The sequence below is a fragment of the Tyto alba genome, unplaced genomic scaffold (assembly GCF_018691265.1).
Source record: "Tyto alba isolate M040663 unplaced genomic scaffold, T.alba_DEE_v4.0 Super-Scaffold_23, whole genome shotgun sequence".
NCBI lineage: Eukaryota > Metazoa > Chordata > Aves > Strigiformes > Tytonidae > Tyto > Tyto alba.
This window is the reverse complement of record NW_024881297.1, coordinates 23,105,974-23,394,331: the sequence shown is the minus strand read 5'-3', so window position 1 is coordinate 23,394,331 and position 288,358 is coordinate 23,105,974. Positions and strand designations below refer to the sequence as shown.

At 42.4% G+C, this 288,358-nt stretch overlaps 1 protein-coding gene across 10 annotated transcripts; it reads left to right on the top strand.

The window, feature by feature from the left end:
• The first annotated feature begins 81,087 nt into the window (after nt 1-81,087).
• EPHA5 (EPH receptor A5) lies at nt 81,088-278,124 on the top strand. Of its 10 annotated transcripts, none has more exons than XM_032997726.2 (18): nt 81,088-81,372; nt 96,744-96,808; nt 123,818-124,481; nt 189,850-190,005; nt 195,791-196,126; nt 227,205-227,329; nt 230,151-230,310; nt 234,367-234,469; nt 243,920-243,985; nt 250,823-250,890; nt 252,315-252,440; nt 253,470-253,655; nt 258,056-258,117; nt 258,654-258,863; nt 260,667-260,816; nt 265,487-265,680; nt 268,617-268,772; nt 277,054-278,124. In XM_032997726.2, exons 1-18 carry the CDS (start codon nt 81,246-81,248, stop codon nt 277,157-277,159), a joined length of 3,060 nt encoding a protein of 1,019 aa, XP_032853617.2. In that variant the 5' UTR covers nt 81,088-81,245; the 3' UTR covers nt 277,160-278,124. The 10 variants fall into 10 exon arrangements, with proteins under 10 accessions (XP_032853617.2, XP_032853616.2, XP_032853619.2 ...); XM_032997725.2 differs by having other exon boundaries at nt 234,364-234,469; XM_032997728.2 differs by lacking the exon at nt 277,054-278,124 and adding an exon at nt 272,477-273,487.
• Nucleotides 278,125-288,358: the final 10,234 nt, after the last annotated feature.

The following is a 288,358-nucleotide window of genomic DNA, read 5'->3' as shown; positions in this document are numbered from 1 at the left end:
TGGCATTTGTTTTTATTACAACCTATCCCAAACTTCTCTCTTGAATCAGCTTTCCCCCTGTGGAGGGAATATTCAAACAATCTGCAAAAACATGACAACTACAGAAAAGATTGTTCAGAGTTATCTTGACTACATTCAACACCAAATGTTCACTTTGAGTGTTTTATTTTCACCTCTGTTACATTACACATTAATGTCTGATATTGAAAAAATATGATGAGCAAACTATGCCATGCTGCCAATTTTTATTTTGCATTCCAATTTTTGAACACAGTTTTTGAAGTTTTATCTTCTTACCCCAACTGAAGACAAATTCCTTAACTGGGGAAATGCAAATTCTATTGTAACTTTTTTTTTTAAATAAGGAAAAAAACAGGAACATGCATTTCTTAAGCATTCACACACAAATGTGAACTGTAAGACTGATTTTCCTGCTCAGTTAAAGGCTCCAAGCAACACTGAATGCTGATTATACGCTGAGGTCAGAAGGAGCAAATTAGTTTAACTTCTATACTAATAGCAATCAAGCTTCTTTAGGAGAGGTGCAGTGAAGTTTTGAAAATTCTTCGCTTAAAGATGGGAAGTCAGACTCACGGAAAACTCAGACTCTGAGCCTGGTCCTTATATACTGGGTATACCTCAGAATGTACAGCAGCCTTATTTATTTTTTTAAGCATTTCAAAAAGCTGGGGTCTAATTCCTGTACAGCTCCCTTCTGTAATTTTGAAAATGTCAAGCAGATTGTAAGGTTCTGAAGCAGAAAGTGTATGTGGTAGGTAATATTATAGAACAAAGTCTTTTATATGAGACTGTTCACAGCCACGTGATAAATCTCACAACAGGGATAGCAAATGGGAAAACAGACTTGCATTCAGTTAGCTCAACAATTTTTCTTACTGAGGATGCTAATAGTGCTTATGCATGTTTGCGTTTCCCAGCATTTTAAAAAACAAAATTCAAGGTTCCCAAGGTAGCAAGCTAGCTCACCAGCAAAGAGATTGGCATAAGTCACTTGGAAAGGCCTTTCACTATAACAGAAGCTTTCAAGGATCAAGGAAGAAACATTGGGGCATTTGTTATAAGCTAGTTAAAGTGGGCTCAGCAATAGCTTTCAAAAACTGCTGCTCAGTAATCATAAAAGAAATATAGTCTTTCCTGCACTTCTCAAAACCAGTCAACTGTCTTCACATTCAGCACAGAGAGACCCTATCCAAGCACTGTTACTTTAACTTTGGAGACCCCAGTCTAACCAACAGCATCACAGACCTCCCCCCTCAGCAAAAGCAAGATGCCAGTGAGGTGTGATGTGCCATAACTCAAAACAAACCAGTGCTGCCTTCATTAAGGGATCATAGATTGCTAGCGAATAACTAATTTTTTGTTATCTACTGCTTTATTTCACACATTTCTTAGAAGAAAAGGGACATGCTCCTGGTGAATGAGGAGACCAGGAAGGTAGCTGCAGCTTCTCAGCAGCAAAAGCCTGCAGCTCAGCACCTGACAGCAGCTGCCACAACAGGCTTAAGAACACAATTAGAGATGCACTCTAACAGTGCAGCAACAAAGGTTGGTTGTAAAAGTATCCTTTTCAAGCTTGGATATACTGGGAGATTGGTGAGTTCTTGTTCCTTTGTGTACTAAGCTAATGCTAAGTGGGGAACCACACAGAACAGTATTTCACAGAGCGGATCTGCAGACCAGGGTCAGAGCTATGCCACTTTGCCTGAGCTCAGCACAGGGCTGGTGAAGTCCAACAGAAATCACACAGTGCTGGGTGTCAAGTACAAATAGTTTTTAAAATGCCTTTCTTATCAGTTCTCATAGAAAATGTTCCAGCTTCCTTTAGATCTGTCAGGGAAAAGACAAAGAACCTGAAAGTTGGTTGTGGCTTTAAGAAAGTGTTTTAAAAGAAGCAAGAATCGCCTTCCATAGTGCAGTCAGTATTTCAGCTACAGGCATCAGATCAAATTCCTAGGGTATGCTTGGCTTTCACCAAAGGGCACATATAAACAATAATGTATGGGAGGTCTAACTGCACACATCTAGGAAATTGTAACATTCCCTCAAATGGTGCTCCTAAAATATGCATAGATATATACATAAAACATGTGAACAGCCAGTAGAATTCAGAAATCCTTTTGATGGAACAAAACACAACATTTTTTTCCAAAGAGAGACACTGTTCAGTGAGGAGTTAGGATTTATCTGTCTAGAGTTTATTTTACTTCAGAAATATCGTTTACTTCCCTGAAGGCTGTCTTGCTCTCTTTTCCAATATAGATTGAAGAAGACCTCTTTCCCACCACACTTCACCCTGCTTTCCTTCTTTCTGAACCTCTGCTGTCATCTCCGTACAACAAATTGGATTACAGTTTTCCTCCTCCTCTCAGGGATATGGTGCTTTTTGATTTGTGCAAGCACAGCATGGGTTTGTTCCCCTCTAGTAGCTGACACATGCAAACCCGTTTACAAAACAGGTACTACCACTCCACAGTGCTTTTACTGAGAAAGAAAAAGTTGTGTCTCGATGCAGCAGGGAAACAAGCTTAGGCTGTGATGTGGTCCACTAAGTAGCTTGTGAGTTCTGCTTACACACTCTCCAATAGACCAACCAAGGTAAGAGCACTACTGCGTTTAGACTGGAGGCCTCTCTAATTATGATCAAATCATCTCTTCAGTGAGAACGAGTTCTCATAAGGTATCAGAATTGAGCTAAGTGACTCACTCTAGTACCTTAGGGGAGGAACTCTGTGATGGAATTAGCATCTCATTTAAAACAAGTGAGAACTATTTCAGATAAGTTTTATGAGCACAAGGTCCCCATCCTGCTTCTTTACTCACCAGAAGAGAGGTTATTTCCATTTCTCTTTTCTCCCCCAAACCAAACTGCATGAGATATGTCTTGTAAGCAGCTCTTTACTTACTGTGCTTAAGCAATTCTCCTAGTTGGAGCATGAATTTTTAGGTCCATGAGCCATAAGGCAGATGAGGAGGGAAAATACATCTGCATTTTCCGAAAAAAAGAGTAGTATGTAGATAGAAGACTTAAAGGGAAGTACTGTTAGCAGTACTATCGGTTTGCCATATAGCATCAAGGTTAGCAGTCTGCTCTCCAGCTCCACGGGAGAGCATGAATTACTGGTGTTCTACTGTAAAACAGCCTCCTGGTGAAATGGCTTCACAGATGAATTATGTGGGAATCTGTACAGTAGAAAGGTTTGAAGCCCCAGAAGTAACCTCCATACCACTGGCAGAGGCATTTAAAGCAATCATGAAAGAAGGTCAGCAGCCTCCAAGTTCACACATCCTTCTGTTTTCTGTGCTGAAGTCATGGTTTTGATTTTTAAGGTTCTGCTTTACACAGATTCTTTTCTGCACTACACCCATGCCAATTGCCCGTTTCTGTACCCCAAGCAATTAGCACCACCACTGCCAGTGGAGCATTGTTGCCCTTAGTATGGTAGAACCAATTAACTTCAGCTATAGAATAGGTTTGCACAAACATACTATTGTACATCCTTTGTCACCTGCCCTACAGTGGATTTCAGTTGCTTTTAAAGACATCCCAGCCTTTTTTTCTGAGCTATCAAGCACCACATTGAAGCATTTTTATTCAACTCTGTTAGTTCTTGCACACTCAGAAAGCTCAGTTTCACACCTTCCCATTCATTGATACAGCTTGAAGTGACGTTACCACAAGGGTTTGCAAACAAGAGCAGCAGCTTTACGCTGAAGAGGTTTATTCTAATCAAGCAGCAGTGTCTTTTATAAATTAAAAAATCCACACACATTCTAATTTAAACCATTAGCATGGCCTGTGGTTAGATGACATTACGTTGCTAATGGATCCACTGTGGAATATGACACCAGTTGTGCTGTCCACTGGGATTTACAGGCATATAATATACATGTTTATTTCAACTCTAAAAGGCTGTACTAATGGATTCAGCACTTTTGTGTTAAGTAATCGACATTCCCCCCTTTGGCAGTGAATGCATGTGTAATGCAATCCATGTTTTCCTGGGGTAATTGGTCTGTCTTTCCTCAATCAGAGGTATGATGAAATTCCAGACAAGATGTGTGTTAGAAACAAGTTAGGTTCGCCTGTAGGCTGTTTCTACTTTTACTTAGTTTTTTATCTTTTAAAAGTCTTCTAGGTATTTGAATATAGAGTCTAGGTATAGGTCTAGAGTGATTGTGCATTTTACTGCTCATCTCCTCCCTTCCTACTGTTCCACTTCAGGCTCATGTTCATCAGGACTAAAATGAAAACTAACATGCTAAGATTTTTGTGAAGATCTTGCTTCTTCTGTAGCCCAGCACTGATCTGGGAGAGGCAGTTCCAGTGGTACTGCTGTCATTTGTGTCTTGGTTTGAGGCCAGAGGGCAACTGATCAGTGGGTCTCTGCTCAACCGTGAACCTCCATGGGTGGCAGGGTGGGCAGCCCTTCCCTCTCACCATGGGATACAGGGGTCTCTGCTCCAGTGCACCTTCTCTCCCCCTTCCTCCTCCTTCCTTCCACTGACCTGGGTGTTCACATAGGTGTCCTCCTCACAAATCCCCCCAACCCCCTCCCAGATTTCCCCTCTTAAATATTTTATCACAGAGGCGCAGCCACCATCACCAATTGGCTTGGCCAGAGGTGGGTCTGACTTGGAGCCGGGGGAGCTTCAAGCAGCCTCTCACAGGAACCATTGCTGTAGTCCCCTCCCTTGATACCAAAAACCCCCTCCACACAAACCCAGCACAATCTGAAATGGGCTGAACTGTCAACAGGACAGATGTGATTGAAAGCGAAAGGTACTCTCAGTGAGTAATTATGCTGTGTGGTCTTCCATCTAATGTAAAGATTGCTTATCTGTAAAGCACAAAAGTGTTTCCTTTGGTTATCAGTATTCCAGCACCCAAATTTAAATCTGCATTAATAGAGGATGCTTGCCACCAAATCAACTCCTAGCATTTCAGAAAATGCTAGCACAGAAGGGACAAGTAAGAGCAGGTAGCCTTCCAGATACCGCATTCGGTATTAGGTGGCCTAGTGAACAGAACACACTGTGGTAGTAATCATTAGAGTTTGAACACGCAACAACTGATGAGCTGAGAAATGATCAACACATTCATGAGAGAAGATCTTATACTTCCTTACTGGTTATATTTGTTGTATTACAAGTATGCAATGCTGTGGTTGCTGGAGTGGCTACCAGGTGGTTTTGACCCCATTGTGTAGGATCTTGACACATTCCCATCTGCCATGCTACCTGAATGAAAGAAGACCAAAGGGTGTATCCAAATCTGAAACGGATCGAGAGGCATGAGCTTATCCCCAGCAGTCAGCTATAATAAATGAGGCCTTAACCAAACCTCTAACAGGTAGCAGCCAGTGAAAGAGGCAGATTCTGGAGAAGAAAAACTCCCTCTTGCTGTTCAATTTGTCCTTTGTAATCTTTCCAGGTGGATCATGGTTCTGTTTGGGTCTTAGTTCAGTAGCACTGAACCAAGAAAGCACTTTTCTATACTGTTGCATTACCCTTCATATATACCCAAAATTTAAGCTCTTCTGGGATCTACCCATGCAGTAAGGAACTGTGCTTGCAGTGAAATCCAGACACACTAAAGTTTGTCTGGATAAGAAAATTCTTCATAAAGAAATTCAATTGCCTGCATTGAAAACAAGCTAGAAGGTCTAATGCTTTGTAAAAGGTCTCAAGTTATCAGAAGACTGAGTCGAGTGCTCACCTTCCTCTTTTCTTCCCTTTACTGCATGAGTTCAGGTTGACCACACTGCTTTGGTAGGGAACTTGATGGTCAGGGTGTGCTGTTTCGGACACATACTAAAATTCAGAGGGAGAGCAAGTGAAATTCTCACCTTCAATTGGATAGTAGTTTTATCATGGCTCTCCCCTGGACCTGACTTCCACTGTTTCTGAACCAAAGCACAAACAGAGCTAAATTCAGAAGGAAAATATTTAGCTTCAGCTGAACACTACTGGATGCTATACTAAATTAAAAACAATTCTTATTCTGCCTAAGGATCATAGCAAAGCATAATCCTGCAAGTATATGGAACAGTATATATTTCACTAGGATCTGGAAATAAAAAAGGAAAAAATAAATCAGGTCTCTCCAATTTATATGCATGCCACATGCAGAGAGTTAAAGCAAAGAAAATAAAAATCTAGAGGAGCACTTCCCCAGGGTGCACTGATATTCCATTTAAAAAACAAACAAACAAGCAAACACCACACAAGGAAAAAGCTCTTTCAAATGCCTCCTTGTGCAGTAGGAACTTTCTTAAGTGTTCCACATCCCAGTAAACTGCACATTGCTGAGTGTTTGGGATTTGCATATTCCTAGTCTGACACTGCAGCATGTATGCCTACCAGGCAGCTAGTGTCTGAAAGTCACCAAGTGACTATTAAATTTCACAAAGGAGGTACAACTGGAACGCTATACTACTATTAATTAGATTTCAACCAAGGTAACGATTACCAGGGATTTGTCAGATTTGTAAAATTGTAACTAGTATAATTTCAGTGTTATCTAGGGACCAGAGATAAACGTCTCATATTAGATTCAAGGTAACTAAATGTCATTTATAAAAAGGTAAATCCTCAGTACAAAATGAAATAATTTCAATCAAAACCACACAATCTGATCAAATACATGGGGAGGCTGCTCCTTCTAGCTTGCATTTAATGAGAGATTTCTAATTTGCATAGCTTTTTAGTAGGGGATGATGTGTCCAATTTAAAGTTCTCACATTTTATTTTTCTCTCTCAAGTACAAAGACACTGCCACCTGCTTTGAAACCGCCCAGCTGGCCAATCTGTGTGGACAGCATCGTTATTAAACTGTTTTCTGCCTCTTGCTGGCACTGGACCTGACCCACTACAGCATACGCTACTTGCTCAAAAGTGCTCAGCAACCAGAGCTCCCACTCTAGACAGACAAGTGTAAAAAGGCATCACTTCACAGACTGAAGCTACGGCCATTCATTAGCTAGTCCAATAGCTGTAAACAATATTCCAAGTCCTCTTTGGATCAGGTACACGCTGACAAGGTGACATTATAAAAGCGCAACACCTACAATCCACAATTTTACAACAAAAAATATCTTATATCCAGAGTCCTCCAGCAATTTACAAAAACAACAAAAGCAGAATATAAATGATTCTAAACTTCCACCTGAATTAAGATGCATCTATGAAGCAGATCTGCTTACTTGCTGTACATGTGCTTTCCAAGATTTCAAGTGATTGAAAACTGTGATGCAAGACAAAAAATTGCACCATTAACAATTAAATATCTTGATAGCACAAGTATTGTAATACCATAGCTAATAGAAGCCTAAGATTTTAATACTTTCTATTCAGCTATTAGCATTAAAAAATCCCATGACTTACCATTAGGTATCTCCACAATAATTCCCACACCATTAGTTATTCACAGTATTGCCTACTATCTATAAATGCACCTGTTATAGTATGCGTGGGTTTAGAAGCAATATGTATTCAATTTCTTAACACATCTCCTTCAGTAGATACTAGAATCATGCAGAAAGAAAGCTAGTTTGGGGGGTTTTCCCCGCTCTTTTTTATATTATTATTGTTTTACTTTTTAAAGCAAAAGAAATAAGTAGCACTAGATAGCTTTAATCAAAGCCATTCAGGAAACAAGGTGGAAGATTATAACACTGAAAAGCACGTGTTAGCAGTTGGAATGGCATATGGAAAAGAATGCAGACTACATTCATAACCAGGACAGAGGAGAAAAAAAAAAATCTTTTCATAGATACTTTTGTTTCATATTCATGCCCCAATAAATTGCTTTAATTGGCTAAAAGAATGAGGAGGCAACCAAGAATTAATATGTTGTTCCGAGTATGCACAATTTAAGAATCTCACTAATGCTTCAAAAACTGCATTCTGGTAGAAATCCACACTTACCCAAACACCTTTTTTCCTATGCGCGTTGTTCAGACAGTCACTGCTGACATGAATGAGGATCTGTGTATGAAAGATAAAGTTACTTTGAAACAGTTGTCTGCTAAGATGCCCACGATAATTCTTTCCCCTTGCATCCTTCTCCCCTCCTATGAATAACCATACTTAAAAAACGCCAAGACTAAAATCCCATTTTCTCCTTAAGATAAATGTATGTATACTGCTGCAGGAACAGATGAGGGATGTTTGAGAACACAAACATCAAGGCATCAGTTCATTATCCCACAAAGCCCTACCAACAGGAACCACCTTGGGCCACCTCAAAACTTCAGAACCCAAGTATTATGTGTACACCTAAAGTGGGATACATTCATTTGCAGTTTTTCTTAAAAAAGTTGTCAGGAGGAGAGTCAACACTCTCTACAAACACATAAAAAGGAAGATTAAGATCTTGGAGATGCAAGGACATTAGATGCCCCTATCTTTAGCTGTCCAGCTGCTTTCAAAATTTCAAAATTCAAAAGTGCTAAATATTTGACAAATGTCAATTCCTTTAGGGGTTTTAAGTTAAACTCTGGCCCTTACCCTTCCACACTGCTAGTTATGAACATCCACTTAAGGGAATAGTGACCTTGCTATTTGATCACAATGAATTTGAATATTACTTTAGAGAAGAGTATCTGCTTCTCGACTTGACAGAACTCAGTATTAGTTTTGTTAGCCTGTTCAGATTTGAGTTCTCAATTTGCCCTTCTATTTCATGGGCAAACAACACTTAGAGTGGGACCAACATTTCTGAGTTAGAACTAGACCATTTGGACCTTGGAGGGAATGGACAGCAAGAGAGAAAGCTGACCCCTTTTTTCAGGTCCCACTACATACTCATCCTAGGAATTTCCTGTGCTCCTTTTAATTATAGACTTTACTATCAAGCCACGTGTGTTTTCGAGCACTTGTTGATGAGTTCAGATTAGATGGGGACATAGCTATTTCCCTTTGGTAATGTAGTGAATAGAGAAGTAACAAGCTAGCCCAAGAAGCAATTTTCACCCAAACTTCCTTCTAATTACCATTCTCATTTAAAAACAATAAAAGGTGATTTCCCCTGACAAATGAAACAGTTTGTTGATACCCCTTTGAAGATCAATTTAAATTAAATTCACTGTATAATTCTAAATAACCCATCTACACACACGCACATAATTTACTCACCCATCAGGAGAGGCAAGGAACTTGCACTCTATCTTCTTCTTACAGCAGTTCAAAGCAGTGCTTTTATTCCCCAGGATGAGTAGCAGCCAGCAGTTCTCCCTTCCTCTCAATACTTACACTCCTCCTACTACTACCTTTTCCTTTCCAGACACCTGAAATGCAGTCTTAGCTCCAGTTAAAAGAGACCCACATGACTTTGGCATTTTACACCCCAAGCTCTCCACAGGTTCCTACATACTCCTCTGGAAGGCTGGTCGTGAACAAGAGACAAGGTGAACAAGAGATAAGGTGATCAAAACACTCTGAGAGCAGAACAGACTCAGCTTTTGCAAAAGGTACTATCACTGGCAGGATCATTAACAGGATGAACTGTAAATGTTTATCTAGGTGTCTTCTCTGCTGGACAGCCTCCTAGTTTTACCTTCTATTAGCCCTATCAGTTGTACCAATGCTACAAGAAGCTCTCAGAGTGCATCAAGGTTCCCTGTCACAACCTCATTTAACATTTGGATTAACACTCAGTAGAAAACTTCTGGAAAGGAGGAAACCAAATCTGCAAAAGCAGTGAACTTTCTTTTATTATAATCAGAACCAAGAGAAAGCTGCAAACTGCCTAAGAGAACAGCAGTTGTAATTCCAAACAAAATGCACAAATGCAGAGAACAGCTGAACTCATTCAGCATATCAAGGTCTAAATAATCAATGCAGGCAAATAACCTGGCCATCGTTACCAACATGATGAGTCATGGTTCAAAATGTTTCACAACACAGCTGAAGCAGCCCAGAGGCACTACCAGAGCCAAGCACTGCAGCTCAGCTGAAGGCAGCAGTTCTGGAGTCAATACCTGCCCACCACAGGCAAACTTTGAAAACACTTTGTTGCCTCCCAGTAAAGGCTGCAAGAGTATGGGCTTGGATACGTTTGTGAGCATCATGTGCCTAGCCACGTCTGTGATTATCAACAAACACATCCTTAATTCTCACAGAAATCAAAGAGAAAATATTTAAGTCCTAACTTATTTGGCTGTTTTGAAAGTTGCAGCAGTTACAGCATCTTGAGTAACAGTGGGTCACAAGCAATAAAAGGTTCTTGTTATAAAAAACATCAAATGCCACATCCACCCTTCTGTTTTGTTGCATTAAAGTTAACAGGTGATCATCAGTCTCACACACTTGCTTTGTGCATGTAAATTGAGTGCATAAATAAGTCGTATCCTGGATACTGGGCAATGGTAGGGATAGAAGTCTCTGGTGCTGCAGACCATTACCTACCTTGAGCAACTCATCTGTGGCTGTGGTATTCTGAAGAACAGTCTCCTTGTACATACATACTTCCACAAAGAATCCTGAAAATTCAGTCACTTAGCAACCACATCTGCCCCTGCAGTTTTCTATGGCAGTAACACAGTCCAGAGGTTTCTTTGTAATACCTGTCCTAGTTCAGCAAACCAAGTACTCTTTATCTCCCCATTTCCCTTTAACCAAAGTATCAACAGGTATTAACAAGTTACAGGCCATTGTTCTTTGAAAATTAAAATACAAATGCATCATTTGGACAAGCAAGTAAACACTACATTCACAGTAAGATGTAAATCCACTAACACTATCAGAAACATAGAAGAAAATTTCTGAACCCACATGGGTTGGATCATCATCTACAAAACACACTGTAAGTACAATAGTCCTCTAAACAAAGAAGCTGAGTCTTCCTTGAAATTTGTTACAAGGAGCAAGTAATATTGTAGCTGAAATTATGACCTAAATAAACATGTTATATTTCAAGAATAAAAAAGTTACTGTCCCTAGAGTCTCGATATTATGTCTGGAAATAATTCCAATATTTTACAATATAATTAAATTCATTGCTTGCTTAGGTTTTAAATGCTGGGCTGGGAAAAAAAGTGTGAACATGGGTAATGAAATGTGTGTAGTTATTATTGAACTTGGAGGATTTCTGGTCCTAGCTAAATTTGCAGAGCCTACAGTCAAATAAATGGGAACGAAAACAGACATGCTGAATGTTAAAAATGATAGGTTCAATGTCCTTGAAAACATCAGAAGAACCACATACTTTGCTCTGAACATTGTACCACATTAATCAGTATTACCCTGGCATAGAAGAACCTATCATATTCCCTCATATTACAAAACCTTTAGTGTCTTCAATGGCAACAGAAGTTCAGGAACTAGTACTGCTACTAGTACTTGAATCACCAGGGACAAAAAATTATCTTTAGTGGAAACAACTGGCATTGTGTTTCCCACATGCACATCCCAGAGAAAAAGCCCACCAGAACCAAAAAACAAGAATACACAGGTCCATACTTATATTTTCATAGAAGACTCATCTTTAGTTTGCAAGATATGTTGGTGACTTGTGGTTACCAAACCTTAGCAGGTAGGAGGATATAAATGAGACAGCCCTATAACAGGGCCTCGGTGATAAAACCAAGAATTTTCAATCATAAATTTCAAAAAAGGATTTATTTTAAATACGATTTCAAGTTGAAAAACCAATGAACTGTCATAGGATAGTTTTAATCTGTTCCATTTTTACATCCTCCCACAGAAAGCATTATTTTCACCCTTCAGAGAGATTCCCTCAGCAGAAATTGTAGAGCTGCCTCCCTTCAAGGCAAAGCAAAACACTCAGATCTTTGAATTTCTCTGCACTACCTGGAAGAAATCTGTTGGAGAAGGTAGACACACAAAGAACTGTGTTGGGAAGTGGGTAGGAACTGAATATACCTTCTTATACATGGTGTCTCAGTTTCTCATCAACCAGAGAGTTTTGAGGAATTCCAAAACACAGGCGTTTTAGAACAGCTCAGCTCCCAGCCAGCTGAAGTCTCCAGTATAGATGATCAACAACATACCTGCTAAGTGCCCTAGCTGGGATCCAAGTCAGCCCGAGACCACCTAACACAGCCAGGGAAAGCAAGGCAAACTCTTCCAGGCTCCTGGAGGCTGAATAACCCTGTGGAGGTATGCAAAGAAAAGACAATCAGGGGTCCTTCAGTCCCCTTAGGCAGCTACTTGAGTATGGTGGTTTGAGTCCAGAGGGCAACTGAGCACCGCACAGCCATTCACTCACCCCTTCCTCCGGTCAGGAATGGGAAGAAGAAAAAGAAGCAAAATGGCTCAGGAATCCAGATAAGGACAGGGAGGTGTGGCTCACCCATTATGGTCACAGGCAAAAGACAGACTCGTTAGGGGAAGAAAACAAAACATCACTGTAATTCAACACTAACAAAGACAACACTTAACAAACAATGTGGGACAGTGAAAAGCACCACCACATCCAAAACCACCTCCTCCCACCCCTCCCTTCTTCCCAGGCTCAGCTCTGCTCCCCATCTCTCTCCCCCCTCCCCAGCAGTGCAGGGGCAGGGATGGGGGGTCACAGCCAGCTCCCTGCTCCTTCCTGCTCGGGAGGTGGGAGAACGCTGCACATTCCTCCCCTGCTCCACGTGGATCCCCTGTCATGGGAGACAGTCCTCCGTGAACCTTCTCCAGCGTGAGTCCTCCCCATGGGATGCGGCCGTTCCCGAGCTGCTCCCGTGTGGGTCCCCCCCGCGTGTTGCAGTTCTCCCCGTGCCGAACCACAACAGCGGGGCCGCTTCTCCCCTCAGAGCCCCGGCTGCCTTTAAGCGCAGTCACCTCTCCTGCTGTGGGCTCCTCCACAGGCTTCAGGTCGGCCTCTGCTCCACCGTGGATCTCCGTGGGTGGTAGGTGGGGTGGCCCTGCCGTCTCACCACGGGATACAGGGGTCTCTGCTCCGGTGCACCTCTCCCACTTCCTTCTTCGTTCCACTGACCTCGGTGTTCATCCTTCTCCCAACTCCTCCTCACATGTCCCCAACCCCTCTCAGATTCCCCCTCTTAAATACATTATCACAGAGGTGCAGCCACTGTCGCTGATTGGCTCAGATTTGGCCAGAGGTGGGCCTGACTTGGAGCCAGGGGATCTTTCGAGAAACTTCTCACAGGGAGCCACCACTGTATCCTCCTCCCCCACCACCAAAAAAATGTGCCACAGAAACCCAGCACATTGAGGAGCACTCCGTACAAGCCTGGGCTCTTGCTTTAGAGCTCATCTTTGCATTTGTATACTACTGTTTCCAAAGGTAGCCCTGGCTAACCTGTACAACTTGGTTGGCAGAGCATGAGATTTTTGATCCCAAAATTAGATTAGAAATAACTCACTATGTCCCAACAGACAAATAAATTTGGATGCAATTATTTCTTCACAGGGCAAAAACTGTTTCAGCTGAAATGCTGGTTTAGACTAGAAAGCCAAAGAAATAAGTGCTTGACTTCATGCAAGTTAAAAGGAGACACAGGTTGATCACCTGTTTACATTCTCATACCCTGACATCAACAGTCAACATCTACGAAGTCTCAGGATGCCACCCAGAGGGATGTGGACAAACTCAAGTGAGCCCATGTGAACCATGAGGTTCAGCAAGGCCAAGTGCAAGGTCCTGCACCTGGGTCAGGGCAACCCCCAGTATCAATACAGGCTGGGGATGAGGGAATTGAGAGCAGCCCTGCAGAGAAGGACTTGGGGGTACTGATGGATGAAAAGCTGGGAATGAGCCAGCAGTGTGCACTCGCAGCCCAGAAAGACAACCGTATTCTCAGCTGCATCAAGAGAAGTCTGGCCAGCAGGTTGAGGGAGGTGATTCTCCCCCTCTACTCTGCTCTCATGAGACCCCACCTGCAGTAATGTGTCCAGCTCTGGAGTCCTCAGCACAGGAAGGACATGGACCTGTTGGTGCAGGTCCAGAGGAGGCCACAAAAATGATCAGGGGCCCAGAGCACCTCTCCGATGAAGAAAGGCTGAAAGAGTTGGGGTTGTTCATCCCAGAGAAGAGAAGGTTCTGGAGATACCTTATTGTGGCCCTTACATATTTAAAGGGGGGTCACAGGAAAGATGGGGACAAACTTATTAGTAGGGCCTGTTGCTATAAGACAAGGGGTAATAGTTTTAAACTAAAAAGGGGTAGATTCAGATTAGATATAAGAAAGAAATTTTTTATGATGAGGGTGGTAAAACACTGGCACAGGTTACCCAGAAACATGGTAGGTTCCCCATCTCTGCAAACATTCAAGGTCACGTTGGATGGGGCTCTGAGTAACCTGATCTAGTTGAAGAGGTCCCTGCTTATTGCAGGGGGGTTGGACTAGATGACCTTTAAAGGTCCCTTCCAACCCAAATTATTTTATGAGTCTATGGTACTGTATACCACACAGTGCAATGGCTGCTGCTTAAGACAGACCTTTGCTCTGACTGGATCTGAATGTGGCTGTTCCTCTATTGATGGTCTCTTCACCACTGTCCAAATTCTCAACCAAACCATTAATGTGTCCTAAGATTTGTTAGCAGTTAAGTTCACAGAAAAATCTTGAGAACTTGCCAGAATCCTGTTCAGAAACTTGGAAGGTGTCAATAATTCTAGGAGGTTTTGAAGTGACGTTTGCTTCTGAGTAAAACCAGTAGGACATGGAGCTTTGAGCCCAGAAATAAAAAGAAATAAGAGTAAATTTATACTTCTCTCTTTCTCTCCTCACTTGGAAGTGTCTCAAAGGACATTAATTACACTATCCAAAGATTCACAGTCTTGAAGAGTTTGCTGGCAGGGTGTGTTTTCCCAGCACCTCACTGCTATAGATTAAAGCCAAGCATGAAGAGAAGTACAAACACAGGATACTGAATCTCTGATGCTTTAAAGTTGGTAATGTATGAGGTAACCTTCTTATCCTGCCCAACACACATACTGCTGAAAATGCTTAGAAATGTTACCATGCAGCTGTCACTGTTTCACACACACACAGAAATTCAGCATTTGCCATGACATAACACACAGTTGCCATGGATATTTCCCTGTTCTTAGCATACTGGGAAGAAAAAAAAGAGAAGGAAAAAGAGCAAAAATCTCCATTATCCGATGCACAGTAACCTTGAACAACTGCTGACTCTGCAGTGACAGCTACCATGCTAGCTAACTCCAAAATGAACTTTATTTTGGCCAAATTATTGCTGATGAATAATCTATGCACTGTTTAAGACTAGGATTGCTTTGCTACATGCCACATAAGGATTGTCACAGGGCAATTAATACTCACAGGATCGCGTGAACCACTAGTAAGCAAGGAGAGTGAAATCTGGTTTGAGACCAAGATCCTTCCTGAATGCAATAATTCAGAATCAGTCTTCAGTTTAGGATAAATTAACTAACAGAAGAGATACAAAGGAGGGCTATTGGCATAAAGGAAAGGGTGGGGTTTGGGGCTTAAGTTGAGCATTGTTCCCAAAAAGAACCAAACATGTTGTGACTTCTTTAGCTTATCCTCAGGGGAGCATCCTGAGGAGAAAAAAGATATCAAATCCAAACAAATGATGGCCCAAAACCAAGCATGTATTAGACCAGCTGTGAATTGGCAAATATTGGAGATGACAAGAAGTTCCAAAGAGACAAAAGGCGAGTTCTGGAGCTTTCCAGTGTGACCAGCAGATAAAAGAAGGAGCTAACATTTCTTATGTCACAACCTGGCAAATACGCATCTGGGATTGTATGAAATTACTTTCTATTATTGTAGGAGTTACCCTCTGTGTGCGTGGTCAAGCAAAGATGACTCAAGGCACTGCTGTCCCCTTGTAAACTGAGCCAGAAAACTTTTTGAGTTCACTGTTCAGAGATTCTATTGCTTAGAAAACAACCAACCAACCTACCCAAACCAACAAAAAAACAAACCACAACAAAACCCTAACAACTTGAACAAACCTAATTTACATTAAATTCACTTAGTATAGGGGAGTTCCTAGTCAACTCAAACTGCATTTTCAAATGAAAAAGGAATTAATCAAAAAGAAAATGTACTCAGAGTGTGTTTTCTGCAGGGGCAGGGAGGAGACGTGGGCTGGTGGAAGGTAGCAGGGGATAAAATAAGCCAAGTTTAACTCATTTGGCTGGAGGTAGTTGTGATAGCCTGGCATTTCCCAATTTCTCACCTGTCTTTCTTACCAGAAGGATTCAACCTGGATCTGTAGAGCACATTTTGTGCCACAACCACCCAAGAGCTCTACCTAGAGGACAGCCAAATTCTCCAGAGAATCTTTAAACAAGTGACAGTCAGGACATATCAACATGTAACCCTGTTTCTTGCAGCAATTTCCCTGGGTGCTGCTCCTCTGCATTAACCATGTGGTGTACTGCTCTTCCCTGTTATGCTGAGATGCTTTAATCCAGCGGAGGATTCTCCAAGGGATAGATATCTCCTGTGGCCTACCAGAGTGTCAAAGCAAGGATCAAAATCTTTTTTTATTAAAGCGGAAACTTGAGATCAGAGGATGATATTAAAACAAAACCTAAATTTAGTCAAAAACAATTATGGAAGAAGAGCTCAGTGGCACTTTTATTCCACACCATTAAGCAAAAATAGACAAAAATGGCATTGAGTCATTAGAATGGCTGTCATTTTGGAAACCCAAACTGTGAACCAGTTGTACTGGTGAATGGGGGAGGAAGGGGAGTGGGGGAAAAAGGTGATTGTCTTTTAAAATACCTTTCTCACGCTATCTGTTCTGTAAAAGGTACAGTCTGATTGCAGCAGCAGTCCATTTGTTTGGCCATAGCAATTTTCCAAGACTGCTTTCCACTCTTGGTCAAATCAGATGATCTCTGAAATGAAATACCAGTTTTTTGGACAAAGATTCCCATAGGTGACGAAATGTGCCTTTGTAATATCAAAGCTGCTAGTAGCTTCAGAACTGAAACCCCCTAGCAGCAAGTTTTGGACTTATTCTAAAATACATACAGTGTATCCATCCGCACAGTATCCTGCCGTAAATATTGCCAGCCTATCAGGTGAGATAAGACAATATTGAGTGAACTGTGGCACAAATATGGGCACCTGCCATATCTCACAGAACTCAACAATGGAAGAGGAAATCATTGTTTGCCTTCCAATGTCATGCTCTAGCACTACACCATCCTGCCTCTCCTTGACAGTTTTCAAACAGTGATATATTAAAAACTAAAAGAGGACTTTTGAGGACATCTATGCATATCTCTCACATCTAGAAGCTGTAGATAAGCATAACTTTAAATATAAACCCAGAAAGTTGCCTTGACAGTGCTCGTAATAACAGAAAGCAGAATTAACCAAGCCAAAACCCTGACACAGTGGCATGATAGGACCAGGACCCCATATGTAGCAGGACACCCTGTCTTCCTCAGTTTTCTCTCTAGGTTTGTCAGGGTCTCCAGGGTGTACTGACTGCTGCTTATGCACATCCTGCATATTCCACAAGCATAATTATTCCCACTAGATCCATCCTGTTTTTCAAAGCAAGACTTAGTAGCAAATTTCTGTAAGGAAGTTGTGTGTTACTGTTCCTTCTTCACTCTTGCAAGACATACTACTATGGTATCTGTACTAGTTGATCACTATGAAATGTTGTCATAAATTATTTAAAGAACAATTGTCCAAATAAATGAGCGAGGTACTGCTTATTTGTGAATGCACATTTTCTTGCTAATTTGTAATAAGTAGTCTCCCAACAGAAGGCTTCAAGGCCATTACTGTGAATTAGTGTAGTGCTACAATATGTTATATTGGTTTGGCCTACTATATCCCTGGCAAATACAAGAAAATCAGATGTTTTTTTTTATAGTGTTTCATACTTCCAAGCAAATCCTGGGCAGATATCCAGACACATAAGAAACACCAGAGTATTTCAAGACACACAAACTATATTTAAAAGAACTGTTTTGGACAGCAGCCCCTGCCATTATAAGGGAAAAAGAATCAATTCACTGAAGCTTTGAACAACTAGTTAAAGTAGGGGCTTCAGCAGACTAATTAGGGAAGTGCATTAAAGGTTCTAAAGGTCAGAGTCTCTTGGAGTTAATGAAAGATTTCCCTAGTACAAAATATGTAATATTGTATTGCATTACTCAAACACCATCATGTAATCCACAATATTAGACAAGCCTATACCCACATCCTTCAGGTGATGCCATCTAGAAGTTGTCAGCTGCTACGGAATTACCAAAAGCTCTAACACACCAATAAAGATAAAATGCCTAAGGGCATTACATTCATGAAGACAGCAGTGTTGGTAGGCCCCAACTGTTCCCCCATTTTTTGTTTATTAAGCATAACAACTTGTAAGAATAAACAGCAAAATAAATCCAGTTTTCGCATATCTCAGGAGAATATATCATCATTAAACAATAACATACCTCTAGGCATAAGAAGATGTGACAGAACACTGTCATTATTTATTCCTGAATTTTTCCTATTTCACATGTTGTAACATGCACCTAATTATCAACTAAAACAAATAGCATACCTATATTTCTGGAACAAATTTCTTGAGCAGAGGGGCCACTGCATTCCAGATGTTGTTCCCCTACAAGCCCTAAAATATGAAAAAATATAAATAGTCCATGTAGCACAGCTAAGAAGTCAGGTTTCACCCATTTTAGGTGACAGTCTAAAAGGTAGTCCTGACCTTACTTGCACTCCACCAAATACTTGCTCATTCACAAGAAGCGGAAGAGTTTCAACAAAAGCCAGTAAGAACATCCTAGAATATCCTATAGACAGCTGAAAAGTTGCAAGACCTAGGAAATAGTTGCTTTAAAAATCTCTCAGACAGATGAGAGATTTGAATGTGTCTCACATGCTGGATAAACAGAAAGGAAAAAAGGTGCAAACCACTGAGCTAGTAAGTAAAGACTGAGAGACAGAGTTAACCCCAGCATCATACAGGGACCTTAACTACCTACTAGTCAAAAGTTAGGTAATTTAGCACTTAGTATCATAACACACAAACCTTCTGTCTATATTCAAGTTGATATGTCTAAAAAACTTATTGTTTTTAATGAAAAATAAATATCCAGTTCTTCGGGTAAATCTTTAAAGAAGCTCCTGGATAATTAAGTCCCATTTATCTTGGACAGATAAAGCCATGTTTAGTATATAAATTTAATACTAAATTATTTGGGTTTTCCAAGGATAACTAAAGTAGCCTTTTTAATCAGATTCTACGTGCTTTTGAAAAAGGGTATGTTCTTTAGCAGCTAAACCAAGTTTGAATGAGCACCACCTATATCTGGCAGTAAATACATAAGAGAACAAGCAATACTGTCTTTGATCTGTGCTCACCTAACAAAAAAGGACTGTTTTGACAGGTAATTCCTAATCAAGAGGATAATCTGGACAGTGCATTGCAGCTAATGTTGGTGAACAACATTTTATTAAATTCATATACTGGTGAATTGTCAGCAGTTATTTTAGCCTGTGTGTAGTGCAGCTTTCAGCATTATTGATCATGAAATTTTAATATAATGCTTGGAAACATTCACTGGCATTTCAAGAACACCACAGGATTGATTTAGAATTTAGCTGCCCCTCAGAGACAAGTTTTTATTGTCTAGTATCCTCCTACTCTCCCTTTTCAGCTCAGCTGGTTACTGCATAAAAAGTTGCTTGAAATTTAAGTTTACTTAGAATCCATAGGCCATGCTGGCCTTTATGCTATTGCCCATTACCGAAACTCTTAATTTCTCACCAGCTTTCTAATACTCTATGGATTCAGTTCTTTCACCTCACTCGATGTTGTCATGCTGGTCTTTCTTTTCCCCAGATCCATGCAACAGTGAAAACTCAAATGTAATCAAGTTTTCTCACAAGCAAATGCACCCAAACCTGAAATTATGATAACTTGTCACCCCACTACCCTCATAATTAATAGTTCATTTCCATTTGTTTTCAACAGATACCATTTTTGGATAGAACTTGCCTTCAAATGCAATTTGGACTGTAATCCACTGTGTGAATTAGATGCGGAACTTGAAGACTATTAAAATAAAATCACAAACAAACCAACAAACCCAAACAAACCAGCAATAAAACCCAAAAAAAAAAACATCAAAAACCAAACAAACATATTAAAAAAGCAAAAAACCCACCCACTGTTTTCCCTCAACCCTACCCCCCCCAGTCCATTCTCCACCTCTTGGATATTGCCTGACTTCACTGACATTTTTTTCCCAAGACTGAAATTCTGCCTTGGACATTGATTTCCCCCCATCCTCAGCAACTTGATGTATTGTGATTCCTTGTAAGTTTGTCTCCCTTCAGCTACACTACATCGAACCACAATATGGACAGAGCCAGTTTGCACAGCCCTGCAGGAGACACCAGGCTGCACTGAGTATCACTTGGTGCCATGTCAACAGACATCTTGAAATTAAAGAAACAAACAAATACAATCCTGATCCTACTTACAAAATAACACCTGACTCTGGATCAGGCTCTGGTGGCCACTTTCATCCCAACAAATTTCAGGCACTTAACATATACATTTTAGGAAACCTGAAGAGAGCAAGAAAGCTTGGCACATTTTCAGGTCAGCCCATCTCTGTCAGAGCCACAGTCCTCCTAGGAGCACCAAAGCTTCTAAATGCCTAAGTATGGCCATTATTTAATAATGATATAAACCCTTTTTTACATGGCTTAACTTAAAAAAAAAAAAAAAAAAAGCAAACAAAACCCCAAAAAAACCCAACCAACAAAAAACCCCCAACAAATTAAAAGCATAGCCAGTTGTACTGCTGGCATGTTTAAAAGTCCAAAGTTAGATCCTGAGGAAATTTAAGCAAGAAGAAACAGCTCCCCGTTGTTCCATACATCCCAAAATCTGTTAATAAACCACACGAGGAAAAAAAAGCAACACTCATTTTGCAATGGAAGTTGCCAAAGCTTGGGGATGGGAAGAATTCAAACACCACGTGCCAAGGGCTCTACTTTGATGCTTGAGGAGGGAATGTTCCTAAGAGGGAGCTCATGCCCACTAGCCCCCCGGAAACTTGTTCTATGTGGCTGGCATAGCCAGGAAGAGTTTGCTGTACGCCTGGATAAACTAGAAGCAGGTAAGCATCTGGTAACTGTCAAGGAAAGCAGTCTCTGCCCTTCAGGGTAGATTTTTGTACCCTGCTATGTCCCTCAGCTGTGGAAAAGCCCTGCGTGATGCCTGGGCCCGGCACACGCCCTCACAAGGGCCTGTCCCCCCGCCAGCCTTGCCCTGGAGGACTGGAAGGAAAAGCCAAGAGGCAAGTACAGGATATTTTCCCAGTAGAGTAAAGCTGTACAGAGACAGTCATGATTTTAAGAACACCAAATCTCCTCATTTGTCGCCCCTCAAACTCCTTCAGAAACAATATATTATCCAGCAATGATTTCTCAGCTGTGATAATTATCAGCAATGACAGGCTATTAAGGGCTTAAAACTGACTAGGAGAAGCAATACAAATAAGATCTAAGCACAAGATAGACTACATTCAGAATTAATGATTATTCTCCTGGCCCTATCATTATTTTGATTTCCTGCTGTCCGTGATATTGTAGATACACGAGTACCATGTCAACAGCTGGAGCCTCAGCAAAAATGTAGGCTCGGTGGAGCTGTTCAGGGGTGGAGCAGGTGATATGAAAACAACCGAATTTCTGGCCTTGCAAAGCAGAGCAGGGGCTGCTCTCAGCAATCTCTTTTGCTATAGGAATTTCCAGGACTGAAAGCACCAGCAGTGCTGACTAGCACTAGTGAGATCACCTTTCATCTGGTCGCTCCAGCTAAGGAAACACATCCCTGGAGTATTGATAGCTCCAGTCTGGGATCCTGTGAGAAAATTCATGTATACATATATATCCCTCTCTCAACATTTATGATAGAGGGTAGGCTTGGATTCCACGAGCTCATCTTTCACTCAAAAAGCTGGAAAGCACACTAGCAAATAAACTTGATGAGAAACAATTGCTTTTGCTTCCAGTCAACAAGCCACAGACTGTAATTACTTTGTACATGAGTTTGATATTTACCCTATACTGACAGGACAAAGGGTTGGGCTAAAATGTAGAATATACAACAAATTCCCTTCTCCCCTACATCATTCAAGACAAATAGCAGAACTGTCCTGCACACAAAAAAAAAAAAAAAAAAAGAAAAAAAAGCAATCAGAGCTCCGTGTACTTCAGTGGAGCCAAGTCAATAGCAGCTGAGTTATGGGTTCGGTGCTGAGCTATACTGGCTATAAGCCAGTAAAGCCACTAGACCATTCGCAGAAGCAGTGGGACTTCTGGTCCCAAAGCCCACTTCTTCCTGAATGCAGTGCAAGTGTGCTCTCCTGGAGAGACAGACAAGTGGCAATACCATCCGTCTAGGAGTAGTTTTCACCCTGCCCCAAATGTTATGTTGCTCCCCAAAAGAGCATAAAATTAGTGAGGTACAATGCAGAGCCTTATAAAACTAGAAGACATAAACCTACTGGGCAGCTGGAAAGGTTGCTAGATACATAGTGAGGCTTCCACAGAAGCTCCCAGCACTACCTCTGCAGACCTAGCAGGCTGAAATATCAGCCATGATGACTAGATCTGACACAGGGCCTGACCTTTAAATGTGTGTTTGGAGCAAGACCTCATCTCAGAGCTGAAAGGAACACTTTGCCATCTTCCCTGCATCAGAACTCATCCAGAAGAATTAATTCAGTTGTCTTTCCACTTCCACAAACCCACATGGTCATTAAGAAAGTGGAATTGAAGTGCCATTCCCAAAGATTCTCAGGTGACTAAGCTAGCATGGCTAATGACTTTTTAATATCTTTTATGCCTTCAGGAAAAGTGGTATAAGTAATGTAGTATTTTGTTTTCCAGTCCTATAAACCCATTTGGTTTTGTCTCATTTCAGAGTCCCTCTGGAGTAGCCCTCCAATTGGGCTTATTTTGTATTTGTTGAAATTTATATCCATCTATTGTCCTAGTAACAGGGTTGAAAGCCAGGAAGCATAATATCTATTTCTGAGAAGTCATTTCTTTCTGGCTAACCTGGTCTCTCTGACCCAGAAGAAACTGTATCATCATTGAATTAATTTTCCTCAAAAAAAAAAAAGAAGCCTAAAATGAAATAAGCCACAGGGAACTGTGTGGAATGGGAATAACAGCAGACTGATATGTTCATTTTATGTAACTACTTTTGCTCTTTTATGGGCCAAATAAATTATTCTATTCTTCCAGTTTTTGTGTCTTGTTAAACATTAGAGGTGTTATTATAGTTGCAGCTAGAAGAATCTTATTCCAGTACTATTTAAATTTGGTTTTGGTTTTGTTTTATTTGGGGTTTTTTGTTGTTGTTATTTAAAAAATAAATGTATTTGTGCTTAGATAGAGTTACTATTAAGTATAAACCAAAACCAGCCAAATATAAACTGCAAAAGAATTATAGTCAAATGAATTGCAGGAGGTAAATATGTTTCATAGAAAGTAATACAAGTGCTATTATTCAGGCCAGAGACTACATTAGAGGAATTAGAGACAGATTATTGTTCATTAGGATTTTATACTGAGACTCTTATGAACATTTAAGCAGGCCTGTTCACAGCATTAAAACATCCTCTTTAGACCAGTTCAGAAAGTAAATACTAGGACACAATTATCTCACATGCCTTATTTTCAAACTTATGTTGCAGATGTCTTGAAACTTACTACTGAAAGAATCAAGCTCAAAATTGGTATCTGATCATTTTACCACCTAGTTAGAATGCTGAATTTGCCACAGCTGGACATAATAAATCTTTCCTTACCCCTGTCGCAGATCAGACCAATCTTTATCAGACCTAGTAGTAAAGGAATCCACACTCTCCCAGGGACAGGATGGTGTGAGACAGCACAAGGCTGCACACACACATAGAAGACCCTTGAATTTCTAATTTTTTTTGGAGTGACACTATACACAAAAGCAGGCCAACTAGAGAAGCTGTCTACAGGGGAATTCTCCTTTCATGAAGTTGAAAAGATGAGTTATATTCCTTTTCTTAGTTTTTTTCATCCCTCCAGGGCATGCATACTGAATCTACTTATGGAAGCGATAAGTGAATTTACCTCAACACTTAACAAGCCATTCTTGTGGGGCAGTTGCAATACAACAGAGCATTTCACCCCTTCCATAGTGCCCCACAGGTAACTTCAGAGGAAAGCACTATTGTGCATCACATCATCCCAGATGATACAGCCCATGTGGCCATTATCAGGGTTTACAAGCACTCTTCTAATAGATGATTGAAACCTTCACTAGCAGAAGAGAAAACTACCTCGGGAATAACAACTTGCAGAGGCAAACCTCTGCATATTGACACAAATCAGCACCAGTGAATCCCTCTCTGGCACAGCCGCAGGAATAATCCATTAGGGTGTTGGCATCCTCCACTCCAGGAGTTTCCCACATAATTACCTTTAGCTAGAAAAATATGTTCAGCTCATCCTCTGTTCACCTCAAACTTTGTACTGCAATGTACCAAATCACCTCTCCCCTATCTTTCCAAATATATGACACTTTTTTTTTTTCTTTTCTGTGGCAGGGTGACTTTCCCTGGATTAGACACCAGCTGCTGATCTCCTCTCCTCTGAGAACAAGAGACTAGCCTGGCTCTGGGGTGTTCACACTAGGCATTTCCATGTTGTACATGGGTCCAGACAAAGCCAAGATTGTGCCAGCTGAAGGAAAATAGCTCCTGTCTCAGATACGTTTCTCAAGCAGCTTGTTCCTTCCTCTGCGCGAACAAGTGCTGACAGCCTGTCTTTCTGTCTCATCTTCAGCATCCCGGGCAGGGGTGTTGGACTGCAAGCAGCAACTGTCTGCTGATAGCTCAGGCTTTTAGCAATGATGTGGAAAGGGTGGTATCACTGGTACCCCAGAGAGAGGTAGTTCACATTATTCTTTCAAAAAATTATCTACCAGGCTGTGGACAAAAAAAAAATCTCAGAATCCAGCTGACTTCTACTTAGGCTCTCTATAAGCAGAGACAAAATAGATGACCCCTGTTTTGAAGCTCACCCTCCCAACGTAAATGCTTATAGCTCTCCTACCACCTGATTTCTCAATGGTCATTCCCACAGAGAGGAAATTACGGCCTTCCCCCCTTCCTACTGTGCTAACTGATCCTCTCAAGCTGAAAATGGTCTGCTAAATGCCCTTCAAGAACCAGCCAAAGTGGAGTAATCTGATTCCTCCTTCTGCTTGTTCTGTCTGCACTTCTGCTGACCTATTGGGGGCTTAATGATGTGACTGCAGGAGATTCATATATATCCTATAGGAAAGTCCCTTCATCCCCTCCTGGTCTGTTAAGATCCTATAAGAAAAGTAGCATATTATAGTTTGCAAGTTGAACTCTTCTCTACTAGCTTTTGGAAGGACCAGGTCTGGCTTGCTCCATCCCTGGAACAGCTCAGTTTGTATAATACTGCTTGCCAGCCATCCTACCAAAATAGCTTTTTATTCCACTGCAGACTTTCTGTACAGCCAAAGCAGCATTTCCACGAATTCCTGATCAGTAGATTTTTTTTTTTTTTTTTTTTTTTTATGGTGACAAGTCAGAAAGCTTTATACCAGAGGATTTATAAAGCAGGTTAGCCTTAATTGGTCCTGTATCTTTCTCTGGCCTTAACACACATGCTAAATGGGTGTAAAAGCTGTTGTATCAGCAGTTCTTTATTATACTCCCTTTGTAAACCATCACACAAGAGACAAATTAAGGCAATGTCAGATTTACATTCTGGAAACTTGTACTTCCCATTGTAAAGTCGGAAGGCAACAGCACCCTTGATCATTGTAGAAAATAACGTCAGTTGTGAGTACAATATTAAATTGTTTTGCATTTAAAATGTTTTACTTCAAGTGCGCTGAAGATAGTTATCAGTTCCATTTGCTGCAATTAATTTTCTGAGCAAGTACCCACAGTGTGGTTGTGCCACAGCTCTCCCCCATTTGACTCCAGACCTTGTTTTTATGATGTGGTTGGCTCCTAAGTATACTAACCTTTAAATATGTTATAGAAAGAGAGATCGATACAAATTAGATCATTCTGTGTTAAGATACCCACCCCCAAAACAATCCCTTATATTCCAATCTTGTGATTCAGTGTAATTATGTAATGTTTGTTCACTGATGAATACACTGATAGGTTGACATTAAAGCCAAATTTGAGCTATTCTAGTCTGTAGCATAATGATTACGTGCCCAGTAATAAAATTAACATGGCCTCTTGGAGTTGTACCCTCAAACTCTGAGAGCACCCCTCAGAGCATCTCTGCCATACAGAAGAAATGCCTCAAGTAGAGTAAGGGAGGCTGTAGCATTCCCCACAAAAATTGTGTTTTGCTGCTGTATGCCTTTTCCCCATTTTTCTTTAAAAATACTTCCATCTGCCTCCTGCAGAGCTTGCTACAGCATCCCTGTGTGTAAATAGCATGCTCCTCTATAATTAGCTTCCTCCTCTGTGACTTAATCAGTGATATTGTAAACCAGACACTGTGATAATTTGATCAGCTCAGTGGCAGTGAATTGTACCATGACTAAAAAGTCCAGAATGGTTGTAACTATAGAAGCATCTGCTTGAAGGGAAGGGTGATCTAGTCATTAGGTTCAGAGCGCATGACTACATTTAAATCCTATAGCTAATCCCAGTTCCTATTCCTCACAGACAGTCCTTTCTATCCCTCTGTGATATCTAGTGATTCTTAGCCACTCCATGCACTGCTTATGCAGAAGGGGTGGGATTGTTATATCCACTCCAAAAGAGATCATTGTCCCATGATTAAATGCTTTCCAATTAGGTAAACTTGGGTTTCAGATCTCTTAATGCAGAAGAAGGCAAAATCCTCTATTTCTCCTAGATGTACATTGGAAAGTATGAAGAGAAGCAAGTTTTTCTCTTGCCCTAGAAAAATTTAAAATTACAGTAGCACACTGGATTTTGTGTAGCATGTGAACTGCAAGCTGCACCCTGTGCACAGCATTTGGGTCAAGGTAGGCAGAGGGATGCCTTTGCTGTGCATAAGTGCTACAGCCTTCAAAGAACTCTCCTCTCAACTGTTTTTTGCTGGTGCAAAGCTGGGAATCCAGTAGAGGAGTGGGAATGCAGAAAGAAACACTGTGTTACTTACGTTTTAGGGGAGATTCATGTTCCAGGACTCTGAGAAGCTATGTGGTTGTTTGGCCTCACCCGCTCCTTACTGATCCCATCACTACTAGTTGTAGACAGAATGTCGCAATCTTCATGTAATCTTGAATCTTCTGGAGCACATATGAATAAATGGATTTGTTTGGTCCTCCTTTTCCACCTACCTGAAGACCTTTCCAAAACCTCCAGCGGATTTCTATGCTGCATTAGGTAGCTGTATGTTTTCTGGCTTTGAGCTCTTCATAGTAAGACATCACTGAACCTAAAAGTTTCCTTCTTCAGTGTCAGTTTTCTCTAGACCGCTTGGGTAACCCTTAGCTATGTCAGTATGTGCAAATGGCAATCTGAGATCTGCTAATGATTTCTCAAGTTGGATTGTGCACTTAAATATCTGAGAGTTGCTTACATAATTTGTCTTTTCCCCCAAGTCTGGTTTCAGATCAGGCATGTCATTAGGATCAATTTGCTCTTGCATTAACGTGGTGCTATTGTTTCTGCCTGGGTTAACTCTGGATTTCAGGTGTGTGCCTGCATGGAGGTAGCATGAGCAAGTTTGCTTGCCTCATGCTGTTAAGTGTCTTACAGCATTTAGTGCCAAAGCTCTCAATCAATGCTCTCACTCAATAGCAGAGTTTACTCTTTCCTGTGTGTCACCAGGGTGTGAATTTCAGAGCATATGATATGAGGGAAGAAGAAAAAGCTGTGTCTTTCTTTCCAAGGAATTTTGCCAAGTCTATTTAACGGTGAATTACCAAGATACTTTCAGGAAGAGCAAAGGATGAGCTGGACAAGAGGAAATGACCATGCACTATGTAGACAATGCATGGATAGATAAGAAGCCAGCCATAGGGAAAGGTGGATTTGTGTGACATGTCTAGGAAGTCAGTGGAGACATCCCCTGGTTGCAGTCAGGGAAGAAATATGCATAGGCAGCTGATGCCAAGTGACACAGTGCTGTACCAGTACAAGGGTGAAACAACCATGGGCGTATTCACAGATTGTCTGGTATGAGAAGATGATGGATAAATTGAATACTTCCTCTTCAGAGGTCAAATTCCACCTCCATGGATCCATACAATACAGCTCTAGCTTCTTGCCCCATTAACAAGTTAAACTGAAAGCATGTCATGTCCCCAAAGAGGGCCATTTTGTTCGAGGATTTGTCCTTTCCTTCTAGCAGCAAAATAAACAGGGTAGGTTGGATTCAGACTGTTGGGGTTGCTGTTGACTCACTATGATCGCATAAACAGGCTGCTCCCAGTGCACTGGGATTGGCAGAGACGTTCACAGCCTGCTTTAAAGGCTAGGAGGAACCGAGTGGTGATAAATACTCTGTTTTCTTATGAATGGGTATGGATGTATGTGAGCAAAAACACACATAGGCCTTCTTGTTTACCTACGAAATGCTGCTACAAGGATGCAGGGCTGGATTCTGTTTCTCCCTGAAAAGGCTCTTCCCAGAGACCCTGTTCTGGGGTCCCCATGCACAGTCCAAACCTGGCTCCCAGAGATACTGTCAGGCAGACAGGAGCAGCAGAGAGTGGTGGAGCCTCAGTCTCAGCAAGCAGAACTGCAGCATGACATGCAGTCCCCTGTGGCTTGGAAAACAGACTAGATAAATCAGAAGCTTTTCAAAACCCACAGCATCTCCAGGAACAGGCACCTTGCCCATTGTGACAGTATATTTCTTTACTTGAGATTCTTGTCCTGAAAAATCTCTCCTAATTTCTGTGCTTGTTTTATACAAAGGCAAGATGGTAGATTCTGTCTTGCTTTCAGTGCTTTGCTCCTTTGCCATGATGGGAGCGTGTTGCTGCAGAGCTCTGACAAAGCACTAAAAGAAATTAGAAGCAGAGGTGCCACTGAGAAATGGTGAGCCTGGCACTCCTAAATCCTTTGGCAACCACTGGGAAAATTGCCCAGCATTAATACAGACCCTAAAAGCTCATAGGTCTTTGCACAGGTTGAGTTTTCCTTTTCCCTTTTCCTCAGTGAGGTGGGCTGGGTTGTCATTTTGGCTGGTATTTTATACAATAGGGATGCAGCAGCATGACTTCCCAGTGTAGCTGTGCTGCTTTCAGTGACAAAGTTGTCTTTTCCTGGCCTCTTACTTGGGCAAACAAATTAGAGCTTAGGCAGCATATTTATGTATTTGGGATTTCTGGAGAGGGTAAGGCTTATTCTTGCAGTAAGTCAATCACAACAGCAGCACCCCACCAGTGAGCTTGCATATGGGCTAAGTACTGTTCCAAGCAAGTACTTTTACTTAAGGGATGTTGTGTGGGAGCACTTAGGAGCTGTCACCAGTAGAAGGATCCAATTTTGTGTCCTTAAAGGATTCTTGAAATGCGTTCTACATATGTTATGCCTTAAACTATTTGCTATAAAGCTGTTGCATAGCTCTGCCTCTTGCAATTCAAGAGCAGTGTTTGCTAGGACACGTCTGACACTACCGCTAAAATACTACATGCAGCCATTTTTGTATTTCTGAAAAGATACTAGAAAGCTGGAGAGGAAGCAGAATTCTGTAGTTTGAGGAGGGAAAAAGCCTTGCATCAAGAGGTTTAATTAGCACACTCTGCTTAAATTACCAAAACAAAGATAAAAAGATGACTTAAGAATGGAATAGCTTAATGTGGATAAAGTTCTGGGTATTGAAGATACATTTAACTAATGGAAAAAGATGTAAAAAAGCAGCAGCTGAGAGCAGAAGGGATATAGATTCAAATGGAAGTGGGTACAGCTTTTTACAATGAAGCAACTTAATATTGCAATAAAATATTGGGACAGGGGTGGAGTCACATCATTAGATAAGCTCAGATCAAACCTGCATTTCTTTCTGAGGAAATGTTTCTGTTACCCAGGGAATACTGTTCCCAGTACAGGAAGACTACATATTGTTTTAAGGTCTTGTGATACACTAGGGTGCAGACCAAAGGATCTATTAACATGTTCTGAAGTCAAAATGTCTGCACTGAAGATCCTTGCTAGGCTCAACAAAATCCCCAGATCCCATGATCTAAATCTTCCTACAGTATATCTCTTTATTAAGTTCTTAAGTTCTCTGTCCTTGAGTTGACTGACAGGTCGTCTCCATCACATAGCCAACTTGAATGCCACTTAGAGGGGGGGTCCTCACTAGAGGGGAAGATCCCAACCTGACTAAATGAAAATAACATGACTCTGGCAGCAGGCCTAGTACAGTCACATTTCTGCCAGGTAGAAGGCTGGGTTTCAGCTGAAATGATTGCTTCATTTCTCTTGGGACAATACCTTATATCGTTATTTTGCTAAAGGCATCAAGTACCACAAATGAAACCCTTCTTTAATTTAGAGTTGCACGTTTTGGAGTCTGACTGCCTCGAGTTCCTTCAACAAACACTAGCCTGAATGATGGGAGTCCAATGACCAGGCAAGCCCCACAGCAAGCCCTTACCCTGAAACTGGGCTCCTTGTCTGGTGGGTCACTCTTCATAATCATTCTGTAGTGCCACAACTTCTACTGCATGGCAGGGGGTCTGTTGACTTTAAGTGCATAAAGGTAGTTAATTTTGTCCTGTAGCTACTGCTCTTCTCTACCTAAATTCCAATGTGTCATGGCTCCAGTTTGAGATAAACATAAACAAATTCATGTGCTGTTCAGCAGCTATTGCACCACATTATGAACTCATAATATTCATTTAAGCAACACATTCACATGCAATGTGGGATGCAAATGCTTTATGTATCACACCACATTTTTATCACATACAGTCTAATCCAGTATCAGCAAAACAAACCTTTTGCAATGTTTTCCCCTATATCTAGTGTTTGGATATTGAATTTGGACAAATGGGAAGAGTTCCCTAAAAATGATCTCTAAATGATTGCAGTAGAAAGCATAATTAGGTTCATCTTTTGGAGTAGCATGGAATCATCTGCATGTACTTAAGAGTTCAGCAAGGCTTAAATACTTTGCTGAATAAAGATTGATGGATAAGTCAGATCTGAAATGAATCGGTCTTCTGGATTGCTACACCCTTGGCACTTCAACACTCTGGTCCCAATCTGTATGCATTACTGGCTGTATTCAAGTGCTAGATCTTTTTTCCACTGCCTGTATGGAACAGTGCAAGGGAAGGTAAGTCCTGCTGGTTGATTTTAGGTAATAGGAGCTATTGAGTAGAGTTTCACCATAAACTGAAATACTTGAAGGGAGTTTGGCACCACAGCATTCAAAAAAATTCTCCTAGAGGTTGATTTGCAGCATCCTGTTAGGCATCCAAGACCCTTAAAAATAGTGAAGGGTACAGGACAAACACAGTGCAATTGATGGTATATGCAGATGTGACTGAAGTTTGTATTACATATGTCAGGCAAGAGCTTAACAACCATTCCACTACTAAGGCATTTTAAAGATATTATCACTCTTCAGTGCTGCCTGCTACAGCAAATGTAGCAAATGTGCTCTATTTTATTTTTTCCCAAAGGCTTGCAACAAATAAACAAAGATAAACCTTATCCTATGATCATAGGAAAATTCAGTTTGGAATGGATCTCAAGAGACCATTTACTACTCTTATGATTCCCTTGTAACTAAGATTTCACTGTAGTGACAAACAAAGATATGTGGTCTATTTGTCTGAGGAAACTTGGGTCAAATCTTGGTTTTACTATGATCTAGTAGAACAGCATTGAGTCGGGTGCCAGGAGACCGCTTCTTCAAGATTCAATATTGCTGTTGCGCAGTGTTGTGCAACCCTATCTTCTTTTTATCCCTTTTGTTGCTTAACTGCAGAGGAAGGTCTTGGAGGAAGAGGCTCTTTGTTCCAGGATATGTGTGTGTTGTGTGTAGTATGATGTGGCTCTGATTTCAGCCAGAGTTTGTAGATGTAACCATAGTAAAACCTACCATGACAGTGAAGTGATAGCAGCATGACAGTCTGCAGCACATACTGGAATCAAAACCCAATTCTCTAAAGTTTAGTCTCCGCTTAATCAACATTGTCATCTCCTGTGGAATTTGCCTATTTCCATCGATAAAATAAGAAGTTTCCCACAATAGTTCACTCATTACTTAGTCTTTCTTTTTATAAGACTCATAGCAGGTGTCTGAGGTGACTGTATTATTTAAAGATCCTGGTTATTATTTTCTATAATTTTTTATTTCTTTTTGGCTCCATTTCAAAGTTGAAAGGCATCAATTTAAGTCTCTGTAATGAACCACTCCAAATTTCTTTGAAGCACCATCTCACAATGGGACTCATCTTACTGAGTTTTTTTAACTGCAGCAGGTTAATGATTTACTGAGTTACTTAGCAAAAACCCCATTGGCTTGACATGACAGTGAGCTCTCCAGCTAATGTTCCTACTACCTTTTCTACTTCCCAGTGTGTCATCAGAACATTTAAAGATGTAAGCCAGATCCAGAGTCTGTGAATTGGTGTCTTCTGACACCTTGGGCCAGATATTCACCTGCTTTATATCATGATAGGGCCATTCAGACATGCAGAAGATAGCTCCACCCAGAGAACAGCTTTTAGTGGAGTCAGATTTTGCAAAAAGAGCTTTTTTTATTATGCTAATGGCCAGCATGTGTCATCCTAGGGACAGTGTGGGTTACTTAGCCCAGAGAAAAAAAATGGATGTTAGATTAAATGATAATTATTGTGCCTTCTGGCTTCAGTTAATTTAAAAAATTTCCTCGTACATATGATTTCACTTTGAGATTTAAAATCTATGGTTTAGTGTGCGGACACAAGCCAAGTTTCTCAAATGGAAAGAAGGAACTTTAGTCTAATATATTGTGATATAATTTAGTAACTTAAATTGCTACATATTTTTTCACTTATTCTATTAGATGTAGTAGTACCCAGGAGAGGTGGAGGGGAAAAGACAGCTAAAAACAATAATTGTGCTATTACTTCTAAAGAAACGGCATTTTTCCAATGCACTTCGATGTTCAATTTGAAAACAGTTGTTTCAGTTGCCAGTGAGAAAAACTATGAGACCAAGTTGTCATGGTCTGTTAATATACCATATATTTCTGCTAACCATCTGGCTGCTTTCAGTGCTTTTGCCACTCAGGGAGAATGTAATTTACAATCAATTTCAACAAATACCATATGCATTAGGTTGGGAAAAGAAATGATATTCCAACATTACACTTTGTAGAAGAGTTTCAAGTTCACCAGACCCTTCATGTTGTTGGGTTTGGTTTATTTTTTTTTCAGTAGTGTCTGCAGCGCAGCAACTTGGAGACTGAGGGTCCGGTCGGTAGTCCTGCACACACTTGCTCAGTTGCTTAGGGTGAGATATGAAGAGCCCAAGGAGCCCCTTCTCGAGTCAGGACTTGTGAGACCAGCTCACAAGCACCAGCTTCAGAGCACAAGCCACAGACTGGGGCTGGGAGCCTATTTCCCACTCAGAGCATAGACAAGGGTAAGGACATGAAAGGTTTATATCCATCAACACCAGGGCTTCTAGTCTTAGATGTGGGAGCTGGTTTGAACTTAATGAAGATTTAGTGTAAAAACACAGGACCCCTTAATACTTAACTCCTCAAGGTTCCTTCCACAAGTATTCAGATACCCAGGCATGAAAGGAGATTCTTTATAGCTACTCAGAATTTTAAAGGACAGGCATTGAGGGTTTGGTAGGCATTGTTTTAGTGGTTTTATTTTTCAGTTAGCAAAGTAGAGATTGTTTTTGTAGAAAAACAACTCTGAAAAAATCATTAGAATTTCATTAATCTTTTCATGTGTTTGAAAGTTCAGATAGTAAATATTTTAATAGTGCTTCTAATTAGTTAACAGTCATCTAGTCTTATAAGTAGAACGTATGGAAAATTTCTACTGAAGTTGAATGTTAGCAGATGGGACTTTACAAACAGTCAGCAATTATCTAATCCTCCTTCTATTTGACTAAGTGCAGTTTTACCACTTGTTTCAGGAAGAACAGGTTTGGGCCAATTTTAAAATTCCTTTGGTATTAAGTACATAACTAACAGATTTTGACAAAATCTCATTTTCAAGACAGCATGATAAGCATTGATTTTTTTAAATACCAGTTACACTCACTCCATCCTAACATTTTATAACAGACACATTAAACAGGACTGAATTCCTATTCAAGCCACTAAAAGATCTTATAATATGATCTTTTGAACCTCAGGTCTGTTAGGCAACAACAATATGAATGACACTGAAGGAATACACAAGATGAGCTCAGAAGTACTTAAAAATATCTGATTGCCCATTCTTTAGGTTGCAAACACAGATTCCTCCGTGGAAGTACACTAACTTTACAAATGTAACAGCAAATATTATCAGTCTGACTTCAGTTCTATTAGCAACTCCATTCCTTCCACATTTGGAGCCTTATACTTTGCAAAATGTGTCTTAACTGAAAAGATATTTTTCTGTCAAGACATACAAATTTCCATGATCAAAAGATCTTGTGCACAAAAACTCACATAAACTAATATTCCTCAGCATTCAAAAGAAGATATATACTAATTTGTACAAACTAGGGAATTTATTCTCCTGAACTGCTCATGAGCAGTGTACTTGGCAAGTTACAAACAGCACATTATCTGTAGATTTAATTTTTGATGGAAGGCTGTAATCCACACTCCCCTTACAGTGCTGTTATTTCAGTGGAAAGTGCTCCAAGTACAGTTAGGCATTTTGTCTCCAAATAGCACTATAGCAGGGGTATGATTGTTATTGCACTTACAGTGCCATCAGAATATTAACTATTATCTGCATCTCGTGTGTTACAAACCAGAAATATTAACTCGTTACAAGAATGAAGGAGTCTGAAAGTGCTATGCATTTGTTCTACCTGTCTGTGGTATGCTGTGCCCTGGACAGGGCTAGCTGGACTCACTGCAATCCTTTTCAGTGAAAGATGTAAGGTGCTAGAAATTACATTTATAGAATAGCCTTTGTAGAGACCTGTCCTGGAGTAGCTAGCCTGAGCCTGATATAACTGCTCTGGTGAATGATGTTATAAACAGTTGGGTTTCAAGTTTTCAGAGACTAAGCAAAACCTGGGCACCAGGATCTTTCCCAAGACCCTTCTAGAGGGCTGTTTTTTCTAGTGCTTCCTTGGAAGGTAAAGGCCCTTTTCCCATGACTCATGGCTGCTGCCACAAGCTCAATGGGTTTAAAGAAGTTCTATTCCCAGAAGTGAGCTTCGTGACTGCTTCAGCTTGCTCCTCAGCTTCCTGGGGACACATAGCCAGCACCTCATAAAACTGACTTTCAAGCTTCCAACAACTTCTCAGTGCTTTGGTTAGAAAGATAAATGTATGGTTATAGTTAAAACAAGCCTACCTCTGAGCCTGTCTCCCTCCATATTCACAGATCTCAGGCATTATTTGGGTCAGACCTTTTGAGAGTCCACCCCATACACCACCTGCTCCTCATGGAGATATCTGAGTATTTCTCCCCTCTGTAAGCCACTTTTAATCTCCCTAATTTGGGTACATGATGATGTGGGTTTATTTTGCTAGCCTCTGGGAATGCAGATACTATCTAACCTTTTTTATCCTGTTGACCTCCGTTGTCAAATGCAAACTAGCAATCTCATCATGGGTTTCCTACTCACCTCTCCACACTAAGCCCCAAAGACCTCTTGTTAAGGAATGTTTTTTGGCCTTGACATGAATTTCTTCCTTATTCTGCCACGTGGATCTATCCATCCTCCTAAACATGTACTATTAACTGACAGGCAGCTGTTACAAGAACATCCCTTGCCTACATATATATAAATCTGTGGTCTGTAGATAGGACTCAAGGATGGACAGCATTGCCTGGAAGTCTTGGCAGCTGCCATCAGCTTCCTTTGTACAATTCCTTAGCATAGTACCTTATTTCTTGGCATTTCCATTAGCATAGTATCTTATTGCACAAAAAAAAAGACGACATTTTTGGTTGCTTATCCATACCGCCTAGTGGCTAAAATGATTGATTTTTTTCTCTTCTACCTAATTCAGTGTTCACTAAAATAGAAATAAGGATTAATTTAGTGCAAGCACCATACTACTTAAGATCTTCTGGTAAATAGACATCACACTGAAATATGGGGAGCATGGAAATTACAACTAACTTACAACCCATATGACCCATACCATTTATCAGCAATGCAGCTTCCAGAGAGTATTCTTGGCTTTCAGACACCTCAGAAGCAGATTTTGCAGAACAGATGAACACCAAGCAAGCAGAGGAAATACTACTGCACTGCCACAGGTTAGCTGGTACAGAGCAGCACTGTTGATTAGCACTGTCGCTTTAAGTGCTGCACAGTGCTGGATCTGCACTGGAGCTTTTAACAGGTTGCTACCAGCATTATATCTGAGCACCCTAGTAAATGTAAGCTCAGAACTCTTTTCAAATGTATCATAATGCCCATAACTTATCTACAACCCTGCATTGTGGGTCATTACCACCTGTAGCATTCAGCTTTTCTTTATGTCCCTGAAAAAGACAGAAACATCTTTTAGTTAATAGTGAAGTGCTTAAAAGGCATATCCATGCTTTTTTAGCCTGTTCAGTCTAGAGCAATTTCGTGTAAAGTTTTGGTGGTCTGAATCATGAACTACAATACCAATGATTGCAATGGCAATTTCTAAACTAGAACTATAGGTATTTTCCATTCCAAATAAATTAAAAATACCGAGGCCAGTATGGAGCAGCTACCACATTGTGTGGCTTCTGAAATAGATTATCTTCTATCTTTGGATGCTGAAGTCTGAACTGAGTGTTACTTCCAAAGTTCTGGCTGTATTATATTGTTTTTAAACATAAAAAATTTATTATCAAATAAGTGTTCATACAAAACCTCAACAACAAAACTCCAGAGATCTGATAAATACAAATCTAAGAAAATATGCCGAAGAGGGAACATTGTTTGTTGTGAGAATTTCAGCTCTATAGAAACGTGATATCTTTAAAACAGCTACATAGAGGATAACTCTAAACCAGATCCTCTGAGATTTATTGTTCACATTCATGGACTATGGACTCATGTTAAAATGAAAAATGCTAGATGCAGAACCAATAAAACACTTTCCCTATTACTAATCTGCAGAGCTCTACCATAAGATGCCAGTGGAAGATACTGTAGAAATCATTCAAAATATCAGCATTTGTTTCGATATACAGAACATTATCAGTGTTAAGGAAAAAGATTAAGTAAATTAAGTTACTTTAGGAGTTAAATCAACAGTTCAGACATGGAAGGAAACTTCCTTTATAGACAACTTACTTGCAGGATGCTTACATGTTCCCCTGAAGCATCCAGTGCTGACTACCACTGCAGATAACAAAGACTTAGCTGGGATGTGGATTTGCTCCAGTTCAGAGTTGACACTCCTGAGGTCACATGCAGCTATTGTATTCAACAAAATTGTCAAACTTCATTAGATACTTTGTTTGTAACAGAAAATCCAAGCATCTGTCTTGAGTTATTTAGAATAAAGTGCCTGAGGTTTGTCTTTTAACAACTCACCGTTGTGTACATCTGTTTGCCCTTGATTTACTACTGCACATACAGAGCACTCAAGATCACAGATCTTACTTCTTATTGCCCTCCTCCACAAAAGCAGAAAGTCATAACTAACCTGGTCACATACTGAAAACATGTTGAGACAGCTCTAAAATCCTTCTTTTTATAAGAGAAGTTGCCTGAAAAATCAGATGCCAGACCAGGTGGCAACCCCATAACTGCTGGGATCTGGGTATAGGAAAAGTACATGGCACAACCCAGCCTGTGCACTTAGAGTTGTGATAATGCTTTGCATTTTGGTTTACAGCTCTCCTGAAAGTGTAAATGTGTATGCTTGTTCCTCCACAGTTTAAAAGCATACTGGAAGTGCATCAAATTTTGCAGAAGAATCTCTACCCCAACTCAAGGGCCAAAGCGCCTGGCAAAGCATGGACCGTACAGTTTCCATAGGTACAGGTCAAGTGAAGGATTTCCCCAAGTACCCGCTTTTCATTTAGCTGATACTCAAGGTGACACTAAGAATCCACACAAGTTTTGAGTGAGAAGCAGACACCAGTGTTGAGCAATTGCTGAAAATACAGTACACTTAAAATCCAGACAACCTTGATTCAGGCTATGTTTCCAGCTGCAAAACCCCTGGCACAGAGACCCAGCTAGAGCTGGGCCTTAAGCAACTTGGCAGGGGATACTGGACACATTAAAGAGGGCAGACACATAAGGTATGCAAGCAGGTGGCCTTGGCCTTAACCCAGTGAGAAAGACTCCCACAAAGCTGAAAGAGATGGGGCGACCCATGCAATGAGACATCAGGGGCAAACCCTGCCTCCTCTTGGGGTACCATACAGGCATTTTTAGCCCTAATGAGACTCCCCATAGGGTCACCGTGACAATCTTAAAACAGCAAAATCCAATCCTTGTTTGCAGGGCAGCACCAGTGCTCCTGATCTGATCTGCTGCTCACCCTCTAATCCTGCACCCCCTCCTCAAGCAATGAAAGGAATTAAGAGCCACGCTTGAAAATGAGCCAGTTACAAGAAGCCAAAACATTTTGTGCAACTGATTTGTATTCGTGAATCAGAAGAAGTACCTCCTCCCACCCTACTTCAACCTCTCTAAAATAGAAATTTACCAGGTGCAGTCTCTTTCATCTGCCAAATAGGGGCTCAAAATACCAAGCTAAATTACAGACAAGATTCCTTCTGAAGGAGGAACTGCTGCAGTTGTAGTCCTTTGTGCTATACTTTATTTACTTTCAGACCTATTAGCACCCCTCATCTTTCACTCCCATTCCTTCTTTTCACTCCATTCCAATGCTTCTGCTATGCTAAATGTCTGAGAATAAAAAGCAAATCAGGAAGTCAAAATCAGAAGACAGATTCAGACCCTTGTGAGCAAAATGGGCAGTTTAAGCAACAGCCCTTTGTTTTCATGCACTGCAGGATTTTCCCCCTGATCCTAGGTAAAAGATTGGATGGTGAAAAGCCAGCTCACCCAATTTTGCTTGTCCATCTGGAAAGGACCTGGGTGGGGGCTGGCCTCTGGAGGATGCCTTTCACAGGAGGTGTTCACCCCACAACACTGCCTGCTATCTGAGAGATGTTCTTGTCCCTGATGTCTTACACCAGATGCTCACGATGAATATGCCAAACTTTTCCCCTCAGTCTTACTGTGTCACTCCTTTGCTATCCCTTCCTAGTTTGTCAGAAAAGCAGCCTTCAGCTTCTGTAGCCTCTAGAAAAAAAAAACTTCACAGATCCCCAGTTCAGCATCTTGAGGAGTTTTCAGTGAGCAAAGACAAAACACCTACGATGAAATCCTCTCAAAAAATAAAAATTCCTCTCTCTAGTTTAAACAGTGGAAATATGTCACTTACCTGTGTTTGCTAATGAGTAAACAAAACCAGAGAAAAAGGAGAAATAAAAAGGATCTTCTGTAGGATTTAATGACCAAATGTCTAGCTTGCTACTGTCATCTTCCCCATTCTTTACAAGATCATCCTGGTTCAATCAAGCTAACCAGTTTGCAAATCTAATTTGAATTCTTAAAAGCAACTCTAATTTATCTTGTTCCTTTCTAAGGTCAAATCTATTCTGTATTCTTTTTTCAAAGTTTTTCAGCATGGTAAGTACTGTAGCTGCATAATAAAAGGAAACACAATTCTTACTTTATGGAAAATTTCCTTGAAAAAGAAAATAACTGCACTGTTGTAGCTATTATGAATTTCAACTTTTATAATGCACATTGGTAAGCTCATTGGTTTTCACAAGAGCCTTGTACTCCTTGCAACTGCCAGACATTGTTTTTTATATATATATACGCACTTATATGTATATATGTAATGCTCAAAGAAGAGAAATCAATTCAAAAGATGCCAAAGCCCATCAGACTTGGGAACAATATCTTCTTAATACCAGTGCTTTGCTAAAACTTATCTTTAAGTAGAACAGTAGTTGATGGACTTTGAAGTACCATAGGACAGCTCAGGCATCCTGGCTGCTGTCTTAGTTTCAAGTATGGCAGCTACACTGACATACGGCAAACTGGAAAGCCCAGAAAATACACCAGAAGTAGTGGAAGATGAGTTTAATACATTTGGATGTATATAGGAAGCACAAATTTCCAAATACAGATCTAGTTGAATATATATAGGAAGGACAAATTTCAAATTACAGATCTAGTTCTCTTCTCTAAGGATGATCTAAGCTCATAAGGGATGCAGAATTCCCTGTAGACATAGAAATTATTTGCTGTGGAGCGGCATCACATCTCAAATTTTGGCTGCAATTTTCAGAAAAGTCTGAGTGAGTCAGTTCTAAATACCACTGAAATTAAATACATACAGATAATTTCATTTCCTTGAATAAGCAAGAGCTACTAGTAATTCAGGTCACTAAGTCAGTGCTGCTAAAACCTTGATATTATATTGCTTCACAGTAGAATAAACACTTGGGTTCATTGAGGACTTATTTCTATTCTTTTCACTGGTCCATTTTTAAAGTTCTTGACATAATATGGGGCTCTCAGGACCACAAATCTGGCCTTACAAGGACTCAAAAGGAGGAAAAAGAAAGATGTTTCTTCAGAGTAGTTCACTGTAGCAGCACTACAGGATGTTGCAGAAATAAAGGCAGTGGTTTGCTCTAATGGGACATGACAGTAGTTGCTTCCCAATGGCAGAGGGAGTCTACTGCTATTTTTAAGCATATGGGACATTATTAGACTCATCTTCAGGCCAGGACTCTACATTGACAACCCAAGGTCTTAGACTACAGCTGTTTTGAAATGGCGTTAGATTTGACCTCAATGACTGAATCTAAGCAGCACAAGACGTATCTTTGTCAGGCAAGGTGTTAATCTTCAAATAGCTTTTATCTTGCAGTATTTAAAGCTGTTTGTAATATTAGACCGAATCCTGAGGGAGGCAGGCTAACAGGGAAAACACAGTCAAGATGCTTAAAAATATACAACTCGCTGCACAGCAGTGCAGCTCATAGCTTAAACCTGGTCTCAGCTGCATTCAATATAGCTCCAGCACTGCCAGAGCTGGTGCATGACAAATGCTCATTTCAGAATGTGCATAAACATGCATTTGTAGGCATGATCTTTGAAACCTGACTTAAGAAATAAGATGTGACTATCTAGTGCTCATAGGCACATATTCATACACCTGTACACTGAGTTTCAGTCAAATATCTGACCAAGTCCCAGTTTGATGGACTAACTACTGATTTGGAAATTTCAGTTTCTAGAAGCTTTGGAAAATCTGGAGCTGATTTATTCTCTGAGGTGTTGGGTGACTACAGGGCAGGCAAGCAGAAAGGTCTTTGTGTCTAAGGCACAAGACTTTTGCTTTTAGTGGTGCCCCATGGCAAACTCAGTCCAGAGGTTAATGGATGAAGCACAGCTAATGAAGCCTTACACCAGTTTTTAATACTAGCACTCAGGCTTTTAAATTCAGCAAGCCTTTGTGCTTATGCTTTTTCCCACCTTTTTTAAAAGTTGGGAGCATTTCAAAATTCTTCAGCAGTGAAATGTGGTACTCAAGGAAAAGAAATCCAACTGCAGCTCTCACTCTAACAGCGTGTAAGGGACATACTGAAAGCCCTCCAGGCACAGTACCCACACTAAATCCCAAAACTCAACTGTCAAAATTCAGGCTAGCTCACACAGACAGGTTTCCCTGTTGGCAAACAAAATGCCAAGGCAGGGGGACTGGTTTCCTAGCCAACAGTGTTCACTAAGCCAATGTTTACCTGGAGTCTTTTCTGACTCTTCAGAACAGATCTGTACTCAGATCCAAATGCAGTTGAGCTCTATTCTACAAAATTCTCCCCAAATTATTCATTATACCCAAGGCAACATACTCTAGCAAGATGGAAACAGTCCAGGCTGCCCAAAACTTACATACCCACACACCCCCCACAAGAGAAACTGCCAAAGAAGCCTTGAGTTAGGAAATCATTTCTGTTATTGCTCACACTGCTCTTGACTCAGGGGAGTACGTATATGGGTATTCACATGCTTTCCTGAACAGGGATGGTTTCTCTCAACCAGGTGTCTTGTCCTGCTTCTTCCTTCAGCAGTGACTGTTTTTTGTCTTTCTCTAGTTTTGACTAATAGATGACCCAAACAGGCAGCTTTGCCACATTGGATGGAAACAGGCTCTCCCACAACAGTGCTCCAAACTCACTGCAAAGAAGGCATACAATAGAAATGGCTGAAATGTGGAGTAAAGACTTAAGATCATTTTGGAGATTATGCTGTTGAACAAGAGATTCTCACCCCCTCCTCCCAGTCATAGAATAGTTTGTGTTGGAATGGACCTTAAAGTTCACCTAGTTGCAACACTCCTTCCCCCCCCCTCCCTGATATTGAGACTGATGATTTATCTAACTAAATTATGAATCACCGATATCTTTTTGTTGTACCAGTGTGTAATTATTCTTCAGTCAGAGTAGTTCCTTGCATCTGTTCATGGACATTTGGACATATTTTGACACTTCTAAAGGCAAATAGACACCAAGAAATGACATAAGCCTGTCCAATAACATGCTGCTTTTCACAATAGTCACGACAAGGGAATTATAGGCTGTTATTCTGTTTTTGTTGGCTGGAATGTCTTTTAACTACTTACTGTTTATTTAAAAAACAGTAATCCTCCATTTTAAAGATTCACAGAGTAAATAAGATGACTTGTTTTTCTGAAAAGAAAATTGCCTTGCAGACGTAGATGGTCATGCAACCAGTCTGGGGTGACAGCTGGTATTTAAATGGAAAATTAATTCTTCTCAGTCTGTCAAAGCAGGGACCTCATCTTCCAAAGGAAGTGTGAGATTGCTTAAGACCCTGCATATCATGAAGTCACTGTCAGGAAGAGGAAATGAGTGAGGTGAAACTAGAAATCATCTTTTCCCATGAAATCTGCAGCTTGCTTGCAAGCCATGCTCTCACAAGCCTCAAGGGGGGCTCTGTAGGGTAGCAGAGGAATAATACTCATGTAACAATGGTGACAGCCCAACAAATCCTAGGGAGACAGTGTCTAACTGTACAATAAAGGCTCACACTGAGCTCCTGCTCACACTGACCCTAAAGTGTACTTTTATAGTCTCCTTTTAAGCCCTGAGACATATCTGCAAAGATGAGAGAATGGGGCTGTTCAGAGACACGATTTTTCCTCACTGTGTGATGCCACCAGTAACTTATTTCACTCCAAAGCACAGCTTATCCTCTGCTATGTCCTCCAACCTGCTATCAGGAGGGCTGCTCAGTGAGTGCTCCCTAGTCGGTTCCTCGGAAAAGCAAAACCATTGTGTGTACTGTGCATCCCATGTTTAGCTTCACTGTCTTTCTCTGCCTGCTCCAATCCAGCAAGGACTACCTCATACCCAGACACTGCACAGCATAGCAAAAGCACCCAGGAATAAATCCTCAGTAGCATTTTGGAAGGTCCTTCATGCTATATGTACCAAAAAAGATACTCTATATTGAGTTTTTTTAATGCTTGGCCCATGTGTATTTGTGATACTATGCTCAGCGTTGATGAGTGTTTTGATAGCTGAGGTAAAACAGAGAAAAATAGTAATGTAGACATTACTGATACAGTTTGTTTTCTTTCAGAAAGAAATCCAAGCAGAATTATTCTAGAATATTATTTCAGACAGCCTTTAGATGCAGTACATCAATTTTGTTCCATGTATTTCCAGGCAGAGACTCTCATGCATTTCAAGAGCTGCACAAAGATATATATGATCACCTTCAAATCATAAGCCTTTATAATTCTATTGTACAGATAAACCTCCACTGCTGTAGTACCTGATGTTGCCTCCATCCTCCCACAGTCCCACAACATAGGAAAGCACTACTAACTAAATTAGGGATTAACATGAAGTCCAGAAAAAAATGGGGCAAACCCTCAAGACTAGTCTGCAGCCAACTTGACAGAAGTCACACAAGAAGCACCTGGCAGAGCTGGGAACAAAGCATTAGGCACACATACCGAGATATGTGTACTAACACTAGCTCATTCCAGCCTCCTCCTTCAGTAAAACACTCAGTTTAGTCTTCAGACTATATGCTTTGCCATAGTGGGATTTTCACCAGGAAGACTATGAGCATACATACACACATGTGGGAGGCATGCAGGTGAACACACCCGACTTTAAAAATACAGTAGACAGCACATAGCTCTCAGCTGTCAAAGGCCTGCCATAGACCATGCCGCATGCTCCTGCCAAACTGATGATCTGGATGCAGATCATGGGCTCTGACTGCAGATGTTAGGAGTGCACCATTCCTAACAGATGCATAATCTGATTAAATATGAAATGCAATGATAGTGTCAAAACCCATTAATCACTCTTTCAAGACACATTAATGTAGGCTTTACTGACAGCTGTGATGATTATACTGTCTCCGCAGGTACTGTTACTCAAAGTTACCCATCGGGTAGCAAAGAAGGAAAAATACTCAGTATGTAGAATATACTTAAGTGCACTATACAGGTATTTCTATCATGAAAAGTGTTTGTATTACTTATATTCCTTCAGCTTTCTCTAGGTTATTATCTGATCTCTAAGTAACTCTCCACATCAGTGCCTTGTACAAAGACAGCGATAACTTGTCAAATACATAGATTCAGAAACAAACTGCAAGCACGGAAGGTCCATATATTAAAATAGAGTTCCATAGAGGATATTCTACAATCTCCCTGTGTAACAAGGGGAAACCTACAGGCATCTGAAGCACAAGGAAGATTGGACCAAGCACCTTGCACCTACAGAGTGCATTGCACAGAAAGGACTCCCCATGATTAGGGCCTAAATATCAAAGGCAGAGAGTTTCAGAAATAAAACATATCAATACCCCATGCTGAGGCAACCAAGCCTTGATCTTCAAAGCTCTTCAGGTATCTGTTGACCTCCATGAGAAATACTGGTCTCAATAATTAACCAGTACAAAACACAAATTTAGTTCTTACAACTTCAGAGCACTTGCTGTGTCTTCCTGTGCTTCAGTCTGCCAATACTCCTCCAGAAGAAAGAACTTTCCATAGTCTTTATAGGTCCTATCTTGTTTCCCCTCCACACACTACTGCTTTTCAGAACCACCCCTTTGCCTCTGTGCATGTATCTACAATTCTTGCACAGAAATACTAGAATAGAAACTTAGATGCATCAAGGTTTAGTAAACACCATCTGCTTGTATCCCTTCCCTGCCACACCACCATCTTGAGATTGACCCTGCTGCCTCTGCTAGTGAGGCGGGACACTCAGAGTTTCTGGTCTTCGGGCTTGGGACCCATAAAAGAGGAGTGTAGAAAGTAGAGGATTTCATAGGGCTGTTACATCAACTGAGATGGCCTCTTAACAGAGACACCCAAATATCTGGCTTCTTGGCCTAGGAATTAAGTCTGCACGCACTCTTATTTTATCTCAGTGAGTCCAAAAGAGACAAGCTGTGAATCTGTCTTTCATGAATGCAAGCTTCCTTTATTCTGGCCTCCTATGCCCCTAATGCATCTACCACTATAAACCATCCATTGCCAAAGTTATCCGCACATTTATGCACAACTGGAATTTATTTCTACATCTGATATTAATCTTTTCTCAGCTTCTTTTTTTTTTTTATTCTAGCCTTGTTACATGGCTTCCTAGACGTTTGAATTAGTTATTTTGGCTTCAGCGTAAGAGAAATAAGAGCTCCCAGGCCCATTAGACGTTAGGAATACCAACAGGTGATAGCCTTTGGTAGTAGTTGAGGGAACAGATACAACTGGTTAGCACGGTAAGGACATATCCATTTACTGCTCAAGTGTTTGGCCATGACAAGCTACCCAAGGAAGAGCAATGATTTGTTTACAGATGTGACCAGCTGTGATATTGGGGAAAGGGTAAAGGTCAGTGTATGTTCACAAGGCAAAAAAAGTTTTGGGAAATTTAACAGTAACAAAGTCTAGTGGCTACGTGTAAGCTACCATACCAGCCTTCCCCAAGAAGATGATGCCAAATGAAAAAGCACAGAAGGATAATACCAGGATGTATCAGGTCACTGCAAGGGCTGATGTCCCATGACAGACAGCAGCCAGACATGGATATCTGCAAATGCAAGGGGTTAAAACTGGGGAGCAAAATTGTTACTTCTTGGACGATGAGAATGTTCTTTCCATTTGTCCTGTGCCAGAGGCAATGGCTCTGTTTAATAGCATGCAATGCTTTTTTTTTTCCTATTAATTTGTCCAGACACACTTTGAACCCATATAAGCTTTCAGCATGTGCAGTATTCTGTGGCAAGTACATCAACAGCTTAACTACCCACTGCATGACAAATTACCTCCTTTAACTCATCCTGCACATCTACTAGCCACCTACCAGGTTACCACAATGCCTGGTAGCTCTTACGCTAGAAGAGGCAACATCCTACCCCTATTTCCATTCACTATGTCATTTGTGACTATGGATGTGTCATATCCCCAGTCATTTTTCCATTTTTATTTAGTCATTGCTCAGTTACAGAAAATACTCCATCTTTTTTTCACTCTTATTTCCGCTGTACTTTTCTCCTTCCTCCAGCCGCAGCCATGTTGTTGATCTAGGCCTCCATTCTGCAATTTAGAGAATCAAACAGAGGATAAATTAGAATCCTGAAAGCTTCAGAGGGGATCAAGATTGGCACAGCAGTCCATCGTGCATTGTCGATCAAAGGAATACGGTTTACATTGACACTCTACAAAGCAGGGACTTTTACTATGTATTTGCACAGTACTTGTCTCAGTGGGGCCTTGCCTTGTCTAAGACTCATGGGTATTATTCAAACAAATAATTAATAAATAGCTCAAATAGGTAAAACAGTGCTAGACAGGCATTTAAGGAGAATAAATAATTGTAGTTGCAGGCTTTCAAGTATGCTAAAGTAAGCATTAAGATGGTGATCATTGAAGGAAAGGAAACGAGACTATTTTGTAAAGTGACATGGAAATGGCTTTTGGCATTGAGAGATGTCTCAGGTCAGCAAAACCAGAGTAGTACCTGCCTATAAATACATATATGCACATAACGGGCATGCATGTATATCAGCACATAGCAGCATATGAAGACAGTATTATTTTGTACCATTTAGGTTGGAGAAAATTGTTATAAGAAAATCATCTTTCTTCACTGCCTCTTAATACAAGACCATGAAGGCTTGAGGGAGGCAGCACTATATAGTAGTGTCAGAAGTAGGACAGAGAGTCTTTTCTTAGGTAGACACTGATTCATTGACAAGATAATGGGGACCAACAACATCCCCATTAGCCCTATGGATTTATGAGAGGATCATTAAAGTGAAAACTAACAAACCTTGCTGTATAAAGGCCTAGCAATATTCACTTTATACAGAACTCACTGTTATTTAAGCTTCTGTTTGCCCGTGTGATCAGAAACAGCATTCTGGACTGTAGTTCAAAATCACTAGAGAAACTGTTACCTGACACACTACAGCCTGAGGAATTCCTAACACCACCTCCTTGGTAAACACCTTTAATGGTGTTCCACAAAAGCAGACCGAAATCCATGTAACAGAGCAACTAGAAGCATAAAGTCACTGAATATGAAAAAAATTGGAACAGAAACATAACATGTTAGAAAATTTGAGATTTTTTTTTTCCTTAGAAAGGATCAATTTGTCCAATGGGGAATATTAGCGGAAATCTTCCCTTCCAGTCTACAATCTGATCCATGGCCATGCTTTATGGGAACTGTTCTTGTAGAGTTCTTTTTTTAAATTACTCCGTCCCCACCTTACATCCTTGTCAGACACCTCTCCCATTAGGTTTGCTGCTATATCCCCTATATGCTCTGTTACTAGTAATACAGATGGAGCAGTTTCTACACATAATATTATGTTTAATGCAGAGCATCCTACATCACTGGACAAGGAAGTGTTCATCTCTCCAGCAAAGCATAATGGAGTCTACAGCCTGGATTTCTGATCAGAAATACATTTTAGGCATAATTTTGTAAAGGCAAAGCCAGTGGAAAAAAACAATGTTAATGCAATAACAAAAGACAATCAGTCTTCACTAGAAAGCAGAGCCTCACAATCAATACAAGTGCATTCTAAAAGCTGAAATACCTAAAATAAACAAGTCAGTGGGTAGTCTTTAGAATGAGTATTACTTAACAATATTAACTGTCTGGAGATTTAAGCAGAGGTGTCAACATCTTATGTGTTAAAGTCGTAATGGTACAATTCTTTGTAGATAGAGTCGACCAACAGTGCTTACTGTTTCCACAGGCACCCAGCAGCCAGGGGAAACCATCCCATTTGGAACTCAGGTATTTCTGCTTGTTCAGTGCCAGGGAGGATTTCTTCTCCCTGTAACATTTGGAGGGTGCTGCTTCCCTTTGTGTGAAGTAACTCCTATTGTAATTTCAGTGTTGCTCTGGAGCACTGTTGGCAGGTCATGGCATTGCTCAAGACATAACACTAGTCTTCCTTAAAGGTGTTCACTGAAAGTCCCCCTTTGTGTGAATGGCTGGCCCAGAAACAGAGGACTAGTGAAGAAGATACCTGCTTTTAGCTATCTACCCAGAAGGCCCAAGAATACTGGTAAGGGGAGAAAAATGTTTATTTCACATTGAACTACTAGAAAAAAACTTCAATTTTATCTTTTTTAAATATAGCAAGCACTTGAACTCCATGTGTACAGGATAGGGCATATTTTTGGCCTATATGGCAATAATTTGAAACAAGCCTAAGGGATCACAACTCTAGTCAGTTCCACATGCTAAAAATGTTTAGACCCAATTCTCATTTACACCAAGACTGTCATTTACCACTGTTGAAGTATAAGGTAACTGCTGTCCCCAGAGGACCCAGAAGCGACTCACTGTCCTATGGGGAGTCACACTTGTGTTTTCAAACACATTTAAGTCTTCTAATGAAAACATTAATTTCTTAAGTCCTTATTACATCAATATGAAAAATATAAGCTTCCCTGCCAGTTGTCACTCAGAGTTACTGCCACAAGTCTGCCCCCCAATTCCCTTTTGCTCCTATTAGCTGATTGTCACTCCTGAACTGGGCTGCAGAGAGCGCTTGGTCTCTCTTATCTGAGGAGCTATTGGCTATTAAGAAACACACGCAGGGCTTGTTAGGCAAGCAGTGAGCTCTCCCCTGCCTCTCTGGAGGAGAGGAAAGGACTTGCAGACTGAGGTGCAACCCTGAAGACTGAGATTAAAAACCAAGACTTGATTCATGATGCACTCACTGCACAAGCCTGTAATGCTCAGAGAAGTATAAAGACTTCTCATCTTCACGCCACAAGTTTCTACTTGGCTTTCTGCCTTCAGAGTGTCAACTTCTTTCCACCACCACCTGCAAAATACCTCACCATGGTGGGCTGGAAGCACCACACTGCACTCTAAGCATGGGAAACAAGTCTCCCATAATGCTATGTTAGTGCAATTTGGCCAGAAGGAATGCCTGATGGGGGGCACTGAAAGCAAGGTTTAGACTTGCACAGAGCCCACTTGGATTAATGTAGCACTTCACCTGCATCATTATTTCAAGGGATGGAATGAGAATATCCTAGTTCAAATACCTATTTATCAAGAGTATTTCCTGACTACCTTAACTTGTACAATACCTGACAAGTATTTCCAGGTCTCAAACATACAAATAGTCACACTTTGCATTTAAAGCCACTAGTGCAACCCAAGACTGCTTATGGTTAAGTGTATAACTTATATGCTTGGCTAAAATCAGGGTGAGAGTGCTCAGCATCTGCCTGCTAGAACTCTCCTGAACAAGTGTTTGCAAAAGCTCTCAGTACTCTCTGTTACTTCTAAGCAGAGGCTGATGAAAAGAACCATGCATGAAGTTTTAATAAGAAACACTGGCCATAGGTGGAACTGAGAATATTGAGTTGTCTATACATAGGGAATTGCTTAGATAAATTTTAGTACCATGCTATATTTTATGTAGAAACAATCAAAATGTAAGCAATTATCAGCAATTTGTTACAATCAGTAAAGTTAGTACAGGAATTTGGAACTTTCTGATCTCCATTCCAAGCCAAAAGTCAAAAAGAATTATTGTAGTGGTAAAAGACCAGCACTCTTTCTTTTAATCATGCCCTAACAATGTCATTTATTTGCATGACTATTCAAAGAGGTCTTCGATGGTGGTTCAATATCAAGGAACCCTCAAATACCTGTATTTTCCCCCTCTCTATCTTCACCTTTCTAAAAGCACAAAACCCTTCTACTGCAGAAGGTAGGAGCACAAACCTACAATATTGGAATACTGACTTTGTCCTCTATCAGACTACTGTAGTCACTATCAGCCACTGTAGAAGAAACATCTGTAAGCCCTCTTACCTTGCTGCAACCTCTGTGCAGAGATCATCTAAAACATTACTTTATTGCAAAAGGAGGCATAACCCTAGCATGGCTCAGGATAATGGCACTGTGAATAGCACAGCTTGAGAGTGAGCTGAAGAAGACTCAGAGCTTGCCAGCCTTTTCTCAAGCATCCTCAACAGCCCAGATGTCTGAAGGAGAAAATCATGGTAAAGAGAATATACGGAAAACCAGTGATAACACCATCTCCCAGCCATTCCTGTCATGAAAGGGTCATTTCATTATACTAGCAGCTTCTGAGTCATTCTCCAGGGGCGGTTTTCCTCTGTGGAAGGTTTTTGTCTTCTTTTTCCATATAACATATTAAATGTACTTACACACCCAGCTCCAAGAACTGACAGGTAACCATACTTCTTTCACATGGGGAAATGTCCAGGCTCCCAGTACCTTTTGCTAAAACACCTAAATTCAGCCTGTGAATTATAACACTGGTACTCTGGGCAAGGACCATTTCCTTATGGTACAATAGCCAGTACTCAACTGAGGGATGACTCAAGCACCCAATACTTTGGGAGTGACTCACTCAGTTATGAGGTGACTCATTCCAGGAAGGCAGAGTGATACAACTCCCTCTTGGACCTCAAACTAAAGCAAGCCTTTAGCAGTTGCATCCAGGCTGAACACAGGTCACAAGCTAAAAAAGCCCACCAGCTTGGATATTTTTATTTTCATTCACTCTGCTAGAGCTCAGTAGTCACTACTCAGACACCAAGGGTCAAGGAATCCAAGGCATACACCCTTTAGCTAAATCTTTTCTTATAGAGACAGCAAATTCCAAAATAAAACCCACAAGCCTCATGGAGCAAAGAACTTTTATGCACTTGCTAACATTTGTCGTAGTGCTAGCACAAGGAGAAGGGCTGGCTGAGCAGCATGAAGCAATGTTACATTTAACAGATCTGTTCTGGCTTGCACTTTGGCAAAAAGCCTCTCTCACAGCAGGGGGGTGTTGAAAACTCCAGCAAGTTCAACACAGAGCAATGAGAACATGGTCATATTTTCTTCCCACCCAGACAAATACTGACATGATCAAAGTATTCTGCAAATCCCTGCATATCAGAGGGGAGAATTAAAAAACCTAGAAATAGTTAAAGCTATCCTGCTTATATAGCAAATCTCACTGGTAACATTTTCCTGGCCATTTTAAATAAAAAACTGCTCTGGGATCAATTTGCAACAAGCTGAAGAGGAGGAGAGGTGATGCCATAGTTGCCAGGGTGCTGAACAGCACAGAGCTGCTATTTTTCCATTGTGCCTTATTGAAGCATGTCAGGGATCTCACATTGACTGTCCATTAAATCCCAGGATTTAAACTAACTTGTATGAAAGCAATTTATTGGCTGGATTTGAACACACTTAAACAAAACATTTCAGGGATTCTGTGTAAACCATACTGATGCGTAGCATGAGAAACTGATTCTATTATTATTCACCCCCTTATCAAGATGAACACAAGTAAGGTTTCTAACAGGAGCTATCTTTCAAATACCAAGTTCAACACAGCTGTCAGAAAAACAAATATCCTACACACCATCATCCCATCCCCCCCCCCGCCATGTCCGATAGTCAAAATATGCTTAAAAGCAGGGCAAGAGTTGGAGCAAAATCTGCGCCAAGTGTTGGCATTGGCAGAGTACAGTTCCTGGAATAGCATTGCATAAGCAGGAGAATTACTCATAGAAGATAACACAGTCTGAATTTTTATTATTCTGGAATTTGCTGAAATGCACAGCTTGGAGAGGAGAAGCCAGGCTGTTGATGTGCGTGACAATAGTTGGGAACATTGTATTTCAGAGACAACCTGCTGTCTCTTTCAATAGCATCAGCTCCGTATCTCCACGTAATCACTCTAGTTTAAAATTAGAACAGGAGTCTGTGTCCAGAGAGTTTTAACACTTCCGCAGCACTCAAACAGTCAACATTTGGGGGGAAAAAAAGATCAGGTGATCCATAGTGCGTGCACTTTGCTAGCTGTCAGGAGGTTAATGGTGTGCCTCAAGCACAAGGCTAAATTAGGATGTGAACACCTTAATCTACAGTTGCAAATGCTGACAGCAATGGCACTTCATCAACTATTTTTGCAGTCTTATTTGCTGCATATCTCCCTGATTTCTCAAGCCTGTGCCACCAACCCTCCCTCATCTCCACATAAATTAGTTAAATGACCTCTTGTAGCCTGCTTGAAATGAAAATTGTCATCTGAAGGAGAAAATAGCTGTTCTAAATGCTTGCAGGGAATGGAGAGGGTGTTGAGGATTGCAAGCTTTCCTGCAATACAAAACCTTCAGAAAAATCATGTGTCAGAAATTAGCCTTACCTGATGTTCAGAGCCAAGAAATGAATAATCTTCCCTCAAAAAAGCAGATCCCTTTATATTTGCATTTAACATTTTTATGTCTGTGATGCATTAACGGCCTATGGATCTTGTTTAAGAAAAAGTGTTGCTGTAGCAGAGCTGGAATTTACCTGTAGTTGTTACATGTGCCTTATAACACAGGTTATGCCATACTGCTAAAGAAAACTGATGAATAGAGGTGTCCGAGTGGCCACCATAGATGCATTGGTACCGGGCTCTTAAAAGCTTTACTGCAGGAATGCATCAAACAAAGCTGAATGCTAGACAGCTTCAACCTTACACTGGCACTGTTTGAGGGGGGGGAAGATACCAAAAATAAAAAAATAGTTATTAAAATATTGACCACAAGTATAATAGCAATACTCCAATTTGTTACATGTACCCCTAAAAAGATTAATTTAAGGACAGCAACAGAAACGAGTCACAGTGAATTGATCTCAGAGTGAATTCCTTCCTCCAAGGTAACTGACTCTGAAGACTTACCACAGCAGATAGGAAGAAATTTTAGCTAAACAGGAAAGTTCCTCATAACCTTATCAGAGGTCTCATGTCCCATCAAGCAGGGAAGAGAGTGGGATATCACCTCCCTCCACTTGCTCTTACACAGATCAAGGTGCCAGTGGCCTCCTCCACTGCCAGGGCACAGGAACAGCTCATGCTTAGCTCCCCAAGGCTCAGGACACCAGGACCGTTCCGGCAGAGTTGGTCCCTATGTGGTCAGGCACAGCCCATGTCACTGCCATGGACTCATCCTCCACTAGGCAGGACTTGCCATTTATCCTTGAATTACACCAAGGTCCCTGGCAGCCCACTCCTGCCTGCGTAGATCCCTCTGCATGGCAACCCTGCCCACCAATTAGAGGTCAACTGCAAACTTGATGCCATTGTGCTCCATCCCTTCTTCCAGGAGATGGATAGAGGAGCTCAGCAACACACATCCCTGTACAGACTGCGTGGTACTCCACTTGTCACCAACCTCCAGGCAGATTATAAGGCATGAACCACAGTCCATCTTGAATTTAAAAGTTTGAAAGCAATGTTAAAGGGCAACACTAACCTTCAAGTCTTTGGTAGATAAACTGTTTGGAACATTTAAGGAAAATGTCACTTCATCCACACCTCTTGACAACTGAGAAAGTATGCCAGTGCTGCTGAGAACCCTGTTACTCATCACAGGAGTAAGATGCTATTTCATCCTCATCCATGGGGTCAAAGCTCAATAAAAATCTTTTTTTGGTGATCTTATTAACACCATTACTAAGTGCTCATATGTGCAGAAAGGTAAAGAGGAAAGGAGAGAAACAAAAGGAAAAGTAGTCCATCCATCCCCACAGGTAAGATACCCATCATCCATACACCTAGCCTGTGACAATGTTATCAGGAAGTCTCATAATAATGTTATCCCAACCATGATGAAAACTCAGAAAATACAATTTAAGATCTATTAGTTAATAGATCTTTTAAGAGGACACGAGGGCATCTTCAAGAAATAGCGTGATGTGAGGGGATTATCTCCAGAGAAACATCGTTATGAAGAGAAGAATAATGGAGGAAGGTTGGAGAATACATGTCCCTTATTTCAGGGCAAACTGTTTCATTATTCTCCAGGTCTGGGAGTTAAATAAGCCTCTGAGGCTAAGATCTGACTCTTTAAAGAATGGACAATAGAGTTGAGGCAGAAGAGCAAGAATGCAGTTTATTAATTTAGAAGAAAGCCTAATGAGAAGGCTAGGAAAACAGGATATTTGCACATCATCTGGCTGCCCAGTATAAAAGGATACTTCACATACACACCCTACACCACCTGAACAGCATGACATCAGTCCCAGCTGCCCCACCTCTGCCTCTGATACTCACTTGGTCAGTTTACTTGAAGGCAAGATTATTGCAAACCTTACTGCTGCAGCTGAAACACCCAGGTTGCCTCTCCATGTTAGATGCATAAACAGGAGAATTACTTATAGGAGGTAATACAGTCTGAATTAAAAATGAGCAACCCTCCCACAATTCCTCAATAACTCTACCAAATATTTAGAAGCTTAGTAAATTGCAAAGACTGTTTGCTTCAGCAAGTGCAGCTTTGCCTCCTTACTTATTTCTGCTTCCTTAAGAGCCAGGGAAACTACAGAGCAGGCTGTATGGACACTGGATTTCTCTCCAGCCAAAAGATGGATGTCTTCTCTGGAGAGATATGATGGGGCATGACTGCCCTGAAAATCCAAGGAGAGGACACCCTACACACTGGCAAAGCCACAGAAGTTGTCCAAGCTTATTCCAAATCCTGTTCTTCCTCTTTGGCAGAAAGACTTCTGCAGCCATTAGAGAGATAAATACACAGCTTCAAAATTGCCACAGAAAAATAAACCCTGAATAAAAGTGCTGCAGCATTTTTGAGGCTTAAGAATTTTTTTGCTGTATAACACATAATATAGCCATTCACTTACTTTTTATATATTGTGGAGTGCCCCTGTAATCCTCTTATGCAATTTTAAGTAAACCGTGTTAAGCTTCATCCCTAGCTGAGTGATAGAACCAGAGACAATGAAGAAAGGAAAATACACATGTACTCAGGGTCACCTTTGCTCAGGAAGGCCATTAATACAAGGTTGTTAAGGCAGTACTTACAATTATGCCTGAAGTTTCCCTTCAAATAATGCTTTTCTTGACTGGAATGAAATAAGAAAAAAATGGTATTCTTGTCCTGAGAACCTGTGTAGCATGGCCCAGCAAAGACTGAAGTCTCCTACAAAGGAAAACTTTCTAGTGTACTAGAATAGACAGAATTCTTCTATTCTAGATTATTTCCTCCAAAGGTAATTCAGTGCTAAGATGCTCTCCCTTTTTATACGCTTGCCACAGGGCTAGTGCCTTTTGCACTGAGATCCTCTGTCTTGTAGCAACACAGCTCAGGTGGCCCTGACCTCAGCCTTCACTTCTTTTCAGCAAGAGTTCGTGAGTCAGTGTCCCCAGATCCTGTGGGGTGTTCTGAAGGGACTGTTCTGCACAGCCACCAAATCTGCCCTCTAATTTCAGCACACACCTCAGAAGGACACGTCTTGGAAGAATACAGACACTGAATCCAGTGGCTTTTCATCACTGCCCCAGAGCCTGGTCAGGTCCCTCAAGACTCACCAAAACCTCACTAGTTCCACACAGATGCAGCAAAAGGGTGAGGTTTCAGAGAGGGGAAATATTCAAGTCAGCCTAAGCAGCAAGGAGTGTTATATCAAATATTTCCCACTGTAATGGTGAGGGGATTATTTAAATTACTTATTCAGAGTGCAAATTACTGGCAAACATCCCACAGCAGGTTTGCTGAGTGTTTTAGCTGCAGGAGAAACTCATCTCTTTGGTGATTCCAGGCCAGCAAGCAGAAGATGTAAAAAGATAACTTTCATTATTACAACAGAATGTTTTTTCATAGCAGTTGTTACCCCATTTGGAAAATACTGCTTGATATCCTGTAATCCCTCTGCATCTGTCATTTCAGTTTATTAGGTCCCTGAGTATATTCAAAGCTGTAAATGGAGAAACTGAGCTGTCCAGGTTTCAAATTGAAGATTGGAGCCAACTGACAAAAATACCATGTAGCTGTTTCAGTTTAATAATCCCACATGGACAGATGATGCATCTACTCTTCCTTCAGAAGCTTATTTCCCAAACTCAGTTATCATGCAGATGGTAAAATCTATTCTTTGAGGGTCAGGATTAACGCCAGTGGAAAGTACCATGTAATTCATTGAGGAAAAATAGCTATTACTGCTACCTGGAAGGTAATATCTATTTCCTATACAAAACACCCTACATTTTATGACAGCTAACATTTTCCAAAACCTTTCTAAGCACCTAAACTTTAAAAATAATCTCATTTCACACATTGCACAGAAGCAGCAAACAAGTACAGTTCAATATAACCACAAACACTTTCCAGACTATGTAATCCAAACAAGCAGATTCCCCAGATAAAGAGCATTATCTCTCCTTTGAATCCCAAGTGCCCCAGTATCCAAAGCCGGACTTAGGCAGCCGATCTGTCAAAACCGAAAAGTGATGGAAGAACTCCTGCACATGTCAAAGCCTCCCCAGCACAAGAAACCAAACACCTTCCCCACCCAGACTTCTCAAGGATTCAGCATAAGACGAGTGATGCCTATGTCCTGTGAAAGGTCCTGGCATCCTTACTGTAGCCAAAGAGGTGGACATATCTGCTGGGGCTTGTTGATGTGAAGTATAAATCAAGCAATGCCATTGATCTAACAGCTGCACTAGAAAAAAAAATACAGGCACCTCTATGGCATCTCTACAGCATGCCAAAGAGAACATATGCAAAAATTGGCTAATGGTCTAAAACCAGAAAAATATTATCCCAGCATGTCTTAGAATAAGTTCATAATATTTATTACTTTGGAAATTATTAATTCATACAGCTGGTGCACTTTATTTTTACTGGGAAGAAAAGGCATTTAATTTAACCCTAGCATTAAGATATACTTGCTAAATGTAGCAGTAGTGCATTGTTGAAGACAAATGAATTTAAACATGAGGCTGACTCTATAAAACATCAGAATCACCCTTCCAAAGCAAAAAATACTTTAAGGACATTTAGGTCTTTAAAAACAATTAGTCAGTGACTTAAAGCATCTTCTCTTGGTCACAAGAAAATATAATTCGCCGGCTCTGCTGCATTTCCACTATTTACATACCTGCAAAACAGGCACATGTCAAACAAATTTCCACTTTTGGTATTTCCTTCATCTACAGAACCAGCTAACACTCATTTTTACCTGGAGGCATTTCCAGTCTTAAGAAGGGGCATAGCGAGCTAAAAGAGGTATGACCTGCTCATGGAAGCAAACTGTGATTATCAAAGGGAAAGTCACAGGGAAATCATCATTAAAAATTGAATTAACAAGGCATTCTGCATTTCCTCCATTGAATTTTCATTGAGGGAAGATTTAAGGGATGCTCTGGATTTAGGAGCTCAATAAATATATTGGAGTGTTATGTCAAACCTTCTAAAGCACATCCTGACCCACACATTGGCATGGTATCACACCAAGGCAGGTATGTAGCACTTGACAGGAAGGAACAGTACAATGCAAGACAAGGCTTTGAAGTCTTCCTCAAACTCTGGACCTTGGCAAATCTGTCCAGGTAAACCAAACACTGCTTTGAGCAAGCAGGCCAGGGAGATCCTCCATACAAGTTACCATCAGGCATACTTGCCTCCTAGCCTGCCTCAAGGAGCTCTGTTTGGACAACAGGGAAGTACTTTGTCAGGTGTCAGCAAGGAGAGGTGGAGACATTAACAGGGGTTTTCCCTTACATTACAGAATTCATCCGAACACTCATTTCCACTAGCAGGGCTAGTTTAGAGTCTGCCGGCTTTTTTTGTGGATTTTTTTATACAATCCAGTTTTTTCCCAAAGTTAATGCACTCCACGAAGACCTTTTTGACTAGAAGGTATTGTGGGTTTAATCTAAATTCTGTGTAGAGGGACACATGCTATCAATATCTTTGAGCAACTCTTCACTGCAGAGAATTCTGCTCAGAAAAATCAATGGCACAACCAAGTCTATGGTGGTTGGAACTTTGTTTTATATGTTGTGTGTTACAGCTTCTAAATGAATACTGGCATTGGTCCTTAGGAAAAATTAAATGAAAAGGAGAAAAAGAAGACAAAATACGTGCTGCAGTCAAAAGGGTGGTAGAGGGAAAGACAGTAACATATTGTGCTGCTAGAGTATAAGATGTACAATCTTGATAATGTCATAAGGTAACTTTGCTGTAAGCCCAGAAGATGTTTGTGGGATCTGTCTGCATTATTTGCTTATTTATTGTAGAAGTAGACAAAAATTCAGAGTAGGGCTACCACTGTCAGAAGTGAAGGACTACAAAAACCTGCCCAAAGGCATGATGCTCAACAGCATGTGAAAGCCTTCAAGCACATCTTTACCACTAAAAGGAAAGGGACTAGATCTCCTAAATACTTTAAGCACTTGGACAACCTTAACTATTAGGTGCAAAAATCTAGCAGAGTATAGAAGCTTTAACATCATTTACCAGCCCCACTAGCTACAAAAAGATCCATTTTTACTAAGAAGCCACCCCCACCTCTCCAAGATTTAATGGAGTTGTGATTAATTGAACCAGAGAGGATCTGGCCCAGTCCTTTCAGTGTAACACTATTGATTTACTCCTGCAGCACAAGCAGCCCACCAGATTTTGACACTGAAATATGATCTCCTTTAATGACATTGTCTCCTAGTAATATCTTCCAGCTTTCTCTGTTATTCATTCTGGGATTTAGATTTAATTTGGGTGCTGTTATGTTGCATATACTTTTATTGTGCTCTGTTTACAAAATGATTTTTGCAATTAATTACAGGAATGAGATTATGGCTAAAAGACTCACAGAATGCTGATTAGATAATTAATGATTGGTTGTTGTTTGTAGCATTTTATTGAATATACACTCCAGGTTGGTCTCTCCCCTTTCCTTTTTTGGTCTTTCTTGCCTGCATTCTAATAGGTAATTGAATAAATGATTAGAGGGAAAGTAGATTACATGAATCATATTTGACCCTTCGGCACTTAGACAGAAATCCAGAGTAATATAATGTGAGGAATATAAGAAATCAATTTCTTTGGTATTTTCATTGTAGTAATTACAGGCTGAAAATAGTTTTAAATCAGACATTAGTTCAAAATTGGCAAATAGGCTGGACCTGACATAAGGAGCATCTCTGCAGGAGCAAGTGATGTTAGAATATCTGCCTGCCAACAAGGACAGGACTGATAATCCTGCAAAGGGGCTGGTCAGGACACAGCAGAGCTTAACCTGGTATAGCCAAGTCTGGAGTCAAATGGTTGACTATGAAAAAAACACTCCCTTTCAGGGCCTGGGGTGGAGACAAGGGATCAGGTCACCCTTTCGCTGCTCTCAGTAAGTTCCTGTGAAACCCTTCAGGCAAGCCAAAGCTCCATCTCTTTTCAGGGCCAAGCCATACCACAGACAACAACATACTACCACTGTGAGCTGGACAACCAACTGGTGCAGTCAAATTCCAGACTGAGCAAAAGCCACACATCAAAATACCATTGACTCTATCTAGTTTCCTTTCAGAAGACAAGAAAGAGGCATAAAGTCCAAGGTGAGCACTTTGTATGTGCATGTTGTTATACAGTCTAATTAACTACAGCTCCCATTGACTTCATCCTCATCAATTCCAAGAGTCAGACCCCTCAGATCTCCAGCAGGAATACAGAAAATGAGGAATCTATTCAGGCCAGTGAAGCAAAGGTCCTTTCAGCTGTCTTTTCTTGACAAAACCCACAGAGAAAGTCCATTTGGTATCTTAAGAGAAGTAGGGACTTCATGGCAAAACACAGTCAGTATTTAGATAACTGATCAAACTTCATATGCAAAAATTGGCCAAGTGAAAGTTGCTGGGCAGCCTTAACTACTGCCTTCTTAAAAGAATAGAGCACTCTTCCTCAGTTATTTGGCTTGCTTCTTTCTTCAGCTCCAACAGCTTTTTAAAATTTTAATTAAAAAGTTTTTTTTTCAGAGATTTGTTGAAGTGTTTAGGTTTTCTTAACTAGCAGAAAAGAATGAGCAAGAAAAGCTATCACAGTCTACTCTCAGCTTCTAATGTTGCCAACCAGATGAAATGCAGAATAAGTCATCATGAGGGACTGAAAAGTTACATTTTTTCATGGGGACCAAAGTAATGCTAAAATAAAAGTTATATTGTCAGAGAAAGAATTATAGTAGTTTCTAACCATTCTATAGGAAAAACATCAAGCCATGATCAACATCTAACTGCCCCACAATGACTTCAATATATTTTTTTTACCCCAATATGGTAACCTAGCATTCCTAGCAAAACAGGATGCACAAGACCAGATATATTTGAGTTAGGTCCTGCAGCTGCAGGCAGTTTCAACGTTGCTATGTCATGTGGAAGAGGCATCTTTCCCTATAAAAAGATGTCTTTTTCCTGTTCCTAATCCCAGAATAGGCCCATCTCAAGTCTGAAGATGCAGAATTTTCTCATAGTGCTTTGGCCTAAGAAAAAAACATGTCACTGTCCTGTAAAGGACAAGATCACCTCAAGACATCACCTTGTCACTCCTGTTTATGACCTTAAGCAGTCCTTGAACCACAGTTTATCATACCGAGCCAGATTTAAACATTTAAAGAATTATTTCACTGCCTTTGGACCTGTGCAATTGGGTCCAATGGTGCAGAATTTTCTAAAATACTTCTGAAGGGTGCAGGACCTGCTTGTGCTCAGCCTCCTGGGAAAACCCAGGCTTTTACATACCTGCTTCATTGGTGAAAGCTTTTGAAAGTCACACTTCAGCGCCAGGTGCTGGGAAGTAGATCACCTTGCTCACAATAGTTCACATGTCAGCCTCCACAGGTGAGGTGGAAGCAAGCATGAACTTCAAAAGGATGCAAAAACAGACTTCAGTGGCGTGCCTTTGACACATATCACTACTTTACCAGTCACATGACAGATTGCCAAATTCACTCAGATAAGTTGCATGCATTAACATTCATCTGAACCTGATCAGCATTATTCCACTACCAAGTCAAACCACCCAGATTACAGCAGATGACATACAAGTTTATTCTGAATATGTTGTCACATTGATTTAATGAATGAAAATGAATTATCTTGCCTTTACCTACTACCAAAGACACAGACCTCCACAGATAAATTCCTGGAAGACAGACCTATTCACTCATGGAAGAACAGATTAAGATATCTTATGCCCAAGGCACATAACTTTCTCATTATCCTCCTATATTTCTTCAGCTGTCAGTTCAGTAGTTTTCCCGTGAAACACAGATACCTCACAACTTGTTTTCAGAAGACAAAGAAACCTAGTAGGGAGAAAAGTGAGCAAGATTTCTCTCCACCCACCACCATAAAGGAAACATTACCAGCTGACTATGATAGTCATACATTTGAGGGAAGCTACATATTGGGCACAATTTTTTTCTACACAGCACAATCATAGCTAATTAACATACATGATTGCTAAGAACATAATAAGCCCCTGGCTAGAACCTGACTTTGCAAGATTCCCATTCCAATCAGGGGGTAGGAGGGTCACAATCTGTTCTGATTATATCATACGTTATAGATGCTTCCAATATGTTTAAGGCAAGGAACAGGATTGCTACTGATACAACACAAGGCTTTTCATAAGCTTCAGAAACGAGTTGTCTTGGAGTAAAATCAACATCTAGCAATGCTGCCAGTTTATGTGAGCACAGTTAATAACCAGGTTGCTTAAGATGTTTTTTGTTAACCTGTGTACAGCACCTAACACCTGATCAGTCATTGCCTTAAGATTTTAAGGGATTAGCAGCTCTCTTGAATAAGAAAAAGCATAGGAAGGATTTTATTAAAAACAAGCATGTCCTGCAGTTACACTTACACACCAGTCTGTGGCAGCCCTCAGGCTGCTGGCAGCTTGACTGCACTCTAACAGGCATTTATCTTGTATTCCTGAAAAGTATTTTTTCTGCATACAAGGTTTAAATGCCTTCCAACCTTCCTAACTAATAGCTAAACTCCTGCAGCTTAACTCACCTTCTATCACCAAGGTCACAGAAAGCCAGAGTTCAGTTTCAGTAGTTTTATTTTGAATTTTCTGGCTATTCTTCATTTCATGCAATACCTGTTTGCAGACTAGAAGGGAAGCCACTGCTGCTTTGCAGAAGGGAGTATTAGAACACTCCATCTCTGGCCCCAGTTGAGTATTAAAACACTCCATCTTTGGCCTCTCATTCATACAATGAATTTCAAGAGGGCCACTGTCAAAAATATAGCATCTTCCTGAAAATTCACAGCATGGACACCAAATTCATAAATACACTGGTGCCACACAACAAAGCCTGAGCCACAGGTAGCACAAGTCCTGTTGTACCCTCACAACACCAAGGAGCTCAGCATCTCCAGGAAAGCAGCACCTTCAATCTGCACTCCTTCCCAATGGTCATCTCAGCATGTACCACCAGTTATTTCCCAACACATCACTAATGCACAAAATAAAGTTGACGTTCCTGATGCAAGCGCTGATATGATAGTTTGAGGCAATGATTGGACCTTATTACATTAATAATGGACAGACATTAGGTTGCTGCATATTTTAAATATGTTGTAATACTTCAAAATAACAAGGAAACAAGTTTTGTCATAACTTTACTCTTGTTAGCATTGACCACTTTGTAAAAGAGGGCAGGTCCTTCATTGCTTCAGACAGCAAACAAGATAGGTCAGAAAAGACACACTCAGCTACAGTTGAGCTCTTGCTGAAGGTCACAGAGGCTAAGCTGAAACTCAAGAAGGTGCTGCACTTAACTCTTTTTCAAGCCTTAACTATACACAGCAAACACTTTGGGAAATGGGATTGTTATCCAAACAGATTCAGAGTCAGAATAGGAACCCTGGGCAGCACAACTGAGTGAGCTGTATCAAATGGCCTCATACAACTTCTACAAAAGCCTTCGTTCAGCTTCTACTTCTTGAGGTCAAGAACCCAAGGTCTTATTAATGTTCATTCAATATTTGCCTTATTGAGTCACATTTGCCACGTTAATTTGTAGCACAGTCCATTACAAATGATAGCATCTAACTTTACTCCAACTCTGACCTGCAGCTTATTTTAATTTAAATCATGAGAAGCCAGTGACTCTTGAACTGTATCATGAAACTTCACTCAGAAAAGCTGTCAGCTTTGCAGTGGGCATTTAAGTAAATGTTGCTTTGAGGGTGCATGTTGCCAGCAGTGCCAAAGCTACCTTATTTAATCAATAAACACTGATCAAATTTGCTTCTTGAATAAATATCTCCGAGAAACTAAGATGAAATATTCAAGTTGCAGTGTTCTCCAGCAAGAGATTAAAAATGCAAAAACTTCAACAGGAAAAGCTGGATATCTCCCATCTCTGAAACAGCCTGTTGAGTAAACCAATGGCCAATTGCTTGCTCTAGTTACAAACCTTGTTCCTGCACACTCTGGATGCCCCTGAACTGCTAACTACAGCACACATACGATGCAGGCTTGGTGTTACAAGTGAGGCTCAAAATACCTTTTAACTCACCAAATCTAGAATTCCCTCTAGACAAAAACAAGAACATTTAACTTAATCAGGAAGAAGACATCCTGACCTCTGCATAAGTCAGATATTTCACTGCAAGCAGTTTCAGTCAGTCTCCATTTTGAAAAACCACCTGGGGGTTTGGGTCAACCATTGAACAATTAGAGTAAGAGTGTCAGTCCAATGAATTTCCAAACCAATATTTACCTCAGGCAAACCTCCTAAGCCAAGGCCAACTTCTTCTCACTTCATTGAGAAGTATATTGTACAATTACCACTAGGACTGCAATTTCCCTCAAGTTGGAGCATATATAGTTTGGGAAAAACCCATGAGCATTCTCATCATCTGAGATGAAAGTTGCTAAATATTTTGCCCTGAAGCCAGACTGCAAAGTGCTATAGAAGCAAGGAGAAAACCAGAAGTTGACAGGAGAAAATACTTGCAACTAGTTCTTTTATAAAAATCCCTGTACATCAGACACCATGACAGCAACTTCTGTTTATCTTGGCCATAAAGCAAGGAACCCAATACCACTCAAATACTCATGCCACTTTCACAAGGTAGTGAAAACACCTATCATACATAGACATATACACCAACTTCAGTCATACTGCTGCTTAACTTCCTGCTCTCTCCAGAGTTGCCCCCATGCGACTTTGGTCCCTTGATGGACAGTTAAATGTAATATAAACAGAGCAAGAAGAGCCAGACAGTTATACTAAACTGAGAAGCAGGACTTCAACTGAAGGAAGTCATTCCCCATCCACATATGCCAAATGGATGTGTCAGGTTTGCTTGACAAATATCACGTGATGTATTTTTTTTTTATTAGCGGGCATCTGAGATGGAAATCATACTCCTTTCTCATACCTTTTATATGCCCAGGTCTAAATAGAAGAGATTGAGTTAAGTGGTCATTTGCTACAGGACTCAGACTTCACACTTATAGGCTGTGAGGCATTTTCCAGGGTTTGTGTCATGTCTGACCTGTAATGAGCTAACTGCCAAATTGGTATTTCTTAGCTTAATTAAAAAGATACAAGTTAGACATTAACAGCATGCTACAGGAATTAAATGTTTTTTAAAATTATTTGCTTGTTGACAGAACACATTTATACTATCACATACAGGACTAGTATGAAGAAGAAAAAAATCTGTATTCCTTAGGACCAGTACAAAATGGTGAGACCATAAAAATCAACTGGTCATTACAGCTTTATGTTAAAGGAACATTAATCAGTCAATTTTTTTTTTTCCATTAGAGTAGCTTCTATAAATTAGCATCCAAAATAATTATTTTGTAAGAAAGACTATGGAAACTTTACCAGCAAGGAAAGTGAAATTGCCAAAGAAAAACCCAGGCACAAGTTTAGTTTCTTGAAGTTAAGCCTGTGAAGGGGTTGGGTTTTCCAGCATGAACAAGCAATGCCAGTAAAGTAAAGATTTCCTCAGATGCTGCACATTACACAACTAAGGCACCAAAAATCATTTTTGAGCAGTCTTATGTAGATCCCATAATGTTGCCTTTTTAAATCCTTCAGGTACCTCCATACTTGTCTTTTGTAAGCTTCAGAGAAGTTTACATTTGGAAAGCCTTAATTTCAACTCTAAACTCAACAGCTAAGGACACAATAACTGTTCAGAAGTATGTGAAAGTTGCTTTCTGTGCCCATCACTCCCATTTAACATGAACATGTAATAGTTAAGCAGAAAAAGTCCATCCCTACTACAGTACAACCCCTATACATCCTGCTGTACCATTGGTGAGACAAGTAAATTCTTAAACCCTGGATTTGACCATGAAAAACTTTTCCCTGCTGGGGACCTATGGGCCCCATTCTTCCCATATACATACCCCTCACCACTCAGGTTCATTTAACTCTTGGAGCAGTTTAAAGCACTTACCAGTTATTGTTAGTATAGCACAAGTCCTTTGGGATCCTAGCAAGGAGTACCTTGTCACACACATGGCATAAAAAGAGCAAGAAATCAATCTCTAGAGATTTAAGCCAAATGCCTCTGTACACATCTAGATGAAGAACCTGACATATACAGATGAAAAATATAATTGAAAGAGTTAAGCATTATTAAACAGGCTTCAAAAATAGCACACAAGTAGGAAAAGGAAAGCCCTTCAGTTCCATGCAACTGTACCTGCGAGAAGCTATCAGCACTATTTTGTTTAGGAAAGACCATATATGAAGTCTGGGTGGCAGCCCCTGTTTTACATGTAATAAAAACCAGGAAAGTGAAAGTTAGCATACAGACTATCAAGGATTTAAACAGTCCTGTCAGGTTCATAAGTATGAGCACATGCACCTTAAGACTCCTTGGTTCTGCACTCAAACACTAGCTCACAAACAGAGCATAACTGAAGTCTCTAGGTCATATCACAGTGTGATAAAGAGCCTGAATCACTGCTCTAAGTTTATAGGAGCAAAAATATACATCATGCAATTTAATCACATCAAGTGTTACTGACAGACCACATTTCTTCTGCATTCACTGTTAAACCAAGTATATTTTCTGTAGTTTCTTGCTTCAGATGCATAAAACTAAGCATATGCAGTCTCAAATATGTCAGCAAAATTACCAACAGCATGAAGTTCAGCATATGCTTAAACAGAGAAACAAAACTTGATCGATATGTTAACAGCTGTGCATAGAAGCAGCTTGCATTGAATGGGCATATAGCTGTCACCTGTACCTAAAAGTCAAAGCTTAACTAACCCAGCTGAGACAACTGGGTTTTGGACTGCCTAAGGAAGACCCAAAATTGGATACAATTTTAACTACTGTTCTGAAACAGTAATTATCACAGGGACCCCTAGTAACCACCCTCTCTTACCTCCAGTGTCCCAGGGAAAGCGAGCTACTACTTATAAAAAAATATGTACACAGGGTAAAAAGTGGCTCAGGAAGAAAAAGCTACAATACCACTTCTCAGGGGTAAACTGAGAGGAGAGGAAAAGCCTCTACTTCTTACTAGAGTAAGAAAAAAGGTTTCTTCAGCTCCCCAAACTGAGAATCACAGAATGGTTTGGGTTGGAAGGGACCTTAAAGATCACCTAGTCCCAACCCCCCTGCCATGGACAGGGACACCTTCCCCCAGCCCAGGGTGCTCCCAGCCCCGTCCAACCTGGCCTTGAACCCTTCCATGGAGGGGGCAGCTACAGCTTCTCTGGGCAACCTGTGCCAGTGTCTCACCACCCTCACAGCAAAGAATTTCTTCCTTATATCTTATCTAAATCTATCCTCTTACAGTTTAAAACCATTACCCCTCATCCTATCATTACACCCCCTGATAAAGAGTCCCTCCCCAACTTTCCTGTAGGTCCCCTTTAAGTGCTGGAAGGTTGCTACAAGGTCTCCCTGGAGCCTTCTCTTCTCTAGGATGAAAAACCCCAACTCTCTCAGTCTGTCCTCATATGGGAGGTGCTCCAGCCCACCCATCATCTTTGTGGCCCTCTTCTGTACTCGCTCAAGCAGGTTCATGTCCTTATGCTGGAGGCCCCAGAGCTGGACACAATTTAGAGATAAGGATGCGATGCGGGACAGCATCAAAAGTTTTGCACAAGTCCAGGTAGATGACATCAGTTGCTCTCCCCTTATCCACCAGCACTGTAATCCCGTTGTAGAAGGCCACTAAATTTGTCATGCATGATTTTACGTTAGTGAAACCTTGTAGGCTGTCACCAATCATCCCCTTACTCTCCATGTGCCCTAGCATAGCTTCCAGGAGGATCCACTCCATGATCTTGCTGGATCAGCCAGGAAACTGACTGGCCTGTAGTTTCCAGGATATTCTTTATGTCCCTTTTTAAAAACAGGGGTTATGTTTCCCCTTCTCTGGTCAGTGGGAACCTCACTGGACTGCCACAACTTTTCAAATATAATGGGTAGTGGCTTAGCCACTTCATCTGCCAGTTTCCTCAGGACCCACAGATGCACCTCATCATGTCCAATGGACTTGTGCACCTTCGGGTTCCTTAGATGGTTTTGGAGCACATATTTTCCTACAGTGGGTGGTTCTTCATTCTCCCAATCCCCATCTTTACCTTCTGCATCTTGGTCAGTGTGGCTGGAGCCCTTGTAAGTGAAGACTGAGGTAAAAAAAGTCATTGAGTACCTCAGCCTTCTACATATCCTGGGTAACCAGATCTCCCCTTTCCTTCCAGAGAGGGCCCACATTTTCTATAGTCTTCCTTTTATCACCAACATGCCTGTACAAGCTTTTCTTGTTGTCCTTGATGTTCCTGGCCAGGTTGAATTCTATCAGGGCTTTGACCCTCCTAACCTGATCCCTGGCTACGCAGACATTTTCTCTCTATTCCTCCCAGGCTAATTTGTCCTTGGTTCTATGCTCTGTAGGCTTCCTTTTTATGTTTGAGCTTGTCCAAGAGCATTTTGTTCATCCATGCAGACCTCCTAGTGTTCTTACCTGACTTCCTCTTTGTTGGGGTACATTGCTCCTGATCTTGGAGGAGGTGATCCTTGAATATTAACCAGCTTTTTTGCCCACTTTTCCCTCTAGGGCCTTATCCTATGCTACTCTGCTAAGCAGATCCCTGAAGAGGCTAAAGTCTGCTCTCCTGAAGGCCAGGGTAGCAAGCTTGCTGTGTGCCCTCCTTGTTATCCTGAGGATCTTGAACTCCATCATTTCACAGTCACTGCAGCCAAGCCTGCCCTTGAGCTTCACACTCCCCACCAGCCCCTCCTTGTCGGTGAGAACAAGGTCCAGTATAGCACCTCTCCCCATTGGCTCCTTTATTACTTGAAGAAGGAAGGTACCATTAATGCAGTCCAGGAACCTTCTGGATTGCTTATGCCCTGTTGTGTTGTCCCTCCAACAGATATCAGGGTGGTTGAAGTCCCCCGTGAGGACCAGGGCTTGTGACTGTGAGGCTGCTCCTGCCTGTCTACAGAGGGCCTCATCCACTTGGTCCTCCTGTTCAGGTGGCCTGTAGCAGACCCCCACTATAACATCTGTCTCTGTCTTACCTTTAATCCTGACTCCGAAGCTCTCTGTCAGTTCCTCATCCATCCCTAGACAGAGATCCATGCACCCCAGCTGGTCACTGACAGGGAGGGTGACTCTCGCTCCTCATCTCCCCTGCCTGTCCTTCCTAAAGAGCCTGTATCCTTCCATTCCAACACTCCAGAATCCTTATTCTACAGGTTTTAAATACACTCTAGTTACAGAGCTCACCTACACAGCTGAGAAGCCCCAAGCAACTCATGAACAAGGGCTGCTTGTGGAAGTAGGCACAATTATTTAACTGACAAGAAAAGAAACCAAAGGTCTTAATAACACAATTGCCATCAACCAAAGAGATCTTGTAAAGGTCTCCGTACCACCTAAAACCAACAGTAAGATACTATCTGCAGCTCAAGCATCAGCTGTAGGCTTTTAGACCCCTAACTCTCTGCTCCCTGGCCCTTTATTTTAAATAAAGCAAACAAATTTTTCTTACCACAAATCTTGAGTTACAGAGAAAACACCTTACCGTTCCAGAATAAGCTACAGCCTCCAGCTTCCTTATCACACAATCCAACTCCCTCTCACAAGCAAAAACCCCTCCACATGCAGACTTTATAGCAATTGTGTCTAACGGCTGCTTGGTCACAGCTGGGGCAAGGTCTCAGACACTATTTATTGCTTGGGTGCATAATGGAAGCTCTTTTCTGTTCCTTATAAGAGATTTATAAGGTAAAAGATGGTTTGTTGTTATTTTTGTATTCAGTGTTGGGGTAGGTCATGTTTATTAGCTTTTTCAATGTATTGAAGAAATTGCTGGTTTAATTTGGAGTCTTTGAATTTTGTCATGTTCAATTCACTAGCAACAGAATTTGAGCACTTTGATTTTTTTCCTTTTGTTTTATTCATCTTTTCTTAGTTTATAATACAGAAGACTGAAGCTGGTCAGTATTTCTTGTGGAAAAGGGTTTGAAAGCATATGGCTCATCTAGTAGTGCAGTTTCATGGATGCATTCCAAAGGTATGTTATGTTATTAACTGATATCAATCTTTGATTATAGAGGAGAAAAAGGTACTCTTAATCATGGCTCATAATATTTCTAATACTTCTAGCTAGTTTACTTACCGTTTAAAAAAAAAAAAAAAATATTGCTCATGTCTGTAAGAGACTTAATGAAGCTATTGATAGCTTATTAATCATTTATAAAGTGAATTTTTTTTTCAGAGGACTGAATTTGTTTGCTTAAAATAAAAGTAATAACTGACTCAACTTGTTTTCAAACTTAGTCTCCGAAACATCTCAGTTCCTTTAATATTTCATTTTATAATTCTAGTTTCCTACTTGACAATATTATAGAAGGTATTAATTGAGATTTTAATGAAGGTCGATATTTTCCAATATCGAAAATAGGAAATTAATGGCCAGGAAAAGAATATTCTAAAACTTTGCTTTATCTGGCATTACGGAAGGAGATTGCTCTAACTGTAGGCAGTGTTATGTTTAAAAACATACTTTTAATTGTTTTCTTGAAGGTTTTAAATTTCTTTAGTCTAGATGATGGTCTTAATAGTGTTTTAAATGGCTTAGAAGGATTAATGATAATTAACTGGGGAAAATTTTAGTACTGTTTTAACCTTCTGAAAGGATCAGTCTGAGCATTTTCAGCTCTACATGGGCAAGCTGTAGATAACAATCTGGTACAAAACCAGGATTTTTTAAAATTACATTTGTGTCTATAAAAAGTAGTGGAGGGGATTTAAGTTCAGGCAACAGCTTCATGCTCTGTAGCATACTCACTATATACATGTTGCTCGATTTCCAGTTTGACCAGAGTAGTGGTATAAAATAGCTTTCAGTAGCTAGTGAAACATGTGGCTTCTTAGTTGCAGTATCTCTGGTTCTTTTATGTTTTAACATTAAATAGGATTCTTTTGGAAAACAAAAAATGAGTAGGACTGAGACTGTTGGGCTTCTCTTGGTTGACTCCCTTCTACTTGAATGAGAATCCCACTTCTGGTAGCCTAAAAATGATGCTTTGCCAAATGCTGTATCTCTAACCTGGCATGTCAGTGCAATGTGATTTCCAGTTTGCTGGCAGCCCATCTTGCTCAGAGTAGTTGTAAACAGTGATGCTGGTATTTTTATTGGCTAATTTTACAAGCTGGCATCTGCTGTCAGCAGCTTCGTGTAAACACACTCCTGCCACAGCATCTGTTCTGCTGCATATTGCCCTTACCCTAATGCTCACATGGAGCTGGGGAGGGAGTGATGAAGCTCTTTTCTGAAGAGATCCATGTTGAAAAATGGGAGCTGAATCAGGGGCTCAGATCTTCTCCTGGGACTGAATTTCTGGAAATGGGCTACTTGAGTCAATTCAAGGACACTGTTTTCTAAGAGGCTTTGAAACTTCCACTTAGAGTCCAACCCTGCTCAGTGTGTGAGTAAGCACACACTTTCTTAATGTGAAGTCAGGAAAAGTGACAATGATTAGAACAGCGAAAGTCTGTATACAATGGAAGATTAATTTTTTGTGAATAAGACTTGACTGAGATGACAGTACTGAGTTGCTAGCCAAATGCAATTAAGCTAAAATTGATCTTGTGGAACCCAGATATAACCTAGATGGGTATGAGTACCAGGAGAGAACAGATCCCAGTCAAAGCAAGGACTGTTGTGCAAGGACATGGGTATATACATGGAAACAAACTTTTTGTCTCAATGGAGAAAGTAAAAGGTAACTATGACCTGCAGTTTTCAAGGTATCTATGTATAGCTATGTATATATTAAAACCAGAGCAAATCAGTGGCAGTGTCACAGAAAATCCAGCTTGCTTTGGTGTCAGGACAAAGAAAGAACAGACATAAGCAAAACCTGAATAACTGCATTCATTATGGTATGCAATGAGGTATTACCATGCTTAACTGACCTCATGTGCCTCCTCTTGCTTCTAGTGTAAACATAGTTGCTTTGAGTGTCTAGGATTTCTTCTGTGCTTGTAACCGTTAGCTTTCCTTCCAGCAGAGCAGATTCAGATACGGATGGTAGAGAAAGAAATGACAGAAGTTGGCCTTGTATTTTTATTGGGAGGTGTTGAGGTTCTTTGGTTTTTGAAGTTCATGTAAGGTCTTGGATCAGTCCTAGGAAAAAGGTCAATTGCAGAGTGGAGAGAGCCCTGCTGCTTTATAAAAGTGGCCTGGGAGTCTTTTCTGTCATGTTCAGCAGTGTCCAGGTGAGATCTTATGGCTGGTCAATTTTTTCCACTCAGTATGTTTTCCCGCCTCCAGTGTTTGTGGGGGGATGCCACCCTAATACTGAGAAAGTAGGTACTAATATAAAAATAAACTAAGGCTGCTCTGTTCTCCTGGAGCTGTGGGCATATCTGCAGCAGCCTCTTCTCCATGGATGCTGACATGATGTGAATGTGCTCCCATCTTCCAGATTAGGGGCTAACTCAGAACAGGCACCTAACATGTAGGTGCCCAGTTCCTAGGGTGGTGGTTGTGAGGAGAGTTAATGGGATGGAGTTTGCGGTAAACAAAGTGGGGAGAGTGTGGTAGGGAGGAAACAAATTCACAACACCCACCAGCAACAAAGCAGAGAACAGAAGTGTCAACTGCTACCTTGTGCAATGATCAGCCCCTTTGCACAGCATTTTAGTTAATGCTCATCATCGTTGGTGCAGATGCTTGTGCTGGACAGGGAATAATGCTTGTTGCAAATCCCTGTCTCTTTCCTGGATGCTTATCTGTAGATGTGAGGTGCCCATATTTTCTGTATAGTTGCCTTTTCGTTAGGGGACTTGTCCAGAAAGGAAAGACTGTGGATTTGATGTTTCCCTCATAACCCAGAGAAAGATTATTTAGTGTTGAAATGTTTGTTTGGCATGGAATAATTCTATTGCAATCAGTCCAGAAAGATGAAACAATGAAACATGTAAATGACTGGTCAACTAGTTAGGTTAGCAAGACAGAGAGGTAGATTTGTACCCACTCCTGACTGGACTCTTCCGTCTGTGTAAGTGCTTTTTAATATTTGTTTGAGGTTGTTTTGCTTGGTTGGTTGGGTTTTTTTTGTGTTTTTTTTGTTTGTTTGTTTGTTTGTTTTTGGTTTTGTTTGTTTTTTTTTAATTTTTAAAATTTTTTATTCTGTGGGCAGTCATCTTTGTCACTTGAAATATGACAAGTTAGCTTGTCATGTTTAAATACAACTTGTTTGTTAGTGTCAAAGTAGTTCTGATCATGTGCAGGAACAACATGTAACCCCACAAAAAATATTATGTTTTAATGTAGTGTTACATTGAGATGTGTAAGGGGTCTGACTACTGTGAATATGAAATAGGAGTGAAAACACTGATTCTTGATTCACTTCTTTAAATACACTGATCTGCAGAGGACAAAGTGTGTCTAAGATGGGATATGTTTTGAAATGGTTATTGTTCCATGACTAGTTCTTGAGTGTGGATAATGCATTGACCAAAAGCAATATTGAAGGTGAGTTTTCAGTAAATCTTTATGTAAATGGCCTGATAATGACTTCTGTTTACCTTGCTTATTTTATTATTCACTTCCCTATGTAGTTTCACTATCTAAAGGAGGTATGCAATCAGTGCATCTGTAATGGTTTTATTAAAGCTTAAATGTTTATACCAGGCTCAGTATTTCCTGAAGCAAATGTCTTTGGGTGACTATTGCACTCTGGGTAAAATGTCTATTATGTGCCCTAGACCAGAGACCCATTATAAGTTCACATTATGAAGTATTCTGCCCTAGGCTATAGCTGTAATCTGATTGCCACTCCTTTCTTGACTTGCTGTGCATGTGCCCCCATCTCCTTCACCTCCTGATTGAATGAAATTGTAATCACCTACTCTTCTGTTTAGCTGGGGGCAAAATTAAAGGCAGAAAACAGAGGCAGCCAGAAGTGTCTGGGAGTGCACACTTGGGAAGGCAGAACTTACCAAAGGGTGAACGGAGTGGAGATTAAGTGAAGGTGCCACAGCCCAGAAGATCTTACAAGAGACAGAAAGGGGAAAGAAGTTTAGAGAGCAAAGAGGAGAAGATATAAAAGGATAAATAACTGGTAATGAGCTGACAGTTCTCATTTATAGCCATGTCATGATATATGGTGTGTTTACATCCTAGTACTGTCCAATACACTGGTAATATACTGGTAATACAGTGAGCATGCAGAGATGAGGTTAGAAAAGCCAATGTTCAACTAGTATTGGATCTGGAAAGTGATGTCAAAGGTAATGAGAAGGGCTTCTATGAGGAGATCAATGACAAGTAGGCATGGCCAATGATTATGTTAAAAGGCAGTCCTGCGTGAAAGAGAAGGCAAAGGGTATCTGGCAAGGGAAGGGGTGGACTCAGAAGAACAGGGAAGTGAAGTAAGGCACACCACTGTTTGCAAGCATTGGATTTGGTTTGTCTGGTTCCCAGGATACTCTTTGGGTTGTTAAACCACACTACCAGTGAGCAGTAATGCAAAAATGCTACTGTGATAGTCATGGTGCAAGAGCCAGGCTGGATAGCAATCCCCTTCAGCCTCAACTCGGGTGTCATGCTGACCGTTTAAAGCACACGTCTTTGTTAACAGGACTTTACTTGCACCTCATCTGGGATCCTGTAATTGAGCACCCAGTAAAGGGACAGTCTTAACTGGGAAACAGCTTCCCTGGGATCGCTCAGGGTACCTGTGTCAGAAGCAAAACTTGTATCAGTGCATCTGAGTCTTGTAGCTTGATTGCAATACCGCCTAATTGCTCCAGCTCTTCTGGTACTGCAGGAACAGTTTTTCCTAGTAATGAGCAGAAGTCTGTCTGGAAGGCTCGCCACTCTGTGGTAGTCAGACCCTCAATTTAAGAAGTTTGTGTATAAAAGGCGGCTGCTGGATTTTTTGCCTTTTCTTTCAGTTTTTCAAAATCTAGCATGGGTAAGGTCTTTTGAGTAGTATTTTGTTTGTAACTTTTGGATGTAAAAGGGGAAGAAACACTGAAAGCTAAGAGTGACAGCGGGGAACACATGGATTATATGCCACCGGGCAATATTTGTGACAGAATTTGTCGCATGAGGCAGTCTGTCCCAGAAAGCTGGCCCTGATCCTGTTTTGTCACTCTGTTGTTTAAAAATTACTTACCAAAGCACATGCCAAAAAAAAATATTTATACTTACTGAAGAACTTCTCTGAGTAGACACTGGAGTTTTGCAAGCTAAGTATTTCTGAGTTTGGAACACAAGGCCTACCTAAAGGCACAAACTGAACACTGCAAGGGAAGGAGAGAAATAAATATGCTACTTCATTTCAAACCCAGTTGCAATTAGCTGATGGAAAGGACTCAAAGACTATAGCTGTGATCCAAATGCCATCTTACAAGAACATAAATGAATGTGTTGGCAGCTGAAATTGCTAAGCATTTGCAAGTATTTGAGATATGAAGTGACTGACAATGATGTGATTTATTTAGGAAATCATTAGGGGTAGGTCGAAATAGAGAAGTCTGTATCAAGCAGCTCTGCTTGGAGCAGTGAGACGAGATGAAATGGATTTACTTTCCTCAAACAAGAGGAGAATAGACACAGTTGGCCTCAGTGTGGAATACAGGGCAGTAGCTTGAGTTAACGAAACTAGTCTGTCTATAATCGAAGAAATTCAGGATAGCCATCGAGACTGCCCTTAGAAATTAAAGAAGGCATTATTGACTTTATGAAACATAGTTCAGAAAGGAACTGAGTTCTGGACAGTACTGTATGCAGGAGATTAATGTACTTCACTATTAAATGATATACTAATATAGTGATTTTCATCATTATATCCATTATTGTGTTTGTACCTTGAAAGAATGTGAATTTAATGAGTGAAGTGCTGCACGTGAACACTTGAACTATAGTAATGTCCACTTTTGCTAGCATAGATCCTGATCCAAAATGACATGCTGGAAAAGGAAAAGTGAGAATGAAAAGCAAATGGATGCTCTAATAGCTTTTGAGCTTGATTCAGGTCTGCCACACACTTTCTGTGTGACCTTGAGCAAGTTACTCAAAGGCTGGGCTTTCAGAAAGCACTCTGGTACTTGCAAATGTACCGAACTCACTTGCCTGAGCTTGTACAGTCTGCCAAAGCTCATGACTGAATGTCTTGAGGACATAACCCAGTTCCTCTTTAATAACTGTTGATTCTTGTTCTGATACAAGACTAAGATAACTTCATTAATATTTTAAGATAATTGTTCCTGTTCTGGAGGATCCATAATCAATTCAGTAATTTTTATCTGGATCTTTAACATCTCCTTTGCTTCTGTCTGTCTGTGTAGCAGTAGTGACCCTCCTCTTCTTCTCAGGGGTGGGTTGGGAAGACTGAATCAAGAGTGTGAGGTGCTGAGCTATTGCAGTTAGTGGATGCATGTAAATAGCTTATGATGAGAAATGTGGAAGCGAGTCCATTATTAAATTTATACAGGGCTAACAATGTAATCAAATTAGCCTTTGCACTTTCTCCTGTGCTTCACTTTCTGCATTAGAAAATCTCCATAAATCTCTGCAAAGCCATTTCATTTGTTCCCTTTAATGCTCTCCTCTGGTGTGATGCAAAGAAACACCTCACTACTCGCTAAATACTGGATGGTCTGTAAGTACTGCCAGCTCTATCTGCCACTGCTCTCAGTGCTCACAAGTGTGTGTTTCCACATCTGACCTGGATTATTTTTCTGATCAGTCTAATCCGGATTGGCATGTGAAATGATGTACATTGAGACCTCTGGGCCAGGGACAGTTCCTTTGCTTGCAGATAGACAGTGGGTTTTTAACACCTGGGACCCAGCTCCACAGCGTCGCTACAGGGCAGTGAGAGGGGGGAGTAGTGACACAGAATTTGTAAATGGGAGATTGTGTTGCCAGGTCAGGGGCTTTTGGAAGAACTGTTATCAGGATGAAGTGTTCCAAAATAAAATGCCAGGCTGAAATGTCATGCTTTCTCTAAGCCTTTTCTGACTGAAACAAATATTCACATGCTTTTCCCATGGATTTTTCACTGCACTGGACCTAATTTCAGGCTGTAAATGAAGTGAGCAGATTTTCCTAAGTGCGCGGTTGCCAGCAGCTCCTGTCTTTTGTGGGGGTGGCAAAAGACAAATCAGTGCTGAGACCATACAGGTGGCTGGGTTGTGAGCTTGCACGGGCAATGCTTTGTTTGCCACTTGCTCATTTTTCTTCATGCAAATGCTGGTTCGTTGGTTAACATCCTTCTCTGCACTGAAGTGTGAAGATTTCAGCAGTGACGGAGGGGCCCAATCACTGATATACCTCGACTGGCCAAAGGGTGGCCCACCTGCACTTGATGTCTAACATCCCTGTCCCTGATGACTCTTGGTAGATTTTTCTGTTGTCTGCCGGGGCTCTGACTATTGCTTTCTGCAGTCCTACACAGGCTGATGTGGTGTTTGTTGAACACAGCCATTTTGTGTTAAAATTGTGGTTGTATTCATGGTACAAATCCAAATACATCTACTAAGCAAAGCTGCTTAGCTGCTCCCAGATTGCTTTTGCTTTTAATATGCACTTTGTTTTTGAATAGAAGGTAATTCTTCAATTTCAAAGGGCTTGTGGGGGGAAAAAAAACCCAAACAAACAAACAAACAAAAAAACTAAACAAACAAACAAACAAAAACAAAACAAAACCACAAACAAATAAACCAAAAACTAATTACTAAATGTCATGACAGTATTCCTTAAAGGTGTCACCTTCCCTGATTCTTTTGAAAGAAAAGGACTTTTCAAAGGAAAATGGAAATGCTTATATGTCTAACTAATTAAACAGTTTGTTGCATTACAGTGTGGCTTCTATTCCATTAATGCAACATAGACAGGGCTCTAGTGGGATTGTTTACACTTAAATTTAAAGTATGAAATTGAATCTTTTTTTCAGATGGTGGCCCTACTGAATACGGAGTTGCAGTAAGTATTATGCCCTTACATTCTAGTAAAGGGTAATGATACAGGAAACAGATTTGGTTGACAGTTTTTGGTTCTTGAAATAACCTGAAGGATAGGATAGACTCTTTTATCGTTTATCCTGTTGATGATAGGAAAAACAGCATGCTAATGAAATGAATTGGCAATGCAGAATTAGAAGCCAGTCAGAACACAGAAATTATATGAAGGGAACTACATACATGGGGCAGAAATTAAATTAAACTTGGAAAAATGAGCTTTTGCATATCAAAGTGAAATAATCTGAAACGCACTAACTCAAAAGATGTCTGGCTTAATAAATATTTTAAAATATGTGTAATAGCTGACAGCAGGTTAGATATGAAGTGGCAGGTTATGTGGGGCAAAGCTGTCATGTCAGTTTCAGACACTATATGCAAAAGTATTTCAGAGATATTTGCTTTTAATGGCTTTAGTATGATTATACTTCTGGGCAGAATGTTATGAGGGAGTTGTTGGGAAAACTGGAGGGAGTTTGGAGTATAACGGTACTAATAACACTCTATAAGAATGACTCATGCAAAAAAGATATAAAGGATGAAATACAGACCTTGACTGAGCAATGATTAAGAGGGAATACTGTTTGCATAGTTGAAAAGGCATAAATGTAAGGGGCAGAATTAATTAATGTGATGCAGGAAGAAAAATTTGAAACTAACAGAAAATATAGGCTGGATATGGGGAGAAATGGCATGAGCCTGAGATGGTTTAGGTTCCTGAACAGTTTGCAACCCACAGCTTGTGATTTTTACAGTGAATTTACTCAAAGCAACAGAAGATACATTCTTTGAGAGATAGGAATGAATCCCATCAGATTGTCCAGATTCTCTCTGATTACCCGTCAAGGCTACCAGGAATGCTGTAGCACTTTATTTCTGTCCTCTCTAAGTGCACTGGGTGTACTGGTGAGGCAAAAGGCAGGAGAGAATTGCCTGCTGCAGATTACCGATAAAATCGGTGGCAAAACCAAGAGGAGACCTGGAGAAGACTGAGCCCCTAGCAAATATGATCCACTAGACAGTGCATAAAGTTCCAATACCCTCCATTTGAGGATAAGGCAATAACCCTTTTATAAGGCTGCTTTTAGATTTTTATAAGTACTCAGTGATGTCCTGGGAGATGAGGCTGGGACAACCCTTCCTGTGCCACAGTCAGGGTGGAGAACAAACCAAATGTCTTGGAATAAGAGCTGATTTCCTGTGGGGAAAAAAAGGCTGTTAGGATGACTCCTAGAGCATGGTGGCTATTCTTAAACAGCTTATGAATCATATGATGATCATTTCAGTGTTTCCTAGAAAATTAAGATGTCACTAACATATCATCTGAAATGCCTCTAAATTATAAGCCTGGCAGTCCAAACAGTGGTTAATGACTGTCAAATAGCAGCTGAAAATCGGGAGCAAACAGTTTGACATGAGATTGTGATGAGAGACTTGTCTAGCTACAGCAGTCTTGCCCCTCGGCCAGTGGAGCCTCCCATCCAGCTTGGCATTTTATGTTTTTTTCCACCTGATCCTTTTAACTACGCCAGCAAGGTGCTGTTTCTGATGATGTTTTCCTTCAGTTCCCTGATTTTGGGGTGGCAAAACTTATGACTGCTTCTACAGGTGGCAAATGCCTAGAAATGAGTATACTGCATGGTGTTACTCCCATCCTAAACTGGGTGCAAAGTTGGGGTGAGATGTTCTCAGCTGTGATTTATCCCAGCTGAGGATCTGGCCATGCAGCTTTATGCAGGGGTGGTCTGATGGCAAACCTCAGTGCCTTTAGAACTACAGACTAGTAGGATATTTGAATAGTGAAGATCTGATGTGTTGCTGTAAACAGATGAATGCCATGCTTTTCATTTGGCTGGCAACTTTACTGATGTGCCTCATGTTGTAAAGCAAAGCCTCTTTCTTGTCCTCCTGGTGGCAGTAAAAATGTTGGATAGCTCGAGGTAGAAAATCCTCTTGCAAAAGGAGCAAACGCTTTTGAAAATAATATGCGTGTAAAGCTCAGCACTATGTCTATATTTTGACAGTAGCTGAGGTTTGTATATGGTGCAAGGGCACAGAGAAACAGACTGTCCAGCTACTTATGAATAAAAAATAAGCAATGGTGGTATACAGGGCTGTGTTACCTACCATTCTCTGGTTGAAGACTACTTGTCCTCTTAAAACTAGCTTTGGGTATTTTGTAATTTACTTGCAATTTGTTTGGAGCCCTGGTCCTGAGCCTTGCCCCCTGGAGAGAGAGCCTTTTGTAAGTGCTCAACCTCCAGTTACTACTTTGATAATATTAATGAACTGGCCAAAATCTTAGCAGTGAGGTCAAACAGAGAAGGCAGCATTAGGCGAGAAGGGATTTTGCCAATGTTGACTTGCTGTTTGTGCACCTGCAAAGCTGGGGTTTTGTCTTTATTTGATTATCTTGAGGTAGTCTACTCAGGGGAGGAACTGATGTGGGTGACTAAACCCCCAAGAATTAATTTCTGATACTTTGGGGATTTTTTTTTTGTTTGTTTGGGTTTTTTTGGGGGGGGGGAGGGAAGATGAAGTGGGGTAAGTAAACCTCAGTGAGAACTTGTATGAAACTATTTGTCGGTGCTGGATTCACAGCTGTGCTCTGCTGGCGACCTGAGGTAAAACACACCTTGAAAATCATCGTTCCCGTGGCTCCATCACGGAGTTTCTGGCATCTTGGCTTTCCTGGCCGCAGACGAGCCTTTCCCTCGGGCTTTTGCCCACCCTGAGACATCGTGGTTTCCCCGGTTCTTGGGGGGTGCTGTCGTTACCGGGCCCGTCGCCCGCGGCGGCTCCCCGTCGCCTCTGGGGCTCCCCGTCCCCCCTCAGCGGGCTCCCGCGGGCCGCCCCGCCGGGACAGCGCTGCCGCCCGCGGAGGGGGCCGGTGATTCCCGCCGGGCGGCCATTTTAGGCGCGGTCCCCGCTACGCCCCGGGGCGCCCCGAGCCGCGGCGGGCGCCGTGCCCCGCGTGGGATGGCGGCGGCGGCGGCGGCGGGTCCGCCCCGTCGGGGGCGTCTCCGCGGCGGCGCGGGGCCACCTCCCCCATCCCCGCCCCCCGGCTCCCCAGTCGCGTCGGCGGCTGGACGGGAGCGGAGCCGAGCATCGCTGCCAGCCCGCCCCGTCCCGTCCCGAGCCGACCCGAGCGGGCAGCGCCCGGGGGGGAGCCGCCGCCGCCGCCGCCTCCTCCTCCTCCTCCTCCATGCGCTGAGGGGCGGCGGGATGGGGCCGCGGGGCGCCGGCGGCTGGGCCGGCCGCGCCGGGGCGCCGGCTCCCGGTTGGACGTGCTTCCTGCCGCTGCTGCTGTGCGCTGCGCTCCGGAGCCTGCTCGCCAGCCCCGGCAGCGAGGGTGAGCGGGGAGGGGGCGGCTGGGCCGTCGGGGCAGCGCTCGCCGAGGATGGGGGGGGGGCGCGCAGCCCGGCAGTGCGCCGCTTCGGGCTTATCCGACTCGATTTTGGAACATTTTTTTTTTTTTGGGGGGGGGGGGGGGGGGGAGGTGAAGGGGGGCTCTGACCGGGGTAAGCGGGCGACAGCGGCCGGTGGGGCTGGGGGGGGGGGGGGGTTGTCCCGGGGAAGGGAGGCGGCAGCGGCCGCTGTGCGCCCCCCGGGTCGGGAGCGGGGAGGCAGCGCTGCCGCCGGGCGCGGGCAGGCTTACACGAGTGGGTTTGCACAGATGCCCTGGCGCGGGCGCGTTTTGCAGTGAGTCTTCTTGTTGTTTGGTTTTGTTTTCTTTTTTTTTGTTATTGTTGTTGTTTTTTTTTTTTTTGGGGGGGGGGGGGAGAGGGGGTGCGTGTGTTGCATAGGTGCCTCTGCACGAGTGGGTTTGCACGGCTGTGTTTCCTAGCGGTTTGCAGCAGGGGAGTTGCACAGGTGCATTCCCGCGGGTGGGTTGGCTGGGGCTTCGCGCGGGGCGGGTAGCGCGGTTGTAAGCGCAGGGTTTTGTAGGCGGGGGGGAGTTTGCACGGGGTCGTGGGGTGTCACGGCGGGGCCGGGGCGCGCTGGGGAGCCCCGCAAGCGCTGGCCGCAGTGCGCTTACTTCGTGGCTTAACATACATATATATAAAAAGGAGGGGAAGCGATGGAGGTGCTGGTATTTAACCCGCATCGCAGCGGAGCGCGGCCGCTGGGGACGGATTTTTTTTTTTTGTACCTTTAATCTCTGTGAGGCCAATAGCCAAAAAACATGTGCCCGCGCTTCTTGTCTAGCAGGGTACTTCCAGGCTTTCATACGGGACTGTTTTATTTTTTTTTTTTTCCTTTTTTTTTTTTTTTCTCCTATAAGTAGTGTGTGAGCTTCTCGGGGCTTTTTATTATTATTATTGGATCCGCGGGCAGGCTGTAATGTGAAAGAAATGGGTGGAGAGAAGTTCAGCATCTGAAGGGGATGCCGGCGGCTCGTAGCAGGCTGGCTTCGTGATGCACCGTAATTATTTGTGAAACTCCTTTAGAGGGAGGAGGTATGCAGGGGTTGGTGAAGGAAAACCGTACCAGAATTTCAAAGATGTGGCCTGAGGTAGCTAGCTAGCTGTAATTTATTTTGGAGAGCGAGATTAATGTGAGTCGCAGATTAAAAAAAAAAAAAAAGTGCAGAGGAAGGGGAAAATACTGCTCTTCTGTGCGTGAAGGTATCAGATGTTCAGAAAGTGTATTGGCTTGGGGGCTGGTGGAAGCGGCTTTGGCTTTGCCTTGGTTAGATAAGGGTGGGCCCGATCCTTCTGCCCCCGTGCGGTTTCGGGTGCTTTCACCCGTGGGAGCGACGCAGCCGCTTCCGAAGGGCTTCGGCGGCCGCTCGGGAGGGACGCGCCGCCCGGCACCGTGGCGTCAGGCCGGGGCTGCTCCTAGCCCCGTCTCGGTCCACCTCGCCCCTTCTTGGGAAACGTGGATAGATGGTGCTGCCGGAGTCAACGGGCCCGTTCGCCGGGCGTAGAGGTGTCTCTGCATGGACAGGCGGCTGCAGAATAGGGCTTCTGCACGACAGGGGACAGTACTGGAGAGGATTCACGAAGCTGCCTGGCAAATGGGTTTAGTGGCATCTTTACAGGGGGGGTTGGAAGGAAATATTACAGCAACGACGAGCAGCGTGAGCACTTGCCTCATGGTCTCTCCCCCTACTTTTCTGACTGCGGTTCTCTAATTTCTGTCTCTTCAGTAAGTGCGAAGCTAAAAGACTGCTGGTAGGAGGGGTCTGACTGCGGACCTGAACTTATTCGATAACCGCTGTTCTTCGCTGCTGGGAGATTTATTTGTAAACAAGCATTATTTGACAAGTGCTTCTCGCAGCGTGTCTGCTTGCACAGCTCCGCTTCTGGGAGCAGCTCGCCCTGCGGTCCCTGAAGCCTAATTCGGGAGGAACCCTCGGGTGCTGGAGCCCCCCTGCCCACCCCTGTGCCGCTGACACTTGTCACCGGTTTGGGTTTGAGAAGTTCGGTTTGGCTGCTTCTGGGCCCTGGTGAGAGAGGTCCTCCCCTGGGGTTAGTTGGCATATTCAGCTGGTTGGGAACTTTACTTTTGCTTGGATGGACGTAGCCATTTTAGACCTGTGAATAAAATTTTCAAAAGTTGGTGCTATTGGTTTTTCTTTTTTTTTTTTTTTTTGTTTGTTTGTTTGTTTGTTTTTGTTTGTTTTGTTTGTTTTTGTTGTTTTGTTTTGTTTTTGTTTTTTTTCATCATCCTACTCACCATGGTTAAACAACTAGCTGATACCCTGTGCTGCATAGGTATGTAACACGTATGTAGTTGCACAGAGGATGACAAATTCTCATAATTACTTTTTTAACCCTGCATCGCATTTTTTTTGTTTCTTCTTACTGTAATACACAGTAACTTTATAGGACAAGATATATGCAGTTAATAATTCACAGTGCATGATTTTCTGTTTTACCCTCTAGCGGAGGGACACTTAAGGGAAAATGCTTTAAAAAATCTAGATTAAGATTTGGAGAGGAAAATAAATAAATTCAGTGTTTGGGTTCCTTAGCTTGGAAATAGCTTTTTGCAGGGACATAGTTTCAGAAGCTCCTGCCATTTTTATGGGCAAGTATCGAGTGCCAACCCTGTTTCATAAAAACTGGTCACCTTTATAGATATCTCCGGTTATGGATTGAAAGATATACATTGGGAAAACAGATTTTTTTTTTTTTTCCAGATTATCCTATAATAGGGAAATAAACCAGGTTTTTATTTCAATCACCTTTTCTCAGTTTATCTATTAAAAGCAAAACATGTAGTGAAGGATGGAGGCTTAATGCTATTTCATGCATTTTCAAGTATTGTTTAGCCCTTACTATTAACCCTTTAGCAGAGTTCATTGATTAGAACCAGATATTTCCTTCTTTCCTTTGACTACTTTTACAAATTCAGAAATTGTTCACAAAGAAAATATTCCAAAGAGTACACTGAAAATATTACATAATTTTGAAGTGCTGCTGTTTCAGAAGTGCATTATTACTTTAAAACGCATTCCCTATGGTCATAGAGTACGAGAGGCAGCCTTGCAGTATGTGGCTGGGCTTCTTGCACCTCCTTTCGCTTGAAAATGCATGGGTTTTAAATCTCTCTGTTGTAAGTACTCGGGTTTGGGAAGTGGTTTATATAAATTATTTATATAAAACACAGAATGAACGAAAGAGTTGTTTAGAGACCCCTTCTCCACCCTGAACTTCATGATCTGTTACTCATCACCTGTGGATTTGGACTGGTTTGCTGATCTCATTTGGAGGTCACCCAGGTGACCTTAAAAAGTGTCATGAGGGCAAATTCTTAAAAGAATGGAGTACATTACCTCTGATTGCTTGTAACAAAGTAACTCCACAACATCCTTGCGCTGTTGTCATTAAATACAAAGTATATTTAATTTTAGGACCTTTTAGCGGTAGTAAGTGCTGATGAGGCAGTGCCATAACAACAAAGTACGTTGTTAAGCAAATCAAAAGAAGTTTGAAATAACGACATTGACTTAGTAGACAGAGGTGAGAAAGACAAAATGAGTCCTGACTTTGTAATGCATTGCATTTAAGGCTAGAAGGATATTCTTTAGTTAAACTCCTGCATTTGGTCCTCTTCCTCTTAATTCTTCCAGGGCTTTTTGAAGCTTGAGTTATCTTAATGTATCATTTTTAATTTGAATGGATGGGTAAATGAGCACAATTAAAGGGGTGGGTCTGGTGCAGGCAAAAATAAAAGAAGGCTGTAATTTGCACGTTATTCATGCCAGAACCTGGAATGAGTTTACCTGTTCTCAGTGTGTTGACTTGTGTGTGTGTGTGTTGTTTCATACTGACATATAATTTGTGTCATGGCACACTGGGTAAATGCATATTTAGGTATAACATCACAATGTTTATCTTCAATCAGTGAATGAAGTCTTTTTCAAGGAGGTTTTTTTTGTATGTTTAGTTAGAAGCAGGTGTGAAAATAGTCTTAATTTTCATATCAATGTATTTCAATTAGTCTAATGCTTTGGATAAAAATACACACGATCAGAACATTTTGCTTATTAGGTTGCTCTTAGTAGCTTGGCTTTGTATGTCATGCATTCTCACAGCTATTGCATTTTGTGTAATTCTGTAGGTAGTAAGTACTGCCAGTATGCACATACCTGATGCATGCAGAACAGGTACATTTGGACACATTTCAGTCTGCTCACAGTGCTTTGTAGGGAGGCTTTGAGGAGTCATCTGTTCTTTATTTCATGTATTGAAATGGTTACCTGTGTGCTTTCCATGATAGCAGAGTGTAGCCTCAGTGCCCTGTGTTTATTTTACTCACAGGACTAATCCCATTAACTTTTAAATTTACTGCAATGGAATTACTGGTATGAGGAAGGACAGCTCATGTATAATGGTCTTTTTGGGATCAGTCTGATGTGTGATGTATGGCTTTTCAAGAGGTTTAGAATGACTCAATTATGGCTTTAAAATGGAAACTGCTATCCTTTTGACAGTAAAACAACATTTGAAACGCAGCACTTTTAAGTATATGACTACAAGCATTGCTGCCTAATGACACATGTTTTAAAAGAGGGAAATAAACAATAGCAAAGATTGACTCCAAGTTATTACCTGTTTCCTTTTGAAGCTTATCTTAAAAATTGTAATAAATAGTGGAAAACAGACAAACTGTCTTAAACAGAATCACTGACAGACTGCTTATGGTATCAATATTTACAATACTATAATTTGATGTATAAAGAAGCAGCTATTTGCACATCAATTTACACATGAGTAAACTGACAGGTACTGTGGGAGAAAGGGAAGAGTTAGTGGGCTTGTCTGGGGCAGCTTCTTCACCCTCCATTGTTGGCTCTCCCACTGTTACCTCACTTTTTAGCTCCAGTATACGGTCCATCTCCATGTCTGCTGCTTTCTTTCTGTTCAGAAAACAATCTTGCCCATAAAGTGCCATATTCTTTGCACTAAAATACAAAGTGTTTTGTAGCAGGCTCTGGGAGGGAAGGTGGGAGCAGGATTTTGTAAAGTCTGGCAGAAATTGCAAAGCTGAGACAGTTTATTCTGGGGTTCCTTGCTCTCTGATCTCTTTATTGTTCTGAGGATTTCTGTGCTGCTTCTGCAGGAATCTTTGTTTCCAGCACATGCTGAGTGTGCACAGAGCCCTTGACCCAGGAAAGTCCAGCTGAGATTGCTTAGCTGAACGATGATGTTGGACCCTGTTGGCTTTAGGGTCTTAGATCCCCCTCAGTCTTTCTGACTTGGAGCTATGTTTTCAGTGGTTTGTTCTGTAAGCATGCAGGTATGTATATTCATGAATAGATGAGCTTTAAACATGGCTCAGGGATGTCAGGGAAGTAAGACCCTGCCCCAAAATAAAAAGAAAAAAAACCCAAACTTTTTTGGCAAATTTTCTTATTCTTCTCACTTCCTCTTTAGGAAATAAATCTAAATCTGTGTTTGGTTTGAGGGCAAAATGAGATGTAAAAAACCTAAATGGACACAGATTGGTTGTTTTGCAGAAGCACTGAATTTCTTAGTTAAGTGCTCACTTCTATGGAGGAAAGAGTATTCAGTGAAGCTCTTCGGCAGATACTCAGCCTTCTGTCCATTAGGAAGATTTTTTTTTTTAAATAATTTTGTGCTTATAGTAAAACATGTAAACACAGAATTGAACTATCTGTCAGAAGTGCACCTTTCTCACTGACCATAAGTGTTGGTGAGACATGGGGCCTCATTTCATCCAGGATGGACCTGAGCTAGGTATTTTTCTTTACTCAGGGAATGTTGCAGAAATACTGCGTTAATGATTGCATTGGAATGAGCAATTTCTTTTATAGCTTACTCTTTACTAAACTAATTTTCTTTGATCTCTGGGAAAAATTGCTGTGTATTTCAAAAGCTAGTAGAGAATCCATTTTTCCTTTGAAAATATATTTTGTTCTTAAGATGTCCCTGTTTTTTGGCACAGGCAGAACGGAGAGATGGATATTCCTCTGTGTTCACATCATGCCTGTCCGTCACTGCTCTGCGGCAGGCTGGATGTGGAGGTGACAGGTTTTGCTGAGGTGAAAGTGTTTGCTGCCCCAGTGGCTTTCACAGACAGCTGTATTGGCAAACTTGAGCACTGGCCTTCGGTAGCTTAGGTCTCTCTAGGGATTTGTTACCCTTTTACTTGTCTCTCTGACCTATTATATCTCTTACAGTCTCAGTTTCGGTATTTGCTAAGGCTTTGGTCAGTGCAGTATCTGAGCCTCTCCGAAGGTTTAATGTGCTTATCTTCTTGGAGGTAGAATGCAATTATTCCTGTTTTCTGCAAGGAAGCTAGTTCAGAGGGGACAGTCGGTAGGAGATGGAAGCACTGTGATTCGCAGCACTTCTAGGTTTGGGAGGTGATGGGTGGCTGTTTGCAGAGGTCCAGTAGCACATTGCCTGCTGTGAACAAGGGTGCTGGGACCTGCAGGCTGCCCTGGACTCTGCATGTGTTCACCGCCTTCCTGCTTTGTAAAGAGGGCCAAAAATGCTTTCGGCCAGAATCATTGCCATGGGAGCATTCAGTACATGCTGTGACTGTCTCACTGGAGGTGTTGGTAGTGAGAAACACACTCCTCTCCCTCTTTTGTGGTATTTGAGTTGTGCAAGAGATATGTTAGGAGGACTTTGACCCAGGTAGAGCTACTCAGGTGACCGCTAGCTGGAAGGATGAGAGATGCTTTCTGGAGATGGTGATATAGCAAGTACTGTCACAGCAGATGGGGGAATACCTGCAAGAGCTGGTCTGGCAGCCCTGAGGGAGGAGGTGACTCCTGACCCTTGTCTTGCCCCTGGCAAGCTCCTGAGCATCATTGGGGGGATCAGCTGGCAGTGCTCCTGAGCAAACTGTGCCTTGGGGATGTGCATGGAGAAAAAGAGATCAGAACAACCAGTTTGAACTTTGTAATTCTCTGGGGATGGAGAAACACCTGGGAGGCAATTAATTATTCAGCATCAGTAATGTGCATTTCATGATGTTTCTGGGTGGACTTTATAACTTTAACTGTTTTGCATGTCCCAAAACAGTGAAACTGCTTGGGGAAATTATCTGCATACTTGCCTTTCAGTTAATTTCTTCAAAAAACCCAGACATTTTGGTTTATCCATCTTTTGCTTTACTAATGTTCACATGCAGTTTCTTCCTAAAATGTGCTGGCAATGTGCTGTTCCCACTAGCAACCTCCACCCCCTTCCCTCAACAGAAATAGAAGGGATAAACTGTCAAATCCTCTGAAAAGCCACTAGATCATCTTAAAACATATTTTTGCTTCTGAATGCTATCTAAGCATTATGTCAGTTCCGTTTTTTTTCTACTTGAGTGAGCTCAGTGGCAGCAGAGTGGTCATTATTGTCAACAGGAAGGCTTTATTGGTGCTGGACACTGAGGTCTTGCAAGTCCAGTGGTAGTGGAAGCTGACAGCCTTGATATTCTGTATGTGTCTGTGCCAAGTTTCTTTTCTTTTGTTGAGTTGAGCTATATGCATAACCGTATTTGATCTCCATGTCTTTTAGGATACCTTTTAGGAATGTAGATCCTACTGATTTTAGTTGGCAGTGCTCTGATATAGGGAAGAAGGTGAGATTTAATCTCAGCACTGCAAGCAGGTGTTTTGAGTGCATTGGGAAGCTGTTGGGATTTTAGGGCTTGGCTTTGTGTGTGCTTAATAAAGTGCTTGCTTTAAGTAGGGGTCGTGAAGAAACTGCCTCCTTCAACATCTTGCAGGTGACTTGGCACTGGTTGGAGACCCGGGGTCTGCAGGCAGCACCGGTATTTTTTTTCTCCCCATAGGCTGGTTGTCAGGTTGGCGGTTGCAGGTGCTGGTTGTATCTTGCCTTCAGTGGAAGCTTCTTTTTCATTCTTAATGGGAGGGTGATACTTGCCCAGATGGCTTCCCCCAAAACATTTGTGCTGCTGTCAGCTTGGAGATCTGCTATTGTGTTGGTGCAACATTGTTTCCAGTGGATCTTATGAGTGGGGCTGGAAGCATTTTACTTACTTACTTCTCAGTGAATAAATCCTTTTCAATTAAATGGTGATTTTGGTGGGAATGAGAGTGTTTACCATTTAAAAAAAAAAAAAAAAAAAAAAAAAAAAAAGGCAAACCATACTGGAGTTTTTAAGTTTACAGACACTTTGGTGTCAAACTAATAATCTCCTGACCACTTCTGCTTAAATTATGTATGGTGAGAAGACCAGACAACTGCTTCTTGAGTGCAAGTCCTTGTAAGGAAGAAATCTGCAGTTGCCTATTTGTTTTAGTGGTTCTGGTTATCGAAGTGAGCTTTGGGTCTCACTCCCTGGTGCTGTGGTGATGTGCCTGCAGGGAGAAAATGCAGCTGCCCCAAAGGACTTTGTTAAAGGGCAATATCACACCCCTTGTAAACTGTGTGTTCAGAGAAATTACAGATGTAACACAGAAATTACTGGGTAAAGTCCTCTGGTTGATGTTATGATTGCAGTTGTCCATCTGGCCTTAAAAACCTATGAAACTGTGATACAGATTCTAGCATTTTGGCTCTTGCTATAAAAGGGAATAATGAGAAAACTTGGAGCAGAATGAAGCCAATATAATAAAATATAAATCTGCAGTTAATATTAGTTTGTGAGTTCATTAAGTAGTGTATATTTTTTTTCCTCCAGTGGGCTATAAATAATAGGTACTGCTACAGCTTGCACTCTGCTGTATCTCATTTCCACCAATGGAAATGTTTCCAAGCTACTTGTCTGTGTGTGTTTTGTCCCAAAATCAGTATAGCTAATTCATTCAAAACATCTGCTCCCTGATGACTTTGATTTCTTTCAAGAGTTTATTTTTTTTCATTTGTTTTTGCTTTCTTGGATTGCTTTTGACTGTCACTTGTTCAAGTGCCTTGGATTTATAATTTTTGAAGAAATACTTGGCACAACAGGGAAAACAGTTGGAAAATGAATGGTAACAATACTGCAATAAAACCAGTGAAGATTTATAAAGCAGGAAAACTTTGACTCATGATGATGAAGGGTTCTCTGCAGTCAGTATGTCTTGGTAGTGCTGTGAACTCCGGGAGTGCAGGAGGAAGGACGGGGAGGTATGCAGTGTAAGGAGAAGCCAGCTCTGTTAATGATGATGTGCTCGTCAGCTGTACCCCCTGCCTTGGGCAGAGGGAAAGAGGAGGAGAGCAGAGACATATGAAGCTTGGTGGAAAGCTTGTGATGCTATTCAGGAGACCTCCCGATGAGGGTTCCGTGCAAAGTGCTGCTGTTGCATCTTGTCATGCACCTTGACCCCCCTCCAGCAGAGGGTTTCACTTCATGCTTAATTGGCAGTGTGTGAGTATTCCCACGAGGGGTTTCTCACAAGTACTTTAAATGTAGTTGCTCCCTCAAGCTGTGAGCGTTGTGTCAGAGCTGGGTCTACCCCGGTGTAGCTCCGACCTTTCTGTGGGTGGCTGTGTGCTGCGGAGTGCTGTGCACAGGGGGCCAGGAGCTGCAGCGGGAGCCTTGGGGAGGATGTAGGAGCACTTGATTCACACTTTTTTTTCATACGGGAGTTCGGATTCAGGCTACCCAAAACAATGTTCAGATTCGTGGTCAGTTTGTAACAAATGTATTAAAGTGGAGTTTTGTTTCAGTTGTTTAAAACAAAACATTTGATTCAAATGTTATTGTTTAAAAATGTGCTACTTCAGAAATTGTGTGATGTTTTGAAATAGTTATGCAGGATTTAAGGAAGGTTTTTGCTGTTTGTTTTGTGGTGGAAGCTGTAGTTATGGGGCACTGATTTGGTCAAAGAGGATGTTCTTTTCCTCATGCTTTAGGTGTATTTCAGTGAAATAAAAAAAAATTCTTATGGCTTTACAGCTTTGTGACATAAACTCCATCAGCTTTTGCTATCCTGCCCATTTTTCCTGTTCCAGAATGATTTTTCAGGATAAACTTTGGTAGAGTGTGCCCTGTGGTAAGCCTTAGCTTGCATATGATGCTACAGAAGAGCAGGACTACTCTGGTGTATAAGGATCCATTGGAAATCAGCTCAAAGACCATGCCATCCCAGAAAAGCTCAGTCTTTTTGTGTGCCTGCAGAGACTTTGCCCTGCTGTGAGTAACGAAGGTTTTTCTGGAAGACTGTTGGACGCCAGAATGGCAGGGGAATGTGTGGCTGGTAGGATCAGAAGTGCTCAGTGTTTTAGTGTGTTGGTGGGGGACTTCTGGGTTTTTTCAGCTTGTTTTTTTACCGTTTGAAATTGGAGTGAAGAGAATGAAACTGCTGCAGCTGATTCTGTTCCAGACCAGAGCCAGAGGAGCCCTCTTGCTTCAGTGGTGTGACCAAAAAAATTCATGGCTTCTACGTCAGGCATTGTACCATCGTGACAGACCTGTCCTGCTTTTGCCTGGGCATGCTAATGCTGCCACGTGGCACTGTTTTAGGTGGCTGTGTCAGATGGGGTGCTCAGCTGTGTGGACAGCAATGTTGGTTTAGGTCAACGTTGAATGCCATCAGCCCTGACATTTCTTGTGCTTCCTTCCAGCCACAGTCCCTGTGTAGCCATGGTGAAGCTTCTAAATGCCAGCTGTATGAATGTGACAGGGACACTTCAGTAAAAAGCCATACCTAGTCTCCCTGTCAGATTCCTGAGTGAAGAAGCACTGTTAATTCACCAGCTATGTTTCAGGGCAAAGGTTTAGATCATTTCTGGTTTTATTCGAACTTGATTGCTCACCTTTAGTAACCAGCCTGTCTGAGAACAAGAGTGTATGCAAATTCCCCAGGCTATTATTCTGTATTAAAAAAAAAAAAAAAAAAAAAAAAGCTGTGGTATGACTTTAGACTTAATCATCATTTATCCTACCCTGAAGGCATGGAAGTTAATGATGATATAGATCTGTGCGGTTTTGTGTTCCCCTTGACTGAGCATTAGAAATAATTAGGGCTTGTGGGATGGATGCACTGATGGTGGAGATGAGCAGAAAACATTTTTGAATGTATCTATGTGCCTCTTCTAAGTTTTCTGGCAAAGATACAGGTGCTAAGTGTGTGTTTATGGGTTCTGAGGCTTCTTGCTTGAGACATAGCTAGCTGGTGCTGAAGGAGAAAGGAAGTGGGAATAAATGAGTTCTGTTATTTTGGAGGCTTTTAAGATTATGGGCCAATCAGAGTTGCTAGCAGTTTCTGGAGAGATTTCTTCAGTGGGGTAAGCTCTCCTGCATCCCAAATGCAGCTGAGTTCAGCTCTGGGTTATGCCTGTGGAGTGTCTACAGAGTTGGGGCTAGTCCAGCAGTCCCAGGCTATACAGGAGCTGGCTGTAGACCTCTTGAAGCATGGAAGCCTTAAGCATGTAGCTGGAGCTTTTCCTGAATTACCTCCTTCAGTGACCTGAGTGTTTGGGTTAGTTGGTTATTAGAGAGCCATGGCCAAATGTATACTGATGGTTGTGACCGGTTGGATGGGAAGGAACTGGTTCTGCTCTGAAGACCTCTGGTCTCTTTCTTGCTGTGGGTCAAAGCAAAGACAGTTTCAGGGGTTTTTATTCAGGTGCAAAAAAAAAAAAAATCTTAATCTCTTCCCAAGTAGCCATGTGATGAGTTATGGAAGCATCAGTTTGGGATGATGGCAGCCTTTCTATAAAGTCTCTGCTAAAATTATTTCCTCTGTTTTTTAGGTACCTACTTACCTGCTGTTTTCCCACTGTTTCTTTCCCAACCTGGCTAGTCTGCCATTCTTTGATGAAAGCCATTTCAGCAAAAATAACGTTCTTGCCAGGCTGGAAGGTGGTGGGAAGAGAGGTGGTGCTGAGACTGTAAGAACTTGCGTAGTGGGACAGTGTACTGGCGGCCTCTCCGGCAGTGCAGGGTGGGAAGGCTGCCTGAGAGAGCATCCTGAAAGTGTTGGAACTGTCACCCTTCATGGGGACCTCTTGCAGCTGGGCCACTGAAGGAGCCACCCCCTTGGAGAGGGCATACTGGGGCTCTGGCCTGGTTCGAGGCTGAATTGGGGTGGGGTTGGGACCTGGCAATGATGCAAGTAAAGGACAGGTGTACTGGAAAGGGCTGGGTAGGGTGCTGATGGGGAAAATGCAGATACTTGTATCTGGATGGAGCAGTGGTAATTTGTGTTTATACCAGAATTTTGGGGATTCTCAAAGCAAAACATTTCAGTCCTTGCAGGCAGTTTAGAATAACTGTTGGCTAAATATATTCCTTAGTGCAGATTGATGGTATTTTAGAAGACATACTGTGAAAGCAGAGGTCCATGGGGCAACCAGAGAGCCTGCTGTGCCTTAGCAGCCCCTCAGAGCTGGCTGAGCAGTGCTGGGAGCCCCTCCAGGCACAGGGGGACCACCCTAAAGTCACTTGTTGCTTTTTGTCTTCCTGGCATGTGAATTTTGGGTTGCTGTGAAGCGCCTCTCAAAAGGTGTATCCCATCCACTCCTATTTATTTTGCTCTATGCAGAAGTTCTATTGAAAATGGGGAGGAATTGGGTGTCTTCTCACTGGAGATTTAGTATTCAGCTCTGCTGCCTGACTCACCGGTAGGAAAATTCCCACTGACTTGAGTTAGAGTTGAATGGGTTGTATTATCTTTTCATATGCTGAAAATTATTTTGAAATTGAAGTTAATAACAGCAATTTTAAAATTGTCGTTGATAGAAAGATAATACAATATTTAGTTGTATCATGCTCTTTTTATGATCTGATGTTCGAATAAAAGCACTTTTTCTGCTTTTTTCTTTAATTAGCATGTCACAAAGAAGTTTGTGGCATCAAACACGCCATCTAATTACATTCATTAGTAGCATCTCCAGGACAACTTTTAATTAAGTTGTACAATGTAGATCAATACTTGTTTTGCATCCATTGCAATTTAGGACAGGAATATACTGTTCTGCGCAGTTTAATTACAATGGTTGTAACAGAAGGAATTTTAGTAAATCTGCCATTTTGGCAATGGCACTCCTGTCTCTTGCTTTTTAAAACAGTATACAGTTATAATATGGGGCATGTTATTTATGTGTGTCCTATTTTGAAGAATATTTTAAGATCACTCTTTTGTCCCATAAAAAGAAAATGCAGTGTAGTTCGGGGTACTAGTGCTTGACTTCAGCTGGAGCAGGAGAAATTAATGAGCATTTTACCTGAAGACTTCAGCAGGAAAAGGTTGGCCATCACTGTGTGACATATCTAGTGGTAGATGATAGCAATACTTTAATTTTGCTTAGACTGTGGGGTGGAAAGCCCACCTAATTGTATGTTTACTTACTGTGAATATAGTTCAGCGTAGTCTGAGTATTGCTTTTACCAAATGTCCTGTAGTTTAGTAGCACTGCCAGCTCCTAACTGTTTTCTGTTTTGGCAGGAGAAGGCAATCCAGGCATGAAAACTGAGCTGCCAAATGTTTTTTCTCATCACAAAAATATACTTGACCAGGCAGAACATCTATATGCCTTAGTGTCCTGCATTAATACTTGCACACATTGTGAAAATATCCAGATAGACAAATCTTTAAAATAAGTGTTTGATGCTGGAGCTGAGAACTGATTTTTTTTTTTTTTTTTTTTTTTTTTTTTTTTCCTACTCAGCATTGTATTTTTCGTGTTTTGGGCTGGTTTTGTGTACAAGGGACTACAGTAGTCAGCCTTCAGTACAGTAAAATTAAGATGAAACTGACTCAGAGAATTTTGTTTTTTCAAACCATGTTGTTTAATATTCATTTGTTTTTTAAATATTCAAATAATCCTTAAGATTTTAAAGGCCCATGCCTTTGAGTACAGTGTACTGGGGTTTCTTACTGTGCTTCTGTAAATAGTGTAATCCTGATATCTGAGGTAGTTGGCAGCATTTTTAATTTTATGTGTGGTGTCCTGCAGCAGGGTGACATGGGCTGGTGTAAGGAAGGGTCTGTATGCCATGGAGGTGTTTGCACCGGTGTATTTGGCTGCGCAGAGACAACTAACCCGCCTTATACAAGTACTAGGGGCGTAGGTTGTGATACATCCTTTATACTTGTGTATGAAACCAGTTTCTTTCTCTTCTCTAACAATCTTTAAGTACCTACATGGTTATATTTCTAAAGGAGTGAGCACAAAGCTTCCTCCACCTGTTTCAAGCTAATTCTTGGGCTAGATCATCACAGGCTGGAAAGTCTTGAAAGTCCAATCATGAAAACTTTCAGTGGGATTTTTAAAGAGCCCATAGAGTGGAGATCAGGAATTGAAGACCCAGAGAAATTGCTTCCTTTTCAGGAAGGACATGAGTACAAAAAGTGGGGCATTATACAGAAAAGTATATGGTGAGTAGTGAGTATTGTAATCCAAAAAGAAGGAAGTGTGCTTTTAAAGTAGAAGAAAGTTCCTACCAGGGATTTTGGATGACAGCTGATGATTCAGAGACAAGCTTTTAAATTGGAGATTTAAAACCCTGGGTACAGGAGGTGAAAGCTCATCACCAGAAGCTGCTATAATTTTTCTTAGCTGAGTTAGGTATATGTAGATTTAATTACTTTACATTTTTACTCAGTAATTCAGGTAATATGAGGGGAAAAAAAAGTCATAAAATTGGGAATAGTTTTTTGCTGTGTAATGTAAATCATTGATTGCTTATGTGACTTAAAGCTGCTCTGAATTTTTGTGTGTGGGGTGGTGGTGGTGGGGGATCCTTTGGCTATCTTATAATGAAGTTGTCATAGACTTGGGGAAAAATGTGGAAGAGGGAGAAAATAATAGATTCCTGATAACAGTAATACTGTAATACTTGCACATAAAACACTTTAAAAATGGAATTAATGATAATCAGGAAACTCTGCATGTTGTTTCTTGTTTCATTTTTGTCTTAAAGGCCTGATTATGCTAAAAACATGCCACTTTAGAAGAAATGTATGTATAGACATGCATAGATATTTGAGTGTATGTGTATATCTATATACTATAGGTCTTACATATAAACAGTGTCTATTATGTATTTATTCCCCCAAAAGATCATATCTTAAGAATATGAAGTATCTGGATCTTACAGAAGTTGAGTGCATTTCCAACTTGGTTTCAGTGGCAGATCTCAAAGGAATAAAGTAATGCATACATAGAATTGTTTTCAGCATATGACCTCATTATTAGAGGAGTTACTGCATTGTTATTCTGCTTTACGAAAATGCAGCTTTCTTGGTCAATTATAAACAGCCTGTTTACCATAGCTGCCTAAGTGTTGAAATATTTACTGAAGTTTGTAATTCATCCATCTTCCTTAACAGCTTTTTTCTCTTATTTTCAGTGAATTTACTGGACTCGCGCACAGTAATGGGGGATCTAGGTTGGATAGCCTACCCAAAAAATGGGGTAAGTCTCTGTTGTTTGCTTTCTCTCTCACAAATTATACTAATTGTTTCCATTCAGAAAGTAGACTACTGGGTTTAAAAACTCCCTGGAGTGATTTGTCTGCAATGGAGGGAAAAATATAAATAAAACAATAAGCTGTGACTGGAAAAATGGAGCTTATGTGGCTAGGGGATTGATTTATTTATGTAGTAGAGCCAGCCACAAGTATTTAAAAAAGAAAAGATCATGAGTCAGCACCCTCACTCCTCCTTTCACCAAGAAAATCCATGAGGTTGTTTAAATTTTTTTTAAAATTATAAATTCCTTCTCTTCTTGAGCCTTTGGGGTAAAGGTACAACACAATTTTCTGAAAGTTTTCTTCTGAAACACAGGGTCTGGGACATTGCTGTTGGCTTTAAATGAACAGAGATGTTCAGAAATACTTCTCAGGCTCACGATAAAATTCTGGGAGCTGATAACACTGGCACAGGAGCTGAGTTTTAAGCACCATGAAGAGCCTCTGTCCCTTACCATCACCTATGCAGACAACTAAAAGAACCTGGCCTCCTAATTTGATACCAGAAATAAGTGCTGGAGTTTAGATACATCAATACCCTCCAGTGTGTCGTCTTGTCCTGACCGCATCATGCGAGCAGTCACTGCTGTGACTTTTGGTTTGACTGAGACATCCTCAATGCTGTACTGTAATAGAACTTTGGTACAGTCTTAAATGGTTGTCTTCTGCATGGTGCTGAGTACTCCTGTCAGTTCCCAGGAGCTGTGAGCACTGTGTGAAGTGAGAAAGCATCCAAAGACAGAAATGCTGCATGACTGAGCCCTACAGCAGAGCAGCTCTCAAGAATGTGTTATTCCAGAGTTTTAGTCACCAGCTAAAATGGGCTGCAGGATCATCTTGGACTCCAGCTGGATTGTCGTTAAAATGGTGGCAATGTTTCTAGAAAATGCAGCCAACCCTGCATATATATATATATATATATATATATATATATATATTACACTGTGAATTAAAAACTGGCTTTCCATATATTGTGTGTGGATGAAAGGTTGGAGAAATGGCAGCCATGCTCAGATGAGCTGCATGATTGCAGGCACTGGTTAGGTCAGGGATGTAAAAGTTGCATGGGGAGCTGAGTTTATCCTCAGCTCAGCTCAAGATCTAATCCTGTTGTGGTAAGAGTCTATAACAATACTTTTTTATCTTTTAATTTGAAACAGAGAACTAAACTTTCTCCCCTTGCATGTGTGGGCATCAATAAGCAGTGCCAGATGTTAGTGCCACAGCATACCATGAAGTTCCCAAAGTCCACTTCTCAATGGAAGATTTTTCCTTTTTGAACACCTCTTGGTATTTTTCCTATGGTATAAAGCACAGTTGCTATCTATCCCCATGTCCTTACAGAAATATCAGTAGAAAAATAACGAAGCCTGAGGAGTTCAGAAGACTTCTGAATCTGTATGTGTAGATGAATAAATGAAAAGCCAAATATCCTATGTATAAAGATCAGTTGTTTTTCTGTTATTTAGAGAGACCTTTCTATATTTACAAGCTCAGTTTCCAAACAGCACTGGGAAGTGCACTCATGATTGCCAAATTAATGGTTATTGACTCAATAAGGAGAACTTTTTTCCTTAAATTAACTTCCATAAATAAAAAGTGAATTAGGCAGTTGTTTTTTGAATTTCCAGAAATCTCCTCTTAATCTTCCTTCTTTTCATGGGACATCATAAAATTTCAGGAGGTTAGCCTAACTGTCTCTTCTTTTTGGCCTAATATTTGCAGTATTTTACAAGTACTGAACAGAGTCTTTCCAGACTTTTCTAACTGCCTTTTGTGCTCTCCAATTAGCTATACTGCAGTCATACTCTGCTTTTTTTTTTTTTTAAAAAAAAAAGATCTACCTTGTATATATATTTTAAGTAACTTTCACTTCAGGATTTGAATTTGTAAAAGGAGAGAGCTTTAATTGAGATAAAATATATGTAAGCTGTTTTTTGAGGTGTTCTCATACAAATTTATCGCAGGATGTCCTCTTATGGAAAATTTTGGAATGTCGGTGTATCTTCCTGCTCAGTCCCCCATCAAGGAAAGGAGCAGAAATGTCAATGTATCGCACTTTGCGACACTACAGTGTGTAGATAAAGTCCATGTGCTGAAGTAAGCTTTTTGATGCATGGTATTTTATTATAGCTATTAACAGTATCTTGTAGGGTCTAGTCACTTTTCAAGTACTTGGTAGAAATTTCAATGGTGATACAGTTCCAACTGAAGATACGCTAGTCTTTGAAGCAGCCGTCTAGTGTTGCTGCTTCTTGATTTTTATTATGAATCTTAAAGAAGCTTAGTATTTTTCCTAGAACCACATCTGCTAGAAGTAGGAGACTGCACAGCTGCTGTTAAAGAAAACAAGTGTTTAGTCTTTGTACTTGTATGGGAATGCCTGGAGGAAGTCATCTGTGTATCGCAAAGGCTCAAGCTGCTAGGTTTTGAAAACAGATTTCCACATTTATTTAAAAAAAAAAAAAATGAACCAAAAAAAAAAAAAGCCAAAATCCCACAAAAACAATGGGGGTAAGAGGTCCAGTCAAGCTAAATGAGCTTGCTTTTGGCAGATCCTTTGTAGGTGTTGTACTCTAAATTTTTATTATAGCTGTGTGCTGTGGTAATTTTTGTGTATTAAAGTTTTAGGACATTCCATGCTCCAGGGAGGACCAGCTGCCCTCATTTAGCCTGTTGCTTACCTAATTTTTGCTAAACACAATGGGAAAATGTGATCTAACTTGGGAAATAAAAGCAGCAGTAAATGGAAAGGAGACTGACCCTCCAGTTTGGAAACAGATTAGGCTTAGAGGTAGACTTGTTTCATGTCTGTAATTCCAAATAAAGCACCGCAGCTGCTTTAGTCCTCACAAGATCAGACCTTGGTCCGCTGATAAACAGCGTGCACCAGCTCAACTTCTGAGTAATGGGTTTTAAGGGAAGGGAAAGGAACACTTTAGCCAAGGGTTGCCTCTGCAGAGCATTAGCTAGGTGTTTATTTGGTACAGGTTTTGGTAGTCTGGTGTCCTTGCAGCCTGGCAGGCCTTCATTTCCCCATGCACATAGAAGGTAAGAAAAAAATCCCTCTCTTCCTTAATACGGAGTATTGAGGGATGAGTGGAAATTAAATGATGTGACTGAAATAGCCTGTGGCCTAGCAGGGGTTGAAACAGTGTCTCCTGGAATGGAGAGCTGGCTGTCGTTCAGAAGGTGCTTTCTTCTTTCCCCACTGCTTCGCTCTGAAGGATTAATCAGTCTTGGTAGCAGGGCTTCCCGCCACCCCAGGAGGCCTTCTTGGGCCCAGCGGGTTCAGCAGCTTGCAACAGTTGTGCAGTCAGCTCTTAAACCTGAAGTTGTATCTGTGGGAGCGTGAGCAAAGTCCTTGTGAGGTCCGCATGGCCATGGAGCTCTGAAAAGGGACTTGCTCCCTGCCCATGGAGCGTGGTCAGCGTGGGAATGCTGCCCCTTTCACAGCTCAAGTCAGGAATTGATCCTGTTATTACATGCCGAAGGGACAGTTTGGACTTTGCTTTGCAGCTCATGTAAGTTTACTTTAACCTGAAGAAGGTTTTTGGAATTACCGGAGGCTGTATCAGAAAAGTCGAGTGCCTCTTGTGTATCAGGAAGCCCTCCAAGCACATCAACAAAACCAGTCAGGTTTTTTTTTTGGTAAAGCCTATGCTTGTACAACAGGTCTGCAAAGTCTTTTACCTCTGGACTGGTAACTGGAGTGCTGTTTAGGATTACCCAAATGCTACATCAGAGATTTATGTGTGCATTATAGATGGCTGTGACACTGACCAGCTTTGACCTACAGAAACTGCCTGCACTTGCCTGTGCTAAACATATATTTTTATCCTATGGAAGTTTACAGAAGTAGAAACAATGGTAAGCACTGTGAGAGAAGTAGCTGGGTCAGGTCAGATAGTGTTTCTAAGCTGTATTGCCTTCTCCCTTAATTTGTCAGGAGGTTGTGTCATACATTTTGACTCCCTGCAAAGCCACAGCAAGGGGGGGAAGCTACAAAAAGCCCCCTATAAACCTGTGCTGTTCAGTCTTAACCGGTCTGGTGAAGTAAAAACACAGCCACTTTTAACAATATCCAGATAATTGCAAAAGATGCTGATTAAAATAAATGCTTTCTTTAGCTGGCTTGATTTATTCAATGATTATGTCTGACTTTTGTTTCAGTGGCTATAATAGTACTGATTTACTTTTTTGAGACCCTCCTTTGAGGTTTTATATTAAAACTTATTTCTTTACAACTTAGAAGTACTTTTTTTTTCTGTCCAAATTGGAGCACAGCACACCTGCTTTTGCTTTTGTGTAACGGGTCCTCATCCATCTTTTCCACCTCCCATTGATTTCCCTGACCTTCCTGTAGCACAGAACAGGAAAGCCTCTATGGCCCTTGGGGTATTGGCGGTGTGCTGTGGCTCATTGCACAGCTCCATGTGCTGGGAATTTTTTTTTCTTTTTTTAGGCTTAAACAGGAAAATAAACATGTACAAAGGAACCTGGTCCTAGGGACATGTTCATAATTCTTTATTCATTGGAAAAAATGAGCTAGATGACTTCTTGCATGTGAACAGCAAGAGGGAAAGGAATTGCCCATGCTTTTGGTGGTTAATAAGGCCAAATAGTGACAATCAGGGCGGTAAATTCAGCCGGACTGATTCTGCAAGTTTCTTCTCATTTATGTAGGACACTGGTGGGTTTTTTGATATTTTTTTTTTTTTTTGTGAGCAGCAATTCTGGCTCATTCTTTTGAGGACAGGTATCCTAGGGTGCCTCTTTGAAGTTAAAAATAACAGCGGTTTAGATTACTCAGCATGGTTTGTGAATAGATTCATGTTGCTCCCTGTTGATCTTAGTTCAGATAGAGATTTTAGACAGGAATCCTGGATTGGAGGCAGTGTTTGCCCTCAGGGATAGAAATAAAATAAAGGGGGAGGGATATGGGGTAGTGAAAAGAGAAGGAGGATTCTTGGCACCATTGAGCTGTGTCATGTAGCTATGATTATAATTGGCATTTTCAGGGCACTACTTTTGGCAGCCTGTGGATTTTTTTTCTTTTTTCCTGAAAATGCTGTTGCTTGGCTGTGACCAGTGTAGAATCGGAATCAGAGGGGTATGCTGTTGTGGTTTAACCCCAGCTGGCAACTAAGCACCACACAGCTGCTTGCTCACTCCCCCTCGGCGGGATGGGGAAGAGAATCAGAACAGTAAAAGTGAGAAAATTTGTGTGTTGAGATAAAAACAGTTTAATAGGTAAAGCAAAAGCTGCACATGCAAGAATGCAAAACAAGGAATTAATTGACCACTTCCATCAGCAGGCAGGTGTTTAGCCATTTCCAGGAAAGCAGGGCTCCATCACATATAACCATTAGTTGGGAAGATAAATGCCATGACTGCAAATAACACCCTTCCTCCATCTTCCTCCAGCTTTTTATTGCTGAGCATGACATCATATGGCATGGAGTATCCCTTTGGTCAGTTGGAGTTGGCTGTCCTGGCTGTTCCCCCTTCAAACTCCTCGTGCACCCCCAGCCTGCTCACTGGTGAGGTGGAGTGAGAAGCAGAAAAGGCCTTGGCTCAGTTTGAGCACTGCTCAGTGATAAGGAAAACATCCCTGTATTATCAACACTGTTTCCAGCACAAATCCAAAACATAGCCCCATACCAGCTATTATGAAGAAAATTAACTCTGTACCATCCAAAACCATCACATAGGCTAGCATGGCAAGAATGTAATTCATAATGCAATTCATAATGCATCAGGGAGCATGATGGAAATAAGTAATACCTGAATTGGTGAAAAAATGTATTAATGACACCCTAAAAACCTGCAATTTGACTGCTTTGTTTATATATACATACTTTTGTGCATGCACAGATTGGTAAGAAACAGGCTGCACATCTATGTATTTGAAGTAAACTGAGTAATCCAAACCAAAGCGGTACTTAAAATTTTCCATTATATACAGAATAAAGGAATTTTACATTGGTAATTTGTGGGATGAGTTCAGTAGAGTTGAAATATATGGGGTGTTTGGTTTCCACTTGGATTCCCTGAGATAAAATGCAGTATCTGTATATATGTAAACTCCTGTCCCCTGAGACCCTCCCCCTGGTTGTTCGTATGCTTACATGGTCATTTTTGCTTATAATCCATGGGGTCGTGATGATGTGTTTTCTTTTGGTTATGCTGCCTGTTTTAGTATGCCAGAATGATTCATGCGTGCTTGTATTGTACAGCATAATTATAATTAAAAAGCTTGAGCTTTGGGTCTAAAAAGACACTAGAGGTTAATAATGCATTTGTGCTAGACTCTTTTAGTAATTGAACTAAACTGTGTTTTAAAGCAGTGCTGAGTTCATGTTTCAAAATCTGAAAGCCCCGAAGTGAGTCTGGAGATGCTGGAGTTAACAGGAGTGAGGGCACTGCCATGAGATCTGAATTTGGACAGCTGACTACTGTTCAAATTGGTGGATTTCCCCACTGAGTTGGTGGTCTTGCCAGTGCTTGTAGAGCTGCATTTGTTTCACAGAGTTTGAACGTATCAATCAAAATCTAAAGAGATCAGCTCTGCAATGGAGAGATGCGTTTTGTGTGGAAAGGCTGATAGAGTTGGGTGTAGAGTATTGAGCTGGCCCGCAACCACCTTGAGGGATGCAGAGAAGAAAGGAATAACCTCTTGCCCAGGTTTGCAATGAGAAACAGGATTTGTTTCAGCTAAAATGATTCAGATTAAATTTGACTGAAAGTATTTTCTACTGGTGCATCTTTGGGGCAGATGTGGGGTTTCTTTCAGAGGAGGGCTCTGACAGCAGGTCAGACCATCATCTCTGTTACTCTGAACAAGCAGAGTTCATCTCTGCTTCATTCTGTTTGTTCTGGAGGAACAAACCAGGTGATCTGTCTTGGCCTATTCCAACCCTACATATGAAGCCCTGCTACCTGAAAGCTTATCCTGACTCTGCCTAGGGTTTTTCTGAGATCTCTTTTTATTTTATCTTGCCCTGCTTAAAACCCACATTATCATTACTCGTTCAACAGCCTGTATTTAAGATCCAGTCCTCCGATACCTGCAAAATATTAGCTATGGTATGTTGTTGCTTTTAAGCTAGAGTACCTCATGCTAGACAACAGTTCTCATTGAATAGCCTCACCATTTTATTCATGGTCTTTCTCATACCATCTTTCCTATCTTAAGTTAAATCTTCTCACTCTATTTGAGAATGCTCTTAAACTTCTTCTGGACTCTCAGCTAGCTGCCCTTTGGTTTGTATGCTGTTGACATGAATCAAGTCTTTATTTAGGAACAGAATCTGGCAAGGCGTAGGTCTTATTAAAGGAGATCTAAAATGCCTAGAGTACTCTAAGGTACTGTAAAATAAATTAATGCTAGTAAGATTAAGAGCAAAGCAAATCTTTATCTAGGCTAGAACCGTATTACTGGAATAATATATTACTATCCTGGTCTTGAAAATCCACCACAGAAAAAAATGAAGGCTGATCCTTCAGTATATAGTTTTGTAAATACAGTTGTCAGCATTAGGTTCTTCCACACAGGCTCACTGGGCAAACAATAATCTCCTTTTATGCTGAAAAGTCTTTTTTTTTTTTTTTTTCCCCCGTCTAGCGTCTAGGAAATACGTTTGGGGATAAAAGAGCTTTGAAGAGCTTTATCTCCTAAAACCATTGTTTTCTCTGTTACTTTTGTGCCAATTTCAGAAATACTGGTATCCAATAGTTAGTAACTGTACAATTAAAATGTAGGGCTGTCATGGAGAATCTGAAGCTCTGCAGAATAAAATATTACCATTACAGAATGCATATGCAATAGCCCAGGATTTATAAAACATGCGTTAGGATTTTATAGTTTGTATTGATGAACTTTTGTAGTACATTATATACTAATTCATGTGCTAAATATATGTATCAGTGGGTTACTTATCACGTAATTGCATAATCCTTTTATAAGACTTAAAATGCATTGGCCTTGCTCTTGAACCATATGACAACACATATTTTTATTTAGGTTAATGGCTTTTTTGGGTAACTAAATGCAAAAAGGTAGTCCTGTTTGGTTTTCTTTTCATGTTACTCATTCAAGAAAGACAGATCAAAAAACATGAAATAAAATGAATGGTGACTTCAGAAAGGGAAATGCATGGTAAGTTTGTCTAGGGGAAAATTTAAAATGCAAAATTCCTGAAAATACTGTTAAGATGGAAGCTGCTGTTTTGTCTTCATGACCAGTGTATTGCACAGTGAATGAAGACTAAAAATTAGAGGGCTTTTCTGAAGACCCATCATCTAGCTTAAAACCAGTAAGGAGGGCTTTTTGATTGGTTGTTTGCTGTTCTATTGCAAAATCCTGATGTGTGGCTCTTCAAGAAATAGTTCAGCAGCTGAACATCTAGGACTGTTAGAACAAACTTTCATCTATTTTTTGAGTTATTAGTGGGAATGGTTCAGGTTTTTCAGAGATTGAAAACGGTGGCATCATGTTCTCTGCATGTCCTGGTATCAAAAATGGGTTGTTTTTCAGTTGTTGAAGGATGCATGCACATACAAAAGGGAAGGGTGGGACTAGGTTTTTGGCTATTGAAAGAAAATGCCAGTGTTTTAGGTGGAAACTCTTTTTGCCTCAAAATATTATGGTTTTATAGTCTTAATTTATCTTAAGATGACTTCATCTTGGGGGGAAAAAACATCCTGAGCTATATGACTTAGTGCATTTGACTAAAGTAGGCAGTAATCAAGAGATCTGTCGGTTTTAATATTGAAAATCCTGTGGCAAAACAGACTGGAGATTAAGTACCAGGAGTACACATGGATGCATGTGTGTTAACTCTTCTCCAAAGAAAACTGATAGCTCCTCTCACCAGCTTTTAGGTTCATCCCAATGTGAATGATGAAGCGCTGTTGAGGGAATGTGGGTGACACCTGGCTATCAGTCATCTCTGCGTTACCACTGTGACATTGTATGCTGCCAAGCCACCATGATCGATTGTACCCCATGGGCGGAACAGCGAGTATAAAAGAATTGTAGAACATGATTTGGCTGCTGCTTCCTCTGCCTGGTCAGAGGTTTTAGGCAAAAAAATGTCCAAAACAAACCCACCCTCCACCCCACCCCCCAAAAAAATAAAGACCCTGCCATCCTGTGAGGAGTTGTGACTATTTAGGGGAGAGAGCAATTATTTTTTTCCATGTGTAATGGGAAATTACTGTTCTTTATTTCTGTTTCGAGATGGTTTACTGAAAACATATCAGTGATGTAGTAGTGATTTAGAGTTATGAATGAATGACACTTGCATGTTAGTTTGATCCTCAGCTTCCTCTGTATGATCTTAGTAATGAATAATTCATGGACGAGTTGCCAGATAGCTGGGGGTGGGGAGCAGGATCAGGCCCTGGGTCTTGGTAGGAAGCAAACCCTCCAAAGAAGAGTGGGGGCTGTGCATCAGCCTGTTGATGAAGGAGGATGACAAGGAATTCCCTGCTGAGCTGGGCAGCTCCCATAAAGAGGGGTGGTGATGGAAAGGAGTAGAGATTGATGATGGCTTTCTAAAAACTGCATCTTTCAGACCAGGCTGAAACAGCCCCAGCACAGACCATGATTTACCTTTTGCTGCTTTCCAAGAAGGAAAGTGTTATTAGATACCTGATTCTTGACAAAATGTTCTGATAAGCATTTAACTTCTGTATTCTTGCTCATTTCTCTTCTGCGTTCTTTACTCCGTCAAGTGCCAGGCTACTGTTTTGATTATATTAAATTCTTGCTTTAACAAAATGAACAGTAGAAAAAAAGATCAAATTATTCCACTTTAAGCAGATTTGTTTAAACTGTTAGAAAAGTTATCCATTCCTAAAGCATGGTTTCACTTTAAGACTGTGTGTCTTACTGATTTTGGTGTATATAAGCTACCTTTTTATTGAAACACAGAAAATAGCATCCTGTAGATATGCTAACTGCGCTGAAATAGAATAAACCAGAAGCTCGTAAAGATGTGTGCTTTCTGTGGATAATTACCCTCCTTGGCATGATTTCTTGCAGTATCAGAGATGAGAACTTTTGGCTCTGAAGCAGGGGAAGGATTGAACCTTCATTGCGCAAAAATTCTCAATTGACTTCAGCAAAAATATTTTGGGGCAAGTGACCTGGCCCTTGTCTTCCAAGGTCTTTCTATAACAGCAAGGATTCTTCCCATAATATTGACAGGCCATAATGTTGTACAGAAGATGCAGCTGGCAGGAGAAGAAAGCACGGAGTATTTCTTAATGTGATTTGAGATGTTGGTGTACACGATTAATCCATTTGCAGTTTTGGCTGGGAGGAAGAGCTGCAAGCTTGGTGGTGTTATTGTTCAAGTCAGCCGTTCCCTTGCCTTGCCTTTGGCTGTGAACTAGACCAAGAACTGGTGAGTGAGGACAGGGTGGGAGAGTAGGTGATGGCAGGACTTTGTAATTTAAATATCTACTTATTGAAAGTGATGTTTCAGAATTAATTGATTTTATTTTTTTTTTTTTTTTTAGGTGTTTAGGAGTTTCTCTGAGATGCAGATGTGCCCCTTGTAGGGAGCTGTCCTGCTGGGATGATATCCCCAAGACTCAACTGTACCCAGCAAATACCAAGTGGGGTGGGAAAATTGTCAGTTTCTGAAAAGGCAGACTTAGACTTGTTATTTTTCCCTCTAGCTGTTTAGGAAAAGCTAGCATCTTCTGCCTGTTCTGTCAGCCTTTTTCATTGGGACCTCAATTTTTTTATTCTTTTTTTTTTTTTATTATTTGGGGGGGTGTGGTGTTGTCTTTGCCTATTCAGCCTGCAAACTCCAGTTACAGGACTGATGATGTGATTCTCTTGGTATCTTGCTGGAGCCTGGGGATCATTCCTGAAGTTTGTCACTTGAAGTTGAGGGCCATCAGAATAACTTCTCCTCTGTATAATGTTTGCTCAGCATTGCTTGCTCCTGGTTCAGTCAACAGTAAAGGACAGCAAGAATGTGGCCTTTGGTCTTCTCTTCAGAAATGTTGTGGAGGTGTTGAGTTTTGTTTTATTTAACTTCTTCAAAAATTGGAAAGATTCACACTTGAGAGTGTTGCCTTGGATTCAAGCCTCCAACCTGTTTGGGCAGCTGCTGGAGCTCCTTGCATGACATGATTTTAAGCACTGTTACAAATTGTAGGACATGCACTGACTGTTTTAGTTGATTGCAATGTAAACGTATAGTAAGCCTGTAAATTGTAGCCAGTGTTGTGATTACAAATCATTACAACAATGTGAGATTATTCAGTTTTTCACAAATCCTTCTAGACTACACGATTAAAATCATAACCACAAGTATTATCCTGTGAGATAAAGTCACTTCATTACAGAATCTCCTTCTGGCTTACTGTTTGCTTTATTTTGGTGCCAGATTGAATAACTGTATATTGCTGTGTAGTTAACTTTAGTGGCAGCATATATGCCTTTTTTGTGTCTGCTAGTTCTGGAGTTTATTTTACATCCTCAATAATACAGATACTGATTAATACAATAGTTGAGCAAAGCCCTGATGATTTCAGTTCTAGTGCTGGGAAAATCAACCTAAAAATTATGAAGTTTTAGAAAATAATTGCTAGTTATATCAATCATATAGATGTCTTGTCAGATGATCAGAAGATAAATGATTTGCAGTCATTGATATGAGGGGTTGATGACTCTGAGCTGAGCAGGTCGGTGCCTCCCAGCAAAAGCAGTGGCTGCAGTTACTCTGCTGCAGAATTACAGCGAGGCAGGGTATAGCTGCTGAACAGGAACGAAATGAGTAGTTAACTTGGAAACAGATTTCAGACCAAATCAAACCTTTTTGCACAGTTTCAGATATCCATCTCTTGTCTTGTGCGATACCTGCCTTTTCCTGATGTTGGATGTCATGATGCTTCCAGAGCGAAGGAAACCACGTTGGGCTAAGGAGCAACTTATGCCCGTCGGCCAGAGGCCGATGACTCAGTGTGTCGGAGTAATTCTGATAAATACCCAGACTGAGATAATCAAAACCCATCAGGGGATTTGGTTGTTGTCCTACTTATTAATTTTAATGATAATTGAATATCTGCGCTGACTACGCAGACTGTAACGTCGGGTTCTCAAGCCCTGTATATTCAATTTCAAAATGCTGCTCATTCAGAGTCTGGTATATTTAACTCAGAGGAGTGGTCTCCATGTAGACAGGCAGTACAGATGGGCAGGAGCTACTGAGTCCTTTGGAGTTCCAGTAACTAAGTCTGGCATAGCCTGTTTCTCAGAGCTGTGTAAGTGTATCGAACTGGCAAATGTCTTTATTCCTCAGGGGATTTGGTTATGATGCTGCCTGTACAATGTTTGTAAAAGGCTTTTGCTGTGAAGGTGTTGGAGAGAAAGCAGGGAATCTCAAGCAGTCCTTGCTCAGTGTTTGCAAAGCTATTGTGCTTGCCACTAGCCCAGGTAAATCTTTTGGACTCCCCTTTCCCCTGCCCCTTTTCAGCATGGTGCTACTCCTGAGGCTTTCTGCTTGCAGGGTTGGCTCCTCCAGTGCTAACCTGGGTGTTTTTCCCCAGAACTGTTGTTTGCAGAGGCTGACCTCGCCAAAGCTGGATGTGCAGCTTTGTCCCTGTGCATCTCTCCAGCTGTTGCAGAGGGTCTTTGGCAGAAGCCACACTCTACGTTGAGCTTTTTTGTACGAGGGGGGCTTCTCCCAGATGAATTCCGTGGTGCATATGTCCTTGCTGGAAGACCACGTAGTGTCCCCACTGATCAAGGATAAAGCAAGCAACTAGGACCCAAAATGGGTGCTAGTTCCATAGGTGTCCTGTGTTTTCTTGAACTGGGAATGAGCTCAAATTATCTGTCTTGATTGTTGTCTTTAAAAATAGACTGTCCCCTTCCTTTTTTCTAACCTTTGTTTTGTCTGCTCAAAAATAAAGCAGCAAAGAGAGAAAATAGACCGAAAACAATGCTGTGACCAAATCTATTACTTGGCAAATTTCCTTTCTTCTCTGCTCTACGCAGTTTTAAATCTGAGAACTGAACTAGTTTTCTCCCACATTACAGTAAATACGTAAGTAATCAAAATTATATTAAGAAAGTTGGGCAACTCCCTGCTGTTCAAATATGTTAATTGCAAATCATTGACATTCTAGACATGCTGTTTCTTACTGAGTTATAGTTTCCTTGCTGGTGGAGTAAAACAATCAATTGAAAAAAAGCACCGTACTACAGTACTTGCTAGTTCTCGTTATTTAAAAATAAGAGCAGATTTGGGATTGTGTGAGCTGAAGATAATGATGGTGTCGTTTCATAGGATTTCAGACCAGTGGGTCTGCTAACATTATGTAGTTGAATATCCTGTGGTATGTACAGCATAGAAAGTTGTTCAGGGGTCCCTGCAGCAGGTCAGTAACCTTGACTTGACCTATGGTGCATCTTCTGGAGAGAGATTTCTTCTTTTATTCAGTCTTCCACTTAGGTTGAGTCCACCTTTCGTAGCTTGTGCCAACAGCAAGCTGTCATTGCTCTAAGACAAACTAACCTTTCTAACTTGAATTGGTCAAACTTCAGTTCTCAGTCAATGGATCTTGCTATGCCTCTTCTTCCTAACTTTACAGGTATGCACTAGTCATCTTACTCTTTCTCCTTCCTACACCCTGTTTCAGGCAAATAGAGGCTACAAGCAAGTTAGCCACATCTCAGTCTTGAAATTTTTTTACAGATTTTTGTGCTTTAGGTTTTTGATCTCTCAAGTAGCTTTGAACTCTCTTTTCTGGAATCTTTACAATTTGTCCTCACTGAAGTGTTGCCATTTGAAATGAAAGTGGCTTTCTGGAAGTGGTCCTAGTAACGTATTGCATTATATTTTTGTTTGCTCTGTGAGGCAAATGGTTCATGAGAAGAAATTCATTGTTATGATATAAACCAGGTTGAAGTAAAGGGGGAATCTTAGTGGCTGATCATCTGGATTCTGTGGCAGGGAGGAGTTGGGGTACAGTGCCAGATGTGTTTATGACCAGAAACTGTGTCCTAGAGCTGTGCTGAAGCTTTTGACATCAGTTGACCTGGATGCTTGGTTATTTGGTAAGGGGAGTCCCTGATAGATGGATGTGCTACTACATGAGTGCATCATGTACATCATTTCTGGTGGGAAGACAGATTCCTGTTACAGAGGAAGATACAACCCTTCAGCCTTTGAAAGCCCCAGGAAAGATAGGATGCAATCCTGGCTCAGCATTAGCTGTGGGGCAAGTAAAGGCTTTGTGGCTGCAAAGCCATATACCTCACAACATCTCAGGGCTCTGCATTCCCGAGTGGAGGAAACTGCACCAAAATCACCTGTTTGCTTGGATGGCCTGTCTCTGACTGCTTCAGTCCACGCAAATATGAAAACTCCCCTTTTGTGTGTATGAGTGGTAGAGTTCTTTGGGTCTGGTCCTCTGTCACTTGCACCCAAGGCAAGCAGAAGCTATAGAGACGCAACAGCATGTTTTTGTGTCCTTTCCCTAAATGGCTTATTCCTTTACTTGGTATGAAATTTCTTTCACTGCTTACTGTTTTAAGTTTCTTTGTGCACAATAACTTATGGATGAGTGCAGACATTATTAGAAAGTTTTATGTATTGTGCACTAGGGGGGCAACTTTTCAACATCAGAGTGCCATTTCTTCAGCTGTCTAACTTGCAGTGGGTACGTGTTTTGGTAAGAAGAATTATGTCAATTAACCACATAACCTGTAGAAGTGCTGTTTCCTATGCTAATTAGTTCTTCCTCTGAAAATTGTACTTTTATGTTTCAAAATGTATTCATTCATCCTTTTCTTTTCAAACTTCAACACTTTGTGAAACACTCATCCAGTTTCACTGAGTCTGAAGCTGAAGAGACAAAAGATTGAAAGGGGATGGATTTCATGGTTTAACAGCTAAATAATAAAACTGAGTTTGTAACTTCTTGTTTGTGTGAAGAGGTCAACTGGTCCATTTTGTAGAGTAAGGCCTAGAATAGGGATGGATAAATAATCATATGCAGTTTCTGTGCTGAGTAGTGCTTTTCCTCCTGGGGACTCCTGAAGATTATTTAAACTTTTTTTTTTTACCAGAAATTCAGGCCACAGATGAGGATTATCTTGCGTAGCAGTAAAATGCTGTTGCTGTAGTTTGGCTGTGTTATGTCCATAAGTCGCACAAAAATGAGAAGAGCTTGCATTCAGTGATGGGCTTGCTGTCGAAGTGTCTCTTTCATACATGAGTCCAAGGGAGCTCCTTGCTTGTAGTTTCTGACCAGCCCTTGGCCAGCGGGGCAGAAGCTGCACTGAAAGGAAACACCAAAGACTGGAGCTGTGCAGGATGGCAGATCAGAGGGTTTGTGGCGGCCAAACCCAGGAGGTCCATCTTAACCTGGGACGGATAGGCTGTGGCTCTGTTCGTATCTCTTCATTTCCCATCTTAACCTGAATCTTGTGCTGCTGGAGAAAGGGTTGGTTGTTGTCAGTCTCATTTATCATAAAGAAACGTAGCCCCTTCCCAAGTCTGTGTGTTTAGCTGCTAGTCCTATGCTTCAGCTCCAAGTTCTAACCCACCATTAATCCCAGTGTGCCCTGGATGGAAAATAATGGTAGTATGAGCTTGTAGTTTAATTGAGCAGGCGAAGACCTAACAATAGACCAACTCATTCATTTTCTGTTTCAACTTTTTTTTGATAGTTTTTCCTCTGAGCAAATGTATGTCTTCAGCATTTCTGTGTTCTTCCCCTTTGTGCCTCAGGGACTTAGCCCAGGAACAGATCCTTGTTGTAACCTGGTGAGAGGAACATATATGAACCCTTAATATCTATATATTCAGTCTCTACTCCCACATGGCACAGCCATGCTAGTGCTAGATTTAAGGTGCCTTGCTTAGGTGATGGATACATGTGGGTCGCCATAGGCTAGGCTGCCTGAGCAGATACTTTCTTCTGAAACTTCTCCAGATCCCGCTTGAAGGTTTCAAATGATGGAGGTTTGGCTCCTGTGACAAGTTCTCCCCGTGGCTGATTTTCTGCCCCCCTTCCAGCTGCCCCCCCCCCAATAAATAAGTTATATTACCTTCTCTTGAGAAGTGTTTAGTTTCAATTCCTAGATCTTTTCTTGGTTAGATGAAAACAACAGAAATTTTCTCTTCATGTAGGTGTTGCAGTATTACCATCAGGTTTACACATAGTTTACCTCTTGGTTAGGAAAATAATTTGAAATTTTACAGTTTCTTCTGAAAACTTCGGCCGCTTTCCTAGGCTTCGCATTATCACAGCTGGTTGCTGAAGCAGCATTTATTTTAGCACTGCAGACAGCTCAGTATCTAGCACATGATTGTATTTGCTTCCCTAGCCATGGCATTTTGATGTTCAGTTGGTTCTTCAGCGGTTGTCAGATGCCAGAAGAGACTGTGGAGTAGCAGGGGGTTGCAGGTGAGGAAAAATAGCTGAAGTATGGAACCTTTGCAGAAATGTATCTTTTCAGAGATGGTTAGGATATAGGACTTTCATCATAAACGAATAAACACATCCATGTTTCTTCAACTCCAGATTTAAAGAAACATCTATGTCCAGACTGTATCTCAGTCTGATGGATTTACATCCTTGTAATTCTGGTGTGCCATATTTAAATAGTAACATAAACCTGACACAGTGGGAATTAAATCCCATAGAATAAAAAGTAACTAGAAGTTTCATTATGTTGTGGAATAAGCATAACAAGCATCCACATGTATAATTTATTACCTGTAGTGGGTAAGTACTTAACAACAGTCATAATAAACTCATTCTGCTCATTCATTTTTAGATCTTAGCACACTGATTCAGACCTTAACTGAAAGTGAATATACAATCAATGTGGGGCTTTTTATGCTGGTTTAGTAATGTAGGCCTGCCGAGGATCTTTAATTAAATAATTATTCTTTGTTCAATCACGATAGATTGCTTCACTATAGGGATTGCAGGCAAGAACATGCAAAATCTGCCCCAAACTGATCATGTTTTAGCTGCTTACTGTAATCCTGCATAAGTGATAGTCTTTGTCAAACAAAGCAACAAGAGCAACCCCAAAACCAGGAAAAATTTGTAGGCAGACATTAAAAATGCAATGCATAATTCTGAGGTGATCAAAGAAAAACATGCCAAGACCCAATTTGGTGGTGCTGTGAACAAAGTTACAGCTGTCTGACAAATGGGAAAACTGAATTTTCTACGGGGTTCCGGTTTAACAGTTTGCTTTGGTTTTAGTGACAGTTGTAAGGTGGTCAGCATGTAAGGAATCGGAAAAACTGGATTTCGGTTTTCTTACTGGTAAACTCATGTAGTCAAGAGGTGACAAATGGAGCTGTTAGGAGGTGCAATAAATTGCATGGTGTTTGTGCCTGCTGTGTGCAGCAGTTCCCATAAGAGAGTCTGCACAAGCAGAGCAGCCTCCTCATTTCTTCTGCCTGAGTGTACTGGAAATGCAAAAAATCTGTTTGGCGTGGGGGCTGCTGCTTGTAGCATCACACAAGGCTGACTTCAGATGGCCCCTGCTGCCACGGCATGTCATTAATGCAGCCCTCAGCGGCTGGACTGAGAGGACTTCAGTCTTTATTAAGGGAATATAATCATTTAAGCCTGAATAAGCTTCAAAGCTCTAATGTGACTGTTTGGCCAACAGAAATGAGATGTAAATTTGTGCTGAATAGCCACTGATTACAGAAAGATGATTAATGCAAGATTTAAAATTGATTTATGGGTGCAGTTGTCAAGGCCTAAGCCATGAATGTAATATTATCTCTATGAAAAGCTTTGGGTAGATTAGAGACCAGGGAGCAGGGGTAAAATAATGCATTTGCTGGAGGGTCTGCTATGGTGGATGGGCTGTCTGTAATCTAGTCAAATTTGGTATATGCCTGAGAGTTTAGGCTTTGCCAGTGCAGCACATGGAAAATTGTATCGCTTTGCCTGAAACATTAGAAAGTTTAATCTGGTTTATTTTCATTAAATGTACTTTTTGATCAAATATTTTTTTCTCTTTTACTGGAAACTCTTAAAAAATGTTTCCTCACTTTCAGGATATGATAGATAGCCAAGGACAGTGATAAAGATTAAGGATTTAGTTTAGTTTTTGCGAATTTTCACTGTTGTGTGCATTAAAAATAAGCCAAATGCTTTGTGTTATTGCAATTGTAGTAGACAGTTAGAAGCCCCAAATAAATTTTGATTTATTTAAATATTAGGACAGCGTTAAAGCAACAAGGAGAACTTCCTTTCTTGCTGCTTTTGAAAATTGTTCTGTGAATCTCTTGGTAGCATCAGATGAGTAACATGAACAGCTTCCCAAAAGCTTTGAAGGTCCAAGGGTTTGGTTAGAAATCTAAGATGTATGTCATACTGTAAGTCCTTCTGAAAATCTGACTGTCAGTCTTCTAGTGTTAAACTGTGTGGTGTCAACACTGTTATGGCATTTGGTAAGTTGTTCTGCATTAAGTGTTACATTAAACAGTGAAAAATTATTTAATGGTATTGTGTTTCTTCATTGACTCTTTCATGCTCATCTCTGTCTTACCCTCAATTGCTGAAGCATGACTTGAAATTGATATTTTAATTCGGATGTACAGAGAATTTCAAACCTTTAGGGGGGAAAAAAAAAAATGAGGGGCAGGGAGACAGGGCTTGCAAATAACACATTGCTTTGTTCTGGGAAGGGTCAGAGCAGTCTCTGATTAGGCATGCTGGAGATGGGCTGATGCTCCTTTTCATTTCAGTTGCTCTAACCTCCAGCTGGGTTCTCCTTCCATCTGGAATCTGGTCCTGACATCTTTCATTGATCACACAAATGATCAAAGTCTGAGCAAAACTTCTGTCCCATTTTCATTTTTTCTCCATTGCATCTTGGTGTACAGCACTGAAAAGTCGAGGTGACTTTGTCCTGATGTTACTTCATTTTTCAACAGCTTGAATTGTGCAGGTGTCTGAGCAGACAATATATTTCATCATAAACATGTACTGCAAATAACTTTTAAGGTTTTAATTGTTCTTCTTGCTTGGGAGGCACTCGGTTTAGCAAATTGCTGCTTGTGTTTTGAGATGCTATCTCAGCTTTACAGAAATCTGCAATTGTTTCTTGTCTTGTCAGTAGTGCAGAGCAATTGAGGAATTGTCAAAACTTTTGCATTATGTTACACCAAGGCAGTTTTACTGAGAAGTCTCCTGCACAGCCTGCTGCAGAAATAGGTGTGACAGCAAACTTTACATGCATATTACAAATATAAAAGAATATTGAAGAATTGTTTAAGTAGGAAATTAATATGTTTAAATAGTAGGAGCTGATGATGATGAAGCTCTGTAGGTCACTTCTTAAGTGACTCTGATATGTCTTCACATCTAGCACTTATTGAGAGAAGCAGTCATGCTTAGTCTAACAGTTTCAGCGTGGGCCTTTCCTGTTTGATGCTTTTCCTCAGCTCTGATCAGTGTGATGGTGTGAGGACCTTACTTGGCATTACTTTGTGGAGGAGGATGACTTATAGCAGTTCTGACTGTGCACAGGACTTTGGAAGCTTGACCTAGGTGGAATTAAAAAAGATCCAAAACACTAAGACACAGAAGTATCCACCCAGATGCTTAAGTTCTCATTTCTAGAAATTGCATTTGCTGCTGCTGAGTTGTTCTGAGTATTGGAGTGTGCAACTGGCAGAAATGGAGTTGGGATGGAGTATGATGGTGCTGTGAACATCCATCCAACTCAGTTCCACTGTAGTTCTGTTTTATAGTGGAGATGAAAAATTAATTGTTCCCCCATCTTTGCTAATCCCTCTCCTGGCCCCTCTCACAGTACTAAGCAGTACATAAAACCTTGGCATTGAGTGAAATTGAGCCTTGTTAAATCTTGATACAGTGGTGAGTAGCTTTTAACATAGGGTAAGGCCCTTCTCCTCTTAACACCTTTTCTGCCCACATACTGAAAGAGGTCATTTAGAAGCACATGTCTGGCTGTTCCTTTAATGTTGCTGCAGCAGTGAGAATTTGCTCTTTAACTTTTTATTTTTTTGGGGGGGGTGCGGTAATGGAAGTGACTTTTTAAGTCTGCTTTCCGCTAGGCAAGTATCACATGTGAGATAGCAGGAAATACGTGTTTGGTTAATAGAGAGATGGAGAAAAATGTTCACGAGTCAGATGTGGCATGTCTCAAAGTTGCTTTAAACTTCCAGTTCATACCTCTTCACAATTTACTTCCTCACTTTATGTTTTAGTTTATGAAACATGATCCTTAGCTTCTGGCTGGGAAATCTGTAATGAGTGAGGAAACTTGCATTTACTTCAGGATATTCTGAGGCTGTGTGCTAAGCAGACTGTGCAGCTTAGTGGCCAGAGTAGAGTGACATTGTAAAAACCAGCAGAAAACTGCAATCCAGAATGAGAAGTGTAGCCCAAAAGTTGTGGTATTCTTACTTGTTTTTATTTATTTTCCTAGTTGGACAAATTGAGGGGAATATGCCAAACCAGCAGTAAACGCTAACTTCCTTCTTTGGAAACTCAGCTTTTTAATTTAATTTCATTAGACCAGATTTGTGTCTGAGTAGGGAGATTAATCAGATCCTCTCTATCCTCTGTGTCTGTTACTCATTATGTTTTTTGCTTGACTAGTAACTGCTGTCAGTAGGAATATATGTCTGTATGTATAAATGTCTTGGTTGTAAAATTGCCATCCAAATGAGGCTTGAGCCTCGAGTGGGGTGAGTATCAGGTGTATGGAAATGGTAAGATCCTGGGCAGTTGCAACTGCTTCTGCTATTTAAAAGTGTTAACACTGGGCCAAATATTGTTCGTATTGAACTCGCTGCAGTTTCCTTTTGTTACTGGCTTCTGCCCTTTACATAAGCTCTAACCCCCTGAAAAAATAGACTGAGGCTGAGGAGGAATCTTTTCACCTTTTGCATTATAAAACTTGATGTTGGTATTGGAAAAGAGAAGTTTGTCTGTACAAGTAGTAAGTTTTTTTGTTACTGTTTTGGTAGCTGAAGTTTTGAAGTTTTTAAAAAGTATGTTTGAGGTTGAAAGAACTAGTTTGGGATATTCTAGAACAGTTTTCATATTAATTTATTTTTTTTCCTGCCCTCTATTTTGTTTATGAAGACAAGATGATAAACACATAGTTTGGCAGGCTGTCAGAATATTTTTTTCACTGATTTTTTTCTTTGACCCCTCCCCTCATTTCCTAGCTTAATCCAAGTACATAAATTGCTTTGGTGTCCTGATTTTTTTTTTTTTTAATTTCAAATTCGTGATTTACTGGAAAAAGTTACATGGCTGTGGCTGGTGTCCTTCCACTGTCTGGTTGGTTCAGGGTAGAAGTGGGGATGCAAGGAGGCTGGCCCAGTGAGCAAGCATCCTGCCCCGAAGCAGACTTTGAACTTTAAGCCTGAGTTGTCACACTGGCACAAATGCTTAAAAATTGTTGCCTGAGAGTTTAAAACAGGATCCAGTGAACTGGCAGTGGTGAAAGAGAGCTGGGCAAAGCCGTTTTGCCTTCTGTTCTGTCTGTGGGTGACATGTAGTAGGCACCATTTATCCTGTAGATCTTGAGCTGCTTGCCACGTGTCTGCACTGCTCCTCCACTGGGAAGAGCAGACTTGCAAACTTGCAGCATTGTGTCAGGTTACTGCATTTTTCTTCTGCTTGAGAGTGGTTTGGATCACTGTCCCTCGTTGTGAGGGGGGACCTGGCTTCCCGTATGCTTCATCAGGTGCTGGTGGACTCTGGCACCATCAGTAGGTCACATAGATTATACTTCTTTCTAATGTTAGTGTTAGAAATAGAACTGGTTTGTTCCTGCCAGTCCTGAGGTCAGCATCACTTTAGAGGAGGCTATGAATAAGTTACCCAACGATTTCTGGGTACTTTCTATTTTGTGTTCTTGTTCTCTGAGCAGGCAAAACCCTTTTAATGAAGACTGAAACGCCTCCAGCAAAAGCAAAGATTCTCTTTTAATCATATGGCTCCAGAACTGAAAACCTGAGCAATGCCATGCATTGCAGGGCGTGTTGATAAATCTGGCAATAGTGGTGGCAGGCTTTGAAGTAGTTGGATTTTGGGAGGGGCATGTCTGTAAGTGGTGTTTTCTAACAGGGAAGATGGTGACACAGCTTTATTTAAAGCTAGCACAGCTCTGCAAAACCTTCTGCAGTGCAGAAAAAAAAGATGCGTAGTGCTCTGCCTGGCTTTCACTAGAGATTTAGCCTTACATGACCTCACTGAAGTCACTGAAACTGCATAGAGGAGAGCCTGCTTCTTATTTGCTTTGACTTTGTAATATGATAACAGGTGGAAAGCCGGCAGGCAGCTAAAAAAAAAAAAAAAAAAAACAAACCCACAAAACAACCCAAAACACCAAAGTGTTCGGGTTTTGTGATGGGAGGATAGCAGCAAAGGGAGGGAAGGAGCAGGTTGCAAGATAAAGTTGAGTAGCAGGAGGGAATGTGTGTGGGAGCTGAGCTGGAGGCTATTGATTGGCAGCCAGGTCTTAACATCAGCTGCATAAAAGGAAATCGAAGAGACTGCCCAAATATTACCAGGATGAAAGGCAGGATAAATAGCACAGAGCTGAATGCTGGGCTGGTCTGCCCTTCTGGAAGGGCGGCAGGTCTCTGCTTTTAATTTGGTATAGGGATTGCATAGCACCATGCTGCGCTCTCCTCTGCACTGGTGTGTACTCGTGCTAGGTGTGACAGCAGGATTTTGGGGTAAAATTACCATCTTCTGTCTGTGGGCAAAGCACATGGAGTATCTCAGATGCTTCCACACATTCAAAGCCTGGGATCTGAGATCTGTGCCAGACTTCTCCTTTTCCAAAAGAAAAAAAAAAAAGGGGTGTGTGTGAGAAATGCACAAATCCTTTTCCAATTTTACGTCTCTATGCCAGCAGATACCTGAATTAACATGCATGTATTGCAGAGCTCTACACGGTGGGGTGGGAAATGAAATGGGAGTGAATGAGGCTTCTTGTACCCAGGAAGCCTGTGAAATAGATAATGGGAACAAAGGCAGGTTGCACGGTCCGTGGAGGGAGAGAGACAGGCTGGGAAGGTTCAGGTAAGTCTTGGGAACCCCCTTATTTAATGCTGGTAAGGCCCCTTTCCCTTTTAAGATTCCTAGGATTTTGCGAAATGCCTGATTTCTCTTTTAGAGATGCTAGGATGCGTGGAATTAGGAAAGAGGCTTGAAATTTCCACACCACCTTTAGTGGCTGCTAAAGAGAGTGAGTTACTGAAGACCAGTAACAAAAATTCTCCTTGCAAAAAACCTCTCAAAATGAAATAACAAAAGCTCTGAAATTTTCATCCTGCCTTGTCAGTATTTGTTTTTGGGACAGCAGCCTTTCGCTGTGCTGTGGTAGCAAATTGCAGTCCTGGAATCCTGGAGATTAGAAACAAGCCTGAGTAGCAGACAGCTGGTTAATGTGTTTTAAAACTGTCTGTTTAACCCAAGGCTGCTCGACTGAATGCTTTTTTAGCTCTTATATTTTTAGTTAGATGTGTGATATCTTTGGCCTTTCTATAGGCAGACAGACTGCGTGAATTGCATGCTTCCTATTGATGGAGCTGAGTGCAGTCTTTAGCTTCTCTTCTGTTAACAAGCCAGCAGTAGTGTACTGGAAATTTCTGATTCAGAAATAGGTCTTCTATAAATGATTTAGCATCAGGCCATTGAAATGCATTTGTGTTTTCCTTCTTAGGACTATTAAAGACAGAGAGAAAACATTTAGCACCAAATTAATGGTTGCATTTTTGTTTTAATCCTGCAGATGGGGTTGATTTATATCTCAAAAAGATGTGCTGCAGAGAGGAATTACAATATTAAACAGTTTTTCAGTTGTACATATTTTTTTTTTAATGCCAATATTTTCAGCTAGATGCTGTCTCTTTAATGTGGTGAGTTTTCCTTTTCATTAACTGCAAGGCGCTGCATTTCATCCTCTAGTTTTGTATTCCTTTGTTGGTCGAAACACTTGTCTGAGGTCTATAGTGATTGGGAAACTGGTACCAGACAGAAGGTGCAGGGGCTCTTACCTCCATCCTCTTCCGGGGGAAGGAGTAGAGAAGATGGGATTAAATGACAGAGCAGAGATTTTGCACTCTGATAAAAATCTCGTTGGCTTTCTCTTGAGGATTACACAGAGATAAACAGCCTTAGCTCATTAGCACCTCCCTTTCCTCTTGCTCTCTGATGATTGCTTTAGGTTTGATGGCAGGTGGTGATGGCAGGATTTGCTCTGATCCGGGGTGCAGTGCTGGAAATGCAGCACATCCTGAAGCCAGAGATGTTAGGTCATGTGCTGTTTCTTGCAGTTGAGATTAGACTCTAGCTCAGCTGATGTATTTATGCTTGGACCTTCCTCTTCATGGTGTGTAGTGCTTTCAGTGCATGAAAGCAATCATTGGAATCAGTGGATTTAGTTTTTGAAAAAAAAAAAAAAAAAAAAAAAAAAAAAGAGTTTTCTTATACTCTCGCTAACAGAGCTCCTGAAGCAGCAATGGAAATGAGTTTAACTTTGTAACTCTGGAGAGTGTGATGGTTGGGTCTTTGAAAATTGATCTGGCAAGTATTAAGAAAGAGAAGTGATGGTTTTTGATACACCTTCAAATTAGGTCACTAATGATATTACTGCAATATCACAATCATTGCAAATGTTGGCTCTCGGAAAGAAATACACATTAGATGCTCCCTAAATGTTGTACAGTTACACTGTGTACCTTTTGGCCATCCATACACAGCCCCCCTTGCTGAAACTGGTCTGAACAATTTCCAGCTCTCAAATGCTTTTCACCACCTGCTGGAGGTTAACACCTCTCCATATCTGCTGGTTGATGTGTGTGATTGTTCAAGTGATCCTCTGACCTTCAGCCAGAAGCAGAAAAGGTTTAAAGTCATTAAGGTATGTCCTGGGCTTTACTGGGACAGACTCACCTGTCCCCAGGGTTGATGCGGCAAGGACTTCTGCCCAGGTCAGGGGGAGCGGAAGAATACCCTCCCTTTTCATCAAATAGAGAATCACCACTGTGATAAAAATAAGACTTTGCATTTACATAGTGTCATGTTAAATGGATCTACTCGGAAGCATGTATGTACAGCATGTTTAGCACTTAAATCAACCACAGTAGCTAAAGAATAGTGCTTTTTTGCTTTTTAATTTCATGTATCTAAACCCACCCTGTTTACTGAAATGTAGAGAAACTAGCTGCAGATTTGTGCTATCTTGCATACTCTTCCTGTGTTTTCTCAATGGCTCTACTCTTTGTAATTGTTAATTGCCTCTCCTCAAAGTTAGGTGTGAATCCTGCACAGATCTGCCTAGCTTTTGCTGCAGGTGTGTCTCCAGCCAGCTCTGTGGCACTAGGAAGGAAGGGTGAAGTGACAAGTACATGTTAATCACGGCAGGGTTGTGGCCTCTTTAACCTCAGGGACATAAAAAGGGTTTAGAAATTAAAATACTGCTTAGCATGACAAAAATGTCCTCAGGTTAGGTTCCTCACTGGGAAGACTGGTGGTAAGTGTGAACTCTGTGCATCCTGCACATCCTTCACATGCCAGGTCAGGGAGGAAGGAAAATGCTTTTCTGCTGGTATTTATAACTTATTTTGGACTGTAACATCAGGTTATATTTTCATGCTACTTGTTGCGATTTTAATTTAAAATTTAAGAACAGCATTTCCCCTAAAAAAACTTCATCATTATGTTGACTCTGAGGGTCTTCCCTGTCAGCTCATGCAATAATGGCATCTGGGTTGAGAAGGCTTTCAACTTCATCTTAGGTTGTATTTCCAATGAAAAAAATTGGCCTTTGGCCTTAGAAGACATGCAACTTGGAATATAGCTGTTACCTTGTACTGGAGAACCTTTAAATTATGCTCTGTGCGTTTCCTTTGTGCTCTATCTGCATCTGTGACTAGATGTGGGCAGCAATGCTGAACAGAGGATGGAGGAGGTTTTGGGAATTAAGCCGTTGTAGATGAGCAGGTCAAAAGTAGAAGGAAACAAAACTCAAACCATCACTGGTTGTCCTGAGTTCTTTGCTGTACTTACGTAGGTTATCTAATCTCTTAGTGCAACACTACAGTTGTCAAGAGGAGAGAGGAAACATTAATGTTGTTTCTCTGTTGTAAGCACTGTTGCGGTGCTACTGACTGGTGTGCTGGGTCAGGAAAAAGCATTTCTTCCAAGTGATGCACTATAGGGCATGGCTAAAATAAAATGAAAAAACAGTTGCTACAATTCCCACCAACAGCTGTGAGAAGTTATCTGGAGCTCTGCTTAAAAACCTGTGTAGCACACAAACAGCTCAAGATTTGCAGATCCCTGTAACCTTTACTGGAAGTAATCTTCTCTTTACATGGTCAGGAACTCCTCTGACTAGCACACTTGGGGAGAGCAAAGGCCCATTTACTTAATATATCACTCTGCTGATTTTCTGGCAGGCTGTTTGGTGGCACAGAATAGCTTGGAGAAATGTGGTTCTTGTTGTGTTGGACAGTGATTTGAGGATGTGGTAAAGGAGCCTAGGGGAGCAGGGACAGACGACTGTAAATAGCTTTTTTTCTCCTATGTGGATGCATTTGAAAACGCCAACTCACGGCCCCATCTGCTTTTGTTTTGTTCCCTAATGAAGTACTAGAGGACAAATCCAGCAGTATGTTTTCCGGCTTCTGAAATGAAAGGTTTTAACTAGCATCCTTTTATATTTCCAAAGGGTCTTTTATCTGACTCCTATCAGGCATGTATCGAGCTTCCAGTATGGAAAACTTTGACACTTGAAACATTCTCCCCCGCCCCCCCCCCCCCCCCCACTCCCCGAAAGTCCTCCTGAACCTCTGAAGCCCCAGGTGCTCTTAAATGGGAAAGCTAAGGTTTTGCGGGAGCTGTAACTTTTAAAAAAAGTAATACTTTTCCTTTTTATACAGTGGGAAGAAATTGGTGAGGTGGATGAAAACTATGCTCCGATACACACATACCAAGTATGCAAGGTAATGGAACAGAATCAGAACAACTGGCTTCTGACCAGCTGGATTTCTAATGAAGGGGCGTCCCGCATCTTCATTGAGCTCAAATTCACCCTGAGGGACTGTAACAGCCTTCCAGGAGGACTTGGGACTTGCAAAGAGACTTTTAACATGTATTACTTTGAGTCAGATGATGAAGATGGGAGGAACATCAAAGAAAACCAGTACATTAAGATTGATACCATTGCTGCTGATGAGAGCTTCACAGAGTTAGACCTCGGCGACAGAGTTATGAAGCTAAACACTGAGGTGAGAGATGTTGGGCCCCTAACAAAAAAGGGATTTTACCTCGCTTTCCAGGATGTGGGTGCCTGCATTGCCCTGGTCTCTGTGCGTGTGTACTACAAGAAATGCCCATCGGTGATCCGCAACCTGGCGCGCTTTCCTGATACCATCACGGGGGCAGATTCCTCACAGCTGCTAGAGGTGTCGGGCATCTGCATCGACCACTCGGTGACTGACGAGGCACCGAAGATGCACTGCAGTGCTGAGGGGGAATGGCTGGTGCCCATCGGGAAGTGCTTGTGCAAGGCAGGGTATGAGGAGAAGAACAACACCTGCCAAGGTAAGGATTTGCAGGGAGGGTGCTGTGCTGAGGCTGCCGAGGTGATGTGCAGTGTTGGCTTACTTCTCTTTCATGGCCTTCACGCTTGGTTGAGTTGACAGTGGTGGGTCAGGTTCTCGCTTCCACTGAGGTCTTTTGGATGACTGTGACGGCGTGGAGAAAGGCCTTGGGTGGGTGTAGTGGGACTTGATACCTTTGTGGGGGTCTTTCTGGTGCTTACATGTCTGTAGACAAGGAGAATCTGGCATGTCACTATTATCTTTGGAGCACTGTTCTGTTGGGTCCATGAGGCGATGGCAATCTTATCTGTTATTTAAAGCTTTACGTTAGTTTTCCCCAGTATCAGGGTTTTCTTATGAATTTTAGGAGCTTGTTTACTTTTTTTTAGACTGTGCCAGGGAATGTTTGGAGTTAATCTCCCTATGCAAGATGCATTTTGGTTTTTTATTTAAAGGAGTATGTTTTTCTCTCTTTATCACTCTACAGGGGGTGGGGGGGAGTTTGATGTGGCATGAGTTGATTGATTTTCCCCTCTGGTAAATATTTTAATACAAAGCTGCTCAGCTGTTCAGAGTTAAACCTAAAGCCCCACTGATCAAAATGCTTCCATGTGTGCTGAAATTTTCACACAAGTAGCTGGTCAGCATATGCCTCCTGAACCATCAGGGGCCTTATGCAAGAGATCTAGGGTATCTGAAGCTCAAGACCCAAAAAGGAGTACTTTAAAAGAAGTGCAGCATACGTTGAGTGTATAATCTCATTCTGTGGCTTGTTGTATTACATACTTGTTTATAAAATTTACAATTCCATTCTAAATACGTAACAGGTAGCTTAAAATTGATTTGGACATAGAAGGGGAAAGAAAAAAAGATTTCAATGCAGTTTGCTTTTTACAAAATTATTATGTTGATAATCAGTCCCATCTTAATTGCCTTGTACTTGCAGTGACTTAGTAATAGAGATATTGTGGGGAAGGCAGAGGAATTTTGCTCCAACCAAAGTTGGTGTTGCATTTTCTCTTCATCTCATGCGAGACACTTGTTATTGGTGTTTGTAGTGTGGTGCAAAGGATAGATCAGTACATATCCAAAGCAAACTGTGGCCTTGATCCTTTAGTCCTCAGTCACACACTATGCCCCTGAAGATTACATAGTTCAAGTCTCTTCGAGGATTGACTTGAAGAGGAAATGTAGGTATGTTTGGTTTTGGAGAAACCTCTAGTAAACAGCATGTGGAGTGTGCTTTTTGACCAGGATAGCCTCTTTTTGCTGTGGATGTACTCAGTACAGCAAACTCTGACTTGGTTTTACTTTTCCTGTGTCAATAATGATACTACTCCTATTTAGTCATCAAGAAGAGTTGGACTTGATGTTTGATACTGCATAAGGGGAGCTAAGATCAACGTTAGCCCAAGCTGAGTAAGTCTAGACTGCCACAGATGAGGGATATAGGTCAGAGAGGTCAACCAGAATCTGCTTCAGTATGGCTAAAAATACTGTGTCTCAAAATAACATGCACTGGTTGGGTGCTATGTCTAGACACTGACTTCAGTCACCTGTAAGAATTTTTGGAAGAAAAGGGTACATCCATTAGTCATCTTTCAAATCCTGCCCTCCCATGCTGCACGAGATATGCAAAAGCACTCTTGAAGATCTCAAAAACAAAACACCAAAAAACCTCAAACCAGAAGATTGGACTGGTTTGAACTAGAAACCTGAGACTATCTTTGAAGAGCCTACTGTGCCTATAGAGCAGTTGGATCTCTCATAATGCTGAGATAGTAATCTGGAGTGTGATTTCAGAAGACCTTAGTAATTTGAGGTTCTGCTTTCCATTTTGGGGTGTGTGGTGTTTTTTTTTAAATTTATTTTTTAGTCAATTGAGAAGACAGTGTTTGGCTCCGCTATTTATGACTCTGTTGGGTAGGACTGTGATCATAGTTTAGAAGTGTAAAGATGCTTTGTGGGGGTGTACCACTGACCTTTTTTTCAAAAGACATACCCACATAAACTACTCTTACACTTCACCTACAGCCTGCACCCTTGGCAGTAGTTTGTCACTTTAATTGCTCTAGAGCTGTTAAAGCCCATAATTCTTGTTTGTAGGAAAGCCCTAAATTCTATCACCAAATCAATGGGATGTTGGGATCTGAGTGCTGATGGAACAAAGTCTGAGGGCCTCATTTGGATGTCTTGTGTTAAGCCCAGGCCGCGGTGCCAAGTTCCGAGATGCTCAGTTGATAGGAGATATTCAGCCTTAGGCCATTCAGGAGGTCTGTGTTCAGCGTGTATGGATGATTTGGATAGTTATATTCACAAGGATGAAAATTTTTTTCCTAGGACAGTAAAGTTAAATTTTGCAGGCCATAAGCAGAATAAGTAACAGCAAGAAAGGTCCTGTGTGCTTGTAGATGCTTTCCCACCCCTTCCCAGCCTGACTGGTGTGTAGGAAATGCACTCCATGCCTCTGGCTGGTGTAATGATGGTCTTGGCACTCTGCAGTATAGCTTTGACAAACACCAAAATAGCTTCTGACCTTTGGTTTGTACATCACTTGAGTGCATCTTGGAAGTGGTCCCCCTGCTTGCTTTCACTTAGGCATAAGCAGCTTATTAGTGACCACGCTTTGGGAAGCATTTTCGACCCAGAAGAGCCTGGCTTTGTTTATTAAAATTTCTCCTGCAAAGATGACATTTTCCAAGCTCCAGTGTCACGTCTGGACAGAGCAGACTATACTCTCTTATTAGAGGTGATGTAAATCCCAGTCACCCTCCCAAACATATGGGAGCTATTGAAATCCCTTCTGCCTACAAATCATTAATTGGCAACGTTGTTCTGAATTCATCATCTTGTCAGCAGGGTTCCTGTTTGAAGAAGGCACTGGCAGTAACAGCTGAGCAATTTCCCTCGCTGGGGACACAGAGGTTGTAAATATGACATGGTCTAATCTTCTTATATAATGTGCTTGCTCTATCAATTAATATAGGGAGCTACGTAGTAGTAACTGTAAAGAACCCAAACTACTTGGATTTTTACACCTCCTTTGGCAACATGGCCCATTTATCGGCGACAGGTAAATTGTGACTATTTTGGGACATGTTTATAAAGGATCAGTGTTAAGGTTCATTATTCACAAGAATAAATTGCTGTACAAGTTAATCAGAGAAATGAAAGCACTTGCTCTGAATTTCTACACTAGTTTCCAGGGCAGTGATTTGGAGCTGCTAAAGGACTGATGGTTAGTGGCTTTGCCATAGTGCAGCTGGTGCAGCCTGAATGGGTCCTTGAGGAAAAAGCCCAGTTTCAAGTCTGTCTGGCCAATTTCAAGTCTCCTAACGGTGGTCTCCTTCTTAGCAGGCAGTACTCAACCAAAGTTGAGGGCCAGATCCTAAAATGCTGTAAAACTTGATGTAGCGCCATTGAAGTCTGTCTTTACTCATTTATGGATTTGGCCAAACAATTTCTTATCTGCCCCGGCCTATGCTTTCCTTCTTCCTGCACTGGCATAGGTGAGTTTTATTGTAACTTCAATTTCAGTTGCATACTGTATACAGCAGGGTTCACCATTGGGGTTTACATAGGAAATGAATAAGGTTATTGTGAAAGGGGCACCTTCTGGCACTTCTCTTTGTATTTATCCTCACCTTCAGCCCAATATGTTCTCAGTGAGATGCAGGAAGTGCTTATTTTTATGTCTTTAAAGGTTCTGGAGACCAAGCTACTGGAAGGGAGGGGATGTTGGCATGTTAAGCTAATGGGACCCAAGTACACTTGGCAGTGGTGAGGTCCTGCTGGTGACTGGGGGGTCACAGGGTGGTGACTACTGATGTAATTGATTTGCAGATCCTGTTGTTTTTTTCAGCTGCTTTTAGACCTGAAACACAAATTCATTAAATATTTGAGGGTTTGTTTTTTTTTTTTTTTTTTTGTGTGTTTTTTTTTTTGTTTGTTTGTTTTTTGTTTTGTTTTGTTTTTTTTTTTAAAAGGAAGCAAAACTGCACTGAATGAGATCCAAGCTGAGAAGGTGAGTAATGAGTTCAGGAGGTCATGAGGCTCTCCTTTCCAAGAATGTGTGCATGCTACTACTTGGAGACATCAAAATGAGTACAGCTGGTTTTAGCCAGCTACAAAGTATGGACAAGATTATAGATGTTAGAGGTGGACAAAATAATGGAGGAAAAATCAGTGAAATCTTTCTTCACCCTTGCCACCGTCTGAGGAAGAACTTCGAAACTGACGGCTAGAGGGAAGATGGATTTAGGATATGGTTTTCTGGTTTTAGAAATGAACTGCTGCCAGAGGAAATACTTAGATTTTTTTTTTTTTTTTAAAAAAAAAAAAAAAAAAAAAAACAAACCCAAAAAAACAAACAAACAAAACAAAACAAAAAAACAAACAAAAAAAAAACAAAACAAAAAAACCAACTCTAGAATGTTCAAGCCCTTCTGCTGTCTTAAATACTGATGTTTGATTATTCTTCCCTTAACCAACTTTGCTGAACATACCTCAATGCATTTACAAAACAATATTTATTTTTGCTGATCGTTCATTACTTGTGTTGAGATTCAGCTGAGCTCTTGCCAGGAGAAAAGAGAATTTCTTACAGAAAACAAGGGTTGCAGAAAAACCTTATGTTTGCAGGTCTTTTATTCTGGATATAATTAAAACTGATTGACATAGGTAGCTAGCTTATGTAGATCAGTAGTTTACCTGTGGAATCAGTTCTCAGGTGATTTTGTTGCTGGCTGATTGGGGGTGAAGCAGAGTTACTCCCCTTCCTTCCAGAGTGGTGCAATCCGTGCAGATATATGAAAGCACTCCCAGAGTGGTGATTGCCCCCCTGCTGATCAGATTTTGGGAGGATATTTGGAGGCAGTTGTTTTTTTGCAGCTGTGCAGGAGTAGGCAGACAGAGGTAGTGACCCCCGGCTGGTGGATAGCAGAAGGCATGGTCTGTGGAGGGTTGAAAAGCAACTGAGGGCTTGCAAAGGTGATGATGGCAGAGCTACACTTGATGATTACTGTGTTTCTGTGTCTGCACAGCAGCTATCAGCTATCCCAGAGGCCTGTCTTGTGAATGAAACACATAGCTGATGCAACAATAAAACCCCCTGCATTTTTAACAAATTCCCTGTGTGCAGTTTCCTCAGGTGATGCAAAGCTGCAGCTCAGCCGTTGCCTTCCCTGTCCCCTTATTTCTAGGAAACGGAATGTGCTTATTTTGGAGCTTAGACTTTTGCTCTGAAGCAGCCAGTGTTTCTGGTTTTGCATCTGATGTAGGTGCAGGAGAGGGGCAACTTTTCATCAACCCCTTCCACAACTTGCTTGCCTGCCTCTTCGCCTCAGTTCTGCTGAATTCTTGCTCTAAGCTTGTTATGGACGCTAGGAAGACAGCATACTACTAAATCGTGCCAGTCTTGTGGGACACTTCCCAGCTGGGACTCAGGTGAATAAGACAAGTGTGCTTCTACCCTTGTGGTGGAGTGGAAAACAAGCAAAGTCCAGGAATTAAAAAAAAAAAAATAAAAATCTTTTTAATTGTTCTACTGGGAGGTGATTACATGGCAAGAAAAACATTGATGGAAATATTCAGTATATGGTGAATACTGAATTTGGAAATACAGTTGCCCCTCCAGGGAGTTCTTTGCCCATCATTCATACTTCTCATGTGTTTTTTCTGATTAAAAACCAAATTGGCTGGGAGTATAGCATAGTAGGTGTTTATATAATTATGAGCTGAAGTGCCTAGTTAATTTTAATTAGGCACAAAACCAACCAGTGTCAGAATATCTAAAATTTTGGCCATGCAGTGTGTATTATCTTTTCAAATGTAAAGAAAATTACTTGAATGCTGCGTTTCAGCAAAAGGCAGTTGTCACTAGAAGGGGAATGGGGTTTATTCTGTAGAGAATCGTGTGCATGTATATATTTAGGTGTCTTGTTCTACAGCTGAAATAATTAACAAGAGCAGGGAAATGTGTTCCACAGATCAACACTGTGTTGCAACAGGATTGATTAAATATTACTCTCCCCTTTGTTTTATTTTGCATGTGTATTTGCTTTCATTATTGGAGGCACAGTATCTGTGTATGCGCAATATATTGTCCTTTGCTAATGAGTTGTAACCTTCTGCACTACCTTATACGCTTGTAACCCTGATGACTCTGAAGATCTTTCCTCATTCTGCAGCGATGCTTTTAGGTCATTACTTTGACCAACGTAACCTTACTGTTCTTTGCAGTGTGGCTGCTGTGCAGTGACCTTCCAGAAGGACAGTTAAAGAGTACTTTATTCCCCCCACAAAGTATAGTTTGATCAGTGCAAATAAAATAAGGCTTGGAAGTAGCTCCAGACGTGTAAGCTGTGAAGGTCATGTCTGCTTCTTAGCCATAAGATATTTTGGGGCAGGTCTTAGGGGTATGCTTTTTAGTCTAGCCCTGGATAACTAACTGATATTTACTTGAATACTGACTTTGTTTGGTTTTAGCTTTCTTGAATATAGGGTATCCATTGGTAGCTCAGGGAAATTCTTAAATTACAGGATGGGAGAGGTATTGCCGGAGAAAGAGTGTGTTAGCCTTGGTGCTGTTAGGCTCCTTTGATTGCCATCTTTGACTTTGAATTGCTTGGAAGCAGCTCACTTATTAATTGTGGTTTTTAGAAACAATTAAGGACTCTGGAGAAATACTAAGAATAAAGTACATGAATGCTGGTTGGCAATGCAGTGAATTTAATTGCCTTGATTTAAGATATGGCTGTCACCAGCTGCCCACTCTGTCCCATTGCTGGAAGCTGCTGCTGGCTCTGCAGAACTGGATAGTCTGCCCGTGAGCTGATGCGACCCACGGAGGGCTTGTCTTGATGCCCCTGCCTGGGGGTAAAAAAGATGTGGGCACTATCCCTGGATGGTGATCTTTAGCAAAAGGGTGGCTGCAACCTTTCAAACTGCCAAGGGACTGCCAGAGCTCATTTGTCAGAACCTTCATTCCACCTCATTTATATGGGGTATTCAAATGAAGCTGTACTATTGTGTTTTGTTCATAATTCGTGTTTTCAGTTTTGTGTTTCTCATTTAGAAACACTTAGCAGTAGTTAATGGTGTGTTGACATTTCAATAACAAGCTTTTCTCTCTGCATGTTTTACATCTTGTCCATTTAAACTTGCTTTGGGTTAATAGTGAGGTTGAAATCCAGGCTCTACAGAAGGAGACTAAAACTGTGCCTTGTATGAACAGATTCACAGCTTTTTATTTAATTTCTTTAGCTCGATAAACTCGTCTCCTGTATAAGGTAAGTGTTCAGTCGACTGCAATAAGAGCAAAGAGACTGCAACACAGATGTCTGCAGAAAGAGGTGAATCTGCTCTTCATGCAAACAGAGATGCCCATTTATTTTGCTGGAAGTCTGCTAATTTTCTACCACTGAAAAAGTTAATCTAGTATAGACACAATGTTGTCCATGAACAACACATGCTTAAGGTTATATTGAGCATGATACTGATGTGCTTCCATTTCTGATTTCCCTCAAGGTGGCTATGATGATGTTAATACTGGAACAAACTTGAAGAGCAAGTCTAGGTGTTATATAAACCCCAAACTGTACCTTCAAAACAGGTTAAAGAACAAAAAAAGACAAAAGAGGCAATGCCAGGCTTGTGGATGTCTCCTATTACTTTCATATATCTATCTTATATTTATAAAGGTATGTCCTTAAAAAAAACAGCTGAAGTTTGAACAATTGGGGTTTAAGATGACAACTTTATTTTCTCTGCAAATGACAGTCAATCAAGTTAAGGTCAAGGAAATCCTGTGCCCATATATTCCGAGGGGTGTGCATGTGTGTTCATGTCCCAAAATCAAAGCTCTAAGAGCTGCAGATCGGTGGCATTATCATGACAAATCCACTAGCCGGGGGTTGAAACAAGGTTGCTCCTGCCTGCGTGCCTCCCTGTGCTGTCTGAGGTTATGTTTCTGGAAGCAGGATGGGTGGGAGAGGATACCCATCAGCAGAACATCCTCATCTGCATCTTTATCCCAGTGTCCATGTACAGCCCACTGTGGTGGTGGTGGCCTCAGCTCCTGTGACAGGTTTGCCTGCCTGGCATGGCCCAGGAGGCAGCTCTAGCTTGGGACATGACCCATTCTTGCAGTGAAACTTGGTGGTTGTCGTGGTTTGAGCTTGGTATGCAGCCAAACACCATGCAGCCACACTCTCTCCCCCTTCCCTTCCAGCAATAAGAAAGGACAGAGAGCCAGGCTTGGGGTTCGAGATAGGTCTGGGAGGGGAAAATCGCCCTTTATGGTCACGAGCAAAAGGCAGACTCGTTAGGGGAAGAAAAAAAGAACATACACTTATTACAGACACTAACAACACTTAACAAAGTAGGACAGTGAGAAACATTGCCACATCTTGAGAACACCTTCCCCCCACCCCTCTCACAGGAGACAGTCCTCCACAGTTTCTCTGACGTGAGTCCCTCCCATGGGCTGCAGCGTTCCCCACACTGCCCCGTTGTGGGACACCAACTTTCTCCAACTGGAGTCCCTCCCATGGCTGCAGCTCTTCCCGAGCTGCTCCGGCGTGGGACACCCCCGCATGCTGCAATCTTCCCAGCGCTGAACTACAACAGCAGGGTCTGCCTTTTCCCACAAGACCCCGGCCTTCTTTGGGCACAGCACCTTGATCATTCAGGCAAAAAACACAGGCCATAAATCAGTGTCTGCTCTACCGTAGATCTTCATGAGTGATGGGGGGGCACCCTGCCGTCTCACCACAGGGTACAGGGGGGTCTCTGCTCTGGCACACCTCCCCCCTCCTTTCTTCCTCCGTTCCTCCACTGACCTTGGTGTTCACGCAGCTGCTGCAGCTCCTCCTCACAAGTCCCACTGCCCGTCACCACGTCCTTTCTTAAATATGTTATCGCAGAGGCGCAGCCGATTGGCTCAGTTTTCGAGCAGAGGTGGAGCTGATTTGGAGCTGGGGGAGCTTCAAGAAGGTTCTCGCAGGGGGCCGCCCCAATATCCCCCTCCCCTGCCACCAAAAAACCCCACCACTCACTCAAACCCAGGACAGCGGTGTATACTGATTCAGGTCCTCATGGTAGGCTTTGAGTGGCTTGTGAGTAGTTTCACTGGCACCTCAGACATGACTGTTTCAGTGCGAGGAAAGAAATAGTTATTACAGACTATTAAAAACATTTCCAGGTCATCCAAAGGGCTTTTCTCTGTTGGATCTTGAAGGATCTACTTTATGAAGTAGGTCAGAATCACTATTCCCCAGTTAACAAATGACAGCCCTGGGCCAGAGGCTGAGTTGTTCAGTGCCAACCAAAGGCTAGAGCCTGAACCAGGGCTCTGGATGTCAGTGCTGTACCTAAAAGAGCATATGCTCTTTTTATGGTCTTAGACTAACCTAAAACCCTTGTAAGATCATTCATCTCCAGGTGGATTAATTGGGAAGTGACAGAAAAAACTTACTGTTCCTCTAGAGCTGGAATTTGAACAGAAGTTGTCTTTGCAAAAGGCTTGCTTTTCTGCCTCAATTAGACGCTTTCATTCAAAAAAATTTTCGCCTGGAGGTGCATTTTCTGAGCAGCACTCATGTCAACTGGAGCCTCTGTCTAGTGTGTAAGCTGTGCTGAATCCATCTCTACCCAAAGGTCCCTTCTGCTGCCAAAGCCTCAACTTTATTGAGTACCAGACCCTCTGTATATAGATCAAAAAGCATACCCTGCTCCAGCAGACTCTCCAGTCTCTCTGCACGTGTGTGACTAGTATTACTTGAATAAAATGAGCCTGCCAAGGGATCCAACAGGGTCTTTATTGAACTCCGGCGTCACAGTTACTATCCACCAAATGAAATGGCTGCCTCCTGCATGGTCATAAGGGTCACTCTGCTACAGTATGAATTCCCCAAATAATGCATTAGAGGTCTTACACCGAGTCGGACGGGCTGTCATCCCATTGCAATGGTGACAGAAGTCACAGCGTTGCCTTCGAAAGCTGCCTGGAAAGGAAGCTTTTTAATTACTGCAGAGCCAAATGAAAAGCTGCTCCCTACAATCGTGGGGAATGTGCTAATTTGGTATTCAGCGGACGCAGCCTCTGGGTTGCAGCTTCCCATCTCCGAGCTGCTTTGCATATAGCCTGCAATCCAGACAGAGCTAGGACCATGGACTTCATCACCTCTGGGGCTCTGTGCGGGTTCGAGAAGCACCAGCGATGATGGGATCTTGGGACAGGAGCCAGCGTTTTATTAGTATAAATCCAAGGCAATTGGGCATGTTAATTACTGGAACAAATCCACAGCAGGGAGGAAATGGTTCAGGATAAAGGGGAGGTGCCATGGTTAATTGCCAAGATCCACAGCTGCCCTGTGACCCTGTGCTGGTGGGATTTCCTGCATTGCAATGGCTGACTTGCAGCAGATTGAGTATTATTTCTCTAGGAAGAAACCTCTAGAGCAAAGTGTCTGCAGAGGGAATTTGAGGTAAAAATGGCTAAAGGCTCACAGAGTACAGTGGCAAAACCAGTCATGGGACCCTCTAGTACCAAGTCAGATGTTGCTCAGGGATTTTGCATGCATGGGAGTGTGCTGATAAGCACACGGATGATGGGAGTTTGCCCTTCCTGTCCTACCTGGTTCGGGGGCTGCTTTTTGCCCAAGTGCTTGATTCTCTTTCAGTGCCAGAGCAGGTGTTTGACAAGAAACTCATCCTAAAAGTGGAATGTATGGAAATGGTTACAAGCCTCTGCAGAGAAAGACAGGTGTTTCTTTCAAAATAATCTTTCCCTCTCTGCCTACACAAAGTCCTCAGTCAGGCTCAGATAAAAGCTTTTCTCCCCTTCTTGTGCATGAGGCTCACCCATATTATTTATTTATTTGTAAAGCTCTTCTAAAAAAAGAGCTTTTACATTATTTTTCTTTGCTCTCACAGTTAAGCATGATTTAATATGTCAAAACTAGTTTGCTTAGCTGGCCTTGATTGTCTTGCATACTTCCACTAAAACAGGGCAGTCATCCTTCTAGGCATGCTGCTGCCCAGACAAATGAAGTGTCACGGCAACTAGGACCTGCTGTCGTGTTGTGACAGCAGTAGCATCCTCCAACAAAGCCAGAAACAGGGAATTTAGATGGGGGTAATGCCTACAGACACAGCTTGGGTCAAAGCAGTGTAAGCCCACCCAGGCAGATGCAGAGACAAGTTTATGCTTGAGAGACTTAATCTATCCTTCATGTGCAAAGGCTTTTCAGTCCAGATTGAGAGTCTAGCTAGTACCAGAGAGAGAAGGAAAGCATTCTGTTGGTGCCTGTGCTGGCAAGCCTGGCAGCAACAGCACTCGGAGCCCTTGCTGCAGGGTAGTGCTGCCAGACTAATACATCTGGGTGCAGGTTTCCTGGCAGAAGTGAGTTGCACTGTGATCTTGTGCTTTCTGTAGTCAGGGGGGATTTTATCATTGATTTTGGTGTGAGGGAGATGATAATCCTTTATAATATATTCCTAAGAACTAAATGATTTCCTGGCCTAGATCTTTATTAAGTGTTGCACTGACTGCCAGCGGAACACAGCCTATGTGGTAGAAATTTAGTTCATAATGATTAATGTAACTCAGATCAGACCTATTTCTCAGCAAATGGTCTGATCCTGATCTCCTCCAAACCTCTGAAATATCAGAGAGTTTCTGTGTCTTTGTGGTTGTCATTTTCTTGCGTCGTGCAGGGGGACACAGGCTAAAGTTCATCCCTGTGTTTCTGCGCTGTGCTCCATTGAAAAGAGGAGGGAAGAAGTTTTGAGTCACTCCTCACTCTTACTACAATTTCAAATGTCATGTCAGCCCTTTGAGCCTGCTTGCAGAACTTGGTGCATCATAGGAAGCCTTCCCTAAGCTGCTGCCGTGGTGCTGTGAGCTCAGCTGACTCTTGCTCTGCACTTGGCATCCTCATCGTTGATGCCTTTGTGCTCTCACCTCCTGGATGTGTTGATAACACAATACTCAGCAGTCAGGTCAGACATCTCCTGGTGCTTTTTTGCTAGTGTGCTATGTGGGGTTTTCATTCTCTGTTGTGTGGGATGGATGCCAGCTGGAAATCTGGTGCTAGGGGACAAGTGAAATGATTTTATGAGCTGGTTATTGACTGAGCACTGAGCGTGGCTAATGGCATTGACAAGAGCTGTGGCATCCTGATGGTGAAGGTGGCGAGTCACACACTGGCTATGAAATGTGGCGTGTTAAGCGCAAGGGTAGCTGGGGGGGGGGGGGCAGTGCCCCCTGCCAGACCCTGCTCTTCCAAAATATTGTAAGGTACTGTTTGGTTAGGTTTGTGTTTTGTTTTGTTTTGTTTTTTCTACAAGGTAGGACTATGCTAGATCAGATGTTGATAGATAAAGGAGTTGGCCAGCGTTACCCTAAAACTTGATCCCCTGACTGTATAAGCTTATGGCTGAATGTGTGCTTTCACAAAAGGTGTTTATCAAGATGCTTGTGCACGTTGCCTTCTGTGTCTTTGATCATACCTGTATGTGCAAGTAGTTTGCTGCACTTTGTGTGTGCTGTGCACACGACTGAGAACACAGTGCTTCTAGTGTGGCATGTGTGTTTAATACCATGTGTAGCTTTGGGCTAACAGGAAAATGAGTTACAAGAAAAGCAAGACCAGCCCAAACTAGAGTCAGTGTCTTTAGGTGAATATATTTGCTTTTAGGTTGGATGCATAAAAACATTGGCTTGAAGTTCTATTATTCATTTTCAGCTAGATTGTTGTAAAGTGTTTTGCCACTTTGAGGAGAAACCTGGGTTGTGCAACAGTCATGCTGCAGTTATGTTCATAGGACATCTGAGTCTACTGAGGCTTTGTGGGATTTAGTCAGAGGCATGTTGTCACTGCCTGCGTGCTGCTGGCAGATGGGTGAAGGCCTGTGGAAAGTCAAACTAGACCATTTCTGGTTGTGGAGTCCCCTTCTATTTTTCATTGTGTGCATACATGCAAACAGTGTGGGCTGTGAATACAGAGAAACAAAAATATTCTTTCTGAAAGTTTATTGAGCAAAGGCTTCTGGTTTAACAAATTCAAATTTTACATGTTCCAAAGACTGATTTCCAGATGCCACTGGGAAAAGTGTCGGGCCACATTCAAATTAGCCTTATTGTTCTATAATATCTTACTGGAGTACAAGGTTAATTAGTACCATAGGCAACATGCATTATTCATCACAGCAATCAGGCTTTTCTTCTGTTGTGCTGTTGTATACTACAAATGTTTTCCCTTCCAATAACAAATCCTTGATATATTATTTTCATATTTAATCCTGCCAAATAATATTTGTGATATATAAATTATGTGGGCACTCTGATGCTGATGGAAAACATTTCAGCTGTCAAAAGGACTATAATTTTAGTGTTTTAACTCATGGCTTGCTTGGGCATAGACCTCCAGGAACATGGGAGATAAAAGATTACTTATTAATGCCCATCTTCAATCTGACCCAAACTGGGGATACTACTAGTGATGTCGGTAATTCTATGTTATATACCAGTAGTGTTTTCAATGCTAATTATTATCAGCAGTATCTCATTGCACATGTAAAATGTTGAAGTAACATTGCTGATATGTCACTCTGACTGCTTGCAATATCCCCGCACCGATCTCGAGCATCTCCGTTCCTACTCCAAGAGTTTTGGCTGGGGAAGGTTCTTTCTAGCAGGCCTTCTTCAAGCACAAGGGCTAAATATGAGGTGCCCGTGGTTACCTCGCAGTACCAGGGTCCTGGGTGCTGCAACAGGGCAATGGGGGGGGACTGGTTTGCACAAGGTCCAGTGAGTGGTGACTTTCACTAGCAAAGTGTGTTTGTGGTACAGAAGGTTTGGCCTGCCTTTCTCAGTTCAAGAAGCCAGCACTGCCTTGTCCTCAGCCGGTAATGAGTCCCCTAGACAAGAGTCGTGTAGGAGGTGGAGTTGCAAAATACTGTGATTCATCCCATCCTTCCTTTTCCCTAAAGGCAAGGCACTTTCACCCCTGAGATTCTGCTGCCTTTCTTGTCCAGCATTCCAGAGGCTGAGTCACTCCTGTATCCTGAGATTACAGTGGTGCAGGTGCCTATAGCTTCCAGAGCAGCCCTTGGAAAACACTGTGAGCTGCAGTGATCCCTCTCTGTCACAATGCCTACTTAAAGAATAATATTACTCTGAAAGCAGTGAAAGATCTCTCAAAGATCTGCTTTCTAGCTCCTACATCTTGCCTTAGCTGTCTTCTGGATGAGTTTTCCAGCCTTCTGTCAGCTGTACACACATGTATTAAGTGTGCAGATAGGTATTAGGAGGGAAGACAGAAGCACAAATGCTGGGTGACTTGCTGGAGGTCCCACGAACCAATTTTGACAGAGTTGGGAGGCTCAGCCTTCCAGTTTCTGCCATTCTTCCTTCAAGATCATTATCAATTCCTCTAATCTTTCTTGGTCTCCTGAAAAGAATTCAGGCACGTACTTGGTTTCTAACATAAGATGGTGTAACCTTCTTGCACAGCTGGGCATGCCTTGCAAAGTGATGCTGTGCTGTCAGGGCCTGGGGGAATAACTTGCACTGACATGGCTGGAGGATAAATATGGCAGAGTTTTGCCTTAAATAGCCTGTGGCAGCAGTTCCACTGCTCTACACCAGCCTCAATGGAGTGATGACACGAATTCTTGAGATTCCTTTGCGTTTAAATTGGCAAGTAAATATTTTCCGGCAACCCTGACTCACTTCCCTCCTGCCCCTCTTGTTTTGTATGTGCATTGTTTTCCCCTCACGAGTTTCCCTTTAGGAGGAACAGAGCAGTTGGCTTAGGTGACTGCAATGCTGCTTGCCTCCTCCTGGATGGGACAGAGAGGAATTTCAGGGGCACAATTTTCACAGTCTATTGCAAAACACAATGCTGGTTTTGTGTCAGGTAATAGAGAATGAATACATGCTTTAAAAGCGAGTATTCTGGTGTATCTGGGGCTTTCTGGGGCAGTTTGGAAACAGCTTTTCAGCAAGAACAGGCGGGTGGATAAATTCCTAAATTACACTTGGCTATCAAACAACTGTCAAATGCCTCTGGTCCTTGATTTAGGTGGTGTTGTGACATAAACAAATGATCAGTCACAGGAATGTAAAGAGGTGATGATGAGTATTATTCTTTTCCCCTGATTATTACCCACTGCTTTAAAACAAATAGCTGAGATGCCTTTCAGGAGAGTCTCCTCTGCCCTTGGATGAAGCTGCATTTGTAGAGTAATTTGGGTTGCTTCAGGTTAGAACAGAAAGGCAAGTGTTTTCTTAAAAGTTGATTATAGGCAGCAGAATAATAAGTAAATTGTACCTAAAATATAATTATGTAAATCACCAAAAGTGGAATGGCTTTGTCAGCTTAGTCTTTAAGAGTCACATCAATAACTTATGAGCTTCAGTAAATGCACTGTGCTTGGATGCTACTTTGTTGCACATTGTTATGACAGAAAGGCAAAGGAATTTAATTTTTTTAAGCATTCCTGGGGATAAAAAAAAATCACAGCAGTCAGTGGTGTGCAAATTTAGTGTTGTGTTGTAGATCAGCATGGTTGAAAGTATTAATGAGAGAAAAATCTTCTGCGGATGCTGTGTCCATAGATCTCTGAAACAGCTTGTGGGGGCAAAGACTAGATTATGTGGCTGATAAATAATAGAAGAGCTTCACTCCTTTCCTTCCCTCCCTTTTCTTAGGTTTACACGATATGAAGTGCTATTTGGAAAAAGTACTGTGGTGTTCAGTCTGTACTGGAATATAACAAAAGCCATTGTTGTTCCAGAGAAGAGCTATATTTCTGTTATGTTTTGATTTTTAAAGTAGTTGGTCTATAGCTCTGAGTCTGAAGGGGAGAAAAAAATGTTAATCACCACAACTGACTGGCATGGGTGGAGAAGGAGCCATGAAATCAGGGGGTACGCATAGTGTTGGGGGAAAAAGCCCATTGATTTTGCTTTGATCACATAGTTTACGAATACAAACAGTACATATATCTGATGGCCCTACCAGAGGAAGGGAAGGTTCATCCCACTGAGCAGCTGCTCAGAAGAGAGCTGGGGTTGGGGTGCAACACTGCAGGCAACCCACTGGCATGATGTTTGGCAGGCATTGTGATGTGACAGGCAGGACTCTGTGATATCTTTTCCTGATCCTTTTATCCCATAAATGTTTCACATCTACTTATTAAAGAAGGATGTGGTGCTGGTACTAGGTGGGACTGACCTGTGATTTCCTAAATATAACCCCACAAACTCAAGTGTTTTATTTTTTTGTTTTTGTTTTTTTTTTTCAGTACTAGATTTTGGTCTCTGTTATTTATTTATCTTTTCCCTCTAGTGGCAGCAGGAGATTAAAATCACCTAGATGCTTTAAAAAGCACCATGTTTAAAAATGTTTTGAATCTTCATTTCATGGAGAAAAAGAATCAGGTCCTACTTTAAATAGCCTGTTTAGTTTTGTAAAAGGCAATAAAGGAAATGCTGTTTTAAAGCCCAGGAAATCATACAACAACATAATGTTAGTAGCACTAACACATGGCTCACGTGGCCTTTCCAAAGCCAAGAGGGTTTTGCAGTTGATGATGAAGGAAAAAGAGCTGAGCAGTGAGTCTCAGTTATGTTTCTTGTATACTTGCCATTTTGGGCTGGAATTCCCAGGGCTTTTGTCACAGGATCAGATATGTTGTACAGAGGTGATGTCATTATCCTTATTTTGGTGATGAGGAAGCAAAGCAAAGAAAGAAATTGCCAAAATCATGTATCATTCAGTGGAAGATCAGTCTTCCCAGTCTCGTACTCTCCTTGCTAAACCACATGTCCATGCAGATACAGTGACAGCTACTTCTCATTAGTAAGCATAGGCGTGTATCTGCTATATTTTAGCTGATTTTAAGTGACTCGCTGTCCTGGCAATAGTTAGTTTCAGTGATGTAATTTGTAGTTTACAGTTGAGGGGTCTTTATCCATATACCTAGGCCAGGATTTCAACTGTAGCTCAAACACTATTACATTTTTGTATTGCATGTTCTCACAGTCTACAGGATATTCTCGGCTAGGTTAGGAAAGCCAGAGACAGGAGAAGATAATCTGTGTATGAGTATTTAATTTCTAATGTCTTAAGCTATTGAGGAAATAGGAGATATTTAACAAGTTACAGAAATTCCACTACAAAGTACATGGTGTTACTAAGTTATGTTTATCTTCCCTTCTAGAAAAGGCTGGATTTAATATTTTGCTCTGTGTTGACTTACTAAAAAGGATGATTTGCAACCTTTTCTCTTTTGCTGAAGCACCAGATTCTAAATACGCGTTCCAATGTTTGATTTTAAATAGCATGCCACATTGGATGGTGTTTCTACATATTTAATTATCTCTTGAAAAGCGAGTGAAAGCAGATCACTGCCTTACAAAGCAATGTGCCTCTGTTTTGCATCCTGTGGCAACAGGACTAGATCTCTCAACTAAAAATTAAAACAAAAACTCTGCCTTCATGCAAAACTGGCAATCTACTGTTCAGACAAAACCCCTCAGATTGTAGCTTCTGCAGTCAAACGATTTAGCAAGCCAAAACACATAAGTGCAAAGTTTCCAAAAAACAATGATTATCTAGTGTGTAGAAGTGAAGCCTGGTGTGAGCTTTCAGTCCCTTCAGTTGCACTGTTTTAAGAACGTAATGCTGTCAGGATATTTCATTGTACACAGAAAGGCAAGGGAATAGTAAAATATATGTGCTAGAATTCCTGTGTGAGGGTGAGTTCCTTGAATTATCAAGCTTCCTTCTGTGTCTCCAGAAATTTTCCCTAAAATGATGACTAGTTCTTTAATTACACTTAGATAGAGCTGTGTTGGTGGTGGTGTTTGAAACTACAGATTGAATTTAGTAATGTAAGTGTCATTAATCTAGTGAAATAAAAATGCCAAGTTTTTTAATAAGATCTCAATGTTTTTAAATGCTCTGAAGAAATTTAATGCTAAACCATCTGATATAAATCTGCTTGGCTTCTCTGTAATTGTCTCTCTCAAGCATGTACCTCTCTTCAGGGGAACTTGGCTTACACTAATTTCAAAGCTGTTTACTGCCCGCATGAATTTGATGGACTTTCACTTTTATTGTCAGGAGTTGTTAACATCAGAGGTGACCAGAAGACTGAAGTGGCAGTGTCTATATATAGCATTAATTGTCCTGGTTTTTTTTTGTAGAGTACCACAGAGAAGCCCTGGTCTTTCTGTTATGCTTTAGGTGCCTAGAACATATCCGTAGGAGTTTGCAGGTTTGAGTCTTACTGTCTTTGAGTCTTGCAGGTGAGCGTTTGTCCCCCATTTGGGGGGACATGTCTGTGTAACAGCCTGTGCCTTGCTTTTTGATCTTTTAAATGGAGGTGTATCAGTGTCACTACTTGATCTTGCTGGTTGCAAGGCATTGGGAAATGGAGCTTTGTAGCTGCATCAGCCTGGCTCATTGAGGTTTCATGTAGTGCTAAATGGAGTAGAAATATGCCATTGTTTTCATGATGACATTTGTTTATTTCTAAATAAGCTCTAGTCTTTTTCTGTGGTATTTTATTTTTCCCTCTTTTTTTTTAGCCAAGCATACTTTTCATAACAAATCATCGAATTGTTATGTTTCAGGTGATGAAGGGAGAGCATTACTTGAGTTGTGTTCTAATTTATATATACGAAACATGCTGGATTGGCATTCCTTCTTACATAAATCTTCGTGACATCTTCGTTAAGATTAAGTCCATTTAACTTCTGTGGACCTGTCATGATTTATACCGGTGCAAAGTGAGTCCAGATGAACTCCCTTCCATGCTTAGTTTCCGCATATGGGAGAGCTGAGAAGACCTTGCCTCAGGGGTCAGGATGGAGCTGCCTGAATATCAGTGAGTGTATTTAGCCATCCTAATAGTAAATATTGTGGTTGAGAGGCAGTGGTATTCACAGGGGAGCTGAATCACTGCAGTCACTTCAGAGCAACAAAGAGCGGAAACTGTACCAGCCTTGAAGATGAATCGGTGCTGTGGTGATTAAAGAGATATACATTTTCCATGTTTCATGTAGGAGTCGGCATTGTTTTCCCTAGGGATTTTAGTCAGTCTGTAAATAAAAGATGCTGACGGTTTCTTTGGGGAGCAGCTTAAGGTCTGAGAACATCATTTGCCATCAGTTGCTCCTCATTAGGCGGTGGCTAGCTTAGGGGAAAGTGGGCAGGGTGCTGAGTGTTGGCACTTTTCCTTTCCCTGGTTGTCACCCCTCCCCTTTCCAGGGCTTGGTGTCCCACGTCTAGCTGAGATGATGAGAATACCTGTGGATCAGCATCTCTAGGCATTGGGGGGTGTGGAGGGGAGAAGGCTTCTTGGGGACTCCATGCTGTGTGAAGTTAGAGAAGTCCAAATAAATACTGTGTCTCTTGGCACAGGCAGGGAGCCTGTGTATTTGCAAGTACGGGGCTGGTGGGTCAGGGATGCTCCTGGGTACCACGGTGCAGTTAATGAGCACTGCTGCTTTTCTTCCATCAATATGTGAGTGTCTTGGCAAGCAGGCCAGGAAAGATGAGGGGCAGCTCCTGAGCCCAGTCTGTCCTGCTCCTTAATTATTACTGTTTTCAAATCCCTTTCAGTATTCACAGCTCAATTTATGTGCTAATTGGCCCTTTTAATAATCAAAAGATAGAGACTACAGAAGTCAGAGTGTGCGTTCTCCCGGCAGTGCCACTGTGTAGCTGTGATAAATTATCTGTGGCAAATGTTCAGTTGCCTTGTGGCGCTTGGCCTCTATCAGCTGGCATGTTTTCTGCTGGATCTGGTGGCTTCCAGTGTGAAAGCTGGTCCAGGAAGGAGAAAAGCTGAGAGGAGAGTAGCCACTGAGTGCTGTGGTGCTGCTGGCGCTGGGGGGGATGCTACAGCACAGAGAGGTGGGTGCTGCTTCAGGGAGGATTTCTGCTGCTGGGGATGGTGATGGAGGAGTGGAGACCATGCAGCTTCTTCCCCAGACGGTGGGTGAAGAGCTCAGCACTGAGTGCATATTTAAGTGAATTAGCCACAGCTCCTCCTAAGGTACAAAAATAGGATTCTTCATTTTCACTGCCTCCCTTGGCTTCCTGGGCCTACCTCCTGCTCCTGTCCCCCCAGGAGATCTAAGGTGGAGCAGAACCCGGCTTCCTCGGAGTGCCTGGCTCTTCCCTCTGCCGTTGTATACACCATGGCATTTTGCTGGAGCTGCCTGAAATGCAGCTATAATTATCAAGTACATATCTGCTCTCATTCCCTCCCACTCACCCTCTGGTACCTTGTGCTGGGCCCTGCTTTTCCCTGCAAACCCCCTCTCTCATTTTTAGCACTTCGACCTTCCCTCTCCCTCTTCCCTGATGCTCCCGGGTTTTGGAGAAGCCCTCTCCTGCACCTCACAGCACTTCCCGTGCTCTTCCAAGCCCACCAGTGGGGAAGCTTTTCTGTGGTATCCATGTTGGGAAGGGGCAATGTACTTGGCAATAGGTTGCTTTCTGCCCTGGGGTGCTGGTTTGCAGTGTCCCCAGGGTCCCTTGCAATTTATTATTTTTTTTTTTTTCTGGCGTGGGGGACAGATAGTTTTGCTATGATGTAGCAATGTGTGCAGGAAGAAGGGAGATACAACACCCTTCCTGCCCCCAGCAGCATCCCAGGCAGCTCAGAGGGATGGAGTGGCAAGGCCTGGCATCTGGGTTTCCATTACCAGCTGAGCGAGTCGGGCTGGGGCAAACCCCAGCCTCGCGGCTGCTGGGGAGGGTGTGCGTAGCAGGGCGAGGTCCGGGGGTTGATGGGGGAAAGGGGTAGCTTAAGCTGAGCGAGGGATGGCTTTATATTATAAAGCATGTGAATTTGCTTTTCCAGAGCTTTCTCACAGGTGCGTGTGAGAGTGAGGGGTGTGGGTATGGTTTGGGCCTTTGAGGATGCCGTGTCCTCTGCTTTTTACAAAATGGCAATTGCAATTATTCCTTATTGCTGGTTTGCTTCTAAACTGCTTATTTATTTTTGGGGGCAATCAGAGTTGGTAAACCTTTTTCAATAGAGGTGGTTCATGGTGCTTGTTCTGCTTATCTGGAGTTGAGAACTATCCATTTGTACCTTTGGAAGAGTCAGTCATTTTGGTGCCTTACCTTCAGGAAATATTACCACTTTGCTTGCAAGATGCTAAAAAACTTCCTCCTGAGTGGTTTATTTCTGCTGGTAATTGGTCAGTCTCTGAGGCCAGCCATTTTAGAGAGAAATCAGACATACTGTTCATTGACATCATTGGCAAAATATGTTTACCATGAAAGAAATAAGCAAACCTTTTTACCCTTTATGGTAATAAAATTGGTAAAAGAGCCTTGAAGTAGAAACTGTTTTCTTAATTTCTTGGTAAGTTTGTGAAAAGTGAATGAGAGTATCTGATTTGTTAACAGGGCTTGGAAAACTCCCTTGGGAGATGCTGCTATCCATTATGGCTGCACGTCTCTGCAGAAATAAGAGTCTGCAGAAATAACCAGATGCCCCTAATACACTGAAAACAGTCACAATACTGCTTTGAATAATACACTACTGAGGGATCTTGCCAGAGATAAAATAAGATATAACATGGAAGAATCAGGAGTAAGTGTTGAAAACCGGGAGCTAGATAGGCATAATGTGTAATTACTTAAAAATATCTTTAGTTTATCTTCTCCACAGGCTTCAGTGGATCATAATTTTTTGGTATTTTTCTAAAAGCAGTAATTTTCCTTTTTGTTTGTTTTCATGGAAAGTAGTGAACAGAAGCTGATTTGTTTCAAGAAAGTTTCTACTCTGTTAACTAGTGACATAAAGAATTTGTGCTGAAGATGTTACGAGCCTGAGTTGTGTATAGCTCACAGTTTTCATGTTAGCTTGTCCTTTGGCTTTATCTTTTTTCTGGTGGGAGGGAAAGATGTTTACATCCCTAAAATTGAGTGGTGCTTAGTAGAACAAAGTCAATAAGTTATTAGAAAGCAGTATTTGTCAAAAGTGGTCAGTAAACAGCGTTCAGTGGGTTTTCCCAGCTCTCCCTGGAGGCAGGTGGATGTAGTGGGTGGCTGGGCAGGTCTGGTGCATGGATTGAGCAGCCAAAGGGGAGATGTCTTAGCAGCATCCAGTCCTGGGGAGAAATCTGACTTGAGACGTGGATTTAAACTTGTTTAATATAGGCTTATCTTGGAAAAGAGTAAGTTTCAGGCTATACATATTGCTTTGTTTTTTGGAAAAAATGTGGGAAAAGCCTTGGGATTTGGCAACCTCTGAAGCTTTCTTTCACATAACTTTTTCATGTTGCTGGTTTCATAGAATGCAATTTATGAAATGGGATGGTTTTAGTGGGCTGTCATTCATTTCCAATTGGTATGTCCCGGTTTGTCTCAAGCCAAGAGTGACCAGATATAATTACCATGTGGTGGCCATATATAAATAGCTGCGATAGTGTGGGAGAAGCGGGAGAGATGAGGGAGTGGGTATAGTATTTGCTTCGTGTTGCTGCTTCTTGCAGTTATCAGTATTCACAGTATTACAAATGTATGCATGCAGAAGTTGTGTGGTTTGATTGAAAATCATGAATTTTATATCCTACTTATTTGTTGAATTCTTTGATTTGTCTCACAGATTCTGAGCCTTTAGTTTTCATTTTCAAGCTTTGCTTGGCAAATGTGAAGCCTGCAAACCTAATTAGAAAAAGAAGGATGGAGGTTGTGATTCTAATGGGTCATTTAATGTAAAATACCAAACACGACAAAAATAGAAGACCTGGCAAGAGTGGCAGGAAAACAAACAAACCTTTTGCAGTTCATACTGCTTGCTCAGTGCTCCGAGGGGCTTGCTGCAGAAGTAACTGGGTTATGTTTTCTGACTTGAATTTCCTACTAGGTGAGATGAGATTAATACAATAAAACCCATTTGGCTTTAACATTTCAGTGCTTTGCATGTAATTTTTCATCAGAGGGGCAAACAACTGTACCCATCTGAAGATCAACCTTGCTGTCTGCATCTGTAATAGTCTCTGAGAGGACTTGAAATAACAGAGGTGAGTTTTGGGAATACACACTTCTTTTACCTAGCCTGTATGAATTCTGCACTGGAGAAAAACAAACATTACTTCCCAGCGCTGCCATTCTGTCACTTCTCTTTCCCAGCAAATTAAGATATTATCCATGGTGTAGTAAATTATTTAAGATCAATACACTTGGCAAGTTCTTATCTTGTCCACTAGGCTGAAGATGAAAAATTATACAGCATGTTTCCAAATGAAGTGTTGCACACATGATAAATAGTCATTAAATTGTGCCTCACAGATGACATCATAACTAATAATGCATTAGGGGTATTTGTATCTATGCAGCTCCCAGGAGTCAATTATTTTGTCAGCTAATGCTGCCTTATGAAAATGGCAGATTTTTTCACCAGGGCCAGGCAGCTAGCCATGAAGGAGAAACTAAAGTGGATGTGTTAGTGGGAAATGTGGCACTGGAAGGACAGTGTTGGAGAAGTGAATACTTGAAAATTGTAGAGAAGCTTGGGGTTGATGCTTTTTTCTCTTCGTTTTACAGACAATATCAAATGGCCAAAGTTCAAAGCAAATGTTCAGTTTTAAAAACAATGGGGAGCAACAGAAATTTTCTAAATGGGGGCATGCATCTCCCAAGTTGAGCACAGGTTTAATGCTTGTGTATTGATGTGCCTGGAAGGAAGATTTTAGCTTTTTTGATTTGTATTTATTAGCTACCCAGTCACTAATGATGTCTACATGAAACTACAAACTCAATCCAGGTTAGAAGCTGCTCATGAAAAGTTGAAAGCTGCCTCCTAGTTGTAGTACTATTATTTACACATTGAGTTATACTTCATATATCTTACTGTTCATATTAATCTGCAAGCAGTCGGTGTACCTATCTGTATTGTATATGTGGCATATATCATACATGCCTTAACTGGTTTAGCTTTATTTTAGAAGGGTTTTCCTATGAACGATGGTACTGAACATTTAATTATTTTGGGGAATGATGAGCGTGTGCGAATTACAACAATCTTGCATGGCCTTTCTTTGCAGCAGTTACAAGTCTTGGCATAATCAGTAGTTTTTCTTTGTAGCTGTAGTCTCATCTTGAGCTCTGTGTAAATGCCTGAGCACTTTGTCTCCTCTCTTCTTAAAAAGGTTCAGCTTTAAGACTTTATGCCGGGATGGAGGTGGTCTCTGATCCCGCTTCTCAAAGTTCACCTGTGGCAAACCCTGAAGATGCAGACCATTCAAGATGTCTCCAACACAGTCTCTTCCCTCATGATCTGCATGATGGTGCACTGTAGCTGATGGGGACCTGCGGGCACATCATTAGCTTAAAACCCTGTCCCTCACCACAGTCTTGCCTTTGGTGAGAGTTGTTTGTAAAGTTTTCTCAAAGAAATGTACCCGTGGTAGTTTCTGCCTTTTGTGTTTTCCTGAGCACAGGTATTAAGGTAGTTGGGGTTTTGTGAGAATGATGTTCTTAAGTTTCAGTAGGATCATAACCTACTTGAAATCTTCAAGATGCTGATGCAGGCTGGATCCAGTACTGAACTGGCAAAAGTGAAAGCGTGGAATAAAGATGAAGCAAAGGTTTTGACACTAGTGCATCCTTACTGGCTGCCAGAACAATTTGTCTGTATGTGTCCAAAAGCCTTTTAGGTAGTGACAATCATCCAGCAGTAGAGTATGGCCAGAAAATGTCTGAGTAAAGAACGCCTTAAAATGGGAATGTTTTATGGCAAAGAAACACTTGTCTTGATTAAAGCAAGAATACCTGTTGAAAACATATATGACTTTGGTGACCTTAATCTCTGGACTCAGTTTACTGTGTAGAGTGTGTTTCCACTGTCAAATTCTTTTCATCTTTCACTACAAAGGGTGCTGGATGCCTCAGTAATCTCAGAGGCTACCCAGATCAGTCTTAGACTGTTTTGAGACTGGTTCTAATGTGACTTAGAGAGATCCCCTGCAGTAGATTATCCTTCTAAGAGGAATGCAGCAGGTTTTGCTGAAGCATCTTGCTGGGATGAAGGAGAACAAGAAGCGTACAGTGCTCACTGATGCACAGAAGGACTGTGAGGTGAGGAGGAACCATGCCTGTGGCACAGGCAGCGTTGGGGACCGTGGTGCTTGCAGGAGTGGGCATGACTAACCAGCAGATGCTTCTGGCCATTTTTGTGCCATGGGCTTTCCTAGCTGCTCCTCCACTGCTGCGAATTAATTTGGAGAAGTGCTGTGCTGTCTGTCATGATTTTGCTCAAAAGGAGGAGATAGTAATTGTGTTAAACTGATCCTGCAAACAGTGGAGAATGATGGTTGCTGTTTTTCATATTCCCACGTTCACAGTCCTAGGGTCTGTGTTTCTGTCAGGACTTCATGAAGACCTGAGAGCTATCACCCAAGATACCTCAGTGCATCAGTGAATTAAGGATTTCAGTTTTGCATGCTCTTTGATGCTGTTGGAGGGTTTTCTTCATGATGGATCTGCTGTTGGCTGTTCTGACCCTGATCAGTCCCTTGTTTTGGGTGATGAAGCCTCCCAAGCAGGTGGTATACTTTTGGACTTCTGTTTTCTGTGTGGTTGCAGGGAAGAGACGTTCCCTGGAAGGGGAGGGCTATCTGAGACCTTCCCTACCCTCTTCCTTCAAGTAGATACTTGATGATTTTATGGTGAAAGTAATTGGGAGTTGGTATGTTTGAAGTGGATGGTGGTTGTGTTGCTGGCCATCATCAATCACTTCATCCATTTTATCTGAACTCTACTTACCATGTGTGAATGCAAAAGCTGGTCTATTGAGTCTTCCTTGCTCTAGCTGTATAATTCAGTTATCCCTATAAAAGACTGTTAGTCTAATTCCAGCAACATACTTTTGCTTTCTTTCTGAGTTTTTGAGTGTTTCTGTGCAGAAGAAAGGGCAAAAAAAGGAGAAAGGGAGAGTGTGGGAGCTGAACCATGGTTGCAAGTCAAATGAGAGAAGTATGTTTTCAGGAGGAATTTTTAGGACGAGAGGTGGGATGGTCTCAAGTGGCTCATTCAGAAATTAGTGGAAGTTTACCTTTTTGACTTTGTTGAATATTTTTGGTAGGAATTTAAGGACTGTAGGGAGAAAACATAAGGGTGAGAAATAGTGGCTGGTATGGTGGGAATTAAGGCTTTGTAAAAGGAGCTTTTTATAAAAATTTTTTTAAAAACGAAAGAGACTCACTACCTAAGAATAAAGAACAGCTGTTCTACATGTTAAAACATTTTATTTGGGTTACTTGTGGCTGGATTTAGTTCACTACAGTAGTGTTTTTAAGCATTTATGAGTACAGCCTTATAGGAATGTTAGAGCTATCACCCAGTTTAGGTAGCACGCCTACTTTCTGGCAATATTGCTGACAGTAATGAAAACTGTTTTCATCATGCATAAAAAACATGCTTGTTCTAGTTTAGCGTGAAAATTGTTTGCATTACTTCAGTGCTAGCAATACAACAATACAACAGTGCTAGCAATATAAAATGTGTTTAGAAGACATGACCTTGATATATCCTTAATTTTACCCCCTTTTGCATGTTTTATGTGCACTACTAATCCTTCTTTCCCCAAAACCCTGTTTTAGGGAAACGATGTATAAAACTCAAGGAGCAATCATAGATATCACCATATTCTTCTGCTCCCTGTGTGCCTATTTTCTATTGCAATGCTTGAAGCGTGTTAGGATATTATATTATTTTTCATGTTGTAATTAGTTTCTGTCTGGATGGATGTGGGTTTTCTTGCTCTGATGTATAATAATCCTGTGTCTATGTTCTGAAACTGTAGTGCAATGATTTGTGGTGTTTTGAGAAGGAATTGGAGCCTTATGTCTGTTCATATATTTGAACTTCCTGCACTGCATTTTGAGGGAAATCACAGTTGACCCAAACTTTTGAGAGCTTTTTAGGATCACAGATGGAGGGTTCTTCCATGTGACTGGTCTCCTAGCAAAAGCTGAATCCCCATAATCAGAAAATTGGAGCTGTTTTCAGGTTCTTATGTTGGCCTCTAAAAGACGTAGTTATCAGCTTTTGCAGATCTTACCTCTCTCCCAATTCGGCCCATAAAATGTCAATGTGTTTTCCTGTATTATTTTCTGGCTAGAAATTACCTGTGCAGGATTGGTGGCAGAACATGTCATTCCCTCTCCCTGCACCCAAAGACTTCTGATAAGGGAGGAGGTTTCAAAATCAGAAGCCAGGTTTCAGAAACTTCTCAGTATCTTGTAATGCTCATGGAGATGAAGATCTTGTTTCAGGATGCGCGTTAGGCCTTTGAAGATCAGCTATAACCCCAGTGTTGCATGGAGCTCTTAGAATACCTGGCCAGAACTTTATATTGTTAGTATTAAGTAAAGTTCTGTGATTGGGAAACAGGGGCTGTGACTGTGTGTGGTCCTCTCATTGTACTTGGATGCTGTGCCTGTCTGAACAGCCAAAGACTATGCTGGGTACTCAAGAGAGCCTCAGTTTGCCTATTATATTCGGTAAAGGTGAAGGTGATTTTCCTTTACTGCAAAGGGAACCTAAGCCACCTTGTTCCCTGCCAGGTTGGTTAGGGAAGGGGAAATGATTAGATGAATAAGGGGAAAGGAGGGAGGAAGATTGTCTTTTTCTGTGGCTACTTGCACAGCGTTTCCACACGTTGAAATGCAGCCAGAAATCAAATAAAAATGTGCTCGTTTGGAAAAAAAAAAAAATTCTGATCTTTTCTCACCATTATGACAAGCAATTGGAGAAATAGCTGAAGTATTCAGAAGAAATGTTAATGCGCTAGCAGGACAAAACACTGAACAATAGTTCCTCTGAGTCATCTACATCCATGTTTGACTCCTGTGCAGTTGTCCTCATGGTCAGACTTAGTATTCAAGTGAGTAGAAGTTGCTAGGGCACGAAGGCTTTTTCTATTTGGGTGACTTATGTAGGTGCCCAAATAAGCATTGACAAGACTAATTTCAAGTGAGCCTTGCAAAAGGCAGCACTGAGGGCAAGATTGTATCTCCCTCTGAAAGTTCAGTCTTGCTCTGTAGGCTTACAGCTCAAATGTGTTGAAAGTGCATTTTTAGGAAGATGCACAGCCTGATTTCTGAGGACTAAATAGGAAGTGCAGGGGATTGATGTAAATCTGGGGAAGGCATTGCAGTGTGCTGTGAACATAGCCACCTATGTGCAAAGAGTAGAGTCTGGGATGTTTAAAGCAGCGCTTCTGACCTTGGGCAAGTCTCTTTTTCCACCTGTTTCCCACCTTTTTGTCAGTTCAGCCTGATTTTACTGTCTTTTGGGACGAAGCATACCAAATGGCATAGAGATTTCCTAACCTTATATGGGGCATCTCAGTACTGTGATATTACGCATAACAGTATGCTTGGCACTTGATTTTTGCATACCCATCTGTTTGCCCTTACTAATGCTAGCTATCAGCTGAGAGTCCAAGAGCCTTATCCTGGACATTTGTATCCATTAAAGTATTAATGATAGGAAGGGCAGGGGGACGAGCAGTTGGGAAACGAGGTTTGCAGTTAGTAGTAGGTGAACACCGAGCCTGGAATTTGCCAAAGCTCCTGGGAGATGCTCAGACCTGCTCTCATGCACGGCGCTCCCCACAAAGCAGCACACAAACACCGGGGTGCGGCATGGGCAGCCCGGGTGGCTAATATTTATTGAAAATGAACAGCCTGTGAAATTGCTGAGAAAACACTGCATTGTGGAAAGGCTGTGGAGAGACCCGAGGGCAGCTGTTGGGACGAGACATCGCAGATGCTCCTTTGGAAATGAGTGATTTGCTGCTGAAGAGCAGCTTGGCTCATTTGTGGAGCGTGCCCTTGGCGCTACCCAAACAGGAAAATCCACTGTGCTGGCTGCTTGTGTTGTAGCAGGATGGGGTTGACAGTTAAGTGCTTCCCTTGGAGATTTTACAATAGGACTTTCAAATGCTGCCCAACAATGCCAAATTGGTGAGCTGATAGCGCTGATTGCTGCATTATGGAAAGCCACACTGACATGCATTTATTTGCTGCCTGTCTGACCTCAATCCTGAATTTTACAATATTTACAGATCAAAATTAGGGGAGAAGGAAGGAAGGATTTGAACTTTTTCTGATTCTAGTGCAGTCCATAAATGTGCCCTGCTTCAACAATTTAAAAAAGGTGTACACAGGCACAAAAGCAATACTTTGCAACTGGGCATTTTATGACTCCATAATAAAGCCTGAACTGAGCTGGGAATCAAAGACCATTTTTTTTTTTTTTTTTTTGTCTCCTAATACAAGCAGTTATCCTGTTGTGGTGGTCGAGGTTGAGAGTTTATAAGTCCAGCCATTAACTACCTTAAGAGTTAAGGCAGGCGTGTTAGCAGCAGATCTTGAAAGACTCCCACATTTCATCAGGCTTGCTTGTGGGATGTAACATACTTTCTTCTGGGCTCATGTGCTGCTGATTGTGTCCACGATCCAGCCCAGAGTTTGGTGATGGAGCAGGTAGCTGTGCTGACCTGAGCAATGGCCACATTGCCAGACTGTTGTGTACACATTTTCTGGAGTCTATTGTCAGATGTGGTCAAATCCAGAAATGGTTGTAGGCATCTAAGAAGATGGTCTTCTAGAGCTGAAATCCCAAATCCCTTCCCCACACTCTTTCCACGCAGCAGTTTCATACTCAGGAGGTACCAGACCTTGTTAGGTACCTCTGACTTGAACTGAAAAAAATCCAGGGCCTCTACAGTTATTCCTACACAGAGCAAGTTTATTACATTATTATGCTTCTGAGACACAGAGACTGACCACCACCAGATGAGGCTCCTCATAAAAATGGGAACGTGTTTTTGCTGCCCAGACTTCTGGAAGTCCTCATGATGCCCAGGGGAGATAGGGATGCTCCTAATAGCCGAACGGTTTATCTCCTTCCTGACAGGAGGATGGGAAGTGTTGTTTTGGGGGCATTACTGATGGAATTTGTATTCTCTAGTTGTATTTCTCTCTTTAGTATGTTGGGATTTCTTATCTGTTTAAACTTGTCTAGTTGCATTAGGTTTGTTCTGTAAATAGTTCCTTCTCCTGTCATTGCACAGTTAAATAGTTAAATAGCAAGTCACCCTGAATTGGAGGACTGTGGGAATTGCTAGAACTGTGGGTAGTTGTAATATCTTTTAAAGCAGGTCTGCTATACCATTCCTGACTTTTTTCTCTTCGTTATCTTGACACAAGGGGTTTTGCTGGAAATGTTGAGCTTTTTGGCCATCTTGTAACTGTGCAAGAGGCATAGGGCATATTTCCTTCATTTTTGCCTGTCCTTGGGAAAAGTCTGCTTTGGTAAAAAATTTCAGGTAACTCATAACCTTCAGCTATTTGCAGCCAGTGAGTGCCATAGAAAGTTTGCAGATGAGCTGCTGGATAGAAGAATAGCTTGCCTTTTCTAAAAAAAAAAAAAAACCAAACCCAAAGTGTTTTACCTTTTATAGAACTCTTTCTCATTTATTTAGGTCGTCTGTTATGGGGCAGGGGGGAGCTATTACTCCTGCTATCTTCATGCTGCTTGTGATTTATTTTCAACTTAAGTATCATGCTGGCATCACACAGGACATTTACGGTTCTGAACCAAGGTGCCTCCCTCCCTGCTTGGTGGTAATGCCCTATCAACTCCAAATGGCAATTAATGCTGTTTCCCCAAAATGACTTCTGCAAAAATAAAGTGTAATTGGAAAGTAGTTGCCCATTACTGTGATTTATCTTGTCAGTGACTGATTTGTTATTTAACTCTAAAACATTTTATTGATGTCTTTGGAAAGTGACTACATGACCTAAGTAAAAATGTTAAACTTATTAATCATGGTAAGTTTTCTCTGCTGGGTTTATCATATACATGAATTATGTAGCTTGTAAAATAGGCTGTTTGTTATTCTAAGAAAATACAGTGCTGTACTACAGGCAGCACATAGTTTTAATTTTATTAATATTAAAAATAAAACATTCAATAGATAAAAAGGTTAAGTGCAAGTTACTTGGTTGATTTTTTTTTTTTTAATAGAGTCCCTTTGAAGATAAAGATACTGTGTCCATAGTGAACAGTATTGTTGATGTTAATTTCCAGAACCTGAAGTTCTAAGTTTCAACTGAGACGGGAATCACCTCTTTCCCCTGAAAACCCCAGGGGTGATATTTTGCAACAATTTAGGCCTTTCTGAGCCTTAGATTTCAAAATTTCTACAAATTTATTAACTTTAATGTAAGAAAATAATCTTTATTATCTATTGGATTCCTTTACATTCCTGGGGGAACGCAATATGACTAATAATGTTAGCTCCCATCTTTGCTGCAAGAGTAATAACTGTGAAGGTTGGTTTTGAAAGCATAAATGCCAGCTTTGGCTGAGTTGTGGCATTTATCACAGAAGTAGGGAGAGCTGAAGAAAAAGATTTGGAATATTTCTGTAGAAAAAAAGTGAAAAAAGGAAAGGGAATGCAGCTCTGCTTGTGATGAATTGCTTGAGATGTCAGAAATTAACAAAAGGACATTGCAGATCCTGGGAGGTAGATTGTCTGTGTTGTAGAGGAGGACCTGAAGGACAATGTCTTCCTCATGTCTCTGCTGACCAAGATAGTGTTGAGCTATGTGCAAAGAGGAGTAAACTCAACTTGAAATAAATTTTCCCTTCAATTGGAGTGTTTTCTGGTACTAATGGGGAAAGATGAGCTCAAACCAAATCACTTAGTACGTAGCAGTGCTTTGTGTGAATCCCTCCTTTGCAATTTGTCCTCCGTGTGAAAGGAGAGAGGAGAGCTCTTCACATGCGAGAGGTGCTGTGAGTGGGGGATGTCTTAGGTCAGGCACCTTGATCAAACTGAGGGACAGAAGCCAAAACACAGATGGCAAAAGCATCAGACCTCTCCTTCTTGGACCAAGCAACCTGGGAACAGAAAACTTGTGCCTTCACCAAAACCGACCAGGCAGAATCCTGTTTTTTTAGCAGAAATCCTGTCATAAAAAAAATGAATTTCTTGATGCCGGTTAAAAGCAAACCCCATGGTTACAAGATCACTGCATTTTTCTATGTAATAAGGGTTCCTCCCAACACTTCTCTTGCTGAATTGCAAGAGGAATGGACATCATGCCATACCAGAGTGAGATTTCTTTGACTTCTGTGTCTGATGGGGACATCTGAGAACAGGCAGAAACTTTGACATAATCAAATTGATATTTATTACTCACCTGTCTCTGTGTTCCATCACTGAAGGATCTGAGCGGTTTATTTACAAGACTGTCCACATCCTTTCTTCTGCCAGTCCCCTGTGTCATTGCCAAGTGATAAAAAGATGCTCTGATTTGGGTCTTGAAGACGTATGTGTGTTAATATCCTGTTGAATAAAAATGCATCTCTATAGAACTTTTTCTAATTTCCTTCTATCCGTAAGGCCCAAAGTATTCATTATATGATCTCATTTTATTACCTTACTCTTTTTAATTTTTATTTTAGTCATATCAAAAACATAGGATGAGCAAAAGAGATGAAGATCAAATACAAGACTGGCAACAGATAAAGAACTTTGTATCATGAAATAGGAAATTTCATGCTAATAATATTCAATCACACTGGAAGCAGGTATGATGAGTTGGTCAGGGAGGAGAGAAATCAGAAAGATGTGGGAAAAGCACTGGACTTGGAAGGGACTTTTGTGCCTGAAAAAGTGGATCATGTGATTGTCCTCAAAGCAGCAAAATAGCTGGGAGTGATGAACTTTACCAACATTTATCTTCACTTTGGAAGTCCTTTATTTTGTTTCTTAACTGGGATGACAGATGAATAAACCTTGTGCTTTTTAAGAAACAAACGCTTGGGGAATTTGGCCTCCTGTCCTGCTGCAGGTCTGGGAGAGTGGGGTTATTGCTGGACAAGGTTCATAAACTACCATGTCTCATTCCTCACTCATGAATAATATTCTAGATGGGATGTGCTCTGTGCAGGGCATGCATACGAAACTGTCAGCTCATACTTGGTCCAAGCAGCTGCCAATCTGTGATGTAGCAGAACTGGGGGAAGCCAAACTGTTATTCCGGTGTGAACATTGACATTGGGATAGGCTTGGAGCAGGGCATCGCTATTTTTTTGTCTTGGGGAGAGCTGTGGATGCCTGATGAGGAAGTAAAATATTTTGATTTTGCAGCATACTGCAATTTGAGTTGAACAGTGATGATGTGAAATAGCAAGAGACACGGTCTCCAAATTCCTGCTTCTCTTGGAGTTGTGATATGATCCTTGAGTTCAAACTTCATGGCAATCTGGTAGCAGCAAGAAAGACTGCCACATATCTGTGCCTCTAGTGATGCTTGCAGAGTCTTTTGACAGGAGACAAGCCTTGATGCAAAAGTCTACATTTTAAGCAGTAACCATTAAAATAAGGGATTTAAGTTTCATAAAGTAGCTTGGTCTTGTTTGTTTCAGAGCCATTGCTCAAGATGTTAGAGGTGGTTACTGATGGCTGTTGTGGTTTCTGGCATTTAGCATTGGCCAGGTCATGGCTGAGAAAGTCTTTTCCTGTTGTCTGGCTGGCTGTAGTGTGTCTGTGGGGTTTTGACCCATGAGAGGCTCTCCAGAGCCAATTCTCCCAGCTCTGTAGGGCTCCTCGTGGTCGCTGTGTTGGCAGTGCATGGTCCTGTCCTGATTGACTTGGTTCAAATGAGCCCTTGCCCCTCTACACTTGCTTTGCTGAGGTCATTGAAGTCTAAGTCAAGTGGCAGATGCAAAGCACAGTGGCAGTGGAAGACTGAAGGGCATTGAGATGGGTGCTTTTCACAGACTATTTGACATGCTGTAATCCACTTTTGTACTTTACTAGTTCATTTCATTAGCTTGGCACTCCCTGCCTAAATATAAAAAATGCATGCTGAAAAATCAATTACTGTCACTTGTCAGTGTGCCTCATTTACCCTGCCTCAAATGCCTGGGGATAATTGGCGACAATAGAAAAGTTAGCAGCCTCTGACTGTCAGCAAGGTTGCGAAGGCACAAAGCAGAATCTCCTATCATGACATTGGCATGTCAGCTTTGTAGGGGTTTTGAAGCTGGGTTTGGAAGGGTGGTGCCCATTGCAAGCTCATTCTTGCTCAGAAAAGCCTCCCTTCTCTTAACTGGTCTCTGGGACAGACCACCCCTTTTTCCCAGCTCTGCAAACCTGTCTGTGAACAGCTTTCTCTGAAAGTCGGTTCAAAGAGATGGAAGGTGCTGCTCAGGTAAAAAGCCTTCTTGGGACTTGTGGCTCTGAAATAAGTCTGTGTGTATAAATTTTGAACTTGCACTTGCATTAAAACTTGGAGTCCCATGAAGATCCAGTGTATGAAGTTTTCCTGAGGGGAGGTAAGCCCTGAGAACCGTCACTTCTTGGGAAACACCGGAGAGTTTGGGGTACTTGGATTGTACTACAGCCTTTCTATTGGAGTTGTGGCTTTAGGAATAACTCCAGGCAAAGATTATAAACTCTCTAGGGTGCCTTGTATTTTAGTTTTCCTAATCTATAATCTTTTCAGACTCTGCCTATTGATTGATTTATTTTTTCTTTGGTGATGTTAAGAATAATTACCAAAATTAAAACCTTAGTGCTGGGCATCTCTGCTGCTTTGATATGTATTTTCAGCAGCAATAAGTCTCAGGGATTCAGTGGGTGGTCCTCCATATCATCAACTAATACAACTCTGTGTACTGAATCTTCATGTCTTAAAGTATATTACTTGATGGAGCAGCTAAGGTTTTGTCCTGTCATTTTTGAATGATATTCCATAATATTAATTAGTGTGATGTTATCTTTTAGCAGGGACATGATTAAACACCAGAAACTAAATTTTTTTTACATTTATCTGTTCATTAAGGTTGATGTGTGCAGTTTGGCATCCTTTTTAAGTAACACTGCATCTAGCACTGATAACATTCTTGGAACATTATGAGCTGTTGAAAGATTATAGCAATGGAAAGGTCAAATAATCACTTAAACATGGTTAAAAAATAATTCTTGAAAACACTGAAATGCTTCTTCATTTGATTTAGTTAAAATGTTTAAAGGAAGCTCCCATAGTTCTGTTGCCCTGAGATAATTACAACAGAAATAGGTAGTAGAGGAAAAAGAAAACCGCTTAAGTTTTAACATCATTTTAGAGAAATAAAACTAAGCATACTGACTTGACAGGGAGGCCCTCTCTGAACATATTTTGCAAGTGTGTTTGTCTCTCAGTGCAAATTAATTACTAATTGCCTGTTATGTGGTGTGTTGAAATTAGCTCTTTCTTCCTCATCATAGCTTGAGACATCTTTGCCTCCCACTTCTTAAGGAGGTCAGGGCTTCGGCCTCCTCTGGAATCCCAAATGAGGTTTGTCAGTCAAGCGTAGCAAAATCTAATCTCATCCAGAGAAAAAGAAGAAAACAGACCAGAAAATGATCTGATTTTCCGATTTCATGGCCAAGGTTACCCCGGGAAGTGCTGAAAGTGGCATTTAAAGCCCGTAACTAAGGTGGCATGCCAAACTAAGCACTAATAACAGATCAACCGTGCGGAAAGATATCGCTTTAACAATTTTACAGTTGCTAAGTGTGAAAATTGTAGTGTGGGCAAGCTCCTGGAATCTGTGCAATTGGTTCAAAGAGCTGGAATTGATGCTCAGTGAGAAAACATTCTCGGCCTCTGTAACTCTTAAACACCGGTGAGGTCGGCTCCTGATTTTGCTGTTCAAACATAAGGCTGAACAGCTTCATTAAAGAGACTTTTTTTTTTTTTTTCCCTTAGAGAATAAGGAAAAAAAGCAACACCACCACATAGAAGGGGGTTGGTGGCTTGATAGAATGGTGTTATCAATGTGATCTTGTGTTGTGCAGACCTAAAAGAAAAAACACTTAGGTGGCTGCACTTGAGGATTCATTTTCGCTTGTTGTGTCATTCTTTTGCTTTTCAGACCCACGTGCTTCCTATGCACATACTCATGTGAATGCTCCCCTCCCTTGTGTTGTGTTTGCACAGTTTTACTTACTGAAAATACCTCCCTGATGCAATACATCAGGCACAATGCATACATGCCTTGGGAACGGGGACTGTGAGATAATGTGTGTCAGGAAGATGTTGAAGGAGCAGATTGAAAGCAAGCTACTAGAGGTAGTAGACACCTTGGAAGAATGATGTGTTGAATGAGTTTGTACATCAAAGGGGTGGCTACTATCTAGCCTCTAATCAGATATTAAACCAGCCAAAGGCCACTAAACATCTGCAAGTTATCAGCTAGCCTTCCTATCGCAGCACGGTGAAGTGCTTATACCATGGGCTGGTGGTAGCAAGGGCTCCAATCCCCCTTGTAAAATTGTGCTGCCAGACCTTCCTCCTCTGATCAGTCTTGGCAGCAGAGTTGGCACAACAGTTGGCACAGAGTTATGCAGCAAATGCCCAGGGACAGCCCCTGGCACTTGTGTGGTGACAGACCCACCCCACCAGAGATGGCCGGGCAGCCAAGGCCCTGCAGCTGAAGGAGGCTTTGCTGGGACTGGAGGAGCTTTGCAGAGCTCCTGATGGCCCTCAGGGAAACACTGCTGGGAGGAGAGTTGTCTACAGCATGAGGAGATGTTCTTGCCTTCTGTGGCTTCAGGGTATGCCTGAACTTGGACAAAAGCACTTTGGGCCAGGCTGCAGCAGTGCTGCAGGTTGATGAGCTGTCTCTACAAGGCACTAGGCGAGAAATTGCCATCAATGTTAGGTAGGTGCCCAGAAGTGAAGGTTATAGTAGCCCTTTCTGTGAACACGGGAGACCTTGGAGATGGTGCCTCCTCCTTGCTGATCCAGTATCAGCATCTTTGCAGCTGATGTTGTTTGAGCACCTGAATGAGGCTTTGGGGATCAAGCTTTAGGTTGGTTCGTGTTAATTAAGGTTGTGACTCCTGATCAGCTGGCCTTTTAGTGAGGCTTGGGAAACCACCCTTGTTGCTTTTGGGTTAGAGGTAAGAATTTTAGGCCTTATCTATTTGACAGCATATTTATAACCTGTCACTGAAAAGAGTTTGTCCTGGTGTGTGTGAAGCACAGCTAGGGAACTCTTCAGGGCCAGTGTAATTTTTATGAAGACTTTGCCATGGATTTTCTTTCCCCTCTGTATTTCTACCATTGTAAGCCTTGCAGATCTTTTGTGCATCTTTCTTCTAGCTGGTTTTAACTCTCGCCTTTTAAAAGTGAAGATTCCTGTGTGATAGTGTGATAGCAATAGAGGCAAAACGTGTCAGTGGTTGGCTGGGCTGGAATAAGCTATTTCTGCACAAATTTCTTATCTCACCTTATATTGATGTCAGCATGCTGTGTATCCAGAACCAGAAATCTAAAGCAGCTTATATTTAACACTCTCTCCAGAGAGAGACAGCAGCCTGGCATACTCGTGCAGAGTAACGATCCCTTGTCATTCAAGGACAACCCAAGAAGATGTCTTGGCAGCTCTGGACCACATTGTGCCACAGGCTACCTAATGCAGGCAATGAGAATTTGGGCAATGGAAACCCTTGCTCGGTGGGTGGGAGTGAACGGATGCTTCAGCACAGGCTTCGGCAGCGGCTGCTCAGCCTGGCAGCAAGCGCTCGGAGCTGGCTGGCTTGGCCTAAAGATTATGAGTTAGTATTTCTCTTTTGTTTTTAGGAAAAAAGCTTAGAAAGCATCAGGGGACTGAAGAGCAGAGAGGACTTCCACTGTTCTTGTGCTAGTCCTTGTCTACCACAAGCAGTAAGTCATAATCCTGCCCATTGACTCATTTTAGCATCTTTCCTGTATTACCTTCTCCAAATAAGCTGAAGGTCTTCTTGAACCTCATTTGGAAGCACAAAGCTGAACTCTAGACTTTCTCCATATGGAGGACTCCTGGTGAAATGAAAGAAAACCAAGGGAAATGCTGATTCAGTTCTTTCTGTAGAGCTCTGTACCACCAGCCTCTCCATTTTGGAAGAATTATGAACCATGTGTTGCCTTTGCCAGCATGCCAAAATTGAGAAGACTTTTATGGAGAAATCATGCATATGCAGTGTTTAAGCCTCTGCTCTCAGGGGCTCTGCTACTTGCTTAAACAGGGAAAATAAAAGCAGTCCCACAGTGTGTCTTTGCAGCCCATCACTACCAGCTCCTCCAGACATGCTGAGACATTGGGAAGGCTGGGAGAGACTGAATAAAGCAATCTCCCTTTGGGGAGCAGCCTGAGCAGCTTCTGACGTTGGGAGCAGCAGCATCCCACTGCCAGCAACCGTGATGTGGCAAGGCATTGAGCCCTGGCTGGGCTTTGTAGGGTTTTGGTGGTTTTTTTGGTTTTGTTGGGTTTTTTTGGTTTTTTTTTTTTTTTTTTTCTTTGCAACACAAGGGAATTGAATGTATTTGCAATCAGGCTGTATTGTAGTTCTAATCTGTAGCAATTGTGGACATAAATTTGTCAGATCCTCCATATTTATCTTCTTAAACAAAAAATTTGTTTAGATCTGGCTCAGTCTAAAAATGTTAGAAAGGCTGTTGTTGTTTCAATGGGTTTGGCTTCAGAAATATGTTGCCTGCATGGGTAATTAAAACCACATCCACTGGCATGTACTGCAAGCTTTTTTCTGATGCCCAGAATGCACATTATGTATTTACCTACATAACTCTGTTATATAACACATTTTATAAACTTTAACTCTTCATTCACGTGCTTTACTGCATCAGCCGTGTTTCTAGCAGCCAGAGATATTTGAACTCCTGCCTGTCTGCCTCCTAAATGGGCGGGTGTGACCTCATACATTTGAAGTGACACATGGGAGATATTTCTGGGTTTATCAGTAATAAGAGAGCAAGAATTGCTTACTCTTCTTATCTAACCTTTTTGGGTTGCGGCGGCAGAGAGTTGAGGATGGGTATCACCATACTCAGTGATTCAATGTCACGTGCCTGAGTTGGAGATGTCACTGCTGGCTGACTGCTGGTATCTCTGCAGGTGGCAGAGGCAGCTGTTAAAGGCTAATGTGTGTTAACTTGTGTTTTTATATCTCTATCCACCTTCCAAACCCTAAGGGACAGTGAAACAGGGGGAGCAAATGACTGGAGCAGGAAGAGGCTCGCAGAGCAGCCTTGGAAGAACTCGGAGTCCTTGCCTGGGCTGGAGAAGGGTGGGGGGAAATGATGCTATTTCTGCAAGACATCATTTCACTGTTAATTTTCTGATAGAAGCTTTGAAAAAAGGAAGGAACCCAGGCTGCCTGCTTCCTTCTCCAGTGAATCAGCAGCACTTCTAAGTCTCTGGACTTTAGTTTACAGACAGGCAAGTTAGTTCCTCCAGGTTGTCTCCTATTCTGAACCAGTGGCTAGTCCACTAAATAATGAGTCTCTCTTTTTTAAAAAACCTTCAAATGATGAAGCATTAGCTCCCAAACCGCCTAGGGAGGCAGCATCTGGTGTGTCTGTTAAGCCATATACACTCAAATTCAATATAGCAACAGAAAAAGGCAGGGTGAACATTAATTAAGAAGTCCACTGATAATAAGAACTGGCTTCTGTAGAAATGATCTGTACTTGAAATAGTTCGATTTTAAAAAAGGAAGGGAAAAAAAAAAAGATCTAATTGGCATAAGCTAAATTAACATATTCTAAAAATAAGGGTATTTTAGGGGGCAGATTGTAATCTGTTTCTAGACAAATAGTATGATGGATTCTTGCATTTGTATATCACTGCCTTTTAGCTCAAGACTTGGTACCCAGATATTATTCCCTCCTGAAGATTTTGTCTGGGAGTGTCCTCTTCCCACATCAGTAAGAGCATTGCCTAACCTTTTCCTCTAAATTACTCGAATGGAGTGACCAGGCAAAGGAACATTTTAAAAAACACCAAAACAGCCCCCAAAACCCCCCTAAAAAGACCCCAACACATTTGCTTTGTGAATGGATGTGTGTTTAGGTATGTGTATGTGTGTGTGTGTGTATATATGTATATGAAGATATCTGATACGTGTTTAGAAGATGACATTTGAATAATGTTTTGTAACTAGGCAAGAAGATGAAGATCTAAATATAGGTACCTTGCTGATAAACAGGTATTGTGCAACAGTGCTCTGCTGTGACGGTGTGGGCTTAGTACTGTGGATGGAGGAGAGGGATTTCAGACCTGAGGTCGAGACCTGGTGGATTCCCATACCTGGGCTACATTCTGTTCTCTTGGCCATGTCTGCAAGCCCAGCTGGCAGGAGACTTCACCAGACTAAGAAATCAAAATCTACCAGTCTCAATTCAGGTCGCCTTGGCTAGTGGAGAGGAGTGAATGTCATTTGGTAGATGTTAGCTGGCTTGCACAATGATAATGAATTTGTCCTGGTATCTTTGCTGCGGTTTGATGTCCAGTTGTAGCAGAGTCAATTGGAGGATGCTGTGTTGTTTGATGAAAAAGGTTAATTTATGCATTGTAAGCTATTCTTATGGCTTGGCTTTGTTTCAGTCCTTGCCCTGCTCTCCCTTCTGATCTGTTCCCCAGGGGAATTTTGACCAGAAGCCCCAGATGCTGCTTATAAATTAACCTAAATGAGCAGCCATGGTGTTGTATGGGAAAAATGCAGCTAAATGTTTTGAGGGTATATAAAGTACATGTGTCATCAGCAAAGTTCTTTGCTGTGAACACTGTTATTAAAGTAGCTACCAAGTGTTTTCCATGACTGTTTCTGAATTAAAGTAAAAACTTTTAAAATTCTTTTCATAATTTTGACTAAGATAACCTTTTGTGGAGTCAAAGTGTCTGGGTTTTGGACAACCAATGGAAATTATTTAAATGCATTAGTTACCCAGCAATTCTTAGAGGAAGGATCATTTAGAAAAAATAGTTTCCACTGGAAAGTTTTGAGCAGCCATAATTAGAGGTGCATCTCAGCACTTTGCTGTAAAGGAATCCAGATGATGAGTAACTGGAGTATGTCAGAGTTCGCCCAGCACCCATTGATCCTCTTTGCAAAATAAACTCAAGGATTCTAGTAACTGTTTAGTAAAAGTCTAGCAATTTTACAGATGGGTTGGAGATCATTTATACCTGCCTTTTCCCCATGTGGAGAGCCCTTCTGAGTTAAGCATGTCCTTTTTTCCATGTGTTTCTTCATGAAAAGTTGTCAGAGTTACTTGTTATACCAAAGCTAGGAACAAAAATCAGGAGGTAAAACCTTCTCCACTTCCAGCACAACCAGATACAGAAACCTGTAACTAACATCTTGATGGGAAAGGAATGGTATCCTTTACATATATTTTAACACATGAATATGTACCTGTATGTACACTTGCGTGTTTAGGTGTTCTGATTTTTAAAGGGAAAAATCCTGAAGGTAAAATGAACACTGGAGATAAATAGAACTGATTTTATTTTTTTTTCCCCTCCTCTGCCGCGGGACTAGCTGAGACTGTCTTAGTTAATATAAATCTGTGTTATAAGGCCACAAAACAGTGCTTTTGCTTTGTAGCATCAGCGTAGTGAATACAGTAGTAATTGAAACCTCAGCTGACACCCAAATCCTATACTCCAAAACTCAAAGGAGGAAAAAAAAAAAAAAAACAGAGAGAAAATAAAAATATTTTTTAATAGTCTCTGCATGAAAATGCTTCAACAGCTCTCCTTTAGATCCCAAAGATACAGAATGCACATTTCTACTGTTACAAGGGAACCAGTTTTTCCAGCCCACAGCAGAGCGTGGTTGCTGCTTTCATGTTCATGGGGACAGTAGCTAGCATCTTCCCAGATACAAACAGCATCGAAAGAGCCTCTGGATTATGACAGTTAGTGGAATATCTGAGTCCTGAAGCTGAGATGTGCGGATACATGCGAGCTCCATCTTGCCTTGAGACACAGGCATGTCTGCTTGCTCTTGAAAGGTAAATGTTTTTATCTCAAAGGCAGTGTTGTCTTGTAGAGCAGTGACGCTAACGGCCAGGAGGTCTGACCTACTAGATAGGACCCTGTTCAGTGCATATGTGATACAGAGATGGCCTGTATATTGGCATTCAGAATCAGAGCTGAGCTACACTGGCTCAAGGCATTAAGACAGCTCTTCTCATTGCATTTTTCTCATGAGAGCTAGCCAAAACCATAGGGCTTAGGTTGCTGTTGGCTTTGTTTTATTGTCTCTGCTCTCATCTTTCCCTCGTGTGCAGCTGGTGGTAAGTGCAGCCTTCCCAGGTCCTATCATGGAGAAGCCAAAAGGAATCTGCAGGTGCTGTTTCGGACCTGGCATTATTATTTGCAGCAAAACCATACAATGAACCCCAAATGGCTTATGCTTGGCTGCCGTTGGCAGCAGCCACTGCCTTGCCAGACTTGGTAGCATCTCCATACGTTGTGAGCCACCAACTTACAGACTGCTGACTGCCATGTCATCATTGATTGCCACAGTTGTCATTATTAATCTTCTTTCAGATTTTGTGATTTCCATTCCCGCAAGTGTCCCTTTCCATTTTACTCCCAATAGAGTAGGAAATTTTCGAAGTGTTTTGTCTTTGCTTCCAGTGAAAGGCTGGTTATGGTACAATGTGAAAGTAGCCTTCCTGCATTGTAGAGGAATACGCTCCTAGCACTGTACCAGAGTCACCGCGGATAAATCACTGCGTGACTTGTTGCTGCCTGGAACGCTTACCTATTAGTAAGGTAAGTGGATTTGCCTTGAAAACATCCAGCAAATTCAACTGTGGTGGTTTTAAACTCCACAAAGCAAATCTGTGCATCTACAGGAGGATTCTCCTGCTTCATTCACCTAGAAGCAAGGTTGAAAGTTATTAAAAAGAGTCAGAAATGCATTTGACATCTGTGGCACAAATCTTCATCTTGGGGGATGGAGGACCTTCAGGTAATGGGATTTAGGAAGTTTCTCTCCTTTTAAGACCTTGTTAGGTGATGTGATTGCCTTGCCACCTAGTAACAGGCCAATAACGAGACTTCTGATGGCTGTCACTCAGCAAGGGAAGTGAATGAAGTTAGGTGATGGTGATAAATTGCTTGCCATGTTGGCTGCAGAAGGGGTTAGGACAGGGCAATTGTCTGCCTGAAGCGATGCGGAGCAGGTGCACTTGCACCTTCGCTGACTATTGGGAAGTGCATTATATTAGACTTAATCTGTGCATGCATGTGAGAGTGAGTGCTGCAAAGTATTGTGGGGTTATTATTGTTGTAAAATCCTTAAAAAGCAGGAAAAAAAAATGCAGTAGGCAGGAATATGTTCATTTCTCTGGCAAGGTCAGCACAGCTCCAGAGAGCAGCACGGTTGTGTTAACTGACGCCAGCAAGTTCCTGGCCCTACATTTCTTTTTCTCCCCTTATTTTTTTCCCCCCAGTTTTCTCTACGCAAAGTTCTTTTTGCTCCCTCCAGCAAATGCCCCACATTTTTTCCATCACAACTTTCATTCTCTCTCACTATATATTTCTTGCTTTCTGCTGTTGCTCCTTGACTGTGAAACAGTATCAAAGCTGACTTTTGCCCTGGTCATATCAAGGGAGGGGATGCTGGGCAGTGTTCCTCAAGAAGGGGTGATGCTGCAGGGGAAAACATCTAGGAAAGAGTATTCCTCTGGGGATGTAAAGTGCACATAGCAGAGCAAAGCTTACTGGGAACGGTCCAGTAAAGTGGTGCAACTGTGTGAAGGAAATACATCTGAACTTTTTCAAAGGGAACTATTGTTGTGCTTGTAGTTGGAGGATCAGCTAAGCTTTCCCTGACCAAATCTCTCATTGGTAGGATTTTGTTTGCTTCCCTGCTTTCATTGCTGGGCAAGGCAAAGAGCAGATCCTTCCCCAGGTCCCCAGTCGCTGAGATGTGGCAAATGGGGTCTTTGAGCTACCTCCATACCATGCTCGAGCTTAGGTAAATGCTCTTCTTGCTTCAGGTGGTGTCTGTAATGCAAAGAATGTAAATGTTCATTTGTTTTTGATTCAGTTTTGAGCAGAGTTAATCCTGAATCAAACAAAATTATAGTGTAAGTCCTAAACCAGCAAATCTTTTTCCAGACTTCCATGCTGACTTCTTAGAAATAGCCACTCAGCTGTGCATTGCTGTGTAGCTATGCAAGTCCCGATAATTTTGGTTTCCTAAGTCCTTCTTGGTTGTTTTGAAACTTTAGAGTGAGATTTCAAAGAGAAGCAAACTAAAGTTAGGTTTCTAGGCCTGTATGCAGGCATGTAAGTGAAGTGTGTGCACTAAAGCCTCTATCTCATTGAAGCTAATGGTGAGCCTTCAGTCACTCCTGATTTTCTGTGAGGGTTTAATTCCCTAGGAGTGGCTGGGCACTGACACACAGCACAAGACAAAAATGCCACACCCATTTCTTGCCTAAGTGTAGGGCTTTTCAAAGCAGTCAGTGGTACTGGAAGGGATTTGGACTTGAGTTGCCAAATTGCTAAAGATTGGGCTTTTAAATTCATTTAGGTGTTTCATGACAGGACATGCAGGACTTCTGAAGACCCAATTCTGATTTAGTAAGTTTTCATCCAACATCTTGCTGCTAGAGTAAATGAATGTCAGTGAAGGGTGCTAAGCATTTTTTAAATTGGTGTCTTGTTTTTAGAGGCCAAATGTTGCCATTTTTGTGCTAGGAGGGAGTGAGCTCTGGTAGCAGCTCAAACATCCCCTTGCTGAATCCAGAGTGATCTAGAGAAATTGGATGGACTTGGTTATGGAGGGGAAAAAAAAAAATTCCTACTTAAGCAGTATCCTTCATTAAATTTGAATTTGTAGCATGGGATGAAAAATGTCTCTCTCCATAAAGGGTATACTTTATGAATCAATTCTCTGTGATGATGGTTGATGGAGGCTTTATACAGAGCGTATGCTTGGGAATTTAGCTTGGCCACAGGCACAGCTGTGAAATTTCTGGCCAGCAACAGAAATTTCCTCATGCCTGTCTTTCATGAAATCATTGCAGCAACATTTACCTGCCTTTGTACCTCAGCAGCAAATGCTTGCATAGAAAGGAGATGACAAATACAATTTTCCTCCCCAGGTTACTCTTAAGAAATATTAATTGCTTGTAAATCCAGAGGTAAATAATAGAGAGGGTGAAAACCAAAGGGGGAGGGAGTCTGTGATCCAAATACCTGCATGGCCGGGGGTTGAGCTGAAGGCACTCTCAGATTAAAAGCAATCACACTGCCATGAAACCCATAGGTAAACAACCGGAGTCCTGATAAAAAATGTTGTGACTGCACAATAAAAACAAAAGGAATTTGTATGCATATGCCACTTGCCTACAGCCCTTCATTTTCTCAGTCAATCCGAGTGCCAGTGGGTCAGATCATGCTTTTAGGGCTCACCCAGGGGCTGCGGGGTGCAGAGACTCGACATCGCTGGGGGCTGTGGGCAGAGAAGCCCGTTCTGTAGTTGGTGCTACATGTCTCTTGAGATGCACCTTGTGAATAATCAGTTGATACAGTAGCACAATCAGACAGTTAAGATTTTAAAAATAATTTAGTTTCTGAATTACAAATTGCAGTGAATTTTTTTTTTTTTTTTAGAGCAGGTGTTGTTATGCTATGAGAAGAGATGGCTGGAGCGACAGCACAAAATCTTCCAGTGTGTTAGACCAGCATGATTTCCCATGCATATGGATGAAAAGAGAAGAACTATTTGTATTTTCCCCAATAGGCTCTACCGGTGTCTGACATATTACCGCAGGTCTTCCAGCAGAATAACAAAGAAAACAATAGTTTTCCTCCGTGGTCTCATCGACTCTCTCTAAGAGTTCTGGCTTGGTATTAACAAGTAAACAATGTTTGCTTCAGCTAGATTGCCTTACGCTACAGAGATAAAATAAAATTACCAGGAAGAGAAGGTTTTATAAACGAGTTACTGTGTTGGTTTTTTTTTTTTTCCTTTCTGAAAACAACCCAAACCAAATGCTGCCAACTGAAAGGAACAAGGGGAGAAGTCACTGAAGGAGGAGGTGATTGGATATATATTTATTGCATTTGTAGGAGTACATTATTGCTGATTCAATGAAATAAGAAAATTGTTTAGGCTTGTCTGAATGAGCATTACTTTATCTAATCAACCTTTTCTAAATTGGTCTTAATGTACTTCTATAAATACATTATTTCCAAACCCCAGGTTGTGTGGGCAGCATCAATTCTGCTCTGCTGTGGCACCGAAATATGCCCACCCTTTTATTTCATGTTGGAAAGCATTATACTTTTTTATTTTTCTCCACTCTCCCACCCCATAATAGGTGTTAGGAAATTGGTTGGAAGGATAATGGATCATGCGTGGCTGAGTAGGATGGCTTATTTAGTGGTGGGGTGCCCGCTTCTCTGTAGACAGGCTGCTGAGTGCAAACCTGGGCTGCTGTATGTGTAGGGCTGATTTTGGTGACCCTCTGGTAACCTCATGTCCTTCAAGCCAAGAGGACTCAACTTCCTTGTTCCCATGAGGTCTGTGGAGTGAGTTGCTTTTCCAGAGACATAGGAAGCCAAAGTGCATTGGCATTTAAGTACTGAGAAAACTCTGTGACTTGGGACTCTTCAGATTGCTGCCAGGCTTGATTTTGGCGTTTTTAGGTGATAACTTCCAAAATGTGACCCAGAAGCCTGATTTCGTGAGGAAAAAGCAGGATGCACTGCCAGAGCTTAGTATATCCTCAGGCAAAGGAGCTGCAGTGGTATTGATTTGGGTGCAGGAAAGGGAAGAGTCGCAGTCAAACTCAGAAAGGAGCCGTGTGGACTTTGCCCCAAGGAGCTGGGGTTGGGGGGTAAGGTACTCCCTGTGCCAGTGGGCAAGAGAGTTTCTGGCTGAGCTAATAAAGGAGGGTTTGAGCGCAGGCTGATGGTTTATGCCTTGCAAGCAGAGCATGCAACTTCTCGTTGCTCCTACTGGAAATTAAGCTGGGGCTGTTCCCTTAAATGCATTAAGTGGTTGTAACTGTGTTGTTACTAAGCTGAAATGGTACATCTGAAAGTCTTCATGCGTGGATCATGAAAAAGCTAAGTAGCATTACAGGGCTCAGAAGCAATAAACCATGGATTCATGGAAAAAAAAAAAAAAAACAACAAAAAAAACCCCCAACAAACCAACAATCCTTGTCAGTTTTGCTTTTGATAAGCAGTTAATTTAGCTCAGAATTGGCAGAATTCCCTGTAGTTTGTGTAGGGAATTTCTAGGTTAATGTTGTGAACATCAGAGTAATATATGGTTATACGAGACAACTGACAAGTGGTAGAGCATGACAGCTATTGGGAAAGCAAATTCCAAAGACAGGTTGAATCTGACTATATTATAGTGCAAAGGCTTCTATTCGTGTGTATTATGGCAGAACAAAAAGCAGGATTGTTTTAGTTAATGATTATAGGGGCTCTGTCTTACATCAGCAGGTGGGATAATGCATTGGGGGTGGATTCATAGGGTGAAGCAGTATGCTGTTCATCTTGCAAGTCCCCTGCTTTGCATTGGCTGTGGCTTGGCCTCCTGGAGAACCCTTAAACATTCAAGTGTATTCCCAGGCCACATCTTTGCGTTGAGTTTCATCCACCCACAAATCCATTTTGCACAATTGGTATTGTGTGCTGAGGGATGGTAATTTGGGATAATTGAGAGGTTCACTTCAAAAATACATTCCTAAAACAAATGTTCAATGTAAGTACATTTACACTGTATTTTGTAGCATGTATTTTGTTCACACTTGCCTTATTTAAGCAACTGTCCGTTTTGGCACCAAAACATGGTACAGTCAGTAGCTTTACTAACCTGTAAACAAGGGTGTCTTTCCTCTGTCTGTGCTGGGTTTCTGTGGCAGGGTTTTTGGTAGCGGGGTGGGGGCTTCAGCAGTGGCCCCTGTGAGAAGCTGCTCAAAAGCTCCCCCGGCTCCAAGTCGGACCCACCTCTGGCCAGGGCCGAGCCAATTAGTGATGGCGGCTGCGCCTCTGCCAGAATGCATTTACGAAGGGGAACCCGAGGGGGTTTGGGACTTGTGAGGAGGAGCTGCGAGAAGAATGGACACAGCAGTCAGTGGAAGGAAGGAGAAAGAAGAGGGGAGGTGCACGGGAGCAGAGACCCCTGTATCCCGTGGTGAGACGGCAGGGCCACCCCACCTACCACCCACGGAGATCCACGGTGGAGCAGAGGCCGACCTGAAGCCTGTGGAGGAGCCCACAGCAGGAGAGGTGACTGCGCTTAAAGGCAGCCGGGGCTCTGAGGGGAGAAGCGGCCCCGCTGTTGTGGTTCGGCACGGGGAGAACTGCAACACGCGGGGGGGACCCACACGGGAGCAGCTCGGGAACGGCCGCATCCCATGGGGAGGACTCACGCTGGAGAAGGTTCACGGAGGACTGTCTCCCATGAGAGGGGAGCCACATGGAGCAGGGGAGGAATGTGCGGCGTCCTCCCACCTCCCGAGCAGGAAGGAGCAGGGAGCTGGCTGACCCCCATCCCTGCCCCTGCACTGCTGGGGAGGGGGGAGAGAGATGGGGAGCAGAGCTGAGCCTGGGAAGAAGGAACCGGTGGGAGGAGGTGGTTTTGGATGTGGTGGTGGTTTTGGATGTGGTGGTGCTTTTCACTGTCCCACCTTGCCTGTTAAGTGTTCTATTTCTTCATGTTTGAGTTAAAGTGATGTTCTTTTTCTTCCCCGAACGAGTCTGTCTTTTGCCTGTGACCGTAATGGGTGAGCCACACCTCCCTGTCCTTATCTGGATTCCTGAGCCATTTTGCTTCATTTTCTTCTTCCCATTCCTGAGAGGGGAAGGGGTGAGTGAATGGCTGTGTGGTGCTCAGTTGCCCTCTGGGCTCAAACCACAACACCATGAAACCATGGCTTTTGGCTTTTCACTGTGCTCTTATGAAATACACACCACTGTTCCAGGACTGTGTTTTCAAGATCCTGTTGTGTGTGTACAGTTCAGCTAGGCAGTAGGTCTGTCCAAGGGAGAGACCTTTAGCAAACAAAAATATGAGCACTACAAAGAGAGGAAATGAAAGACAGCCCAAAATCTTTCTCATCTAAGGAGGGTTTAGGAGACCCTTAACAGCCCTTCTGTGACATCCTGGTGTTGGTATGGAGGCAACGTAATGAAGCAATATGGAGAAGATAAAATATTTTATATAATTTATATAAATCTGTTATGTGGGGAAAGGTGTGAGGACTGACATGTATTTTTGTGACAATAACCAGGATTTTGGTTCATAACCATCACTCTAGCAGTGTGCTTCGCACCCCGCTATAAGACCTCAAGGGGTTGTGTCCTAAGGGTATGGAAGTAATCACGTTTGATGCTCAGTGATTGGAGAGCAGCCCTGGGTAAGACTGTAGGTGACAACATACAACATGTTGAGCATAGAACAGCTCACAGAGGTTGGGGAGCTCAACCATAAGAAACCCAAAGTTAATACAAAATCAAATCTGTAACTTCGAAACTGCAGCTGAGGAGCTCATGACTATTCATTTTAGGTGTTAAAATGTCTGTGGGGTTGGGGATTAGAAGGTGAGATGCTGCAGGGGTTGTAAGGTAAGGTTTCTTAGGGGCAAACTGGCGTGTAGGGAGATGGTAGCTATTACATTGAGGGGCTTTGCAGAAGAGCAGGCTTAAGAAATCTGACAACAAACAGACTGTATTTGATCCCCGCAAGGTGATATGAGAAGTTTAATTCAGAGCCTTCTGCAAAAGCAAAAACGTCATCGTTTATAACCTTTTAAGCAGTAATCTCATTGAAGGGAAATAACAGATAACAATCTGGTTATTTATTTATTTGACATACTTTTAAAAAGATGAGAGCTACTTTCTACATTTGTTAATCTTCAGAATGACATAGAGCTCTCCAAGTAAGCCACACATAAGTTTTGTAGACCGTGGCGGTATATTTTGGTGTTTTTTTAAGAGCTGCTGGGTAAATCCAGAGACTAGCAGATAATATACTCAGCTTGAAAATGATAAGCATGGAGATATGAAAGCCATTTCTTTCCCTGCTGTTGAAATGGGAAGATTAGTGGAAATGTCATGGCTTAGAATTCATGAAGCAGTGTTTCCCTAATCAGCCATCGGAGTAAATTGCCAGAATACAGTATGTTTGTATTTATTTCTTTTATATGAAAAGACTCTGTCTGAAGGCATGCTGAAACAGGTGTTATTAAATATATTTAGAAACCCTTATACATAATGTTCTTCATTATAAGTCTTATCTCCTAATTGTGGTGTTATACCTGTGATTAGCTACTGTAAAATAGCTTGGCATACAACTTGGTAAATACTTGCCATAACATGCTCTGCAGAAGGGGCCTGCCAAAACACAGTGCTGCTCGCTGCCCGTTTACCCTGGCTGGGGGGATGGCCTGTGTATGTCTGGTGGTGCTGTGTCCTTTGGCTCTGGAGCAAGCAGGAGGTAAAGGTTTGCTTTGCTTCGAAAGAGGTCTTGGCAGTGCCTGCAAGTAATTTGCTGCTTCCAGGTGCAAGTGGTGACATCTGGGTAGACATGTCCATATTGTTTCTGTCGTTCTTGGGAGACATATCTATGCTAGAAAATGCCAGATTTAGGAAGAACAGGGGATAGAATTTACAGAAGCATGTCCTATACGTATAAATGTAAAAATATATACACACACACACATGTGCCCTGCTGCTCTTCAACTGGAGGTTTCTTCCCCTTTGGGTCTGGACACTAATTAAAATGAGTGAATTAGAAAAAACCGTAACAAATTATTTAAACTAATGAGCTTGCTTCACTGAAGCAGGTGAGGGACAGATCATTCCCAGCTTCTTTGCTGGCAGATCTGCAGGGGCAGTGACTTCTATGAGAGAGTTTGGGGCAAATCAACTGTTCCCCCATTAGAGCCGGGTACAGGAAAGGAAATGGGTGCCCTCAGCTCTTCCCAGAATGGGATGATCTTTGTGCTTCTCTGTTCTGCAAAGGGAGCAGACTGGAAAATAGCTCTGCTTATTTCTGAAGATTCCATATGAGCAGAGAGAGGAGTATGCTGCCTGGTGAAGGGAGCTCGTGAGGTAAGTGGGAGTTGAGGGACATAAAGCAGAAAAAGCACAAAACCTGACGGGACAGCATAGGATACCTTCCCAGTTATGACCTTGTAATGTGAACCCCATGGGCCCAATAAGCATGCCAGAAAATATTGCATGCTATTTTGAGATTATATTACCTTTTTTTATTCAGCATGGACAAAATTCATGTTCTCTGGTCTGGGTTGAGATTTACAGTAGGATATTAGTACTTTTCCGATTACAGCACCGTGGCGGTAGGAGACTTCCATGCATCCCTCTTGCTGCTAGAAGGCTGACAGCATGTGCATGTGTATTAGCAAGGGTTATTAATTTCTTTTGGATGCAAAACTACAATTAGTGTCCCTTGGCTTCTTCCTAACTGAAAATGGCTTTTTAAATATGTAAGAATCGGAAATCTTTTTTTTTTTTTTTGATACCTGGGTCCTTTCCCGAGCCTATCATTCACGTGATCATTTGTCATTAGGCACAGTAGGCAGGAGGTTAATTGTAATTGTGCGGTCACCTGGACTATTGTGTGATTTGAAGCAGAGTTTCTCTGCTGTGTCAGGTCCAACAGTATATTATTTGAAAACGTTAGTGCCAGGTTGCTCTTTAAATCTGCCAGGGAACTGAGAAAGAAGTGATTTAAGCCTTCGATTTAGTGCTCTCTTCTTGCTGTCCGCTTCAGGCCACTTTACTAGTGATAGCAGAATGTGAGTGGAATTAAAATACAGAATTTTTAAATAAAATAAAATAAAATCAAAAGTAGCAACCAAGAACGTGGGACCCTTCGTCTTGGTAACTTAATACTGTGTATCTTTGTTGACAACTCTATATGTAAATCACTAATTATTCTAAACTATTCAGTTCCCCTCCAGGAAATCCAGACTTAAACATTAAAGGCTAGCTATAAGGAATGAAAGTCCTGTGCCAATTCCCCACAGGTTTTATTAAGCTGCAGAGGAAACCCAAAGTTTTTTTGCGTCATGAATTACAGTGATAGAGAGGTCAGCAATTTACCTACATCAGTGGAGATTACTGGGTTTGGGGCCATAATTGTAAGCACTTTATGGCTTCAGTAATACATATTTTCTACCTTGGCGAAGCAGCAAGGGAAGGAGGGCACGACTGGCTCTGCTTGGCCGAGGTTTCCTGTCATCGATTCATGACAGAGGTGATATCCAGGAATGCAGCAGAGGTGCACAACTGATCGGAGACGTCTGTCTTGGATGGTTTTTGACACAGGCCTTTTCCCAGCCTTCCCTTTCTGGGGATGGCAGGCCGTTCGCAGACCTGCCTTGTGGCTGGGACCGGCTTTGGTGGCTTCGGCGCTCTGGTCCAGCTCTTGGGCTTGCGGTTTGGTAGCGCTCCCAGGCTGAGCTGTAGGTTGCTTGGCCTGCATACGCAGTGGTGGTACCTACCCTCCAGTCACCGTGGGATGGCTGGCTCTCTTGTCCACTGATGCATTTGAACATCACCTGGGTGGTCCCGTGTGAGCTGGGGAGTGGCTGGGTACAGGATGAGCGTTGAGGTCTCTCATGTGTTTTGGACCATGAAAACTGTGTCTTGGACTGCACAGCCTTTGAAGGGAGAGGGCAGGAAGGAGATGCCTCTCTGCAGCCCGGTGTAGGTGTGATACAAGCAGGTGGTGTGCATGCCGAGGAGGAGGAGGAGAAGGCAGTACTGCTGTGGCTGATGCTTTGTGGAGGCCCCGTAGTGACTGGCATGTGCTGAAAGGTAAGATCTGGTTAAAACTCCACTACTTAACACCATTGTTCTGGATTTTAGCTCAAGTTAAACATTCTCTTTTGCTTTTAAGCACCTCTTGAGGATAGTTTTGCAGAGATGCAGGAATCGCTCAGATGATCAGAATCCCTTTGTTACCTTTATTCACGAGCCAGTTACCATATATCTAAACTCTGATTACTTGTTTAAATGCCATATTCATTTTTTGTTGTTTCATCTTTGTAGCTAATTCTTACTGTGCTTCTGGTTCCAAAGTTCTTTGGAGGGAGAGACAAGCTGAAGGCTTCTAAGTTCAGGGCTCCATAAGCAGAGCATGTTCCTACATTATCCCTGGAAGAGACAGCTTCATCACCTTCTGCTTCATTCCTCAGGCTGGAAAAGGGCAGCCCTGGAAAGCAAAACTTCCTACTTAGATTTCTTCTTAAATCTAATATGTTGGGAGCAAAGGAGAGCTGCTTTTTTCCCCCTTCCCTTTTGAAAAAGAAATAAGACCAGCCAAAAATCTTCCTGTGAATGAGTGTGAAGTGATCCTGATGCCTTCTCCAGTGCTGGCCTTTTGTCTTTTCTCCTCTGCCTTCTATTTATATTACTCTTGGCCACCTTTCTTGAAGGAGCTATTGATTAAAGGATGCAAACTGCCTCAGATCCTGCATATCAAGCTGCTCTTTTTTTCAAGTTGCTTGGTATGTGAAGAGCATCCATTTTTTTCACTGCAGTGCAGCTTTACCCAGATACCTGGTCTCTCCAGCTTTCTCCTTTTTTTATTTTTTTTTTTTTTTTCCTTTTACCCTCCCACCCGGCTGAATGGACATCTTGTCAAATCCTGTTTGCACAGACTGACAGCTATAGAGGTCTTGGAGAAAAAGCCAGATCCCTGCACATACACCCTAACAAACAGAATCAAAATGTCAAGGCACAAGTGAAATATATCACTGTGCTTCCCTGTCAGATTTTGCTAATATCACCTGGATAAATTGACAGAGGAACACCTGCAGCAAGTTAACCTATTTTTATTAGCACTTGTTTCACATATTTGTATTTGGTTATGAATATAGGGACTGATGGGGAGAAAGCTTTCATTTATTTTCTGGCAGGATGAAATGCCCCCTGTTCTTCACACCAAAAGACAGTCGGGGCAGTAAAGTCGCTTTCAAATAGCACAGCAATTAATAAAGAAAGAAAAAATAATTTCACAGTCTGTTGTTAAATTAGCAATTCTTCAGGGTGTCTGGAGTTCCTGGCAGAATTAATATGCACTCTGAAGCCTTGGGCAGCCTTGGTGCATATCATTTACCCAGCAGCTGTAAGAGCAAAATGCAGAGACGAGGAGAGGTCCTCGATTGCAAGGAAAATACTGGAATTATCTGTCTAGTAATCATTCAGCAGCCTTGTTCACAAATAATCAAGAAACATTTGGCTTTGGATTACAACCCTCATTCTTTCAAGACAAAAGTAGCAGAAACACTGACTGGGAAATGATGTGTTAAGGAACACAGGGGAAAAAAAATTAGACAGGGAGCAACATACATTTGAGCTGGGAGAAGAAAGTATACAATAAAAGTGTAATAAATTTCCCTCGTATTGAAGGGGAATATTTTATAGCAGCTTTCTGCAAATTAAATGCATCTACATAAATAATGTAGCAACACATTTAATTGCAACTATTTATTTTTAAATTTAGCTGGATGCCGAGAGAATTTCTATGCAGAATAATGAACCTTGTGTTTTTACCACTTGCGCAACTTCTAAAAAAAAAAAAGCCAACAACCAAATTGTGGATGGTATTTAGGCTAAGTGTTGGAGCCCTAGAAATTCCTGTCTTCTCTCTAGTGCATCTGAAAAAAACAAAACAAAACATTATCCAGAAATGCATCCATATGGAATGGATGCTGGATATTGGGGAGGCCAAGAGATGACAGAGAGGAAAATATTACCAGTCCCTACTTGAGTTGGGAAACTCCTATTTGGTCCTTCAGTGCGAAGTGTACTGCTTCAAGTCAAAGAATAAATACTGGGCTATTTACGTTTACCTTCTGCTGGTTGAGCTGTTTGCATGTTCAGGCTTTCTTCTCAAAAAGACTAGAAAACTTTTTTCTTTTTCTCTCTCTTTTTTTTTTTTTTTCTCTCTCTTTTTTTTTTTTTTTTCCTTCATGACAAGACTGAGTCTTTAGATTCTCCTGCAGTGTCTACATTTCAGGGGTGCTGAGAGGGCAGGCAGCATCCTCCCATACCACCCTTGCCCTCTGGGTATCACAGGATAGTTGCCGGAATACTTTGAAAACAAGGTGTGGAAGAGGAGCTGTGGGATGGCAAACTGTTGGGGGCAGTTGTGTATGAGACAAGATGAAACAAGGTTATGGTATTTTCTTGCAAGGAGTAGGTATGCCAAAACCAGGGCACGGTGCCCTTATGCCCACACCAGCTGCTCCCCTTTTATCCCCTCTTGTTGTCTTCCAGTCTTCCCTCAAGCAAATCAAATGTGAATGGTTTCTGTAAAGCAGAAGTGTTGGGGTTGTTTTTCCCTAACCCTTAGAAAGACTGTTCAAGTTGATGTGATGCAAGGGTGCGGAGATGTAGCAGAGCTTACAAATAAAGATAGTGCTGGGTTTCCAGGCCAAACAGGCTTGTGTAGGCAATACTTATTTTTTTGGATGTAGCTGGAGAGCCAACTAAGCCACACATGAGCAACAATATCCCCTTATAATAGTTTGAGAATTAAATCTCTATAAATCAAGCTTTGGTAGCTCATACACCTTGAATAAAAAGCCTGTGAGAATGGTCAGCATTGCTGCTGCAAAGTGTGCTTCAGGCTGGTGCTTTATGTTATGGGGAAATGGATTTGGCGGGAAGGAGGTTGTATTGAGTCTTCGTGTAGCAAAGGGGAAGGCAAAGTTTGTTTTCCTTTACTTTTTATTTCACATCTGAAATTCTGGAGCAGTTGCATATGTCAAACGGCTATTTTTGAGGCAAGAACAAAGCCCATGAGAAGAGGCAGTGGACAGGGATGCTAGCAGGACATCTCCTGCCTCCCCTTGCTAAATCATCTCATGGTATGCATATCAGGGCAGAATTTATCTTGGCAAGACCTGTATCTGTAACTCCAACCAGTGTGCTCCAATGCAAAACCCCACAAGCTTCTGTAGAAGGAGGCATGACTGAAGACTCAAGAGACATGTCCATGTTTCTTTCTGTTCCCCTCTAAGCCACCTGCCCACTGCAGAATTGGCTAGCATCACCAGCATCTTAAACTTGCAAAAAAACCCTCACTTCCCTAGAGTCACTTTTATGTGCATAAACCCATTTAGTACACTTAGTCCAGGCAACTCTGGATAAATCCTTCCTATCTTTTTTTTGGTCAGAAGGACTGTAAAAGATCCATCTCCGTCGCCCTCTGATGGAATTTGAATAGATGTGTCTGGAGTGACATATGTTCAGCCATAAATTACAGAGGAACAATTTTAAAATAAATTGTCTGCAGCCAGTCCTACCAAATTTACCTCCTGAGACAGATGATCATAAAGCTAGAAGCAAACAAGCCCTTAAACATTTGAGGCAGGGTTTGAAAGGATCCTTTTGTGTAGGTGTTAACATCTCTGTAGATTGGTGAGATGCTGCATGTTTTGGACCAAAATAGTCAATGGAGGAAAGACTGATTTTATACCACATAGAAATCCTGTCTACACAAAGTTGCACAAGATAGAGCCAACCAGAAGGAAATATTTTAAGCATTGTTACTTCTCTTTACTGTCTGCATATGTACAGTCTATTAGTTCAGGCTAAAATCTTGAAATGTTGGTAGAGTAAACACACATGACATAAATCATCAAAATAAATCCTCCCAAATGTCATATTTCTTAACCACAATGGGTTGCAATTGTCCAAACCACAGCATAATTAGGGAATCTTTCTTTTTTTTTTTTTTTTTTTTTTTTTTTGCTGGCTGGGCTCCAGATCCCTATCTATGACAGACTGTACCAGAAGACCCTTTAAATATCGTAGTATCATGCCAGCAAACATGTGGCTTTGAGGAAACCTATTTTCCAGGAGATTTTGCTGACTTGCCTTTGCATTACTGTCCATAATACATGTGCACAGATGGACATAGAGGGGCTTTGGCTGCATAATTTTCAAGTTTGATCCTGCCCCCCTGTTGCCATTAGGGATGATGTTTGTTATTGCTATTCAGTCAACGCTGCTGTCGAACTCAAGGGAGTTCTGCAGCTTGTCCATCAATCCTCCCTTCACTTGGTATGCAATGCAGCTTGAATGTTCAAGTTACCGTTCGCGTAACAAAGGATAACCTGGGATGCGTGTCTTTTTGTGCAGAAACCCCCAAAACACACTCTTGTGCCTCTTGGATTATGTGGGGAGCCATGCATCTCAAGTTATGTTTACGAGTGTGCAGAAACAAATCTGTCTCTGCTGCCTTCTGTATCTTAAATCGTATTTTTCCCTTAGGTGCAGCATTGTAAATCATCGCTTCCTCTGTTTAAGGGAGTAAAATGATTTCAGTTTGTCTTCATTAAAAGAAAAAAAGACAGTAATTTAAGCGTAATTTTAGCGCATCTTTGTCCCGCACCTCTGAGAACAAAGAAAAGACACACAGATAGATTTTTATGGACAGAGAGATTTACGGAGATAGATATTTTATAGCTATAACAGGCAGAGAGGCTGTAGCAACAGGATGTGGGCTGCCTTTTTTTATTGTAAGCCAGACAGTTGGGGCTCAGTAAGACTAACCTGGATCTGTCCCTTGTAGCCAGAGAGTGAAGAGGACCTGGGCTGAGAGCTGAAGGAGCCCTTTACACACTTGCAAAAGCGTGCAACACCTGGTCACACAAATTTTGGGTTTGCTAGGAAATGACACTTCATCCCAAGCAGTGCTTTCTCTAAAAAAGTTTCATTTTCTCCCAGGGTTTTTTGGATAAGAAAGTTTGGGGAAAAAACCCCACAAAACCAAAGCACGCTCAGCTAGCCCTGCTGTTGACACAGCTGGTGGGAGCACACTTGCGCAGTGCTGAGTGCTTTTGAAAAATTTTCTGTTTCCCCTCAGAACATTTATTTTCCATAGCTTGCTTTCCTTCTGAGAAATCAAACCCAAATGATAGCGTGGGTTTGCATATATGCCAGGATAAATCTCTTTCCCTCCTTCTCCATCACACTGCTGAGAGTTTAGGCCTGACTTAGGTTTTGCATCATTGATTGCTTCAGAATCATCTAGAGCAAAGTCGGGATGTGCAGAAATATAGCCCATTAATGTAATCATGAGCATTTTCAAATGCATTGTGTTCTAGGTGTTTTTATGGCTTGCAAATGTAGCTGACTTGGGAATTTGATGAATTTTTCAGAGTGATGCCATGTGATGAAGTTTTATACCGTTTGGAAGAAACACATTAATGTCATTAGTGGCAGTTAATTCTTAGTTTTCCAGCAACTACAGGCATGTCATAAATTGCCGTGTGACAATTTAGTGAGTCACATGGTAGAAAAAGTGGTATTTCAAAGGGAGGAACTGAAAGTACTAGTTTATTTATATTCTAGTTTTCAAGATTGTTTTGGCATTCAGAGCCAGAGCTGATTTCAATGCGGAGCAGAGGTAAGTCAGACTGGGTTAGTGTGGGGTTGGACAGAACGGCATAACGAGAGACAATGTTTCCTTAGAACAAAAAATAAAAAGCTTAAAAGAGTGTTTCTCGCTTGAGATTCATGAATCTGCTTACATCCAAGTAAGGGCCAAGTCTCTTTTTTCAAAGTGCAAAGTCCCACTTATCCAGCAAGCTCCAGGAATCTGTTTAAAATGACCTTTAGCAGGTCTTGGGCTGGAGCATTGGGTGCTGGAGTAGCTGAAGGATCCTGGCAAGTCCACTGGATTCATTACAGTGTTTTATTAGTGGGTATTTATTTAATTCCCTTCAAATCCCCAAGGCGTGCTGCAGGAAGCGACATAGCACTATTGCAGATAGAGAGACCAAACCTAAAGGCGATATAATCAGGGCATTTTACACATTTTTCTATAGCTTTATAGCTTTGGCAGCAATTTCAGTGTTGGCCTGCAGTTCAAGGAGAGCTGTTAGGGAGGGCAGGATTAGCTCTTGGGAGCCTGCTTGTGAATTCGGCAGGACGATGCTTGATGGTGGGTTACTGTAGTTCTTAAAATACTTTTTAGAAGAGCATGGAAATCGTCTGTTTATATTGATTGGGAGACATGAAGACCGTCTGCTGTGTTTTCTGTTTTGTTTTTCTTCTTGTAAGTAAAAGTGCATGTCAGGAGCACAAGCTGAGGCTTGGAGACGCTCAGCAGTTTAATTGATTCCACATTGTAAAGACTGTACCTCGCTAAACCTTTCTTTAGGTTTTGGATGCATCTAAGAGGCAGCAGCCCCCGCTTCTCAGTGCAAACGCTTCAAGGCATGGCAGCTCCGGAGACGAGAACAGAGGTTGGTTTATTTGTAGCTTGGTTTTGCTCAAATCCTTCAACTCTCGAGGCATATTCCCCGCGCCAGAGTGATGTGCTAATGAAGGCAGATTTGATGAGTTACAGAGCTGCTCTGCTTTCTGCTGAACACACACACACACACGTCCTGCTTGTTTTTTAGCTGAGAACTGGCTCGGCGTGGCTTATGGGTCTGTCCATGGGACAGAGTTTTATGCTGTGGTTGCTTCTGTGGTAATTTGAACTGTCTGTCCCTGGCTGAAGAAATCTGCTGTCTGAAAAGGCAAATAGGACTAAAGGATGGGAAGGAGAAGCAAAGGGGCTTTGCAGTTTGGGGAGGAAACCTCAGTTTCAGCCAGATAACCTGCGCTCTGTCTGGACTAGACATCCTTACCCTTGTGAATTTTTGTTAGATATTGTCTGTTAGCTTTATTTATGGATTAGCATCACTGCCTTATGAGTTATACTTGTTGTTTGTGATTATTGTGGAGACTAATTTGGTGCCCTGCAAGGCAGACAGCGTAATTCCTGTTTGAGCTTTATTTCCTGGGATATATGAAAGGTCACTTTGCTGATCCTAAGTGCTTAAATACTGTGAGCTTATCCTCCCAGCATCATGAGAATGCGAAGGGAGCAGTAGGTTGGACCTTTTTCATATCTCCTGGGGTTTCAAGGCTTACAGGGTCATGTTTCCTACCTTTTCTCTCTCTCTAGGGACAAAACTGGAATTCTCGCTAATACTAAATGGGTGGTTTTACTGATGTGGCCACGTATGTGCCTGTGGATATGGAGAGCCTTGGAGGTGGTCCTTGCTTTCAGCACTTGTTGCTTGGGGACAGTGTGCACAGAAGGTGTGGGGCCACTCCGAGCCCTGCCTGTTAGATGATGCAGCCTTCAGCTGAAGCTCAGGATTGGTTACAGGGATACAGCTGTGAATCATTTGATGTTAAGGCTTGCAGAAAATAATCTGTCAAGTAGTCCCAACTGTTTGATGTTACTGGCTTGTTCTGCCTGCTTCCCCCCACTGGTACTCACTGTCTCTAGTACTGATAATAGGACATAAAGTTCAGAACATCGTTGGAAGAGGCCAGTTTTCATTGTAAGAGGACCAGTGATTCTCCCTCCACCTACCCATGTTTGAAGAGCCTGTTTCTATTATCATGGCTCTTGTGGGCTCCTGTCTACAAGGTACAAAGCCAGTTTCTAATCTGATTGCTGCTGGTTTAAGGGATCAGCTCACACCTTTGCTGTCCCGAGGGGCCCTTGCTACCATCCTCCACTGCAGCCATCTCTTTCTGGCCCGTCCTGAAGTGCGCAAGCAGGAGGCTGCACAGACGTTAATGCTCCATGCCCACAATGTTTTGTGGTTGCTACTAAAAATAAAAAGAGTGAAATTAATTTACTAATAGTGGATGTGCTACTAACAGAAGCATATTCCACTTGTACCTAACACCAGCAGGTTGTTTATGGCTTATTTGCTGTGTCTAAAAATACTCTTTTTTCTAGCATCCAATTTCATTTAAAGACTATTTTCATACATCAGTGCCTATTAATCAGTTAAGGAGATATCAGTTTTAATATTAGGAAGAAAGAAACAGATCTCATCAATATCTTAAAACTTTATTTAATTTCTTTTCAGCTGGCTTTCAACAGATTATGGGGACTCTTAGGATCACCTTATTTCTCCTCCTTTCCCCACACCCTTGAAAAGAGAGATAGTACCATTACATGTGTGACCATGCTGTGCTAGTTCTACATATCCTTTCAAGAACTGTTGAATTAGAAATACTGAGATAAAAATATAAGACTAAAATAAGATTTAATTAGAAATTAAACCCCAGACACCCATGTAATTTTAAATAAAGTCATGTATACTTCATGAAGAGATTGTAAGATTGACTGTCAGAAGAGGAGTGGTAAGATAAAGACCAAAACCCAAGGTACGTGTAAGATAAGCTGCTTGTGGCCCTGTTTTGCTCTGAATCCAGTTTCCAAAATATCTGAGATATTGCCACCAGTGGCAGAAAAATAACACAGAACCAGCCCCTGCTTTTGGCTGTGAGCTCAGCCAGGACTGTGCCCATCCAGCTGCCATGAAAACTGCTCTGCTGTGTGGAAACATATGATGTTCCTGGGTCATCTTTCATCTAACAGCATCCATCTCATCACAGCATCCCTGTTTATTAGAGGATTGCTGCTTGAACCACCTCACCAGCTGTCCTCTCCTTTGTGTTGTGTGCAAAGCAAACATAGGAAAGGTGACCTGGGTTTGAGTGAGCAGTGGGGTTTTTGGGTAGCAGGGGAGAGGGCTACAGTGGTGGCCTCCTGTGAGAAGCTTCTTGAAGCTCCCCCGGCTCCAAGTCAGACTCATCTCTGCACCAAAACTTAGCCAATTACCTGCACCTCGGTGATAATATGTCTAAGAAGAGACCTGAGAGAAGGAGCTGGAGTTGTGAGGAGGAGTTGCAGCAGCTGCATGAACACCAAGGTGAGTGAAGAAATGGAGGAAGAAAGCAAGGGGGGATGTGGTGGAGCAGAGACCCCCCCCTCTGTCCTGTGGTGAGACGACAGGGTGGAACAGATACTGATATATGGCCTGTGGGGGGCCCCATATGGCCAACTAAGGTGGCTGCGCACAAAGGTAGTCGGGATCCTGCAGGAAGAAGCAGCCCCCACTGTTGTAGTTCAGCGCTGGGAGGATTGCAACATGCAGAAGTGTCCCACGCTGGAGGTGCTCGGGAAGGGCTGCAGCCCGTGGGAGGGACTCCAGTTGGAGCAAAGTTGTGGAGGACTTTCCTGTGAGAGGGAGACCATGCCCGAAGCTCCCCTCCCAAAGATGGAAGAAGTGGCAGCACTGACTGCACCCCCCATTCCCTGCCCCCTGCGCCGCTGGATGGAAGAGGTAGAGATATTGGGAGCAGAGCTGAGCCCAAGAAGGGAGGGATGGGGGAAGGTGGTTTTAAGATGTGGTAACACTTCTCACTGTCCTGTTAAGTGTTATTGTTAGTGTCTGTAATAAATTTACGTTCTTTTTTTCTTCCCCTGACAAGTCTGTCTTTTGCCTGTAACCATAATGGGTGATTTATCCCTCCTTGTCCTATGTCAAATCCCAAGTCTTTACTTATTTTCTCCTTCTTATCACTGAAGGGGGAAAGGGGAAGTGAGCAGCTGCGTGGTGCTCAGTTGCCCTCAGCTCAAACCGTGAAAAAAGGGTACAGAGAAAAGTGTTAAAACAGATACAGTTGTGCTTGAAACAGTGATGCAGGTACAGCTACTTCTGCTTCTGAGCATGGTAATGCAAGTGTGGTTTCCATCAGGAGTGGTCCCCAAGCTACTCGTGAGAGACTGGAAGGCTGTGCTGGGAGACTCCTGCAAATCCCCCTCTGTCCTCCCCAAAGGATCTGCTGCAGGGCTGTGGACTCAGCACCCACTCACTGTGCTAATCCCATTTCCTGTCCCTGAATGTTTCCTTTCTAACTGACACAAGAGTATTTCTCTTTGATATGAAAAAATGCCACTCTGCTGCTGTTTGTTATGAGGACTCATGTTGAAATCTTGAGTATAATTTAATGCTCTTCAATGTTCCTTCTTATACCTTGGCTAGAGAAGGGACTTGGCTGACCCATGGGAGCCTGCAGATTATACAGAAATTGGTCCAGTTCACTTTTATTTCACATCCCTCATTAAAACATGAGTTATTGGTGTTGTACATCTGTTGTCTCCATACTTATTCATGAAAACCAAACATTCCCTTTTAGCTGAGCTGAGGTACATATCGTACCGTCATTAACAAGCTGCACCTCGTTGAAATCTGTCAAGGAAAACTGACTGATTTTGTATTTGCTGCTTTGCACAAAATAGAAGCATGGTAAACTCTTGTGTCATAATGATTTTCTGTCTGTCTTGATGGGACATGATGAGATAAATTCAAGTTCTTTTTTTGAAGGCTAATTATGTTGAGTACACCCTAGACGTAGGCTGCCCTCATTAAATGTTACGTATTCTTGTGCTTTCCTTGCTGCATCTCTGTTGTCTGCATGTGCAAGTGAGTTTGATTTGGCTTTGAAATACAAAATGTAGGCTATAGAGGAGCCATTTGGTGGTCTCCTCTCCCAGAAACTCTCCAGAGATTGTATAACAAGTCCTTGATGTAAGTAGGGCAGAATTTGAAGGTGGCTGTGAAGTAAATAAAAGAACTTAACTCTGTGTTAGAAACTGAGGAATGTGCCACAAAGCATGAGGGCAGCTTGTGGCAAGTCCTCTAACAGCCACCAAGAATAAATTCAGCCCTAGGTCTGTTCACCAGCCCTGGTGTATGGACACAAAGCGGATGAACTGCGTCCTGCAGAGCTCACAACCTAAGTATGGAGCACTGGCTAGATGACAAGCAATTTTGGAAACTGGATTTTTAAAACCTGTAAATCCCCTCGGTCCTACTAGTTGTTCTCTGCCTGTCCTGTGAGTAGAAAAGGGAGCTGGGGAAAGGTGTGAGAGGATGCCTAGTTTGGGGAGGTCGGCAGGGTTGCTGGAGATAAGCGTCCCCTAAAGTAGGATGGAGAGGCTGCAGGTGCATGATGGGGACCTGGCAGCCTGCGGTGGGCTTGGGAGGCACTTCAGGGTTGCGTGGCATTTGCTGTGAGAGCTTCGTGGTCAGGACAAGACTGGGAGATGTCTGTTGGATGCTCTTGGATCACAGCCCTTTTGATGCATGAATGATCTTCATTGTCAAAGACTTACTGACTGGCTCTAGGAGTTAGGAGTTGATGTGCAAGTGTCTCACCTTTGGTGAAGAAGCTAGTGATGTGAAAGGGAAGATGTTGAGAGTTTCACTGGAACTGCAGGAAGCAGAGCTAACTTTAGAGTTAGTTGTCCTAATTGGTCCATCAGAGGAAAAGGGATCACTAGTAAAACCCCATACTTTATCTACAAGGAAGATAAATTCCATCATCACTAGCTGGATTTTAGCACATGACCTTTATGCTGTGATTGTCTGGGGCATTCCTGGTGGGATAATGTTAATGCTTTTGCTGTGAGCTCATTTTCTTTGCAAGCTAATTACAACTGAGGAAGTCTGAATGCAGATGGAAAGGCTCTGGGATTTCCAGGTAATTTCTGTAAGTCTGGTAGCAGACCTGTGCATCGCTGATGTCATACTGGGTAGAATTATTATAGAGCATCTCTGAAGGAAAAAAAGTAGCAGCACTTTGGAGCTGCTTTAACATGTTGCCTTGTCTCTGTTTTTTGAGACAGACAAAGTTTTCCTTCTTTTGCTGACAGTGGGTTTGTAATTCTATGTATAATGGCATGATTACAGGGCCAGCTGCTTTTTTCCTAAAGCCGGGATGGATATGTGCAAATCCGTGGCTGTCACTGCTCCTGGCCCAGTGTGCACATGCAGGTGAAGCGCAGAGTGATTTGCTTAGGTGAAAGAGCACTTGTTTCAAGAGGCTGGAAACAAGGTATTACTGTATTCACTTCAAATTACTTAAAAAACAAAATAATAAATCCCAGGCTACCTTTAGCCATATATTATATTTGTGAGAACAAAAGTAGCTTTCATATCAAGTCTTTATGCTTTGTCATGCATATATATTAGAGCTGGAAGTAATATTTTGTATGGCGAGCATGCCTGGTTCAGGCCATACCCAGAGCAGTCTGTCTTACATGGAGCACTTTAAAATTCATCACATGTTTGCAGGGGAAAGGAGCCCAGGGAAGTAGCCTTATCACAATGTCTTAAAGCTGTCGATCTTGAGATCCCCTCCACCGCCATGTTGCTATTTGTTTGCTGAGACATTGATTTCTGGGTGTAGAACATCTTCAACAAAAAACATGAGATGTATTTTATGTGTTTTTCTAAGACTGAATGAAAAAAAACCCCTAACATAATAATGTTTTCTAAAGCAGAGCCCAAAAGATGTTACCTATAATGCATTCAACAAGGAAAATAAATACCCAGCAAAGGCAGATGCTAGGGGAAAAAAAATAATCAACAGCTTCGCATTCTCTTTTCATGCAGATATTTAAGTATGCACTGTCTATTAGTGTCACAGACTTTTAAAATATGCAAACCAAATAGCTTGTGAGTGTTTGTCTGTTTTCTAGCTGAAGATACGGGGTTTTTTAAAAGCAAATGTGAAGAGACTAATTTTATGATGGGAGAGCTTAGCCTGTGGTTCTTCTTTTCACAGTATGCAGACCTGGGTTCTTCAAAGCTTCACCCCACAGTCCATCCTGCAGCAAATGTCCCCCTCACAGCTACACGCTTGATGAAGCATCCACATCTTGCCTGTGTGAAGAACACTATTTTAGGAAGGAATCAGACCCACCTACAATGGCCTGTACAAGTAAGCATGTGCTTATAGGGTTGTTTTTAATCCTTTCGAGCTGTTCCTGTACTGTGACTAGACATAATGATCCTAATTAATGTGCTTTTACAGGCTCTGGGCTGGAGTCTGAATTAGTCTTGACACACTTGTAATGTCACTGGCTTTGTCCACCGTACCCCTGGTTATACAAGACCAGCTTTTTCTAAGCCTTTTGCTTCCAAAAGCTGGCATGAAACCCAGGAAGCGTTATTGCACCAAAGGGATGCTCCATCTCTCGCTGTCTGCTCGTGGGTGGACTCAGCCAGCAGCGCGGCGTTCAGGCACCCGCGTCGGTGCGTGCGTGGGTGCCGGTGTGGGGCACGCACGTGGAGGAAGCAATGGGCAGCACTTGCCAGCAGTAGGCATGGACGGAGTCTGCATGGTCCTGCTTAGTATCCTCTCTTAGCTCGTCTTCGGTAAACAAGAGGGGAGAGAGGCCTTCCTATCCAAGCTGCCTGGAGATGGTCATTCTTCAGGGTAACCTCGAAACTCTGCGATGGAAACTGCTTCGCCAAACGTGCAGCAAAAATGTAGAGCTTATCCCTTTGGTGTAGGGGGAGGGTAATGTAACAAGCAAATTGGGGTATTGGGAGTCCAAGGTGGAGAATCATTAATTTTGTCCTTTCTCTCCCATCTGTGAGCTATCCTGACAGCTCTACCCGGAAAGTTTCTTGTTCAGCTTATGTTTCAGATACTTAGGGGCACAGTTTGCATGCCCGCAGCGTATACCCCACAGAGCATAGCACAGACCACAGGTTTTTGCTGAGCTGGGTCTGTCATACTCTGAATGTGATTTTTGCGGTGCAAAACTGATTAAAAAGGGCCGAAGACGAGCTGAACGACTGGGGCAGGCACAGGTAGAGCTTGCAAGGAACTTAAGCATGGAGAAGAAGTAGGTTTATGAGTCCCTTCACGCTCTGAGCCACAGGGCAACAGTGCAGAGGTGACTTCCATGCTGTTTCCTTGCCTCATGTGGGCATGGTAGTGGCTTTTTGTGCCTTCATCCTAGGGAATACAGATGTCCTTCCTAGCTTCCCAAGTTTGCACTTCAAAAAGAGAAAGAAAAAGTCTGTTCCTGCTGGAGAGATGCTCTTGCAAAGGAAGTTGCCCTTGGCAGGTCTCTGCTTTCCCACAGAAGGCACTTGGAGCAGAATCGAGGCCCTTGAACTCGGCATTTGCTTTTCACCAGCTGAAGGATCATGAAGCACGTGGCTGTTGGAAGGTGTGCTGCAGGGAAGGAGAAGACAGCCTTAGGGAGTGTGGCAGTAGCTGGAGCTCAAAATGGTCTGGGGGGGGTGAGTCATGCAAGCACTTCTCAGTTTATTAAATAGTATGCTGGTGTCTTTTGGAGCAGTAGCTATGGTAGGGTTAGAGCATGAAAATCTTTGATACCAGGGCTTCTTGATGTCCATTTTGCCCCTTGGCCTGACTTAAAAAATGTAGATAAATGAGAGACGATAAGGTTCAGCGTGGTATTGGGAAAGGGGAAGGGAGAGGAGTACTCTGAGCTCTGAAAATGCACATAAAATCAGATTTTTTGTGCAAGTAGAACCAAAGACAGGGGCTGATACAGAGTTATGCCAGACTGCAGTGTCCACAGTGCCTCCTGCCCGCCATAGGTGCTGTTTCTCTCTGTCCCTTCTGAGGATGGAGGGGTACACATCCAGTCTGTCCTGCTGGTGGATTAGTACAGAGAAGGAACTTCCGTCCCCGAGGGAGAGTTTTATGCATGCCTGTGACCTGAGCACAGGGCAGGATTTTCAGAGAGGTGCAAGCAAGCTTGGTGACCAGCTCACGTTGAAGAGAATTGAAATTCGAGTGCCTGTTTCCCCCAGGTTTCTGGTGCAATTTGAATCCTGTAGGTAAAGGCTGTCATTTCTGATTCTGCAAATATGGTGGAACTTTCTTCTTATATTTGTTTAGGTTTGTTATGCTTATTTGTTTGGGTCTTTTTAAAGTTTCTTTGGGCGGTTTTCTTGGGAAGGGGGTAGGTTGGAAGGGATGGGGCAGGATGGGATGCAGTGTTGTTTTGAAAGCCTATTATAAACTAGTTTAAAGTGCAGGCATGGTGCCCAAAGCTGTATTAGAATATGGTTTGACAGGGTACCAGGTGCTTCTGGGACAGATGAGAGGTTTAATGCTAACCAAGGCACTCCTCAACTTCGGTCACCTACTGCAAACTCTTTTGCAGCAGTTGAGGGTGTTGCAACATCTCTGCTGGCATTCACGCTTCCTACCCCGAAAGCAGAGGGGATCATCTGAGCCTTCTCCATGTGCTACAGTCACCCACGCTCGCCCTACGCATTCTTTCTCGGGATTTCATCCTAATCCAGCTATATTTGTGCTGAAGGTAATGAGGAGAGCCCACGTGCTACCCCCAGCTTAGCTGCTGGGGTAGTAGATTTTGGCAGGGATAGTAAAGAGCAGGTAGCAACACTAATGTTTTAAACCAGTCCAATTAGATCTGGAAGGGAGCATCTCATCGTGAACTGAAACACAAGTGAGATAGACTTGAGTCATGACTGGTAGGAAAACACTGCAAATTTTTTGTATGTTTTTATTATTTATTACCGCAGAAGTTAATAATATTCATAGGATTTCCTCATCTTGAAATCTGGTTAATTTTAGAGAATACATCAATGTCCATTTTCAGCTCTACACCTGCAAAGTCCCCTTGCCAGTGGGTACAGCTATAAAATCACATTTCCCTAATTTAAAGCAAATGCTTTTCAGTCCCAAGCTGCATGAGTCTCACCACCACCACCATCATCACTAAAGTAACTGCTACACCACTATCAACTGCTCACTTAAGTACGGTGGGGGGGGTGTGTGGGATAAATACATTTTTATTTAATTTTTCCAGTTCCTGAAGCATGTTTTATACATAATGATTTGTAATTTTGCAATTGATAGTGCTGTGATACATCCTGAAATAATTATGGCCCTCAGAAAAAAAATATTTGGTCCTGATGAGCGTTCAAGAATTCTCTTAATATTGTTATCTATCTTACAGGAAGTAATTGCACTTTATTTCTTCTTAACTAAGTAATCCTAGCTTCAATTCCTTGCACAACATCTCTTTAATATGAAAACCTAGTTACACCCTTTTTTTCCCCCTCCCATCTCTGACAAGTAACCTTATTGCTATTCAGAGCATATTGGAGAAATATTTTTAATAGTATGACACGTGGGACACACCGAGGATTTTATAGTATTTAGTGTAATATTCTGCTGGAAGAAAGTTTACAGTTAACTTTATTTTGAGTGTGTACATGTATATTTGTATCTCGAGGGTAATTTCTCTCTCAGATTATATTTTTAAAGTATGTGTATCAGCAAAAAACACATTTGCTGTCCATCAAGAAAAATACCAATGTTTTTGTCCTCAGAAAGTTTTTGCCTCTCGTCAGTAAATTGTGGTGCAGAAGGGGTGAATCTTACCTGCTTAGTGTATAAAGTAGCAAATCAAAAATATATATTTATATTAAAACCCTAGGAAACTAATATCTTTGTCCTTGACAAAAGAAGGTTGGAAATTAAAACGGACCTTCTTAGTAGACCTAGGGCCCCCCTTTTCTGAAGGTAAAAAACCATTTTGTTCTCCCAGCTGTGATTTATCAAAGTTTTATCCAAGTGCGGCTTCAAGTAGGTCTTGTTGGATATCTGTAGACTACTGAAGACCTTTCTCTGAGCCCCTGTGAGAATGCTAATTTTATAGGTTATGAAGTCCCACTAGCTTCAAAGCACTTCTACTGATGTTGATGTTTTTAAGCCTTCAAGAAGACCAGCTGATTCTTCTGTAGAAAGCAAGTAAGAACCTCTGGTGACTTTACAAAAGTAATAATTTATCTCCCGTTAAAGACACATTGTCCAGTAAGTGTTTCTTGTGCCTGAGTTATTCTCTCCTAGAGTAGTGGTAGCAGTAAAAAGGCATTCATCCAGTGAAAGAAAAAATAGGGCAATTTAACTGGTAAAAAAACATATAAAAAACCCCCTGAGTGCAATATATAGAACTCCACACAGCTCCAGAGATGAATTTCATAGTTTCCATTATATCAGTAGGAGTATGACAATGCAGAAAATAGTCCTGACTTGGGCTGTGCCTTGGTGTCATTAACTAAGCAGCACTGGGTCCCCAAAGCCAGTTTGTGAGCATCTTGCTCCCTGTTCCTAGTGATCTGAAGTGATCACAGAACAAAACAGAGCTTATCTGCTGTTTCCTAAACTAACTTAGCTTTTGTCTTCAACTGCTTCCTACCCCCAAAGAAGAAAAAAAATCAGGATTATTTATTTCCTCTGGCAGCGAGTTTCTCATCGAATCAGAACAGCTTGAGTGAAAATCATGACAGTGTTTTATCAGTGTTACCAATTTTATAGACTTAAAAAGAGGGATGGGTAAGGGAAATAGAGGAAAATGCTTCTGGTTTATAAAGTAATTTCGTTTTTGCAACAGTGCCTGTTTTAAATAACTAATCGAGTTTAATTATCACAACAAAATGAGAAGACGACAGCCTAAGACAGGCTGTTAAATTCGTATGGATTTCTAGCTGGTGAAGCTACTTGTCGGGCTCTTTTGAAGGAACTGCTCGTGCTTTTTGACAGCTTCATTCAAACTGAAGGGGAGCGTGTTGCCTTCCCTCCTCTACCACCCTGGGAAAAAAACCCATTCTTTGCTGTATAGCTTTTGGTGGTGCCGTAACTAAAATCCATCCTGGCTTGCTTTGATAAATTTCCCCTTTCTTCCTCATTCATTACCATTCCTTGAGTATATAACATTGTGGATCTCTTGCATGAGATTCCTGCTTTTCCTTCCACATTGTCTTCAGGGTGTGTCTGCAACTTGCCTTTCATCTCCTGCACAAGCCTGTTAAAAACAAAAAGCTTGCAGCATCTTCTGTAAGTAAGCAGTCTTGAAGTTATCTCCAGGTGAGCTTTGCTTGCCCAGCCGTGGCCTTTCTCAGAAGGACAAAGGAACCCAGCTTGCCTTTTGCAGAAGCTCTGGTACCTCTGCAGCAGCTGTTCCTCCTTGGATAGCCTTGCCAGCACCACGCTGGCATCCTGAGCGGGGAGGCTTGGCAAAATAAGCAAGCGTGGTGTGGCTAACCAACCGTGCTACAGCTTGGCAGGGACCAGGAAGGCTGCTGTTGAGTAGCTGGGTACAGCCGTGTTTCCAGTGGCCCGTGTAGATCCACCATCTGCTTTGGGCTACATTGAGTGTCTCACGTAGGTGTGATTTGGATGCTCAAGCTCAGGTTTCACTGTTGCCAAATTGCTGATGGGGAGAGGCCCATGCACAGAGAGGAAAGATTCAGTGTCTGAGTTGAGTACCTGAGTAGCGTGAATACCCCAGTGCGTGTCTTTTTTTAGGACCTAAGGCTGCTAATATAGGGGCAGTGGGCCGAGGAGGGGGAATCTCGCCCATGGTGAAGCCAACAGTGACTTGGGCAGAGCAAAGATTTGAAGCTCCCTTTGCAGGAGGAGCAATGTCCCGGGGTGGAGTGCTCCTCCTGTTGGGTTTGATCCAGCCCCGTGTCTTGTCATCCCATGCAGGTGGCTGCATCCCAACACAGAGCTCTTGAGGTGAGGTGGGAGTGCTCAAAACAAATCCCCATTTCCCAGTTCTTCGGGTGCTGCTGCAAATGGTCCTCATGTACTTTTTGGCACGTGAGCAGTGGGGCATCTCTTTTCAGCCTAGAGAGTAATAGACAGCAGGATGACTGATAATACTGTTTTTACCATGTGTTTTTCTCACTTTACAAACCAGGACCCCCCTCTGCTCCTCGGAGTGCCATCTCAAATGTTAACGAGACTAGTGTCTTTCTGGAATGGATTCCCCCTGCTGATACTGGTGGAAGGAAAGATGTGTCTTATTATATTGCATGCAAGAAGTGCAACTCACACTCAGGTCTGTGTGAGGCGTGTGGCGGTCATGTCAGGTACCTCCCCCAGCAAACCGGCCTGAAAAACACCTCTGTCATGATGGTGGATCTGCTTGCTCATACAAACTATACCTTTGAAATTGAGGCAGTGAATGGAGTGTCCGACCAGAACCCCGGAGTCCGGCAGTTTGTGTCTGTAAATGTAACCACAAACCAGGCAGGTAAGTGGATCTTCAACCTGGGGAAATGTCTGGGAGGGGAGCCCGAGCCAGTCAGACCTGGTGCAGATGTCCTTTTGAAATGGGTGGAAGTCCACAGCATGGAGGGCTGGACTGTGGCCTCTTAAAATATGTGTGTGGGGGTGGTTGTGTCTCATAGGTTATAATTACTGCAGTCTTCAACATGTTTCCTTCCAGCAGGACACACTTATAGGATTTGTGGCCTCTTCCATTTACACTAAGCTACTTGGAGATCCCTCCACTTCTTTGCATTTTGGTGTACCCACCCGCTAAACAAGAAAGAGAAAAAAAGTTGCTTCTCCTGTTGGGAAAGGGAAATTTCTAAGAGTTCATTTTGATTCCAAATTCCAATGGTTAAAACATCCTAACTTTGTAGTTACCCTAAGAAAATTGTTTTAGGTGACTTTAGGAAATTTAATCCCTCTTCTGCACTGTGATGCTAAAGTGACTGGCCTCAGGCTGGTGAAATATGGTACATTGTCACTGCTTCTCCAACAAGGTAGGGCTGAGGTGTCACTGCATATTGTGTTCTTGGTTTTGCACTGTTCAGACAGAGATCATGTAGACTGGTTTGTTCCTTTGTCCAGGGCTCAAATCTGTCTGCCCTTCCTTTGCCCAGCAGCTGAAAAGAGCTGTTACCTTGGATGCAGACAGGGAGTTGCTGTTGTCCCCTGTCATTTGGAGGTGTGATGGGAGGCAAAAACATGACCACAACTCTTCCCATACAACACACAGCTTCTGTAAGCCCTGGAGACCTTTGCATCCTTCTTCTATTGTCCTCTGTGCTCTGTGTTTTAGGGTCTCTCCCTTTGCCTACTTGGCTTGCTTCCTGACGCTTAATTCATGGTTCCCCAGTGGCACTTATCTGCTGTGAAGCCCTTCCAGGAATGTGAACTGGTAGCATTTGCGACTGTAAGGACTCTGCTGGCAGATCACTGGTGCCATCCCTTGCCCTCTCCTTACAGACAAGGCTTAGCCAGGAAACCTAGTGTGGTATGCAGCGTAACAGCTAGATGGAGATTGGCAGATCCTCACCGCGAAGCAGAAAAACGCTGGCTGGAGCAGGGCTGCATTTCATTCCTGCTACCCAGGTGTGCGTGCATGGGTTTGGCAGCCAGTAGCAAGAGGGCATGATTGCATTACACTTCATCAGATACCTGTCCTGGTAATTAGACTGGACTGTTGAAGTGTTGGACGAATCATTTGCATATATCTCAAGGAGAGGAAACAGAGGCATGCTGGGGTTGCTGCTGATGGATGTGGCAGGAAATCTCCAGGAGAAACAGCAGTGGATGGCAGTATGCCACCTGTTGAAAGCACCTGTTTAGTGCAGATCAGCGGGTGTCATGGTCCTAATGCTTTTTACTGTTTTCCCATTGTGAAGGCTGCTGCCAGTAACTCTGTTGTTGGAAGAAGTATATTTTTCCATTAGTGGGTTTGTATTAGTATTTCATTGCTGGCATTGGATTTTCCCTGATGTGCAAAGTTAAATCCACATAAACCTCAGTAAATGTAGCTGCACAAGAGGTGATGATACATTGCTGATCAGTGCAGACTGTGAGGAAATGGTCCTGTTTCGTGAGTTATGTCCCAGACTCCCCATAGTTGCAGCAGGATTTATCCATGTAGCTGCCTTCCTGTGCATCAGGCCAAGAATAGCCCCCTTGCACAGTTACCACCTCCAGCCTTGTATTGAAAATTCCGTTATAGGAAATGGTAGACCTGTGATGAATGTGGTTTATGCCAAGGACAAGTTGGGTATGTGTAGCTTCTGGTTCAGTCTCATTGTTTACCCTGATGGAGCCAGTCGAGGGAGATACTGATGGGTCAAGCCACGAGTGTTTAATTCACTATGTGGTGTTGAAATTGCGTCTGTATGCTCTCATGTTTGATTCAACAGGAGGTTGAATCAACCCCTGTCCAACACAAGGAGTGGTGACTGTATCTTGTTGTCTCTCTGGCTGGTCCCACCACTTGTTCAGGAAGAGAACCAAGCCTGTTTGCTGGAGCCGTAGCATCAAACGTGCTTCCCAGAAATGTGCTCCTTTGTCACTGCCAGGGGTGATCATCACTTTGTCCATGCCAGAAATAAGGCAGCCATAGAGGGGGACTTTGCCAATCAGACTAGCAGTGAAGCGTGGAAAGTGGATATCTGTTTTCTTAAGCTGCCTCCGAAAAATGTCCTTTGAGGCAAGTAGTGGAGGTGTGCAGGTGGAGTGGTCCATACCTGTCCATGCCCAAAGTTTCTGGGTATCTCTGAAGAAGATAGTATCTCATCTTCAGCTCTCCTGTCTCATACAAGAACAGGCAGGACACATGGGGCTTCAGGGAGTCTCAGCCCACTCATATTCACCCTGAAATTACCACCAAGAGATACAGCTCTGAGGCCTTATCCTTTCCTGTGCAGAGGTTTTCTGATGGTATGATTATATTTTCATGAAGGCTGGTGTAATGAAGTTGAGTCACTAAAGGCCAACTGCAGCAGTAGAACTCCTGCTATGAGAACCACTGGCTGCAGAAAATGAAAAAATTGCATGCTGTGGGATATGTCTAGCTGCTAGTGTCCTGCTGGCAGGTATTCAGTAACCCAGCACTGCTGAGAAATGCCAGGGTCTGTTTTGTTGGTTTGGTTTTTGTCTGTCCTGAAAAGACCATACTAATTTTAGGTCTGAAGAGAATGTGCAGGCAATGGGGTGCTGGGCACACCACCTCTTCTGTGCATGGGAGCTTCTGGCAGCAGAAACTACCTCTAGTTAGAGCTCTTGAAGGGATTGCTTCCTGAAAAGCATGTGTTTTTCTCCAAAATAATTTGTCCCCCTTCCTGTCTTCCCAGTTTAAAATAATGAGGAAAAAGAATTGGCACCGGCAATCAGTCTAGCATTTTCAGACTCAAGTAATTTTCCTCTGAACTTTCGAAATTAGATTTGGAAATATAGCAAGGAAACAGTAATGTTTTGTGCACAAGAGGAGGCAGATCAACTAATCTCAGCTAGTAACCCCAGCATGCCTCTGTTCCCCCCAGTCCCTGACAGTGTTTGGGATGGGACCGGCCCATGTGGGACACAGTGGCTTTAGGCTCCAGATACGGAACTAGTTCCCCTGTCACTCTCTTGCAATCCCCAAATCTCTGTTGTTTCTGTGGGATTTTGCAGATGTTTATACTGCTGGAAAACTTGTATCTAGAAAGAGTGAGCAATGCCGCGAGCCAGGGGAGGTAGAAAGTGCTCTGGCCTCTATCGTGACTACCCTAGAGCTACTGCAGGCAAAGGGAGGACCTTATTCCCTTTGTAGGCACAGGGGTGGGCCAAAGCATGGTTCTCCCCTGTGGGATTGCTGCAAAATATGTGCCCAAGGGACTTTCCAATACAGATGGCAGGGAGCCATCTGTAATGTACTCTCACAGCACATTAAAAAGTGTGCTGCATGGGCTGGAGCTCAGTGAATAATTCATAAGTGGCAATGATGGGACTGGGTTAGCCATCCTTTTCTTGTTCGTGGTTTTGCGCAGATTTTCATGTTTTTGAAACTGCCGCCTATTTAGACACTTTCCAGAGACCTGTCTGCGTGTGCCACTAATATTGAAGTTTGCTTTTCAAATGACAACTGTGTGACATTCTTTTTTCTCAGTGATTTCACCAAGCTGGATGATTAAGTAACGCTGTCGCTCTAGACAGAGATGTGCATCTCCCTTGAGGTCTTTTGTCTTATCTGCCCTGTATACAGAAAGCACCTACCTTGACGTCTCGGTCAGAGATGTGTGTCTCATAATGGGTCTGTAGGGAGCAAGCAGTTCTGATTCATGGTTGCTTGCGCACCCGTTGTATCGTTGCAGGAGCATTCTGGGAAGATGCAATGTTTAAAAACTTTCTAGGCTTAAAACCTGACAAGATTTTCACTTTAAGCCAGCCTAAGCAGTCAAGTAATTTTCTTCGCTTTTAGTTTCCAGCGTTGCCCCTGCTGGGCATGGCTTCAGGCACGGAGCTGGCCTGAAGGTAGGGGTGTGAGAGTGGGGCAGTTCTGCTGGCATCCCAAATATCACAGACTTCTTTACATTTAAAGACCTTCTCTGTGTGTGTTTTCAGATCAGTCCCCTGCCTCTTTTCTATTTGAAAAGTCAGAACCCGGGGTTCAATACCCATCTGTGACCTGTGTGATATTTTCAAGCCTTTGGGGGGACAAAGGAAAGAAAGATCTGGACATGCTTGCAAGTTAATGTATCTAATGCCTCAAAGAGTCTGCATGCCCAAGGCTGAACCAGAAATACAAGCTACCTCCTGTGATGCAGCAATGCTATTTAAGCAAACGTGTTGGAGGACAGGACCAGGCAACCCATACTGCTGCCTGGGAGGCATGGCGAGGTTCTTGATTGACCAAAAAAACCACTGGATGCTTGGAGCAGCTAGAAAGCTCTTGGAGCAGGAAGGTGTGCTGGGAGCCATGATCCTCACTCTGTGCAGGCTGGGATGCTGCAGTGGTGGTGAGCAAGGGAGAAGGTGTTTTCCTTAGCACTGGGGATCTACCAGTCTTTGAAAAGCAGCCACGGGTGATTTGGAAAGGGAAACCTGCAACACAGAGCTTGTTGCAATCTTATGTCTGCAGCTGCATGCTCTTGAAACAGATAGACTGCAGCCCTGCACAGTCTGGCAAGGAAATATCAGAAAATGAGGTGAGAAGATGGCTGTGCTGGGAAGCATGTTTTCACAGATTGCATTTGGGAATGGACAGGTTCAAGTCCTGTAAGGTTCAGGGTCTGATTCTTGCAACTTTCAAGTCTCAGAAGATTGTTCGGTTTGACTTGGGGAGTGGAGCAGATTGCTTATTTTCTTTAAGGATAGCAAAAGATTTCCAAGAGGATGCTCCAGTAAATGCAGCACGTTGCATGCATCTCACTTGAGAAGCAAGACTGGGTTTGCAGCTCTACTTTTAAACCAGAACTGCTGACATAGGGCCTGCAAAAGCTTAGGCAGATGCTTCTATTTGGAAAACTCCCTTTCCACATCCAGGATGGTGAGCAGGGCTTGCCTGTAGCCATTCATTGTAACAGTACATGATCCACTGAGCTGCATCATCTTCCCAGCAGTGGTCAGTAGTGGATACTGTAGAAAGGGTATGAGCATGAGGCAGACACGTACCAATGCTTCCTGGGAGCGCTCTCCAACCTCCGGGGACAACCTCTTTGTGCTTTGTAGCCCTTAATGGATTTTTCTTCCATGAATTTGTCTAATCATTTTATGAACTCCGAGAAAATTTTAGCAGCTGCAGGCAATCCTATATAAATTCAGTATGTCTGATAGTTTAAGCTGTGCTTTAGATTCATGTTGGTCAGAGAGGAGCTATTAGTGGCATAAATAGAGGGTTTAAGGCTTGCAATTGCCCATCTATTTGGAAAGCACTGTCATTTAGAGATGCCGCACTAGCTTCCACTGCGTTAACACAGGTATTGCAGCATTTAACCTAGAACGGTGTGCTCTTAAAACCAAAGTGTAATCTTCCATACCAGGATGGGTGAATACCAGGGGTATTTTAATAAACAGAGGTAAACTAGTACTGCCTCAAAGACCGTGGTCTCCATTTAAACCTGGCTGCACCCTGCGCTGTAGCGTGTGGCATCGTGGCTGCGCCTTGCGGCAGGATCCTTCTGACTGTGAACACCCTGCGTGTCCAGGGAGATGCAAAAATGAGTATTGAGCTGCCAGTGAGGGTTCAGGCAGGAAGAGAGAATAATTTCATTTGTGAAGTCCTATGTATATGCTGGTAATTGGCTTCAAGAACTATTTTGCTTTTATTTTTGAAGCATGGTCACATGTAATCAAAGAATGCAATCGTAGGTAGTTAAAAACCAAACACACTGACAGATCAAAGTAAAACCTGAAAGCCAGTGTTGCACAAAAGGTTTATTGCTTGATTTTTTTTTTTTTTTTGTGATGGCCCCATTTATTCTGAATGCAAGATCTTCATACACCGTCCTATTCCAGAGTCATGAGGTCACCCCAGCCCAGATGGCTAGGTGTCTGCTAGCAAATGAATTATGGATTAGCTGAATATTTTACAGTTTTATTTATAATTCCCCAGTTGGTAATTGCTACTTTTTCATAGTTTTTTTCGTTATACTTGGTGTATTATAAATACATACCTGAATATTGAAAGAATTCTTTGGAATATGAAAAAATCTCCAAAATTACAACACGACTTTTAGTTAGAGGTCATTTTTATTCTGAAAGTGAGACAACCACTCTGTTGCCATATGAGGACATTAAAAGATGAAATAAAAAGCATTTTCTTACATCTACATAAAGACCTTTCAATTTTGACATGAAATTAAAAAGTCTTATTTATAGATGAAAATCAAAATAGTAAGAAATAGTCATCCACATCCACCCTCCTTCTTTAAAAGGGAAAGAGAAAAGCACTGAGGTTCTCCTGATGTGATTCAACTGATGACACCTACTGTGTGTTGTGCAGTAGGGTGCAGGTTTTACCATCTCCCAGTGGCAGCAAGACAAATATCTTTATGGTAAAGTGATTAGTCTCCTTCAAAGCATGCTACTTGTGAGGCAGTTGGATGAGCTATGAAAAGCAAATGCCAGGTTACGCCTGGGGAAAATTTATCCATGGACTGTACCTGGATGGTGCCGTGCAGCTCGGTACGAGGGAGCAAGTGCTGCCCAAAATTCCCCGCTTGGGTGCTGCAGCCATCAGGACTGATGCAGATTCCTCCATAACATCCCCAAGCCGCTGGGATCATCACCAGAAACATAGCCTTAGGCTTGGGGTAAAATAGTGGGGATTTGGGCAGCCTGAGTTTAGATTTCTAGAGGTGTATGAGGAGCAAGTACTGGTATTTTCCAGAAAGCATACAGCAGGCTGTGCTGCAATCACATGTGGTAAGAGCTTCACAAGGTCAGAGCTGTAAGAAACTTGTATTTTTGCAGAGCACCGCTGATGTTACTTTACAAGAGTGATAGTGCTGGTTTAAAATTTTATTTCCCATTTTGCTGGCATATTTTTAAAGGATTGCCAAGTGATCTTATATTAATCTAATTCTAATCACTTTAAAACATAGTCTTTGGGGCCAAGAAGTTCTCTTTGTATTGTGCTGAGCACAGTACTTGGCAAAAGTGAAACATTTGAAATGGTTTCACTGCCCAGATGACATCAATGTATAGATTTTTCTTTTTTTTTTTTTTTTTTTGCCATGAATGCAGCTTCTGAATTTTACTGCTAATAAAATTCTATTCAGCTTTTTAGTCTCAGTCTGTAAGCTGATAATTCCTTTGTCTGATATGTTATTTCTCTGATTTTAGTATTAAAAGTATTTTTATATTTTTAACACCCTGCATAGATGATATTTCTGAAAGTGCTCTTAAGATACCAGGACTCAAAAATAGCCAAAAATTAATGCAAAAATACTTCAGTGCTGTTAGAGAAATAGCAGGGGACTCATAGGCATTGAATAAATGTCCCACTTGCTCTCTGACTGCAGCTTCTTTACAGTACCAAGTAAGCTCTTTATAGTAATCTCCCTCAGAAGTTAAATACAATAGTGGAGGAGCCAGGGTAGTTTGAAATATTTGCATTTCAGTATTTGTCCATTGAGTGAGTTGTGCTATAGACACCACCCAGGGTTTAGCAACTTCACAAGGCATTTCTCCTTTCCCATGCAACTATTGTGCTGATAAGATGAATTTGAACGAGCTTGGAGGTATAAGTATGCACTTGGCAGCATATATTCATTTGTGTGTGTATGAACATGCCGGGGACGTGCCAGGCGGAAGATGGAGGTTACCCACCCTTGTTTTACAGGGATATCTGTGACAGCTTTGTAAAGCTCACATGGTTCAGCTGCCTTTTACTCTTGCTGCCCTTGTACCAAATCGCATGCTAGCCAGGCCCACGTTCAGAGGGTGGTGCTCTGTGCTGCAAGGCCACCTGACAGTTTTTTGGCCTTATTTTCCCTCTGCCTGCTTTCTTTCACCTTGAGCCTGACTCTCCTTAATATGCAGTTTGTGATTTACCTGTTTATTTGTTCAGATTTTTTTCCCTTGGTTGCTGATTCGTCTGGTGTGTGCACCCATAGAGCAGGCTGGCTTCTGCATCTCAGAAAGGATTTTGCTGTATCCAAACTGAGCTCCAACTTGCAATATACGTGAATTACAGCTTCCCAATTAGTATTTTACAGTATCAGGCTGAAATGCTTTTTTTTCCCCTGGATTGCTTGTTACTGGAGAGCTGTGTTTCAGCAAGGCTTGGAGGGTTTCTCATCTTCTACTGTGGTTGCTATTACAGTGCACTTTAACAACAATCCCTTGCTTGTTCCTCAAAAGACATCTGAAAGGCTACTGCTGGAACTTGTATTTCTTGCAAAGGGTTAATGCAATAGCAACAATAGAGCTGGCTAGTGCTTTATCCCAGCTTACTGCCCCTCCTCTCCTTGCTGGGGTGGATGATGACTGGAGAGCCAAGCGCAGTGCCAAGGTGACAGGCAGCCCAGCAATCAACCATATTTCTTCCACAGCAGCTGGGCCAAAGTTCAGCTGCACGCAAACACTACAAAAAGCTCAAGAGTTGGAAGGCTTTAATTAAAACGCACTTCAGACATGCTCATTTGCTGATGTGGTGGGATGCTTTCTGCATCTCCTGGTCCTGGAGGAACAGTCCCGATCAAAGCTAGTATCTAATGGGATTTCCAGCTAGATCAGTACAATAGAAATTACCAGAAGGAAAGCATTATTATTATTATTATTATTTTATTTTTCCTGCTTCTTCAGGCTTGATAATTTTTAAGAATATGGGGTCTGATCAAAAGGCCCTGTATGCATGGATGCAGGACACCCACTGGCTATGGCAGTGCTGGGCAAGGGGGTTTTTTGCTGCAGTGCAGCAAGCCAGGGCAATGCCTTGCGCTTTGCTGAGAGGTGCTGAGCATGCTGGCCTGGTCTTGGAAGCATTTCGGCTTGGGCAAGCCTTGGACAGAATGCTGTTGCATGGAAACGGATGGAAAAATCTGTAAACTGTTACACATTTGGTATAGGAGTTGTGGGCAAGTCAAGGAATAGAAGGGGCATTTCGGTCCCAACCCCATAACTCTTCAGGGCCTTTGGCAGAGAGAGACAAAGATGTCTTGAAAGAAAATTTGCAGAATTAGGTGGAAAATACCAGTGGCATCCACCAGCACCTGCTTGCTGCCTTCCTGGGAATACACACAGCAATTGGCCACTGTGCTTCTTCATCCTTCTGTGCAAAACTTGTGCATCTTTGCTCTGTGCCCCTAAATGAGATGAAAGGAAGCAATGTTGAATCACATAAAAGCAGAAAACTGGGTTTGCCCTCCCTCCTTCAGTTTGCAAGGGTTTATGGGACCCTGTGTGCAACTCCTTCATAGCTTCTTCCCAAATTTCTGCAGTCTACCTCAATCCAAGAAGAGAAAGTGTTTTATTAGATTATTAATAAATAGATTATTAATTGCGCTATCTCCTGAGTTTTCTTCCACACAGTGCAGCACTAGTGTGGCTTATTACAGGGGACTGATCTGCATTGCATTGTTATCCTGTCATCTCCAGGGCTCTGCCTGCCGCGCGATGGGTCCCTGCCTTGGATCATTAAACCACGTAGCTCTGTGGTTCTGCCTTGTTCTCCTGAAGGGTGGCATCAAGAGCATGAAATTGTGCACTGACCTTGCTAAAGACTTACGATGTGAGCTTCTAAACACCTGGCCATGCAAGGACAGTTTCCACAGAGAGGTGCTCTCACCCAGTTCAGTAAACTGGAAGACTATCACTGCAGAAATGACCGGGTTATTTAATTTATTGTACATCTCTTTGTACCAGGTGCGGCTTGGTCCCTGCAAGGAGATGGAAAGGAGCTGGAGGATGACTGGGCAAGGATGCACATGAGGGCACAGACCCATCTCTGCCTTTTCCAAAATTGCAGACAACAACTAGAAAAGCTGGGTGTGTGTGAAGGACAAAATGCCCTGTGCTTTCCGCAGAGGTGATGCACCAAACCTTCTGCTACGTGTTGGCTGGGGCTTCAAAGGGGACTTCTGCCAGAGTCAGATAGCCTTGTAGGGCTTTGAGTGCTATTTGCAACCCCTGCAAAACATCTCTATAAAACAAAACAAATCACCATAAAGTAGTCAGGCAGTTGATAAGTATTACAGAGCGCTCAAATACCAATTGTGCATCTGTTGTGGCCTCACACTGTTCCTGTATTTTCAGATATTACTCAATGCATGATGACTGCTATTTTAAATTCAGCTTGTACAGTGTCCGGTTTTTCATTTAGGACAAAAAAAGGAAGGGAAATACATGGTCATTATGCAGATGACTGCGGTAAATAAAATGCAAGTTTGCTCAGTTTTCTTGTATCCAGACCTGATGGATATGGCAGCACTGGAAGGGGTGCCTAATGTCAGTAAATTGCTATTTCATTGCCTACAACTTATGCACTAGCTTTCATCAGGGAGGTTTTTCAGGCATCTGGTTTGTTAATGGGGAAAACTGAGGCACAGAGGTGCAGTGTGACAGGCTAGAGGGCACACACTAGGGCTGAGACTCTTCTTACTGCTCCTCAATCCCTGCTGAGCCCTTCCCACAGGGCTCAGGCCCTGAGCTGCATTAGAGATGTTTCCTAACCTGTTTGCCAAACTGTCTTTAAGAGCAGGTAAGAGAGACTGGTCAGAGCCACCAAGAGATAGGCTGACGGGTGGGGTTTGGATTTTGCTTTTTTTTTTCCTGAATCGCTTTCAGTATTACTGTGGTTTCAATCTGCAGCACGCAGTGCAGCATGAAAAATAGAAATGTCAGTATATTTATCCGAAGTGTTTAGTGAGCTAAAGGATGCTGAATAGCTAGGGGGAAAGTGTGGCATGGGGTCTGTTGCTCCCAAATCTTAATTGCTATGGTGACAGTTCCGTTTTTCCCTCTTTCACACGATCAGTCAGGAAAGACAATCTTTGGTCCAAGTCCATCTGAGTGCAAGGTATTGTCTGCAGTACATTTGGTTGGTGAACTGTGCTTTGTCTGCTAAAACCAGAGCCGTTCATAATGGGACAGTGTCTGTTCCAAGTGGTTGCAAATTCCAGTGCTGAGGTGATTAAATGTAACTAAAATCCCCACCCTTTTGACTTTCTAACCAGCAGGAGATCAATTGATACCTCTTTGTCAGTAAGTTGGGTTTTATTTGGCCTTTGGGCTTGACAGCTATTCACTGGTGAGGGTCCAAAAAAAAAAAAAAACACTTAGCAAAATCAAGGGATAGCAGTAATGAAGTGCTAAAGATGCTGACACTTTGTTTATCCTCTTGAGAGTTTAGCAGAGATTTCAGTGGCTCCTCCGGGTTTCTCCGCCTCTCAATTTTTGAACCCAGATCATGAGGCAGCATTTACCAGGGGCTGGTGAGGGAGCTGCCTCCCAGCCAGGGCATCACTGCAGGGGGCTGTGTCAAGCTGTCCTCCCCTGGGATACTGTGGTCTGGGGTCCCTCAGCCCTGGGATCCCCAACCCCTGTGGCTGAGCCCCAGGCAGATGCCCGAGGGGCTGCACGGGTGGTTTGGTGGGAGAATATCCAACTCTGAGGTATGGGGCTGTCGGGTCTCTGTGTCTCTGGCTCCAGCTACTCTGCCTCATAGAAGTAATGACGTACATCTGGGGTCAGGGCGTGCATGTGGCTCCTAAATCATTGGACCCTGGAAGGTCTGTGCCCTTTTCCATAGCAGGAGAGATTTGGTGCCGCATCTGGAGCAGTGCTGCGGTACACACAGCAGCCACCTTCTCCCTTTGCCAGGTGGGTGCTTGAGAACTTTAGAGGTGCTTCGAGTCAGACTTTTTTATAGCTGCCGTTTGGCTGAATCTAGGAGCATTTTCCTCCCTGAGAGAGGCAGCAGCTATTTTTCACAGACCAAATGAAGCCACCTGTTGGGTTAACTGGGCTTCGATCAGTCCCCAGACAGCCCTACACAACCTTTAGGGCCCAAAGGAGTCTTTGAAGTACCATTGAATTTCATTGTTAATGTCTCAGTCATTTACCCTGAATGGAAGAGGGCATTTTTTTTCACCTGCAGGCATGAAGAAACTCTCTGGATTGCACGAAATAATCCCTTTTAAAGGAGAGTTAAAAGCGCTGTCGTTTAATATAAGATGGGAGGAGGCAAGAAAAAGGAAACCTGGTGCTGAGCTGTGCCTAGGACTGCTCCAGCTCTTCTCAAAAGCACTGGATTTTGTTCAGTGATTAGAAACAGAATAAATCAGATGAAAGGAAAGGAGCTGATGACAGGGTGATACATGTGTCGGAGAAGGGGAGGGAGTGGCACAGGAAAAGCACATTAAGTGGGTGACTTTAATTACGTGGAAGGTGGAAAGATTGACTTCCCTATCCTGAGCAGGGTGTATGAGAAGATACATTAGTCTATATTCTATCAGGGGTTGATGAGGGCTTCTCGAAGATGTTAGTAGTTACTTGGAAGAAAAAAGGTGCACTGGCTGGCAGTATTTATGAGAGCTTTAATTACATTTCGCAGACTGAGTTCCAATTAGAAGGGAAGGGGGGAAAGAAGAGGGAAGAAAAGATGTACAGCATGTGTTAAAAGCATGGTGATATATCTATGGCTAGGGATAATGGTAAACAAGGTAGCTGTACATCATGGCATCATTTGTACACTTATATTTTTAGGTGTTTATTCCAACTTCCCTTCCCCAACCCCCCATAAAATGCCCATAAAAGGATCAAACACAGGCCTCCATTTACTCATTTTCCAAGATGGAAGGCAAAGATCATTTGCAATTGCTGCGGTACAAGGCTATTACTTTTTTTTTTTTGCCAAATCATTAACTGTGTCATAAAACAGCACTCCAGAAAAGGCAGACAGAGACAGATCGCAACATTTGTCTCTGTGCTCGCATGAACAGTGGAAGAATATTGCTGTCATTAGTGCATCCTTTCACATTGTGTTTAATGCTGCAGGTTTCCACACTTACAGTCACAGAATGGTTTGGACTGGGTTTGCATTATCCTTGTTATAATCTCACCTAACTGGCTTCTTACCTAGATGACCATGATGTCTATTTATTTTAACATCAGGAGATAACCCTGAAAGGGGAGATGTATAAATTACTCAGCACTGGCTTAATTCTCTTCCCACTGTAGTCAACCTGGGACTTTTCCATTTACTTCATTGCAAGGATGGTACCTCCATGTCTGAGTGGCTTTGGCACAACTCTCTCTTTACATCCCTCTCATGTGCCTCAGAAAGAAGCTTTTCCATACTATTTACTTGTGGTGTAAGATGCTTGCCAGTATCACTGCAGACGATGCAAGTAAGAGATGTGTTTTGTCTAGTGACATCGTCATTAGGCACTGGGAATACCGTGGATCTTGTGGTACTGTTAATTAAAGATAACTGCAAACAGTTCATGACAAACACTGAAATTCTGGTTGGAGAATATCAGGAATTAGCTAGTGAGATTGCTTTAATTTCAGATAATATCGTTCCTTCTACTGATTAATAAAAGGGCTAACAATGTTTCTTAATAGCTGTGAAATGGCTGTAGCGAAGCCTTGGCATTACTTCAGCAAACTGGAATTTTTCCTTCTGTAATTCCACGATCACACTTGGAAAGTTAGAATGGATCAAAGGAGAAAACTCCTTTTTATTTGGTGATGTTGAAACCAAAATCCTTGTTTATTTAAAAGTAGCTATGTCAGGAGTAAGGTATGATGGAGTATAATTGCAAAATTCTTATTTGGCAATTAGTATCTTGCAGCCATCTTAATGCTATTAAGAAACAGACATAATTGCATGTAGGATGCATATATTTATCATGGGAGCTGACACTTCAGACCGCTGGGAAGTATGAGTAGCTTTGCTGTATGCTGCGCATAGATTAATCTAGTTTAGGAGACTTAAGAGCCTGTCAAAGCGATGCTCCCATCATCAGAGTGGTTATACCATCAAGTGGTAGGAGAATATTTGGAGAAGCACCAGGTGTTTCCCATAGCCCTGCTACATTGTGGGTCCTTGATATTTATGCATTTCCAGAGGTTTCCCTGTTGCTGGCTGCAGTATTCCCCACTGCCTGTTTTATACATACACGTAAAAGAGAAAAAATTGATGAGGGCCAGGAGGGAGTAGTGTTCATCTTGATTTGAGCTCTGTTGCACAGGGTTTTTCTGCGTGCCAGCATCAGAAGAGAGAAACGTAAGAAGGACTTGGCTCTGCTTGAGTGGGTCCAGAGGAGGCCACAAAGAGGATCAGGGGGCTGGAGCACATCCCTTACGAGGCCAGGCTGAGAGAGTTGGGGTTGTTCAGCCTGGAGAAGAGAAGGCTCTGGGGAGACCTTATAGAGACCTTCCAGTACTTAAAGGGGACCTACAGGAAAGTTGGGGAGGGACTCTTAATCAGTGGGTGTAGTGATAAGATGAGGGGTAATGGTTTTAAACTGAAACAGGGTAGATTTAGATAAGATATAAGGAAGAAATATTTTACTGTGAGCATGGTGAGACACTGGCACAGGTTGCCCAGAGCAGCTGTGGCTGCCCCCTCCCTGGAAGGGTTCAAGGCCAGGTTGGACGGGGCTGGGAGCACCCTGGGCTGGGGGAAGGGGTCCCTGTCCATGGCAGGGGAGTTGGGACTAGGTGATCTTTAAGGTCCCTTCCAACCCAAATCATTCTGTGATTCTATGAAATCTGAACTCCTGGGAGCTGCTGGGAAGAGGCTTGGCTGTGAATTAACCCAAGTTGAATGTCACAAGTGCAGGGCTCTGCAGCCCTAAATGAAAAAATTGTTGTTGTGGATTAAATCTGTTCTCTTGTCAGCCCCTTAAATAAAGTATGGGTGGTAGCAGCTTATTCCGGAAATAAGCAAGACTGGAAGTTGTGGCTAGGAATAAGACAGGAACAACTTTCCAGGGGAAGAGGATTTTCAATAAAAGATCATCAGTAGTAGCTCATCACTTAGGGCTTTTTAATTAAATGTGTTTGGGAGGAGATGGACAAGTAGGATCTCGGGGGGGGGGGTGTGATTGTTTCAGCCATGAGCCTACTGCTATCGCCAGAGATGAGGCTGTACACCCTTCAGCAGAACGTGTTAACTGTGAACCTCCTGGTGCTTTGCAAGGGACATGAAAATCCTTCCCACACATTTTACAGGGTGCAAGAGAGAGTGAAGAGATTTCTCCCAAGGTCACCCAACAGTTCAGCAGCAGGGCAGGGAAGAGACCAAAAGTCACCAGGGTCTGGTGGCACTGTGCTTCACTGGAGTAAAGGTTGAGCCATAAAGTTAACTTAGTTTACTTGTGCCCTCTCCTTTTCCCCTGTGGTTCTTGACTACTTTTTAGTGCTCTGCACAGGAATGCAGGGTTAGGGATTGAAGTTTGGTGTAAATCTGAGTCCTTCTTGATGAGGACTGCTGAACACTATAAATAGGATCTCTTCCAAAATGGAAGAGCAAATTTTTTCTGTGTTAATCTGCAGCTGACCGTAGGTCCAAGTGGTCTTCTGTTACATTCATTGTTTTGGCTAATTCAGTAGCTGGAGGGATATCTTCTGTTTCCCCATCCCTTAATGGATTGAATTCTCGTCTTAGTTGTGTGGAAGCTACTTCTGATGCAGTTGGTGAGTAGTCTCTCATGCAGACAAATGTGAGGTATGGCCTGATGTCTCAGATTTGATCTTCCCACTTTTTCCTCTGGATGTCTTCACAGCTGCTGCTTGTGTTTCTGTTTGAGCTCTAGAAATTTTTACTGTAAACATAAATGTTTCCCCATGGTGTTTAGAAAGCAATATTCTCTGGTGCACGAAAGTATAATAATTTTGATTTTTGTTCTTTTAACAATGCAGTGTCTTATAAAACTGCTTTTTTTTTCCCCACAATTTTCTGAAAATCCCTTTACCCACGTCATTTAGTATATAGTTGTAGTATATGATTTGACATGCCTTATTGAGGAAAAGATGAAGCAGAGAGCATCAGATTTATTATTGGGTCAGTGACTGAGATTTTTTTGAGTTCCCAGAGCTTTATCATAGTGACCATCCTGGGTCTTGTCAGTAAAGAGATGATCTCGAGAATTAGATCAGTGAGATTATAATATACTGCTGTGTTAGACAAGATTCATGGTTGACAGAGCATAGGGCATTTAATGGCCCTTTTAAATGTCACATCCAGGCTTTAAAGGCCATAGTCTCAGAATAAACAAGAGAGAATGCAGCTAGCTCCAGCAGCTTTAAAATGAGCCGCACCCCAGTGGGAACTCATGGTCCATATTACGCAGCAGTTATAAGACTAAGCGGCCACTGGAAACCTTGCAAGGATGATAGTGGTATCTTTCTTGAGATACAAGGTAAGATGTGCCTGTGCAGTCAGCATGCCTTTCATTTAGCAGGAGAAAGAAGTAAGCAATATGAAGTTCTTATCAGAGCGATGCACAAGAAGTTAGACAGGCATTAATGGCTTGAGTAATTTTGGTTGGAGTACAATAAATAAAGTGATTGTGTACTGCATGAAGCAATATATGTCTCTGCAAGCAGTTACTTGGCAGGTGTATGACTGGATGAGATTTTTATTTTTTTTTTCTTTTTTCTTAGCTATGTAACATTTTGAATGGATGATAACAGTGAGAAAAATGTATTTCCACTCTTCTCAGATGCATTCATCACTGGTAGGAGAAGGCCCATGGGAGGGTAATCCATGGAGCTGAATTATGTACACCTAGTGCTGTATAGTATAAAAAGGAGTGTGGACAGTTTGCACTGATCAGATGTGAAAGTTCAGTATCTGCAGGCTTTTTAAAATCAGTCTGGTTTTATAGTTTTTGTAGTCTGATAAGTGTTACCAAATTTCTTGGAAATTCACTGACAGTCTTCAAGGGATGTTCCACTTTAAAAAACACACTTGAAGCATACAACCTTACTTAAGGTTTTTCTTGATCTTTTTTCTGGATGACTCATGGAAGTGTGCATGTGTGTATATCTATATTTAAAAGTGTCCTTTTCTATTTTGATTTTCAGGTTCTTAGCAAGTAACTGTTGCATTGATTTTTTTATGGATGCTTTTTGTCTTCAGTACTAATTTCTAGAACAAAGCTGAGCTATCTCTTAAAATGTTATTTCTTCTTTTAATCAAGTTTACCCCCTCTTTCAAACTGTGCCCCTTCTTTACCCAAGCAGACATCACTATTAGATATAAATGTGGCTTTGTAATTAAGGACACAGAACCAGAAGGGTAGTACTCCAGCAAGTCACTGCCTGGTGAAGTTTGGTAATCTGCCCCCAGGGGTGAATCGTTATTGATTTAAAGGAAGATGAAAACTCAGTGGTGTTTTGTGGGAGGGCTAAATTATCTCTTCCGGCCTTAAAATCTAGGAATATTGATTTAAAATTGATTATCTTGGTTTACCTGCTGCCTATAAATTTGTGAATTAAAGTTAAATGAGCATAAAACATGTTCTGGTTGAGTCCAGTGTACTTATGCAGAGTTTTCACTAAACCATTTAAAATATTACTCTTTTTGTTAAGACCGCTTAACTGTGTATAGCTCTCTTAGAGTACTTCTCATTTTTGGGGGTGCTGTCTAGCAGCATTTGAATACTTCACTGTAATTGAATCCTGATTCAAACCTGTCATTGTTATTCTTGCATTCACTGCAGTGACCTTGATAATGTGAATACTTCACTTGTGCTACTTCTTGGAAGGCGGTTCCCTAAAAATAGGATCAATTATGTGCATTGCTAGGGTCCCTTTTTCAATACTGATGAATTAAAAACAGAGCTAGTTAGTAGGTTTTCCCCTTGTATAGTAGAGTGGGGGGAATAAACAAAGGAGAATAGAAGCTGAATTGTTGGAGAGGAGGTAATCTCTGTTTTGTTTCTGCCATAGATTAGGGTTGATCAATTATCATGTCAGAAGGCGGAGAAGCTAATATACCCCAGAATCTACACGTAGTTATTTAATCATCCTGCCTGATGCATAGCATTCATCATTCACATTTTTAATGCCACTTACTGTTATCATCTCACATTTATGCAAGGCACATTTAAGGAGAGAAAAGTCATTCTGATAGGCAACGTCCTGGGCAATAGAATAGTGGAGAAACCCATAGGGTTCAATTTGTGGTTCTTCAGTCTAAGTAGTTTGAGCCCTGGCATCATGCAGAAACTGTTGTACACATCTGATCTTGAGATGACAGCCCTGTAGATGACTGAAGTCGTTGTCTGAAGAAAAACTTTAATGAACTCCCACCTGTACTGGGTGGGTAGCCCTCAGCGCTGCTGTAAATTGCTTATTTCCAAGAGCAAGTGGGAGCTAACACATCACAGACCTGTGAGTGATGCAGGCAAATGCCTGTGAGCAGCTGATATTTGTGCAGTAAGCTCTAGTAGCCATCACATCTTGTCACCTGCCTTATTTGGACTACTTTCAGCCATATTCAAGGCACAATTTTAGCCAGACACTGGACAAGGTGAGCACTTGCCACATGAAGGTTGGTCAAGGGAGAGTCATAAACGTGCAGGGTAATACCAGACACGGAAGTGGTTTATGTATTGTGTGTATGGAGACATGCATATACGTATTTTATTTCCTCACTAAACTTTTTGGTGGTCTAATCCACACACTGAATAAAGATGAAGGTGGAAGAGTTGGAAGGAGTAGGTCACTAGCTTAGGTCTATCCAAGACGCTCCTTGGTTCAAGTTGGAGAAGAGAAGCAAGAAACTCCTCTGAAGGAGGAACCCCCAGTGACTGATCATGTTGAAATCCCCTTTTCTTTTCTAGCAATTACAAAGCTGAGAGGAGGTGAGTGATCAGTACAAGGAGAACTTGCCAAAACCAGATCTGTAGCCCTATTATAGTGGTCATGAACCAGAAGAGGGATCTGGATGCAGTGAGACTTGACTTGTCTCCATCTTTCTATAATGAGGTCTTGGGAATGCTGCATGAGACAATGTCACCAAAGCCTCAAGATATATTTGAGAGTGCAGCTTCGCAAATGCTTACTCTGAAGCAGTAAGTTGCTTGATTCCTATAAGCCTGTTCCTACTCATATCTAGGAATAGTGAAGCCACAGGTTTTTTTTTCACAGCCAGGAGGTGGATGGATCTCAAATGTTGATTTGTGGCACAGCTTTTTTTTCCCCTCATGCTTTTTTTGCGTAGCACTATTGGAAATGCAAGCCAAAAAGAAAGAAAATTCGTACTCTATCTCACCTAATTTTTGATCATTTATACACACAAAGCAGTGAAAAATACTATTGCAGAGGACCAGCCACCAACCAGTGTAAATCACGTATTGCAAACAGAAACTTGTTTGACCACAGTTGTGATGCTGAGGAGAAGCTAAAGACGTGTCCATTTATGTATCATGTGCAGCTACAGCTTAAAACATCTGAAATCTCTGCTGGTACCCTTTAGCTCCTGGATGGCAATCCTACCCTCGGATGCTCGGGGTGTTTTCCTGTTCCCGTAGCGTTGCCCCAACCTCCAGAGCCCATGGTGACCCAACTGAATAGGCAAGTGCTTAGGACATATCTTGTCAGCAGTAGAGCGGAAAAATTGGACTAGAGGGTCCTTGTACAGTCTGTAAATTGGGTTTTCATGCTGGAAGTGTTCTGGAGTATTCTTGAGTTTGCCTCTAAATCTTTTACAACACCTTCAGAAACCTGGACTGGAAAAGCCTGCTATACTATGTTTGCTTCCTAAAGGAAAGTAGTGTCTCTGCCAGGTGGGAAAGTCAAGAGCCGTGCTTTCATATGCCTCTGCAGTTATCCCATTGAACACACTGATGTTCATCCTGGGCTTTGTGTTGCTCAGTTGTGATCTCCGCAGTTTTGCTTCAGCAAAGCAATTTTACACAGCTCTCATTTTTAAGCACACAACTGGTGCTTCTGCTTGGAAACAGAAGTTGGAGAGAGTTATTAAATTATGAAAATAAGCCTTTACCACAAAATTCCCTGTAATTTTCCTTTTTGTCACTCATGTAGGGTTTTTGTTCCATATTTGAGCTCAGCATGGTGTCGCCAAGTTGCTTGCGATTTAAATAGAAGAAGCTGGCTGCCAGGAGTAATGCTTGCAGGTATTCCTTCTTTTCTTTATTTGCCTTACAGCAGTGCCTGCAGGCGAAGGCAAAGATTGTGCTGGCAGCATCTGAATAGTTAGTTCCTGCCCCTCAAGTCAAAATAGATAAAGGAATTATCATTATCTTCATTGCACAGATAACAGCAGGGAAAGATAAAGTGACTTGCCCATGGTCATGCTAGGAGTCTCTGGCAGAGCTGGAAAGCAAAGTGCTACTTCCTCTGGTCTGATGCTTTTATCCCAGTGCCATCCTTTTGTGCAACTGACTGCTTTCAACAATTTAGATTTTTCCTTAACGTCTCCAGGCACAAACGTGGAGGCCGGTAAATGGCACAAAATGTATGTCTCCCACATCTCTGCCTTATAAGATCCTTTTTATTTTTATCACTCACCTTATGATGCCCAGGTGCCTTTGTAGAGCCATGTGTCTGGAAGGATCTCAAGATGTGCTCATCTAACCTGCTTTAAAACCTCCAAAGACACAGCTGCCACAGGTTCACTGGGTGATTTTTCCTGGTGCTTCATTATTTTTGTCCTTAGAAAGCTATTCCTAAATTCAATTCTGTGCTTGTCTTGCTCCAGAGACAGCAGCCTTTTACTTATTTGGATACTCATGTTCTCTTTCAGTCTCTTTTTCCCAAGGACCAACCAGCTCTGCTTCTTTCAGTCTCTGTTCGTAGCTTTCTTGACTTTTGCTTGTTCTCCAATTCCCTCTTGGATTCCCTCAAAATGTGCTGTGTTTTTCTGGACATTCAAAACAGGACACAGTACGGAGCCACCAGCTCCCTCTATCACTTACCCCTTCTCCCCAAGGACACAATAAATAGCTTCTCTGCCTCCTGGGAAGCCCTGGGTTGAAGCTGCAGCTCTTCCTTCCACAGGGGCATTGCAGGCTCCCATGTTTCACGCTGCAAAGGTTACCTGTTAGGAAGCTGAAGGTGTCCAAATTTCCTTTGGTAGTATCAAGAGATGTTTTCCTCGGTGCCTGTAGTGCACTTTGATCTGTGCCGAATTTACTAGTTAGCTTCATCTCAATACTTGGAACCTGACATTTTAGGGCAAACGGTACCCATAGTCACACTTAAGTGCCAAAATCCTGGGCAGGATGTCTGGGTCGGTGGCAAGGATGAGATCTGTTAGATTTTGTCTCTATTTTTCTGCCATTTCCCTTAAAAACAGTCATAGCTTGGCCAGCATCTACCCTGATCTGGAAAAGCAACTGTCAATTTGAAACCAAGGACAGGGTGGGAGTAGGTTTATGGATCACAGATATGTCTAACCACAGGTGTATAGACCTTTCCATTTCAGCTCTAGTCACTTTGAGGTTTTACATTTCTAGGTTGCTGTTCTAATATAACCTGTTTGATATGTTATTTTCTTTTAAATAATTTTATTTCAAGCCTTCTGCTCTCCATTGGGGAGCTTGCTTATGGAAATAGTCTAGACCATGGTTCTGCAAAGCTGTGGTCAGGCCAGGGTCCTGTCAGAGGTGGTGGGGTCATGCTTTTTTCCCATTTATGAATGAGATGTGAGAGAAGAGCGGTGGTGGTAGGAGGAACCAAGTAGCATAGGAAATCCAAAACAAGCTACCCCAGGAGTTAAGGACTTTGCCCATTCTTCCCTCTGACCTGCTGCACTTCTTTAGTAGCTGTTCTTCAAGTGGAAACATAAGGAATTTGTTTGGCTGCCTCTGATTTCACTGGAGTGTGTAGTAATTTGGCTTTAATATTAGAATTCATCAGCAAGACTGATTGGTGTATCATGCAGAGTGGCAGGCTTGGCAGAGAAGGAAATTTCCCACGCAGTTTAAAAATGGTCCATGAATTTACCGTGTTTAGAGTTTGATAGCAGCTGGAAAATGGATGCAACAAGTCTTGTATGAAGAAAGGAGCCAATATATGAACTAAGGAGAGTTATGGTGGGGAGCAGGAACATGCATGTTTTATGCATTTTATTCAGTAGCTATGGTTTTGTTTCTAATGGCGTGCGGTTTTTAAAAGGAAGCTTTTGCTTAAATGCAAATAAGATACTAGGTTACTGATGATAGGAGAGGCACTGGTAAGTGTGCTGGAAGCTAACCTGATAAATGCACTCAATAATAAGGATTCTCCTGCAAAATGCTGAGCCCTGTGGCTACGATCCAGCAAAGCGCTGAAAGCAATGGTAGTACTACTCATGCACTTAAAGTTAAGCATTTTCCCAAAGCACTTTGATGGATCAGAGCTGGAGTCCTTATCACCTTGCTATGAGTGGATTTATAATAAGAGTCTTATGAGTCAGTAGTATTTATTCTTAGGCTTCACAACTAAACCACTAATGGAATACAGGGAAATTACAGCTCTTCTGTGGCATGAAGGAATCTGGCTCTGGTCTTAACCACAAACTGTTCCCCAGCTTTGAGAAAAACTTGGTATCTTTATTTCTAGAGGCCCTAGACAAAACAAAAACAGATATTGCAGCTCCCTGTGGGTCTGTGCCCTATAGGAAGATATTTCTTCACACCTCTTCCCTGGTCCAGCAAACCTTCATCTCAGGTACAACTTGGCCTCAAGTGCAAGCACCTATTAGGGACAGCAGAGAGCCCTTTTCCCTGAGCCCAGGCAAACCATGATGCCCTAATGTCTCCCTCTCCCATCCCAGCATCTGGGTAAATTACAGCCCAACAGGAACTGTCTCTGCAGGCTCAGGGCTGATGCTGCCGTAAGTACAAATTAATGTATCCTAGGCCTGGCTATTGGAAAGAAGTTTCCCAAACAGTGAATTATGTCTATGGCCAGTCTTGCTGGGCCAATTTTTTAAATTTTTTTTTTTTTAAACAGTCTATAGCTTTATGAAGGGGATTTTGCACCACGGTGTCTGTGACTCTGGCTTTGAAGTCCCTGCAAAATACAGGTGAGTTTTTGCAAGTGTGCAGGTTTCAAGGACAAAAAATTACCTTGATTGATGTTATAGAGCACGGTGCCCTTTGTAGCCTTTGTTGTACAGACTGTCCTTAAAATTCTCATACACCGTTGTTCCTGATAAGGCATTGAATGTGTTGGTCGAGTGAACAAGCTGGAGGCAATACTTCCCTCTCTCAAGATGAGTATGCTTAGTGTTCTGCAGTTGTTTATGATAAGTCTTCTGAGAAATCACAAAAGAAATTAAAATAAAAGAGTATGGAGGATTTCCCAACAGCTGAAGTGCCAGGACATCTCTCATTTCGCTACATCCCAACAGTGGGTGTTTCCAATGGTGACCATGCTAGATAGCTCATGCTATCTGGAGATAAAACGACTGCTAATGCCATTATTCTGATTTACAACTTTTAAGATTGTGGAGAGGTTCCTACCACCTGCAGTTTTCTCTTGTGATACCTGGTCATGTTTTCCTAAAGTCCCGTGCGTGCAAGTCAGCTTCCACTCTTTAAGAGTATACATCTTGCACCCATGATTGCCAGGAGCTGAAAGCATGTCTGTACAACTCCGTAAAGAGAAGGCAATTTGGAAGAATCCGGTCTGGTTTTTGAAATCATGTGCGTTTAAGAGTCTTGCCCAAGATTATGTGGTGGTTGGAGATGGTGGTGATCTACGATAGATTCCATTAAATATTCTGGATCTGTTGTATATGGGGTGGTACACACATGAAGAATGACTATTGTGGCTCAAGGGCTCTGTAGTTTAGTGTCCAGATTCTGTGATGTCTTTAGACTCTGCTAATAATCCCGTTGCAATTGCAGCATATGATATCTGTGTCATGGCATAGCTTTGTTATGCTAAATTTTTTAGAAGTTATTTGGGTTTTTTTTTGTGGCAAAAGCAGTGATGTTTGGAAACATTTGTACAGTCAGCAATGGGTCATACAGAAAGGAGTGACAGGTGAGACATTATTATTCCATCCTGCATTGTCTCCACAAAGGTAGGCGCTTTTGTGAGTCTTAGCAATATTTTGCTAAGGCATAATATTTTGTGAATATCAAAGCTTGCATTGGCTGCATCCACTGTCCTTCAAGGAGTATGTGTTGAGCCTTGCTTTCTTACAATTAACACCGTATTTTGATTAAGAAGAAAAGACTGCATACCAACTCTTTAAAACTATGCATTTTATTGCTTTTATAACTCAAGCATCAATAATCAATAATCAGTCTTAATAACAAAGTATATTTTATGGATACATTTTTATAACACAAGTTAATGTAATGAGGTTTTGAGTAATGATTTTGTACACACAGTAGTACTGCTGTCTTGCCATTTGTTCTTTAGTACCATTTTATAGGAGTAGCTAAATATCATGGAGTGTTCATCAAAAGATTTGTGGCAAGAAGCAATAGGTCATTATGGGTGGATCAGTTGATGTAAGCTAGTCTCTGTGAAACAAAAGATACTCAGCTTTCCTTGGTTTTTCTCTTTGCTGATTCTCTCCTTGCAACATCCTCCAGGAGATGCTCAGAGAAAAGGTGGCCTTGAATTAGGTGAATTTAGGTGCACGAACCTCTCCTTCCCCCAGGCTGTGCTAGCACAGTGGAATTACAGGAAGAACAGGGTATTGGGACACAGTAAATCTTGAAGCCTTAGACCACAGTGGTGCATTGCAGTCCCAGTCTCTACCAGACATATCTCCTGAGCTGTTACACAGATCAAAAGTAAGAGATTAACCGTTATCCCTGTGCTAATGCAAATTGCATGCAGATTATTTCTGTTATCTCTCTAATGTGAGTATGAATTGAGATTTTTTTTTTTCTGTTTTGTATCTTCCAGCCATGAGCACTTGTCTGTAGTGGTGCTGCTGGTAATTAAAAGCATTGGGTTAATAGTGTCCACAGAACCACAGCATCCATCCCATTCTTTTTGCTTTTAGCAAAGGTCCAAAGTTTAGATGTCTAGAGAGAAATTATCTGAGGAAAACTTTGTCAAAGAAAGAACAGACTTTCCAAGAGAATTAGACAGCAATTTGTATTTCATCTTGCATGAACCCAACGCTGTGTCCAGCTGGGAGGCAGCAAGGTCTGGGAGCACCTTGGCTCTGTCACCAGCTTGGTCTTCAAATCAGGTCCTGCTGTTGAGCTCAAGGAGCTGCTAATCTTTTAGGGACTGCGGTGGGAATCACCTTTAAGATCACTTTTTTTCATACAAGATGAATCTGGTTTCTTGGATTAGCCATGGACTCATGTTAAAAAATGGGGCCATGCCTTCTGTTGGGGCCATTGAGTGCTTCAATTGGGTTCCTATCTCTTGTGTGACCTCATTCATTTCAAGGCACACATCAAGGCATCTCAGATTTTGGAAGCGTTCAAAATGGAGGTGGGTAACAAAGATTGTAAATTGGTCTGAGATCTAGCATTTGCCTCAGGTGTTTGTCTTGGGAGGTGGAAGATATGAAGAAACACTATATTCATTGCCAATCTGAAGATTGTGTTCTCGTTTTGGTATTTGATGTATGAAAAGGACCAGTGTGAAGTCCCCATCTACTCAGGAGATACCTTGAAAATTCATTTGAAAGAAAATGATCTCCATAGATGAACCATGTTTTAGGATTAGGCTCGTATTCGGCAAGGTGTTTGGATTTAATCCCAAGGCTAAAATTTACCCCCTTGCACTATTTAGGGCCTGTGCATTGAGTCCCATGTGAGATCTCAGATAGAATTGAAACGGCAATTAATGCTGTGTAGTCCAAGGACCTTTCATTCCCTGGACTCAGTTTTCAGAAGCACTTACAAGCACCTGAAAATTGGGGTCTAACCTGTTTTCCTAACTAGCCAGGCATGGTTTGCAACTATTTGTCCTCAAGGGACAAAGAGTTTTGAAACCCATTATTGGGAAAACTGGGGTACACTATGGGATATTAAAAATTGCAGGAGAAAAGTCAAGTTATGACTTAAATGCTAAGTTCTGACCCAGATATAGTACTCTTAGGGGAGCCGTTGGGTGTTGAGCTTTTCTAAAAGTATATCATTTCTATACAGAAATGCAGCAAGATAATACAGTGAAGGTTGGGGAATTTTTTTTTTCTTCTCAAAACAGTGCTTGCATTTTAATTAATGTATGTATCTTGTTTAAAATTAATTTGTTGCTTGAAGCTGACTGCAATTTCACATGCCTTTAGTGTGACTCAGTCAGTAATGCAGGTCTTGCTCCAAACTATGAAGTCACCAAAGGCCTGAGAAAAAAATTCAATAATGCCATTAATTAGAAACTGAGTGAAAAATTGCAGTATACTAGGTTTTTGAAGTGGAACCAGAATTACTTGTCTTGTGGTTACTCTTCTGATACAGGTTTCAATTTCTTCAATTAAATCTGGCTTTACAAGTGCATTAATGATAGCATAACTATCTGGTTATACAATGACAGGTGAAGGTATTGATTTAATCACAATCAGGAGTTTTACTTTTAAATCTCTGGCATAAATTCAGACTGCAAAAGAAACATGGCATCACATGGAGGGAGGAACTCTGAGGAATATTTCAAAGTCTGAAGCATTAGATCCCAAATGTTTGCAAATACAGGAGTGTAATCACAGTAAAAGAAATTGCATATGTATGAAAACCACATGAAAATCCATAGCATACATGTTTATAAAAGGTGGTCTATATCTATAGACATCTATGTCATAGATGTCTGTAACAGCAGCCAGGACACAGATGGTAGTAGCATGATCTTCCTCCTTGATGCCTTAATTATCTTTGGAAAGGGGCCTGAAGTCCTGATACCTGTAGAGCCAAAGGAAGGAGAGGTGCCAGCCCCTTTGCCTGTGTAAATCAGCATCCCTTCCTGTGTTACTCTGGGTTGTTCCAAGTGAGGATCTATCCTGGCAGAAGTTAAATCTGGATTAAAGGTCCTGGGCTGGTGGCTAGGTTTTTGCACCGAGATTGAAGGGAGCTAGTTTTGTTTGTTGTTTTTTGAGGGTTGGTTTTTTTTGTTTGTTTTTATCAGAATTGGAAAACTTCATTGGCTGTGGGGCTAAGGGTGAGATGGGGAGCCATTAGCTGTTGTTTCTGCCAGAGTGAAAAATACCAAGGCAAAAGTAATTGGGCTGGAGAGAGCATTAGATAGACCATGAGATATAGAAACTGGATTATTTGTTTTATCTTGGTGCAGTGGCCATTCACGTGATAACATTAGTTTCTCTTAAAATATAATTAACATTTTATTCCACTAAGCATCATTGTATGCTAGATGTTAGTGGGACACAGCACAGTATGTTGTAAATATGGGGTTTGGTGCCCAGATGGCTAATTCGGTGCTAATGTCATTATCAAAGGTTGCAGAGGAAGAATGTCCTGAAAGGTCTATTCCTCATGAAATCATCTCCTGTAGTTATTCAGATGTGACTAATGATGCATCTTCTGCAGAAACTTTATTTATTTGGTATGTCTTCTTATTAAGAAATGTTAGAAACAGAACAGAAAAAAAAAAAAAAAAAAAAAAAAAAGTAGAATCAGTTTTCTGTGCTTTTACTTGTTCCCTGATTAATTTTGGTCTTAGGAAAACAAAAACGTACATTAGCAATTTCACACCTTGTTACATCTTCTGTTTGCTTTCATCACATGCATGGCTGTTTTCGTGAATGGCAAACATAAACATAAATGATGTAATAACCCCCTGATTTTGAGTGTCTTGCTGAGAGATTAATGCATATGTGCAGATTACTTGTAAAGCAACCTATGAACAATTCACGATGTACATCCACTCTTTTTAGTGTCAAGGCAGGGATTTGAACAAGATTTCCACCTGTTTACATAAGAAACATGGGAGATTACAGTTTTATATATCCTGTCTCTTATGTGAATTTATTTTTTTAACATGTTGTACTCCAAATGGAAGTGCTCCATGGCTTGGTTTCTTTCTATTAAGAGGATGCTGCCCTTGCAGAAGCAGTGACCTTTGAAAAGCAAGTCTCAAGTAATCCTTTTATTTTCCTGCGATCATATAACAAAGTATCCAGTTGCAGGCTTTTAAGATGGAATGATTGCAGACTTTGTCTGCTTGCCCGGATTGGATTACATTTTGTTTGGCAAAAAAACCTCTAAAATACTTGTACCTTCCTTCCTTCAATTCAGAGCATCGTAATCTCTGTGCATTGAGGATACAGAGTAGTTGCCATATCATCTCAGCACTGCTGGGATTTATTGAATTTACTTAATTGGCCTTTATCTCACGGTTACACTTTAACGCTTCTTTTGAAAGAGATTCAAAAAGGATACAGTTACTCCATTTCTAATTTACTTTGAGAGTTGGGTTACTCATTTTCTTATCTTCCCTCCTTTTCCTGGTAGAGCAGAGGATTCTGCAGAGGCACGATTGAATGTGTTAGAGATGTGCATGACGAGAGATTTAAGTCCATGAAGCCGTTAACTAGCCAAGCTTTTTACACACTGCTTTTTAAAGAGCATGCTCTGTTTTAAGGGAGTAGGGAGTTTGACCAGCACTTCCGGATGACCAGTGGTGCATTTTGTGTTATACTGTGCTGATGCACACGAAGAAGAGCTAAACTCCCCTTGATGAACCTCACAGGGAAAGATTTTGCAGCAGAGTTCAGGAACACTTGCATCGTTCTCTTGTTTTTAAAGCACTTGTGAGCCTTGATCCTAGAAACACTTCAGGAAACCTCAATAAAGTGGATGAAAAGTCCATTATTTGATCAGGCAATCTTGACACTGAGAACTGCATGGTTTTCGCCTTCCTGAGAGGTATTCGATACTGCGGGAATCTGAGGTCTTCCCTTGCTGCACTTCTCAGGTTTGCTTTTGCTAGTAGGAATTTAAAAAAGCTTAATGCTCAGCTCTGGCTTTCTCCATCCTGCCAGACCTCTGCTGAGAGCTCTGCAAGTCTGGGATGGGCACTGCAGGGATTTAGGGGCACTGGAGAACAGCCCTGAGGGGGCACAGGTCCCTTTTTCTGAGTACTGTGGTGTCTCCACCCCCTATATATAGCGTCCAAGTGGCTCATGATAAGAAGTGATCAGTATCGTCTATTTAACTACGGTTGTAGAATCAGCTGTTACTTGGCAGCACCACCCCACAGTGAGACTGGTTTTCTGATGCTTCTGAAAACCATGTAGCTGACTTTGTATTAGAAGGGAAGTTAATCCTATTTTAATGAAGTTTGCTACTTGCTGTGTCTTCTCTGGGCTAACACATCTGACCATACATATGTGCATTGACCACATATCTCACATGCACAACTCAATTTGTTGTGCACATGCATGCACAATGCATATTTAGTCACCTGGATTAATTAATGGAAAGTTCTATACTAGATTAGCATTGTGAGTCTAGGTTGTTATTTGCCTTCACGTAGCCCAAAAAATCGTGGAGGACATCGCTGAGGGTAAGGTGACTTTTACAGATGAAAAATTGTTGGTGATCACTGTGCAGTGCCTACATAAATAAAATTATATTCATTCAAGTCAAGGTGGCTTTTACTTACTCAGTGCAGCATCTGTGAGCACGGTGGTGGATGCACAGCTAAAAAGCGAGTGTTGTCTGTGCAGGTTGATGCCAGCTCTCCAGCAGAAAACAATATGGAAATAGCCAACACCTTTCAGGATCCTCCAAGAGCCAACTGGGGGAGAGATTAGTAAACAGGAGTGAGAAAAACTGGGCCTGAAAAGAGACTGGGGGAGCTTGATTTAAAAGAGAAGGCTTGCTGCTAGCCTTCAGTCCAGGGATAATTGTCTGGAGCTCTTCCCTTACTCTTTTTGGCTGAAGATCAGACCTGGCAAAATTAATTTGTTTGTTGTTTTTATTTTACTTAATGGGTTGGGGTTTTTTAGTATTGTGATAATTAGCTAGTCCTGCATATAAGAGAAGTCCTTTTTTTTTTTTTTTTTTTTTTTAATAGTTCCAAATACATTTTGGAAGATAAAATGTGGTTGTTTGCTACTGCTATTTGTTCTCAGTTCCCCATATGGCCACAAAAGTCTTTACAGTGGGTCTCCCCATCCCCCCTGTAAACCTTGCCAAGAGCTGACCTGTGTGGAGGGTGGGTTGAAGGCCCTCATCCAGACACCGGCTGTTTTTCCCTCTAGAGAAGCTGCTCACAGCCCTGTAAATTAGAGACTATGGATTTCTCCCATCCCATTTTCTTTTCACTCAGTGTTGTTTCCTAATCTCTGGCATGAAATACCTGGGGTGTTTGGGTTGCATTGCCCATAGCAACTTTTGCTAAGGAGCTGGCGGGGGTGGTAACAACCACAACTTGAAAAGTCTCTGCAGATATCAGACTGAAAACAAAGGATCAAGCCTGTTTCTGATGCTCATGTGTGCTGCAAAGGGCAGATAACCTTTCAGGGCTGCATCTTAAAATAATAAGCAGAACTGGTATAACTGCTTTAATGCTGCCGCTTCCCCAAGCACACCGCAAGCTTCCGAACCGTGATTGCCATTAAAATCTTTACAGTTGCCATTTTCGAGGAATTAGCATCACTATGTGAGCTGTAACACCCCAGTGATATTTATGGAGAGCAATTGAATTATAAAGGTTTTAAAGGCCTGGCTACCCTGTTCCTTGCTTCTGGAAGGAGGGGGCTGAAAGATGCCTAGGCTTTAACTACTGTCCAAGCCAAAAATAAATAGTGAAGGAGCCCATGTAATCCAAGGTCTTCTGAAAAATACATATCTTCAGAGCAGCTGAAAGAAAGCAATACATAACCAGTATGTAATTCTGATAATGTAGCCCTCTGACACATTTGAAAAGGCAAAGTGTGGGGTTGTGTTTGATAAGTGCTTGAAAAGACAAGGTTGATGTGTAAGCTGCCAATGGTAGTACATGTTGTTACTTTGCTCAGGTGGCTTTTGCTGGTCAGATCCTCAGCTGCTGAAATTCTGTGTGAGTCCAGTTGTTAAAAGTGGCTAAATACCACCAAGGTAAAAGAAGACCCCACTGATCTGCAGTAGCTGAGGATTGCCTTGTATTTGAGGATGTGCTGACTAGTTTGACTTCTAAGCAGGGGACTGTCTAAGCAGGGACAGACCATCTTACTAACCATGGGTTTTGTCTGTTCTTTTTCTCCTGTCTTGCAGCACCTTCTCCAGTCAGTAGTGTGAAAAAAGGGAAGATAACTAAAAATAGCATCTCCCTTTCCTGGCAGGAGCCAGATCGACCCAACGGCATCATCCTGGAATACGAAATCAAATATTTTGAAAAGGTGTGACAGACTGATTGCTGAGCATCCCAAGTATCTTCTCTTTACTGTCCTCTTCTTTGAGTTATAATTATTTGAGTCATAGAAGGGAATGGAGTGATTTTATGCATAAATCAATGTCAGATTGATTTTGCAGTAAATGATTAGGAAGACTTGAAATGAGGGTGTTGTTTTCCATTAGTGTGCCACTTCTCTTGAACAAATACATTAAATCTGCGTGTCAGATTCCTCTCTGGCCTTATCAAATTAAGATAGAGCCTGCTCATTTGTTAAAAATGGGAGGGGCTGGGGATTGAGTGTCTGTCTCCTCCTGGAAACATCAGGCTATCCCTTGCCTTTGGCATTTCAATTTCTCACTTGATTTTGCATCCACATGTAAGGAGAGGAGAAAGGATTTGCAGAGAGATTGTATCTGCTCTGACGTGAAGAAGAGCATCCTAGCTGAAAAGCTTGCTTGGGTTTTCCAGCTCTTGCTCTTGATCTCATGGAAAACACTCTCTCTTCTTACAAAACTTACCTCTCCCAGTCTTCAAGTGGTAACTTGTTCTTTTCCTGCAAAATTAATGCAGTTTAAATGAAAATGGTAACAAATGCACTTTGTCTAAAGAGAATCTTTAGAGTGATGCAGCCGTAGATCTTTGAAAATCCTAGATTTCCAGAAATCGGGTTTGCAAGAGTTTTACAGAATAACAGTTTCTTGCCTTACCTGGGTTTGCAAGGTGTTCTTTTTTCTTCTGAAACAGCCAGGCTTTCTACATGAAAACAAGAGGAAAATAACAAAATTGAGTAACAATTCACTTTTTTGGGGGGGTTGAATTTCTATTTTAAGGAAGATCTTTCATTAGTTTTGTCTATGACCCAGGTGAAAACACTCAACATGGACCAGCACTGGTCCTTACTCCTCTTTTCTTTCTCGGACTATGGGGAGGGACCTGCTCAAGCAGCCCACGCAAAGAGTGAAGAGAATTTCAGAAATGTTCTGCATCAGGATAAAATCAACGTTATTTTTGCAGATGAGGGAGCTTGGGCAAGGGCACAAGATACATGAGTGTGGCTTAAATAGGGATTTTTCAAAAAGATTAAAGCACAAAGCAAGAATCATGATATGCTATTGCTGGAAATAATCCATTACTTGTTCTTTTATTAATTTGTTTGAACGACTATTCTGACACACTGAATCCTTACTGTGGAGTGGCCTGGGAAGATGAGTATTTAGAAACCTTGATAATGAGCAAATAATTAAAACAAAATAAATCCATATATTGGTTCCTTTACTTAGTTTGTTTTTAAACAAATTGGGAGTCGTGGAAGGCTTAAAATGTTGTATTTGTGATCCAGAGCTAGCCTCAAATAGCTTCAGTAAATAGTTCTTCAAGTCGTTTATAGGGAGGTAGCTACAGCTAGTCAGAGTTTATGCTGTCTTTAATTTATTTCTTTCAGGCTGATAGTAAAGTTTAGTGTTTTTCATAGGAAAGCGCAAGTGTTTAAAAGTTTGCAGAAGTCAACAGTGTATTGAAAACCTAACTGAGCTGACATACAAGCAAAGATGTGATCTAATATTCACTTACTGCTTTTTAACCAGTTGTTGAGTTAGATTTGAGTTGCCGTCCTTAATCCTTCTTGTTTGTTGCTACTGTCATTTATATTCTCTCGGTGTTCAGCTCTTTATTAGGGTAGATTTGCAGCATTCATTTCCAAGGGATGAGAATGAAATATATTAAATGTTTTGGTAAATTTAGTTTTGTCAGATCACATTCCTTTGAGAGAAATCACTCCTTAACAAGAAAAGAAAAAGGGCATGTATATATACATACACATTTCTCCAAAACAGTCTTGGCTAGCTACAAGCTTAAATGAGAAAATCTGTAATCCTAATTTGGAGATTCCCAGGACCTTACCCAGGCATATTACTGTCTATGCAAAGTTGCCCATTAAATTAAAAAATAAAAATATAAATCAGTTCAGATCCTAAGATCTATGCAGAAATCGTGGTAGGGAATTACTAAGAACTCCTGTTTACGTCATAATAATTTGGATCTGAGAGGATATGGTGAATATAAAACAGTTTCCAAGTTTGTAGACCTTAATTTATGAGCTCTTGTCTAGATTGTGTTACAGTAAATAATTCTAAGAGTAATTACCAAGCATTTGAGTAAAATTTTAATCAAAGAACTGAAACTCTTTCATATTAGAAACTGATGTAAATGAAGATTTATTTCAGCAATTTTTCTTCAAGTTCATTCCTTCAGAAAAACAATGCAAAATTAGGCATTTTTCTGGAGTTTTGGTTTATTACTCCTTTCCCAAAGTCTAATTTGTGGTTCTAGAAATGCCAGCATAAAGTTGTACAATGTACCATATATTACTGTCTTTTAGAAGTGATTACATTACTGAGAAGTCATTTTGGTATAAATTAAAATCCCTTTCTAAGGCATTTGAACTTTTTGCTTCTTCCCCATGTCTTGGGTTTGATCTCTGTAGGATGAACCTTTCCATTGCCCCAGGCCATGTACATCCTGAGCAATGGAAAGCTGCTCCTACTGCAGATGCCAGATTGGTCCCTTCATTGTCATTTATGGGTGGAAAGTCACTCTACTCTGTTTCATACCTCCTAGTCATTGATTAAAAAAAGAAATCAAATCTCACATTTTGTATTGCAGAAAGGTCCTTGAGAGAGGGGCTTTTGAGGCAGAGATCCTCAAAAATGTGTATTTCAGTCATCCTTTGTGACATTGCTGTGGGGATTGTTAAGAGTCTGTCTTCTCTGAAAACCACTGTTTGTGTGTGTGAACTTTGTGGTTTTTTTGGGGGGGTTTGGGAAAAGGACCAAGAGACGAGCTACACCATCATCAAATCCAAAGAGACAACGATTACTGCAGATGGCTTGAAACCAGGCTCAGCGTACGTCTTCCAGATCCGAGCCCGGACAGCTGCAGGCTACGGTGGCTTCAGCCGAAGATTTGAGTTTGAAACCAGCCCAGTGTGTAAGTCCTTTTAATTACTGCCAGCCAGTGTCTCTGGAACGGGTACCAGAAACAAGTCAGGGGATCAATAGCTTTGCAGAGAGCTCTTCCTTGTCCTGGCCTCATCCCTTGACTTTGGAAGCATCAGGCACATCATGACCAAGCACTAGACAGATGAACACACCTCTCCTTGCTTCCTCGGCCCACATGGTGAGGCAGGAGGTGAAGTCAGGATGTCTTCAGGCTTCCGAAATTCATAGTGTTCCCTGCTTAGAAAAATCTTGTATTTATGAGAGGTGACACAAGAGAGGACAAGGGCTATCTTCTCAAGAGGGATGGGGATGAGACCTGCTCCTCCACACCTCTTAATGGCTGTCTGCAGGGGATGCTGAGCTCTCTTAAATATCTGCATCTGGTGAAAAATCCCTGAAATGGTTCTTCTCTGCAAGGGGAATAATTGAACCAGCATTAGCATCTTTTGATGTAAGCTCTTGTCAAGTTGAAAGATGGTTTCTGTTGGCTGGCAGTGCCACAGCCTTAAGGAAAGGAATTTGACTTGTGATCAGAAATGGGGAAAATGTGCACTGCAGGCACGGGACTTTTGCTTGGCCTGCTACAAATTTGTGGGCTTTGAATTATTTTTTTTTTTTTTTTAATGAATCCGATCATCCAGATCTGGATTCTGGAGCAGATTCTGTGGCAGAGTGAACTCTTGAGGCATGCAGAGTCTCAGCTGCTCTTTCCCCTGTGTTGAGGCGTAGCTGTGGTGAAATCATTTTTGTCCCCATTACCAAATTTTTGCAGAGGTGTCAGAGGTAGTTTTCTCCTTCAGAAAATATGTCCTATCTATTTCATCTTATACAACTGTCATTTATTAATTTTTTATACTGTTTGCATGGAAGAGAAATTTTGTGGTGGAAACACTCTTTCATTCCTGTGGAAAGGAGCCTATTTTCTGGATGTTTTAATTGGAAACTTAAATTCGTCAATACTGTGATTACTGTTACTCCCGTTCATTTAAAATTCATCATCTTTGAGAAGAAGATGCCAAGTTGTCTTTTCAATGCATGCTACCTTTGAATTTTAAAGGAATCATTATGTGTGTGCAGATGTAGCTGTGGAACCAGTGATTGAACTAATACAGTGCAAATTGCACCATGATGCAAACATAAATGCAATAAAAATGGTCTATTTAATGTATTTCTTACTGTATTAACCATTAATCGTGCCCTATAAGTGGCAACAAAATCATGTTATGCCAAAAGTTATTCTGTATTATAATAAGCAAATTTTTTTTGCAGTTGGAAAGTTTCTAGTTTAGAGTCATTTGAGTAATAGTGTTCCAGACTATTAATAAATAATACAGGAAATATATGCACATTTGATCCAGTACTGTTGGTAACTATGATCCTGGTCCAAAAATAATGACACTTCCATAAAGCCCATCATGTAAGTATCTGTGTTAATTGGGATTTTTTGAGGACATCACATGGAAATATCTTTAAACACTTTGAAACCTTTGAGTCATTTAGTCACACCTGTACCCCAGTGTTTTTAGCATTTTAAAGACAGAGGAGTAGGCACTTCTCTGATACTAAGGAGCTGCCAGCATAGTTGGGGCAATACCTACTGCATGGTCCCCAGTTTGGGAGCTGGGAACTGTTCCTCTGTTGGACTTGAGCTCTGGCCGAAGCAGGACCTAACCAGATTTTTAAACACTTGGTAGAATTGAAATGCAACATAAGCCTCAGTATCTTGCAAAATGCAGCTCCATTTGACATTTAAAGCCTTTTAAAAGCGATTTTTTTTTTTCCAAGACCCTATATAAAGCCAGTATTAGTGCCAGGAGTGTGACCAGACTCCCACTGCTTTCCTGTATGTCCCAGAGAATCTGAAGGCAAGCACAGATCAAAATCTCACTGCTACATCAGAGTTCAGATCTGAACCTCTTGTTAAAGCCAAAGCAAATTAGTTTGATTCAAGCACAGATGAAAACCTTTCAGCGACTGTTGTGAGAATCAAAACCAGCCTCCAAAATAGTTTGGACCTAACAACAGGTTTTGTTTCCAGTTCGCAAGATTTCTGTAAAGTTCTTTTTAATACACTTGGCGGAAATATGAAACAAGAGCCTGAGAAATGCATTAGCGGTGAAGCCATGACTTGCTTGGGACATTTCTCTTTTTCCAAATTTTGGGGGTTTTTTTCTACATCCTACTGCCTGCATGTGCCATTCTGCAAAGCACAGCGATGCAGCCAAGGCTGTATTTTTCAACGGAAGTTTTTTATTTGGGTGGAAGCTGTTGCTGGGTGTATCGACGTGCTGCTGTCCTCCTTCCCAGATGCCACTGAGTTTGTCTAGCAGTGGTAAAACTAGACTTGCCAAAAGATGGTTTTCAGATGGATTGGTGAGCTAATCCAGCTGGTCAGCCGGGTGGGAGTGGGAACATGTCACCAAATCGATGAGGGGTAATGTAGGTCCCCCTTCTGGCTTTAAATGGTAGCAAGGTCCCAGCTCAGTTTATGAATTCAGGCTTTTTAGCTGCCATAGGTCACAGCAGGATTTATCTCATTTCCCCATCCCTCGAGCTGTGCAAAAAAACCACCAGTCACAGCTTAATGTTCTCCTTTAAATGTTTTACTTTTTAATTATTTTGTCAAGAAAGCAATAAAACATCATGTTAAGGAGCCTCCATATATTCGTGAGGCTAATAAAATCTCTGGATGATGGCACAGGTTTGGAGCAGTTAACATTAAATATTTAATATATTGCGGCCAATCCTTCTGAAATCATTTACATTGCTGTAGCGGGTCCGCGCCACTCACTGTTGAGCACTGGAGAGCTCTCGTACAAAGAGCTACTTGAAACCCATTGCAGATCAATGTTTAATGCCATACCTTTTCGTCTTTCTTTTCCTTTAACAATTAATATGGGTCTATATTCAGTTATTTTATAGCCTCCATAAAGTTAATCCTGTGCTAAGGACCCCTTTTTACTTCAATCATTTAGTTAAAGGCTTCTTCAATGTGCAATTGATTCCTGCTGCTCCCCGGGGTGGAAGAAGCTTCGTTCGGGGCTGGCATGAGGGTAGGAGCTATAATGAGGTTTTTCCCTGCACAGCAGCAGCACCTACGCCAGGGAGCTGGTTTTGCAGGGAGGAAGGCAGATTTGTACCACAGGGTGGTTAAATATATGCAGCTAAATAAGCTGGCAGTGAAGGCAGGGTGAGGAGGCTTTGGGTTCTGCTTAGGGAACCCCACATGCAAACCCCTGGGGAGAGATGGGCTCCTTCCCCTGCAGTGCAAAGCAGATAAACAAGATAGAAGTGGTGTTAGCATTTCCATTTTACAGGCTGCAGGAGCTTGCCCACCTGCTCCTACTTAGCCTGTGGCAAAACCCAGTTCTCAAACAGCTTTCCTGACCTTTCTGCTGGCATCTTTATCACAGGACTTATCTCCTGCCTTTTGGCAGGAGGGCTCTTTACAGGGCATTGGCTGGGAGAGTTCTGCTTCCCTTGCCCAATAAAAAGACCAACCAGTGTATGTGTCTTAGCAAATTCCTGTTTTATAGAGGGAATCTTCTGGACAGGTGATACAGATGCCACAAGGAGTTAATTTTTAATTGTTTATAGCTTTGCGAAGTGCAGGTAAAGGTGTTTATCTCAGAGATACTGCTTATGTCTCTTAACAATAACTTTCCATAAATGTTCTCTCTGCAAATGGGAACCTGTTGGGTTTTCATCTTTCACCTCTGTGATTTCTAATGCAGCTAACCCAGGAAGAAAAACTTGAGTTTGCAGACTCAAAGGCTGCATTCTGCAACACTTTGGTTTCTGAGTTCAGTGATGAAATTTGATTTTGTTGGGTTTTTGGCATGGTTTTGCATGTGTGTTTTGTTTCTTTCTGCCCATTTCCTTTTCAAACTACAAACAGACAGCAAAGGGGGAAAACACAAACTGTAAAAGAAGAAACAAGCTGGTAAGACTTGAAACCTCACTAGCAGCCTCACTAGAAAGACTCGTGTGAGTGCTGACTATCATTTTAACCTTAATCTCCATTTTCTGTTTCTCATCTCAGCAGTAGCTGCATCCAGCGACCAGAGCCAGATTCCTATAATTGTTGTGTCTGTAACAGTGGGAGTCATTCTGCTGGCTGTTGTTATCGGTTTCCTTCTCAGTGGAAGGTAAGAAAAGAAGCTGTGTATTTATACTTCTCCAACTTTTGTAATAACTTCTTTCTGACCAGCTGATTAGCACAATTTAGGTGAAAGCAGCATGTGAACGAAGCTGTTGAGTGGTAGCACTGTAAAACAGCACGAGGGTGGGCTGATTGATCCGTTTGGACAGGCAGGAATGGCAAAGGCTTGCTCACAGATGTAGTTCACTTCCCAATGATTTTCATCTCTGTATAGACTGGCCCTGATTATTTGACGTGATGCTCACAGGAGTGTTTTCACATTCCTTTAAAAATAAATAAACCATGTTATTACAGGTAAAATATCCCGAAGCCCATATGTTTGCACTCAAATCTTGGAATAGGCTTTGCTTACAGGGAAAACTTGACTTCAGGAAAACACTGAAAAAAGAAAAGAAAAAGAGAAGAAACCCATCCGAATGGCCAAACGCCCCAAGTTTTGGTCAGGTCTGGATTTCATTTCTCATGTGTAGGACATTAATGTGTTCCCCACACACTAGTAAATTGCACAGAAAATTCCCCCCCACAGAGGGAGACACTCAGCTTCAAACTGTCAGGCGATTCCATTGACTTCTCATGTGCTTAAACATAGGCAAGTGATGAAAGCCTGGGCTATACCATCTTTGACAGCTCTAATGGAAATAGATGGAACTTGTTGGTGGACAAGGGATTGTGGTATTGGGGGAAAATCTGGCTTGTATCAGGATCAGTTTGTACTGCAGCACTAAATTTGTGTAGCAGCCAGCACACAAGGCACTTTCTTCATACACTACATGTGTATTAGAACATTTTTTTAACGGCAGTAGTCAAACAATGCAACATCCTTCATGCAAAGCAATGTGAGGTGCATCTACTGATAAAACTGAATTTGTTTTCAGTGCAAAGTAAAAATTTATGCTTCTCAGGTACCCATCAGCCCACTGTTGCTTTCACGATACAGGTCTGTCTTAAGCTTGAGTCTAGCAGGGTGGCTGTAAATTACAGGATATTGTAAGTGTTAAGAGTGGTTACAAGATACTCACAGGAACTGTGCTGATACTAAACATATTGGCTGAGGGTCTTATTTCCCAGAGGAGGTAGGGTATCAGTCTGTGAATACCATGTGGTGAAATCCAGCCAGGCCGAGCAGCTCTGTCCTCAGGCATAAGCCATCCATGGAAGGACACAGTTATTTTCTGTCTTAAAAGGTAAGTGTGCTGCCAGACTCAGCTCCACTCAAGGACAGAGACTGACAGTCTCATCCAGCTCAGCCATTTGAGGTCCTGTTGTCTGCTTTGAGTGACTTGGCGGGCTTAAAAATGGGAAAATAAATGCTTTTGCCTGCACGAGAAGCATGCAGTGGTGGGGGTGTGTGAATGGCTACAGGCCATTCACATCAGGGGCTACAGGGAAGCTGTATCAAGAAAAACTTTGTTCTGAACACTGTAGGCAGGAGTTCAAGTCTCTCCTTAAAGACCGGCGCTTTTGAATCCTTCCTTGAACAGAGCAAGGGGATGTGGACTTTGGCCTCCCCCAGCCTGGATGCATGCTTTTATGGATGCACACAGGAGGATGCACATGTGGCCGTAGGGAAGCTGTGGATGTAGCCAGGCACCTCTGCAAGGAGAAGTCTGAGGGTGGTGAATTGCAGGTGGAGGAACATACACCCCTCTGTGGCCATAAGGAATCGCAACTGCGTGGCAACCAGCAGCTCTTGCTCTTCCCACAGTCGCTGGCAAGCACTTGGGACCCCTTTGGAGTGGACGTGCCCTTGCAGGTCTAATTTTTCCTGCTACCCTCTCTGGTCCAAGCAAGCAGTTGTAAAGCCTGCACCATTTTTCAGCAATTCTTGTTAGTTACGGCCCTCTGTCCTTTGCCCTAATGGTCTTTGCAGGATGTGCTTCCTTTTGGCTCTTTGTCTCTTGGCATGTTTATCAAAGCCCTTGTCTCCTTTGTCTAGAGTTTTATCGCCGCCTCTGCTGCTTCCGTAATCCTCCTACCTTGTACTCACACCTCTCTCCGTGGACCCCAGGGCAGCTGCGGGTTGCTGGGAGCTTCTTCATGGTGCCACGCTGGATGTATGGGAAGGGGCAGGCACAGGGAGCTGAGCTCTTGGTCCATTTTGATATTTTTGACCCTTCTCCTAAACTGGGAAGAACCCAATCCCTCAGCTGGAGGTGGTAGAGAAGCCTCCAGCACCAAGGTTTGGTCTATTGTTAGAGAATGGGCTTCAAAACCACAGAGCTTCTTGGCCACTTTGAGTTTCCCTGAATTTTAAAGCCCATCTAGTGTGTTGAGTGACTTGTGAGAAGATAAAAATAAACCCCAGAAGCCCAGAAAGCTGACAGCCAATTTGAAATTAAACAAAGCAAAACAAAAAAATTGCTCCTGTTTGGAAGAAGAGATATACCACTGAAATGTGTCACTCACGCTGCTTTGCCTTGGATATGATTTCGAGACAATTTGTGGAGTGACTCTCCCGCTGTGACACTGCAGGGATGATAAATGCATTCCAGGTCATGGGATAATCCCTTTCTGAAGCTGTTAACCTGTTTCTGGAAGATGCTTTCCTGTGTCTTTGGAGTGGTTATGTTGTTCCAGTGCCTAGTTCCAGGAGGTTAAATTTCCTTTCCTAAATGCTTTCCCGTACTTGCTTTTAGAAAAACAGACATTTCAAACTCCAGGAGTTGCTCCAGCTGGAATCACCACTGCTTTCCACACCAAGCAAGCTGTGCAAAGCCCAGGCTCTGTCTTTTCTGCTAATACAGTAGAGAAGGTACTGCCCAGTAGCAAAGCCAAGGAGAAAAACCCTCTTGCTCTGCAACACTGAGGACATAGCATGGCCATTTCCTGCAAACAGGCTCCTTGTTGCTGTCTCCATGCTGCTCCCAGGCTCCCTGGGAGGCCCTGGACACCTCAGAATTAGGATATTCCTCCCTAGGATGCTGTATGGCATCTATTTGTGCATGTCCTCCCAAGTGCCAGGCTGAAGCAAGCAGGGGCTTGAGAGCAGTCCTGCAGTGAGAAGGGGATGTCCTCCTGCTCTTGGCAGCTTGGAAAGTAGTTTCCCAGCCGTAGGACTCAGGAGTTTGCTGGGGTCTGTAGACTTTTTATTTTCCACTAGGTCCTCAGAGACAGAAGTTTCCACACCTCTTCCTCTTTTTTTGCTTACAAGTATCTGCAGTTTTCTTGCCTCTTTTGAACAAATATAAGCAAAAACGGCATTTCCTTTTGGCAGCTGGCCCTAAACCAAAGTTCAGCTGAACGGTAGTCACAGTGGCATTTCCACATGCCAGCGTCCATCTGTGGAAACGTGCTTTGCGTCTGAAGTTGGAGGTTCCTGGGAATTTGAAACTAAATGCACTTTGCCCTAAACAATTAAGCTGTGTTTCAGATGCTCCAGAAAACTCTTCCTGTAAATAATGCATCCTCTGACCAAGGTCATAAATGCCAAGTGAAATAGCTGATCACTTTTTAAAGTTACACCACTCTTTGCATCAAGGACATATTAATAATATAACGATCAGGATTACAAATCAAAGAGATTCACTAAATCAGACTGTAGTTGTCTCGGCAAAAAAAGAGAAGCGTATTGAAAATGTATTATTAAACCAGCTACAAGCATTGAATTAAAGAACACCAAGTTGTTATTATCTTTGTTTTGTTAGGATTATGTGTTCTTGAAAGCGCGATGCATTTTACAGATAGAGAGCAAGGCTATAAATTTTGCTTTCTTAGCAATGCTTGAATTAGGTGCTGCTTGGCATTGTTGCTCCTGATTGAAATATATATTAATCTAAATTCATTACGGACTTTTGGTTTACTGTCTGTGTTGGGCAATGACAGTCACAAGGATCTTTGTGTTCCATCTTGCAAGGAACAATAAGGTGCTGCAGTTGTTGTGGCATCAGCCCCTTTCTTCCTGCAAACTGAGGTTGGAAGCCAGGTTTGGGTCAGCCTGGGAAGGAGACCCACTGCTCCAGAGCAGTTCCCCCTCTTTCCTCCTCCAAAACAAACCTTGTTTGCAAAACTGATGGGGTCTTAGGGTGAGTGTTAAGAAACTGCTGTTCCCTCCGATCACCCAAGAATTTGAGCTTTGTAGCAGTAAACAAAGGCATGAGCTTTTACAGAGTGAAACAGGGCTGCTATTAGGTCTGTGCTGTACATGTTGCAAAAGCTGCTCAAAATAACTAAGAAGTGTACTGTGTATCTGTATTTATAGCCAGCTACCCATTATGGATGACCTTTCCATCTCAAGTGATCTTCCAAAGAACTGGAGGAAGCTTTTTATAGAATTAAAAAAAAAAAATAGATTTGAAGCAACAAAAAACTGCCCCTCGCTCTGTGTCGTGCATATATAGAAAGTCTCTTTCGGGCAAGGATCTAGCCTTCAAGAGACAAAGCAAAGACAAATCTTGCCACCTGGGTATTGGCAATTAGAGGCTTCTACACCAGAGTATCCATCCTTGACCTTAGCTGATTCAGACTTTTAAATATCAGCCCCTGCGGTGGCAGAGGGCTACTTTCTGGACACAAATATGTGCATCTTGTTAAAAAAGTGACTTTCAGGAAGTAGAGAGTGTGAAAGGATTGTATGTATATCCTAGGTCCTGAGCCAGCATTTGCAACCTTTCATGATATGGAAGGTCAAAATGGATTAATTTTTCCACAGGCCCCCCCCAATCCTATTTTCCAAGATGTGTCAGGGTTTAAAATAGTTTGCTTTTTCAATATTTCCATAGGAAATAGGAGACAGTTTGTAGATATTGTTTTTCATAGAGAGAATTTTTCCAGCATGAGTCACAATTTTTGTTAGTTGTTACTTTTTAAAGGATTTTTATCTCTTCATTCTTGCCCGCTCTTCCTTCTTCCTACAGGACATTGTCTCTTGTGATTTATAAACACTTTATGATGCTGACTACTGCCAGATATTCACCTGACAATAGGAAGGATTTTGTTGGAGAAGTTATTGCTCTGCCAAGTCAAAATTCCTATCTGCCAAGAGCAGGCAGGGTCTGATCCTGCTTCTGTTAGGGTCAAGGTTTTTACTACCTTTATCATGTTAACAGCCTCTTTGCTCTTTGGCAGTACACTAGTGTCATTAGTATACAGGATCCCTCTCTGAAAAAAAGGGCTCCAGGGCACCCTTCTGCACAGGGTGATACCTTCCCAGGGCCAGTGTGGAAATCTGCTGCCCATAGTCGCCACCTCTAGCATCTTACCTATATCAGCTTGGCAAATTTGGCTGCTCCAACACCTTTTTTCTTTTTATTCTCAACACTTTTTGGCTTAGTACTTCTCTGCAAACACACTGGGCTCTGCAAGCCAGCCTGAGCTTCTGCAGTTTGGAGGAGAGTTTAGGGACCTAGGCTAATCTGCCTTCAGATGACTTTGGCCCAGACAGGAGGTGAGACTTGACCAAATCTGTAATTAAGCTCCAAGCCCATGAGGCATTGCCCTTGAAATCATCATTTCTGAGTTATTCTGGGAGCAGCCAAGGGAATGGGGCAGGAGGACCGTCACGAACAGATAAGCAGCTGGTGTAAGCTTTGTCTGAGCAGGTGAAATGTGGGGCGGTGCAGCAGTCAGTGACAAAAGCTCCTTGCTTTCATTCAGAGGATGCATTTGATGGCATTGTGCAAGTCCTGCTTCCACGTTGAGAAGGGAACTGGGCTGCCCTTCAAACTGAAAATGGAGCCTGACTTCAGTGCTAGCAGCTCCAGGCTCCTGCTGAGCACTGGTGGTGAAAGCCCCATGCATTCATAGTGTTTTAAAGTGAGGTTTTACAGTGTTTTCTTTTGGCTGTGGAATAAGTAGAGGATGAAGAATAAAATCAGACTGTCATCCCTCTACACTTCTGAATATGTGAATGTTTCACCTTGCTTTGGATGCTAGAAGTAGGAAGCATGACCTCTCCTGGGGACGTGCCATGTTGCAGCACATGGCCCCTTACCTAGAAAAAAGGTTACTCCTACTTTCTTACAGCCTAGACATAGCAAAGTATAATGCCAGAGGTCTTTCCAAGTGCAGTTTCTTTCCCTGGAAGTGTTTGCATAGATATCGTCTGCCTGGGCTTCTGCATTCTCAGTTATTGTGGAACAGTACAGAGACATGCTTTAACATATGAACTAGGTATTGCTCGGCAGGAAGAGTTCATATAGTTCTGGGCAAAGTAGGAATATATTCCTACTCACAGTGTGTAATGCTGTTCCTCTGATGTTTGAAGCAAGCATGTTGACTCGCGAGATGCTAGGTGTAGTGCTGCCCTCCTGACTTGGAGATGCAGGAAGCAGTCATTGCCATCGCTCAGGGCTGCGTGAAGGATTAGAAAAATCTTCCCAGGCATCCTCAAGTATTTCAGTCTCTAATTGCAAGCCTCTGAAGAACATCCCATTAGAGCAACTTATTAAAAGCAACAAATGAGGCTCTCATTTATCATGACTTCAAGTCTTCAACTTATAACTCTTAAAAGCCGCAGCTCTATATGGCAGAGCCTCTCTGAGATCTATCTAGCCACTAGAAATGTAGTTTAATTCCAAATGCTCTCTGGGTCATCTGCAGACTTGTGGTAAATTAATTACATTGATTGCAGGCACAGTTGTTGGGGCCCATCATAGATATACATTTCATTAACAAAGCATGTAGCCCAGGGTTTGAAACGATGCCAAGGGTGTTGATAAGTCCTCCTAGCATAAGTTTATTAAAGCTTGCTCTCTGGGCAGTTGGATTTGCAAGCCACATAGGCATTGCAGGGGTCACCTTTGCTAGAACTGGAGGAGTGTCAGTTTTGTGTGCCTGAGGTAACCGAAAGCGGTAGAGTTGGACTAGCCAAGAGTGGGGCAGTGCCACCAGGCCGTGGAGGTGCAGGAGGTGCCACTGCAGCTCCAGGCTCCTTTATGTTGCCTCTGCCCATCTGCAGCCCTTTTCTTGAAGCCAGGGCTCAAAGCAAAGTCACACCTTGTTTCAAACCAGCTTGGCTTTTGGAGCCGCTGCCTCAGTGCCTCATTCTTTCCCAGCAAAGGGGATTTAACACTGCAGGCGTTTTCTCAGTAACCTTCGCAGTTACGTGTCATCTGTTTAACCTGCAGCAGATTGGAGCCAGGGGCAGCCCCCACAAGCTCTCCTCGTAGTCTGCTGGTTGATTCAGTGAGGCTGGAGGAGACTTTGCAGATAATTTTGTTGTGTGCAGTGCTCAGTTCAGCTCTGCTCCTCAGTACAAGTCAGTTTACTGGCTAGAGATCTTAAAACCCCAGAGAGTTCCAGGCATATTTCATTGAATGGAGATCTCTTATACTGCCACAGCATTTGATCCTGTCTGGAAAGCATTTGCTTTCAGCTCCTTAGTTTCTAGACCAAGAAAGCCATGCGTGGAGTGAGAAGACAGGGAAATTCTGCCCCTCCTAGAGACTATCAGCACCCAGATGTGGTGGCCATGGCGGCACGGTGGGTTTGCTGGAGTTTAACATCCAGCTTTATTTGCCTCAGGATTTTTATATTCTGAAGTTTATCTGTAAAATCAAGCCATACTTTTAACACAAGCAGTAATAAATCTTCCTTTTTCCTAACTGTTCAGGCCAAGTAGTCCATTCACTTACCTATCCAAGTGCTCCTTGGACTGGAAAGTGAATATTGTTGTCTGCTGATCCAGTTTAGTTTGTTTCTAAGAGATTTAGATTTTCCTTAATGTTACACCTCAGAGTACTATGATCTTAAGTGCACCGTTGAGGTATATTTCCCTTGCACTGGAGCATTTTTTTCCTCCCTGTGAAGGGAGCAAGTGAGATCTGAAGCCTCTGCATTCAGAGCACTGAACTGATTTTGTCTCAGTGCAGCCCATGTTGCTGAAGAGGTGCTCAAAGAATTTTCTTTGTTTAAGAAAACGAGCTCTTTTCACTTTAAGTAAGTGGTTGCTTTTCAGGTTAATTGAACTGTTGTTTCAAAAACTTGGGCGTTGTATGCTGAACCCTGGGGAAGGTCTGGTGGCAGCAAAATGCCTGGGGGGAAAAGGGCCTCCTAGCTAAAATATAAACTAAATCATCACAGCCACAGTGATCTTCTGGAGACTACCAGTTCCCTGTGCTCAAATCCTGTGAGATTAAACCCAGAAAATGACAAAATTAACTCAAAATGTATAGTGCTTGGATTCCCTTTGTGTGCATGTGGGTTTTGGACCTCTGGTGTTAACTTCGATCAATGTAGAGGTTTAGTGAAGGCTGAGCTGCTCCCATATTAGTGTGACTGCACAAGCTGGGGCATTATGAAAATACTAAATATTGTCAATTATAGTAAAAAAATATTGGCATCACTGTTTAGAAAATGTTAGCAAGTTGTTTTGCTGATGCAAAAGGAGCTTAGAGAGACATTCTTCACCAGTTCTAATTTAAGTAAGCACATAATCCAGTATATAATTCTGTAAATCATTGCATGCCTGAAGTTATTTTGCATTGTAATTTAAGGTGGTGCAGTTGCAGAATGTTAATTTTGTCTAAATAGGCTATTTTAATGTGTTTAGGCATTGTAAGTTATACTTTATAAAAATCTAGTGGGCACAATTTTTTTTTCAATACTTTTTTTCAAGAACTCGATGATTTAAGGAGAAATGATGAGTGAGGTCTTCAGATGACTTTGACTAGAGTATGTCTGCACCGTTGACCATCTGCTTGTATATTGTACTGAAGTTCTTCCTGTTGTTTCTTATGCACTGTGTTCTTTTTCAGGACGTATTACCTTAATAGATTTGGTAACAGAAAAATTGTTCATGCAACTTATCTGAGAAGGATAAAGGGCAATTACTGAGATGCAGCCAGCCCTGGGTTATGGACTGATGCTAGGCGAACCCATACTCTGATTAGACTAGAGTAATGGCTTGGCAGCCTTCAAAGTCAAGCTGTGGACACACACAGTGCCTTTCAACTCACCATATTTTGAGTTTATTTAGGCTGAATGCTCTCACACGACTCATAAGGTCTTGCTTCTGCAGAGACATAATGAGCGTGCAAAACTTCACTGATACAAGGAGACCCAGAAAGGGTCATGTGAGTTGAGTACATGCACAAGGGTCTGCAAAAGCAGGGCTCGCATTCATCGAGTGCTTTGGTTTTTGAAAGGAAAATGTAACTATACCACACACACGCTTGTGGAAAATAGTCACTTTGCCTGCTCCAAGGCAGGTGCTTAAATTTAAGCACATGGGTGGCCCCATTAATTCTAATGGTGGTGCTCAAGTACAGGAAGCACATGGTTAATTGCTTTGCAGGACCAGGATCTATACGCTCTCTCCAAGGCGCTTTTACCCAAGGGTAGCGCATGCCATGAAATCCTTGCAGCCCAGTGTGCTAAGGTCCAAACAATAATTGCAATAAGAAGGAAGAAGTGCATATAAAAATGTTGCGAATGTATTTGAACCTTGCCAGGACGGTGGGATTATTCCTTATCCTGGGCCTTTTTGTTTGCTTTTCAGTTGCTGCGATCATGGCTGTGGGTGGGCTTCTTCTCTGCGTGCTGTTGCCTATCCGAGCCTAACATGGTCAGTGTTCCCACCCGTGCTGGCTCCTATTCCGTGTCCTCCCTCCATGTTTTCTGTGCACAGTCTGCCTTTCCCTCCCTTTCTTGTATTGGCCTGGAAATCACTTTCTCATCTGATCTCTGCACCCAGCTTGTCTATCTCAACAACTGGAAATAGCGTGACCCGAAGCAGAGTGTGTCTCCAGCAAGAGCAGGGATCCTGGGTGAAAAAAAAAAAAAAAAAAACAAACTGATGTTTTATGCTGTGATCGATCCAGACACTGAACCAGCAATGTCATGTGTCATAATAAAACACCACATATGCTGGACACTTCAACAAATTCTGCTTCTTGTCACCAAAAGGGGCTAGGGGGGTGGATGGTAATTTGCCCCCAGAAATGAGGTGGGGGGCAGGCGGGAGTGGAAAGGTATTTATTTAGTGGCATGTAATGTGCATGTCAGTGAAGCAAACTGTATGTCATCGACATACATGTCAATGTATGACATACATGACAATGACATGATGCTGTTTGCCAACAATATGCTCCAGCAGTGTTGGACATATCTCTGGGGGTGTCGAGAGCTGCGTGTCCGTGCTGCATGCTGCCCATTCTGCCACCATCTGGGCTGCCTCACTGGCTTATGCTCTCTTGTACCCTCCCCTCTAACTTTCCTAATTAATCGAAGGAAGGGAGATTTTAATTTCTGTTGTTTTGATGGGACACGAGTTGAGTTGCGATTTTAGGTCTCTAAATTGGCTGTAATCTGTGCAGACAGAGATCTTCCAAAGCCTCCTAGGAGAGTGATGAGATCACCATCCCCATCAGATAGCTGATTGAAACCATGGGAGCGCTGAGATGTCCCACATGCGTTGTTAAACCGGGAAGGTTTTACAGCATAGCTGGGTGAGAGGTGTGAAACTCTCTTCTACTGTGTTTTCTGTGGGATGCTGAGGCTCTGCATGGTGGTAGCTGGGTCATGGTGCAGTCCCTGGCTATGGGGCACAGCAATCACCAAGGTGGACCATTTTTGGGTCCTCTAGTGCTGTATTTTGGATCTGATAGAGGCCTGAACCAAGGAGGAGTTTGCAGATGCAAATCCCAAAGGCTTTAAAGCAGAAGGCTTTTTTTTTTGTTTGTCCCTGTTGTAGCATTTTTAAATTGGTTTTCGTGATTTTTCACTGATTAAGAGCATCATTAGCAAGTAAGGATGCTCAGCTCAAAGTATCAGCTGCAAAATGTTCTCCTGGTGCATGTTGTCATTCTGTGAGCCAGCAGTTTGGCAATGATTGTGCTAAACTGGTCTGTTGTCTGCCGTGCCTGTGCCACCAGTGCACGAGCAGTCCCTCGCTGGAGTCACACTTTCAATGTCCTCAGTAAGGGCCCCAACCAAAGAGTGGCAGCAGTGGAAAGTACTTCTCAGAGGAGACTGGGAATTGACTGGATAGCTGTGAAGAAGAGAGAAGCGTAGGGCAAACCTGGCTGACCTGGAAAACACCCTCTGCAAGTTTCCTCCTAAGCAGCGGAGAGACTAATGTGGCAGCAAGCTGGGCGGGGGAAATGGGAAAAGTGACTTCAAGGCACGGATACCATCAGCTGTGCTATGGAAAGGCACGACAACCTCTTTAGAGAGATTTATGGAGATCCCTTCAGAGGGAGCTTCCTGTGAGAGGAGGAAATTATATCTTGTTTAAATTATTTTTAATTGTTCTGGCGGTGGTTTACGAAAGCAGGGAGGCATTCAGTGCGAAGGCCAGGGAAAGACTAAAGGCTAAAAATACCACCCCTGGAATTATGAAACTTCCTTTGTAAGGCATCCAAGTTAGAGGTCGAAGGCAGGGTCGCACCATGTAGGGGTGGACAGCAGTGGCTGGGAAAGCAGCTGAGAAGACAATGAGCCTGCAGCCCTTAGGAAAGGGAACCTGCCCTGGTTCCTCTCAGACCAGTTGTCTAGTGTATCTTTAAACTGAGCCAAAGGTCTTGTCATCCCAAGACCTTTTATTGCTCTTTTGATCGTGTTCTCCAAATTATAGGACTTGGAGAGTAGATCAAGGAGTTGAATGAGTCAGATTCCCAGCCTGCACGGGCTGCTCCAAGTTACTCCAGATGAAAGTTTGGTCCGTGTCATTATAGACATCAAAAAAGCAGGAGGAAAGTGAACACAAAAATACAAAACAACTTCCAGTATAAAAGCTGTTTGTTTTACAGTAGTCCCTTGAGTATTCCCTGGTTTTGTGATACTGAATATATTCCAGGATTGCAGGCAACAAAGACAAATGCGGAACATAGACCAATATTGTTAGAGGTAGACTTTTGCCTCTGGCTCTCAGTATTGGTGGTGTTTGTCCAGGATAGAATTATTTGCTGAACAAGTTATTGTCTCCATACTTGAGCTGAGGTGACAGGATCTTGGCCAGATGGACAGATCTGTGTTTGTTTGTTCCTCTGGGTGGAAGACAGTCCTGCCCTGCAACACGTATGCAGCCTTATCACTTTAACATCTTGGAATAAATGGTCTGAAATGAGCACTAACCCCTTGCAAACAGCAACCTTGTGGTCCTTGCAAACCTCCTGTAAAATGACAGCTCAAGATGGGTTGGATGCATTCGTCAAAGTTGATTTATTGTAAAAGATGTGCTTCTGAGTGAAGGTCTCACCCCTGAAAAGCAAGTGGCATTTTGTTTCTGTTTCAGAGAAGCGCACAGAGTTCATTTATCTCATATTTAAGAGATTAAATACATGTATAAATCTCTGCAGGACTGTGACGGGAGATTGCATGCTGCTTCAGGGCACAAGCTGTTCGATGGTACTGACTGCACCTAGCAAGGTGAGGTCCCTTTCCTCATCAGGGATGTCCAGATGCTGTCCCCATGTGCATTTCCAGTAAAGCCTTGGCTGTGTGCTGAAATGCTTTGGCCTATGCCTACAAAAATAGTATGTATAGATTCTCCCACATCACTGCCTAGGGCTTGGATGTCCATGGTCCAGCTTCACAGTCCCTTGACTATGTCCTGCCTGAGTTGTGACCAGAGCAGTGGTCACAGCTAGGGAGATGGAAACTCCATCCCTTGGGCATTCTGTGGTTTTAGGGGATGCCTCTGGTGGCCACACTCCACCCGGCAAGAGCACCCCAAAGCACAGGGTCAGATGCAAAGTATCTCCATTGGTCCAGGGAGAGTGTAAACATCTTCCTGCCTCGCATCTTGAAGGATTTTTTCCCGTGAATAGGCTCTGCCATGCGAGGCAGTGGGCATTGGTTTCCCAGCTGGATTCTTCATCTTTCTACCTGTCCGTTTTATATTTTATAAACCTATATAGGGATCATTTTGCAACTTCACTTTTATAATCTGCCCCATAAATATTTTACAAGCTGCCTGCCAATCTGCAAGTAGTTTTTAAATAAGACATGATGCCTTAAGAATATTTAAAGTCTCACTTTTTTTCCTCTGGTACTTTTATTGAAAAACACAGAGCTGTGCAAGGAAGACATCTGCTTTCTAGATACAGAAACTGGGACAAATCCACAACAGGAGTAAATGAGTTAAGATTCAGGTGTGCTGCTGAATTGCATTAACTCTTTGGCTGAGTGTCTCCAGCTCAGTGGGAGATAAAGCAAGCATCAGAATCTTTATGCTTTTGCTGTACGTGATACAGAAAAGATACAGGAAATCTGTGGTTTGTACAATGACAATACATTAACTAGAGAATGAGTCTTCCATCAGGAGGCTTTTGACTCAGCTTTTCCAATAAATATTAAGAGCAAATGCACATACAGAAATGGATTATTTCACAAACAAGTGGAAGCTTTTTCTTCCCCCCAAGTATGTTGCAAAGCCACACTATTTAGATACTTCTATCTGCTGGTAAGGTTCATGTAGTGAATCAGGACTGTTAACCTAAAATAGCAGATTTTTATGAGAAAAATCTTGTCAATCCCGTTGGGGAAGAACAGAGAAAAAAATTCTTGTGTGTGTTATTTAACGCATCTGAAGGTCAAGAAGGGAAGAAGTGCGGTTTAGCCCCAGTCAGCGTGTACATGGCTTGTTTCTCTGGGTAGTTTAAGAAAGTGAGTATGCGGAGGGGCACGAGTGATTGCAACAGGCAGGTTTTGCAGCAAGCTTTGTTAGTGACGCCCAACTGTTGCTTGGCAGTTGCAGTCCACTAGCTGCCATTTCATTCTGGCATGTCATGTTGAGTCTTGTTTTAATGACGCTTTGAGGGTCCTAGAGCCTGATTTCGTATGCTAATGTGACGTGCTGCTGTATTTGTTACCCAGCTTGAGCGAGGGGGACAGCCAGAGCCAGTGGGTTTGCACTGGCCCTTTGAGTGTGTCCCTGGGCAGTGAAAAATGGACTGTTGTGCATCAGCGTGTGCTTGGATCACTGGACGCAAGCGATGTCATGTTCCCCATTACTCTCTCCTCCCTCTTTAAGGTCAAAGAATCGGGAGATGCAGGTAGTAAAAAAAGGATAATGTTAGAAAAGCTTATTTATAGGTGAAGTACTTCAAACCTGAGGAGGAGATGAGATGAGAGCATTTGCTCTAAAAGGTGAATGGAAGGAATCTTGTATATGTGTTTTTGGTAGAAGGATTAATTGAAACATTTGTGTATTTTTTAAGGGGAAAATTGAATTATACACCACAATCCAGAAAATTACTTCTGGGGAAAACTGATGTAACTTTTAGCAACTTGCAGCAGAAAAAAATGGGGTTGCCAGAAGTGAGAAATTATTCTGATACTCTTATCTCTAGTTTACATACTTAAAAGGGGAGGCAGTATGATGAAGTAGGAGAAAACTATGTTTTCACCCAGGGATTGTGAACACCAAAATGCACTTTGAAATTACCCTTACCCCAGTGTCTCCATGTACACCTAGTGCTTAGTTTTTGAGTTAATCAGGCAGGACCCCATCTTGGGAGATGGCACTGCTGCTGCTAGAACAAGGTGATGAGCAGCGGCACGCAGGTAACTGAGCCGTGTCTCCAGGCAGCTCATTGCTGCTCTCGTGAGTTTTGCATCTGGAGCGTGATGGTCTCACCTTGGTCGCTGCTGCTGAAATTGCACCCTGCATGGATAGCCTGGCTGTTTATCAAATGCGACCCATTTATCTCCCTGCCTGTGTCCCTGGACCACCCACCAGCCTCCCCCCTTGTCTTCTGCAGCTTGTCTCGATCCATTCCCCTGCTCTTGCACAACCTTTGCAGTCTGTTTTTCTCTCCTCTGCCCTTGACACATGTCTCCTCTTCTCCCCATGGTAAGCTTGTGTGCCTGCTCCCCTTCCCCAGAGTAACCCTGGGAGCTCATGGTGCTTTTCCCATCCTCAACCCTTCAGTATCCAGCTCTGCTGGGGCCAGCTCAGTGGTGGTGTGTGCGTCCCATCGTATTGGGACTTTTGGGTGTAATCGTGATTGTTTCACAAATCCGGTGCCAAAATACTATAGCCAAAAGGCTGCTTGGCCCCTTCCAGGCAGACAGCAGTTCCCTGTAATAGGACTTCACGCTGAGGGCATGTTTCATGCAGATGCCTATTACTGCCTCCTCCTAATTGCAGTTTTGTTTCTGCTAATTGTATGCTCCTCCTTGCTGTGAGTGATGCTGGAGTGCTTGCATGCCCCTATCTCAAAAATCATGGGCAATGAAAGAGAAGACCCCAAGTTTCTCAGCTTTAAGTGGCTTCTTGGTAACCCGAGGTTTTCTGTGAGGCATGCCAACTAGCGATCCCACTGCGAGCTGGCTGGCTTGCAGGTGTCTGTTGCGGGTTTTTTCAGTCTACCAAGCAGTGTCCCTCTGTCTCATATCCATGCAGTTTGCTTTAAGGATGATCCAGTTATCATATGAAGTCCTTGGAAAGACTGGCATATATATGTGCACCATACATACCTCATCCTGTATTTTTAAATGTGTATATATATGTGTGTATGTAGCAGTTCTCTTTGCCTGTGCAGTTACCCTGTGGCTTCCTATGTGATTATCTTAAGTAAAGCAGGTCTCAGAAATGCCACCAAAGCAGCCATTTATTATTAGGGCAACATCACATAGAAAACCAGCAAGAAGAGTGGGGGAAGAGCAGTGAAAGACTAATAGGAAGATGTCCTGGGAGAGATGCAACTCCCATATGGCTGTGGTTGCAACTCCATGATAGGATTCAGCAGAATTCTTGCACTGCCTGGTGCTAACAAGGGAGCAAGATAGGTCAGGTAGTGACTCTATGCCTTCTTCCATCTTTACTGCTGCTGGGCAGAGGCGATTGCATGAAGATAGGAGATGTGTAGCAAACCCCATCAGACCCAGGAACACACAGGAGACCCTTGAAGGCAGTGAGGCAACAGGTTTTGGGTTTTTTAAGCCACTATTTTGCATGTGTATAAGGTGTTAATGTTTACACAAGGCTGTCTTCTAAAGTATCAAAATTTAAAGTTCTGTGCAAATGCCCAGTGGATGTAGAAGAGCATGCAATACATACAACATGGCGCCTGCAAAATCTCTGCGGTCCAGGAGATCTCGCTTCTGCAATTCTAATGTTTCATCCCATTCCCCTTCCATCATCTTCCTGTTCTTGCTTTTTTTCTTTCATCCTAATAATAGCTGAATTAGATGTATGGTAGAGCGGAGTTGTTCGGAAGCATCTGTGGGATTTGGAAACGCAAGTCCAATTGAAAATCAGTGGGCCTTGGGCCCTGAATCCCATTAGGGAAATTGCAAGTAGTTTGATGAGCTAAAACTGGGACAGCAGCAATACAGCCACTAGAGAGGTTGGATTCATCACTGCTCTGAGTTTTTGTGCTTTGTGTGATTTGAAGTAAAGAGCAGGGTTCTGCAGTAGCAGAGACAAAAACACTCTTCTGTTGTTTTTTTCCAGGCGATGTGGCTATAGCAAGGCTAAACAAGATCCAGAAGAAGAAAAGATGCATTTTCATAATGGCCACAGTGAGTAAAGATTGAACATGTATATATGTGGTTTTAGCTCTCTGTGGTAATGAGACATATAATGGAGAGGGATTTTTATTTTTTTTTTTAATATCTGGTTTTGCTGGTGATTCACAAAAGAATTGTTTGTTCTGTTATTCAGTAAATCCCAAACTGCCCCTGCTCTAAGCCTGTGGAGAGCTGAATGTTTGAACAGTCCTTATATGTGCCCAGCTATTCACACCTGCACATTTGCAGCAGATCTCTCTAGCAAGCTGTTTTGTTCTCTTCCTCTGTCTTTGCTGTGTGACCCAAGGTACTATTAATTTTGCCTGTTCGGCACACAATGACTCTACATTTTTGTGGTCTGGATGCATCAGTCCAGAATACCTGTTTTGAAACCCTTGCTCCACCCCAGCCAGCCCTGAGGATCAAGCCCACAGCTACTCATTGCCTTGGATGCCTCTGCAGATGCATGAGGAATAACGCCTACTTCTTGCTCCTAGGATGCTTTCAGAACTGCTGTGTTAATGCCCTTATATACAAAAAACCTCTGTGGTGATGCTAGAAGGTGCATCTCATGATTATTATCAGTCCTTCTGTACATCCAAAGCCAGCATTTGAAAAGCCTTCCTTCATCAAGTGCTGTGGGATCTGGACGTGGGTAACAGCGAGGTGCCTTTTGGGGTGGAAAAGGCAAACGCATCTTGAGTGAAAGTCAGATTTCCATTAGTGCTATGTAATGAAGGCAGCAGGAAGCAAATCAATTAAGAGCCACAGTGTAATATAGCTGTCTTATTAGACTGATGAGCAGTTCTTCATGTGAGTAGCCTTAATGATTGTCAAAACAAACTTACAATATGGATAATGAAAATACTTTTTCCCCTCTCAAGTCCTGGAGAAAAAGCCTGCTATTGATTATACTGGCATAACCCACAGTCTTTGTACTGCAAATATTCAGTTCATTTAAATCTCAGTAACTCCATCTGAAATAATGTGGCAAATTGATTAGCTAATATGTGACTGGTAGGGCATAATTTATTACAGCTCTCCATCAACCCCCATCCACCCAACTTGCTTTGCAAGTTGTTCCCTTAACATTTTGCTTTTTGTACTTTTCCTCCTGGCATACCCTTTCCTGATCCAGAACGGGGTCCTTTTGCACCAGACCCCAAACCAGCCTGTTACGCAGCACCAAGAGGGATTTTTAGCTGCACATTGTTCCAGCTGAGCCCTATTGTATGCTTTTCTAAATACAACAAAGTTGCATGTATGTCATGTATAAACTAAATGTTGTTTTCCAACAATGCTATTCAGTTTTGCTGTAGAAGTTGGTTTCTGTACTGCAGTGTTTTCCAGCAAAGCAGAGTGCAAGGGACAGGAGGGTGTATTGCTCATCTTCTGTCATGCCATGTGCTGTTAACACTCCTAATTTGTGTTTGCAGTTAAGCTGCCTGGAGTAAGGACCTACATTGACCCCCACACCTATGAGGACCCTAATCAAGCCGTCCATGAGTTTGCTAAGGAAATAGAAGCTTCGTGCATAACCATTGAAAGAGTTATCGGAGCTGGTATGGAAATGCATTTCATGACCTTTAGCAGCTTGGAGGTTTGTCTTTCCTAACACGAGAGGTCTGAGAAGGGCTGTGAAACATTTGTAATGTTAGGTACCCTGCAAGTGATGGGGAGCATGTCCCAGATGAAGTTTGGGAGAAACCTGTCATTGACTGCAGTTTTGAAATTCAGGGACTGAACTGAAAACGGTCATGTTTGGACCAAGCTGAGTTGTTCTGATGGATGCTAAGGGAAATGAGTCACTTAGTTTTCAGGTTCTTTTCACCATTTTAACCTATTTCTCCTCCCCCATTAAGGTCAGTCTCAAAGCAAAAATTAAGAATAAGAAGTCATCTGGGAGAGAAAAAAAGCACAAACCAAAATCCAATGCTTTTAACTTCCTTGGTTAAAAGAAGAAACTCCCATTTTCTTTCCAGTTAAGCTGTTTGTTTGGACTTGCATCCAACCTTAGGAATACTTTCTATCCTCTGAAATTGTGTTGTTGGCAGTAATTTACTGTTCACCAGAAAAAAAAAGAAAAAAAATCCATTTGACTTACTTTTTAAAAAAGATGGTCATAAAATTGGAAAGGGTTTATAGTCTATAAAAATATATGTTGCTGTGAAAGGCTAACAGTATTCCATCTATTTAACTTACCAAAGGAAGGTTAAGAAGCAAGTAGCTTGTGTTTTACAGCTATCTATGCAGGGCTATAATACAAGATGTGACAGGACTCTTTCATTTAATAGACAAAAACATGAAATGAGGAAAAAGCACCATAGAATATAGAGTGTAGCTCTTTAAATATAGGAATATTGCATTTTTATGCCTAGTTTTCTTGTGCTTATGAATTACTTGGCTTGTGGTACACTAGTTGTTTGAGATGGTCACTGGGAAGTTCAGCTTTCCGCATCCATGAGTGCAGGACAGCCCTGTGTGCTTTTGATCAGCTATCTGCAGGGGCTGGGCTGCATGCTGTAGACAGATACGCACCATGCATTCATTCAATGTGCTGTGATCCCATTAGTTTTGATTTTTCTCTGAAGGTGAATTTGGGGAAGTCTGCAGCGGGCGGCTGAAGCTGCAGGGAAAGCGTGAGTTTCCAGTGGCTATCAAAACCCTGAAGGTGGGCTACACTGAGAAACAGAGGCGAGATTTCTTGGGAGAAGCAAGCATCATGGGACAGTTTGACCACCCCAACATCATCCACCTGGAAGGAGTCGTCACAAAAAGTAGGTACAAGTTCCTGTGGACTGCTGGCCTTGAACTCTGACTGATGGGAGCATTGGTAAGGGGAGGAAGACTCGGGTAACTCACATTTTGACTGCACCTTTCATAATTTCTCAAAAACCAGTGAACGCCACTTGCCTGAAATGTCACACTTCACAGGTCCAGCCAGGAACAGGTTCCCCAACGTTGTAAAGGGTTTGTGCCTGAAGCATTTCAGTGTTCTTCCAGCTAGAATGGATAGATAATGGCTAAAATGATAAAAAACATTAACTCCCTCTGCAAACCTTACCTCACCTAGGCATAATATGCATGGGCTAAGAGAAAACCCCTATTGAAAGGCTCAAAATTAAATGAGACAGAAATAGGAGATGATATGTCTGGCCAGCCTCAGGCAGTGGACAGGTGATAAAGAGGGCAATAAACCTGGGTTGTCTGAATGCTGGTGAAGTGTGCTGCCTGACTTCTGGCTTGCAAGTAGTTCAGCAGCACCTCTGCCTGCAAAATGCAAGAGCATTTTCAACACAGTGATGCCGAACCACCCGCTAAGTTTTTCGAGCAGGCTCACTTCTTATTCCTGCCTTTATTTGTTTACTTTTGAAACCACATGAGCCCCAGGGTGAGCAAAGATGTGCCAAGAAGTGGGAAGCAATTTCCCTGGCAGGGAAACGGAGATTTTTCTACCAAGAGTTGGAAAAAAAACCAACCCACAACACCTGATGATTTCCAGCCATCATATTTTGAGAAACCACTGAAGCAAAGCCCATGGGAGGGTAGTGCTGAGCCTTGTGATCACTCACATGGGGTGTGAGCAAGGACAGAAGTTAGCAGTTTTGTTTTCCAGAAGAAGGGAATAAGAACAAGGGTGTAGCTGAAGATGTTAGGGCTGTATAAAACCACAATTAAGGCAAGCTCCCTCTGGGATCTGCTAGTGATGCTGGTGGTAATAGTCACCCTGGTGCTGGCGTATAGATTACAAGAGGGGTTGAGGGCTTGAGGAAAATGTGAAATGTCTGGCAAAACATCCCAGCATGAGAGTTACTGATGTCTGACTGCTCAGTTAGCAAAATAACCTTCCATAACTTTCCCAGCCCAGTTCTCCAAATTACTGTATGCACTGAAGAAAAGGACAGAGGAAGAGACAGCACATCTGAACGTGCCCAGCCCAAGCCTCTGTGGCCGTTGGTGCTGTGCTGAGGCATTGGGAAAGGTGCAGAAGTGTTGTTACTTTTCCATTTTAAAGCTTTGGAGAATCTACATTATTTGCAGCAAGGATTTTTTTTGTTGAAAACAACTACTTTAAGATATATTTTAGGTGTTTCAGGAGGTTTTTGCTAGCTGAAGCAGCACCAGCCTCACAAGTGTGAATGGCTGTCTCCCCTCTTGCCTTCATGATCGGTAATGTCAGCTTAGCTACTGCCATTCAAATGCTGGTGTCTGGGGCCATGCGGCTGCTGTTGGTACCATTTGTCATTCATCAGAGGCAGCATCTCCAAAATCAGTTCTTCAGAGCTGCAGTAGAGAGGGTGCAGAGATGCTAGGTGTTTGTCCTGTTCGTATCCTTATAACCTACTCAAAGTCAATGCTATTTTGCAGTCAACAGCCTTTTCTTGCATTTTTTTCTTGAAATTGCATTTCCCAAAACTTTTAAGAAAATAAAAAAAATAACCAAAATAGGTTTCTCCCCAAAGTTGAATAAATATCAAAATCTCTCGGAGTCACCTTGTGTAGCCCTTAATATATAAAAGCTCCCATTTCTAGCCCTGCATGGGTGTGGGATATTGGGCAGGAAGTGAGTGATGATTATACATCCATAAAAGCTACTGCTGACACGGGCTTGAGACTTTCTGGCTGCTGGGGCCTCGGTGGTTGGTGGGAATCCCATTTTTAGAGATGATGTGCCTCCCTAGCGAGCTGCCTTTTATATAAAGTGGCTGTCTGCTCCAAAGGCCGTGGAAACACTGGGAGCTTTGCTTCTAAATTGGACTTGGAGTGAATGGAGTTTGGATGCAGGGGGTCATGTGCACCCTGAGCTCCTCATTAACAGTAAATACTCGTTTACTGCACTCAGAATTTTTTCCAGCAGGCTCCTCGAGCATCTTCCCAGCTTTTTTCTTTTCTTTTAAGTGGACCAAAACAACATTTATGAATCCCAAACTATGCTGCTATCTCAAAGTATTGTTTAATTTCTTTTTCCCTTCAGTGTTTTAGTCATTGGCCTATCAGAGATTCAGATCTTTAGGGTAAAATGTCTTTGCTGCATCGTGATTTACTTTGGAAGTAAATTAAGTTAAATTGAATTAGGCCATTTTTAATTCCGAATGAGAATATCAGCGCAGGGGCTTAATACCATTTAGCTAATCTAGTTCAAATGCACACACCTTAGTTAATTTGGTTTAATTGTCTTCATTGTCCCCGTGCAGGCAAGCCCTTAGCTATTTCTGCTTTACAAAGGTAATGATAGTCCTGTTTTCATTCACATCCCATTTGTTTGTGCTGACGGTGTGCACATTGCACTAGTACGTTGATAGGAATGACATCTACACACGTTTTATGTCCCAGTAAAGCCAATGGGAGGAAGCCCTGCTGACAGGGAGAATCAGCCCAGTGCTTTAGAAAGGCCAATGTTTACTTTTCATTCACTTTGTTGAAAGTTACTCTATTTGAGTCTTTATTTCCATGCTCTTGGATGTGGGGCTACTTTTTTTCCATGATAACTGTCGACACGCAGTAGTCAGATAATGAAACATAAGTGCCAGAAATCTTATTTTCTTTTATCTGATGGCAACCAAAGACAGGAGCCTGAAGGAGGTCCCCCAGGGTGGTGGCATAACAAGATGCTAGTCTCACTGCAATGCTGCCTTGAAGTGTCAGTGATAAGGGACCTCATGATACAGTCACAGATTTAGTGTTTAAAAACAGAAAATTAAGAAAATAATTGAGATATACCTGGGATTTTCCTTCCTTGAATAGCCACTGACGTGTTTGCCAACCTATAGCAACGTCACCTGAGATCTCTTCTCCCCTCTTCATGCAGTCCCTGTTGTGCACAGACAGACAGCTGTCATCCTTAAAGATGGGACCCATTATTTTGTTTGGGACTCAACAATATTTTTCATGGCCCCGAAGTGCATTTGACATATCAAAAGTAATACTTTTGGCAAGCGCTGAGCTCAGGCAGTAGCTGTGATATTAGCTTAAAAGATTTGAAGCAGTGCAGGTCCCTCACGCTGCAAAGGTAGTATCTGCACAACAATGAGTGTTTTGATTGACAAGTTCACAATTACCTTTATTATGTAGATAGTTAAGCAGTAAATTAGGCAAATATTTAAGGTAACAGGAAAGTGGGAAGATTAAGATCAATCTAAATGGTAGAACATGCGCCAATTTCTTAGGAGCATTTACCTTCACGCTCATGTTATGACACGCAGCAGCTCTCATTGATCATTTCTATGAAAGACATTTATAATGCACATTACAAATAATTGACAGCTCCTCTTTTGTCTGTGCTGCATGCTAGCTAATGGAAATTGATTTAAATAAAAAATAATTTACATGTTCTTATAGGATTTCATTGAATTTACAAGGGCTGGAGCACACCACATTAATTATTGCTATGTCATTGTGGCAAGCTAGCGAGAAATTAGATATAAAAACTGAGCAAAAACTATATATAATTACCATTAAAATGACTCGGGCATGAAAATTAATCAAATGGATTCGGAAAAACATTATTATTCCTGTCAACAATAGGCGACCAGGTCTTTTGTTAAGAACTTTTATTTTGATTGCCACTCATACTCATTCCATGCTTAACTCACTTTTGTTCTGCAGCATAAATATTCCTTTTCTTACTTCCAGATGTGTCTACAATGGTAGTCACATGGGATTGCTTGAATTACAAGGGATGTAATCCCATCCTTTCCTGGTCTTGGTTTTGGTGGCTACCAAGATCAGATAGATACTTCAGATCATCCTGGTTGCTCCTGTTGGGCTCTTGTTACTTCAAAGTGTTGAAGCTATAGGGAAGAGTCCAAGGAGGTCGCTGTGTGCAATTTAGCCTCTGCAAGCCTTCAGCTGGTTCAGAGACGAGGAGAAGGTTGTGCATAGGATGCCTGGGTTCAGCTTGCAGCCTCTTCCTCGGACATCATTTAAACACTCTAGGGCTTGGTACTCCACCCATAATACGGGATTGCTTTTTCATCCCCTCCTCCTCCTTGATTTCCCTATTTTTACATATAGTCTGGCAAAAACTAGTCGTCCCACTGGGACAGCAGTGTCTTAGTGTAGATTTATTGTTGCATGGCTGTATATTCACATTCAGATGCATTACAAAAAGACTTTATTCTTGTTCATGTTTTTTTAAATAAATTGCTAACAAACTCATGCACTGTTTTTTTCCCAGGCAAACCAGTAATGATAGTGACTGAATACATGGAGAACGGTTCTCTGGATACATTTTTAAAGGTAACGCTTCAATCCCTTTTCCAGGGGGAACTCGGTTAAATTTTGAGTCAGAGCTTTTCCATGAAATGTAAGAGCTAGAGAAGGGAGGTTAGAGAAAGTGGTTAGAAATGTGGTATGATGACATGGGGAAGAGCCCCTACCCCCCAGGTATTCACACATGGACTTCTGCAGGTAGGATTTCCTTGCAACTTGGTGCCGTTCAGTTGGCTGACTCGGAGACAGCCCATCCCAGTGCTTTTATACACATAACTACATGTGTTCACTTCCAATAGCAGCCTCTTTATCAGTCACCAGTGGAAATAGCTCACTCCTTGATCTCCAGTTAAAAGAACTACATTTCCTTAGCTTTTTCTCTAGAGATCCTAATCCAAACAGTGAAACTTTGAAGACCTTCATGGTCAGAGCATGAGAGTAATGAATTATTAATTTCCCTGAGTTTCTTCCCTGGAGACTTGCCTTTGCATTTTTATTCATGCACATGCAATGCTGAGGGTGCAGACACTCTCAACTGATCAAATGTCTTCTTCCTTTTGCAGAAGAACGATGGGCAGTTCACGGTCATTCAGCTGGTCGGGATGCTGCGAGGCATCGCATCAGGAATGAAGTACCTGTCTGACATGGGTTACGTACACAGAGATCTGGCTGCCAGGAATATCCTAATCAACAGCAACTTAGTCTGCAAGGTGTCAGACTTTGGCCTCTCCAGAGTCCTGGAAGATGACCCCGAAGCAGCATACACAACCAGGGTGAGTTACGAGGATACCAAACTGATTGAGCTCAAGAAAAATTTATTCCCTGCCACATTTTGGTGTTCAAGGCTGTCTGGCAAAGAGGTTTCTACAAATCCAGAGCCTCTTAACTGTGCACAAGGGTTTGGCCAGGTGTTACCAGTTAATCATTACCAGATCAAGTTTGCAAATGCCTATAGTTTTGTAGTGCAGACAGCTTAACTAATAAGCAGAGCTTAACTAATAACTTCTAAATTCATGTTGGGCACCTGAGTCAAACAGCAAACTTGGCAAAGGTGTTGCGCTCCCAGCAATATTCTGTCCTCTGTGGTGAATATCAAAGGTAGGAAAGAGCAGAGCAAGTGCTTTGCTTAGGCACCTATGCAGAGATATAATTGTCTTCTGGACAATTTGACCCTTTTAAAACTTTGGTAAGCCTGTAATGCCCATTGCAAATGACACATATTACCCTCAACGTTACCCTCTTGAGGGTAATTTCCCCCAACCTGAGAAAGAGCTGCTCCAGCCTCAGTGCTCAGCCCCTTTCCATCCTTGATCCATCCTTTCAGGGCATCAGCCCACCCATCCCCGTGCGAGGCCGTGTGGCCCCAACGCTGCAAAGAGGGGGTGGACAGGACCAACCCTCAGCAGCACAGGCGTGGAGAGAGCCTCCAATATTCATGTCAGCAATCGACACGCTCCTGTTAGAGTGTTTTCCCAAGGGTATGGTTTTACGGGGGCTCTCTGGGTCACGTTCCCAGTTCCTGCAGAGGGCTGGGAAAGGCCTTTCAGCTCTTGTCAGTCACAGCCCCGTGACGGGGCTCGGTGAGCAGCTGGACCGGAGCCTCCTCCCGGCCAGCCCTGCTGCGGCTGCAGCGTGCTGCCGTGTGCTAATTGGCACTGCTGAGAATCTGGCCCCTCACTTAAGGCATGAGCTGATAAGCCTGTGAATAAATAATTATTGGAAGAAGGGACTTTTTATAATTTGCTTTGAAAACGTGTTCCAAATTCTGCCTTTTTCCAAATAACAAATACTGTTAGGGGACGTACAGGGAGACCTTCCAACATTTAGCTCAACACTGAGAGGAAGGGACTTCACAGTAATATGTATTTTGATATAAATCAAGGGAGACAACTCTTTAAACCCAATGAGAAAACTATTCCTTAATCCAAACCCCCCCTTTCCCTCCCCTCTTCCTTCTCAGAGCTGGTCTGAAGTTTGATTTCTAAAATGGTGGTAGAAAGGGGAAAAGGAAACAGCAAAGCACATTTGACAGCTGTGGCATCATTTTCAGTCTCACAGTAGAGGCCAAGCAGACTGATCTTTGCACACACAGATTTCTGTGCCTGCTACGCAGGTCTTTCTGCAAGATCAGGACAATGTTTAAAAAAAAAAGAAAGAAAAAAAGGGCATTACTTCCACAGCAATTTGCATGAAGCCCTCATTAGATCAAAGTCTTCCTCGGCTTCAGAGCTGTCTGTTCCTCCCCCGCTCACTCTCAGAAACGGAGGAACTGTATTCCCCTACCAACCCATGCAACATAATTGAGATGTTGATCCTATACATGTCCCAGCATTCAAACAACAAACCTTCAGGACAGCCAATTAGTAGGCAGCCTACAAATGCTTATGGGCTGAGATAATGTGGAAAGGGGCCCCACGCTGTCAAACAGATTTACTTTAAAATTCGATGTCTCTTTCCAGAGAGAAAATAACATCCCTCTGTTCTCTAAGAAGTGCTGTTTTGTCCTCTTTTGCATGTTCACTGCCCTCCTCTGCAATCTGATTTTGGGGTTTTTTTTCCTATTCTTTTCCTTCTAGGGAGGGAAGATCCCCATCCGATGGACAGCACCCGAAGCAATTGCCTTCCGCAAATTCACATCGGCCAGTGATGTCTGGAGCTACGGCATTGTGATGTGGGAGGTGATGTCCTACGGCGAGAGGCCTTACTGGGAAATGACAAACCAAGATGTAAGCACGTGCAAGAGCTGCCGCGTGATGGGACTTTGAGGGCTCGGCGTTCATCTTGCAGTCAGAGAGGCAGGATGGGGACAAGAGGAGGGAGAGCCACTGTAAAAATTACTTTGCTCCCCCATTTTGCCTGACAAAAATGATCCTCCCATTTAATGCTCTTTTTTCGCAGCAGCAGCCCAGAGCAGGCTGTGCACAGAGGGAAATGTGTCTGCACAGAGGCAAGCCTGCTTCCCCCAGCAGACCACTGGAGCTTCACTAATGCTGTTAGAGCTGGAGCCTGTCCCTCCTCTGCTTAATGACAAAGGTCTGCCAGGGGATAGATGCTGATAAACTGGCAGCATTTCAATTGTGTGTTCAAACCCCTACTGCCATCTAAAGAAGAAATGCAAGAGTCATAGTAAGGGCTTTGTTTCCCTGCACAAAAGCTGGGTGATTTGATCTAGTGACAGCAGTCCAGAGAGCTGCGTCTCGGTTGCCCTTGCATTGCTGATCTCGAGAGCACAGTTTTGCTCCTGTTGTGAACATCTTGTAGGTCTGTGCTAATGCAAGCTCTCATGGTTCGTCTGTACAGCACCCTTCGAGTTGTGTCCCCTTGCTCCTGGGCCCCAGTGCCCCCTTGAGCCTGTGATGTCAAGGCCACCCTCTGAAGCATCTCCAAACAGGGAGATGCCTGGGGACACTCTCCCTCCTGACTGCAGCTCTGATCCCAGCCTGTGTAAGGATCTCTTGATCCTACCTCCTACCCAGAGCGCACCATAAACATCTTATCTAAGACTAAAAAATTCTAAGCCCAGGGTTGCCAGATTTTCTAGGCCCCTCCTTCCTCTTCACATCTCTGAGAACCACGTCATGTGGAGGTCTCTGAGGATGCCAGCTAGTGCATGAGGTCAGGGTCACCGTGAGGCACGCGGGGCCCTCAGAGCAGCTCTGCGATATGTGGGGAAACACACGACTCTGCGTGTGACAGAGTCGTTCCTCATCCCTCCCACTTCGTCTCCGCAGCCCTGCCACCTGCAGAGTTGCTGCTGCCAGCTGAGCAAAGTAAACGGGTCCTTGCTCTGCCATGAGTTTCCTCTGGTCACAACACCTAATGTCTCATCCTTTTTTCTTTTTTGAGCAGCGTCTCTGTCACCATGACTTTCTGCCGTTTCACTGGCAGCAATGGATCTGGCAGAGCACCCTGCTTCTCCTGTGCTTTGTCTGTCGGCCTTTGCCATCAGTGGATGTTACTACCTGTCATGGCGAGCTGCTGCCTCATCTCACTTTGAGTCCAGGAGTGGAAGCGAGCAGTACCTTTGAGACTGTCACGCCGTGCTTCTTGCCAGCAAGACAAGCGCGTTGTTTGGCATGAATACCCCACTGCTTTTGCATTGCTGAGGCTGTCACGTTTGCAGGGAGTTTGGTAAAGCAGCATGTATCTACACAGGGATTTATCTCAGTCAAATACAGAAACTTTCTTCCACAGCCTGTGCAGAGAATGCAGCAATTGAGAGCCAAGTTTTTTTGGTCACACTGAGCAATGTAACTATCTTTAATGCTGACGCACTGGCACAGCACAGATGTTGTTCAGTAAATGCCAGGCTAAGATTCAGGATGGTGCCAATGAAATAACACTCCATGGACAGGGGAGTCCCTTGTCTAGATCGTAATGCTATGAACGTCCACACTTCACAGAACTGTTCTGAAAAGCCCACATGCCTCCGTGCACTGTGGGGCACAGGGTGAATTTCACACTTGCCTGAGAAGATGCAGATGGGGGACTGGTTTCTTCAGCAGCAGAAAGCAGAGGACTGGTGAGATATTTATGAGCATCAGTTCCTGCTCAGGCTTTGCTTGGGTTGCCTCTGTGCCTATGTGCAAGTGGCAAGTGCCTGGATGGTGGTGGCCTAGGAAACTTAACTCAGTGCTGTGGCACATTTCTTGTGCAATTTATGCCTTCCTCCTTCATCTTCTGAAGGCCTCTTCTTCTTTCCCCCCCCCCCCCGGCTTGTGTTTCAGAAGAATTGGTGGTGTTAGATACAGCATTGGCTTTCATGCAGAGAACCAGGGGCCGCTGCTCACATGAATTTTAGACTTCACTGCACAAGAGTTTCTTGTTGCATGGCTAGTAATTAAAGTACATCGTTTTCAAGCACAGTCAGTGATGAGCTAAACAATTCTCACCATGTTACAGCCGGATTGCTTTAAAGGAGGTGCCGTGCTGTAGGGCTGAAAGCATAACTGCGAAGGCTACAAACCACGTTTCAAAATTGTGCTGGTTTCTGGCTGGCCTTCTGAAAATATGCTTTGACTTGACCACAAGATAAGGCTTTGATGCAGGAACTGTTGAGAGGAATTTTGTGGCCTGTATCACACAGGTTGCTAAGCTAAATGATCACAGTGGTTGCTTTTTAGTCTGCAGACTGGTGGGTTTATGAAAACACAGAGCTTAAAGTGTTGCTTCCGCTTGCTGTGATAGACTATCCCAAATTGTCCTCTCCCAAACATCCAGTTCAGTCACCCCAATCCATGAGTAGCACTTGTCCAGAAGAGGAACAGGAACAAAAATGCCTCCTTATAGGTGCAAATTTTAGCTCTTCAAGTCTTACAAAGCAGTATGCAATGATGGATGGAACAGTGAATGTGCCATTTTCTTATTTTCTAAGTACTGAGGTGGCTACAAGTGATTAGGTCTTTGTTGTTTCGTTCGTTTGCTCCTCTTATTGTCAGACCCCCAAGGCACCTTCAGATTCGAGAGTATATTTCAGCATCCTAGCTCCTAGCAGTATTTTGATACTATTTACATTGTATCGCCAGAATGAATGACATCCTGTAAATTGAGTTAACACTATTGATTGTGATGTTACTGCCAGGAATATCAAACATACATAACCCCACTGCAGATGTAGTTCAGATATTCTGAGCTGGTGCCAGATGGTCTGCTCCCTGTCTTGCTACTCTTTTCTTTCTGCTACAGCTGGAGGATGATCCTTTATTGGTATAAATGCAGACACGGACACGGCAAATAACGTTCTCATGGCTGTGCCACACTGAGGCTGTTTTTTATAGGGCAGCTGCAAATTTGGTATCAGGGACCAGCTTGGTGTGAAGAACAGATAGTGCAGGTAGTATAGTGCAGTGGGGCTGGTTTTTGATGCTGCAAGCAAAAGTCAGGTCGTAGAAGAGATTGTTTTGCAAGTGTAGGTTGGGTGGAGAGTGGTACAACTGCCCACTGACAGATGAAATCTTAGATGGGTGTAAAAAGAGACTGCAGGTCTTGTGGGCCAGATCTCCAGATGTGCTTGCTACACTTGGAGAAGATTACAAATCCTCACCTAACTTCTTCTCTACTATGTACGTCCTTAAGGAGTTTGAGGTTCCTACTACTGCTGCTCAGCCAGCCTGGATCATTCCTGGGACTCTTCCACTTGGTAAAAAGCCCTGTGATGGAGGATGATTGGAAAGCGATCCATGCGGTCTTGATTTTCAGAGCCTTCTGAAATGCAGTGCCAGCCTGACGTGGCCCATCCTGTACTGCTTGTATAGGGACTAAAGATCAAGAAAACAATTTCCATGCTAAGCACAGAGCATTTTTTTTAAGCACGGGATGTTTTCAAATCATGAGACGGTGCCTAGAATGAATGGTATCTGAGGCAGTCCTTGGAGTCCAACAGTGAAGTGCTGTGGTTTTCCACATAACAAAGAGCTGCTTCCAGCTCCTTTTGGCCAAGGAATCTTGGGAGTAGAGGGTGTGAAGATGGGCCTCTGGGACTCTCTTGGCATGGTCACAGACCCCTGTGGCTTGAAATGTGAGCTGTGTTCTCCTGAAAATTGTACTGGTTTGAAATGAGAACTGCTGGGCTTGGAACCCTGCTATAAATCTGCCCTGAACTGGGGAAAACAAGTTTCTTGCTTCAATTCTGCCCTCATTTATTCATTTCAGTCTTTTGAGAGGGCAGGCAGCACATCTGCATGCCACTTGTTTTACATATAGAACTATAGATGGTTTGAATTTGAAATCAATGCAACAGTCCTCCCCTGGTTTTAATTTACATACTCTTGGGCTGACATTTTAAATTCCTGGCAGAAATGTGGCCACACTAAGAAACGTCTAGACCCAGACAGTATTGAATGATATATGAGATGGTTGTTCTGCTTCTGCCTTGAATCCATCCATCAATTAGCATTCAAAGTCTCTTTTGAAATACAGTCAGACTTTTATTACTGTAATACAAATTTGTGGTCTAGCACATGCCTTTTCATTTAAAAAGAAGCCAACATCTGAATAAACAAAATCACTGCACCTCAAGAAGATGCCAGAAAGCCCCGTAGGCTACTTTTCATGGACTTATGGTAGGCTCCAGGAGTTTCCTGGTATATAACCTGCAGACCTCAGTTGAGCTTTGAACAAGTGGAATCTGGCAATCTGGCCCCCTGGTTGCAGCAGTGTTGTAGCAGGCTTTCTAGATTTGTTTTTCAGTGACCAAAAATGAAGTTATTCAACGAATCCCATAGAAAATAGGAAAGATAGTGAAGTTTACTTGGTTTGGCTCTTGTGTGGAGAGTTGGGGAGTTTTTCCATGAGCATATTGCTGGTCCCAAAGTTCTCTATTTAAGTCAATTTGCATTTGGGAAAAAGGCGAGAGGAAGAAAAGCAACCCATTAGTCTCATGCTTTGTCTCCTGCAGGTAATTAAAGCTGTGGAGGAAGGCTATCGCCTGCCAAGTCCCATGGACTGCCCTGCTGCTCTCTACCAGCTAATGCTCGACTGCTGGCAGAAGGACCGCAACAGCAGGCCCAAGTTTGACGAAATTGTCAGCATGTTGGACAAGCTCATCCGTAACCCAAGCAGCTTGAAGACGTTGGTTAATGCATCAAGCAGGTACAAACTCAGGCCAGAGCCATTTCTCAGAGCAAGATCCTTGTCTGAATACCTGCCCCTGGGGCTGAATTACCACTTATTGTTTAGCCTGTGCGCGTCCATGAGTGGATGTTCCTCCAGCTTTGTTATGCCCAGGGGAGTTTTCCCAAATCAACATTTTCTGTTGAAATTGGCAGGCAGGTGAGCAATTCAGTTACTCTATAAATGCAGTGCTGCTGCCACAAAGAAAATTGCTGTGGCCTGTCTTTCAGAAATGAGAGTTTCAGTGGTATTTATAGGTCTATGATAAAGCTACTTGTGCTCTACCCCAAGGTTAGAGAGGTCAAGACTTGAGTGCATGAAGTAGATAGTAAATGCTGCTCAAATTATCTGTCTGTTGACTTTATCTTGGTAATACAAATGAAGAGCATCTCTTGGGGAAACTCTTAGGATGTGCAAAGCTCACAGATGTCCGAGTGCATCCTCCCACAAGTATTCCCAGGTGTGCTAGCCACCGCCACCAGTTCTGACAGTCTTGGTAATTGCGAGAGGATCTCTGTGGTTCCCGAAGAGTTGTACACAAACCATTTTCTAAAACCACATTAAGTGAATAGAGCAGCTGGCATGCAATTAAACATGAATCTGAATAGCTACACAGCTACAAGTAAGGTAAATATGGTCAAGAATTAAAGCTGCCCTTGGGGAAAAAAAAAGAGATTAATATTTTTTAGTGAGTTTTAGTATTGGAGTCTCCATTATACTGGAGTCTTGGAAAGGCTTTTTCTTTTTTCATTGTAAGCACACAAGTATTACTTCTGAGCCATCTGTGTTGCTAATCACGCAGTCCTTTGCAAGGTCATGAAGGAGTGATGAATATAAATCATTGCTGCTTCCCTGATGGCAGTGGAGTTCCCCTGATTAACACTGGAAGAGGCCCTTCAGAAAAGTTTATTCTCGGAGGAGGAAGAAAAAAGACAAGTTGTTTTCCTTGGACAGGAATGAGAGGGATGTATGATGAGGTTAGACTGGTGGTGTGGACCAAAGCAGGTGTACTGTTGTGAGCTCAGACCCATCCACTTCCACACCATCCAAGCGAGTTTTGCACAGCTGCAGGTCGCCCATCTCACCTGTTGCAGCTGGACCTCACGTCCTTGTGCTGGCATGTCCCTGTGCATGGCATCTCATGCTCTGGGAGAGAATAAACATGAAATCTCTGATAATTTTTAAATACAATATAGATCTGATTCCTTGGACTATTTTACATGCATCATTTACCATCTGAAAAAGAAATTACTCTTATTAGCAATTAGATGTAAAGTCTGTCCCAGCAAACTTGCAGAAAAAGGTTTATGATAGCATAAAATATGTGACGTTTCTCTTTTATTTTCAGAACAGTCATTTTCCAAGCCTGTTATGCGGTGGTTCATGCACTCTGTTATGCCAGAAAAAAGGAAAATAGGCAGCAAACAATTTCATTGAGCTGCTAAGCAATTTGCTGATGTTTTATTCCATGAACAGGTCCATGCAATTCCAAACCTCTCCATTTCAGAGCTGCTGTGGATATTTTCAGTACGGATGGAGCACCTGAACAGCCAGGCTTTGGGACTGTGCTCTTATAATCATAGATTGCCATGCCCAGACCATAGTAATTACAAATGAATCATAATTTCAACATACAGCAGCTGTAAAGGATTTTTTTATATATGTAATGTATTCTTTATGGAAATTCTCATTAATGCAAATACAGGAGGAAGTCACTCCTACATTACAGTGTGTGCATATCAGTAGGTAGCTCCTGACATTAGTGATGAAAATCCATTTCTCATTATGATTACTTAGGAGTTTTGAATTCCTCATGTGTATAAAATGTTATGGGAAGCCATTATGTTCTTGGTACTGCAAGTATTCACATTTTATTGGACCCTTCAGCATTGCTATTAAATAAACAAATAATACTAATGTGCTCATAAAATATATGAAGATTCCTGAAGTGCTATAATAATATAATATCCCAGCTCTCCCTCCAGTTGAAAGTCTTTTAAGTGTAATTCTCACCATCAGAGGATGACCCAGAAGAATTTTTTTTACCTGTGGGTAATAATCTTTATGCAAGGCTTATATGAGCTGTGTGTCCTGGTTTACAAATCAGAGGACAAATCTAGTTTCCTTCCTGGCTGACCTTGGACAAGCCCCCTTTACTCTCCGCATCATTAGTAGGGTGGTGGACCTGCACGTGGCACGGTCGCTTGTGCCAGGTACTGTACTGGCATTTCTGATGTGGTGAAGGGTTGTTATTTGCCTGAATTGCTTCTTCCATGCGTGGCATAACCGAGCGGGTAGCAATTGCCGTGGCGAGGTCTTGAGCAAGGGCGCGGGAGCTGGTTTTAGGGCGGGAGCGTGGTTGGAGCATTGCTGCTCTCTGCAGGGCTTGCTGGATGCTGCCCGCATCCAAAATCCCCACCCGACTCTGTGGGAGCAGCCCCTGAAGTGTTAACAGCAGCCTGCCATTGATGGCTGCTGCTGGGAAATGTAATTTGGGTTTTGGCTTCCAGGCTCTGGGCTGTTTTAAGTTAATTACGAGCTTTAAAGGAGGAGGAGGAAAACAGAGCAGGAGGGATGAAACCCAAGACTTTGAATTAAGAGTCACTGGGGGAACCTGATAAAAGAAGAGCCTGCTTGTGGGCGAGAGGTAGTGGGGATGGGCACTAGTCCTCTCCTCTTTCTGCTTGCAGTGAGGACCAGAAATGGCAGGAACTAAGTCAAAAGTGGGTAAAGTTGCAGGTGAAGTGGTGTGTTTGATACATTGCATATCGAGCCTCCTGGGAGGATTTAGGCTGTAGCAATCACTTAAAGCACAATGGAGTCATCTTTACCATATACAAATGCTAGCAACTGAATCACATCAGGTACATCTCGATAATGATTCTGTTTGCTTCTCTGTTTTTACTTGTCTTTAGAGTATCAAATCTGTTGGTAGAGCACAGTCCAGTCGGGAGTGGTGCCTACAGATCGGTGGGTGAGTGGCTGGAAGCTATCAAAATGGGCCGATATACAGAGATCTTCATGGAGAACGGATACAGTTCTATGGATGCCGTGGCTCAGGTGACTCTAGAGTGAGTAGTGCTCAGATCATTTTCACCTCATTTCTTGGAATTGCAGGGGAGCGTGGAAGACAAACCATTCAAAAATATGTAGGGATGAGGCTGCAGAACGGGAAACCATTGCCCTTTCTGTGCAGTAAACAGGTTCTCTTTTAGCATCTGTATTGATGATAACAAGTGCAGGTAAGACTAAAACTTGTCACAGCTGGAACTTTGGCTCCTTTACTCATGGAAATTAATTCTTGAGTTTGAATAATTGCCAAGTTGTCCTTTCAACATAATAGCAGTTGATTTATTTGTCAGTAACTCCAAATAAAAGCCCCACCCTGCTAGTAAATGTATAGGAGCTAGAGTCTTGGTTTTACACTGGATTAGCTGCTTTCACAGTTGATTTGGACAAAACCAGGTGGATAGTCAAGCCCAGTAAGGCATGGAAATAGTATTCAACATTACAGAAATAAACACAGATACAGCCGATGGCAACAGAAGAGCATCAGCAAACCCACAACTCTAGGGGACAGGCTCCCTGGCCGAGACTTTTCCTTCTGAATGTGCCCTTGGTTTTTGCACGTGGGTATGACTGCAGTTGGGGTGACAGCACTCAGTTGGCTTAGTAAATGCCTCAGGGCTGCTGATTCGTTATGCTCCACATTTTAATTGCCTGCCTTGCTTGTATAATTACACCTGTATTTTCCTCCTGCCACTTACCTAAACTCACACCAAAGCTTGCCTTTCTACCTGGGTTAATCTGAACTTAGCAAGCATTAAGGCAGAATGGGAAGGATTACGCTCCATGCTGTTTTGGAGAAGGTCATGGCTCCTTTGACCACATGCAGATTGCCAGTGCACATACAGAATCTGTGCTGATGATCAGGAATAAAACTAGAAAAGTCCCTACACCCTGCAGAACTTCAGCATTTCTCCTGTCTGCCACAGGGCTTGCTGTGGAGCTCACTGTACCGGGTAGGAGGTCCTCTGCACATAATGCCCATCAGTAACATCTCCATGGAGTTGAGTTTTGTGTTATATGTATGGAGGGAGTACAGGAGCATATCTGCTTTCACTCAGATTTTATTTGCTCCACTCGCATCATTAATATTTGTCCCTTATACCTGGACTCATCTGATCTATCTTCAGGCATTCACGTGAAAATCCTGAGCTCTCTAGAGATTGTCAAGGGAGTCAGGGTGCATGGATTTCTACGTAGATCCTTTTTTGGGTACCTGAGACTCTTATGTGTGGTTTCCCAACCTAGTCCTGCAAATACATGCCATATTACTTTGGCTTTTAAGGACTCCACAGTTCCTTATCTACTCATCTGATATGGCAGTGCCCAGAAACACCAGGCTTAGGGGCTCCATATTCTGGTGATCTACAAATGTTGACCAAGGAAGAGGTCCATCCCCAAGGTGGTCAGAGTCCACACGGCAGAAGGACCTAACTGGAGGACGATTGGGAAGATGAGGGATAGGATGAGGCAGTAATTTAAGAGAAAAGGAAAGCATTGGGGCATTCCCCTCTACTGTGCCACCATAAGCAGAGCAAGTTTTGGTAGAAAATGCAAATTGTCTAAAATACATCACAGACTTGTTGCTGTTTGGCTGAATTAGTCTCATATCAAAAAAGAAAATCGGGTTTCACAAAAGCTTCCAGTTTGTTCCTCTTTAGAATTCTATGCAATTTCAAGAGCTCTACAAGAAATGCTCAGAAGTGAAATGCTTTGGCTTAGGTCAGAGAAAATGTTGAGTTTGAGCCCAAATTAATGGTCATTGTCGACAATAAATTAGAAGTTCACTTACTCGTGCAGCTGTAAACAGTCTTAGCATCCCTCTGTGCTGACAGTCTTAGCATCCCATCCTGCTGACAAAACTATTCCTAACCTCCCATTTTCTTGAGTGCAACATTTCAGATTGTGAAATGATCTCCTTAATTTGACTTAAAAATTTAAATACTTCCCTATATTTACTCTTTGGTATTCCAGAAATTTTTAAATATCCCCCAAAATCTTTTCAGACTACCCAAAATGTGCTTCAAAATGTTTTTTTCTGATTGGCAGTGAACCAAGTAATCCATTATCTCTACAGTTCTAGACAGAAAGGCAAGTTGGTTTAAAAGTCTTTAAATAAGATTATAGCTGCCAGAGATGCTCTGACTCTCACCAGCTGCAAACCATCTCTAAGGCCCCCTCCACCAGGTCCCAGTATATTCTCTGTGGCACAAATGTCATCCACTCTGGTTCTCCACTGGCCCCAGTGGAGACAACATGTCTGAGCTGCTCAGCTTCAGCTTTCTTCCAGGCTTTTACAGCAGCAGAGGAGCTGATACCTTAGAGCCTGGGGAGCTTCTGGGTTTTGTTTGTTGGTGGGTTTTTTAAGCTGAAAGGAGACGTTTCATGAATCCATCTTGCATTTTGGTTCAAAATGAAAAAAAGGTTGAAACTAACACCAACTAGTTAGTTATCCATGACAGCGAATAAATTCCCCCCGCCAGCTGCCTTGGAAAGAGATGCTTGCATGAGTCAGGCTTGGCTCTTGAACAACTTAGCCCATGCACCTTTGCGTTACGGTGGTGGCTTAGCAAGAAGACTCGGCTCCACTCAGGTCTATTGTGGGGAAAACTGTGGAAGGTTTGTTAAAAAGCCAACCAGCCATCCAAATCAAGACATCTCTCGTCCCTCTCAGATATAGTAAAAAAAGGATGAAAGATCAGATTCTCAGCTGTTAAAAAAGGAGAAACCATCATAGTGGCTTAAGAGGAAAGGTGTCGCGTGTTGAAGACCTGAACCACGTGCTCAGGCTGATGTAAGCTGGCAGATTGCCCTTAAAAATTGACAAAGTAAGGGAGAGAAATGACTTGTGGGTGGGCTCAGCTCTAGACTCTCATGGCTTCTCCAGAAAATAAACACCGGAACAAGCAAAGTTCTTTAAAGGTTAGTATATTGGGGATATTGGTTTTCTGGAGGTTTTCATTTTTTTCCTCCCTGTAAAAGGGAACAACAAAATATTTTGTATTCTGCAAAGGAGAATTTAGGTTAAATGTTCCTTGTCATTTTTAATAGAGGCAACTGTTCAGTATATTCCAGAGCTGGGACTTGGGGGGATCAGGTGAAAAGATGATCTGAACATCTGAAAGCAGCTTGCTTTCCCCAAATGACATCAGTAAAACATTCTTTACAATTTATAAGAGGTTGCCTTCAAATGCCATCCAAAAGGATCTTCCCCAAATTCAAACAGTGTAGGAGAGAGATGTGTAAATTAGATGGAGAAAGGAGAACTGAGTAATTGCTGCCAGAAAAGGCAGGAAAAAGAAATATGATGAATGTAAAGAATTCCTAAGATCTACTGAAAAAAAATTACTTGTGCTGTAGGAGGAGTTGGCCATAGCACTGACGGGACTGGTGACTGTGGGCACCCAGCTTGTGGCCTCTTTACAGGACCTGGTTGAGATGGTAGATGTTCAACATTTTTTTTAAAATTCCCCCTGGCATTCAAAGCAAAATCTCGATTACCACCCTCCTTGTTTCAAATTGATAGATTGATGCATTTATTCCAGAAAAGAGTAGAATTAGTGACAAATTTCTGAAAGCAAAAGATTAAAAAGCTAAAACTGGTGAATATCACCCCAAGTCCTGAGCTCTGCCTGCTTAAGCAAAGACCTGAAAATGTATGTGTTCAAACAAAGAGTGATTTCTACATTTAGCTCTAATTCTTGCAAAGGGATGAATCACCTTGTGAAAAGTGGAGCCTCACCCTCCACCCCCTCTTTCCAACTGGATATCAGACTTGAAGGCAACCTTTCCAGTGGACCAGACCTGCTCTTTAAACTTGTGGACCATCTAGTGACTTTGAGTGTGTCTGGAGCATTTTCAATCCACTGCAAGAATAACTTTACCAGGACAATACTCAAGAATAGATAGATCCATGACATGAGTTTCAGTCTGACCCTTGACTGGACCAATTACTAACCATGTGGACTATACACTTCCACCTTTTGAAAGATCTGTACTCACTGAATCTCAGGACACCCTGTTGTTTGTTATTAGATGAAGAGTTCTGAATATTTGTAATAATATGTGCTGTGTTGCTTTGCATTGTATATTTTTTTCCTTCTAAAATAAAATAAATTATTTATTAAAAGTTATACTGGATGAAGAGCATTTAAGAGTTCACCTGCTCTAGATGATTTTTCTTAACTCGAAATCTCAGTCGTGAGATTGTGATACTGTGTCTGCTTTTGAACAAACCAATTCTTATCTCATAATCAAGTAGAATGGGGATAATGAATAAGAGCAGATGAACTCTTAAAAAAAATTTTTTAAGTCCTCATTTCATGCAGAAGTCCCTAGCAAGTGGATTCCTTTCTCTTTAGCGTCTTCTGAAGGTCTTTGAGGTTCTTCTTCAAAGAAGAAGAACCCCTCATTCAAAGTGACAACTAACTCCGTGAGTAGTCCCAGTCTGCACAGGCAATTGTAGAGTTACACCACGTGAAGAAGAGTGGTGAAATCTGGCCTGGATGGGAGATGAAATACAAAATACCTGTGTTAGGTTGATGGCTGCCAGCCACGGAGATCTTTCAGGAACCTGGCCCTTTTGCTTGCATGACTAACCGGCTGGTGAGGGGGGTTGTATTTTATGTGGCAATCCAGTCCTAGTCTACACTGTGTTTGACAAACTGGTCCATGGTGTATAAGTAGTTCTGTTTGTAAATAAAATGTTTTAAATATACAACGTGGAGACCTTGAATTCAACCCTTGCAAATGGAGGACATTGCAGGGAAGGGGATACCGCGTTGTCCCTGGCACACTGCAGCTGGGTTTCCGTGCAAGGCGGTGGTAAGAGAGCAGCAGCATGCATGCAGCTGCGTACAGGCTGTTTGGGATGAGCCAACACCAATTTTCCCTTTTATTTCCTTGGCTTTTTTGGTCAACTTAGTTTGGCCTCTCAGTACTGTGTTGGCAAGTGATTCAAAGTCCTGCCCATTTCCATTTTCAGCCCTCTCTGAATGAAAGAGAAGTGAAAAGGAGAGATTTCTCCCTGAAACAAGAAGAAAGGTTGTCTTGTTGCTTGAGAGGTCAAGTACGTTGAAGCGGAGTGACCCCACAGCACACGGGTGCACGTATCTCCACGGCCTCGGGGAGCATCTGTGTCGTTGCTGCAGTGGCACACACAAAACCCAGTAGTTGTGCTTTTTCTTGCAGGGAATTGCACATTTCTATTGTAAAGTGCCAATAGATACCCACACGTATCTCCTCTGCAGGGCTGATCCCAGTAAAATTAACAGTTGGCTGCGGTAATGTGAGCCAGGCAGCTTTGGACTGGAGCTTGAGAACAGTTGTTTTGCAGCCCTTTGGCACAGAAATTGATTTTTTTTTTTTTGTCCCCAAACCAGCTGGTTTGCGCACCCAATTTTGTTTAAAATTGGCTTCTGCCTTATGCCACTTAAAGTCTTTCAGCGCGGGATGCACGGGAGTGTGCAGTGTGCTATAAGTCATGCTTGAAAAATGGGAATTAAAGCTCCTGCATTCTCTAGGCAGTTTTTGAAGTTTTGTTTCTGGCTTTGCAACGTGCAAGGTGGTTTTTGAATAAAGCTGCTGATTTTATGCTAGGTGAGCATCTGGCTCAGGAGCTGTTGTCTTCTGGTCTGTCTTTGCGGAGGTGAAAGAAATCATGGTGGTGTTTTTCCCATCTCTGAGGAGTCCCTGTGCTTTTGGCTGGCGGCTCCACATTTGAGAGGATTTGATATTCCAAAAAAATAGACCGGATCCCATGGTGAGCAGCTAACGGTTTGAAACCAGAAACTCCTTTTTCTTCTTTCTTTCTTGTAAATCAATGAGGCGCTCCTCAAGGATATTGAGTTAAGGGGATACTATAAGGGGGGAGGAAAAAAAAAAAAAAAAAGCTGTATAGTGAGTAGGGTTATTTTTATTAGGCTGATTGAGCTGCATGTGAAACACCAAAATGTACATGCTTTTCTCATAGTTTCAGGCCTTTTTTTTCTGTATAATATGCAAGAGTATAGGAAATGATACATCTGTGAAATACGTGGTGCTAGATTTTCAAAAAAGCTCAGCTTGCACTTTAGATACCTGGGAAAAAAAAAAAAAAAAGCTGAATTTTCCAGAAGTGCCAGCAGAGCAGCACTCAGCAGGGGGAAGATGGATGTTGGCTCCTTTAAAAATCAGGTCCTATCCTGGGTTGGGTTTTGAGGTTTTTTTTTTAAACTTTGGTGTGAACTTCCAACTGTGCTGTGTACATAAAATAAATTGCATGTAACAATAGCATTACTACCTTTTCCTTCATTATTAAGATGACTTGCTGAACTAGTTTCACAATTCAGTGGAGGCAGAAATGAAAGCATGTCCCCCTGAGAAGGTAGACACCTTTTGCAGATGCTGCAGCCTTTTCTCTGCCAGGTAAGGAGCGTTGCTGATGTGTCTCATTGACCTCCCTTGCTCCGTGCCCCTTACGTTGTGATTTCCCCTATGCATCAGTGAGGTGCATCGCCTGAAAAGGGTACGATAATGAAATGAAGTGTTTAGCCTGGAGCAGAAAATCTGGTATTTTCCAAATCAAAAGGCTCAAAGCGTGACAGTCCTTGGAGAACAACAGATCTAGCTTTTGGCTTCAATCAGCTTATGTGTTAACGTATCAACCTTCACTCAGGACTGCTTTTTATTCAAAGCAATGTTCTGCTATGTAATTTTTGGACATGGATGGTTGGTTGTATTCACACAGGAGTCTCTGTCCAGAACGTGAAGCTGCTGAGAGAGGCACACCTCCATGGGTAGCTCACGCAATGTTACATGAAAGAGTTTTGGTGGTCATTGCATATGTTCACCTGCAGCTCGGCATGTAACCGTGCTGTGAGCTGTAGGCCAGGTTTGCAGTATGTCTCAGGTGATGGTTGGGCTCCCAGGTGTTGCTGGCGATCCCCAGCCCTTGCATGCTCCAGCCCTTCCAGCGTGGTGCCCAAAGAACGCCTCCATGTTTGAGGAGGTCACATCCTGCTGGCTTTCGGTGGAGAGCTTTCTTCTAAAAGACTTGCGCACAGTGTATCAGCAGCTCTGGGATTCATGTGTATATTGACAAGACCATAGAGCCCTACTCTGAAAACATCCTTTATTCAGTCCAGCCTGGAGGTAGAAAGTGAGGGGCTGATATTTCTCTAGTGGAAGTCTTCAGATAAAATGCCACATGTCCTCTAAGTCAAACTGCTTCTCTAACAGTCTCTGTGTCTTGTGTTGGAAACACAGACACACCTGTCTTGATGTTTCCTCCGAGCTTTTTTCCTACAATTTCTTTGTTAACACTTTTCCTCCTAGAAAGAAATCCCTACAATTATACTCTGCCATAACCCATGGCCTTAGCTGGCTTTAGATGTTTCATTGAATCTAATCACCCAAGGTCCTGCTGTAGTATCTCCAGGGGATGACTTGTCCCACTCCTGTCTTCGGATGAGATAAATCATTCCCTGGAGGTGCCTCTCTCACACCATCAACATGAACCTTAGTGCTTACCTTCATCTATACACCTAAATTTTAGAGTGCTGAGCTTCTGAGAAAACAATCTTTCTTCCTAATCTTGCATATCTTATTTTGCAGTTTTCCTGTAACGGCAGCCCAGTAGACAGACTCAACACAAATGGCTTTGTCTTACAGAATTCACCCCCGCAAAAAAATCAAATGTGGGTTTACGGGAAGGTTTGCAAAGGCCCAGGGGGAGCTGTGTTGCCGATTCCTGTTGACTTTAGGGGGTCATTGGAGTGGTGGCCATGCTCGAGGCTTTTGCCATTCATCTCTCTGTAGGAGCTGGCTCTAGGATTGCAGTCTGTGTATCTTTGGATTATTTGCCTAGTCCGAAGAGGAAGAAAGCGTGGATTGACCTCACTCCTCACTGCTCATATCTGAGATCAAATACCAGCCTCTCTAAGGAGAAGAGGAAACTGCAATGCAGGCTTTCTTACATAGCTTTTCTCTTGTAAATAGGAATTTTCATGCCTAGCAGAGTTCTTGGCCAAAGGTGATGCTGACACTTTGCTGTCAGGCTTTTCTCCTTGGCCAGCAATGTAATCTCAATCAAATCACATCACCTCTCCAAGATGCTGTCAGCTGTATGTTTTGGTTTTTTTTTTTTATAAATTGGGGAAAATTAAACTTGCCAGCTAAGCTTGGCTTCAGGAGCCGCCAATGGTAAGAGGTAGGCGCTGGCAGCAGCATCGATGCGCGAGGTGCGTGGTGTGTGTGGCGGCGTGTGCCTGAGCGGTCCCTGGAACCAACGTCTGCTTTCTCCCACAGGGATTTGAGGCGGCTGGGAGTGACACTTGTTGGTCACCAGAAGAAGATAATGAACAGCCTTCAAGAGATGAAGGTCCAGTTGGTGAATGGGATGGTGCCATTGTAACTTGGTTTTAAAGTCGCTTCCTCAAGTGGGTCGGTCCTGCACTTTGTACACTAGCCCTGAGATTTATTTTGACTAAAAAAAAAAAAAAAAAAAAGATAAAAAGGGAAATTCAGTGGTTTCTATAACTGAAGGACGTTGGCCTCTGCCACAGTGTTTCTAAAGCAGTGTTTGACTAAAGTTTTCCTTTTCTTCCTGTTTGTGTCCTCATTTTCATGAAGTAAATGTAAGATGCATGGAACATGGAAACGAATCTGCTGTACGTGAGGTTAACCCATCTCTTAAGCTTCAGCGACGATGACAAGCCTTCCCACCACACGTTGTCTGTACTTGGGAGATATATATATATATATATATATAGCACCTTTATATACTGAATTACAGCAGCAGATGTTAATGCTTCCAAGGACTGACTTGAGCAGAGAAGTTTTGTAGCCATTCGTGGGCTCCCAAAAGCTGCGGTTTACTGAAGTTTAACTTCAAGTCTTACTTGTCTACAGAAGTGTATTGAAGAGCAATATGATTAGATTATTTCTTGATAGATATTTTGTTTTGTAAATTTAAAGAAAAGAAAATGCTGTTACACAGCATTAAGTTATAGAGACTAGTGTATAAACATGTTGCTTGCTCCATGGCAAATACAATACAGGGTGTATATTTTTTTTTTCTCCCTCTATGTTACCAAGTTCTTTTCATTTCCTCTTGTGGGAGGATAATACATGACAAAGATGTATATACTGTACAGTTTGCTACGCATCAGGTACAAGATTGGGGCTCTTTCCTTGGTTTGTTCTCTTTTTTTTTTTCCCCCTCCTCTTCTGCTTTGTTTTGTCTTCCGTTTGTGTTACTGCTATGCTTTGTATTTTTGCTGCTGCTTGGTTTGAGCAACATATAAAGCCTTCAGGAGTCTTGGTTACTTAGATGAGGGAGAAGGAGCCTGCTTAAATAAAAGATGTCATCCCCTCTTCCTTTCCACCATGGGCTGGGGATGTCCAGAAGAAGAAGAGTAAAACATCTGGTTCTCAGTGGCCTCCAGCAACATGGCATCAGTTTTCATGTGTATCAGTCCTGCTCAAGGGCTTGCCTCCAAACCAGCATTTCAGCCTGGTAGCCCAGGGGAGAAACCACAAGGTGGTTTTAGCTGAAAGGAAGGGATTTTGCTGTTCCTCTTCTCATTACGGGGGTTAAGTACTGAGGTGAGGTGTGGAGGCAATCCCGTGGTCATCCAGTATGGAGATTTTGCAGTATTTCCCCCAAAGTGGCGGTGGTGGGATTATTTTGGGAACTGTGCTGTCCCAGGTTGTCTCTGGGCTTTTTTGGTTTGGGTATCGACCTGGCCACTTCGGAGCAGAGAGGAGGAAAGCGCAGAGTGGTGCAACATGGTGACAGTGGTGGCATCCCATGGGCAAGAAGGTCCTATCCATCTGGGGCTGGCATGGCTCGGGTCAGCACTTGGGTGTAGCTGGAGTTCAATGTGTCCATTAAAGCTCATGGCTGCTGTTCTCACAGGGACCTGAAGGCAACCCAACCCCCTGGGAATCCCAACAAGAAACAGTTTGGGGCTTTCCTCCTCCTTTGTTGTAGATAGGATTAATCAGCACAGTTAATTTGGTATTCATTAAGTTAGGCTTTATCTTTGTGAAGGCTTTGGTAAAGATAAGGATTTTGAAGAGGCTGAGCAGATTGCAAGTATTTGCTGCTTTTGTAGATAATATTGCTTCCTTAGGGGTTGGGTAGCGTCTTGTAGCATCCTTCCTTGATGATAACATCAGTGTGTTGACTTGCCACAGCTCCCTTCATCCCCAGCTCTGCAGAGCCAAGCCTGAGGAGGTCATCCTGTGCCAGAAGTGTGTCCTTCACATCTTGCAGAAGTAGGTGTCGAATGCCACCTTCAGCTGTTTCAAAGGTCTTTCCTCCAAGCCTTTGGATGAGTTCTGATACAAAGAATCGTTTCTAAAGTGAGAGGGTTGGGGTTTTTCATTAGCAGGAGGGCTTGCTTGCTTTCAGTAGGGCTTCTTCAGGCAGTATTTGCCTGTTTGGAAATAGTCTCCTCCCCATCGTCTGCGAGCTGCTACCAAGCTTCTCAGGAATTGGGAGAAATAGGAGGGGGAGAGGAGCCACAGCACGGTCTGACAAATCTTGACGGTGTGATTTCTCATCCTGTTGTCTCATTTTGGCAGTCACCAGACCACAAAAGAGCAAGAGGGAGGGGGGAAAACAAGACATAACAATTTCAGCGCATAAAAGAGATTTGTCATATAATAAATAAGATTATTAGAGCTGTCAACAGAAGAGTCTTGGGATTATTTGTGCCTCCCTGCCTGCAGCACTTGGGAAAATAACCCATAGGAAGACAGAAGCAACTCGTTTTGTCAGGAGGAATCGTTTGGTTGCTGCCTGCATCCATCGGCTGCACTGAGAGCGATGCTGTTGGCAAACACACAGCACTTTCTGCCCGTCATCTCCAGTCATTCCTTACCTATTGGCTCTGCGGGAGAAGTTGGGTTTGTTTTTTTTTTCATGGACTTTTAACATCAAAAAACCCTTCTCACCATTTGTGGAGTTTTAAAAGGCATATGCTGTATGGTGGGGGTGCATACCAGGTGCTGGAGTAACCTTCACAATTATGAACTAGTGGAAATAAAACTGTTCTTAAGCCAGACTATGTTTGTAAATAGGGCACCTCTTCTTGGTTCCTCCAATAAACAAACAAATAACCTTTTCTATTTATTTCAAGAGCTGTTCTTGCTACAGATCTCTGTATAATAGGCTTTGTCTTGGAGCTAAAAATAAAATAAAATGGTGTTTTAACGAGTAGGGTCCAAAAGTTACAGCTTCTATGTCCACAAGCAGATTCCAGAAACAACGGAGTGTTTTGGTTCCCATCCAAGAACTGCAAGTACTCTGTATTTTGGGCATGATGGTGTATATTGAGGTGAAGCAGAACGAGAGGACAGTAATATTTTACTGGTTATGCTCTTTGTAAGGGCTGTAGGTGGATTTCCTGTCTACGGTAAGTCCAAGTGCTTTGCTTTTCCAGCTCAGTACTGCTGCAGCTGGTCCAATGAATACTTTTTTTCCCAGTATATTTTACTGCTAATTGCAAGGAAGGTATTTCAAAGGATCTGGGAGGTGAAAAGGCTCTTTTTAATACAGTTTTTAATTTGGGGTGAAGGAAGCGTCCCCAAGCATGGCTTGTGTAGACTGAGTCCCTCTCATTGTGTGGCTACCATTTGGAATAATTGCCTGATCATAAAAAGGGAAGACTGATTTTAAAAGAAATAAAGAAAATCAGTTTAGAATTTTATTTATTCCTTCTATTTGTAAATGATGGAAAGAAGAAAAAATGAAGGAAAACTTTCTTTTTCCTCTATTCAGTGTTGAATATAATGTAGAAAGTCCTAGTGGTCAAGAAATTGTGACTCCTTGGACTGCTGGGGTCTTGAAATTAGTCGTTAAGGCATATGTAAGATACATGAGTAGCAGTCTTAAAAGTAACATTTAGTTTCCGATCCTTTCTTGTAATTCCTTAGAGCAGGTAGGGTGAGAGCTGGTTCATCCAGCACGGCCAGAGCTTCAGCATCTGTCTCAGCTCATCACATCGGTGTTTTAACTCATAGGAGACTATAGCACTGCTGTATTTATTCCTTCCCTTCCCCCTCCCCATCTCCTTGGACGCTTTCTGTGCATTTTGTTTGTGTACATGTTTTTTGTTTGTTTTTTTTTTTTTTTTTTTGTAGTGTAAGATATGAAATTTTCTATTTTTTCATAAAAATAAAGACATTTGACTAACAGTGACATCCAGTTGTGGATCACACACATGCGTGCCCCCTTGTCTTTTCATGAAGTGTCAGAATTTTCCCCCTTGGAAAGGAAATGATCATAATTATTTTTTCTCTCCTAAACACAGACTTGGTGCTAATCTTGTGGTCCCTGGGGGAGAGAGGGGCCTCTGGGAAGAGGGAGACGTGTAGACTCTACATGAAGGCATCCTACCTTATTACAGGCTCTTCCCTCTTCCCTCTGTTTTTATTTTGGGGGTGAAAATCTTCTCTTTAGTCTGGTTTGTGGGGCAAAGCACCTGTTGAACTGACAGAGCCCCAGAGCAGCCTATTCCTTCATCTCTCAGAAATACCAACTTTCTGTGATTTTTTGTTTCTTTCACCCCAAGGACTGATTTTCTTTTTCTCTGACTTTTTTTTGGGTGGGGGACGGACCCCAGCAGGTCCATGGCCAGCCAGAGCTCCTGCCACTGCATCCCCAGCCCCATTTCTCTCCTGCCCCATGGATTTGGGGGCAACCTCATGCTGCAAAAGGCCACGCACCAGCACTAAAGAGGTGAGAAAAGCCATGGGTGGGAAAGACTTGAGGGGCGAGGGGGAAAAGATCAGCCTGGGGAAGGTCTAACAGAGGTAGTGGTGGGCAGCCAGCATCTTTTGGCTCCTTCGAGATGACTGCTGCTGGAGGGCAAATGAGGGAGCTGCGGATGCTGATTCTCCCCATGTCACGGGAAGGGGTAGCAGAGGAATGCTGGTTTATATATTAAAAGGAGCACAAGCTCAATAGGGTTAACAAACTGAGGCCATCAGCAACCTGAATGAAGTCTCCCTGGATTGACGTGCCAATCCCCACACAGTGTTTTCTTATTCAGCCCAGGGTTGTCTGCTGCTGGACCATGATGGTGACATGCTGGGAAGGGTCAGAGAGGCTCTGAGGACAGGGGAAGGAACATTAACTCCCCCCATGTAGGCAGCAGCCTTGATAGGTTGGTGGAGGCAGAGAGCCTGTGAAGGGGGAAACACAAAAATGGGGAAACTTTTTAAAAAAGCTGAAAGCAAAATAGCTTTGCAAGCGATGGGGAGGCATCAGACAGCCGAGGCTGGGCTCATGGGGAAAATGGGAATGTTCACTTCCTCTAGCAGCTTCAATGCAAAAAAAAAAGAAAGGTGGCAAGTGAAAATCTTGAGGAACAAGGGTGTTTAACAGGGTCTCCCTGATTTCAGCTGCCATAGAAGTAGGGATGGTGCCCTCATGAAGACACATCCATGACAGCAGCTGCCTCCTGTCCCTGTTTCTCAGCCAACATGAGCAGCAGGGAGAAGGGAACTGGGATGCAAATAGATAAAACTTGCTACTGCTACCAGTAAAGATGAGAGCTGGCTACGAACTCCTTCCACAATGCTCAGTTTTAAGTGAGAAGTAAGGAATTGGGCAATTCCCTTGAGCCTTTGTGCCCACCCTGGTTTGGGACCAGCCCTTACATGAATCTGGAGTCAGGGTTTGCTTATTATTTCCTGCTGCTGGGCTCAGAGTGAGAAGAGGCACTTGCACTCTGGCTGCTGAATAATAAATTTACCTGACCAGGAAGGTAAGGTGCTTTACCTGCAAAGCGGGTCCTTAAGCAAGTGCCTGATATTTTTTGGGTGGTTCTTCTGCACAGCGTCTGGCCGGTCCTTGCAGTAAATGTGCAGCTGCATCTCCAGTTGCAAATGCCAACTCTCGAGGATGCTTAACAAGCTGGGAACGGTAATGTTATTTTCTGCATCCCTCTTGGTTTCAGTAAACCTGAAACAAACTGCAAAACAAGATGACCCCAGTGCTGGTGACATTGCAGGGCAGTGAAAGAGCACCTCTGCCATTTTTCCTATGCAATAATCTGAAAATGGGGCTCAGGGGGCTCTAAATGCCCCCCTCCTCTGCCAGTCCAGCAGGGTTTGAGCCTGTAGTGCCAGCATCCCCGGAGGATAATGTGGCCCCAGGGCAGGAGCTGTGGGGAGGCTGCTCCCCATCACCCCGTTAAGTTGTGCTTCTGCTGTGCAGAAAGCGATGCAAGATTTATGAAGCTGTGGGGAGAAAGAGCAAGGGACTCTTCATGTATTTTTCATGGGCTGAACTGCATAAATAGCATGCAATGCATAAACTGTGACCAGATACTTCCACAAAAAAGGGACTGGTGAGCAGAAGAGATGAAAGAATGAGATAGATTTATTCAAGTCAACAGGGCCTGTTGAAAGTCACCCTCCAGTGCATTAAGAAGCAGCCAAAACAGCACGGCCTGATCCCAGGGCGATTCATCTTTGCTGACACGAGGAGGGAGCTGCACCCCAAGGACTGGAGAAGGGCACACGTCGTACCTGCTTGGTAAAACAGATGGGTGGGAGGGGAGAGACTATCTCGTCCACAATGCCGCGGATGCGGCGTGGAACTCCAGGAGCTTCTAGGACAAACTATTGCACAGGCAACCAGGTTGGTCCAGAAAGTGAACTGACATCAAGGCATCACAAAAACAGCTCAAAATGGGGTAAGATAGGAAAAAATGGGCTATGCTGGAAAACTGGATGCAGGGATGCAGGTGGGAGCGCTGCATGGGTGGCGTTCCCTGTGGCAGTTCCCTCAGCAGGTGCGTGTGTGCTTCCAAGTGTGCATTTTTAATAACACAGCTGCTGCCAGAGCTCAAACCTCCCTTAGGTGAAGATGGGTATCGAGGAAGCAATTCCAAGCTGAGCTCAGGTAGGAAACGGGAACTGGAGCAGCATGGCCAGCAAAATGCTTTGCTCATTTTGCACCCCCTGAGAAGAAACCAGGGTGTGCTTGAAGTTATTGCACACCACAGTGTCCCCAGGGAAAAAGCCTTGGCGAAACTGGGCAGAGAGTGATGCTCACTGAAGATTCCCGCTGCCTCTATAACAAGAATTCCAGTTGGAGCATTTGGGTCAAGTCCTTCGGGACCCAGTGGGTTTTGGTGGCTGCAGACCCCTGCATTACAGTGACATTTAATGACCCATTAATGTATGTCTCATTATTTTCCTCCCAGAAAGGCCTATGAGCCAGCCATGGAGAAGAACAAGTACCCATGTAGGTGATTTTCTTACCCCATCATTTCCCTACCTCCAGCTGGGGTCAGCTCAGCTATTTGTAGCATCAACTATTAGTAATATTCAGCAAATAAACTATAAAAAAATAAATAAGATGCTTTCTTACACTGATATGCTGCTTTGATAACCTATTAGCAGCTGTAACTGGGAATTTTTTTACCACAGAAGTCTTTGAGCTCCCCCATAAGCAGCCGATAGATGTGTTTGTGCTGGTGAAGATGACTTATTTCTCTCAAAGCTTATTGTTTTAACTATGAAACCAAAAGAAAAGATCTTCTGAGCTGAAAAAAAAAAAAACAAAAAAACAGTAAAACTGTGAGATAGGCTGCCAGCCGTTTTCTTGGTTTGCTCCCAATAAAGGCCATATTTATTACAAGAAAATTGAAATCCTATCGATTTCTCTTCTGAGGCGCTGTGTTTCAAGCTTGACATTTAAACATGAAGCTCCGGGCTCCAAAGTTTAATCATTTACTCCTCAGGAAATACAGTGTGTGGAGCTGCTGAGCAAAAGGTCGTGCAAGGTAAAAATATTTCATTGGAAAAAGAAAGAAGAAGATAGGGAAATGATATGTTCATTTAAAAAGGGAGATAGGCAACAACCTCTCCCATTCGGTGGGAAAAAATGCCAGCGAAGCAGCGTCCTGCTGTCCCTTTCCAGGAGATGTGTAGGAGCTCGGGACCGCTGGGCTTGCTGACATCTTTAAATTGGGATCAAATCTATGGTTGGACCCAGATATTGTAGGAGGAGGGGAAAGAGGCATATCTGTACAGATGGATGTGTGTGGATGGGTATGGGTGGGTGGGTGTGGATGCACATGCATGCAGGGTGATAAACTCTTAATTAAGACCAGGGTTAGGGTGCGACTGATAACTGGTGAATGGTAGCAAATAGCCTGAGAGAGACTGGATTGGGATGAAAAGGAGCGGTTTTGGACCAGGCAGAGAAGATAAATGGGGATTGTCGAGATTTGGCACTGGGAAGGATTTGGCCTCAATTAATGGTCCTGGCCCAGGATAAACTAATGACCTTGGGGAGGTGTCGGGGAGGGAGGGAGGCGGTGCTGGGGCAGCCGCAGAAGGGACAGGTGGTCTTGCTAGTGCTAAAATCCCACTGAGATCCATCCCACCGGGCAGCCACCAGCTGCTGGAGTCGGGAAGAGGCGGTTAAATGGGCATAAAGTGTCTGAGAACATGTGTTTGGCAAGAAATTAGGAGAAGTTAGGTGGAGGAGAGCCATGGGCATGGCTTTCATCCCGGCTAGGCTGCAGCTTTTGGGCTTGAAAGTCACTTGCAGACCTAAAGGGCAATCCCTGGTGCCCAGGTAGGGAAGGTATATGATTCTTTGGCTTGGAAGAAATGCCCCTTTTGGGGAGCTTTAGTGTTTTGCAGTGGAAAAACAGACTTTCACAGCTAGGGTTTGTGAGCAGCTGGATGCAGACCAAGCCCTGCACAGGGACCAACTTGCTCACCACCTGCTAAAACCTGGTTTTGGGTGATTTTAGGCCCTGAACATGCCCAAGTGGGTCCTGTCCTTGGTCCATCAAGGGGAGAGGGAAGCATAAGTGGTGTCTTCACCCCTTTGAAACCCAGAATTTGGAGAACAGGTCTGCACAGGCCAAAATCACAGGTCTTTTTGTAGCAGCAGCTACACCTATTCCAGCAGAAAAAAAAAAAAAAAAAAAAAAAAAAGTAAAATAAAATACAATAATTCTAAATATTTTGTGTGGTGGGGAACCCACTAGTGGCTCTGGCAGAGGCAAAGCGGGGGTGACACTTAGGAGTACAGTGCTGGGGGTGCAGCATCCCAAATCAATGGGAATAGTTACTTCAAGGCACAGAAACCAGCCATGTGACAACTTCATCCCTCTCCAAGCCCTAGCTAAGAGCTGTGGGTCATTGCACTGCTTTGCCATTTTATGCAGCAGCCAGAGACACACTGAACCCTTGGCCCCTGCACTTTGCATCCCAGGAGGTGGCTCCAGCCAGGGGCAAAACCCTCATGCGCTATCCATCCCTCCCTAATGCCCCCAAATCAGGTGATTTCTTCACTGGGGAAGGCAATTAGCATTCAGGTGCACTTGTTAGCGTAATCAGAGGGGCAAAAGCCTGGCAGTGATAGCTGCAAAGCCAGGGCCCGGGTCAGAAATATAATGGAGAAATAAATTACAGCAAGAGAGCACGTTCAGATCTCGACTTTAGCTGCAGCAGATATGAGAGTGGAAAAGAGCCCTGCCTCCTGCTAGTTTATCATCCATGCTCCGGTGATCCTCATGGCTGTAACAAATAAGCAGCCGATAAGCAGCCCGGCTGCTCCAGCAATGGTAGCATCCCTGTAATGAGTGGCTGATACCCCTGGGAACCACCCAGGGATGATGTGAGTCCTCTTGGTACCACATCCTAGTTGTTTAAAGCCAGACCTCTCCCTTCAAAAAATCAGCTGATTGTGAGTGCCTTTATGGGTGTTGCTGCTGGGGTTGGCAAGGGGGGGTGGGGTGGGCTGGGCAGGATTTAAGGGCCCCAGGGTTTTGCAAGCTGCTGTCTGGGGCGGTACACACCCCAAAACTGCTGAAAAGGGGATAAAAAACAGATAGAGCCTGATTGCTTGAAGTGGATTTGGGTGTAAAAATAACACTGGAAAAAAAAAAAAAAAAAAAAAGCAGCTTATTGTCCTGGTTACCCCTCCATCCCTGTATATTTGGAAAGCCTAAATATAGCTGAGTTTTGGGAAGGGAAGGACCAGGTTGTGGCCCGTTCCTTGCAGGCACAGTGCTGCAGCAGGAGGTTATGCAACATGGCATGGCTCCCTTTGAAACCAGGCTCTCCTTACACCACAAAAAGAGTCCAAAACAGTCAAGAAAGGCAGAAGTCCCATTTCCTTGGAGAAAAAATACCGGGAAACCGAGCAGCAAGCTGAAACACCTCTATCAGCAAAGGCAGTCTACAGGCATCTGGTTCCCGGAGATGGCAGGGTATGGTATCCCAGTGTAAACTCTTTTTTTTGGTGATGATATTTGCCTATTCACAGAGACAAGATGTTTTGTTTCCTAAGAGAAAGGTGAAAAGGACAGTAGCAGTGCTCCAGGTTATTTTTCAAGCTGTGAAAATATCCCACTGATGAAGCAGTGAGTTTGTAAGAGCTGATAATTCAGGAGTCAAATGGAAAATGATTTGGGTTTTTTTTTGTTCCCCTAGCCCTGTGCTTTCATTTGATTTTAGCTTAATTTGAAGCTGACCCTTGGCAAAGCCCTTTTATATTCCCTGGGAAGGTTTACTGTAGAGCACCGAAACCTCCCCAGCTTTGACAAGTGACAGAATGGAAGGAGGTTGTAAGAATATAAAAGCACATGTTTTAAAAAATACTAAAAATATCTATAAGAAAAAATATAAACGTTATAAAATATATGTTAAAAAAATGTATATAAAAGAGCCTTCATCAAGTCAAAGTTAAAGCTCTAGAAACATGGTCTTGTGCTTCCCCTGGACAAGGGAAAGCAAAATAATCTCTCCGGGCCTGCCACACTGAGGACTGACTTTTATTTGTGTGTGTATCTGAGCTATGCAGAAAGGGAGATGAACTTGTGCTAATAAGCAGCTACTCAATATGCCTTGATGAGTGAATGCATTCAGAGCCTATAGAGAGCGAAGTGTTTGCTGTGGCGAGAATGGGAGATGATTCCCCTCCTGTGAATTTGCCTAAGTACAGAATAAACATCTATTTTCTTTCTGCTTTCCCCGGTTTTCTAAAGCCCAGCTGTCTGTTAATGCATATAATGATGGTCCCACAGGGGACCAAGCCTGAATTCCCATTCATATGCAAAAATCATAAGTGAGAAACTTTAGATTTGGCCCAAATAACATCGTGTGCTTCTCCCAGTGAAGGAAATTCCAGCTTGCCGTATTTTTTCCTGCTCAGTGCATGCCAGATGTCTTTAAAAAAGCGGGGATCATTATTCCTCTGTGTGGAGCCAGAGCCGGTGACAAGGAAAGGATGCTCCTGGCACCCCCCGAATGTGCCACCTCCGCGCGGGCGCTGGGAGTGCAGGAAAGCGGGGGGGGCACTGCCTTGCTCACACAGCCACATTCATGCTGAACACCAAACCTCTTGTGAGTGTGTTGTGTTGTCCCCGTGAAAGACAACGGCCATATCACGGCTGGCTGCATTTAGGGAGCCCTTCAGATACTCTTGAAGATGTTTGCCTTTTCCTTGCGGCCATAGCCCAAGCAGTGTGTGCACAAGGGAGTGACTTGATTCTGTGTGGTCAAAACTTGGAGAATATAATCTGTGCATCAGGGAATATTAAGGTATCTTTAAAAAGTGGAGCAGCAG

What these genes read in the sequence shown, in the direction of transcription:
- EPHA5 (XM_032997725.2), top strand. Translation starts at nt 81,246, where the DNA reads ATGGGGCCGCGGGGCGCCGGCGGCTGGGCCGGCCGCGCCGGGGCGCCG. An exon ending in GCATTTTCATAATGGCCACA is followed by an intron (nt 250,891 to 252,314) that starts GTGAGTAAAGAT and finishes TTGTGTTTGCAG; the next exon opens with TTAAGCTGCCTGGAGTAAGG. An exon ending in AAGCAGCATACACAACCAGG is followed by an intron (nt 258,864 to 260,666) that starts GTGAGTTACGAG and finishes TTTTCCTTCTAG; the next exon opens with GGAGGGAAGATCCCCATCCG.